Source organism: Idiotropiscis lumnitzeri, chromosome 1, assembly GCF_059441095.1.
Source record: "Idiotropiscis lumnitzeri isolate Australia: NSW breed Sydney's pygmy pipehorse chromosome 1, RoL_Ilum_1.0, whole genome shotgun sequence".
Taxonomy (NCBI): domain Eukaryota; kingdom Metazoa; phylum Chordata; class Actinopteri; order Syngnathiformes; family Syngnathidae; genus Idiotropiscis; species Idiotropiscis lumnitzeri.
Window position 1 is genome coordinate 13,562,697 of NC_142391.1, and position 214,554 is coordinate 13,777,250.

At 41.1% G+C, this 214,554-nt stretch overlaps 16 protein-coding genes across 31 annotated transcripts in view; 10 read left to right on the plus strand and 6 right to left on the minus strand.

Annotated features, from left to right (window-relative positions):
- Window positions 1–15,907, plus strand: part of inf2 (inverted formin 2) — a 19,326-nt gene extending 3,419 nt beyond the window's left edge. The window contains exons 2-23 of one of the 6 annotated variants that reach the window (XM_088318476.1): window positions 3,582–3,992; window positions 5,587–5,702; window positions 5,826–5,985; window positions 6,792–6,825; window positions 6,926–7,067; window positions 7,922–8,054; window positions 8,202–8,831; window positions 9,717–9,862; window positions 9,953–10,014; window positions 10,760–10,862; window positions 10,963–11,048; window positions 11,238–11,338; window positions 11,442–11,512; window positions 11,579–11,686; window positions 11,761–11,831; window positions 11,932–12,052; window positions 12,649–12,813; window positions 12,950–13,052; window positions 13,156–13,308; window positions 13,802–14,608; window positions 14,878–14,931; window positions 15,503–15,907. In XM_088318476.1, coding sequence (XP_088174602.1) covers window positions 3,593–3,992; window positions 5,587–5,702; window positions 5,826–5,985; window positions 6,792–6,825; window positions 6,926–7,067; window positions 7,922–8,054; window positions 8,202–8,831; window positions 9,717–9,862; window positions 9,953–10,014; window positions 10,760–10,862; window positions 10,963–11,048; window positions 11,238–11,338; window positions 11,442–11,512; window positions 11,579–11,686; window positions 11,761–11,831; window positions 11,932–12,052; window positions 12,649–12,813; window positions 12,950–13,052; window positions 13,156–13,308; window positions 13,802–14,608; window positions 14,878–14,930 — 3,765 coding nt within the window. In that variant the 5' untranslated portion in view covers window positions 3,582–3,592 and the 3' untranslated portion in view covers window position 14,931; window positions 15,503–15,907. Of the gene's footprint in view, window positions 1–3,581; window positions 3,993–5,586; window positions 5,703–5,825; window positions 5,986–6,581; window positions 6,708–6,791; window positions 6,826–6,925; window positions 7,068–7,921; window positions 8,055–8,201; window positions 8,832–9,716; window positions 9,863–9,952; window positions 10,015–10,759; window positions 10,863–10,962; window positions 11,049–11,237; window positions 11,339–11,441; window positions 11,513–11,578; window positions 11,687–11,760; window positions 11,832–11,931; window positions 12,053–12,648; window positions 12,814–12,949; window positions 13,053–13,155; window positions 13,309–13,801; window positions 15,226–15,502 lie in introns of those variants that run through there. The other 5 variants (XR_015846831.1, XM_088318486.1, XM_088318495.1 and 2 more) reach the window with 5 other exon arrangements.
- A 109-nt stretch (window positions 15,908–16,016) lies between these two features.
- Window positions 16,017–21,393, plus strand: adss1 (adenylosuccinate synthase 1). Its single transcript, XM_088318511.1, has 13 exons — window positions 16,017–16,285; window positions 17,367–17,469; window positions 17,551–17,613; window positions 17,988–18,038; window positions 18,108–18,174; window positions 18,271–18,378; window positions 18,460–18,541; window positions 18,616–18,742; window positions 18,824–18,978; window positions 20,574–20,698; window positions 20,806–20,903; window positions 20,987–21,136; window positions 21,233–21,393. The coding sequence occupies exons 1-13, from the start codon at window positions 16,097–16,099 to the stop codon at window positions 21,283–21,285; spliced, it is 1,371 nt and encodes a 456-aa protein (XP_088174637.1). The 5' UTR covers window positions 16,017–16,096; the 3' UTR covers window positions 21,286–21,393.
- A 2,037-nt stretch (window positions 21,394–23,430) lies between these two features.
- On the plus strand, window positions 23,431–26,318 carry siva1 (SIVA1, apoptosis-inducing factor). Its single transcript, XM_088304982.1, has 4 exons — window positions 23,431–23,633; window positions 23,938–24,123; window positions 24,828–24,975; window positions 26,117–26,318. Exons 1-4 carry the CDS (start codon window positions 23,513–23,515, stop codon window positions 26,163–26,165), a joined length of 504 nt encoding a protein of 167 aa, XP_088161108.1. The 5' UTR covers window positions 23,431–23,512; the 3' UTR covers window positions 26,166–26,318.
- Window positions 26,319–34,438: 8,120 nt separating this feature from the next.
- Window positions 34,439–42,112, minus strand: zbtb42 (zinc finger and BTB domain containing 42). Of its 2 annotated transcripts, none has more exons than XM_088318530.1 (2): window positions 41,745–42,112; window positions 34,439–40,136 (listed from the first exon to the last, which is right to left on the minus strand). In XM_088318530.1, the coding sequence occupies exon 2, from the start codon at window positions 40,120–40,122 to the stop codon at window positions 38,524–38,526; it is 1,599 nt and encodes a 532-aa protein (XP_088174656.1). In that variant the 5' UTR covers window positions 40,123–40,136; window positions 41,745–42,112; the 3' UTR covers window positions 34,439–38,523. The 2 variants fall into 2 exon arrangements, with proteins under 2 accessions (XP_088174656.1, XP_088174648.1); XM_088318522.1 differs by lacking the exon at window positions 41,745–42,112 and adding an exon at window positions 41,025–41,275.
- Window positions 42,113–51,794: 9,682 nt separating this feature from the next.
- Window positions 51,795–83,630, plus strand: akt1 (AKT serine/threonine kinase 1). 2 transcript variants are annotated; one of them, XM_088318543.1, is made up of 14 exons: window positions 51,795–51,914; window positions 56,939–57,084; window positions 72,010–72,138; window positions 73,597–73,708; window positions 73,966–74,092; window positions 75,394–75,525; window positions 75,656–75,721; window positions 76,863–76,931; window positions 77,046–77,171; window positions 77,897–78,025; window positions 80,980–81,194; window positions 81,860–81,947; window positions 82,059–82,161; window positions 83,049–83,630. In XM_088318543.1, exons 2-14 carry the CDS (start codon window positions 57,039–57,041, stop codon window positions 83,126–83,128), a joined length of 1,422 nt encoding a protein of 473 aa, XP_088174669.1. In that variant the 5' UTR covers window positions 51,795–51,914; window positions 56,939–57,038; the 3' UTR covers window positions 83,129–83,630. The 2 variants fall into 2 exon arrangements, with proteins under 2 accessions (XP_088174669.1, XP_088174661.1); XM_088318535.1 differs by having other exon boundaries at window positions 51,803–52,035.
- Window positions 83,631–88,234: 4,604 nt separating this feature from the next.
- On the plus strand, window positions 88,235–107,350 carry cep170ba (centrosomal protein 170Ba). Of its 5 annotated transcripts, none has more exons than XM_088318558.1 (19): window positions 88,235–88,452; window positions 91,263–91,400; window positions 93,401–93,490; window positions 94,141–94,219; window positions 94,740–94,798; window positions 95,017–95,173; window positions 97,246–97,374; window positions 98,309–98,803; window positions 98,883–99,793; window positions 99,975–100,133; window positions 100,879–101,011; window positions 101,133–102,650; window positions 104,170–104,413; window positions 104,535–104,667; window positions 104,793–104,927; window positions 104,996–105,084; window positions 105,464–105,557; window positions 105,628–105,679; window positions 105,862–107,350. In XM_088318558.1, exons 2-19 carry the CDS (start codon window positions 91,296–91,298, stop codon window positions 106,080–106,082), a joined length of 4,803 nt encoding a protein of 1,600 aa, XP_088174684.1. In that variant the 5' UTR covers window positions 88,235–88,452; window positions 91,263–91,295; the 3' UTR covers window positions 106,083–107,350. The 5 variants fall into 5 exon arrangements, with proteins under 5 accessions (XP_088174684.1, XP_088174701.1, XP_088174694.1 ...); XM_088318575.1 differs by having other exon boundaries at window positions 104,275–104,413; XM_088318568.1 differs by having other exon boundaries at window positions 99,975–100,094.
- Window positions 107,351–107,634: 284 nt separating this feature from the next.
- Window positions 107,635–110,707, plus strand: pld4 (phospholipase D family member 4). The gene is made up of 10 exons (XM_088318630.1): window positions 107,635–107,683; window positions 107,759–107,886; window positions 107,962–108,145; window positions 108,211–108,331; window positions 108,412–108,539; window positions 108,604–108,804; window positions 108,904–109,043; window positions 109,773–109,938; window positions 110,038–110,134; window positions 110,213–110,707. Exons 1-10 carry the CDS (start codon window positions 107,636–107,638, stop codon window positions 110,413–110,415), a joined length of 1,416 nt encoding a protein of 471 aa, XP_088174756.1. The 5' UTR covers window position 107,635; the 3' UTR covers window positions 110,416–110,707.
- A 278-nt stretch (window positions 110,708–110,985) lies between these two features.
- Window positions 110,986–113,329, plus strand: srp14 (signal recognition particle 14). The gene is made up of 4 exons (XM_088318618.1): window positions 110,986–111,148; window positions 111,760–111,832; window positions 112,029–112,267; window positions 112,550–113,329. Exons 1-3 carry the CDS (start codon window positions 111,125–111,127, stop codon window positions 112,232–112,234), a joined length of 303 nt encoding a protein of 100 aa, XP_088174744.1. The 5' UTR covers window positions 110,986–111,124; the 3' UTR covers window positions 112,235–112,267; window positions 112,550–113,329.
- On the minus strand, window positions 112,217–120,236 carry xgb (x globin). Of its 2 annotated transcripts, none has more exons than XM_088318605.1 (5): window positions 119,879–120,236; window positions 116,841–116,948; window positions 115,886–116,006; window positions 114,852–114,932; window positions 112,217–113,511 (listed from the first exon to the last, which is right to left on the minus strand). In XM_088318605.1, exons 1-5 carry the CDS (start codon window positions 120,055–120,057, stop codon window positions 113,395–113,397), a joined length of 606 nt encoding a protein of 201 aa, XP_088174731.1. In that variant the 5' UTR covers window positions 120,058–120,236; the 3' UTR covers window positions 112,217–113,394. The 2 variants fall into 2 exon arrangements, with proteins under 2 accessions (XP_088174731.1, XP_088174721.1); XM_088318595.1 differs by lacking the exon at window positions 112,217–113,511 and adding an exon at window positions 114,143–114,489.
- Window positions 120,237–121,617: 1,381 nt separating this feature from the next.
- LOC148343308 (pleckstrin homology domain-containing family G member 3) lies at window positions 121,618–149,655 on the minus strand. The gene is made up of 19 exons (XM_088318642.1): window positions 149,419–149,655; window positions 144,266–144,333; window positions 132,913–133,433; window positions 130,956–131,056; window positions 130,037–130,106; window positions 129,905–129,951; window positions 129,668–129,818; window positions 129,465–129,596; window positions 129,171–129,353; window positions 128,978–129,070; window positions 128,104–128,190; window positions 127,989–128,019; window positions 127,751–127,852; window positions 127,617–127,649; window positions 126,877–126,887; window positions 126,306–126,638; window positions 125,590–125,688; window positions 123,720–125,052; window positions 121,618–122,848 (listed from the first exon to the last, which is right to left on the minus strand). Exons 2-19 carry the CDS (start codon window positions 144,312–144,314, stop codon window positions 122,214–122,216), a joined length of 4,011 nt encoding a protein of 1,336 aa, XP_088174768.1. The 5' UTR covers window positions 144,315–144,333; window positions 149,419–149,655; the 3' UTR covers window positions 121,618–122,213.
- Window positions 149,656–151,586: 1,931 nt separating this feature from the next.
- spint1a (serine peptidase inhibitor, Kunitz type 1 a) lies at window positions 151,587–160,870 on the minus strand. The gene is made up of 11 exons (XM_088318656.1): window positions 160,698–160,870; window positions 160,159–160,607; window positions 158,463–158,620; window positions 158,241–158,382; window positions 155,393–155,560; window positions 154,245–154,289; window positions 154,017–154,145; window positions 153,883–153,933; window positions 153,627–153,797; window positions 152,510–152,569; window positions 151,587–152,395 (listed from the first exon to the last, which is right to left on the minus strand). The coding sequence occupies exons 2-11, from the start codon at window positions 160,544–160,546 to the stop codon at window positions 152,208–152,210; spliced, it is 1,500 nt and encodes a 499-aa protein (XP_088174782.1). The 5' UTR covers window positions 160,547–160,607; window positions 160,698–160,870; the 3' UTR covers window positions 151,587–152,207.
- Window positions 160,871–164,404: 3,534 nt separating this feature from the next.
- Window positions 164,405–171,778, plus strand: ppp1r14d (protein phosphatase 1 regulatory inhibitor subunit 14D). Of its 2 annotated transcripts, XM_088318741.1 has the most exons (5): window positions 164,405–164,804; window positions 168,136–168,216; window positions 170,599–170,629; window positions 170,956–170,988; window positions 171,352–171,778. In XM_088318741.1, exons 1-5 carry the CDS (start codon window positions 164,625–164,627, stop codon window positions 171,441–171,443), a joined length of 417 nt encoding a protein of 138 aa, XP_088174867.1. In that variant the 5' UTR covers window positions 164,405–164,624; the 3' UTR covers window positions 171,444–171,778. The 2 variants fall into 2 exon arrangements, with proteins under 2 accessions (XP_088174867.1, XP_088174874.1); XM_088318748.1 differs by lacking the exon at window positions 170,599–170,629.
- Window positions 171,779–171,788: 10 nt separating this feature from the next.
- zfyve19 (zinc finger, FYVE domain containing 19) lies at window positions 171,789–176,480 on the minus strand. Of its 3 annotated transcripts, none has more exons than XM_088318718.1 (12): window positions 176,400–176,480; window positions 176,183–176,238; window positions 175,958–176,079; window positions 175,802–175,855; window positions 175,565–175,725; window positions 175,343–175,485; window positions 174,139–174,247; window positions 173,794–174,009; window positions 173,552–173,628; window positions 173,335–173,436; window positions 173,072–173,241; window positions 171,789–172,877 (listed from the first exon to the last, which is right to left on the minus strand). In XM_088318718.1, exons 2-12 carry the CDS (start codon window positions 176,234–176,236, stop codon window positions 172,799–172,801), a joined length of 1,287 nt encoding a protein of 428 aa, XP_088174844.1. In that variant the 5' UTR covers window positions 176,237–176,238; window positions 176,400–176,480; the 3' UTR covers window positions 171,789–172,798. The 3 variants fall into 3 exon arrangements, with proteins under 3 accessions (XP_088174844.1, XP_088174834.1, XP_088174854.1); XM_088318708.1 differs by having other exon boundaries at window positions 176,354–176,458; XM_088318728.1 differs by lacking the exon at window positions 176,400–176,480 and having other exon boundaries at window positions 171,789–172,029; window positions 176,183–176,378.
- bub1bb (BUB1 mitotic checkpoint serine/threonine kinase Bb) lies at window positions 176,379–180,866 on the plus strand. The gene is made up of 9 exons (XM_088318695.1): window positions 176,379–176,534; window positions 177,539–177,693; window positions 177,778–177,837; window positions 177,915–178,059; window positions 178,135–178,331; window positions 178,708–178,868; window positions 178,967–179,166; window positions 179,258–179,358; window positions 179,703–180,866. The coding sequence occupies exons 1-9, from the start codon at window positions 176,418–176,420 to the stop codon at window positions 179,986–179,988; spliced, it is 1,422 nt and encodes a 473-aa protein (XP_088174821.1). The 5' UTR covers window positions 176,379–176,417; the 3' UTR covers window positions 179,989–180,866.
- A 3,178-nt stretch (window positions 180,867–184,044) lies between these two features.
- Window positions 184,045–204,245, plus strand: pak6 (p21 (RAC1) activated kinase 6). The gene is made up of 9 exons (XM_088318669.1): window positions 184,045–184,511; window positions 194,224–194,472; window positions 196,236–196,889; window positions 198,887–199,417; window positions 200,281–200,414; window positions 201,185–201,311; window positions 201,380–201,505; window positions 201,597–201,731; window positions 202,880–204,245. Exons 2-9 carry the CDS (start codon window positions 194,269–194,271, stop codon window positions 203,045–203,047), a joined length of 2,079 nt encoding a protein of 692 aa, XP_088174795.1. The 5' UTR covers window positions 184,045–184,511; window positions 194,224–194,268; the 3' UTR covers window positions 203,048–204,245.
- A 22-nt stretch (window positions 204,246–204,267) lies between these two features.
- On the minus strand, window positions 204,268–206,436 carry ankrd63 (ankyrin repeat domain 63). Its single transcript, XM_088318681.1, has one exon. The coding sequence runs from the start codon at window positions 206,327–206,329 to the stop codon at window positions 204,770–204,772; it is 1,560 nt and encodes a 519-aa protein (XP_088174807.1). The 5' UTR covers window positions 206,330–206,436; the 3' UTR covers window positions 204,268–204,769.
- Window positions 206,437–214,554: the final 8,118 nt, after the last annotated feature.

Below are 214,554 nucleotides of genomic sequence, written 5' to 3' on the forward strand. Positions count from 1 at the left end.
TTGGAATGCTGAGTTCATTTTTACTGAACACACCAAAACCTGATCTTTGATTACCGCCAGGACTCTTCAGTCACAAACCTGTTTAAATCGAAGAACCGGTCTGACAAAATGAAGTCAGACAAAAGTTCTGAAAAGACAATAAATGCCATGATGCAGAAAAAATCAAGAACGGTTGAAAAATAGAGTAATTGGCATCTATCAATCTGGAAAGGCTTTCAAAGCCATTCCTAAAGCTTTTGAGGACTTAAGCAAAATAGAGAGAACATGGCCTTGTGGTGAATCTTCCCATAAGTGACTGGTAGAAATGACTCAGGGAGCACACAGACAACTCATCCAGGAGTTCACACATGAACCCACGACAATGTTTAAAGAACTGCAGGTGTCCTCTTTCTCAGTTCTGGTCAGTGTTCATGACTCAACAATAAGGCAAAAATGATATCAGAGCCGAGTTCCAAGGGGAAAACCACTGCTGACTAAAAAAAACATAAGGGCTCATCTTAATTTTACGAAAAAACAAACATCTGAATGATTCCCGTGACTGAATATTCTATGGATTGATGAGGCAAAAGCTAAAAGGGAAGTCAACCCAAAAATGTTCTTTACTATGATATGTTGTATGCGCCTACACTAGTCTAAACACGGCATTTGGATTAATATTGCGTTTTAAGCAACAAAATGCACCGTTTTTATCCATCTCCATTTTGCCAGTGACTGTCGCCGGATTGACATCATAGTTGCTCAGGTAGTGACCTATCGCAGCTCAGCTTGCGAATGTCACATGACCAAACTCAGAAAACAGTTGGAAAATGATTTAAAAAACTGTATTTTGCTGGTTATTTCCTATTCCACAACATAATTTTAATCAGTATACCGTGTTTGGATTAGTGGGGATGCATAGAACATTGTAAAGAATTTTTTGGGGCCGACTTCCCCTTTAAATCTTTTTGGAAGATGTGTGTGTGTCATTACATGCCAAAGGTAACAATGCATTTTAGGGGAAAAAAATCACCCCAACAGCCAAAACTAATGTTGGTAGTGAAATGATCTGGGGCTGATTTGTTACTTATGGACTTGGACGACTTGCTCGGATTGATGGAACCATCAATTGTGCTCTTGACCAGAAAATCCTGAGGGAGAATGTTGCGTCGTTAGTTTGTGACCTCAAACCAAAGCACACTTAAGCTCTGCAGCAGAAAAAAAGATCCAAATTACAATAGCAAGGGAACTTCTGAATGGCTTAAAAAGGAAAAGGAAAGTTAATGGGAGACCTAGCTGAAGTCTGGACTTGAATTTGAATGAAATACTGTTGCATGACCTTGAAGGGCCATGCTCATAAACCAGCAGAGTTGCTGGATTAAAATAAATCTGCAAGAAAGAGTGGGCCAAAAGATGTGAACGACTCATTGCAAGTTATAGAAAGTCCTTGATTTTGTTGCTGCTGAGGGTGGCCCAACCAGGTATTAGATTTAGTACTTTTTCAAACTAGGGCCCCTTAACTCTTAATTTTCTTTCCCTTAATAAAAAAAAATCCTACTAGAACATCTGATCTTTATTTCGTGTTAATTGTATGCTTTTAAATGGTGGCAGGTGTGTTCTGACTATCATTTAACATGAATTTGGACGTGATTAGTTAATTCTGAATGCAGGCACATTGCTAGGTCTAAGGGGGTGCACACTTTTGCAACATGTTTTCAGTTGGCATGTTTTAACTTTCCCTCTCTAAAAGATCATTTTTTTTAAATTGAGCTCCACATGTATGGCAGAAAAATGTTTTGCAGTTATTTTGGTCTCATTACAAAAACCTGGCAAACAAATACAATATTGTGTCTTTTGTTGTGCAGTCTTGTAGTACTGCAAACCATGTATAAATTAAGTGGTTTGTTAGGCCGTACGTGTCGCAAAGTGGCGGAAAGAAGTCATTCAATGCCGGTTGAAGACAGCAGCATTGAAAAGGTCTTTTGTAAATCACCATTATGTGTGTGCGTCTGCTGGCTGCCACGGTAACACAGCAGGATTGTACAGCCTGAGCTGACCAAATTCCTTTGCCAGGATGTGACAAAAGCCAACAGTCACTTTACCTTGACTCGGTGGAATGAATGGAATTATTCTGCACTGCATCTTATGAAAACAGAAGGCCACATCAATTTGCAAACCCATCTACCGACGTAGAAATTGGGATATGTGAGTGTCAAGCAAGAGGCAATGAAAAGCAAGTACAATGGGCCTTTGCAAAAGCTATCTACCCAAGTAGCCAACTGTGAGTCAGAGCAAGCAAGTCATTGTGTTTGTACAAGCTCATGCTCATCATTACGCTTTGCCAAGTCTGATATTCACAGTAGACAGCCAGCAGAGCATAAAACTTTTTTTTTACTACCAAACCAGCAAATATCGCAACTCCAATTCAGAGGAAGTATTTTTAGCCTTTTTGCATAGTACTTTCCCCTTTTTTGGACTTGGTGTGTATGCTGCTTGTACGGGAATGTTTTTGAAGCTTCCCCAGAGAGTGAGTTTGGTAAAAAGGAGGCCTGTGCTGTTTGTGGTTGTGCCACAAAAAGCAGCATGTGTGCATTCATAATATATGCACGCGCTACTTAGTAGCGCCTTGTTCAATCAGTTGCAATTGCCTTTGTATTGTAAACGGCAACGTTTTCTCCACTGACAGCGTCCAGTAAGACCTAATAGGGAGTTTGGATTTGCTCACAGATATTTCTGCAGGATTGAGTTGGAATCTTTTGCCTAGCTGCTGGAAATGACTGGACTGCTGACATTGTTGTTTACACACCCACGGAGTGCAGCGTTGTCATTTCCTATTCTCTTTTCCTTTGTGAACCAGCCGTCTTTGTCTGCTTACCAATGGTGACATTGTGTGAACAAATTCATTGAATTACAAAAATGCCTTTCTTCCCAAAACTGTTTTTTTAAGGAAGTTACGGTAGTGAGAAGGGTTCGTCAGTTTAATCATGTTTGTGTGCAACATCTTGTATAGTTTTGAATTTATTATTGGATTTGTGCATGTTCCAGGACAGTTTTGGTGACGAGCCACCAAATGGTGATAAATATAAAAAAAGGATCAAAGCAATCCTGGTAGTTCAGTGGAACATCTAGGTGCTCATTTGCAAACTTCAAACCTGAAGCAATATTTTTTATTTTGCTGTTGGTTTTCTTTTATTCTTATAGAAATGGATTAATGCGACACCAAAAAAAAATTTTGATAAGTTTTGGCAAAAAGAAGCAATTACTTCCGGTTCAGGTCACTGGTGACCTTTTTGTGTGTTATAAATCAATGCTACAAGCAATGTAACCACTAATATTGTTAAAAAATAGACGTATCATGTTAAAACATGAAATGTATGACCTTTTGGGATATTGAACTTTTTTTGTTAAATTTGGCAGCAATACACTTTCGTATATTCTTTTTAAGTAATACACTTATCTACAGCTCATTTTTCTTCACCTCATTGAGCATTCTACTCAGTTCAGGCCAGCTGACAATCTCTTGAAACTGAGAAAGACGAAGTGCTCACCAACATGGATTTGAATGAATGATATAATGCCCCCCCCCCCCGCTTTTTTCTTCACAGGTGCATTAAAAATGATGCCGGGGATTTCGGAGGTAAAGAAGAAGTGGGCAGCAGTCCGAGGTCGCCTGGGTTCATCGCAGGACTCAGACACCCAACAGGAAGCCAACTTGGAAAACGCTGATCCGGAGCTCTGTATCAGACTGCTCCAAGTTCCCACTGTGGTTAACTATTCCGGCCTGAAGCGGCGCCTGGACGGAAGCGACCAGACATGGATGGTCCAATTCCTGGAACTGAGCGGGCTGGATCTCCTTTTGGAGGCCCTGGACCGCCTTTCAGGCCGGGGTTGCTCCCGTATCGCTGACGCTCTCCTGCAGCTCACCTGTGTCAACTGCGTCCGTGCTGTCATGAACTCTTCAACTGGGATCCATTTCATCATTGAGAATGAGGGATACATCCGGAAGCTCTCCCAAGGTTCCCACAAACATTCCACTTTTATATTGTGAAACAGCAATATACACATTTCATAATATAATCTATGTACGCATTACATTCACAACTTGGAAACTTCAGGATGCGCCTAAATTGCTCTATTATCTTGACCATTGAATGTAATTTGACCTTCTCTAAGCTTTCAGTGTCCAACTGTTGAACGTTTTAGTACTTTTTTGCTCAAATTCCTGTTCTCTCACTTGGTCACAGGGGTGGGCAAACTTTTTGATTGGCGGCCCACAATGGGTTCTAAAATTTGACACAGGGGCCGGACCAGGAGCAGATGGATGGAGTGTTTTGGTAACCTCACCGCATCTGAGAAAAAGAAAATACATTTAATTTTAAATGAAAGTGAACAAAAGCATTTCAACAAAATGTTTATGTCTTTGAAAAAAACTGTATTTAGAAAATATATTCATTGAATTTTTTTCAAGTTCGGCGGACCGGATTAAAACGTTTAACAGGCCACATGTGGCCCCCGGGCCGTATTTTGCCCACGCCTAAACTAGGAGCTCAACAGCACATTTCACAACAAGTGATCTGTGAATGGACTTGCTTCAATTGAGATTGAACATTCATTTCAACATGTTAATTTTGGCATGACACCGACCAACCACACTACCTCACCCTTGCAAAGCTTCCAGCTAGATGTTCTGAATATGACGTGGCTACTGAGCTTAGTATTTCAGATTGTCATTTGTTCACTTGAAACAGAAACAAACCATGAGGGTCGCATAAAAGTGGACATCTTGGGAAATAAAAATAGATTAAACGCCTGAGAATTTTGCTATTCAGCTTCTCGTTAAATAACGGGAAGTGGTGCAAAAAGTGGCGGCACAGTAGGCGATTGGTGAGCACATCTGCCAGTTCAGAGCTCCCGCCTTCTGGTGTGGAGTATGCATGTTTTCCCCGTGCCTGTGTGGGTTTTTTCCGGGTGCGCCGGTTTCCCCCCATATTCCACAGATATGCACGGTAGGTTGACTGGACACTGTAAATTGTCCCTAGGTATGAGTGTGAGCGTGGATGGTTGTTCGTCTTTGTGTGCCCTGCGATTGGCAGCTAGTCCAGGGTGTACCCCGCCTACTGCCTGAAGACAACTGGGATAGGCTCCAGCACGCCTGCAACCCTTGTGAGGATAAGCGGCTCAAGTAACTGATGGATGGATAGTGCAAACAGTACAAACACACAACATGTGCTTTCAAAAGTTGACACAATGGGTCAAATTAAGTTCCCCAGTGAAGGTTACACTGCATTTTAGTTTCATCCTGAAATTTCACCAAAAAGCAAAACATCCACTAACTTTTTTTGCGTTGTGTAACATTTGTATACAAGTAGGATTTACCTTTTTCTGCAACTTTCCACAAGTAAATTACAAAAGCCTGTTCATAGTTTCCCACTTGTATTGGAATTTTTGGATGACAAACATGTTTATCAGCAGCTAACACATTCTCAAAGAACAAAGTTCACATTGCGCCGACAAGCATGTGAAGCATGTTGAGGTCTTGACACAAAAAGGAAGCACCATAGAGAAAGTAAGAAGTTTTTGCATGTGTCATGCTCTGCTTACTTTCCGCAGCCTTGGACACCTCCAACACCATGGTGAAGAAGCAGGTATTTGAGCTACTTGCAGCCCTCAGCATGTTCTCAACAGATGGTCATCGACTTGCTCTGGATGCTCTGGATCACTACAAGGCAAGAAAAAATATATCCCCCAAAAAATAAAAGAAATACCGCCCCCTTGTGGCGAGTTGCATTTACAAGCATTAACACCACAATGAATAAGTGGACTAATTCCTCTTGTGTTTTGTTCTTCAGGGCGTGAAGACGCGTCACTATCGCTTCAGCGTGATCATGAACGAGCTGCAGGCCACAGACAACGTTCCTTACATGGTCACGCTCCTCAGCGTCATCAACGCCCTCATTTTCGGCTCCGATGACCTGAGGCACAGAGATAAGATGAGAAAGGAGTTTATCGGTAGGTTCAGCCTGCCACTGAACAAATTAATCAATCACACAATGAGTGAGATCACTTTACTGTGAGCTGTCGCAGCATTTACAGCTGTGCTAAAAGTGAAAACAAAGCAGAAACGGGACAATATTGGCGCTCGATTTGAAAATGTGTCTAAGAATAGGTTCAAGGGCCTCATTTCTTCCCACAATATATTAAGCCTACGGCATATAGTTGTAATTTATATTTATATATATATATATATATATATATATATATATATAATATATATATAGATATTTATATATATATATATATATATATATATATATTTATATATATATATATATATATATATATAATATATATATATATATATAATATATATATATATATATAATATATATATAGATATTTATATATATATATATATATAGATATTTATATATAGATATTTATATCTATATATATATATATATATATATATATATATATATATTCAAAATAATACTGACCCAAGTGAATTTGACAAAGTGAAACAATAATCCTGATAGTTTTCAAAGCAGGAGTCCAAGACGACACAGATAAAAAGTAACTGAGGTTATATGAACCCACCTAATTCCATTGTGACCACCCACCTCTGTGGACCAATCAACAATTTGATTGGCCACACCTCTTTTATAATTGTTCACCTGTGACTTGCTGCTATACTCCCTCGACTATCCTATGCCATTGTTTCACTTGTGAAGGTATGCATGATTTAAAAAACAAAAAATGAAAAAAAAAACAAGGTGAATGTTGTGACATTCATGCTGCACTTTGTTGTTCCGCAGGGCTTCAGCTTCTTGATATTCTACCAAAATTAAGGTGAGCATTTATCACCTTTCATTAGTAGCCAACACATTTAACATGACATTTGAATGTAGTGTGCACTAATGACTGATCTGTATTTGTATGTGGCGTGCAGAGAACAAGAGGATGAAGACTTGATGATTCAATGTGAAGCTTTTGAAGAGGCAATGGCGGAAGATGAGGAGGAGCTCTTGCGACTGTATGGTGGGATCGATATGAGTAATCACCTGGAGGTCTTCACAACTCTCTTCAACAAGGTGAGAGTTGTGTGCAATGGGTGTGATCATTTATTAAATAATTCCATCTATTGTGAGTTTAGTTATTTATGTTGATTCTTTGAATTTAAAAAAAATATATTGAGTTCCAGGCAATTGAGAGCATTCTGACAGATCGTTCAAGGCTCGTGCTATATTGTTTTGCGTCTATGTAAGCACAGAAACTACCAAATAAAATATTACTTCTTTCATCACAAAATATATTTTTCTACCATATTTCATTGTTTGGGCAACAAGTAGAAAATGAGTTGGAGCTTGCCCAAAAAAATCATCAAACATCTGAAGTCCTTCCATAAAATACAACCAGTAACATTTTAAAAATTTTAGATGCTATTTGCAATGCTATTTAGCTGTAGTACTTGGGTGTGTGTGGACATTATGTCATTAGTTCTCTCTCCGTCTTTTGTCACACTCTTTGTAGTAGATTTAACGTGACAAACAAATTGATTAAACACAAGCTTCTTATAATGGTTGAATTTCATTTCCAAGTATTTGCCATGCTCGCACGTCCATAGTTTTTGATATATGGCGATCTCATCCACGAGACCGCATGCCGCCATCTATTGGCAATATTTTTTTTTCACAGTTTAATGATCAAACCAGAATTGACCAATTCTTTTGTCCGCTCTTTCCCGTAAGAAAATGTAGTAGATGACAATTCCCATCGCCGGCGCTCCTTATTACGATTCTCATGGGCAACATTTCACATCAACCACGCTCAAAAAGTTTTAATTCGCTGCTGGCCTTCCCGGTTAACATGGATATTTGACATCTATAGCCGTCAATGGAAGTGAACATGAAAAATAAAGTGATTATTCCTTGTTGATGTGTGCTAGGTGAGCAGCTCCCCGGCTTCGCTCCATCTGTTGTCCATCCTGCAGACGCTCCTCCTGCTGGGGCCAAGCCGTTCGGATATCTGGCTGGCTCTGGAGGCCATCGCTAACCGAGCCATACTGCTGGCCCAGGATTGTGAGTCAGCATTATTGTGATGCATTCACGATAATTTCCGGTGGAGCTTAATGTGTCATTAATGGCTGCCTCTTATTAAAATTTAATGGAGTTGGAAAATGGCAACGAGGTCTTTTTTTCCCCCTCTGTCTCTCTGATGGACTCCAGCTCAGATGGGGTCATTTGAGAAGATCATGGAACGTCTGGTGTTCTCCAAGGGCAAGCCCGCTGGGGGTGATCAAGAAGTGGATGGCCAGCCTGTCAGAGTAGACAAGTCTTCACAGACCAGCCAGCAAGACCAAAACCAGCTGGAGAAATGCTCAGCATCGCCTCAGAAGCCACTCTTAGCTTCTCCACCTCCTCCTCCTCCGCCACTTCCTCCAAATATGACAGGGTCCCACGGTTCGCTTCAGTGTCCACCTCCTCCTCCCCCTCCTCCGCTCCCTGGTGGATTTGGTGGGCCACCACCACCGCCTCCTTTACCTGGCGTGATGGTTCCACCACCACCACCACCTCCACTTCCTTGCGGTCCTGGCATGGCTCCCCCACCTCCACCCCCACTACCTTGCGGTCCGGGAATGGCTCCCCCACCACCACCTCCGCCCCCTATGCCAGGTATGAGCAACGGACCACCTCCACCACCTGCCTTACATGGCATGCCACCTCCACCTCCACCTCCGGGCATGATAGTGGCTCAGAGCAGCTACGCTTTGGGGTGTGCCACGCCCACAAAGGTGAGCCGATGTCCCACTCTGAGGATGAAAAAGCTCAACTGGCAGAAACTGAGATCTGTTACTGGTGAGTAATGACAATGGGAGTGGGCTTTCTTTAACGTCTTGTTTAGATTTAAATGGAAAATGCTGATTTACTGCTGTTTTTTTAAAGGTGAAGTCAGCCCCCAAAAAATTACAAGAATATGTTCTATGCAGACCCACTATTCGAATTTTGGCATTCTGATTAATATTGCGTCTACAGAATATGATTTGAGCAGTAAAATCCGACCATTTTTAGCCATCTTCTGTCAACTATAAATGACATGACAGTTGCTTAGAGCTCAGTTAACGACCAATCATGGCTCAGCTTCAGAAAACTTGTGAGCCGTGATTGGTCGTTACCTGAGCCCTAAGCAATGTACTAGCAATTGGTACGCAACTGATATTTTCATCTACTTGATGAAGCTATTCCGGCAAGTTCACTGAGTGCAGCATGTTAGAGTTGGAGCTGTTGTTAGTCTTGTGGTTTATGCCCCCCCAACTGTGCTCATGATGATGTTCACCTTTTTGCCCATCACTTTTGTAATGCTCGGATTAATGCATGTTTGCAAACTGCTCTTTTGCTTCTTCTGGTAATATTTCTGTATTAAAAACACGTCTGGTGTCACTGATTGCGACGAGTAGTTTACTCGCCTAGGACTCTATACAGGCAGTGTTGCTTGTTCTCGCTATGTGACAGATTGGCTGTCTGTCTCTGTCCCTGTGATTGAACGGCAACCAGTACAAATGGTAGTCTTCCTTTCTCACAAAGTCAGCTGTTATCGGAGGCTGACGGACAAACGGTATAGAACATGGTCGCATATCAAACTGCAATGTTTTCCTCTCTGACATCAGGAGTCATTCGGGTTCAAAGTGGGGCAAACGATTTAAAATTGACATGATGTGTTCCTCTCTCCTCTTCCACACACAGATGGTCACTCCATGTGGGCTTCAGTTCAGAAAGAGCCTTCTCCTCACGAGCCGGACTATAGCAGTATCGAGCAGCTGTTCTGTCTCCCGGTGACCGAGCACAAAGACAAGGGGGCAGCTGCTCCTGTCAAGAAGGAGCCTAAAGAGGTGTGCATGGTCAACATTCACATTTGAAGAATTCAAAACAGACGCATGATTTTCAAAGGAGCCAAATGATGAGTATTTATTTTCTTCCAGATTACTTTCATTGAGCCCAAGAAAAACCTGAATGTAAACATATTCCTGAAGCAGTTCAAATGGTGAGACAAACATTGTGTTGATCAGTTTTGTCTGTAAACTGTGTACTCACTGGACACCTCATTAGGTACAGCTAAATATCCAGTATATTGTATACCCAAAAAAATCTGTTTTATAAAGAAATACAACCTTAGAGGCACAAAAATTATTGATAACTGATTATCACACGCAATAATTTAAAATAATTAAATATTTTAATAATGGATTAAGACATTAGAGACCTTGTTTAATTTTAAAAGTGTCGGCCTCTTAACAGGTAATCTCAGATATGTCGTCCATGCAATCAAACTTGTGTTGAATCAAAGTAAACAATTGCAAACATCCGCTGTTATTTTGGAAAACAATATCGATTCTATTTTTTTTAATTTTTTTTTTTACGTAATACAGACCAAACCAATAACTGAATGTTAATTCAGGTTTGCATTTTCTACGGTCAAGTTAGTCTGTTCATGAATACAGCAATGGAAATTTAAACTTTTTTTTTTTTAAATCGTACTCGTTTATTAATCGAATAACCCGCAGATTAATTAATAGTTGCCGCACTTCTGTATTTGCTGTAACTAAGAATGTGCATAGGAGCTACATTGCTTCACACTGGGAGGTAATTTATTTTGCCCCACTTATGTACTTTAAATGCATGCACCGTATGTATGCAGTTTGAGTATTCAGCTCTTGTGATAGAGCTCAGTGGACTGATCTGTGCCTAATGTTGCGGCCATCTTAATTTTGCAAATGTTCCATGTCCAGCTCCAATGAGGACTTTGTGGTGATGATTCAGAAAGGTGACAGAAGCAGGTTTGATGTAGAGGTGCTAAAACAGCTCCTGAAGCTCCTGCCAGAGAAGCACGAGGTTTGTTAATACCTACGCAGTGCTTTAAAGCTGTCATTCAAAGTCCTTCTCACTAGATGAAATGCCATGTCTGAGTCGTGATGTTGCCTTTGTCATCTAGATTGAAAACTTGAAGTCTTTCCAAGGAGAGAAGGAAAAGCTGGCAAATGTCGATCGTTTCTTCACATTGCTCCTCACTGTCCAATGGTAACTTCCTTCCTCAACTGTTAGAACATGTGAGCCGTCTCCTTTGTTACGGAGTAAAATGGGTCAAAGAACTACCCATTAAATTTCGCAATGGCATTGGCTCGATTTTTAATTTGCCTGCATTAAATTGTGACTTTTACATCTAATTTAATGTCGACCATCGCTATCTTAAATGTGCTTCTTTTGCAGTTATCAGCTGAGGATTGAGTGCATGTTATTGTGTGAGGAAACGACATCAGTGTTGGACATGCTCCAACCTAAAGTCAAGCTGCTGGAGGAGGCCTGTCACGGTAAGAAAAAACATTCCACTTGTACTGGTTCATATGGAAAGAGCCTTATTTGCCGTCTTCCACCATCTTACCCTTAAACTAACTTACAAACCTTTGTTCTCAGCTCTCAGGACAAGCGCACTCATTCCTTCCTTCTGCAGGCTCATCCTTGATGTGGGCAATTTTCTCAACTATGTAAGAGCCCCAACTGTTTTATCCCAGTTGATATTTAAGGAATCACTTAAATCACTTTCTTTCTAGGGAAGCCATACAGGAAATGCTGAGGGATTCAAAATCAGCTCTCTTCTCAAGCTTACAGAGACAAAGGCCAACAAGAGCCGCATTACACTGCTTCATCACATTTTAGAGGTAAGACCAACCTTTTGCCTTAAAGCGCAAATGTGTTAACTTGACATCCTTTTTTTTTTTTTTTTTTTTTAAAGGAAGCAGAAGTAAACCACCCAGAGCTGTTGGCATTGCCAGAGGACATTGAAATTTGCCAAAAGGCTGCAGGGTATAGCTTTTCTTCCACATTCTTGCAAAACCTAACACCCCCCCCCCCGCCCCACCTGCGATTCTCAATAATTAATACAAAATTATTCCTCATACCACAGAGTGAATCTGGATTCCGTCCAGTCCGAAGCCAATGACTTACTTAAACGACTGAATGAAGCATCAAAGAAAGTCTCCAAGTCTGTGGAAGAAGTGAAGGAGCAATATGCAAAGGTTCTTGAGGTAAGGTCCTGGTTCACTTTGTATCAGACTTGGAATTACTGTTTAGCAGCATATTAAAGAATTGCAAATATATAGAAGCCAGGAGTGTGTATCCCTCCAATAAGACCGCTCAATATTACCTTGATATATGGGTACAAAAAAAGGAATTTCAATTTTTAAATTGGAACGATTTGGTTAGATTCTGTGGAATTCCGATTCAATCCGATGGTACGGCTCAATTCAGACACATGACAATAAAATAGGTGCAATATGTTGGTGTATTTTAAAGTCTTTTAAGCCAACACTTAATTTCATGGTGATTCCCAGATGTCCTTGTAAATATGTCCACTGGTGCAGCATCGGGAAGCGCCATTGGACAGCATGCGTCATCAGTTCTGAGTGGTAATATTGTGACATTTATATATGTGCGGAGAACTCCAGTACCGACAAGTGATTGGGCTCAAAAGAATGATTTCTATCTTGAATTTAGTGAGCTACTAAGCAGCCCAACAAGGCATTAAATAGAGAAATTGTTCATCTACTGTCTTGATTTTGATGCCCTATTTTGTGAACGCTTGTCTCATTGTTCTCACGAAGGCCTCATTTCTCTGCTGCAGGAAAATCTGGAGGCGTGTCGAGCTTTGAGTGAAAGATTTGGTGACATTGACAAGAAGAGGAGTGAACTAGCTGTCTACTTTTGTGAAGATGCCAATAAGCTGTCGCTTGAAGAGCTTTTCGTAACAATCAAGACTTTCCGGGAACTTTTCATCAAGGCGCTGAAGGTCGAGGATAATACTGGTGTCGTTTATAGTGTGAAAAGAAACGTTTTGATGTGTCGGTGCCTAAGTAGATCTTGGTACTGTGTACAATTTGTACTTGTCAAAGTGACACCTCCATTTTTTTCTTCCACAAATGCAGGACAATAAGACTAGGAAAGAGCAGGCAGCCAAAGCTGAGAAGAGAAAGAAGCAGCTGGCAGAGGAAGAGTCCAAGAGGCAGAAGGGAGAGAATGGAAAAATAAGTGAGTTAGTTAGACTGCACAACACACAAATCCCTGATATGATTTTTTTTTTTTTTTTTTTTTTAAGTATTGACCTGAACTTTTTATGGCTGTCCCTCACTAGTCAAGAAGGGCTTTGTACCGCAGGACGACGGCTGCATAATCGACCACCTGCTTGCAGACATCAGGAAGGGTTTCAGCCTTAGAAAGACCAGGCCAAGGTGCGATTTGGAAAGCCTCCCTCATAGTGAAATGAGTAGGGATACCTGCCCACCTGGTAAGGACAAGAGACTGTGGCCCCCATCCGCAGTTCTAGCTCCGCTCCTGAGTCGCTTAACTGCGTGCCACAGCCTTGTTGCTTTTATGTGCCCTTTTAATGTCCTTCAGCCTGCATTAGCTTTTTTATGTACGCGCTTTGAAAACTTATTGCCGTGCATCCTCACTCATTTTACCTCCGCCAAGTACAAAATTTACTTAAAAAAAATGTAAATTTAAACTTCCAAAGTGACCCAATCTTGCCCAAGTTTAGAAAAGTTTTTTTTTTTTTTTTTTTTAATTACTGTTTGAGTCGCATTGGAATTGTAAGTCCATTCCTAAATAATAGTCCAATCCTGTAAATCAGAAGGCCTAATTCACAGACTACAACAGATGTCTTCTCTTTTTGGTTAACAGTTCAAACTCGGCGGAGGTTCTCACCCATGCAAATTTTATGATGCCTCTTTGTAATTTATCGACGGTTCCTGTAATGCTATTGACATCTCCTCCTTCAGGGTCAAGTGTGAATTCTGCCGGCGAAAAATCCGCAGAAGTGGCTTGCTCCGTTTCCGCTCCCACAACAATTCCAACAGAGGCTCACCAAGCCAGCACCTGCGAGGTGAACGGCTTCATCAGCTCACCAAACGAGACTCCTTCCACGCCTCAGGATGTGGCTCAAGTGGCAACCTCACCCCAACCAACTCCAGGAGAATCAGCCTCAATTGCACCGGCACCCCCGGAAAGGCCGACATCCCTACAGGAGGAGCATACCTCAACTGCGCCAACAGCACCCCAAACTAAATTTCAGGCGGAAGCCCAGCCATGTCTCCTTCCGGATGGAGCCTCTGTAGATTCACCTGAAACCAGCGGAATCAGCCCGTCCACGCTGTCAGACTCCGACGTGGTAGATGCTGTGTTGGATGAAACTTTGAGCCTGGAACCTGAGAAGTTAGAACATAAGGAGCCAGCAGAGAGTGTGAACCTTCAACTCGCAGAAAACACTGCTGCTAGTGAAAGGAATCCAAAAGTAGAAGAGGACAGTCAAACTAGTAATAAGATTTGTTTACAAGAGGCTGAAGGACAAGCATCAGGTCTCGATGTGCGTGCTGTAAAAACATCTGGGCAGGACGTGGTGGTGAGCTGCACGCATGCAGACCCCAAAAGCAACAAGACTAGTAAGGACAGCATCTTGGGGTGCGATGGCCACGGTGGGGTTGAGTCTCAAGATGTGCCCGACGTGTTTGAAGATCTAACTTCCTCGAAAAACCCCGAACCAAAGAAACAGCCAAGCTTCTTTAAACGCAACAAAAAGAAAAATTCAGGTAAACTATCTTACTTAAATAAAAAGTTTTGGAATGCTAGTCTTGTGAACTTTCTTAAAGGAAAATTTGTTTTTGTTTTATTTTTATTGCATTCTGTTTTATATATTTTGTTATATCAGTAGGTCATTGTGAGAATTTTTCCAATATGTGCCTCTTTTAATTAAAGACAACGGATGCAGATTTTGATTTTAAGTCTGTGATGCTTCTGTTTGCCAATGGACAGTTTGTTTGAATGCTCTGTTTTCCGTTCTGACTCTCTAAAACACAAGGTAACAGTGGGAAAGGACACATTAAACCTAAAAAGGGCTGTGTGTTGCAGTGAGGTAGGTCAAACGGTGGGATGGCAAACTTTAAGCAGGAACATCATCCTAATAAACTCACTGTCCAAACTTTGTGGCAAATAACACCATTTGTTGGTCTAACTGGGATCTGGATTTCATTTGTCTGCGTTGTCCAGCTTTTAACACTTCTCTTTCAATGATTCAGTCTTTGATTTAAGTCTGAAAAGTGTTTAACGAAAAACTTGACTTGGAGTTATTTAATGTACTTAAAAAAATGGATAATAAATATGGGCTGTGACTACTCATTCCAGTCTGTCTTGATAGTGCAGTCATGAATGAATGAATGAATTTCTCATGGCAGCCTTCACTTTTGTCTTCCATATTTTCCCGTCCATTCCTTAATTCTGCTCGTTTTTTTTTATCTACTAACAGCAGTTTCATGTGCTTCTTGTAAACTGCTCTTTATGTTATTTATAAGTTTATATGCATTAGTGCTAATGACCAAAATTAGTACATTTCTCTAACAATTTCTCATTAATTAATCACATAGAAGAACTGCTTTTAAATGTAAAAGAATTGTACTTATTCACTCTTTATTTCCCCCCCTTACTAGGTTCCAAAAAAAGATCAAGAGGAAAAAGAAAAAGTTGATGTCGCCGCAGTTGCGAACTGGCCAGACTCCAGTATACTGAATACTTTATTTTTGTGAGATTACAGAAGATTTTCTAGACCAAGAGTTTATGAACCCATCCCAGGCTGGGACTTTGGCAGCCTTTTGGATGTAAACATGTCACTTTAAATTGTATTTGAATGTAAGCTATTCGAAAAGTTGAAAAATGTACTTTATATGTTTTTGTAATGTAATAGTGGATGTGTGTGCGTTAAACATTTTGAGATGGTAATATAAAGAAAAGATGCGAGAAATATTTAAACTTGTTGAATTGTATAAACCACTCTTAACGATACTGTCTTGTAACTTTTAATGCTTAAACTATTTTAATAAAATTAAAGGACAATTGTTTTTTGTTTCTTTTTATTTTATTGCGTGGACCGAAAACGAGTGCGTAAAATCGCTTGAGCTTTGTAGACAACCATTACGCGCGCAAGTGCGTCTGGCTGTGACATCATCAGCCTCACAGATATGGCAATGCCCACTCTTCGAGACAGCTAGTCCTCTTGAGACGGCCAGCCCGAAGCCTCCGCCACCATGTCGCTCAGTTGGTCGGCCAAGGAGCACAAAAACACGAACCAGCCCGCCGCCACTGGACTCAAGCGGCCGCGCAACGACGTGGGGAACAAAGTGACTGTGGTGTTGGGTGCGCAGTGGGGCGACGAAGGCAAAGGGAAAGTGGTCGACTTGCTGGCCACTGAAGCGGACGTTGTCTGCAGATGTCAGGTAATTGGAATCGGAGTGCCGTTGAGCTAGTGTCGAACTGATTCGGGTTTTATCGTAGATAAATCTGCGACATTTACAGGACTTCTATTTAGCCCGGTGGGAAGTTGCTTTTATTATTCCATTTAACAAACCAAACAGATTGGATTCAAATGTTTTTGTGCGTTCCTTGATTTTTATCGTAATAAAAACACTGACAAGTTGGCTTCAGATGATTCGCATGTGAGATACAAGACTTGTCAGAAATGAGAGGTTCATGTTGTACTTTCACCATTGACAGCTAAAGATCTCTCCCCTACACCCACCCGGTGGACTGTAGAGCAGGTCACATTCTCAGAATGGCTTGATATGTGAGAAGGCCAAGTCTGAGTGGGAGGGGAGCAGACAGGGGCCCTATTCCAGCTTCCTAGCCATGGGTGTTAAAATAGGCTCTATGTGAAGTGGAAAAGACCATGGAATGTTTACAGTGGATATAGAGTGATCTGTCTTTAAATACCATTGTTTGTCAGGACAAATTAGGAAAATCAGTCCTTTTCAAGACCAGTTCGTTGGTCATGAGGGAGCTGGTGCCGACCCTAGCTGGGAGGCGAGCTACACGCTGGACTGCTCATCAGACAATCACAGGGCTCATGGAGACAAGCAACCATTCACATATATTCACATTTGAACAATATAAAATTCTGGTAACATAACAGCATGTTTTGGAATGCATAAGGAACCTGAAGGACCCGGAGAACCCATGCAGGCACGGGGAGCCTATGCAAAGTAAGGAAGGCAAGAGCTGAGATTTGAAGCCCTCATTGTGCTGCCCATGGGAAAATATTGTATAATATAATTTAATAAACTGGTTGCATTAGTGTGCACCTGTGCTAGATTGCGACAGGGCATGTCTTGTGCGCAGCCCCCTTTAGGTCACCTCACATCTTTTCATTTGAGAGGAATAAAACGCTTGTTATCAAAAGATCTCCGGTGATGACATTAACATTGATTACATTTCTGCTTTTGATTCTCAGGGGGGTAACAGTGAGGCATGCTGGAGATGACATCAACATTGATTGATTACATTTCTGCTTTTGATTCTCAGGGGGGCAACAATGCAGGACACACGGTGGTAGTGGACGGCAAAGAGTACGACTTCCACCTTCTCCCCAGTGGAATCATCAATACCAAAAGCATCTCACTCATTGGTTAAAACAACAACAACCAAATTGATTCAAATGTTAGCACAAATGTAGCACATCTTTGATATCTTCTCTCTGATTTTGTAGGTAATGGCGTGGTCATACACTTGCCTGGCCTGTTTGAGGAGGGGGACAAAAATGAGAAGAAAGGTATAATTGACCTAATCCACAATTATGCCTTTACAAAGATAATAAAATGAAATGTTATTACAGAGGTATAAATTCAGCTGTTAATTTGTGTGGTCTGCAGTGGCGCATAAGTGCATCATTTTTTTTTCATATTCTGCCCCTCTTGTGAAGTGAAAGAAGGTCGCAAATTAAAGGCACACTAATTCATATACGAATACCGCCCACAGGGTCAATAAAATTGGGCATTATCTTTGGAACGGCAGAATGTTGAATGTGGTTCTGGTGTTAGTCTGCTGAGAATACAGGTGTACGTTATAAGTACTCTGTGAATAACTTTATTATAAAAAATTAGAATAAATACATTTTTATTCTAATTAATACTGCTCTCTCATCAGGGTTGAAAGGCTGGGAGAAGAGACTAATCGTCTCAGACAGGGCTCACCTCGGTGCGTATGGAGTTGCATTTTCTTTTGATTTTTTGAAGAACTTTTTGTGAACTTGTCTTCCCTCCTCAGTGTTTGATTTCCATCAGGTTGTCGACGGATTACAAGAAACGGAAAGGCAGGCGCAAGAGGGAAAGAAGTAAGCTTCAATACGTTATACATGCCCTGACGTAACACAACAATTCGTACTCTGAATTAGTAGATATGTATTTCAATGATCTATTTTCCATATTAGTATTGGAACAACCAAGAAGGGAATCGGACCTGCATATTCCAGCAAAGCGTCTCGTACAGGTCTTCGTGTATGTGACCTTCTGGGTGACTTTAAGGACTTCTCTAGCAAGTACGGCAATAACGTCAACCTCATTGTGGTCCAATCACATCCTCCTTTGTGTCAATTATGGCTTGTATGAATCCCCTTCAGATTCAAGAACCTTGTCCACCAGTATCAATCCATGTATCCAACCTTGACAGTCGACGTTGAGGACCAACTGAAAAAGCTTCGGGTAGAGACGCGGACAACAATCAGTGGATTGGGGGGGGTTGCTTCCAACGTGAAAGTTGTGTTTTTGCACTGCAGGAGTATGGTGAACGATTGAGGCCCATGGTCAGAGATGGAGTCTATTACATGTACGAAGCCCTTCATGGATCCACAAAGAAAATTCTGGTTGAAGGGGCCAATGCTGCCCTCCTTGATATTGACTTTGGTAGGATTTTTTTAAAAATGTATTGATATGGAAATAATTTGAATTAATTGCTTTTATTCTGATGATACATGCTCTGCGTAGGTACATATCCCTTTGTGACATCATCAAACTGCACTGTGGGCGGAGCTTGCACCGGCCTTGGCATTCCCCCGCTGAATATCGGTGATGTGTTTGGTGTAGCAAAGGCCTACACCACTCGTGTGGGAATTGGAGCTTTCCCCACTGAGCAACTCAATGTAAGATGTTACGTTTGACCCAAATTTCGAGCATTTTCTATCCCCAGTGATCAAAATGAAGAAAGACATGACTCTTGGAGTTTGTGAACGATAATCCAGTGCTTTGGGTGTGTTGGAAGTGATTTTGCTCAACGACCTGCTTGGAAAACAATCAGCGTCAGCACATTATAAATAAATATAGTTCAATATTTATTTTTTAATGGCAGTTTGATAAACAATGTGAACCTCACACTTTTTCTGGCTGCAAATTGAGGGGCAACTGGTTATGTTGATTGTTGGTATAGCATGTCACATAAGTTAGTCACCACTGTAAAAATAAGTTCACAACCAAACTGTAGTTACCAGACAAGCTACTTTTATTTACTTATCACATTATTCATCTTTTGACAGGGGTCCCAAAGTCACTATTCACAAATTTTCTCATTCATTTGGACAGATGTGAAGCCCTCAGCATTTGACAGCCTTGGCTTTGCAGTTTTTCTAACCATCTCATTCCCTTACTTGTGGCTCACCAATTGATTGACACTGGAGCAGTGTTGCGAAATTGCCACTCAGCAGGAATTTTTTTCCTACCCGCCGTCCCTTGCAAAGATTTATGACCATCGCTCTGCTCCAATGCGTAGTACAATTTACGCTATCGATGGCGAGTTTCCCCGAAACAAGATCTGCTCTTAACGAACCACGTAGCCAAACTCGCCAAACTCTCAGAGCAGGCGTTAGGACAAATCCAGGGGATGCACCGAAATAGAGCAGCAACAAAAGCTCAGTTCAGAGGATGCTTGAGAGTGATCGAGCTTAACCCGTACCAAATTCTGGTTGTTCAAAAGCCTCAAGCAGTAGATTATGATGCTCAACGGCATGAAGTCGGTACGAATAAAGTTTTATGACTCTCTGAAGCGTCTGCTTCCGCTACTTGGTTTATAAAGAACAGATCCTGTTTTGAGAAACTTGTCTTGTATAGCAGAGATTGCCTCACACGTTGGAGCAGTGTGATAACCATAAACCTTCTCAAACTGCCACCGAACTGCAGTCGAGGCACCCAAACACGTCTCGGGTCGGTTGAAATGTTCCAAATTGTTCCGTGTGGACCTCGCCTCTCAATTGTAACATTCTCACTTTAAGCATGATTTTGAATCTGATCGTGACCTTGGACGCAGGCAGCTGGCCCAGAGAGCATGTGAGGCGTTAACTGACTGACTGACTGACACTTCACTCTCATGCAGGTCACAGGCAGAGATAAATTTAGGGCCAGAGGTCACATTCAGAATACATTTAGTGTGACCGGTAGACTCGTATTACTACTTACTGAGGGACGCAATTTTTAAACTTCACAGTATTTCCAATATGATGTTTCTTTGTAGGCTACTCTCTTGTCTCACGCACCAGCCACATTAGCATAATATGATCCACAAGATCTGAATTCTATCTACATTTACGAAGGTAGTTATGCTCGGCTGTTGAGAGGTATTGATTTAACAAAATGCAGGGGCGGAGCCAGAAAATTTATATTGTCAATTTCGCACATGAATAGAGGCGTACATGTTTTTTTAAATACAGTTTTGAATCATGTTTGTTTGTTATTTGTTTATTTGTAGGCAGTCGGAGAATTGCTGCAGACAAGGGGTCACGAGGTAGGTGTGACCACAGGGAGGAAGCGTCGTTGCGGTTGGTTGGATCTTGTCATCGTCAGATACGCGCACATGATCAATGGCTTTACTGCGTGAGTGTTTAAAACAGTGTGGAATGAGCTTGTCGTTTTCATACTTTTTATTCGGCATAGTCATAATGATACAGATTTTACAATATTTTCTCGCACCCTTCCTGCAGCATCGCTTTGACAAAACTTGACATTCTGGATGTGTTGGAGGAAATTAAAGTAGGAATCGCCTACAAACTCAATGGGAAGAGAATTCCACATTTTCCGGGTAATCTTTGGAGATGAGGTGTTGAGAAGGCACGCGACATTTATGTTAGCACTTTATTCATTCTGTGTTTATTTGACTTTTAGCAAACATGGATGTTTTGCATAAAGTGGAGGTTGAGTATGAGACTTTCCCTGGGTGGAAGACAGACACATCTGCAGCCCGTAAATGGGCTGACCTCCCAGTGAAAGCACAAAACTACATCCGCTTCATTGAGAACCACATTGGAGTGTCCAGTAGGTTTTAACTTCAAATTTGCATTTTATTGATTGATTGATTGATGACAATGAGTTTACATGTGACTCTCTCTGTCTCACTCACTCTCTCTACAGTCAAGTGGGTCGGTGTTGGAAAGTCCAGGGAGTGCATGATCCAGATGTTTTAGAGGGGAAAGCCCTGCTCATCATTCACAGTTGCACAAATCATTTGGCATTTTTATCTCTAAAAGTGATGTCTTCGTCACCAATTATTAATAAATAATGCATAAATGTAAGCTTGTTTTCCTCTTTATTTGCATTTCTTTTGAGGTCGGAAGTAACGAGACAGCTATTCCACGCGTAAATCAACAAAATTGGCCACACTGTTGATATTCTGTTATTTAATTTTACGGTATAGTCCAATTTGGTGTTAAAACCTGGGAAGTAAATAAGTACAAATAATTGTAATGAATGCAGACACTTCATTACAGTACTTAAATTGGTTTTTCAGATGTTTGGACTTAATTCTTTGACAATTTTTTACTTTTACTCATTTCAAAGCAGATGTGTTTTCTACTTGTCAAAATAGATTTATTTATTTCAACCTAGCTAGACTCTGACAAAAGGAATAATGAAAGTATCATGTAATAAAAGTTAACCAATAAAAACCTGACAGTACTTTTGAATCATCGTTCAATAGAATTATTTAAAAAAAAAAAAAGAGAGAATAAAAGAGGCCTGGACAGAAATTATAGTACACCTAGAAAAGAATGAAAATAATTTGACCATAGTCACATGTTCAACCGAAGTGTGTCCTCAAATTAACATCATAGGTTTCTTCAAACTTGCAATCTTTCATTTGTTCTATTGAAAGGGCGGCAATTGCTCACTGTGCTGTTTGGTGTGTACCACACTAAACATGGATCTGAAGAAGTGAATGTGAGAGTTATCTCAGGGGCTTAGAAAGTGTATCCGAGAAGGGGACTGTTATGTTTGCAAGGTTCTTCTTCCCTCTCTCATTCATGTTTGCAATTTGTACACTATGTTCAAGTGAGAGTCCTTGACTTTCCTGTCGTAGCCTCTCCCTCGTTCTTCTTGTTCTCTAACAACATGTGTTTGTACAATTGTGGCTGCCTTGTTAAGGAAGGACATTAGCGTTTTGACATAGCTCGTATGATCAACAACCACTGGATCTTGCCGCATTTGCTTCCATATCCCATCCACGGGAAGCACTGGGACATGACCAAACATGAGATGACTGTATCCCGCAGTCTCGTGCTCTGTTGGCTTATGTGCAAATGTCAACATTTATATTTGCTGAGGCCACTTGTATTTTCTCTTTTGAGAGGAAGAGACCATGACATTTTCTAAGTGTTCTTTGTTCCCCATGAATTTACATGAATTCCGTTATGAGCTCACTGTCAGTCAAAGTTTGATCAGAATGAATATGATCACGAAGCCCAAACACAAAAGTTGTGATACCAAAGCTTAACAGCTTGTTTTTTCAATACTACTGGATATTTTTGTAAATTGATGTTTGATTTTAATGCTTCTCATTTTAGGTTGGCTTTTACATCTGCCGAAGGGGCTGCTAATTAATACATTGTATGATGTTGATTAATGTGCGTCGTCACCTCTTAAATATATATATATTTTTTTTTTCATGATCTGATTTGTGCAGGGAAAAGCGTGGGCAAGCTTGGTAAAATATTCTGTCAGAACAGCATCTACTGTTTGCTGTTGATTGTTTTCTACACTCCAGAAGTCCAGACACACTAACTGCATGAGGAGAGATGTTCTAATGCTTTCAAGAGGAGCTTGATCGAGCTAAAGTGTCTGGCTTTTTGGCCAAAATCAACCTTTGACAGAACTTGACATATTCTTTCACACGTGACTCCCATCTTTGGCCAAAAGAAACACTGTCTTTCTCAGAGCAAATTCCTTTTCCTGTCCTTGGTGTCCAGCAATATCATGGATGCCATCCCAGTGTGCATCTAATGTCAATTCAACATCGATATGACTTCAAATTAATTTCATTAGCATATTGATATTGAATCGACATCAGATGCCTACTGGGATGCCACTAGGGGTGTCCCGATCACACTTTCCACGCTTTAATAGCTTCACTATTTAGCCTCTCTACGCCTCTGGTGCTTTTCTTTTAAATTTACAATAGTATATAGATTTCTTGGTGTGAAATCGTAAATTCCAACACTTACACAGACTCTGAATGCAGCACAGTCGATCACATTTACAATCACGTGACAATGAAAAGTTCTCTGGTTGGCTTTTAAATTCCCATGTGACGATAAATCTTGCGTCCAATTGGCTGTTTTCCTCTTTCCGCACATTTTCCCGCAAAACTTACTGGGACATTATTACCGCGGCCGCGGTTGTTTTGGACTTGCTGCTAATATGCCGAAGCGAACCTACCCTTTTACGGAAACCTTCTCGTCCCAGTACAAAATACACGTCAGGCAGCACGAGTTGAGAAATTCCAGCGTGTTGGGGACTAAATACAGGAAAGAAATATACGGTAAGTGCGTTTTGGGTGGCGTTCTTCGACATTAGCTAAAGTTAGCCTTATTGTTGTGCTACATTGCTAATTTAAATCTTGGTCAGTTTAATGACATACAGCTGGGAGAGTCGCATTTGCTCATAGGAGCATAACTGGGGGTCGTGTCATGTACGGCGTGATAGTATCCTTTCGCTTAAATAAAAAAGGCAATGTGGTTGTAGTTGTGAAGTCAGTCCACCCTTGCAGTAAGAAAACTAGCTTAGGCAATCATTTACGTCACCTAGCGGTGTTTTCGACTCATATCCCGTCGGTCTTTTCACAGAAAAGACCAAAAACTTACTTTTCAATGGTGCCAAGGCTGTGTTGGACAAAGTATGGTCCGGCGAAGAGAAGACCAGCGACCCTCATCCATCTGGACAAGAGACTACTGAAAGCAACCAGACTCTCTTAAGAGGACAGACTTTGATAGGAACAGACGGAAGACTAACTAAAACTACCAGAAGTCAAGGTGAGGCATTAGCTAGTTTTTGCCACATTGACGTGAGGTGGGCTACATGGCTGGTGAACCACTGACATTGGTATCAGTCAAACAGTGGTGCATTTGCCATTAAATGAGCAACCTAACATTTAAAATTGTAAAATAGATTTATTTTTTTATTTATTTTTGTTTTTTTATTGAATCCATCCATCCATTATCTGAGCCGCCTGCTGATTACGTCACCCCTGTTATATCTTTCTCATGTATTTTTTTGACTCCATGTTTGTCAACCCTGTTTGTTGTGTTTGTATGTTCTGTGTTACTAAATAATGGTAATTTAAAAAAAATAAATAAATAAAAAAGTAAATTTGCTGCTACTTGTGCGAGGATCATCCTTGGGTGTCCTGCATGCCTATCAAAGACTTCACGTCAATGTTCGGTTACTTTGGGAATCGGACTGGTTAAGGGTCAGAGGGAAAACATGGAAATGTTTTAAGAAATAACTGGTAGTACAGTGATGAAAATGAGTGTGAAATGTGAATGCTTGTTTTCTCTACTCCATGTATTCCATGTGTTTGACTGGCAACTAATCCAGGGTGTACCCCACCTCTCATTCAGTCATCTAGCACTCATCCATGACCCTAATAAGTACATATGAAGTAAATAATTGTTTAGTATTGCATGGTAGTTTATAGTAAGTTAACACAAAAAAATTCAATTTTTTTGGTTTCCAGGGCCACCTCCAACAGGCTGCTGCGTTTGTCGGAAGACCACATCATGCCGGGCATTTTGTTCGCAGTGCGAGCGATTTCCCTGCTCCTCCTGCAGCCGGCAGTGTTCAAACTGCTCAAGCCTCTGCTGTTCCGTCTGCACCGTCATTGAGTGGGTCTTGTTTTGTTTTTTCTTACATTATCAGTGAGACTATTGACCAAATAGCCCTTTAGGTAAAACCCCTTTAGAGATTATAAAGTGTGGCGTCAGCATAGTCATTGGTCGACCTTAAGCACAGGCTGAAGTTGTGGCCATATGTGCCAAAATGCCCCTTTTGGAATCAAAACTGAACTAACTAAAATGTACTTATTTATTTTTTTTAAACAATTCAAGAATTCCAGAATACCAAGTAGTATTCTAAATACACAAATGATAAAGAATTGTGATTATATTTTGTCAATTCCAACTTCTTGGCAACTTTTATCCTCACGAGGGTCGCGGGTGTGCTGGAGCCTATTCCACCTCTTTTCGGGCAATAGCTAATTAAAAAAAAACACACTCAAAACGAAAAAAATCGAGTAATAAATGTAGCAACTTTTGTGGCATTTTTGTAGACTGCAAATCGGTGTTCATGTGTGTGTGTGTGTGCGTGCGAAACCTCCGATCAGTTTAACCATGGGCACCTCTCCTTCATAAAGTGAGTGGCCTTGAAAGTCCTGATGTATTTTCACCTGTGACGGAAATGTGAAATACTCAACTCCAATTGCCTAACACGCATTTTTTAAATGCACAAGACCACTCATTATTTGCTGGCCTCTTGTTCTTAAAGGTCTTTTTCTTTTTTTTTTTTTTTTTAATTTATAAACATTTCCTCATCTTTGGTGGCTTTTCTGTGCAACTGAAGATGCCGGCCCACACTTGGATCAGTGCTCCCTGTTTATACTCAGTTATTCTTAAACCAGCTGGAAGGTTTTGGTTTCAAAATGAAATCTCCAAGTGATTCACATCAAGGGTAGGGTTTGCTCCATGCTTTGTGCTTTTTAAGTTTTACCATTAACATGAGTCATTTAACATTTTGCATAGCTGAGGGCCAGATGTATAGCTATTCAATGTTGTCTGTACAGCAAATGCATACTCCTTTTATTTATAATCCTGTAATGTGAGTTTAAGTAAGTTTTAGATTGCTGTTCCGTTCAATATAGGATGATGGCCTCTTAAATACAATGTGCGTTTTATTTCATGCACTGATTGAAAGTAGTGATACCTGCGTGTGTGTAGCTAGTAATTTTCTTTTTTTTTTTCTCCTTCACAGTTACAGCGGCCGTTATGATGAAGTACTCTGCTGCAGTTGTTCCACATAATTGAAGTCCAACACATGTTTATACTTGAATACCTAGTATCCTCATTTTAAAAAAAAAAATACTCAGATTGCATTTTTTTAACCATAATTCTTTTTTTGATGATCTAATTGTATGTATAGATATAATAAAATAAACTTGAACATTTTTATACCAGTTTGACCGTTCAGTTGTTTTTTTTTGGTGATTTTAAAATAGTCAGGTACTGTTGGGAAAATATTTGTTCCCGTGTTGAATGTGTTATTCGTGTTTGCTCACGAACAAAGAAAATCACTTTCCAGGATGTATATCAAACCTGAATCAGGTGACAATATAAGAATTCTAAAATGTTCTTTTTGAGTGAAGCAAGATCTGTCTTTTACAGATTGACTAATACCTATATGGCACACAGCTGTGCACAAATGCAATACTCATCTTATGTTAAATGTGTAAATTAGGAGTCCATGTCTTGCCTTTCAGTCTCTATAAGACTACAGTGTTGTCAAAATAAAACACAGACAATAATAGACCTGTCCAAGATCAGAATGAGTCACAAAAGAATCAGCAATTGCTTAAAGACTCTTGGCGTCATTATGGGAAATTGGAAGATCCACAAAATTGCCCTCGCTCTTTATGGATCTCCATTCATGTTGTTGCTTGGTGGAGTGGTGAATGGTAGGAACGTGTTTAAGAAGGACCTTCGTCACCAAGAAAAGCGATGGTAACCGCACTACAATGCATCAGTAATGGACTGAAATCTTAAAATGCTCTTGTGGTCACATGACGGGCCCACCTTAAATTTGCCAGTGAACATCTAAACAACTCGAGGCTTGGCAAGGAAGTGCTCTGGTCAGATGAAACCAAAGTCGAGCTCATGGGCATCCGTAAATGGATTGTGTGTGTGTGTGTATGTATATATATATATATATGTATATATATATATATATATATATATATATATATTTTTTTTTTTTTTTCATATATATAAATATTTTAAAAAAAAATTTTTTTGGGGGGGGTGACCCAAAAACAACACCATCCCCACAGTCAAGCCTCCAGACCTCAACCCAATAGAGAAACTATAGAGGCATCTCTCAAAACTTTGTTTCCCAGTGTCAGCGATGAGAGGGCCTAGTTTCTGCCGAGGAGTGGGCCAAAATCATTGAGGAGCTTTTTGCAAACCTAGTGACCATCTACAAGAAATGTCTCGGTACACTGAAAAGGAGAACTTTTTGCCATTTCAGCTGGGGAAGGAATAGTTATGTCAATTGGCCAGCAGGTGGCTGCACAGTACAAGAACTCAATAGGAGGACCCGTTCTTGCCTTTTTAAAAATGAAAGTTGTCTCTTTTGGTGACGATGGAATTCCAATCTACTCAGCCTACACTGACCTTCACTTGTGCGTGCTATCAAATGTTTTTAATAAAACAAGCCGAGCCAGAGGTTAGACTAAACTGCGCTTGTGCACTGACTCGCGTATTATCCCTGCTGGACATGACCTTGTGGTGCACTCATCGCTTTTTCTTTGACTCTGGCCCCTCACTGAAGATGGCTGCTCTCAGGGTCACACGTTGTACACTGAGTAATTGTTCTTAGTCGCAGGAGTCCTCGGCGCTGCTTTATAGGAACCGGTCACATGACCCGGTGTAATGGATATTAGCTCGGATGAGTGCACTTCCTGGAGCTTATTGCAAATGTGCGGATGGTGTGTTGAGTCACATCCTTGCTCAGTTTTTCTGTTGTAGCCTTTTTGGGAGCTCTGTGGTTGGTCGTCTGAGCGGATAGACCATTGCTGGCAAAGCAAGGCGACAAAGTGTCTGTACAATTTTTGATAAGATTTGGAGGAAATCAGAAATGCATTAGTTCCTCTGATTATCTAAAACCACGAATCCCTGTGTCTGATGAGAAAGAAGTGATGACATGAGTTACTGTAAAGTGTGTGTTTTTTTTCCTCAGAAAAAAAAATCCAAGGCTACAGACTAGGCATGTTTTTGTTAGGCTATTCAAAACGTGTCATTCATGACAAGAATATGCCTTTACTACTCTGTTGTTGTGTCGCTCTAACCACCTTTATGATTCAGTTCAAATTTAAGATTTAGCTCTTTAAGATTATAAAATGTGTTCACACGAGAGAAGAAATCACCATACAATTAAAACTTGGGTCACTGATCTGGTTGCTCAGTATAATATGGCACAATTCCAGTTCCTGCTATCTTTTGGTCTATACTTTTAGTCATACTAAGGAGGGAAAATAAAATGTGGTGACCATACAATAATTTTTGAACTACACATACTACTCTGTCCTGGCTGCGGAGTATCCGCAAAAGGGGAAAAAAGTCAACATGATAAAAGAAGAATGTACTTCAGATTCAGATTTCTTTATGAGCAGACTCTTCCCAGGGACAAGCTTTATGTTGTCTCTGCAGGTTCGACAACTTTATCGAAGTACATGGCTTATACTTACTAACAGCTTGTTGTAATTCTAGGTTACACTTAACAACGTTAAACTCTACTGAATGAAGTTGACTCATCCTCAGTAATCCTTTATGATAAGCGTGGCTACGTCACCTTTCTAGGGTGAGTACCTTTGTATTATTATTGTTTTAATTGATGTTTTCTTCTTTTTACACTTGTATGACAATACTTGAGAATGTTCCGTTTCTTCAGCCTAGGACTGCCCGTTTTATCGATTTAATCCATGAATTGTTGCAAGGGGGTTGGGGGGGGGGGGTCGTCTAGTCATTGTTGTAGAGCGGAGCTAGTTTCCTTAAGAGGCACTATTTCATGAGTCATTTGAAACTGGTTCAGGTTTCCAATATCAGACAATGAGCAACAAACAACCTGCTGCAAAGTTAGTTTTAAAGCCTGTTGAAACCAAAGCGAGTAGAATAGCAATGTGATTTTGATATAAGAATGTCCAAAAGTTCCCCAGACTTACAGCAACATGAAATAAAATTCCCACGGGTGAATAATGTAGGCTGGAAATACCTCTCTATCCTTAAGTGCCCCATTAGAAAGAGGTTTCAGTGTAGGGCTGACATTTTAACATGTAAGAGGTAATGCCCTAAAGCCTCATGTTGTAGACCTTGCCAAAAAATGTTCCTTAAAGCAAGGCAACTTACCTCAAGTGCTACAAAGTGCATGCAGGATTTTATTTGCATTCTCTGGAACAAAGGTTCATTTTGTTGTGTTCAGTGACAGCATTTTGTGACATGATAATCCCAAAGGGAATAGTTTTTTTTTCCATTTGTTGATGTTAAATTGTTGAACATATGAAATGTATTAACAGTTATCCAAAATTTGAATATTATCACTGTAATTTGCCTTTTCTTCCTCTTGAGGGGGGGAAAATCGCTTAAAATAGGAAATCACGTTTTTTGTTTTTTTTTATGGGGGGGGGTCTGTTATTTTACTTTAAGGCCCTATCACGCACCCCAACTTGAGATATTACCTGTGTAGTTAAGATTTTATGCTAGCAATAATCAGAAAGAGTATGTCCTTCCTGGTTACGTTATGGACGTCTGCGACCTTTCACTATTGGATGCCGACCGCTCCGCTTCCTGTTAACGCCATTGCGATGCGATGAGTTGACAAGACAATGCAGCTGTCACGTTATCAATGTGGAAATATCCCATTTTGTGTGTGGCTAGTTGTCTGCGAAAAAGAAGAAAGGGGAGGGGCGGGGGCCCCCAAGCCACCCGGCCGGACCGACTGCAGGCAGCCAGCGGGAGCACGTGGCTTTGTCTTTCAGCTATTCTTTTTGGGGAGGACCAGCTGTGGTCTGAGGCCAGCGTCAAGTCCGATGATGCTTCTGCTATAAATATGAGTCAATGAGCATGTGTAAGTGACAGCTGTACAGTGGTCCAAGGGCACGCTGTCTTGGCGCTGCCGGGGCCTTCCGCTCCTAAAAAGGAGAGGTAAGAGCATGATCATGCACTTAAAGTGCTTTTCCAGATGGATAACACATTGTGTGTCTGATAGTAGCAATAGTATTGGAACATTGAGGCCAATTGCTTTATTTTTTTCTGTCAGCTAGAAACATCAAAAGACGAATATGAGGCACAAGAGCAACAATTCCTCTTTTGTTACACATCTTAGAATAGTACGAATACAACTTTGAAATATCTTTGCAAATTATTCGCTTGCAACAACTGCATCAAGCTTACATCACCAAACTTCCATTCTTTGTTTGTGATGATTTTCCAGCACCGCAGCGTCTTTCAGTTATTTATTTATTAGAGGGATTTTACCGGTAAAACACACGCTCTAGAGAGTTGATTTCTGCAGCATGATTTGGCCGATCTAAAACCTTCCACTTCTTACTCTTAATTGCCTTGTTTAATGTTTAGGGTCCTTATCTTGCTGCACAATGAAGGACCTCCCATTTTTGTGTGATTGCAACCTTCTTTAAATTGGCAGGCAAAATGTTTCACTAGATGTCTGAGTTTGTTTTTGTCACTGCAGCCATGTGTTACGTCGATGAAGATTCAACATCCCGTCACTGAAAAAAATTATGCATTACCTCCAAGTTTGTTTTCCTTGCCCTAACTATTTGCCATTTAGTTAGCTTAGTGATAAAAATTCACTTTAAAGTAATTGTGCATCAATTGCTGAGAGACAAGCATTGACATGCTTCAAAAACGTAATCGTCAACGCTAAGAGACGTGCCTTCACATTGTTACACTGCTTCAAAAAGATTTTGTCCATGTTAGAATATACGATTATGCATCAAAATGTGTGAATGCAGAAAGACATCGATTCCCCAAAAATGCATTGTGCATCAAAAATAATCCATGCCGAGAAACAAAAATTCAGATTGATGCTAATGCGTAGCATAAAGCTTTTTCTTCTTACTGTGTGCATGCTGAGAGTCAAGTAGTTATAAAACCCAAGATTCCTAAGCAAAATATGCTAAATGTTTCACAGATGTGTCATCACCATTTCTCAAGAATTACTTACTTTTTATTCGGGACGAGTAAACGTGAATTATTTTCTTTAATTTCATATCCACCAAATATTTTTTATCATGTCGAGATCATGAACAAATAGTTATCTCTTTACTATCGACAGCCAATTGGGCACATATTTGCATTGTGCAGTATCTGGGATTGCTAGAATATGCTATCTTGTGTAAAACTGAGTTATGTTCCTCCATTCATACAGAATACAGTATTTCAGGTCGGTAACGGCATCTCTCATTATTCATGCGTCAAGCACTTTTAGTTACCATTTCCCCGGGCCAATGTGACTTGAATTCTCTGAAAGTCAAAAATCTCTAATTTAAAAAAAAAAAAAAAAAGAGAGGGAGGGAGAGGTGCATGATGCATGTGTGTTAACGTGAAGTGGATGGGGACGACTGTGTATGCGTGTGTGTGTGTGTGCTTGTTAGGGTTTCACTGTGTGAGCGTGTGTGTGATACGCACACACACGCTCACAAATGTGTACGTGTTTGTGTGCCCTTTTCAAGTGTGACCACCTGTCTTTTGTTCCCAAATAAATAAATAAAAACAGACCACACCAGCTGTCCCTGGCAGCCCGTCCCCTTGGAGGTCAAGGGCTCCCACCGCTGGCCTTGTTGAGACAGTGGACACTTTCCTCTCAACTTCTCCCAAGTACCTCTACATACACACACAAATAAACACGCACACACACACACAGCCAAATGAGCCAGGCTTTGGTCAGGAATGTTTTATTACACCGTGGCGTTAGACTGCACATATCCCCGCTCGTCACCCTGCAGCTAAGCTCTATCACATGGCCTTCTGCTTTCCATGTGAAGTGTTTTGCGCCAGAAGAAATGCGCACACACCACCCCGCCACTCTAAGCTCCGGATCCCGTTAGGCAGATGCGAACTACCGCGGCTGCTGGCTGCTCTTATTTGTGCAGGTTCCGAGCGGCCGCGGCATTGCATCAGGCTCTTATTTACTGGCTGGCTGTTTATGAATGATCTTGGGAGCACATTGTTTTGTTGATGCTCGAGCTGGCTGGCTAGCGCCGCTGTGTCGTCTGTTTGTGCACAGAGTACGTGCTGGGGAGCGGGGCCAGACAATAGCATGGCTGAGCGACTACCCACGCACACAATAGAGTGGAGGGATGAGGCCGAGGGTCTGGGGCCGCGGTTTTGGGGGCTGTGGAGGTGGGGGCGGGGGCTGTTGGATGCTGCCCTCTTGTCTATATGCGGTTCCCAGAATGGGCACACTGGGACTGGAAGGGGGCAGGGTGGTGGGAATCAGAGGCCATCCCCGCTGGGATTGCTCAGCAGAGCAGCTGGATTTCTTTCATGGCGCATGAGAGAAATGATTGAAAAAGTCCTCTGAATTGGTAAGAGTTGATTCCCAAACACACAAGTGTCGGCGCAGTTTAATCAATCATTGGATGTGCTCTGTGTGGAAGTGGTGACAGTGGGAGCTCGTCTTCATCAGTCTTGTCCTTGAGCTTAGTTTATGGTTATAGACTGGCAGTCAGACATATTCTGTTGTCTTTATATGCACTGGAGAGCAAGTGCAGAACTCACACACACACTTTGTGTTGCTGCTGATGTGTCTCACATAAGGGCTCCTTTTTTTTCCTTGTTTTTTTTTCCACCGATGCCAGTAGTAATGTGATACAGCAATAGTTTATAGTTTGGCGAAAGACTAAAATAAAATTTACTCTACATCACAATATGAATGTAACTGTTGGTCAACAGATTCCCAAGATTTTAAGCTATCCAATTCATATTTTTTCAGCAGCAAAAAAAGTGTGGGGAGTTTTCATACATAGCTGACATCACAAGAAGGAGATAGATAAAGTTCACATATTAAAAGGGTCCAAATTGTCTTACTACTTCCATATTAGACAGCTATTTGACACGTGTATTGATACTGTTAGGAAAACGATATGCAGTATTGCAACATTATGCATAAGCACTCCATTCCACTGGGTGAAGTAGTGGTTGTGGTGCATTTTATTTTCTAACACTGTCTTTTGAATGCTGAGAAGCAGATTTGTGAAGCACTTTTATTTATACTGCAAAATAAAATTGTATGTGTACTTGTCATGGGCTGCTATCCGAATCTGATTGTATGATAACCCCAAACAAGAATTGCTGTACCACTGCATCGCATTTACTGCTTTAAATTTTATTAGTTTCAAATATTTGGTAAAAAAAAAAACGACTTGACATTGAACACCATTTTATTTTGAAACAAAATATGCAATATTTGGTGCATTAATAAATGTGTACCATGTTAAGTTAAAATAAAATTAAAATATAACCAGGCCTCCACCCTCCGTGTGCAAAACCTACAGCGCAACTACCAAAATACTTGAACTCTTTCTGTAAAAATCACCATCAACATGTATAAACCTAACAAAAAAATATCTATTTTTTGCTGTTAAAAAATGACTTCAAAATTAAATGTCGTAACAGGGTATATAAATCTATTTTGTGATTATCATGGAATTATTCTTATTAAATTGGTTTAAACAGCTATTTGCTGTTGTGGGAGAAATGCACACTGGAGTAGATGCTCCAGTGCTACTAATGGCCTTCTAAAGAAGAAAAATAAGGGAAATTTACTCCAAATCTCTGTAAAGTTAACGTTGCTGCAAAACAAATGTAGTTTGCAAATGTAGTACTGGATTAAAAGTGTAAACACATTACATGACCTAACCGATTTGATGTAAAAACACATATCAGCACACTTGCCACGACTATTAAATAATTCTAAAATATCAAGTTCTGTTATTTCTGTTGATGCATACATTCCCGCTGTCGGAGCAATCAGCGTGAGCGTGCCTAGTTTACTCTACCCACTTGGCGCACACACACGCTCCAGGATCCCTTCCTTCGAGGAAACATTATTGCAGGGGACATCCTGACTGCAAGCAGCCAATCATATTGCAGCAGGCATGTCCTGCTTTGAACTTAATTGGGATTCATAATAACACTTTGCTTCCACACTAGCGGAGGCCTGCACTGAAAAATTCAGTTATTACTGGTGCGGGACAGTTTTAGAAGTTTTTAGAAATTGTGAGTTGTTTAAAAAAATGTGGTACAGTGTCAGGCACGGCTCCAGGAATGTTTCTCTCCTGGGGTATAAGTGTCGCTTGAATGGTTAATAGGGGGGCTGAGAAAATCTCAAATATATTTTAGATTATCAAATAAAACGCTGGATTTGCTTATACAAATTTCTGACAGAGGTATCGCACCCCTTGTGTAATCTGGCCAGTTAATATATATAAGACATGCACCACTGACACTTCCAAGGCCCGAAATTGAAATGCAATGATGTTGAAAGTGACACTCACCAGCGCTCATGTAGTTCATTTATTACTACATTATGCGTTGACTCGTATTGCTTCTTTTGAAGCGTTTTACACCAGACAAAAAAAGTGCAAAAACACTGACAGGGAAATCAATAAAATTCACACAGACAAAGTTGTTCCATTTAATTCTATGCATAGTCTTATAAAGACCTAAATCCAGATTGTCACATTTCCACAGCACACACACGCACACACCTCCACAAACACAAACAAAAGGCGCAAACAAGTAAAATGCACAGTAAATTGCCTCAGAATCTAATCAAAGATTGTCCTCTAATCTCTACACCACTAAAACTGAAGCAGTTACTATAAAATATATCATTCTTATTTAGAAAAAAAAATTATATTAAATTCTAATGGCACTTCTACAGTTTCAATTAAAAAGGTGTGTTGGTTCCACATTTAGCTGATGTAACCAAATTAAAATTCAGAGGTTGCAAGAGAAACAAATGCAATAATAAATATTTCTTGCGATCTTAAACAATTTCACAGTTGGAACCCGCAACAGAGGACAACAATCCAGTGTTAAGTAATGGTCATTTTCCGACTTCTAAATCATACATGAGTTAGGCAAACATTGCCTTTTGTTTCCATGAATAGACAACAAAGAGAATCTCTGCAGTTCACATTCATCAGTGACATGACCCAAGGAACTACTGAAACCCAAAACACACACACACACACACACACACACACCCCCACACAAATGCTTGTCCTCAGTTTAACACCTCCAAAAATTTATTCACACAATGAAATGACATCCCCGGAACCTCACACAAAGCAGCAAAAAGTAAATGAATTTTACACAATGTGTCATGAAAGAAAGTAAATAGTTGTTTTGTTTCTATGGGCTGCTGTTGTGTGAACACGAGCGAGTGCACTAAGTACAAAGACAGGCTCCTCCAGATGCAACACCTATTTGTGTGTCAACAAGGCACGCTCGGTGAACATCCTGGGGCTTTAAATAACCGCTACAAAACAAATGCGCTGTTTTAGTCATTTCTGCCTTTGTACACATGTACATTCAAGAAACATCTGACCAAGCTTGCAGCGTTTTCTTGCCTGTATACATTATTAACACGACACTGGAAGCATGTACGGTGGAACCTTAAGTTACGAATGTGCCATTTTACAAACAATTTTTCATTGCCTCTATTTACGTACTATTATCGGTATATGAACGATATTGGCAAGCGAATAGATAATCTATGTTGTGCTTTTTATCGCATTGTGTAACCATCATCGACTATGTGCGTAACGCATTACTGCAAACAGAAAATGTGTTTTATCCTGCCGCGATGTTATGGAGGAAATGGGCATTTTTTTCCCCGTCGTGTAACCTTGCTCTGTGCACCTCGCAAAGCAAGGTAGGCAGTGGCACTGTTACTGTCTTTGTTGTTGTTTTGCTCTTGACAGAGAAATCACTCACTGGTGATTGCACGAGTGAGGCAATCAAAAATTTGTGTTAAAAATGTTTTTTGTGTTCTATTTCTAAGAGCGTCTTGCCACTTATTTCTAAATATCAGAAAATTTATTTTTAACCACGCTCAGTTTTGGGGCTGGAACGGATTAATCACAGTTCTATTCATTTCAAAAGGAAACATTACTTCAATTTATGAATTTTTGAGTTCAAACTGAACCCAGAACCAATTAAGTTCATAGCTTGAGGCTCCACTGTGCATGGAATAGGAGTGCTCACTAAACTGGTTAAACAGACGGCGTTTAAGGTGGGTTGTTATCAATGATGCTTGAGCAAAATTCTGCTGCCAAACTATTACAATGAGCAAAAAATCTCAAGTGAAAGCCTGAAAGAAGGTGATTAGACAGGATTTATGTTCACTTTCAGGTTCAATACATAACATTAAATGATACTCAACTGGTGGGTCAGGCCCCAAAATTGGGTTGTGAACAGCAAGTATAAAAGTACATTTAAATATTTAATGTACGTCCAATGCCAAACTAGATATTTTAACAAACAGCGAAATAAGTGAAATATTAATTTTCATTCATTTTACTTATTTAATGTTAGAAAATGTGACAAATGTGGGTCTAAATTTGTGAACGATTGCCAAGCTGTGTTGGGGACACGGGATGCAATGATAACTCAGGTAATCTCTTTATAGGTGTGCAATCAAATCGCAACGGTCTCTCCTCTCAGTAGAACAATGAAGCATTTATCTAACTGCATGCTGCGTGGAGGGAGGGTTGGGGTGGGGTAGGGGGGGGGTTAGGACTTTGATGCCTCCAAACAATACACCTGTTTACAGTCTCCTCAGTTTCCCTTCGCCTAAATACATTTCTCACATTCCAGTGCTTCTCTATTCAATACACCAAAGCGCCAAGAGAAACGTGCACTTGCTGCCCCCCCCCCCCCAACTCCACCCCACAGCTCAGAGGGAGAGACACAATGATCCCTTGAGAACTACCTGGGTCTTGTGTGTTGAAGTGGGGGTGGAGACAATGCTAGTATTGTCCCATTTCTATCGGTAGCCAATGTCGACTCACTATGGCTGTGCTTCTAGAAAAACTACAGTATTTCCCGTGGCAGAACAGCGGAGCTGAATGAAAATCCCGATTCTGATTTGCAGTCAGCTTAACTCTCGAGCCCCCCGCCCCTCCCTGGGAAGACACGACAGCCTTAATAAGACACCTGACTCCCTCCACCCCGTGGGTGTTATAAAAACACACATAAATAGAATATACATTTACATTAAATATACAAATTGTGATAGCAGCCTAGGAAATAGTGTTGAGACTATTGTATGTGCATGCTAAAAACAAGTGCTTCTCTATGTTCCGTGTGACTGATATTTCTCTATTAAAGCACAATTACAGTAACTTGATTTGCACAAAGAGAAAAAAAAAAAGATAACCCCAATACCAGTTAATAGTACCAACTTTCGAGCTAATCGAAATACATCTACAATAAACCCTGAACCAAACTAATAAATAAATTCAGATCAAGTCTTCTCAGGACAGATTAGACAAAAAAAACCAAAAAACTACTTAGCAACGAGTGGAACTCCTTCCTGCTCACAAACCTTATTTTGAAATTGCTAAAGGCATCAACATCAGTAGTAACGCATAACAGTAAGAAACTATGGTGAGCATGAGAATGTTAATTTAAAAAAGAAAGTCAGTAGCTTCAGCAGATCGGCTGTGATTATCCACCTGTTTTGTTCCATCTCCGAACAGTGACCAAGTGCTGGTTTGTTTCGACTGCTGCCATACCAGGAAATCTAACACTCGTCTGCTGTTTGTCTTCTTCTACAATCAATAACTTCAGAAGAGCTTCATTTACATAGCTGGGCCGCGCACTTATAAGGGCACTCGTGGATCAATTAGCATTCCAGCGCTGCCTATTACCTTTGTTATCCTCTGGTATGTGTGAGAGGATTTGACCAAAGGCGTGGTGATAAATGACTCTTCGAGAAGTACACTGAAGTGAAGTGTAAAGAGGCACAAGTGTTATAGGCATGAACTCTAGCTTTGTGTCCCTCCATTGAATATACATTTTTAAGTAGCAATTAGACCATTTCTTCAATTAGTTCACATTCATGATGAAAACAAAAAAGGACAGGTGATTCTAAGGCAAAATACAATAATGTACATAATGGTTTTGTCTCCTTTAAAATTGACCTTTAAACAAAAACTTTCATGAAAAAAAATATTCCAGTAGTCTAACTTCATTAGTTTTGCTGCCTCGAAATATTTAACTTGTTACAAATACCCAAATAAATAATAATATTAAAGTAGGAAAACGGACGGTTCTGATCTCCCATGTGCACAAATAAAGTCGATTGTATAAACAAATGTTAGCAGCCTGCATTCTGCCCCTCGGATGCCTTTCAGCTCCTCAAATACAGTCAACAACACGCAAAGACAAACAAGACACAAGTGCATCATCTACTTTGTTCAACTTCCACACTGATGCCTGTCACCAGTCTGGGACAGTGTTTCTTCAAGTTGCTACATCAAGAGAAATGCCACGTGGGGTAGAATCCAAACTGCCAGTGTGTGAATACTAATGTGCGTAAAGACACAGGGGTCGTGTTGGCACAGGTAGAGCGCTTTATCCGATGGCGAGCGTTTTAACAAGGCCACAGTGAAACTTCCTGATGTGGCGATACAGGTCCCCGGATTGGGTGAAGCGGCGCTCGCACCATTTGCACGCATGCGGCTTCTCCCGCGTGTGGACCACAGCGTGCCGACTCAAGTTGTGGGAGTACTGGAAGCTCTTGCCGCACTGGCCGCAGGTGTACGGCTTCTCGCCGGAGTGTGTGCGCTCGTGCCGCTTGAGGGTGTACATGCAGGAGAAGGTCTTATTGCACTGCATGCAGGTGGGCACCGAACCGTCGGGGGACAACTTGGAGCGAGCGCCGTCCTTCTCGCGGAAGTGCGAGCTGAGGTGCAGCTGCAGGACGTGCGGGCTGGGGAAGATTTTGCTGCAGAGGGGGCACACGCACGCCTGTTGCCCCGCGGGCAAGAGCACCCCGCTGGAGGTGGAGATGTCCGAAGAAGCCAGGTCATCCTCCTCCTCCTCCTCGCTGTCCCCCAGCAGGCGAGCCCTTCTCCTCTCCGCCGCCGCCGCCTCCCTGCCGGGGGCGCGCTCCCTCCCCCCGCAGGCCTCCCCCTCCTCGTCCATCAGGTCTTCCTCCTGGGAGAGGAGGGCGGCGGTGGAGCCGTTGTTGCCTGGGAAGAGGGCAGCGAACCCTGTCACCACTGAGCTCCTGGCGCTATTCCCAAAGCGCTGGCTCTCAGGGCTCATGGGCTCACTGTCCTCCTGCTCTGACAGCAAGTCGTGTTCATCTTTAACAAGTGGCTCAGTGCCCTGCTGCTGGCTGTCGAGGGCCAGCTGTCCCGAGATGTAGGAGGCCTGTAAGGGATCTCTGCTAGACAGAGGCTTGAAAGACAAATCCAGAGCGCAGTCCATGTCATCCGAAGCCCGGGACCTCTGGGACAGTGAGACGGTGGAACTACTGACATCAGCTTTTGTTTTTCCAGCTGTTTGGACGCAAGGCTCGGCCTCCGCTGACACATAATTGACACCGACAAGGTCCGGGGACCTGCCGGAGTGACCGTTTGCCTTCTGTCTGTTCCGCGCAGACCTTTCACAGTCGCTGACAGCGAGCCCCGCTTCGCTGTTGTCCGTGTCAAACTGTTCCGTCGGGGAGGGGGCCCCCGGGAGCCCCCGGGACTGTCGCCTTCCGAGCTGCTTGTCACCACGCAGCTCACTGTCCGAGGAATTGTCCCGCTCCAGACAGCTCGGTCCGAAAGCCTCACCCATCTTCTCGTCAAGCGAGGAGAGCTCCTTATCTTTCAGCTTGCCTTTACACACTTTGACAATGTCGTACATGTGGAGGTAGCTGGCTGCGGCCAGCACGTCCTCCACTGGCAGAGTGCTGAATTCCAGCTTGCCCTCATACATAAATTCAAGCAGCAGACTGAAGGCCGGCGCTGTCACAATGTCACTGTTGAGATGCACAACGTCCCTTTTGTCTAGCTGGTCCCTGTAGAAGAGATGGAAGTACATGCTGCAAGAAGCCAGCACAGCTCTGTGCGCTTTGAAGCGAGCCTCCCCGACCAGAACGGTGCAGTCACACAGGAAACCTTGGTGACGCTGCTGACTCAAACACTGCAGCAACTGGCGGCTATGGTCTGGGAACTCCATTCTTCCCTCATAACCTGATGGAAAACAGGAAAAACAGGATGGTGGGTAAACAAATTGGGGCGGCTGAGAAGACTGAGCCAAGCCGCAGTATGCTATTGGATAGCAAAAAATTGAAGTGACTTAAATGTGGCAGCACACACACTTCTGCTTGTGTTAGTAGACACAGGTGGGGCATGATGTAGGTGTCCCCTGTGTCAATTTTGAACGAAATTAAGCTACGTTTTCATAAGACTGAGGATGAAAACAGCCTTGAGATTTAGCCAGAATAATGACAAATTGTGCTCACGTTTGTTGCAGTTCTCACGAGACTAAAGTCATAACACAAGTGTCTATTCTCTATTTACTACCAAGACTTACAATAAAAAAAAAAGTTAAACGTGAAATTATTTATGTTCCCAATAATTTTGTGAAATTTTACGTTACTATTAAGACAACTTGTTGTTAAATGGTCCTGAATCAGTGTACATATGAGTTTTAAACTCAATGCCCCTGAAAGAACAGTTAGTTTATAGTGAATATTGGAATTGTCAAAATCATGAAAAAGTAAAAGCATCTCATGCCTCACTTTAAACCACCGCCAATGCTGATAAGAACAATTGTGGAAATGTGAAGCTGGAAAAAAAAATTAAAAGAAGGGGCTACTTAGAAAGTTTAGGAATGAATTCCCACTTTAGTTTTACGCAAATATCCAGTTGCAGTTAAAGTATTACGTTTTTTAAAAAGTCAAAACATAACTAAAAAAAAAGATAGTTGTACTACACCCAAATCTACTGCACAATCTCCCTAAATTCAATTACCATTTCGTCTGGATACATTGCAATTCGAAATACAACTCATGGTCCTGAATCTTACACCTTTGAAACCTTTCCCCACAGTTATAAACTTCATTAAGGTGGGCTCACCCATTCCCCGAAAGGATCCAATGAGTTCCAGTTTCAATTCCCCTCCTTGAGTTTCCAGAAAGATTTCAAAAAAACGCACACAAACGCAGTCGTGTTTACAGAACAAGCAAGCGCGACTGGAAATAAGAGCAGTTGTCCACCGGGCAAGCAGTGTAAAAAGGAGGAGGAAAAAAAGGAGTGAGTAAACTGCTGCTCTGTTTGCTAATTGCACTGCAAGCTGTGGAGTCAGCTGCTCTGACATCACCGCAATGGAAACGCTACCTCCAGCTGTGCTCCCCTTTTGCCATATGTTACCTCAGTGCTGTCCAAAAAGCGCATTACTTGTACCGTTTTTATAACGAAAAAAAAACAAGATAGCCGCTGCTCACTTTTAATCAATGGTTACCCGCCCGGGAGGGAAAAAAGGTGAACTACTACGTAAGGATGATAATACAACTACGTATTATTTCTCTTTAGCACCCAAAGTTTCCGTTAGTTTTATTAATTGTTTATTAAAAGTTGGACGCGACCGATGTGCACTTGAACGCAACACAGATAGTTTCAAAGGAAAAAGTGCAAGTGCGGCAGCACAGTATAGCTTTAAAAAGTGCGAGAGGGGGACTTAAAAAAAAAAAACACTCTTAAAAAATCAACCGAGTCAAGCAACGACTGGACTCTTTAACTTTCGCTTCCTTGCTTTGTAAAACGCAAAAAAAAACAAAAAAAAAACGGCTTACTTACATTTATTTCCGCCTTCTCCGTGGTGCGTTTATGTTCCTTTTCCCCACTTAAACACCTCGACGTCCTGTAATCATGATGTGTCGCCAGATGTTGGAGACCCCCTAGTCGGTTCTTCGAGCTTTCAGTCCAGTGCCCGGCGAGGCAGGCTGCGCTCGCTCGTCTCGCTGGGCTGCTGGCTTGCTGTGGCTGGCTGCTGTTAGAGTGTCCACGAGCAGGTTGATCGTGTGGCCACCAAGTCTCGCGACAGCGCCCGGCCCACCACCAGAAACTTGTGTACTACTGCGAGAACTCGCACAGCGGCAGCAAGTAGCAAAGGACTCCCGCCGGCAGCGATTTAGCGACTTCCATTGCTCCTGGAAACACCTGTCAGCTCTGTGTGCAGCCTCCCGCCAAAGCCGGAAGTCCAGGGACGGTGATCAAAAGCGGCACAGACAAGGAAGTAGTTCTCAAACTTTTTACACCAAGTGTCACCACAAGAAATACTTGGCTCTCACAGGCGTGCCACCAAAATAAAGATAAATAAATAAATGCCGCATAGTTGTGTTAGTCACAAGCGAGACGATTGTGTATTTTTCCTTAAATTAATGATTTGATAAACATTGCACTCAAAAGTTCGATCTAACTTGTGCCCAAATACATTTTGGGAAACCGACAGTCCCTAAAAGATTAAATACAATGTATTGAAATTGAATTAAATACAAATTAACTCTATTTAACAAATGCTGTTTTAAGATTAAAAAAAAAAAGTTTAATCCGCTGTAACATTGGCTATGTTCACACTGCAGGTCAATTCCAATGTTTTTTGGCCCATATGCAACATGTATTAGATTTTTATTTTAACATGCATGAGAACAGTAGAATTCTTTGTTTTCCCCCTCAAATCCGATCATGGCTATTTTTGTGCATGTGGACAGAATTCAGAAATATATAGTCTGCAGTCTGGACTCTCAGGTCACATGCATCTTAACTGTACCTCATCAAAAGGCAAAAATTCATCATTATTGTTGAAAGAGAAATGGCGTGAAAAGCAATGGCAGACGAAGGAGCAGAAAACCCTTCAATAGCTCAAAGAACACTGAGGAGCTAAAAGAAGACGCTTTATAATTGATAATTAAATGGAAGTAATGGTGAGTTAAAGCACAGAAAACTTGGAATTGCCACAAAAAAGAAGACCCGCATTTGGGGCCATATTTACTCCCATTAGCAATGTGCCACACAACACTGTGTTTTGTGTGTATGCTTGTTACTCGTTTTTTTTTTTTTGTATATGCACATCAACTCATTGGCGCATTCCATTAAGTTAAAAAAAAGGCATTGTATGTGATATGTGAATGTATCCGATTTGCACAGTTTAAAATTTTAATTTAGCAATTCATTTGCGCATCGCTAGAGCAGGGCCAGTGGACCACACTTTGAGAATCATTGTTATAGTACTTCGTACTTAGAGGGGGGAGACGGCCAGCTATCACCTTTAGTCATTTGAGCGTGGCAATGCAATTGAAATAACAGACTAAATCGTTTGAATGATGAATTCATTGAGTTGAAAAGATGTTGTCACAGGGAGACACAAATGCGGCCGTAAAATAATATCTGGAACGCCTTCAAAATCTACCAGTACGGTAGACTAGTTTAGTTTTACAGTAGTTTTATACCAGGTGTTCTTATTTTAATCCATGGAAACTGGAGAAGGCTTCCGATACCAGTCACCGATATTTATGGTGCCCTCTAGTGGATGGCTGACTGACAAACTGTTTGTGTTTGTAAATGTTATCTTTGTCCATCCTCTCATATGCCTCTTAAGATGGAATTCAAATTTTCTTTCTAAGGTTTAGATTCATGCTTAGAATGCATAATAAGTGTGTTGCTCCCAAAATCTATTTATTTATTTACTAAATACATTTCTGGATGGCTGACAGTGTTTGTTTTTTTTTTAGTTTTTTTTTTTTTTTTTTAATAGCTTCCTTTTCCATCACCTATACATCTACATTAACAATGGCCCAGGGCTACTATGTGATTGTGTCGGCCCCTCTGAGGTCACAGATGTTGGCCCGACCGTGCCAGTACAAATTTCATTGATAAATATGATGAAATCAACACATTCTTGCTTTATTAATGTTTCATATTCAATATTTGGAATTTTTTTCCACTTTAATTGATCAATCATGAATGACCTTTTTGCCATGATGGGATTTTTTTTCTGTCCTAATCCTAATCCTTCCATGGTTTTAACAAGATAAAATAACCAGAAAAATTCCAAATATTAAATATCCATCCATCCATTATCCAAGCCGGTTGGATTCAGTTAAATTTTATATTGCCAAGAAAATCTTAACATACAAAAAAAGTAACTACACAGAAAGAATGTTTCTGTGAATATATATGAAAATGAATATATATATATATATATATATATTCATTTTCAGTAAAACATTCCCTGCTTCTTTGTTGAGTTTTCTGCAAATCTTAAATTTCCATTAAAATGTTAAATTAACCAACCCTCTGCTATAAAGATTTGCTTGTGGTTTTGAGATCATCGGTGGATGAAAGACAAACTTTATGGTCACAAAGAATTCTTTGCTTGAAAAGAATGATAAATCATGCATTGTAATTTGGACTGTCAGTGCTTTTGGGAACTTTAAAGGGCCGTTCTCTCTAATCCTGCTTCCAGTTGAGGAATTCCCTGGCACCAAACCACCCACTGGCTTTGTTTTTCCTGGCTGTGATAGCCCAAACAGTCTTAAGACACAAGTGATGATTTATGTGGAGGGAGAAAAGTCTCAAATCTGCTTAACCTCTTGAGTAATTAAAATATTTTCCAGAGTCTGTCGGGTGATGGTAAAAGCAAAAGATGGCAGCACAAGGGGAGAAACAGTTGAGGTTGCAGCTGCTCATCTTGTGCACCCCCCTCCTTCTTCTTTTCCTCCTCGTGCCCCTCTCTGAGTTCTCCCAACTGCCTCTGTCACCTTTGCCCTGTGTTCCAGCTGCCGTGTGTTTTGAAAAGACCATTTGCAGCTCCTCCTAGTGTTCCGACACAGGGGGGAATGAGCAATATGACGGGACGCGACAGCCACTGGTCGTAAGGGGCCACCGGCTAGAATCTAGCCGCTGGATTCTTGCCAACTTACATTATTCCATTTTTAGTCTGACTGCGACTGGTCACAAAGGATAGCTCCACTTGTGTCATCTTGAGGAGTAGCAAAACATCTCTGAGGCGTGCATTAGATAAATGATGTATGAAAAAAAAATTCAATGTACACCATCAATGCAGAAACAGCAATGCAGATAAGAATAGGAGCAGTCGCCGTGTGTTTTCATGGCCCTGGCAAACTTGGGCGCACAGTAAAGGAGGGGTGTGTGTTCACAGGGGCAAGACAAAGCAGTGGTTGTGCCCTGGGATCTGTGGCCTCAGCACGGCGAAAGGTTCTCACACACAGTGAAAGATAGGGAAGGATGGAAAGAGAATGAGAGTGGGGGAGTAAGCAGAGAGAGAAAACACTTCCTGGAGGTTCATTCTTCCTCTCTGCAACCATCAATGGCATTCTCCCCCTGACCCACTCCTCTCGCAGACAAACAAAAGACCCCGCATTCCACGGTGCCTGACCGGCCAAGCAACCAGCAGCTATCCAGCCACCGTGGAAGCACATCACTGACCTCACCAGTTCACATTCTCCTCATATAAGGACGGCCTTGAGCTGCACTGTAGGGTTGAGGGGGCTTGTAATGCATCCTAATTTAAAATCCCCTGAGAGAATTTGGTTTGAATTTAAGTATATGTACTGTTCAAGCAATTACAAACGGACTGTAAGGTTGAAAAAGAAATCAGTCAATCCCGACAACACAACATGGGGATGCAAATAGAATACTTGATGTCATTAGTTAGTTGGCAACAACAGAGTAACACTGACTGAAAAATATACACGTCATTATCTACATCCTTCCAATCTACTGAGCTCCAATACGAGAGCCTTTACATACTTTGTAGACTGAGAAGTACAATATTGTTACGTTTTACTGAGTGCTGTAAATATTTCTCCTCCTGTCTCATGCAGATAAAAAAAAAATGAACCACAATGCTTCAGTGCAGCTCATCGCCACTGCAAGCCTAAATTGAGCATTAATGTTGAAATCTCAGAAGGCAAAAATTTGGGCGGCTGGGGCGGGGGTGCCGAAGCCTATCCCAGCTGACTTCGGCAAAAGGTGAACAACACACACACACACACACACATATAATGGGCGTTGCAAATTCAAAAATGCATCACAATTTGCTTTCTTGGATCGAGATGGTGTGACGTCACCGGAACCGGCATCTCTATGACAGTTACATAATCAAACCACGTGGAAATGGCAGTTAACTCGTCTTAAAAGAGAACGTATGTAGAGTGTTTCTTTGATCTTTTGATTGTTTCACAGCACCTTGCCAAGTGATTTGACAAAGTAATCACAAATGGGCGTGTTGATCCCGGGCCCTTTCTTTTTTTCAGTTGTTAGTTTAAATGCCAACAGCGCAACGGTTTGCCAAGCTGCGCAAGACATTTCAAAGGTTGGTTGACGATCGTTTAGAAAAAAATAAACAAAACACATACATTTCAGGCAGGCGGCCGTTGCCATAAGTATTTTATCTGTAGATTAGACAGCTGTCGTCAGGCATTCGGCGGGGTACACCCTGAACTAGTTGCCAGACATCCCCGGGGCACATAGACGAACAACCACTCACACCTAGAGATAATTAAGAGAGTTCAGTTAACCTACCATGCATGTTTTTGGAATGTGGGAGGAAACCGTAGTACCTGGGGAAAACATATGCAGGGCACGGGGAGAACATGCAAACTCCACACAGGAAGGCGATAGCCCAGATTCGAACCCTGGTATCTCTGTCTTGTTTAGATTCCTGTTGCGTGTGCGATGCTTAAGTATATAAACTGTCTTGTTTTAATTATTTTTACTCACTTGGTGACCCTAATAAGCTATCGCTGAAAAGGGCTTCCATAACGTAAAAAAACAACAACAACAACAAAAAAAAAGGCCACTGCCAAGGAGTACGTCAGCGCCGCCCACTTCCTCATCCGACAGCAAGATATCCTGCGATGTAAAGTGTTACGTTCCATTTATTGCAACGATACAAAAGAATCAGAGTGTTCTGGTAGATACTTACTGATCCCATCAACTACACAGAGCAAGTCTGTAAACGCAGATACTGTCACTCACTTTGAACCTACAGGAGTAGAAGACCAAGGCCTGACCGACATCGCATGAGCAGAAATAGGCAAGGAGGAGGAGGTGGATGGGGAGGAGGCAAAGTAGACTGCTGAATAGAAACAGCAAACGATACAGGATAGACACAGTTTTCCTTGCTTGTATGACAAGAGCAGCTTGGCGTGGGGAACAGTCTGAGCGACAAAGCAGGGTAATGACAACAGACGAGGCTGAGGGCAGAGGCCCTTGTGTATACACCAGCAGCTGGCTCGACCATCCTATTCCAATGATGCTGTTTACCAAATACGGTGTAGCGAGGAACCCCTAAAGGTCAAACAGGGATGTTGCATCATGTTGGCAATAACAAACAAGAAATGAGCTGTTCCAGGTTCACCTAACTTAAACAATATAACATATGACCAACCTGAGAAACTGAGAACTATTTTATGGGCACTGATTAATGCCACGGGCCGCCAGTTAAATACACACATGGGAATTCCATTTAAATAAATTTGATTTAAATGACTTTAATTGTTGTTATTGATACTTGACAATACTCATTTACGTGAAAACAGATCATGTTGATGATTTCAACAATGATTTAACAAAGTAAGAACTATGTGAAGCACTTTGGGATTTATATCCATAGACAGCACATATGCACTCGGACGCACAAACTGGCGCATCTTGATCTTTGTGCGGATGCAAGTCTCATTTCGTGTGTTTGGGAATTTGGCAGAACACACTTTGAAATTCTGGCCGTCCTGAAACGGACTTGAAATTTTTCCAAATTGGGGCACACACACACCTACATGTTTCTATGCATTGTTAGGACATGATTATGTATTACCGCTTACACACAAACACACACACAAAGATGCACACACGCACACACACTCTGAAACTCTGGTTTAATTTGAACCTAGTTAACCCCCTTCAGATTAAAGTCATCAAAGGCCAGAGTGTTTGATATCCCTCAATGATTATCCGTATTGATTATGCTTTGGTGAGGGCTGCGTTAAGATTTGTTTTTCTCCCTGCTCTGCGCCAGCTGCCAATCATAATTGTTAAACGAGTTCCATATTTACGATAACAAATCATTTTGTCTATGGTCGACACACAGTTCGGGTGAACCACGTGCTGGCTGCAAACATCAACATGTCAACTGGACCTGAATGTCAAGCATCAGTGTGACCACTACTCACTCAAGCATGCAGCTACCAAACGGTCAACACCTGGCTTACTACTGCTTCATTGCAATCATTTTTATTTGGCAGAACACTGGAATGAAATTCTCAGCTTCTCAAACAACCATTGATGTAACTTCCAAATCCTGAGTTTCTCACTGAACACACTTTGAGGTACCTTGAGTTGTCAAACGACATGCTGGCTTTTTGCTTCATGTCATGCATTAAGCATCTCTTTTGAAGTGTCACAAAAAAGCCAAAGAAAAAGAGGTTTTGTGGTTTTGGAGATGCATTTTTTTAGTGTGGCACAAACATACAAACAATCAGACTTCACTAAAGGGCATCACCCTCTTCGGCTCACTTGTGATGTCTGTAAAAGATCATCATGATCAATTAATATGTGGTGTTGGGTGTGTTACGAGTGATTTTTCCTCCCTGAAAAACAGTTGAGGCTGACAATCATAATCGTTAAACCTGTTAAATATCTGTGATATCACAAATCCTTTTTTGTGAGGGCAAGACAGAGTGCAGCCAAGCCACCAGCTCACTGACTGAGAGGTGAAAAGTAAGGATCGGTAATTAAAAAGTCACTTGAAGTTTTTTCCGCTTCGTCCTCCGACTGCTACTAGTAGAGCTACTACTATTACTGCTGTTTCTTCTTTGCATTTAATGGCAGTCTGAAGACCCTGAGGCAATATTATGCTGCCTCTCGTAGGTCAACCTTGGTAGTATGACACACATCTGCTTTGGGGGCGGAGACTCGTAATAGTCTTGAGTCAACTACATATATATATATTTTTTTTGCCATTGTCATTTATGGGGTTGTTGACATTTATAATATAATATAAAAATATAATTGAAGAAATTAACAATAGGCATGTGAGTACCTCGCTAATTAAGGGTATTCAAATTCAGAGGTTCCGGTGTACTGTTTTGTACAACAGTTGGTCAAAATCTAAAATGACAACCAAGGAAGGAAACGTTGTTCACACATTAATTTTGCAGTGTTTCTAAACAAATCTCACTAATCGCTTTTAGGGGTTAACACCATCTGAGTCATCATCGGGCTTTATACAAGTGAGAGAGTATCTGTTGCTACCTTGAACCAACTGCACTGGCCTGCCTGTACCTGTCCCACTTCAACTTTTGTATTCTCTGGCAAGCTTGTCTGTGTTTGGCTTTTAAAAGAAAATACACCAGAGTGTGCGTTATAATGTGTAGCAAGTTATAAAAAATAAAACATAACTTTTACTTGGATACAATTTGTAAAGTGTACAAAAAATGGGGTGATGAGGGGAAAGAGATGGCCTAGTTGTCGACTAAATATGCAGTTGAGTCAAGTTTAGTGGGACACATCGCTGCCAGCACGAGAGAGGTTGGTTATATTTGATTCCGAACCTCACTTCATGGCTCGTGGCTTTGTTAGGAATTGCCAGCAACCATTTCTACCTCGCAGCAACTCTGAAATAAAAGCATGTTTTTTTCCCCCCTTCTTTTTTGGCAAACACTTACTCCACAGCGGCCAGGAACTAAAACAGTCATAGATCAACAAGTGAACACTGCACCCGGGTCATGACTTTGGGTTTTAATCGTTACATTTTAGACTGGAAATGTTAACGTTAAGGTTAAATAGGCCGTGCAATTGGTGCAGCTAACCCACTGGAAAGTCGGATGATTAAAAATAATACATTATTTTGTCTCCACTTTGTCATGCTTTCCATTATTTTGCAGACAAATAGCAAGGCAAGTATGATTTGCATAGCAATATGTCACACTGTTTTCGGCTGACCTACATGTTGATTAATAAAGATCCAACTGCAACTTTTTGATGGTCTGATAGTCATTTAGATTCATTTCAAATGCTGCGACTCAATGAGTCCAGCTGTCTGGATTATTTTCCTGGATCACAAACTAAACATTTTTGGATTGTCGCATCGAGACGAGAATCACGAGATAAATGAAACACAGACCACACAGCATTACAACTAGTATCAAAATAAAACTATAACCATACGCCAAACCTATCGGATAACTGCTAAAATTATATTGGATTTTTGATCTGATTTAAATTCCGTTAAATAGTTACAAAGTCACGAAACGTGGATTTACTGTTTTCATCAAATCAAATCGTCGGTCTTCCAATGTCGAGTTTCCTTGAATAGGATGCAGTTCTATAGAAAATGGATAAATGGATGGATGTTGTGACGTCACTAGGTCACATTACATTTCTCTTTTTGAATAAATTCAGAGCGAATCCATCCACCCATTTACTGTAAGAATAATTTCCTCATTATGGTTGTGGGTTATTTGGGGCCTATCCCAGCTGACTTTGGGTAAAAGGGGAGGTCCACCCTGGAATGGTCACTAGCCAATTGGAGGGTGCGAAGACAAACAATCATTCACACTCAGATTTACATCATTTAGACAGTTTTGTGTTTTCAATGAACATAACAGCATGTTTTGGGAATGTGGGGGGAATCCAGAGCAACCTACCCAGAGAAAACCCACGCAAGCACAGGGAAAACATCCAAACTCTCCACAAGAGGGCTTGAAGCCAAGATTTGAACCCAGAACCTCAGAATTGTGAGGCAAACCACAATGTTATCATGCTGCCATTCTGAGATAATCTTTACTAAAAATATCTCCACTGTTGCAAAAACATACTAACAAGCAATCTGTTTTAAAAAGCAGTGGTAGGAATTAACAAAGTACAAATACTTTGTTACTGTACTTAAATGTATTTTATTGTGTTATTCGAGTACTGTAGAATATTTGTTTTTCTGATTACTTTTTATGTATTTTCCCCCTCTATTTTTTTAAAAACATACTGCATATCTGTACTTTTTATTAAAATCGACTTTTTTCTTTGTTCTTGCTCGACAGACGAAGACACAGTGTAAGAACATAATTGGAGAGCCATAAATTCAACCATGACTGAGATCTTGATTGATTGTGATCTTGGTGGCTGATAAGGCGAAAAAAAACAGGGACAGCAGCAACATGGTGGAACCTGGACTGCAGCAAATTCGAAAAAAAGCCACATATTCCGAATCCATAGCATTCTTTCGGAGAATTGTTTGAGAATTGTGTGAATAGCCACCAGCCTATGGTGTTCCCAAATGTTATGTACAATCTGAAAAAAATAGCACATATAGTTAAGGGAGATTATTTTGTTGTCATTTTTGCATTTTTTGGTATGATAGTTCATAGCAAAGCTATGCATGTTATTTTTTATTTGTGTTTAACTTTCTTTATCCGTTATCAAATTGATTATTTTATAAAACTAACAGAAAATAATGTTTTTATTGCTATACTGTTTACTTTCGCTTTATTAAAGGAATCAAATCAGGACTTTTCTTTGACCAGTGTTCGGAAGGTATACGACCCACAGCCTTTTTTTTTAAACACAAGTACATGTACTTCTACTCAAGTACAGAGTACAACTTGTTTCACCAACTATGTTAAAAAATGAAAGAAAATAAAAAAGTTTCAAAATAATAAATAAATACAATGTTCCCTAATCCGTTGCGTTGCAGTGAGTAACGTTCATTCTTTGTGCCGAGCCGAAGCTAATTATTGTGTCAACTGCAGTCCCACTCAGAGGACGTCAAAGTTCATCAAGGCCACACGCGCGCACACTAGAAGCCCCTCTAAAAACAGCATTTTTGGCTCCCCCCACCCCGATGGCAATGTGTGATTGTGAATGCGATAGTCGGCTCTAGGACCCGGCAGACCAGACTGCCACAGCGGCATTGCAGACAGCGAGTTTGGGAGGTGTAGTGGAAGAAAGGCAAGAGAAACGGAGTAAATGAGATCACTTTTGTTCAGATTGTTCAAGGACTTATCAACTTAAAATACCACCGAATCAGCTCCCTAGAATGAGACGGACACATTGTTGAATTCCTGTCCAGGTAAATGGCCGCGTTTCTTTCGCATGGTTAACTACAAGAGGTCGACAGCTAGTCAGGGTATGTCCCCATTGTACTTACATGGGATGCGGTTATTCTCACCCTCGCTGCCCTGCTAGGCCCCAAATCCTTTCTGTCGCTTAATGCAAGCCTGAAATGTGCTCCTTTCCCGACTCCCGTTGACTGTAAAAGTTACTTTAAAGTCACGGACACACGCGATTTTCGTAAGCGAACCGGGCCGTCACGATGTACTGTATTTTCCACAAGCAGTGAACGTCTCTTCAGATGTTTGCTTACTGACAATGAGCACTATTTGAGACGCAGCCCTCGGGCCCTCTTATAACTTCAGCCCGTGCTCCTCTTTTATGTGAAAATTCTATTTTTGTAGTGCTTTTCTGGCCCACGAGGGGAAACTAATGAGATCAACAAGAGAGCGGCCCATTCATTGTAATGAACACTGTTTACGCTATCTACTGTACGGGCCACATATATCATTAGCTTTCTTAGCTTGTTGCTGCTCTGCTGCACCACCCACGTTCAACATTGTGCTCTTTTTTTACTTATAAACTTCCAAAACATCGTGCTGGCACTTCAGTTGTTGTTCTCCTAAAACAGGCCCAGGTCTTGTTATTTTCTTCTTATCGTAACTTCTAATCAGCACATAGGAAGTGTTGACACTGTGTAGACTCCCCACGGTGTTTTGAAAATGTTATTGTTGCGTTCTAAGGTTGAAAAGGTGTTGGGATTGGGTACCTTTCAGGGATTAATTCAATTTCTTCTGCTGCTTTTACAACATATCATGTCATGTTTATAGCATACTACTTATTAAGCTACTTTCAAGGTAGTGTATTCATGAATACGTGTACTGCATAAGTGTGTGAATATGTAGTTCAGTTTAAGGGTTACTGGAAAAATATACTTGAGAAATGATTGAATTTGGCCAATGGAAAGTTGTGTTAATCCTTACTCTATTGTTACACGTGGTCATTATGTTTCTACTACTGTCATGACAGCTAACTTTTTGTCCAAATACATACAGTACTGCAGCGGTAATGTATAGCATGTGTTGAAATTAATAGTTTAGAGTTTCAAACACTTGGTTTCCTATTTGCCTTCTCAGAGTACAATGTCCCCAGGCTTGTTATACTCTTTTACGCCTTTATGTCAAAAAAATGTTTTGGCCGGTCAGGAGACTGCATCTGTCCACTGTGTGTGCACATGGGGCCTTGCCATATGACCAGCGAAAGACACAACACGTTGGCGTAATGATGCAGCCGGTGACTGTTTGGCGCTGCCTGTTCTATTTAGAAGATATCAGTCGCCTCCCATCCAATCCAAGTGCTCTGACGCAAATTTGCCATCAGGCGCATGTAGAATCTGTGGAATGCTGTTAGAAATTTTGTCCCTGCGCACAGTCAGACGTATTGTGCTCCATTGCGCCACAGGAGTTAAGACCTTATCACTGAGAAGGATACGCTTCTCACAATGATTGCCCACTGTTGGCGTCACATGAGCGTACCCTTCTTCAGTTTGTGACGGCCCTTTGAGTATGTTGCAGCCTGAGACACTGATAACAGTTATTCAATTGATGTAACGCGCCAGGTCAGGACCAAAGATTCATTATTGAATCTTTAAATAGTTATGTGAAGCTCTTCATGACACTTCAAGGTTTGAGTACATATTAGTTGGATTGGTGTCCTTAGCCAAGTTGAAGCACCGTTCCAATCCACTCCGCATTGGAATTGTTCATATTTACAAACAGTTGTTTTATAGGTTGTAATGAATGATAATTTGAATTTGTCCCAAGGTCAAACCGGAAGAGTTATAATTCCTTTATTACCCATGCAAACATATAAAGTAATAGTTAAAATTAATAGTTAAACTTATCTTAAATTAGCTTCTCATTCCCCGAACCCTTTGCACCTGATAAAACGAACTTTCTTTTTATAGTTAAAAACATAGGTACATATTATATCATTGCACAAAATGAACCCTAGTCAGTTGCATGTATAATATGTATATAAAACGTATAAAGGGTACAATTCATGAATTTAGCTGAAATATAGAAAAACCTAACTCAGTGCACAAATCAATGTAACTCTTGCTGTTGCCTTGCAGATGGGAATGCTCGACACTCATAATGTCAGTTTTACAAAAAAGTCACTCTGTTCCTTTTCTTCGTTTATATTCTTATCACCCTAAAAAAATTGCAGGCAGCGATACGTTGTAACAAACCGTATAAGTATCTCAATGGCTTTGTATGATTTGGTGACACCAAAAGGCTGAAAGTGTTGTTGGAAGGGAGCCTCTTCACATAATGTGTCAACATTCTTCTGTTTTCAGTGTACATTCCGTTCTGTCGAACGATATTGTACTGAGCAGCCAGGACTTTGACATGTGTATGACTTTTGTCACTATGCTACCACCCATCATGACTTCAGGGGCATTCGGCTTTCGAGGTTAAACTTTATTTACGAATAATGTTCATCCTTTGCAAAGTATTTTCAGGGAACTTCAATGAGGAAGTTCGCACTCTCTATTTGACCAACCATTACGGCTGTCACTGTGGGATCCATTTCCCATTACTAAGCGCGCATGATGGATGGTCTCACTTCAAATGTTGTAAATACTTGAGTAAAAGCGTATACGTTTTGTAACTGTAGACCAGCCGCTGACTCTTGCCCGCCCCAAGCAGGGGAAGAAAATAGAGCATAAACAAGGTTATGACCATTGATCTGTGATGAAGGAAGTTGTGTGGTGGGGTTGGCCTGAATTTCTTCCTCCTGTCATAAACACTTGTGACTGTCCTCGCTTGTTCAAGTCACAGTTGCAGTGTGCGTGTTTTTGTGTCTGTGGGATCTTCGCTTCATGACACTGATTTGCATTGAATGAGTTGGCCCCCAGAGCTGGAGCCAGAAAGATGAATGATTAAAAGCCGCAGTGACAGTAAGGCAGGCAGGCGGTGGCGGCGCGGAGGCCTGAGGACCATGTGACCCACTGTCAGGGTACTGGGTTCATTCACTGGCTGCTGGCTGCAGCGCTGGCAGGAGCCCAGCTTTTTCCACACAGGCCGCAGTAGCAACAGGTCGCTCCCATTAAAACAGCAGCACTCTGTTGTGGCTCCAGAGCCGCTCTTGTGCGTGTGTTGCTTTTTCGGCTGCGGCGTACATGTTTCGGGTTCTGCGGCCTATCGGGTACCTGCGTTTACCATACAGACACCCGATTGGCTGCCTAACCCGAGTGACGATGTGACTGAAATATACTGACGATGGGCTGACTGGCCCATGAGACATTACTCTTGTAAGCTTTATAAAATAAATAAATGCATGCCGGGTACGAACGCGCTTAGTGGCCTGAGTCTCTTTCCCGGTTACCCCTGTCTGAGCGTGGCTTAGCAATTGATCAGGTGAGCATTGCCCCCTCAGCCCGGCATATGTGGCGACTTCCCCCTCTTGCCTCGGACTTTTTTGTAAATAAGAAATATATGACAAATACTGTCAATTTAAGGAACAGATCATCTCAAAGGACAGTATTGTTATTGTGAGCAAAGCACGATTGTTACAGAAGCAATAAGAGCATTTTGCAGTTATCCAAATGTAAACAGACAGAATTGTATTTTAATAAAAGGTGTATACTATGTTATTGACAAAAACCTGTGGGAAAACAGCGTACCGTGAACCTTCCTGCAATACAATGAGGCTTACTGGAATACTGTGAGCTTTCCCACGATATTGCAATAATTATCACACCGTGACGTCAATGTTGATCCAAAACAGAAAAACTATGCCCCCAAACTCTTTTTGCTCTTTGATATAAGTCAGGTCAATGATAGTAGAAGATATTTATCACCTCACTCAGTGAGCGTTTATTTGATCCCAGTTCTGTACTGATATGACCTGTCATCTGTCAATAGTCACATCCACTTCCTGTTATTGTGCGTGGCAGTGGTCTGGCTGAGGCCACTCACGCAGAACTCTTTTGATGGATTTACTCTGATGGAGCGGCGGCAGACAAATTGATTTCAGTGGAAGGGCAGAGATCGGCTGGTGCAGTGTGTGGCATTTGTGTGAACAAGTAGTGAAATTGATCCCTTCTTTTTCTCCTCTCCTGCGTTCAAAGCTGTATTTACAAGAGGTAAATGAAGGGAAAGGTCAAGTGGTTTGTCATGATAGCCTCTCAGTTTGGAATATTTACAAGTACTGGATATGGGAAAGTGCTGCAATTATTGCTTCATTACAACGTGATATATTGAAAACTATGGTATGTCTTTAGAAATGCTATTGAATATCATTTGGTCGTGCACGTGTAGCCAAATGTCATGGTTTGGTGATTGTAGCCTACATTTTTTTGTCTGTAAATTATCAAGTCATTCTTGAGTGTGAGCAGGTCAGACCTTTGCTATTACCTGATTGCTTACGGAAGTTTGCACTGCACTTAGTGGAGTAAGTGCGTCATCTGCCTCAGTTACTTATGTGCACATCAGGCAGGCAGTTTGTCTGGATGAGTTCCAGCAAGATTTCTGTGTGCTTGCGCCACACGTCAGACATGAGTAACAACAACAATACGCAGATATGGCAGGTAAAAGTTGTTTACATTCTTAGACGGTTGTAGGCAACATACCAAGCAACAGCTATTTGTCATTTTCAGTCAACCCAACCCGTTTTAAATAATCACCTCACACAGTCAAATGTTTATGAGGAAAAAAAAAACATCTGTCAAAGAATGCTTGTGATTTTTTTTTTTTTTCCGAATGCACAATCAGGATTACTGCCTGCGTTATTAAACACCAGCTCCTGCGTCCTCATTGCTTCCCCTCTGAGTTGACCTGAAGGTTAATATTCAGACAAGTGGAAAAAATGTTCCGCCTCAATACGGGGCTAATTTTTTACCTTTTTCTAACTAATAGATAACCACGGGCCTCGTGTGCTGGGGTGAGTGAAGAGAACTTGCGAAAACAAAGTGACTCTCCCTGTGGAAATCCTGGATCCTCTACCCTGTCCACCAACATGACCAATGTGGTGATCGTCAAGGAGGGGTGGCTGCATAAAAGAGGTACCTTTGAAATGTAGCTTTGATTTTAGCTTTTAAAGGAATATACAGTTGTATTCATGTATGTACACGTTAAATGTTTATTTTGTAACGTATAGATCGTCTATCACAAATACTTTAAAATTGCATAATGTGTGGCGGATTAATGTCACATTTCTGAACATTTTTAATTGTCAAATGTTGTTCACCTCTCTTTGTAGTGACGCAGGTGTGGTCCTGTTTTGAATATGACTTTGCATATTTCCAGAAATTCGTCTGGTGCTTTTTCTATGCTTTTTTTTGGTTGTCTTCTTTTGGAATCAGTGTTGCAACCACCCCACAACTAAACGGCACAACACACATAAAAATTAGCACTTTGATTCTCTGAACTGAGGTTCGGCGAGATGCACGGTCTCACGTCACACGCCGCACAAATTGTTGTGCTGCTTTGGAGGCATATGTTTCTCTGAAATGCACAACCTTATACTTACGCTGTTGTTATTCGTGTTCTATTTTGAAAAAATATGGAATAACCCGTGATGATAATTTTCAATTGATAGCACTTTTACAGCTGCAATTCGGTTGCATAATATTGCCCAGCCATCATCGCCACAGTCACTAAAGCATGCAAATGTTTGGATATAAAAACAAAGTAGCAGTCATTCTGCACACAACAAACTAAATAGAGGAAGCTGATTCTCAGAAACGACCTTTTTCCGAACAAAGATTTTGAGACAAGACAGTCAAAAACCACCCATTTCTAGTCTCAAAGTGCATTTCTAACCAAACTGGGAGGGAGCACAACATATGCATTGCTTATAAAATGCTATATAAAGCCATAACTGAAAAACATTTTTTTGGTTCTCCTCATTACAACACTGTTCAGAGATCATTTACATGATCTTTGACTTGCATGAAATTTTTCGCAAATGTGAATTTTCACCTTAACTTATGGAACTAATTGTCGAGTACTACGCAGTAGTGTTAAAACAATTTTAAGTAATTGCTTGAAGTAGGGCTGGGCGATATGACCTAAAATCAATATCGCGATAAATTGGGCAATTTTACCTCGATAACGATAAATGCACGATAAATTCCCCCTGAGGACCAAAATCAAAATAAATGCAGAAAATGCATATTAACTGCTTTTTTTTATTGACCAACTGGTACACATTACTTTCAATGAAAAATAGAAGTACAAAAATCATTTGAATAAACATTCAAAATAGCTTGCTTTGCATGACTTGAACAATGTCACAAAGAACAGGAAAAAAAGGGTACCTCTCACAAAATCTTTTCCTGCAAATAGATTGTGCCGAGATGGTGTAATGCCATTTGCAAATGCTTAGATTTGTGTAAAGGTATCTTGTAAACAATATAAATAATGCCATGTGCAAAGGCACTAGTCGCCTGTAAACAAAATGCTAAATAAAATGAAAAAAAAAAAAATCAATGGAATGCCAGTGCCAAACAAACGCGTGTGCTTCATCAGTAAAATGTGCCGTCTCGAGTACTCCGGTGCGCAGTCGCCACTTGTCGTCTATGTACTGCACATTTCAGGCTCAAACAGGGATGCATGTTGCGACTCGACCACAAGTCGGATGTGGATGCAAAATGCTCGACATGTCTCCGCTCCCGTCCCGATGTTGTCCATATCGGGAAGTGCTGTTTGCGGCAAATATTTTCGTACCTCTTGTCGGCTACGTTCCTGAGGCGTTTAAATCCTGTGCGCTCCACTGTAACTTCAGGAGCTCTATCTTTAGCTATGTGCTAGGCTATCCCGTCCACCACTGAGACGTTCTCTCGTATGGTTTCGCCTCCGTTAGTGGGCTGTTGTCACTTGTCCAACCTTGCTTCTCACTTTGAACTTTTAGCACAAGCTCCAAGTCAAAGCATGGTTGTGTTGTGGGTGGTGAAAAAGAAAAGGTTGGACGCGCTGTTTCAGGTGCTTACGACGCAGTTTGTAGTTCGTGTTCTTTTGCTCAAACATCGTCTTTATGGAACCCAAAACATTTCCAAACGACAGATGTCGAATTTCTTTTTGGGACAAGCGCGACAAGACCAATTTCAACTAACGTTACTTCGTCTTTAGCCGTGTCAGCCGCTTCTGAATTTGAATCGCCAGCTACGAACGCGTCTTGTGTTTACATTCTTCTACAGCGCCTGAGTCACGTGACTACATGCGCTGGAGCAGACTTAAAGAGGCATGAACATTGCCGCAGACAGAAAAGACTTTCCTTTTTCATTTTTTTTTTTAGACACCGAATTTACCGACATGGGCAAAATGATGTCGGTCATTCTAATAAATTTCGGTAACGGTAAATTTTCGGTTAATCGCCCAGCCCTAGCTTGAAGCTTGAAATGTAAATAGCCATCCAGTCTCCAGTGGGCTTCATTGCATTGCTCTGACATGGCTGTGTGGTGTGGCGGGTGTTAGTCCCGTTGTTTGGATGAAAAGGCATTCCTCACATGCCTGCTGACTTTGAGTGCTTTATGCGTGCACACTATATCAGCCCTCAAACCACAGCTGTCCCTTAGAGTCACCACCACCAGAGGCTACAGTAAATGTGATAAGCAAACTGTTTGAGACCAGTGATGACTCTTAAGGCCCTGGGCCAAGAAACCAGCCTTTTCCTGGTATGAGGTAAAACCGAGGCGCTGGCTCAGGCGATAAGGTGATGGGAGACGATCACAAGAACATTTTCTGGAACTCCATACCAGAGCTCCTGTCATGTTGAATGCTGGCGAACCAATTTATTGAATGTTACATTTTTAATGCCTTAAAATACATTTTGTTATATAAAAATCAATCCTACTGAAGAATATGCAGAGATTATGATTGACCATCTCCACTAAAATGCATCGATGTGCCCAGAGGTTTCCAAAAGTTTGTTTTTCAAGAATAGAAAACAGTTTTACACTCCGCTGTGAGTCCTTGCAGTCAGTTACATGTCTCCTCGAGCGTGCAGAGCTGTCACACTAACATAAATTGACCATATTCACAAGTAGTGTAATGATTTTTGAATTGCAATATTTCAAATTGGTGTTTATACTCAGCAACACAATAATAGATACATTAAAAATAAAATTTCCTTTCCATAAGATGAGCCTATTTGTATAATTTAGAGCTGCTATTATAATCGACAATTAGTTGGTTATCAAATTAATAGGTCATTTAATTGAACAATCGTTTAGAGACATTGTTTCATTTAATATCGTCCACAGCCTCGGACTTTCAGCCCCGTAATAGTAAATATTGTCAGGTTTCTCTCGTCCGCCATGACGCATACTGATTATTGTTGTGTTTAATCAAAATAAGACATTTGCAAGCACCTACTTATACTTTGGAAGAAAATGAACAACAATTTCTGTCATGTAATTCATGAAAATTGTATTTTAATGTCTGTTGTTCTTTAGTTGAGTTTCTCCCTCTCGCTTGGCAACCTATTATTCACAAGCTATGACAAAATTTGTTTAACTGTATTTGTGCTGGTATGATGTTGCAAAGTCACTTGTATCTTAGCCCTTAATTTGACCTCCGTTCTTGCTTAAACTCAGCAAATAACGGATCCTTTTTGAATGTTTTGAGATGGACCAGCTCAAATGGTCATGATACCCTGGTCCTTCATCAAAATGAACCTATGTTAGTTTTGATTGTTGCTGTAATTTAGAAAGTCATTGGTATCACACTTGCGTCAAACTGTGTTTAGAAAGAGAACAGGAACATTCGTTTAGTGGAAGAGAGCTATTTGATTGTAAAGAATTGCATTTGTCCTTCATTTTATCAGCGCTCCCTCATACTTTGGTATATGTTCCACCCATTCGGAGTCTCAGGAGCACAGATGATATAATACAATAAAAAGCACTGGTAAAAATCTAACTAAAACATCCGTGAACTAGTGACTAATAAGCAAACAGTCATGCTGAGTTGTTGAAAATGTGCTCATACACTCCGGCACGCTCAGGTTCAAGCTGTGACGGCTACTCGTGACATTAAACAAACAACCTTTCAGGAACAGTGAGTTGGCACACTGTCACAGTCGAGCAGCTGTGCCCTATGAAATGTCACCTAGAACCTTTTGCGTTTTGATTGGAGGACATCCGCCTGACTTCTTGACAGCAAGGCTTTTTGTGTCGTGTCACTGTCATGCAGTCTTTGCCCCAGAGTCACCGCGCAGAAGGTGAACCTGTAGGATCCATGTCTTGCTGCCCATCACCTCAGCGTCTCACCTCCCAGGTTGAACGGGGTTGACTGTGGTGGTGCTGTCCAATTGACTCCCAACTCCATCTGGGTGTCGTAGCAGCTTGCTTTTACCGCATTCAAATGTTTGTGAAATGCTCATTGACTTTGATTACAAGTCATAACCCTTCACTCAAATGCATAGTTGAATGATTTTGATCATTTTTTTTATTTTATTTTTGTGGAACAACTTCATCAGACCACCTTGGACAAGTTCTCTTATCAACACCAGTGACCGGTGACGTCACAAATGTTCTTCAGATTCATTACAAAATCATGCAGAAAGTCTTGAGTGAGAAGGGGCTGCAAAAGTAGGGCGGACCAACACTTTTATTTCATTCATATTAATTTTCCATGGGTAGGGATGGGTACCAACAACGGTACTTTTTGGGGTATCGACTGATTTGGGTCGGAAATACTGAGCCCCAATTCACGTGACATGTTTCAGTTCCAATGCACATCTTTCCTAGTTGTGTCTGTAGGACAGAAGGACAGGACAATTGGAAATTTCTATCTATATTTGTATCTTCCCGGCCACCTCATCCAGGTCTTCTGGGAGTATCCCGAGGCGTTCCCAGGCCAGAAGAATAAGTCTCTCCAGCCTGTCCTGGGTCATTCCTGGGGCTTGCTCCCGTCGGGACAGGCACGGAACAACTCACCGGGGAGGTGTCCTGGAGGCATCTTGATCAGATGCTCGAGCCACCTCATCTTGCTAGTTTCTAGCTCAAAAAGTAGTTAATCAATACCGCGAGATCCAGATTCTCAGCCATGCTCTATACTTTTTGTTTTAGTCAGGGCATTCTCAATGGGATAGCCTTCATACTTTCTTCGAAATCATTCGGTTGTAAATTGTCTGGACTGTGCAGTTGACTTTTGACATGTGTCTTCTATCTTTGTCTCTTTTGGATAGACAGTTGTGGAATGCCGCTGCTATTAGAGAGAATCATTTCTTTAGTGTATGGATATATGGACATTGCAATGCTTATTTATTTTTTGCTTGCGGGACCCTTTAAATGTGCCTCTGACCTCTAGTGGGCACATGAGTGGAGCAGAGTGTTATTTCCTTTAGCAAGTGTGTTTTTCTAAAGTTCCTGTCAAAGGCAGAGCATCATCCAACATCAAAGAGGCAGATTGTGGGTTCCCTAGTTTCCAGGGAAGTGCTCTGGCCAAGAACTCAGTGAAGCTCAACAGAACAGCGCTTGCCTGTCCTCTCCTTTTCCGTGGCCCTTGTGTGTTTGACTCATTTGCTCCTTGACAAGTATAAAGAGCCGGCCCCCTCGTTAGACTAACGAAGGCCTCAACAACTGTTGGAATTGGGTAGCAGGCTCAGCTGGCGCCAACTCAAGTGGGAGGGGTGGCGCGAGTTGGGAAAGGGGGGAACATAGCGTTAGATATTGTTCGAGAAAGATAGAGAGGGGCAGGCAAAAGAGTGAGACAGAAGTTAAACAGTCACTCTGATGTTCCCAGAACATTGTTCAGTGACCCAATCCGCCTCACAAGAGTGCATGAATGTTGTGTGCGAGATGCTACAGTTTTACCGCTATTGGCTCTAATGTGGACCTCATCAGTTGATTGCCTCCTTTGCCGGTCTTGCTCTTCCATGGAAGACCGTGTTGGTCGGACAATAGATGGCATGAAATAGAGTGGCCCAGGATTTGCGGCTGGGAAGTGGCATGTTTGATACACAAATGAAACTTTATTATATCATTCCAATACCACTTGCAGCTAATGAAGATCTAAAAAGAACTGTTTCTCACAGATAAGAAATATGTATAATGTAAATAATATATAAATAATATATTAATTATATATATATATATATATATATATATATATACATATACATATATAGTAAGTAAAAGCAGCATCTCTGCTCGTCTTTGTTGTTTCTTAGCAGGAGTTTTCGCTCCTGCTATCGCAACAAAAAATATCAAATAATACTAATTTAAAATAGAGAAAATTTACCGGCCGTACAATTGTGAATGGATGTAAAATGTACTCGCAGTGCCTTAAATTTTTGGGGCAAAATTTGACCTATGGGGGGCAGTCTGAATCCCTGCTCTCTCAGCAGCGTCCGGCAACAGAGGGTGTCACACCGGGATGCCAAAACTTTCTGGCCGCCGGCATGGACCCCCTGCTCTCAATAATAGGAAGCAGTCTTCCTGTTAAATGTGGTGGAGAGAAGTACTTTGTAAATGACTGGGCTGCAGCTGTCGGCTGGCTGGTGTGCATCATAGAGGGAAGAGGAGGCTGAGGGAGGTGACAGCTCAACTGCTCACCTCATCTCACGGCAAGCCTACTGTGCTTAAATTACTGTGCAGAGTCCGCCTGCTTGCCTTTGGCACCAAGTTCAACAAAGATTGGTTTCCTTTTTTTAAGTTGCGTTTAATTTGAGCAAAGGGATTTTCTTGCAACTCTTCTCTCAATCGTTAAGTGACTATTGGCGAATTATCTCCAGTTGTAAGTGGAACGTAACGCAAGCACATAGCTTGATGCGTGTGTTGTCCACACAATGAAATGAGCACACATATTGAGCATCATCTGGGTGGTCATTTTCTGACTATAATTTTCACGTGTACGTCATCCGGGTAGGCATCAGGGACTGTACCGATTCCCTCCTCTTCAGGGTTATAATTAAAAATATTGCTCTTTGTCGCCTCAGGTTCAACTTCTAGTAGTTGTTAGTGCAATCACCTACAACGTAGCAAGTTCTCAAGCTGTGCCAGACATTTTTACTTAGTAAATGCTGTGGGGGGCTTGTGGGCGTTAAGAAATGGAAACAAAAACTGTTCAAATAAACCTCTCCATGAAAACGAAGGCCGTATGATGGCCATGCCATATTCACCTGCTACGTCATGCAACAGAGGTTTTGCGCTCTTGAAGTGACGAGAACCAGACCACTGTTAGTGTATTTGAGGCAGCACGGTCCAGTTGTGTTGATATCGGACCGATTAATCATTCTTCCCAGCATTGAGCCAATTGTTAACTGTCAATACTTATTGTCCATCCCTACATTTGAGTTCTCCCTCTTGTATTGTTTTTCAAGTTGGTCATAGTGCCTCTGCCCGGCCCCTCCTGCTGAAATCCTTCAAGTTTGTCCCCACTTCCAGAGCCCCAATACTCTGTTGCTAGGATAACGTCACTGCTGACAACTCAGTATTATGGCGGAAGTGGCTGTGGACCAGAGGGAAAGCTCTGTCTCCAACATCAATCACATCACTGGCACCAGATTTGGAAGTGTGGAGTGAATAACGGTGATTCTCAGCTCTTCGCAGAAAAATAGTTAACGCTATGTGTATCCTCACTTAAGTTGATCCTTTTACTAAAATATACTCATCTAATCGATTCAAGAAGTGCTAAATATACTGAAATTTGCTTTGATTCTCATGTAAACTTAGTCTGTGCTTTTCTCTTTAGTTAGTTAAACCATATCCATAGACTGCTTGTTTACAGAGAGAGGGGGCAACTCTCAACCTTAGCGAGGCAGGGGGAACTACCCACAGTCTCTATGGTAATCAGCAGGTGTCACTCACCACAGAGAAGAAGCGAGGGCTTTCTTATGAGCGTGAGAAAGAGGCGCAGCCTCCCTCGCGCCCCCACCCTGCTTCCTTCCTTTTTTATCCTGTTGGGGTAGCAGCGGCAACCGCAGTGATGGAGAGAAAGATGTGTAAAAGGAGGGGATAGAGAAGGCTCCTTAGAGGCAGGGGTGGCCCTTCCCTGCAACCTGTTGATACGGCTGCCAAAGCCGTGGCATTCAAGTACCACATCCAGCTGCATAGGAGCAGGAAGAACCAACAGAGTGGTTTCACTAAGCCGGATGTGAGAAATCCAAAAGAGAAGGGAGAAGAGTAAAAACCTGTGGCCTGTTATGGATGGAATGTGGGCTTAATAGTGACTTATATGGGCACAGTGAGATAATGGGCGAGTCAAAGGTGTCCTTTCAAGGCGAGAGACCCAACTCACAACTCTGTGCCCTGTGCATTCTAGAGTTGCTGGTTGCGTAGGCTCAATAGTGACCCCTTGCATCAGGAAGCCTTATTCTCCTCTGGAAGCAGGCCGCCTGTGGCTCATTGAGATGCAGGGCACTTGGCGGCAGGCTGCAGCTGCAGCCGACAGGCAGAACACGGCAGAAAAGGGCTGAGGGGATGGCGTGGTGGCTTTGTGGGGGGGTTGCTCGGGGACAACAAAAGGCATCAACCCCCTCCTCCAATGCTATGGAGTTTAAATTCGCTAATCCTCCACCTCCCCCCTCCTCCCATCACCTCATCCGATTCTCACCACTCACACAAACACACACATACTCTGTTCATGTAGTTAGCACTGGCTCCCTTCCTCTCATCCCCAAGCCATGAATGGCCAGGCGCGGACAAAGACCAACAGCAGCCCCCTCAGGAAGTCCGACCGCTGGGTGTGGGCACTGAGAGCCGTATTTTGTCTGACGCTTCCTGGTACCTCTCACTGTTAGTGCGCATTTATGCGTTCGTTGCTTGTATCTCACCACATATGAGAGGATTTTGATCATTTGAGAGTTTCTTCAAATAAGTTGAATCTTTTCATAGGTCATGTGACAGATTTGCAACATAGATTTTAATTGAGTGTCCTGATAACTTTTTCACTTCCGATGCAATGCCAATATGGCTGCCCAGAGTACTGTCGGATACCAATGCGATCTGATACGATACTCAGCGTAAATGATACATGCGTTTAAAATTTTTTCAATAGTCAGCATGAGTCGGTATGAGAAAATATGACCCATTTATTCCAAACATTTGGGTTACATAAATTCAACTTCAAACATAAGAATGTAGTTCACTTGGATAAAATAAAAGCAAAATAAATTAAACTACCTTAAAAAAATAAATCTAATAAAGTCAATAAAAAATAAATTATGCTATTTGACGTGCAAAATAATTCAAGTTTACGTCAGTCATAATCAATTTACAATCAGCAGTTTTTGGAGACCGTTATAATCCGATAAATTTTTTTTTTTGCTCATATCAAACCAATATCAATATGGTATCTGACACCAGTAGTTCTTAATTTAATTGCATGTCTTTTCGGGGGTTATTCAGTAGCTTGATGAGACAGATTTAATTTGAAAATGAATAAAAACATAATTTTCATTGTACAAAGTCTCAAACGGTCTATAAGTTGTTTTTCACAAGATAGTGTGACTGTTTCTATGCAAAACCTAAACGTAGTCAGTAAAATGTGCATGTAAAGGGACTTGTGCATCGCAGTCAGTTAAAATAAATGTAGTTTTCCAAAGTCTACCACGTTAATGGAGGGTAGACAGACGGCTGTCAACTCTTGGGGGGTATATGTCGATGATGGTGAGCATGGGCATAGTGTTCCTTTATAAAACTATTGGCCTCGTATGAGCCTAACAGTTTCGGAATTGTTTTGACAATGTTGCGCAAAAGTGAAAGCTTTCAACCCCCCATGAGTTGGAAATGACTCCTCAGCATTCCTGTCAAGGTCATGTAGAGACAGACGGACTTCTCTTCAGAAGCTGTTTTTTTGTTTGTTTGTTTTTTCACTTCCCTTCATCCAGTCAGATTTGATAGTCGCTTACTGTCAAGGCCTCTTAATCCAAGATGTCTGTTATTTAAAGTTAGAGCATTTCTATCATGTACTTTTTTTATTTTTTAAGTCTGTCTAGTGTTGTTTCCCTGCATGAACCTTGATGATGTGGGGAATGATGCTTGACAGATGTTCAGCTGTAAATTGTTGTTTTTTTTTTTAATCTCAGTCTGGTCCAGACCACATGTGTGGCTATACCGTATAATATAAACAATTATGACAACTTGCTCTGATGTGCAGCTGTGACCAAACCTGTTCTTTTCCCATCTACCTTGGCATGAGCAGGTTTGGGGTATGGAGGGTGTGTCAGTGGCAGGTTGTGGCTGCCGTACAGCAGTTGGCAAATAAAGATGAATTCTGTTTGTTTGGCAGTGGTTCTCTCTTCATTATTTTCCACTTTGCCCAGCGTGCATCCCCGACCTCAGCAGCTGCTTGTCATGTAAAGACACTCTATCAGTCCCTGACAGCTCCTCCTATAAACACACACAAGAGTACGTGCAGCTAATACACACTCCGCTTGCAGTTGTACATATGCGGTGAACATATGTAGTGATCTGTCTCACTACTCTGCTCTGTTCTTTGCACACTATGAAGCTTTCTTGTCCCCTCTATTTCAGTCATCGTTCTTCTGGCATCAAATCTGTCTTTTTCTGTCATACAACCAGTTTCATTGAGTAATGCTTTACTGGCAATGCTTGGGCTCCTTTTTTTTCATAGCTTAAATGTGTCACAGCAGTTTCTCACTAAGGCTTGTCACATAGAGGTTATAGTCACTCTGTCTATTGGCCAGTTTCTTATATTGAAGTACACAATGTAAAAAAAAAAAAGTTGGTTTATTGGAAGGCCGTGATGATGAGCTAAAAGCAGAAGGCTCTCATGTTGTTATGGGATCCATTGTCTATTGTCAGCAGTCCGTACTTTCGTCTGCACTCGAGAGTGGATGCATTTTTTTTTGTACTTTACCAAGCGTTGACATGTAGCTCTACCTTTTGACACCATGATTAATCCTGTTAAATGGTGAACGTGGACAACTGTGTGCTTTGACAAGGGCCCACAATGTCGAAATTGCACCCCTGCAAATAAGTACTGTCCTGTGTGTTAGTCAACAATTAAAAAGCTTCACCATCAGTTTCACATTTTGTCATACCATGGCACAAGAGACACACTGTTAGTGGAAAGTAGAGTACGAGTGGAAGGGGAAGTAGTGCAAATCGGAAGCTCTCAAGGGTCATCTTTGTTGTTTAGGCAGACTGTTTGCGGGTGAAGCATTGGGGGTGGAGTTGGGGGCTGTTTGCGCAGCAGAATTGTAGAGACACAAACTCAGACAACCAGATGAGACGACTTCCACTCTTGTCATGTGATCACCTTTGTGGTCGCTGAGGAAGCGGCGCTGTACATAAAATCATGATTGATTGTTTAATATAAAATGGTCCATTGTCCAATTCCTGTGTTTGAATAAAGGAATGGGAATTAAAACATGTTTTTAATTCAATTTATCGAATAATTGACTGATTACTCGATTATTAAAATAATTGTTAGTTGCATCCCTAATATAAGTCGATATCAAATCGAATTGCAACCTGAAGAACCAAAATCCAGTTGAATCGAATTCATAAGTTAATAGATGAAATCTTCCCAGCAAACTACATCAGCCCATATAATTGTCAAAGTTGTTTTCACGATGTGCAATTTTAAATTGAGTATTAATACTGTCTCAAAAACAGACTCATTTGGGTCCTTTGATTGGCTGCAAAATAAGAGGAAGTGATCCTCATTCGGCGAATCAGTGTGCAAAGGCTGCAAGGGAAGAGGAATTGATAAGTTTTCATTCTGCAAATCAGCGAGCAGGATGCGTCACGCGACTCTTCCAAGGGAACAGACTTTAGTTTCAAATTTGGAGGAGTCTCACATCTCAATGAGTAATTTGATAGCAACACCTAAGTCCCTAACCTGGAACTGATTTGAGGTTTGGCAAAGCTGACATCAGTCAAAAAAACATTGTAGGGTGCTGAAAAACACTTGCCATGAAGAGGACTTTGCCGACACTATTTATTGTCAGTAAAGATTCTATCCCACTGAGCGGCGAAGGCTTGCAAAGACAATCACCAGACATTCGCCAGCAGCATACACATTGTGTATGATTATTTTTTGTTTAGTTTTACAGTAAACTCCAACTCAGGTGTCATTAAACTGCTTAAAGCAGTGGTCCTAACCACTGGGCGGTCGTCAAAATAATCTTTGGAAAATTGTATGCTTCTACTCCCTAAATTGACATGTAACATAGTTGAGCATTGAGGCGAACGTCACCTGAATTGCATGTAGACGCTTGCACCCGCAGACTTTCGACCACTTGTGCAACATTCCTTCAGTTCCATGTACTGTGTGGCCTCTCCATAGTGACCAGACAAATTGTCCGTATTGCCATTTATATCACAGTTACATAATTGAGGCGCAAGTAGTCTTAATTTCTAAGAATGTTGAGTGCCAATGTGACTGAGGGCAGCTCGGCTAACAGATAAGCTCCTTGAGTAGCTGTCTCATGCATACATTTCTTGTGCTCTGTCCTCCAGATTAATTTTGCCATCTGTGACATGTATCTGTGTTTTTTCCCTGTCAATGTGAACAGTACAATTCCTGAAAAAAATGCCAAGTCTGTCACAGGCCTTGTGGATAGAAAACAAAGACGTATCTGATACCACTGCAGTCTGCACACTCGGCTCACACTCACCGGACATAATCGTCATCAAAAGTCGACAGCACAAACTCCTTGATATTGCCACAAATGTGTCACGACTGAGACATACTCAAGTAATAATTCAGATTTTTATTTTTATTAGCTGCCATGATACATTTGTCATGATGGCATCACAGTATGACATGTCAGCATTGTGCACATACTGTCGTCAGTGTGGCCTGGCATGATTTGTAACTTGGGGATATAGGTCAGACAAAAACTGACCACTGAGTGAGAGGCCAGCTGGAGCCCAAATGATGGGACCTTACCAAAGAAATGTGTGTGCTGGACAGCTGATACTTTTGTCACTGTATTTATTCTTACCCATTTTAGATATCAGCTATTTTTCTGTCTGCCCCCCTGTGAAGTCAATCAATTAAGCCTTACCTGTGAATACACGCTCAATCAATCCTTATGTTAAAAAAAAAATGCCAAAAAATGTAACTCAAATTTGACAGATGACACAGCGGATCGGATCTAAATGGGATACGTTTTGTGAGACATTGCAAACTCTGCAGAAAGCTAGATGAAAATTTATGTTTTGTGTGTTGATGAGAAATATGAGACATCTGCTGCACATTGAAGACAAAAGTATATTGAACTTTGGGGCAGATGTTTTGTCTTCAGGCCAACACCTCAATAAGTCTTGACAGCCCATTTAGAGAGTGCTTCACTCTTATCCGGTCAACTCTGCCAGAATGTCCGTACTTTACTTAAGTGTCCTTTTCCTTTCATTCCCTTGCGTCTGTCTCATCCCGGAAATCTATTTGGACTTTATCCCATTTGGGTTTCTTGCTCTTGTCATTCTGTGGTCCAAATAAATGGGATGCAGGAAGAGGACAAAGTTCATTATTTTACAATGTCAAAAGTGCAAATTTGAAAAAGTTTAGTCAGTCTGTGGTAATTGTTTTTTTTCGCCCCCTTTTTAATTATTTTGAAGGATGAATACAAAATGGAGAGATACCACTGGTGACTGTGTGATACAGATCCCTTATCAGTTTTGTATCCCTGAGAGGGCAACTGAAGCTTATATTGATAAATGCCCTGTGTGTGTGTCTCCCTGTCTCATTCGCTCTCTTTGTCTCTCTCACAGACAAACGCACACCACCTCTGTGTTCGAGGAAATGGGGCAATTAAAGACAGCTTGCCACGACTCTGCATGGGGCTAATATGTGTCTCCATAATTAAAAATGAATTACTCTTTTCCTTTATAAATATTCAAGTCCCCGTTGCACCACGTGCCGCTGCCTTGCTTTGATACGTATGCTAGTTTACCCCCATCTGCACAACATCTGGTGCAGCATTTCCTGAAGCATCACCAGAATAAATTGAGTTTTGCTGGAGATGGACACGCATGACTTGAAGTTACGGATGTTGTCTTCAACTCGAACCGTTTTTTTTTTGGCAAATGTATTGATATTGCTGCTGTTTACAAATTCACTGAAACGGTGGACTAAGTCAGACAAAGGAGCTACTATAGTCACACGCGCCCACCGTTTTCCACTTTTCCACTGCCTGGTACCTACTCGCCATGACACGACTCTACTCACTATTGATCCTTTTCGCTTTTAGAAGTCTAAAAGTGATATAATTGAACATGAAAATCATCGAATAATTGACACCCCCAAAAGTCCTCAACTCAATTCATCGCATTTTGTTGGCATTAATATACTTCCCTACATTTATCCAAACGAAGCTCCTTAATTCACATCAACATAGTTCCTCGACACCAAGATGGTTCCAAAGTCATACTTGCGTCATAATTACGTTGGCCCAAGAATAAAAACATAGAATACTGTAGATGTAAACAAAAAGATGCATTGGGGAATGCCAAAATGCGATTATGCAAGGGGAACAGTACAAACATGAGTGAAGCTCCTAGGTTAGGGCAAAATCTGTAAATATATATCATTGTCTAATTGGGGGTTCAACATGGGGGGGGGCTGTGGCTTATAGTTTGTGCCTTTCAGTCTTTCAGTCAAGCTTTATGAACTGCCCCTCCTCCCCACACTCAACAATACGATTTGACCGTATTGCGTAATGCTGGCCAAGTAGTTTTACACATTTCTGCTACATGTCTACATCTGTGAAGGAGACAGACGGACAGAGGAACGGGTCCTGACTTGTACTAAAAACCATTTGTCCTGCAGCTGACCTACAGTAAAAGAAAGGTGGTGACAAGATGGTCATTCTGAACACTAGAACAGCATAGCAATGACCACATTGGAGGAAAGGGTTGCTCCAAGGAGAATTCAAACAAAAAAGAGAGAGGACAATGACTGACTTAGAATGACTACAAAAGAATTTGCACATTCAGAAACAATATACTGTATGTTGTTTTGTGCTTAATTATTTAGTCTGTGATTTTGATGCACATTTTCTCTCATATCAGGAGAGTACATCAAGACCTGGAGGCCAAGGTATTTTCTTCTGAAGAGCGATGGTACTTTCATTGGCTACAAAGAGCGACCACAAGATGTCGACCAGTTGGAAACTCCCTTAAATAACTTCTCCGTTGCACGTGAGTATTTGCTTACAAAGAAACCACTGCATCCCCACCCCCCGTTCCTGGCAGTTTGTTTTTTCTCCATACTTGCGCTGTTGTAACAGTTAGCGTATGTTCACAATTTTTTCAATCCATTGCTGCAGATGTAAACATGTGTTATTGGCCCCTGGCATGAATACTTTTCCTCTATGCATCTTCTCCGTACTGTGCACGAATGCCCAGGAAAATCCATCTTCAAAAAGTTGCTGCGTTCAATTCAGTCTTCCAATGACTGAACTCGGCAATTAGACAGCCTACTGTTAGTTGAAATGTTTCCTCTCAGTCGCTTTTGAGTTATTGCGACTATTAGCCGCCTCACTTCTATAAATCTGCTCTGAGGCGTTGTCGCCATCAGCGGCCGCTTTGGTTTTCTGAGACCACGGCGCAGAGGACACGTGGCGCATCGCTGCCGACGAGGGCGCGGCAGCTGGATTGTGTTCCAACCCTCATAGAGCCATGTTGGGTCTCAGTGGTGGTCCACTCTGCTGTCCTCCATCCATCACACTGAGGGCATTTTGTGTCACATTCCAACACATATGTTGACAGTTTTCATTTGGCAGCAGATGTTAACGCAAAAGAGGATCAGAAGGAAATCTCTGCTGCCTGAATGCACTTACTTATTACTATATTATTGAAACTTTTACAAATTGAAAAATGATGACAGTATTTTTCTGAATATCAGATACACTTTTTTTCTCATACTTTGGCTGGTGCTGCATCTTTTATACAGGTGCACCTTGTATAAATTAAACTTAGAGCTTGGACTGGCACCCAAAATCCCTGTCCGCTAATTGTGTTGACTTATTTGTGTATTTGAATGCATTGATTAAAGTAAAAAAAAAAAAAATTAACATTAGAATCACACACAACATATACAGTTTGTGAACATTTTACACAAATGTCACATACTTGTTGGTCACTTCATTCATCGCACAAGCTGTCAGCAAATCTCCGAGACGTCGTCTTATCTGGTGAACATATAAATAATGAAACGTTTTTTTTCTTTGGACTTTTGTGGTGTAACCATAGACCCGCAACTTTTTTAACTGATGTAATTCCTGCACAACAAATTCCCAGCTGCTCAGTATTATACGTTTTAAGTAACAATAAGTCAGCAATATTTATGAAAAAAGTATCTGCTTTCGAAACTACAACAAATCAAAGGAATTGTGTTCAACCTTCGCTGTATCGCCTTTGCATTTATTTTGGCAACATTCGACGCTGGAATGTTATTGATTCATTGCTTAAAGTTGAGTAGCCTACTAGTGATTTCCTCTACCTGAATTCTGTTACTTTCCAAATTAAAGAGTGTGTTTTCTGGTGGCGATAAAGATAAATGGCTACAACTGTGGGTCTTTCGCTTCCCCTCTGCTCCCCAACACTGGCCCTTCTCTTCGTCTCCCCTTTCCAACTACCGCCTCATTTCATGGCCAGAATGCCAGCTGATGAAGACAGAACGACCTAAGCCCAATACATTTATCATCCGATGCCTGCAGTGGACCACTGTCATCGAGCGCACCTTCCACGTTGAGACCCCTGAGGAGAGGCAAGTGAGAAGCATGCCATTTTCGACTTACACAGAAGCAAAAGACAAAATTGTCCCTATTGATTTAAAACATGATTTTTTTTTTTTTTTGCATGGAAGCATTGAAATATGTGTATTAAATGATAGTTATGCGCCCATACAAGGTCTACTTGGCGGAAGTTGCACATGAAATTGTACTCCTGTTGATCAAATGTCAATTTTGTGATTGGTCTGCTGGTTTGGTAAATAGGTTGATATATTCTTTCTGTTGTCTTTAGGGAAGAATGGACAAAAGCCATCCAAGCAGTGGCACAAGGGCTGCAGAAGCAAGAAGAGGAGATGATGGACTCCTCTCCAGACCCAATGGATATGGAGGTCTACCTGACCAAACCCAGACAAAAAGTGGTACGTCTGGTGTGCACGCTGCCATTTTATGTTGACGCATGCAAGTGTCCAACAACCTCAGGTGCGCAATCTTAAGTGCGGATGGTCGACCATCCAAATGGGCAAAAGAGTAGATGCAAATAGATTTATTTATCAAACCTAAGATGGGTTGCAATCTATAGTTTTTTATGCGTCTATAAATACCCCGCCTGAAAAGCAGACAAGAGGAATGAATGGATGTTTTCTGCTCGTGGAAACATTTTAGGAATATCTGGAATCAAAATGTATCGCAACGTAGTCTATTCAGCAACATAATTACTGTTGACGTGTACATTTATGACAAAACGTCTCGCTACATTTCCTTACATCTGCGTCGTTTTATTGCACCAGTGCTGTCTTCTCCCAGGCCAAATTTACAGGATAGCCGTTTTAAGCGCGCATGTCGTGTTGGCCAGGTGTATCCAATTCCCACACATTGCAGACTAGTTAAATCATAGAAGACACCGATTTGATGGTGTTGCGCTAGCGTCCGTACAAATTATGGGAGTGATAAAAGTTTTTCTGTAACGCTGTATGTATGTTTTCCTCTTCCACAAAACATTTGATTCCATAACTTCCAACTTCATTTTGTGCTTTTAGTGCAGTCCCAAATTTTCTATGGTAGAAACTATCAGGGCTACTACAGAACACAGAAAAAAATATTAATGGACACTTTTCCAACTGTTGCCAACTGTGCATGCTTTTAGTAAGTGAACACGCAATTAATTTTAAAAGATTGCAATCTTAGCAAGTCGCATGCAACATGCCCAACAGCAGCATGTACAGTCTGATCGACTAAATGTGTAATTTAGCGCCTGCTGTTTAGGATCTTGGCAAGTCAGGCCTTATGTGCATGCCCTTATTCTTACGCCATTGATCTTCTCCTTTTTTGCACTTTGCTCTCCACTGAGCTTCATCTAACCTTCCTTCAGCACTTGTCAGCTTCTTTGACTCTCCCAACATCAGCCCTGGGTGGCTTAGCACCAGATAGCGTGTCCACCACCAGGCTTCCCAGCCCCCCAAGTGTGCCATGACATAAAGGTCCAGGGCCACCGGATTGGATGTCCCTCACGCAACCATTTCTAACATTCTCTTCAGCACAAGGGTCAAAGGTTAACTGAGACACAACCACATATAGGCTGAACCATTAGAGTGGGAATTGCATGGTGGCTGAAATAGTGCCTTGAATGCCACTTTGTTGCGAGTGGGATTGTGTGTCCTGCCGAGTTTGAGTATGAGTTTGTTTGTAATTAGATGCCACTCTCTGTCCTCTGGCTCGCCAGACTATGCACGACTTTGAATACCTCAAACTCCTGGGAAAAGGCACCTTTGGCAAAGTTATCCTAGTAAAGGAGAAGGCCACGGGACGCTACTATGCCATGAAGATCCTGAAAAAGGAGGTGATCGTAGCAAAGGTGAGTGGTTGCCAGTGAGATAGCAAAGCAGAGAAAACACTGTGGTGGGGAGGACACTGGAGCAATGACTTGATACCGAACCTTTGTGGGAGTTAGTTGCACAAATGCGCTTTGTGGATTCTTTTTCCAGGATGAAGTGGCGCACACACTCACAGAAAATAGAGTCCTCCAGAATTCAAAGCACCCCTTCTTGACAGTAAGGAACTCCTTTATATCCTCCTTTAACTAAAGTTATGTTACTTTATTAAGACCCTTGGTGATTATTTAGTTTAACAGCATTCATTTAGTAAAATGCGGATTGCTTTGAAGTGCTACTCGCCTACAAAGCCACACGCTGGGCGAGGCCTTTTGATTATCATTTAACTCGTTTCTGTAAGCCTGAGGCAGGGTGTGATAAAAGGATCCAACAAAAATGAGGGATGACAAGTTTTAATCAAATATATTACAAGTATAGAAATGTGAGCACATTGCTTTAAGTGTAAGAGTTACGCTGAAATATTGTTGGACGGTTCTCAGAAAACGTGGTCGGCCTCGGGCTGCGAATGGCGACCTTTAAAATCAATCATCAGATTTGCCTGTTTCCAATATTTCATAAATAATGCAGGGATTCAAATAGACAACCGTACTGTCATTTATGCTGTTGTCTGTGTGTGAATGTATTTTGAGTTGTGGAAAATAGCCATTGTGACTATGGACTTCCTGTTTGTGACCTGCCGACACTTCCATGTAAACAAGAGCACTTTGTACCCTTAAACTGTGTCAGTTTCAAAAACAGTTGTTACTAATAAGAGAATAAGAATAGAATGTAAATACAACACAATACTGATTAATCGAGTGCCACGCTACATTTTAAGTCAACGATTTACAATTGTTCCTAACTTTATGCTTTGGAGAGTAGAAACTTAAGTTTAATGGTTTCACTTTAAAATACAGTGTTAACATTAAATAATAAGTCTTTTGTTCATTCTGCAACAGCAGTGTACAAATCCAGCGAGGCGGACAGTTTAATTGGCAACAATAAAATTAATGAAAAAAATCAAATAAACATAATTACTTTAAAAATAATTTGGTACTTGAGTGCTCATTGTTTGGTGTCCATGTAACGACAGAGTAGACTACGACATTCAACAATATGCTGCAAACAAAGGGCTGAGTGAACTGTCTTAATTTATTCATAGCACACTGCAGAGAGGTTTCATCTAAAGCGTACATCATTTTGATTTTTTTCACAAGTTTGGTTTTGGGAAATTCCTGGACCATATTTTCTGAGAGCCGCACTCTTACGTTTAACACCCAGCTGTTTGACTTATGACTTGTTACTTGTTATCCTTCTACAGGGACTGAAATACTCTTTCCAAACACACGACCGCCTTTGCTTTGTTATGGAATATGCTAACGGCGGTGAGGTAAACTATTTTATTTTGCTTTCGTCATTGATAAGGATATATTGGTCGGTCAGTTGTTGTTATTTTCCCCTGGAATAACAGAATCCTCCTTCAATCTCTTTCATTTCCCCGCAGCTTTTCTTCCACCTTTCAAGGGATCGGGTATTCTCAGAGGAGCGTGCTCGGTTCTATGGTGCAGAGATTGTGTCTGCGCTCGACTACCTGCATGCCGAAAGAAACGTGGTCTACCGAGATCTAAAGGTAGATGTCGATACTTGTCCTCTCCCATCCTTGCTTCTCAACTTTTTTTTTTGGTGATATTTATAAGGAACTGATCATATATTGAAATTGGAGAGGGTTTTTTTCTTTTTTTTTTTTATAGCTCTGAACATTTCGCAGCAAGCATCTGTAGCTATACCACATCCAGCTGATAGACCAGCCCGGTCAGCATAGCACTCTCACCCCCAATTCCCTGACTGTTTCCCTTGGGTTTATGAGGCGGTATCTCAGTCTGTTAAGCTGCTATTGAAAATGCCAATGTAGCAGGATTGGAAGATGTGCTGACTCGCCCAGCATGGCTGGACACGTGTGAGCTACAGCGGCCTGACTTAAATGAAGAGAAAGAGAAAGTGCCAGCACGTGGAGATACTGAAAGGCCATGTTATGTTACTTCACAAACTGAAGAATGTTCATTAGTTTACCACACATTGCTATGCATCAAGAATGCAGTTGATATAAAGCTGGATGCAAAACCAGAAGGTTCAAAATGTTTGCGGTCGCCAAAGTGTGTATTCAAATTTGTGTGAAATGTTCTGTGGTTGTAAATCCTCAACTTCCTTCACAAAAGCAAAGGAGAAGATAATTTGACAGGGTTTATTTGAACACACTATTAGATACAGTATCAACATAGAGAGAAAAACTCTTGTATGCACCAAACACATTCAATTTGAGAAGCATATGACTATTTTTTGTCGTATTCCCTGCAGTTGGAAAATCTGATGCTGGATAAAGATGGACACATCAAGATTACAGATTTTGGCCTCTGTAAGGAGGGGATCAAAGATGGTGCCACCATGAAGACTTTCTGTGGAACACCAGAGTACCTTGCACCTGAGGTAACCTAATTATGTTTCCCTTTTGGAACGATACCTTTTTGTTCAGTCAAATACTATGTATCACTCGCTCCTATGGTCACAGTATTCAAAAGACATTTACCACCATGCTTATGCTCGTGAGGCTCTGTGTTCGATTAGGTTGAGTTCTGAGTGCAAAACAATCAGCGTCTGGGTATTATGCACTGTTGTGTATAGTTTTGAAGAGGCCAAAGCTTTGTTTTGAGCTAAGTTGGAAGTGAGCGCGTGCCACCCTGTCACATGCAACCTGAGTAGATCCTAAACAAATTTGTAGCGTGTCGCTGGACATCAGTTGTTAAGAAGCATGTGGAAGAAAAGGCAGCTGTTCTGAAATGCCTTTCTAATCTCCAGCTGAAGTCTGTCCTTTAATGAGATCTGCGTGCGCGCAGGGCAGAGCAGCTTGATCTCATATTTGCTGTATGGGGAGGGGTGTGGCTACTCCCTATTGCGTGCAGGTATGACACAGTGAGGCCTCTGTAACTTGATAGTGCATTGTGAGTGCGGCTGGCGTTTACGTGAGAGGAAGAACACACTGGTGGTGTAAAAGTGGGAGAAGCATGTGCATGTTGACGCAGTTGGCTTATCGTTTTTTTAACCCCCATTTGGAATTTTCTTGCTGGAGTGGGTGGGGGCTATGGAGGAGGGTGACATTGGCCGGCAGCCCCTCAGGAAACGTGAGATTCTGCCCCTGTAATAAGACCGCAATGGCTACAGCTGTTGTGCGGCATCAGGGGAGCCGTACTCTGACCTGGGAGGGACCAGCGTCCGTGTGCTCACTTCTTGTTGCCATATTGGAGCATATGCATTCCCATTTATGTCAGTCAGGACTAACCAACTTTAACCATATTCACCAGACGATCGTTCTAAAAATCTTGAGCCAATCTAGAATGTTAATAATTACTCTCTTTACATAAACTTGGGACAGTCATTAAAAATAATAATAAATAAATCCTACATTCACCTGTTCCTGCCGAGCTCTCTCCACTGAGATGCCCAGTCTATGACAGCTCCAGCCGAGAGCAGGGAGACATCAGGGGCTGTTTCCATGGCAACGGGGTCGCTGCCGAGCGTCTCTATGGAGTGCAGCCCAGGCAGTGTTACAGGTTGTTCTGCAGTAAACAATGACCTTGTTGTGTGAGCTGCACAGGAATGCTGAAACGTCTGGGAATATTCCATTCAGATCTGGTGGGGGGCAGGGGCCTGCTGACCTGAAAGAACTTGAGGGACAAATTCAATTGGTCACTTTTATTAAAACTATTTATAGTGAGAAAGCCATAGTGCGTCTACCTTCAACTAATTTTTATTTAGTTTTTTTTAAGCCATACTAAAAGCACAATCTGTCAAAATCAATCTGCCTAACTCATTTCAAGACTCAAATACAGTAAATGCTAATACAGCAGGTGGTTCCACGGCCCTTAACCGAAAAGGCAGTTTGAGACAAGATCAAAAGACCAATGAAAATCCCAAAAAGCATGTCATCAACAATAGTGTCGATTGAATTGTACTTTTTTTTTTTTTTAAACAAAAAAGTTGCTTTCTGCTTCTTCCTTGACAATTGTGCCTTGTTTATTTGTGTTTTACTAAAAAATAGTTTTTTGAATCAGTACTACGCAGTATATGTGACGCCTCAAAAAGTTTTAATTGCGATAAGAACACCAGGGGATCATATTTTTCCTGATGCAGCAATTCTTACTCGGGTCCCCCACCTCTGGTAAATAATGTAGTATTTGTGTGGAAATGGTGTTCATATTAAGAAATGTTTTTGTTTTCTTGTATTTTCGCTCTTCTCTTCCCTTCTTTTCCACTCCTCATTGGTGGTGTTAATATGAGTCAGGGGCCCAAGCAGGCAGTCCTGGTTACGTATATGAGGGATGAGCTTGGCTCCTGCGCTCCTGGCAGCTTCACAGCTGTGGCACTCTTCTACATATATGGGGCAGCTGCGGGCCCAGCTGTCGCACGGTATGAATCACACGACAGCAAAGCTGGAAATAGAGACGGCCTAGTAATCCAAGCCCCGCTCGGGCTTCACGTTACTCTCCCCTGCTCACCCGGTCGTCCTCCGCTGTGCTCGCAGACACATGTGTGCGCGCACGCGGCAGTCTTGTTCCTTTTAGGGACACATGCGATCATCTGTTTTCCAGAACACTCCTGGCCTGCGCTGTTGTGTCCATATCTAATTCTATTAAGCCACCCACATCCTTTAACTGAAGTTTCTATTCTTGGGTGTGAATTACCCACCATCGTGCTCCTTGAGCTTTAAGAGGACAGGCTGTTCTCTTTGTCTTTATTTCACCTTCAACATCCGCCTGGGGAGGTAGAATCCAGTACAAGTCCCCAGGGGCTTTGGAACAACTGTGCTCAGCAGCACATTATTCATGCAACAGGTTGCACTCTTCAGTGAGCACACCGCCAGTAGAGTCCGTCTCATTAATTGTTTCCTATGAGACAAAATAGTTTCCTTTTTACACTAGTGATATTCACATTTGGCTTGTGTACAGTGGCCCGACCTGTGTTTGTTGACTAATATTTGTTTATTTTAGCGGCGCGCGCACCTCGGCAGCTTGTTGATGTGTATGTGCGGAAGGGCCCGAGGGTGATTAAATATGCAGAGCTCCAGGGGAAACACTATCCTCCCTCCTAATATGAGATGTGAGTCAGGGTTGGTCCCGGCCTGCCTCCAAACCGCGGGTCAGTGGGGAGAGCAGGTGATTTGGGTAGCACATTAAGGAGGATTTTTGCACTCATCAGCCATCATTTGGTGCATCAGTAAAACACAAATATTTAGTTTACCTTATTTGGTGACTTGGCGAGGGTGAAAATGTCACGGCAATACTTCACAGTATGACAAATAAACATGTACTATGGTTAAGTTAGCAAATCTCTTATATCCACCATTTTTCATTTGGTTATGCACAACTTTACTGTCAATCTGCAAGGTACTTGAGGACAACGACTACGGCCGTGCTGTCGACTGGTGGGGTCTTGGCGTGGTGATGTACGAGATGATGTGTGGCAGGCTGCCTTTCTACAACCAGGACCACGAGAAGCTTTTTGAGCTCATCCTCATGGAAGACATCCGCTTTCCACGGACACTCGGTCCAGAGGCGCGCTCGCTGCTCTCTGGACTCCTCAAGAAGGACCCCATGCAGAGGTGAGGCATCTCCACAGCCTGGGAAACGGCAATGAATCAACATATGTTTATGGATTACACTACCAGATATGACAAATCATTTGTGTCAGTCAAAATGTGCCAAAGTCTATCACCACCCTACAGAGTTTTTCAGATCTACAGTACAGATGCTTGATGAAAAAAAAAAATCAAAGTTGTACAGTTGTTCTACTCCTGTACTTAAGTACATCTAAATTAATGCAGACAATCTCACTTGTTAATATTGTGGTAGTGGTTCACAGTTGTACAGTACCTCATGCGGAGCTGGACACACTGCTGTGCATCCTTTGGGTGATTGAGAACGTTCACTTCAATGGCACAGTAGACTCTAAGAGTGGATTGAAGATATGTGTGTGACTCTTGTTAATGAATGATATTTGCTCGCAGAATCGTCCTCAATCGTGTTTCTTCTATATGTAAGATGAGAGATGGTTAAGTGCCTTTTAACATGAATATGAATTTGAGTCGCTAATTCTGAACACATTCCCTGTTAAAAGGGTATGCAACTTGTGCATATAATTTATTTTAAATTTGAGTTGTACTGGTAATTCACCTTAATTTTTGCAAAAGTTTTGAAATGATTCATAATGGTCTCTCTTTTTGTATTTTTTATTATCTACTGTGTACTTATGATTCGATGCATTCAGGCTGGGTGGTGGTCCTGATGATGCCAAGGAAATCATGCAGCACAAGTTCTTTGCCGGGATTGAATGGCAAGACGTTTACGAGAAAAAAGTATGTTTCACAAATACGCAGATAAAAGCTGTGCTCTAATCAGAACAACTTTTACCCAAAGTTAGTGTCCTTATTGACATGCTTCTACTCGTGACCGTTTGCCTGAAACAGTTGGTCCCGCCGTTCAAGCCCCAAGTTACCTCAGAGACGGACACGCGATATTTTGATGAGGAGTTCACTGCACAAACCATCACGATTACGCCACCTGGACAAGGTAATGCCTAATAATTAAATATTATTCTTACACTTGCTAGTTGTAATCCATCATTTTGTTCAACACACACTCTTCTCTGTGATTTGTATTTATTTTTTCATTTTTTTTAATGCAGTTTCACATTGTTCCAGGATTGAGGCATGACTTAATTCATCCCTTCCCCACTAAATCTCTCATTAATAAAGAAACTATTGTGGCTGTGCAAGGCCTCTCCCTTGAGACCACTCTGCCCTCTCCTGGAGAGCATGCAGAGTTTCCTTATTTTTTTATTGCTGAATTTGTCATCGGGCCAAAGCAATAGAAGTATTACTTTGATTACCTTATGGCATTTGGAGCCAAGGAACTATGTCAAAGTGCTTAATTTTCACAGAAATAATTATTTGCCCGCCAATTGTTGCATCTACTATTTGTATGGGGGGTGTCACTATTCGTGGCAGGGCTTGGTCAGGCTTGGGCTTTCTAATTTAATAATAGATCATTTGTGTTTGCTTTACATGAAATCATCAGAGAAGATTTGCTCTTGACAGAAAATAACAACTAATAACTCTGTTAAAGTTTGACGTACAACAGCTTACGGAAGCCAAAGTAGCCAAAGGTTCAATCATGGTGTATCAGTGCACCTTTTAAATTCTTGCTGTTGTGTTTAGAATGGTGGGAACCTTGTTTTGTAACAGTTCAATCCACCCAAAAATGAAAATGTTAAAAATAATTGGTAAAAAAAAAGTCAACCTCTACTTAGGGGAAATCCACTTTTTGGAGGTGTTTGGAAAGTATCACCCTTCGAACAGTGAGGGAACGCTGTATTTTGTTCCATTCATGGTTTGGTTCGATTGAATTGTTTGTCCCCTCGCATTTATGATAAGTGTCTGTTTTTCGTGCACCCCCAGACGAGAGCATGGAGTCTTTCGACAGTGAGCGGAGACCCCACTTCCCCCAGTTCTCCTACTCTGCGAGTGGGGTGGCCTGACCGACACTTGCACATTCCTCAATCATCCCCCTCAATCCCTTCCCTTTAAGCCGACCGCATCCTCCAAAAAGACTGGGCCCCGTCACCTTACCGTGTTATCTCCCAAGTTGTGTTCTCAAGGAAGGAGCAAGTTCAAGACAACACAAACACCGCTGTCTTCTTTTTTTTATTTTTATTTTATTTTATTTTTTTTTATGGAGAGTTAACACTAGTCTTCATTTCCTGGCTGTTTAGCGAGCAGGCATCCACACACCAGCACCTGTGTTGCAAAAATCGGGCCACTGCCTCACTGCCTTACGTTTCAAGAAGGGCTGTTATATTTTCAAATCAGATTAAACCGAAATCAACCATTTCAAGTAGCGATTACAAATAGTTCTGTTCGTAATCTGGTGTGTGTGTTGCTTACTTCCTCTGCAAATCAAAACCAAACCTTCAACGTTTTTGGGGAGCTTCAAAAATGAATGTAACATTTGAAATAAAGCTGATATTTCTTGCATGCGTCCCTTGTTGTAAACGCCCTCATTGAGTCTGATAAATAGTTAAGTTCTGATGATATGCAAAGAATGGCAAGGTTTGGAGTACTGTTAACTCATTCACTGCCAGCCTTTTTCAAAAGTGCCAGCCATTTTATAGAATTTTGCCAAATTCTTTTTTTTAAGACCTACAAAATGTGTTCTGTTTAGAAATAATACTCTCCTCCACCAGGGAGGATTCTGAAAGTTTTACAAAATTCAGAAAAACAGATCAAATTATCTTTTGATGAAACAAAATATGAATCAGAACGGTGACATTTGTAATATTATTATTTGATTATTGTGACACTTCCAACTTCTAAACAGTGGTTTTATTAGATAAACCAGCTGCAGCTGTATTTAGGAATTGCGTTTGACTGCAACATAATTCGGCTATATAGAAGTGCCGTGAGTATTGCCAACTCACCAGACTGCAGTCTATCAGAGGATGGGATCTTCCAGATCTCAGTTGTTCTTTCTCACATGTATGACAAACACACCACAATACATAGTTTGCGGAATCCATTCATATACATTATCTGATCAAGTGTAAAAATGCTTCAACTTGTGTGAATGAGTACCGCCATTATGTTTTGTGACCTTGTATGCAGTCATAAACCGGGTTGTTCTCAAATCCAAAATGGTACATCGCTACCACCTGTTTGCAAGTGTGTCTCATTACAACTCTTCCCAATGATCAAACACACCTCCACCCCCCCTGAAGTTTGGAATCTAAAAGACGTGAAAACCCATTTTGGCACTGAGTGAGTTAAGGTCCACCTCTTAGTCCAAAGTGTTTGCACACAGATTTGATTCCTGTTGGAATAAAATGAATTTGCCTCGTTCGCATTGCCCTCCCTTCTCAAAATCTCAATGCTGTGCAGTGAACACCTCCAGGTTTCTCTATGATCCAGATCAGTCGGGCCCTCGCTGACCCCTCAGAACCTCTTCCCTCCTGTAGAGTTTTTCTCCTAGTAGAGTATTGGGTGTTTCCCACCCAGTACTTCCTCTGCAGCCTCAGTGAGGTCACAAACACGATACATTTCTGTAGTAACAAAAACTGGGCTTCAGGGGAAGAACAAACCAAGACTAACCTTTCATTTGCGTCTTATGGGAATTGGTGTCCAGTCCCCTACTACTTATTTATGAGACCAGCATTTAACTATCAAGTTTTAATGTGCCAATGAATTGCACCTTGCTGCCCCACAATGATTGTATCTGGATTTTGTATTAGTGGTTGGAAAAGACTAAATTAGCTTGTTATATAATAGTCAAATGTTGTGGAAGAATTCAAACGTGGCTGAAGCTAAACAGCGATCTATGAGATCCAACACATGTATTTAAAGTATGATTTAAGGTTTTCATTGTGGTTATAATGACAGATAATCATTTTTCAAAAGTGCATTATGCCTTATTGAATGTAACGGTTTATGTTTTCACTTAAAAAAAAAAAAAACTTTTTTGTTATATATGATTGTTGCTTATTCCTATGCACACACCCCTCTTGCTGTCACCTTCTGAAAAATAGGGAAATTCGTTTTTATATGTTTTTGTTTTTATTGCAACTTTTTGTACCTGCCCTACCATATCCACAAGACCGAGGACACCAGCTTTAGTAAACAAATAATATAAACTTTGTACACTGTTTTTAAATTGTTTCTTTCAAACTGATGGAATAAAAGGTCTTAACAATCAAATGTGTGGCCTTTTTTTTCTACTTATGATGAGCTGAAACACATTTTTTAACAGTTCTCATCGTGAAAAAAATAGCTTAATAGTGTAAAAGACAAAAAAAAAAAGATTCATCTTAAATTGAATGTGCTTTTCAAATTGTAGTATAGAATAGTGTAGGGGAAAAAATGAAAACGTAAAACCAAGTTAACTGCACATTGGAAAATACCTTAGAGGTGACCAAATTCCCACCTCATTTCAACTTTTCAAATTTTGAAAATTGTCAAAATATTTCAAACTGCGTAACAGGTTTTTTTTTTTTAACAGTAAACAGTAATGCGGTTTACTTTTTGAATTGAACTATGGAAATGAATGAATTTTGCTCAAATATATTTTATTGAGACATATGTATACTGTGTAGGAGTAACTAATGATGTGAGTGCTGATGGCCTAAAACACCTCTTGCAGCAATAACCAACAAGATTTGAATCTTTGCAAGTAAAAATCACTCCATTTCCGCAAGTTCTTTGATGTACTGTAGAGCTCGCTGAGCTGGGCCTTCAGACAAACATGGCTGACTTAGTGAGACAAATGTGCTCACAATGGTTCTGGCTATGTCTGGGCCATGTTCTCCATCCCTACAGGCCACACTCAGGTCCTTGTCTGGCGCTCTGCATCTGCTCAGACACAGGGAACCAAGCTTTCCCTCAGTGCCTCGGCCAGATGGTACGGTCTCTGGAGCAGATGTTGACAGCCAGACCTCGCGGTCTGTCTTTGGCAAGAAAGGATGCACGGCGCCAACATGACAAGTTTGGCCCGGTGTGGCCTACCTCACTTGAACAACCAGGCCTCACCTGCCTCCAGCTGCATGGCCCAAAACACACCTGGCTGCACTTTCAAGACTGCATGATATTAATGTTGTGACATGTGAAGAATCACACACTTCTTCAAGTATTACAAATTACTAGTTTGCACTAAGTGCAAAATATGTATCATAAGTACTTTAATGAAGACATATTCTCATCATTGTCATTAAGTGAAGAAAATATGGCACAACAGTGACATTAACAAGAACTGGACCTCTGACCAAAATTGATAAAATGGTGAGCAGAAAACTAGTCAACGAGGCTGTAATGAATCTGACAGTGGGAGCTCTAGACATTTCTGCCGTGTACTGGCTGTTTAGTTCATATCAAGTCTGGATAACGGGGTAGGATGGCAAGAAAGAAGTGGGAGGTTCCAAATTGATTGAAAATATGAACACATACTACGGCAGTGGTATATTCACTTGGAAAAAAAATATCTTTGTTTTCTTCTGAGCAATTTATTTTTGGGATTTGTTCTTTTTAATACATTTTGCCTGCATTTTTCTGAGTATTCTTTTTGTGTTTTGTGATTTTTTTTTTATTCTGTTTTTCAGAATTTTTCACTCAGATTTTGTAATATGGTCAATCATTTCAAAATTGTATTTTCTGAAGAACTGAAAAAAATAATCCTAAAACCTGAAAAAACAAAACAAAACTGAAAAGAACAGTACTACAATACATACAAACTGAAAAACAGACCAATAAACAAAAGCACGAAAATAAAAATGGAAAAAAATATTTTTTTTTTCTCAAGTGAATGCAATGCCCTTTTCGTACACAACAAAACTATAAAAATAAAAATTGAAAGAAAGCAGAGGTCATATGTACAGTAGATTATCCTCGATGTCTTAGTGTAGCACAGTTAAGGTGATGGGCCCCAAGTAGCAGTCAGTGTTGGCACAAAACCTTTGGGTTTCTGCTAGAAAGAAGAAAAAAGTCTAAAAAGGCTTCTACAGCTTAATTAATTGTTCTTGTTCTTACGGGTATGCAGATTTTTTTTGTGCCCAGCATGTACCCTGGCCCTAATTAGGTATATATAGAAGTTCGACAGAAAATGGATGGATGGATCTTCTAAACCCTTCCCACATGAAAGCAAGAGGTTTCCGAAAGGGATCTCATTTTCCCAAGTTGTCTTACATGAATGTTGACACACGAATCAGAAGCAAATAATGAACTGGTTTGACATATGAACCCACTTTTTTTCTTCAGCAACAAAATGTACAACGTAAATTAAATTAGTTGTTAAAATATAATTTTTATAAGGTAACTGAAGAGATCTTTATGACTGTGTTGATCAAGTTTTTTCCGTTGATTGTTGATATTTCTTTGATATGAGTTATTTTATTAATTATATATTCATTTATTTATACATGTTATATTCTTTGGCTTTCGATTCAGCATGAGACTATGCATTTCTTTTGTGTTTTATTGTTTTTACTGATTTTATTTCATTTATTGTTTTAACTGTCCTTGTTTTTATGTCTGATTTTTAAAATCCTTTATAAGTAAAGTTGAGTTTAGTTGAGTTGGTATCACTGCTTTATTGATTTAATTTCTGCAAACATGTGCAGAAAAAGTGTCCTGATGATCAGTTTCATATACTGATATATTGCATTTTGCATTTTTAAATCTGAACAGCATAAAATTTAAACTGAGCCTCGGGCGTCATCTAGTGGTCATTCTGTCAATGTTACTTCTCAGACCGTCCGTTTGATTGAAAGACTGACAGCAATGATATCTAAATAGTTATTGAACTTCACGACTTAACATAATTTGTTTTTTAAATTACATATTGAGGATATTATAAGTGGTTCATATAATGGATGGAATGGTATGTTTACGTTTTGGGTTTTTTGTTTGTAGCTTTCTCGTCTCTTGTTTACGCTATGAAAAAATATCAACGTATATAACATCAAAAGTCAAATTCAAATTGTTAAAAAAAAGAATAATAATAATGAAATGAGCTGTCGTTTTTTGCTCCCCCGAAAGCGTTTTTAATCAAATTGAGAATTTTGCACCCGAGTGAGACCTCATTCATTGCAGCTATGTTTGACAGTACTTGTCAAGTGACGTCATGATGTCGGGAGGCGGAGTGCCGTCGGAGAGTTTCGCCTGGTTGTCATTTCCCTGAGGGGAAAAAAGGAGGGTGTGGGCGAAATTTACCTGGTCATCGTCACCTGGAGTCGTCCGTTTACATGTTGGTGGTCGACTTTCGCTTTTACGAAGACGCGCAACGCTGGCTTCGCTCCGCAGTAAGACGGAGAAGGCTTTACAGGTACGTTTGTGCTCGGGGAATGCCGTGGGTAAAAGGCTGGTTTCGGTCGAGAAACCAAAACAAGTCCACCAAGCCCGACTTCACATTAACATTGAGTTTAACGTCTGGACAAGCGTTCCAACAGCGAGGTAACAGGAAGCAACAGCCCGGGAGCATGTGAAAGGTCTTTTTTAGCCAAAGTTCAACCAATGCCCTACATTATTGCGACAAGGTTTAAGTATACCGAAACAGACTCTGTAGGATTAAGTTGAATAATACTTAATTTCCTGATCTACGCTTGTGGCGTATATCATGCACACCTGTTAAACCATTGCTCTATTCTTTCACAGTACTGTGCAAACTAAACTAAAATATGTTAAGTAGTGAATGGGATTAAGTCGCAACTGCCAGACTGGAATGGTTTGGATAAACAGGTCCGACCTAACCGAGATGAGCAAATGTTTCCCAACCTTTAATGAACCGAGTCACATATTTTACATTTGAGAAAACCTCAAGACACACAACCTCACTTAAATGTCACAAAAAGTGGACAAATAGGTTAATTCTGTACCTGCCGCCATCTAGTGGAAGAGTGTTTAATTGTTCTGCTTGTCACTATCTGTGGCTGACATAGATCAACAAAAACACTCGTATTTGCAATAAATACAGTGGCTTGGGAAAGCCCCCTTTGAACATTTTGACCTTTTGCCTCATTTCAGGCTACAAGCATTAAGATTAATAAAAATCAACACCAAGTGGGACACAATAATGTTCGGAATGAAATTGATACTCTGTTTTAAATTATTATTATTTTTTTAGAAATAAAAAGTCAAATGTGGGGCATGCAAAATTATTCCCCCCTCCTGAGTTAATACTTTGGCAAAGCAGGTTTTGCTGAGATTACAGTTGCAAGTCATTATGGGGTATGTCTCTATCAGTCTTGCACACCTAAAGACAATGTTTCCTTGGAAAACAGTTACATCTCATTAACGTTAGATGGAGAGTGTTTGTGAACAGTGGTTTTCAGATCTTTCCACAAATTTTCAATAGGATTCAAGTCTGGACTTTGACTTGACCATTCTGACACCTGGTTTAGTTTGGAACTCCTTCCATTGTAGATGTTGCTTTATGTTTATCATTGTCTTCTTGGAAGGTAAACCTGTCCCATTCTTTGCCCCAAAATGTTTTCATCCAAAATTGCCCCGTATTTGGCCCCATACATCTTCTCATCAACTCTAACTTTCATGTCCCTGCTGAAGAAAAGCAGCGACAGACCATCCTGCTGGCACCACCATGTTTGACAGTGGGGATGGTGTTCAGGGTGATCTGCAGTGTTACTTTTACATTATGTTTTGTATGTGGCAGAAAAAAAGTTAGATTTTGGTCTCATCTGATGAGAGAATCTTCTTCCACATATTTCATAAAGGTCTGATTTGTGCGACTACTAGTTTTCCCCCACCTCAGCAGCAGTTCATCCAGGGTAATCATGGGCCTCTTGGCAACATCTCAGACTAGTGCTCTCCTTATTTGAGCTGAAAGTTTAGAGGGACGGCAGGTCTTGGTAGATTTGTAGTGATCTGATACTTATTTCCATTTCAATATGATTGCTTGAACAGTTCTCCGTGAGATGTATGAAGCTTGTAAAATCTTTTTTATAACCTGATTGTGCTTTAAAGTTCTCCACAACAGTGTCTCAAACCTGACAGGTTCGTTCCTTGGTCTTTTTTAATAGACCTCTGCAATTATTACACAGCAGGTGCATTTGTACTGAGATTGATTACACAAAGGTGGACTTTATCATCAGTAATTTCGGTAAACATTGGTTCATTCAGAAATCCTCAGGGAACTGCTGGATTTTTTTTGTCACAATGACAGTAATGGTGCCGAATACTATTGCATACTTTTCATTTTTTATTTGTAAATGACATTTAAAATATTTTATGTATGCGTTCCACTTGACTATTGTGTCCCTCTTTGTGATGGTTCTTCACAAAAACATCCAATTTAATGTAATTAATTTTACTAAAACACTTTAACCTGGTTTTAAAAGCAATGATACTCGGGGATGGCTTCATTTCTGTTGGCAACTTCTTCCATTGGAGTGTAGCGTAACTGCTAAATGTCGCTTCACCATGTTTGTTTTCAAAGACAGTGACTCCAAGTGTTAACTAACAGCCACCCTTTTCTTTACTGCCAAAAATAATGACCTCAGTTTTGTTTTGATTTATCTGAACAAAATTTGGATTTATACAGTTGTTAATGTACTTAAAGTGATTTTTGGAACAGTTCAGGGAAAATGGATCAGTTACCGCAATACACCTGATGTTTCACGGAATACTCGTTGGAATCACTGATCTCAACACGCTTTTCCATAAATGTCACAAAAGTATATATTCAAATAAAGATATGCTTGTCTCGATTAACTTAGTGTGCAATCTTGGTGTTTTAGTGGAACACAAAGCTATTATTTTGTTGAATAAATGGCAACCTGTCCATCATATTTCTTTAACTTCTGTTCAAAATAACTCATATAAATTGTACAACAGTGGAAATTAAATAATAGAATGGCACAATTATTCGTCTTCCCAAACAGAACATTAGGGATGGGCAACTTAAATGTTGGAGGTGGCCACAATTGTACTGAGGGGGCTACAAAGGACACTTAATGAGCACGTCCAAAAATACTATTCTAGATAGGGACAAAATATGTGCTCTTAATACATTTCATTTTTCATAATGCATTTCTCAATGAATGCATAAAAGAATCAGGTCTTGCATTTAATGTAACTTGTCAGTTGATCTGTCTTTCTTGGGGTCCATTTATGCTCCAGGATGCCAAGAAGATCCTGACTCGCGGCACCAGGATGAGCGTGACGTCATGGTTTCTGGTCAGCAGCTCAGGCACGCGCCACCGGTTGCCACGGGAGCTGATCTTTGTTGGTCGGGACGACTGCGAGCTAATGCTGCAGGTGTGTGACTTATGTGTGTTTTCAGAGTGAGGGCTCTCCTAGGTGATGGCGTTGCATAGAAGACCGAGGGTAACACAGCAAACAAAAGCTTGGTGTTACATGAACCATGACCGCCTCACTCTAGAATCTCTTCAGAGATGATTAGAACGACCCTTTCTGTGTGACGGGGCAGCCGGTTGCATTAATGTCTCAAATTCACCAGACACAGGCTCCCGTCATTCAGTGCGATTATGACGAGGCAAAACTCGCAGTTGCTGACTGTGTTATGCTCTGAAATGTTCGGCCAAGCTCAAAGAGTCCAGGGGGGAAAAAAATCCCTTTCTTAAAAGTGGTGCAGTTGTTTATTTGATTTAATTTCTAAGTGTTACATTACTCAGCCCAAAACCCACCAAACTATTTAATAGTTGAATTCTTCAAATACTTTCCCTTCCGTAGCTCTTCATATTCTGTGGCACTGCGAATGAAACTCAGCATGATACTTGGCATGAAAACTGTATCAAATAACACTGTGCCTTCCAACTGCATGTTTGGAATTACCGAGACAACTGTCATCTGGTAAGTATCCAAGTCTTGGAGTCGGACTGACAATTAGAGCACATCTCCCCCTTTGTCTTTGGTCTTGAGTTCAATGGCCTACTTGCTGTTTCCTAGTGCTGCAGTTGAGACATTCTCTCTGCTTAAGCAAAGTGATTTGTCCTCAAACAGTCAGAGGCCTTAGAGTGAGGAATGTGTCAGTGCTGCTGCACAGTTAACCTAATCAAGTTGGTAAACTGTTTCATTAAGCCCACTGCCTCAGGCAAGCAAGCCATTCACCATAAAGTTGAAAGCGCAGATAGGACAACACAGACAATGCATATCAGACCAGCTTTTTCTATCCAGATAAAAGGCGAATTGAAGGGAGAAAATTATTTTGCCTGGCCGTGATTTTTGTCATACAAATACCCTGAGTGGTTATTGAGCGGATAAATGAAAGTACATCAGTCCCGATCTCCCGCTGGGTTTGCATATACAGTAACGGATGAACGCATATTACGACAGAAGCACATTTATTCAGGTTATAGATCTGGAAAGTAGCGAAAGGCTTGAAGAACAAATGACAAACATTAACAGTTTACACAATCTCAAAATGAAATACTGCAGTGCGTTTTGTTTCGCCTGTTTCTGGTGGAACTCCTTTTCCGATTGACTGAGAAATTTCAGTTGAAGTTAAATTAAAAATGAAAGTTTGATTAAAAAAGTAAATTAATTTAAATTAAGATAATATGGGCCAAAATCCTATATATATTGTTTGTCAACTGACCAAAAAATGGAAAATAGGTAAGTAGCTGTACTGCTAAATTGTTATGCATGTTGTCTCTGGTCAAAAGATAAATATGGTGCATCAAAATTACCATAACGTTTCAAGCTTCGTCTCTTGTCCTAAAAGTGGGGTGTCAAATTTTTTTTTTTTTTTTTTTTTTGCAGGCCTCTAAGTTGTTATGACTGACCCCAAATAATTAAACATATCACTGGCCTCGGGCGGAATCGGAATGAGCTTGCCAAAAGTTTGCTCAATCATTAGCATTGCGTCCTCAAAGAGGACAAGCCATTTTCAACACTTTAGATTGGTCAGTGATGTGGACTGACTAATTAGTATATCGATCGGGGAATCGGTTGAGTGATTGATTGCCTTACACACAGGGATTGCCCTAGCCATCTTTGATACTAAACATACAAAATATCTATCTAAAAGTTTTTTTCTCATTTTTTATTTTAATTTTTATTTTCCAAACATTATGTATCGTAATACTAAAACAATACATTTGGCTATTCAATTCCAATCCAATTTAGGGTCTGATAACATAAAAAGCATGTTCTAAGGGGAAACCCACATGCAAACTCCACTCAGAGCTCTATTCCAACATGGACCTTCTGTGTTTAATTCCAACTCGTTTTAACTGTTCACAAAGGGCAATGTTCCACTTGCTCATGACTAAAATTTCTTTCTCTGTCCTTTGCAGTCTCGAAGTGTGGACAAACAGCACGCTGTGATCAACTATGACCCAAACGCAGATGAGCACATGGTGAAGGATCTGGGCAGCTTGAACGGGGTGAGTGAGTCGTGTCTGCCTCTGGCCAGAGCGAGAGAGACAACTCCGGTCTGGTACCATTTCCTCATCACAAAATGACGGCTATGGTTAGGACAACAACTGTAATCAAGTGCCTTTCCTTTCTAAATGTTGTCCCTGTCTCCTCTGTGTAGCCTCTCGGCTGCCTCATTACCCACAATGAACTCAGAGTTGAGTGGTCAGAGATGTTGCTCATTGTTCTCCAAAAGAGTGTCTTTGGGCCGTGACAAATTAATCGGAGCATAGCTGTGTGAGGACCTGTAACCGTAATTCAAAATGACTTCGACAATTATCCTCACAGGACAGACTAAAACTGCTTTTTCATTCTCCCTCCTGATTACTGTCGTCATATAAAATGTCATCAATGATTAGTTTTTGTGGAAGATAACATGATTACAGTTCCAGTACAATTACACTTGACTTGCACGTGGTTTAACTTTTGTGTTTGGCCCTGTCCTGCATAAGGACATAATCTCATCAGAGTTTCAGTGTACCACTGGATTAGCTGTCAATGGGAAACAAGCCAATTGCAAAGCGCCTTATGGCAGTTGGACCCATGTATCAGTGAGATAGAAGTGCAATCATATATGCTTTGATCAAATACCTTTGATGTCCGTGGCTTTTTCTTCCAGACATTCGTGAATGACCTCAGAATTCCGGACCAAACGTACATCACCCTCAAGCTTTCAGATGTCATTCGCTTTGGTTATGATATCCTTTATGAAAATGTCTTTAATCTTAATGATGTACGTCACCAGTTTGATTTCGATTAAATGTCCTGGCCTAAGCCTACTGCCTAGACTGGAATGAAGCACCAATAGGCTACCGCTCGCGTCACCAATATTCTACCTTTTCCCGTTGTTGGCCACTGGCTACATAGGCATGTTAAATCCTTTGTGGTTTTCCAGTCAGGCGTTTCAGATTATTGTCAAATGTGGACTGAAAATCTCTTGCACCCTTTGACCCCTCCCTCACAGCTGAAAGCTGTGGGAGGTGGAATTTAGTTTAGATAACGTGGCGGAAAGCTCTTGGAGCACCGTGACATTTAGGAATGTTTGCCACCACAACTGAATACACGGCATGTGACATGTGGCGTTGCACCCTCTTTTCAAATATGTCTTTATTTTTTGTCACCATGCATTGCACACCAGTGAAAAAGACCAAATGCCATTTTAATTTATAAACAAATGTTTGAACTGCTGTATGCTGTTCTACTTTAACTGGTGCCCACATGCTCATGTATATATCCTGGAGAAGAGTCAACACAAGGTGCCAGAGGAGGCTCTTAAGGTGAGTAGGTTTTCAGACAAGCCCTGGCAGAATGTTTTCCATTGTTATTTTGTTAGTGAAACATCAACGCAACCGTGGATTTGCTTAGAATATGAACAACTCCAAGCAGATCGTCGTCTTCATGATTATGTGGGAGGGACTTGCATCTTTGAGCAGGATGTTTGTGTACGAGTTGTATCTTGTGCCTCACATCATGTTTGCCGTCTCACACTGTGCAGCATGAGAAGTACACCAGCCAGTTGCAGCTCGGTCTCAAAGCCCTCGAGGCCCGGGTGAAGGACAAGCAGCACGTTCAGAGTCCAGAGAAGAGCAAAGAGGCCGTTTCCAATGTCAAGCTACCTCAGAAGGGCGAACGCAAAGCACTTTCGCTTACAGGTATAAATGAGCCCTTGCATCATCTCTGTCATTACAGGCAGCTGCTTTGGAAACAGCTGTTCGGGTCGCATGAGAGGGACGCGTTTGTTTGGGGGCAAATTATTTAAAAGCATGAGGGCTACTCTTGGTGACTTGCATTGCTGTGTTCTGCACATGTTTTTACATTGCCAGTGATTTCTGTATGAAACTGTTTGTGAAATGTTTACTAGTTTGCTGTCAGCCAAGAAAGGGACTTTAAAAGTGTCTGCACAAGTTGGCTTAACTGTAAGTGAAGTTTCAGGAGGGGTTGAAAAGGTTAAGGATAAATTCTTATCTTAGCCAGCCATGCCTGTCAGCTGACAAGGAAGCCTTTTGGATGCACGCCAATCAAGGTTCTTAAAGCGGTGTTTAGGTCCTGGTGCCTGTTCGTCACATGGGAACGTGTTGCTGATGTGGGATTTAGGTCTCCCTTCGAGTTGTTCTCGGGGCATTTAAGCTTCTGTGAGCTGCACAAATGTCACAATTCCTGTTTTATGACACAGGCAATAGTTCAAGAATTGTCATAATAGGAAGTGTGTCTTGACAAAAGCTCTTCCAGCTGTTCACTTTTTTTCTGCTCGTCAGGCTTGTGCTTAAAATAGGATGTTTATGAACATCCTCAGCTACACAAATCTTGTTCTTGCGTACAACCAACTGCTAAATGACTCAACATCTTCCTGTTTCAGAGAAGTAAAAGCTCTGACACTTACTTGTTTCATATTTTTGTTTAGTTTTGTGAGTTAGTCACTTGAACAAATCTGGCCTGACTCTGCCCCAACTTGAAAGAGAGCTATGAATATCTTTTCTGTGTTCTCTTGTGTGTTTTCCCATCCAGCTGCTCAGGATGTGGAGTTCATCCAGTCCTGCTGCTGTCTGTAGGGCGGGCCGCTGCAACTTTAAAGGGTGTGACTCATTAAAGCAGCAAATAGTTTGCAGCTCTACTTGTCATGAAACTGTGACATACTTTTGAAACTTAAAAGTGGAAAAGACTATAGAAGAGTGTCACCTTATCTGTAATAGATCTAAGTTGTTGAATTGCGACTCAAAAACTTCAGCTGCTTATCCTAAATAGTGTACTTTCAACTTGGGCTGCTTCATTATGAAATAAATATTAATCACAATTATTTTGGTAATAATTGAAATCACAATTATTCAAACTATTTTTTTGGGGGGGTACAAAACAAAAACAAAAAATTCAAAGTGGAAACAATATTCAAACAAATCAAATTTATATCATTTTAAAATAATATAAAAAAGGTGCAAATGTCAAAATTCGAATATGGCTTCCTTGCAAAAAGAAACTTGGAGTTTACTTGTTACACACTTAAGAATTTCCAGGAACTATTGGAACATTTAAATAAACAATTTGAATAAAACGCTCAAATTTTGAACTCGAGCATACACACTGAAGTATTAGACATTTTAAAATAATATGTAATAATCGTAACTGAATTTAGATTAATGGCAGCCACCAATTTGTCAGGAGTGCCAGGGCGTGTAAAAGAAAACGTCCTCGGACCGCCCAGCATCGTGCTGCCTGGTCTGGCAAACTCCCAAACACACTGAAGGAGGCTTGCACTGGCACAAAAACCAAGATGCTATTTCTAAAGCCATTCATGCCCACTGTCCAAATGCTATATGTATATGCTATATGAATATGTACAGTAGTTATGACAAATATTTCTAAATTTGTTTAACCTGGCACAAAGAACAAATTAGTCAATTATGCCCTGAATCCATTTATTAATATAGAAATGACTCTTTTAGATGCAACTATTCCTCATTTTAGCGACACAGTGGTTATTCATTATACTGTATTCTTCCTTGAAGATTAGGATTAACTTCATCCCCTCTTGTATCAGAAGGATTATCTTTATACGGCATGCATGATAGCATTCGTGTCACATGGTTGACCCTTTTTTTTGCTTCACTTCTTCACACATTTGTTGTAACATGATTCCAAAAACATTTAAAGGAATGTATTTTCCAATTTTTCCATTTCGTCTGCTATGCATGAGTTCAACAGCAAAGCTAATACTTTGTTTGTCATTTAGCAACTACAGATGCGCCGATATCCAAGCCAACTCCTCTTTATGGCCAACCATCCTGGTGGGGAGAGGATGAGGATCCAGCCATTAAAATCCACAACCGAAGCGGAAAATCTACTGACCTACAGACTCCAGGTCTGAGAATGTGTTTTACAAGTGTCTTATTGTTTTTTTTTATTTAATTATTTGTCTGATTATACAGAATACCTGTACGTCTGTGAATTAGAACCTAATTAAAATGACATGCTTTTCTGTGGCATCTCTGTCCAATGCCCTTTGTGGGTCACTGTTAGAGTGGATAATAGGCAGCCTAAGGCACATCTCTGGCTACCAGTTGTGAAATGTGAGCAAGCTTTTACCATGGCAAGCCAATGGGCCAGTGCCTGTCTGCATCGTGATGGATTACGACCCTCTAAGCTGCTGGAGGGGGTAGGAAGCTTGATTGTTAGCCTCATGTTGTGCAGCAATAACAGAGATTACATGAGCCATGTTGGGATGCATTAAGTAACTGTGAGATGGAAGTATCAATGGTTTTCTGTTTTAGTGATTATGTATATTGACAACTCGATCATCAAAATCCCGAGCAGTCATGATGTGCCCTTCAATGACCCAAATACATTTGCCCTGCGATTGATTGGCTACCCACGTTAAACCTATTGCCGAGGCTCCAGCTCTCCTAGGACCTTGAACAAGTGTTATGGAAAATGTATTTGATGTATGCACAGTCAGTCTCATTTTAGCATTTAAACCAGTGTCATCATTTCATGAATGACTTTTAACAAGAATTTGGGCATTAGTGAATGTTTTTTGGACCATTCAGAATAGGCTTAATGAGGCCCGAGGTCAGGGATGTTGAGCTAGAGGTCTCTCTCACCACCTCTGTTTTCGTTGCAAATGTGTCTGTTTAATTCAAATATGCCTTTTTGAACTTGTTCCCAAAAGGCTAAATACAAGAGTTGACTATGCTTCTATTGATTGTGTCATTTGTCAGTTCTGAAAGGCTGCAGCATGTTTGGAATATAGTGTGTTGATGTTGAACCATAACTAATGATATTTGTTGTATCACCAGGATCTGGGAAAGATGTTTCCAAATATGAGCTTGGCAGTTCTTTGTCTGACAATCAGGGCAAGTCCATCTTCTCCTACCGCCGGGAGCCCAGCTACTTTGAGATCCCCACAAAAGAATTCCAGCAGCGGCCTTCCAAGAAACCAGAATTGCAAGTTCAGGAGGTTCCAACGAAAGACACTCAAGATCCCAATGACCTTGTCCCGTCCACCCCAACGCCTCCTGTGGTCCAAAGCCATGCCTCCTTCACGATCGAATTTGATGAATGCACCCCAGGCAAAATGAAGATCAAGGACCATGTCACAAAATTTTCATTCCGTCAGCAGCGTAAGCCTCCTCCCGCTGAGGCCGTGACCACACCCACCGAGGTGATGTCAGCTGAAAGTAAAGTTGCTGACTGGCTGGTTCAAAGTACTTCTAACATGATGAGAAGAAGGTCACAGGGTGAAAACATCTTCATTGACAACAGTGATCCGTCACTTCTGAAGACCACCAATGGTGAGTACGCAAGTCTGTACTATCATGAATGCGATTAACAGTCATAGTTGCTGCAAACTTCATGTTGTTTCATCATCAGCAAACCACTCTGAAAATGGCGCTGACATTGGTTCAGGAGATCCCACAATCAATGAGAAGACTTTCCTGCAGTCACAAACTCCAGTTGGCACCCAGATTTCACCTCGGACACAGAGAACCTCCCCTCCTCAGCACTTCACTGACTCAGAGCAGCCCTCCTCCTACTCTCCTCCTGGGTCTCAATTTGGTAGTGGCAAGGCAGATCCTCACCGATCTTTTGTTATAGAATTTTATGATGAACATTCTGATGATAACCCCAGAAGGAAACGTTCCCAGACCACCCCGTCGGAGCCTTCAAACCTCAGGCTCCAACTGGAAAAGGCTCGGAAAATCTCAAATCCAGCTGGTGCGAAGCAAGTCCAGCCTGCAGCCAGTAGCACTCCCCCATCCCAACGGTACACTATTCCTCTCAAAGCGCCTGCTACCACTAGTTCCCAGAGAGCTGGCTCTCTGCGACGGGAGAAGACTGAGGAACGAATAAGCATTTCAACACGGTCATCATCCTCTATTTATGTAAGGCCTTTTAGCAGTGTGGGCCGAAGATCCAAACTGGCAAAGGAATTTACTGCTGAATGGCTCAAACAGACAAAGCAGACATCTTCTTCCAGCGAGGAGAAAAAAACATTTAGTCCACCCTCAAAACCTGAAACCGTCGTACAGCCTGGTAAAACTCTGACCAGCCCTCCTGGAGTTGATCCTTCCCTTCTACCAAAGACGTCCTCTCCTATCCACCAGCCCGTTCCCGTCAGTGTGCCTAAGATGCCTCTTGTGTGCAAGAGTGAAGAGGTCAAGGTGACCCAGGGTGGCTCGAGAAATGTCGAAGACGACACTTTGAGTGATGCAGGAACTTACACCATTGAAGCAGATGCCCCAGATAAAGATCTTGAAGAGGCTCGCAACGAGATTGATAAGGCAAGTTTTCTTGACTTGTATGCACCACTGCTTTGGATTTCCTTTGCCAAGTCAAATGCGTGCGACCACGTTTGCTCTCCAAATTGAACGGTCTGGTGTCTCTCGGGATGAGGTCTCTCCCAGGAAACTGAGCCATTGATATTGGCATCCCTGATTACCCACTTGTAATGCTTTGTTCCAGGTGTTTGGTGTTTTTGAGAATCCTGAGGGAACCAATCACAGTGAAGCAGATACATCAGCAACATTTAGGCCTCTTAAGGTTGAGGGCTGGGAGCAGCATAGGCCGGGTAACAGTAGGGAGGTGAGGCCTGCTCCACAACAAGGAGCAAGTGGGGTGAAGGTAAACCTTCCTGCTCGGATTTGGCGAGGGGGGGGATCAGTAATCTCTCATTATTGTAACACCAATTCTTAAAATTAAGTCTGTGAAATGGGCCTCAATTTTCTGGGGTGAATTTGTGTTTTGATTCCCTACATGTCTGTCTTCTCACACCCTTTGGGATATTCATGGTTTGATTTCATCTAACAAGGTGTTAAAACGAATCATAAACCAATCACGAGACATTGCATAAGGGTCACTTGCACCATCTGATGCCCAGAAGAAGACCCGGATTAAGACCAATTTGATTTCAATGTTATAATTCTCAGTTTGGATTGACTGTTGGAAGGGTATTAATTAAACAATGTCTATTACTATAGTTAAAGTTGCCTCGTGGTGCGGCCCTTCCCATGCCACACATTCTCATTGCTTTTCATGTAAGGTAACCCAAACAGTTAAGTTATGCAGTATGAAATTACACATTACAAACACATTAATAAACACACACAAAAAAGACTGCTCAATCAAAACTGAGCAATGTTGTAAAAAAAATAAAAATAAAATAATAATAACTTTGTACTGAATTGAACTCTTTGTACCGGTCATTGGAGTGTGCAATTGTACCTAATGTGATTGTATACTTTGGGTTGTTCTGATTCCAGTTTGTTCCGCAGCTTAAAGTTTGCTCACTGATGAAGAAAAAAAATCATCTCCTTTATCTGAGTGATTTATCAGACACACACAATAGGTTGTGTTTTGCCTTACACAGATTCCGATAACAGGCGCAGTGATGCAAGGGGCTCCAAAATGGATGTCTTGCTGGGCGAGCTTGGTTGACGTGGAGTCTGGTCCTTTGTCTGGCCACTTCGTTAGGTCGTCCCAGATGGAGCTGTCAGGAGGCGGTAAGCTACCTGATAAAACACAAGTCTATTTGAAATGATAATCAGCCTGCCTGATGAATATGAATTAGATTTTCTGTTGTGTTTAATATGCAAATATCCTTGAATAACTGTTGGACTGTAGGACGGACTACTATCATGGGCAAACTCAGCCAAAATCATGACAGCGTTGACTCTGACGGCCCAAGAGCCAGACGTATCGTGGGGGAGAAGTGCTACGTTCCAGCTCCCAGCATTCATATTCAACATGATCCACATTCAACATTTGATGTGGAGGAAAGTAGCTTGTTGGCCAGCAGCTCTCACGATGGCATTCATAGATTGTCCGTGCAGGATGACCTGGAGCCTGATAGTCTGAGTGATGCCAGCAAGTCTGATGATGGTTCCATCGTAGAGCAACGGACGAGGCAGTTGTCCGAGTCAGGACAGAGAAAAACTAAGGATGAGGTTCAACAGTCTGACAAATCCAAAACGTTCTACAATGAGTCAGATGACGACACTCCGGATACAGAATATGGAGCCTCAAACCACAACAACACTACTGAAAAGACTGGGAAAAAACGTTCTGCCAAAACCTTCTCCACAGCTACTTTGACCAAGCGCAGGGGGAGCCAGGAGTCAGGCAAAGTCAGACCCAGCATGTCGGCTCCTATTCTGGGTCAGGAAACACAAAGCTCTGAGTCCAAGGACAGCTCCATGTCCTCTTTGGTCAGACAAGAGAGCTTCACTAAGGAGCAGCCGAGCAGTGCCAGACTGCCAAACATCTCTTCTCACATAGACACTGATCCTGACTTATTCCAGCGGACCTGCAGTCAAGACACTCATTCTTACCTCAAAGAGACTGAAGATGTCCTGGCTGTTCTGGAGGCCAAGATCCAAGCAGGCCAATCAGAAACTACCCCATCTCCCGTCCCAGACTCGCTCTCCGGGGAGTCTGATGTGGATTCCTCCAGTACACTCAGTCAGCAGAGCAATAAGACCAGGTCCAACCCACTCCCTAAAAAACCTCAGCTGATTGGCCTCCAAAGGGAGACATCGTCGGCAAGTATATCTAATCCCTACTCAAACCATCAGTCTTCTGTTTTGAACCATCAACGACAAGAAAAGAGCGAGCCCGTCAGGAGACCAGTTGGACTAAGACGTAGTATTGGCAAATGTGGTTCTGCCGATTTGAGTGACGACCCTCAAAGCTCTAACGTTAGAAGTACAAGGGTGACCCAAACTTTGAGCCGTGTCAATAGCTTTTCTGCACCGAGACCCACCCGGGCGTCCATGCTCCGGCGAGCCCGTCTCGGTGAGGCCTCCGACAACGAGACCACAGAAACTGACCGCCTCTCCCAGGAGGCGGCTAATGTCCCTGCTAAGGAAACCAAAAAACTCTCCAGGTGGGATATGCTGGCCATGCCTCGCCGGCGGACAAGCTCCTTCCACACACCCAGTGACTCGGAGAACTCCTCTGCCCCTCAGTGGGCAGGAAAGAGCACAGCATTCAACCGGAATACAGAGTCTGCAAGCAGCTTCGGTTACAAGACATCCGCTCTCGGGTCAAAACCCGGCGAAAGGCCACAGAAACCGTCCCTCACAAAAACACCCATCACTCGTGGACGGTCCAGCAGTGCCAAATATGCCAGCAGCACAGCAAGTGAGTATAACAAACTTTAAATGATTATTGGACCTCAGATGAGAATGTGGTTATTGGCAGGCAATATCAATATAGTTCATAAAAACTGCTGAAGCATTTCTGTACACATAACACACTGTTGACACCAGCAGCATTGAATTACGGAATGTATTAATTATATTTCTAAATGAACACCGAAGCAAAGTGTGACTCCTGAACTGGATATGCCACTATCCGTGTGTTTAATTGTTTAATATTTCTAGCCCTAAAATACAGAAGTTCCTTTCATTCCAAATATGTTGCTATTGTTTGAGAGACCAGAACTTGATGGGCACGGGACTTCAACGTCTGACCCAGTGATGAATTGGTTTGGTTCTTTAAAGGTTTTTCATTTATGTCTCATTAATGATGTCTCTACTCGGGCAGCATTTTTTTTCAACTGTAGCTTTACTTTTACTAACAATAATAACACCTACGTTCATTTGCACAATGTACACCAGTCAAACGTCTCATTTACATACTGCTGGGATATTGTGAACCCAAATGTGCATTCAAGCTCAATATACAGTATTGTTCTTGTCTGCATTGAGCTGCTGTGCTGTGGAAGTTGAACATTTGCTCATTTCTTTTATTTATGACTGTCATGAGCACTCCCACACCATGTGTTTCCTCATTTGTGAACAAGGGCGGAGCCAAACGTTTTTCAGTGGGGTGCCCAGGATGACGCAACAACTCACTAAAGGTGTGGCCATCCAATGTCGCGCACCTGGAACGTCATAACTACAAGTCATTGTTTATCATACCATCCACCGTCAGGGACCCATGAGATAAAACTCACACATACACAGGAGCAACGTGAAGAGTGGCCGCCAATTTAGTGGAGTTTGGAAAAAGCACTTCAAATGTCTCTTAATTCCTTCATAGCAAAAACATTCCCTAAAAGGTATTTTTTTCCAACACTAAAAAAAAACCTAAATTTATGCTGAGGTCCATCGTCTAATTTTCAAAATTCTTTGTGCGTTGCAATCAGGTTGAAGTTGCCATTCCAACCAGAAAGCATTTTGACTGACTTTTTGGGGGGAAATCTTATGTTGCTACATACAGAACCTTGCCCACCACACTCATAATACAAGCAAGAACAAATGTAAATAAAAAGCTGAGTCAGAATTTGCGAGATGCCTTTTTCTTTGGAGTTTCCTTGTTTTTGTGTTGGGCAAGATTGATGTGTGTGTTATTTTCTATCATGAAACCCTGACGGCAGATAGCATGATAAACAATTACATCTCAGCCATGATGGTTAGTTGCTAAGGTGTCAGGGAATAATCTTGATTAATGATCACTATAAGTATCAAAATATTTTATTGCGATGTAAGATGGCCACAGCCACCATTGGTCACCACTTAGCGCCGCCCCTGTTCATAAATACCATGTGTCAAAATTTTCTTCCCGGTGTACTATGATGGCATCTATTTTTCTACTCCTTTTCCTCCCTTGATCCCTACTAATGCTCTGTAACACAAACCAATTCATGCTGCCAAAGGCTCCCGGAGACGACAGAAAGGTTGTGGCTATACCTCCACGTCAGATGAGGAGTACGACTCCAATCAAATGACTCCTAAACACAAACGCTCCCAACCTTCCTCAGCCTCCCACAGTCCGCACCGTCTGTCTCGGGCCCATTCGGTGGTCCCACTGCGGCCCAAACCTCAGAGCAAGGATTCTGAGGAGAACCAGGATGGGGAGGGCTTGAACGACTGGTCCACCCACGGTGCTGAGATTGCGCGGTATGAATATTATTGCTAATGGTGTCTTTTTCCCTTTTTTTTTTTTTCCGTGGAGAATTCTGCAGCGCTTACATTATCAAAGGCAGTACACGTTGACAAATGTATGCTTTCTCTTTGGAAGCTTGAGTCAAGACCTGGCCAAAGATCTTGCCATCTTGGCCCGGGAGATTCATGACGTCACAGGAGAAGGTAACCAGCAGAATTTGACGGCGGGTAGTAGCGTACCCGTTTCTGCAGTGACAGCTCATGAAAAGGTAATTAAACGTTCTCGGGCTTGTCCCTGCTCTTACACGCACAATCAGTCTTTTTAATCGGATGTTGTTATACTGTTGTTGTTGTTTCTGCTGCTGTTAAACAACCCCACTCACTCATTTTTCAGCTTGTTCAGCGTATACCAGAGATGGGATTAAACTATCAGAGAGTCCCGCCAAGTTCTTCTTCAGCAGCAGAACCTTATCTTCACTCAAGTGGCCAGGATCTGAACTCCACACTGCAACCTCACATCAGAGAGGAGGTCTGAGACAACGCCTGGCCTCAGTGAGCCAGCTGCAATCATCACAGAGTATATTTCTGTTTGCGCAGGTCACTTTGGAGGACCCCATGTTGAACCCGGTGTTGCAGGTCATCATGGCCATCAGAGAGAACACGGAGCAGCTTTCTGAGAAGATCAAGTAAAATCCCATACGACCACATACCACGCATGCAATTTATAAACATTGCGTTTTCAATTATCTGAATTGTGTCTGACAGAATATGAGATTAGTAAATTAGCACACAAACTCAAATGATGAATCTAGAATCATGCTGGTGCTATATTGCATTTAATTAAAAAAAAAAAAAAACGATGTGCATGACTCAAGTTATGCATAGGTGCTTTGTAGTTGTCTTCCAACTAGTCCAGGTTGTAGACAAACTCTCACCCAAAGTGTCCTTTATTTCTATTTTACTATCTGTATTGAGGGTTCATTTTTTTTCCCCAATAAAGATGTCAGTTTTCGATGCAGACAGAGTACGGATTGTCTAATAATTGTTTTGCTTTGCTGTGTCCAGGTTGCTGTTTCATGACAGGATGGATATTTGGGACCAAATAGACGCTGAAGTCAATTCGGATAGTGATGGACCTGCTGTCAAAACATCCAACAAGGCATGAGTTAACTTTTCCTTTTTTGGATAGTTTAAAAACTAAGGCTGAACTGTGCGTGTGTGTGTTTCAGGATATTACTTCTATTTTGAAAGAACTAAGGAGAGTTCAAAGACAAGTTGAGGGTAAGTCAGTCAGAGCATCCATGCATCAATCCGTTATCTGATACGCTTCTCTTTCTTAAAGCTCCGGCTGTTCTGAAAAATAGTATCGTATAACCTACCAATCAATGCATATCTTTGGAACGGTACAAATCTGAATACTTGTCATGGCATTTCACCAAATGTATTTGTATTTTTCTGTCCAGTCATAAATACAGTCATGGAGCCCAGTTGGCAGCTGGACGCTCGGTCCTCTCAGCCTGACGTCACCTCCTCACTAGGGGGTCACTCTTCCCGACCCGCAGCCTCACAGGACTGGAGAACGGTCCACTCCGTCTCCAAGCGTGGAGGCGGTCGAAGGCCCGGCGAGAGCGTGCGCAGGGCCGCCGTGACGCCAGAAGATCTCAGAGAGGGACGCTTGGTTTGACATCAGTATCCACTCGGCCTGAAATGCAGGTGTCACACTCTGAAGGCAAGAAGTGAGATTGAGCAGGGTGGAAAGTGGAAGTGATACGCAGACTACTGAACTTTGCGCACTACAGATAGAAACACCGCAGATATATTGAACACAGTCTGAGAAGAGGACTTCCTGCAATGGTTTCATCATCAAATACCCTCACTACTACTTGATTGTGTGTGTTACTTACCAGTAATTTGACTATTTCAAGTGACAGGGTTTTTTTTAAGATGAATCTAAAGGAATTGTTGGCATTAAGACAAACAATGCAAAAAACACCCTGGGAAGAATCAACTCAGGGAACCCGATGAAAATTTGTTTTTGTGTTCATTGTTAAAAATAAGATTAATTTTAAGCATGTGCAGCTAGCTCTTGCTGGTATTTTTCCTTAACAGATGTTCATTCACGTCAATGTATTTTGACCAGATTTATGCAAGAATGTCCATTATTTATATTTTGTAAGACACTCGTGTCGTCTCGCAGATGTCATGATGTCGGGGAGTACGATCAGGTCAGTTATTCCTTCCAATTGAATGGAAGGAAGGCAACTAATTAACACAAGTGGCTGTCCAAACCTCAGATGCAATACGTTAAATGTGCTGTTTTTTCTTAGCAGCAGGGAGCGGTCAGCCAAGATATCATTCAGCTTTCTTCTACGAAATCAACCTCCACTACGTATCCCAAGATCTGTCCTAACTAATCTCTGCGTGTATTATTGTCATAAAGTACAAATTGTAAGTCCTTGATCTTAATTTGTGTTCTGATCACTACCAATTACCTCTGACTGTAATGGAGCTTTTGCACTACAGGAGCACAACTTGATCCCATTGTCGCTACTTTTCACCTGTGGGACAGCAGGATGAAAGTAGCATGATGCACCAGCAGGTTGATGTTCTTCCTCATCTTGGTTTATGTTGGGCGCGATTGTAGAGTTCTTGCAAGTGCCACTAAGCTGCGTTAGGATGCTTCTCGCAGCCGTGTGCAAGCTGTTTACAAGTGAATGTGTGACGCGTTGCTGCTAATCTGCTTTGATGGGATCGTTGTCTTTAATCCCAGCAAAAGCCTTATAAATTTACAAAGATGAAATGTAAACGGTGTGTCAATCTGTTCCATTACTGTTTCTTTGATCACGAATCACATTGGCATTATGTTGTCTTAACAATGTTGTTTGGTCATTGTGTCAAGCAATTATGAGGGTCTCTTTTTTTCTAATAAATTGAATTTGAGGATTTGGATAACTTGTCATGATTGTTTTTGTTCCAAGTGCAGTCTGAATGGTAAAATGCAAATGAGTGAAACGAGGAACTGAGCTGTATACAGTACAGCTGAAGAGGAAGAAGTGCATTTGATGTGAATTCTTTTAAATGGGACACTTCATGCGTTAGCTTCTTACGAGCTGTCCCTCTCAAGCAAAATATTTTCCATTTTATTATTTTGTTTTATTTATTTTTTTTACAAAATAACGCCACAGCCAACATTCTGCTTTATTTCTGGACTGTATTTGGTCAACTGTGGATTGAAGGATGATAATCTCCATGTACCGGAAACTTCAAGACAAAGTAATCAAAAAGGTATGCCGTCTTCACTTCTTCAACTATACGCCATAGACAGTTTTACACTATTGAACTTGTTTTGTGTCAAATCAGGAGACAATCCGTTGCATGACTTCATGTTTGGTTTTGGCCGTTATGACCATGGGGGTTCTGCTTGGTATTGCTGTGCTGGAAAGACCCCGGGCCTCCCAAAATCAGAATGTCTCCGTGGACCAGTGCAGGTAACAAACTTGGAAAATGATTTCAACGAGCAAACCTGTAACTCTAGGGAATTATCTGAATGTCAACCCTTTCAGGATGGTTCTTGTGGAGAGTATTCCTCAACATGTGCAATACAAAGCCAATGTTACATTTGGGATCCCTTTGGAGAAAGCGTGGAAGAAGCTTCTCTCCATAGCGACGGAAAACCTGGAAGTAGTCTCTTTTTACTGGACATTAACTGGGGAGGACATCAACATCAACTCTTCCTCTGACAAACCTGTAAGTACAATTTCTCATGGGGAAGGATCTCTGTAAAAGTCATACTGACGCTGTGGCAACAACAGGGACGGGAAATCCTCGAGCAACTTCAATCGCTTCCCTCCAGGAACGTCTCTGTCCGGGTGGTGACCAGCCTTCCTTCCTTCAACTTAAACTCCACTGACTTAAAGATCCTAGCTGAGAACGGTGTCCATTTGGAGCACAATGCGGTTTGAGCACAAGCTGCACCAGTTTCTCACCCACGTCCCTCAATGCATCCTTTTCAGGAGTTCACGTACGCAAGGTGAATTTTGGACGCCTGACCAACGGTGTGCTGCACAGCAAGTTTTGGATAGTGGACAGACGGCATGTGTTTATTGGTAGTGCCAACATGGACTGGAGAGCTCTGACACAGGTAATCCTGCTTCATGAAACACAGCAGAAGTGAAAGATGGTTAACCAAACATGTGGCTGCGTAGGTAAAAGAACTGGGCATGGTGATATACAACTGCTCCAGTTTGGCAAGAGACCTCGAAAAGATCTTCCTGTCTTACTGGGTGATGGGAGAATCCAACAGCTCCATGCCAGTGTCTTGGCCTCCCAGCTTTGACACTGACATCAATAAAGCGCACCCCCTCCTGGTGAAAGAGGAGAACATCACCAGCAGACTCTACATTTCAGTCAGTTTGTGTCTCAGTTCCCCTTTTTTCAGGATATAGAACTAAATGCAGCTTCATGTAAAAAATTATTGGTGGCTTTTTTTTTTTATTTGCATCAAGAGTTCTCCACCATCATTCTGCCCCGAATCACGGACTAAGGACCTGGAGGCCATTGTTTCCATCATCTCGGAAGCTCAACACTTCATTGATGTGGCCGTCATGGACTATTCCCCCAGAATACGCTTTCAACACACAAAAAGGTGAACGTCAAATTCAAATAAATATAAAATATACAGGAGCGACTCACTAAATAAGAATATCGTGTTCAATTTACTCCACAGAAATAACAAACGAATTAAAAAAAAAAAATTACGAAGAAGAGTGTTTAAAAAAGATAACTAAATGAAACTAAGATTAAGATTTATTAAAACATACTTATAGCTAAAATGTCTTTTTTTTTGTTATTTTGTTTATTTTTTATATTAGTGTCCGTCCATACAGACAAAGTCGAACAGTCGTTTTAGAATTGTAGTTTTCTTTACACACAATACTTAGTGACCTTTTTTGTTTGTTTGTTTTGTCTTTCAGTCCACAAATATTCCATATGTAAAAATAAATAAATAATCTTAGTGAGGATAAGTAGTTTGAAAAATGGTTGAATGGATGGATACAAATAATACTAATAATAAACTCAACTAAAACATTGTTATCAAACTAAAAACAAAAATCCAAAGCTACTACAACCCTGCGCCACACTGAGTTAAATATTCAGTGATTTTATTTTGTATAATTTTGATTATTTCAGCGATTGAAAACTAGATCTCAAGAAATTGGAACATTAACATCAACCAACTTTTGCTATAGAAAATAGGATTTGCCATTCTGAAACGTGTGTTTTTAAGATTTATAAGACAGGTTATAATTTATTGAGATGCACCTGTGCATCAAGCTATGTTTTGGTTTATTTCCACACTGCATTGTTCTTGTAGGTACTGGTCCGTTATTGACAACGCCATCAGAGCAGCGGCATTTGAGAGGAGGGTTAAAATCCGAATGCTTATCAGCTGCTGGCCCAACTCCTTTTCAGGAATGCTCCCCTTCCTTCAGAGCCTTGCCTCCTTAGACAGCTTCAAGGATCACATCAGCATTCAAGTTGTAAGGAATGAATGCATTACATCCTGCTTTAGACAGGAGTTTTTGTCAACCATGGTTCAAGAGCAACAATTTCACTATTTTATTTTTTTCGCTGTTTAGAAGTTCTACATTCTGCCTGTTGGAAACCAGACTAACATTCCCTTTACTCGAGTCAACCACAACAAATACATGGTGACTGACAAAGTGGCCTATGTCGGTGAGTAAACTGCCCTTTGCCTTTGAGACTTTCTTTGCACAAGTGTGATCAATTATTAACAGGATAAGTGCTACGTAGGCACGTCCAACTGGGACGGGGACTATTTCCTGACCACAGCTGGAGTGGGTCTTGTCATTTCCCAGCATGCTCCTCACTCTACATGGAAGAGGGAGACAGTGCAGGGCCAGCTCCAGGCGGTGTTCGACAGGGACTGGTACTCTGAGTTTGCGGTGAACCTCACAGACCCGGGCCGCCGCACAGACTGTCCACTGTTACCATGAGAAAGGATAAATGCTTTTTACACATATATGTGTTTAACTACATCTTCCCTGCTAATTTATATTACAACATATGGAAAGCGCTTTGTTACAGCTCCAGCTGTTGTGTAATGCGCAATATAAATAAAGTTGCATTGTATTGTATTGTATTATATCTTACTATCAGCAGTCTAAATTAAGTCCTTGAAGATAAATTTGGTGCATTAGTTCTCTCTTTTGTTTTTACGTTTTACGCTAAGCTTTTCTTGTATTTTTATTGAAAGTGTCTGTGCCTGGAATAAATGATTACAGAAAATATGGGTTGAAAATGTTTGTCTTTAATTAGAATTGATTTTAGTCGACTTTACTTATGGAAAAATATATTCAGAGGATCACCCATTTTAGTGCGCATTACTATTTTTGTCCCATTTTTTGTCCTTTTTTGGGTCAGGTTTATAACTGTTATTAATAGTGAAATCACACATGTAACTTATGATTAATTTACCGACGCGAACAAATATAATGTAAAAATTGTATATTAATATTTGATAATTTTATGTCGTTCTATGCTCCGGGTCACGAGATGGCGCTGTGGCAAACGAATATGCCGTTAGCGGAAGTAGAGTCGCCAGCGGAGGAAACGATTCATGGGAGTAGTACTTGTTGTACGTGTGCATCTAGCTGTTAGCTTTCGACCACTGAGCTAACGCTACGTCTCTTTCGAGTCGCAAATATGGTGCTGCTGGAAAACGACTCGGTAAGGAGCAACGATATCATTGTTACATGGATGTGTTCATTTCATCAATCAAACGCGTGAAGCCTACAAAGTCAAAGAATTAACAGTCTCATTTGGCAAGCGTGAGTCAACACTGCAGACTAGCGAGTGCTGACTTAACCAAATGTAACATTATGTGAAACGCAGTTTGAGTTTCATTTTTTAATTTTTTATTTAATAATTTAACGACGTCGTAAAGTCATGGCAATGTTGAAAAACCACCTTCAGAATATGATGAAGATCGCTATGGTCGGAAAATGGGAAATGTTCAAGACTTTTGCTTCAGTCAAACTATACACATTAGTAACAATATAGCAAGCCTAGTTGGCAGAAGTGATTAATATTAAAGTTTTTATCAACAAAAAGTGTGAATTTGAGAAAATGATACTGTTTCGAAATTCCGGCCAATTGCAAATTGCCTACCTTTGCCTAATTAATGGTAAGTCGGACCATGACTGTTGCCTTCTAATTAATTTTATTTACACTTGGAAATGTCTGACATCTTAATTTTCATGTGCGTATTCATGCAGGCCACTATGCAAAATTGTATTGTTTGCTTCATCATTAAAACCTTGATTTCTTGTTTTTTATAGTTCCTCACTGAACTCACACGTTTGTTCCAGAAGTGTAGATCCTCCGGTAGTGTTGTCATCACTTTGAAAAAGTGTAAGTAGAATTGCAGTTGCAGTCCAATGGAACACGTTCATTCTACTTGCATTTTTTTTTTTAACAGTAGGGAAAAATAGTTTCGGAATCTGATCGAGAGGGCTGCTCCTTGCAGCCCTGCCAAACACTTTGTGGCCTTCGGCTCTGAAAAGGCATGTTGGTATTTTCACCTGTAAAGAGATGTATTGTCCTCCAGATGACGGGAGGACCAAGCCAGTGCCCAGAAAAGGCAACTCGGATTCCTTTGAGCCTGCAGACAATAAATGTCTTCTCAGAGCTTCTGATGGCAAGAAGAAAATAAGCACAGTGGTGAGCCTGTTGTTGAATTTGAATACCTACTTGATGCTTTATCTTGCTGCTAATTATGTGATTCTTTTCATCGAATCAACATTTTTCTCATAGGTCAGCACCAAAGAAGTAATCAAGTTTCAGATGGTACGTTTTGTCAATTTGATTTCTTTGAGTTTTTATTAGATGACTGTTCGCCAGCTTTTTAGATGTGTTTCACTTGAGAGCACTTGACATTAATTGCGAGTGGTGATTACCTTTAAACACGAAACATAAAAAAAATCTTTCCATTCTATCACAGTGTTTTAGTATATCTTTTGTTTTCCCATTCTTAAAAACAAAATCATTTTATTTTGCATAATGTAGACGTTAAGAAAGTCTTCAATGTTGAATGATGAGCTGTTTACTGATGAGAGCAACTATTTGCAGGCGTACTCCAACCTCCTGCGGGCGCACATCGACGGCCTGAAAAAGAAAGACAAGAGGAGCAAAAGCAAGAAGACCAAAGCCACCCAGTGAGCGACAGACTCAACGGCTCATGAACTGATCCCGTTCTAATCTGAGAAGCGGGTCTCACCCCTGTCAGTCTCCCCTCACAATGCGTGCTCATCCACCCAGTGACCACTTTGATATTTTGTCCTCGATGACTGTTCCATGCCATCTGGGAGGATTTCTTGTATCGCACAAATCGAACTTTGGAGAAGAGCCTCGGAACGCAGTTGGATGCCGCTTCTTCGGTTAAGTGGCTACGCTCCCTATTTATGTTCAAATTATGACCGTCAAAGCAGTCGCTTTCTATGTTTGACTTTATTTTTTTTTTGAGGGTTTTTAAAATATATGAATTTGTGACAAGATATGCGTTGATATGTTTTACTAAAAATCAGATGGATTTCATGAGTTTCAAGTAGTTTTATTTTTGCAATGTGAAAACTATAATGGTTAGCACCACCTTCATATGAAAACCTGAAACTGCCACTCTGGACCTCTTGTCAATTTTTTTTTCTTTTTCTCGAATGCTTCACTTTCATTGAAAATGCTAATTAGTTTTCAGCCTGGACTTTAATTCCACAGAATCATGTACAAGTTTCAGATGTACTGAAAGGCGCTTTTGACTTCTAGACAGAGAATCCGAGAGTGTCCGCGGCAGTGTGCCGTGTTGGGCCTGCAGCAGAATTTAACTTGACGAATAAAGTGCTATTGAAAAAGGTACTGCAGTGTTTGGGTCCATTCTGCTATCGAAGAGCGAACATGTACACTAAGACTGAGTCAGCCTCTCAGAGTGCTGTGTTCCTCTTGTCTCCTCTTTCCTTCGGCGCGATTGCCACCTGGTTCTGTCGGTCCTCGTCCTCGTAGCCTTTCTTCATCAAGCGGGTCACGTACTGGAACAAAGTCTGGAATCGAGCACACACGGGCAATACTACTTTTAGCCACAAGAGAGCAGCATGTACTCAAGACGTAAAAAAAAGAAAAGGGACGAGTAACGATACGAAAGTCACCTTGTGAACTACTAGTAATTTGAAGGGATTCAAATTTTTCAGTTACTGTCATATTGAATTTCACTTGTTTAATATTCATGTCCCGAAAGTGGCTTCTATTCAAACGCTTACCGTCATCAAGGCTTTTACTTGACTATCCCTGCATTTTTGGCGTTCTCTATCAAAATATTTTTCCCCGTGGAACCTATCTAAGCAGTTCGATTAAAAAAATGTAGGTTTTTTTGCTCTTTCTAAAACACGTAAAAGGCCACAAACTGGTGCTAAAGCCATGCTAAAAAAGAAAGTAGTTACGTTGTTAAAGCTGCACGATATTGGGGGGGAAAAACATGCGCTATGAGTTTTGAATATTGAGAATCAATATTGCCCTACTTAATGTACCTAAAGAAATTGCATTTTTATCTAATGATTTTTTTCACATGGCTCAATTATTTTTTTTAGCTAATTAATTTGAAGAACTTACAATTTTTTATACATAATTGCTCGATGGTGGGCTTTAGACTGACTTCGGGAAAGTGTTTGTTTGTTTCTTATTCACATTGAGGACACACTTTCGGTTGTAACCCAACCGGGTAACAGACTTTAATCTCTGCGTAAACGTGTGCAGTACAACTGTAACTCGGTCTCACACGCGTGACGTCACTCCTGCGACACCTCAGTGGTGTGTCAACAAGTAACCAAACAATTATTATAGTACAACAGAAAGAGGGAGTCACTAACTCCAAAATCCACTAAAACGCTTTGATAGATAGGACAGTTCACACCTAACGATTTGCACAGTCTCTGACTAAACATTGAAAATAAAAAAATAAATTGAAGAGTTTTAACTGGAGTCAGAGCGCTCCTGCCATCTTGATCGTTGAATGTAAGGTGGCCCTTTAACAAAAAAAGAAAAAAGATTTTTTTTGATTCAAGTGTTTAACATATCACAACTTTTCCCGCTTTGCGGTGACGAGGCACAAACAACACCCAATACATGAGCTCTAACAAAACCGGAAACATGACTCTCTACCAAGAACATGATGGGAAAATTTTTCCTTATGGTGGGGAAAAACTGCCTAAAGAATGTTGTAGACTTGTAAAGAAGTGTGTCAAAAGTGAAGCACCACGTTCAATTGAGTCAACAGTTTTCAGCACTGAGCAGAAACTGTGACATGTTGTGACAGAGGCATTTTGCATGTACATTTGAGTCAAAGTGCTGTAAAATGTGGCATTGACTGAGGATGCGCGCTTCTCACCTTCCAAGCCTCTTCCAGCTCAGCGGTCCATCTTTCCTTCAAGATGGGCTGCACGGCACTGATGAATTCGGCTCCGACATACTGCCAAGATGATGTGAAACGAAACCATGGTGAGCGGTCAGGGCCAGCAAGGCCTTAACGCTGAGACACAGTCCAAACATTTGTTTCATGAAATTGTATTATTTTATTCTTTATGGCTTTATGGGTGCTAGATTTTTCAGCCTAATCTTATCTACCCAGCGCCTTCAGAATCAATAGTTGCATTAGATTTTTATGCTGATGAAAAGCTATAACTTGCATGCTGATTCCAAATTGCAGTCATTTTTTTCCCCAGAATATCAACTTTTGTCTCTACATTTTAGCAGATTAGAAAAATTCCACTCGTTAGCTGCAGTAAGACGTGCCATCTTATTACGATTGGACTCGTCTACAGCTATGTGGCAACTTGTTTGTGCAGTGATGATTGAGACAGTGCGGTGAGAGGTGTGTGCAGCTCCCAGTAGATCAGGACTATCAATATTTGCAAATCGAAAGCTGGCATAGTAGGAATTCAAAGTATTAGTCTTGGCTTTTTTTTTTTACCTTTGCAAATTAAATTTAGTTTTTTCTGCATATTTTTTTAAGTTTTGAAAGCTTGCCGTGACTATTCCATCCTATTGCTTCATTTACATCCACATTCATTTCATATTTTTGGAGAATACAAAGATAATCAAAAAGTAGACGTGATAGAGAAAAAAAAAAACGACTTCGGTTTAGGACTCCGCACCCACAATTGACTGAAAAACAACTCTAAGACCCAACTCAACCAAAATTGTATTCTCCAGTGTAATCAGCATCTTTGTTGTTGTATTGAACTGTTGTGTTGATGTTTTTTTTAATAGTACCGATGGTTTGTAATTTTCTATAATTTCAACACAAGAGTGGTGACAAATCAGGATGGTCCCCACTGCACAACCCTCCACTGAGTTGAAACTCAATCATCGGCACTGATTTATGCCTCTCCGAAAAGAAAGAACAGACCACCGAGGTCATACGCTGTAGTATTTCGGAGGGGCGTTGTAGTGGTAATGGCTTTTTCCCAACTCAACGGCCAGGGCCTCCAGTCGCTCCAGTTGGTCCAACCTGGCCACACTTTTCTCAATAAAAGACATGACTCTGAAAAAAGAGGAGAAAAGAGTTGTCTTGATCAACTTGATCTGAGTGCGTGGAAGGCTGCTGACATTTCATGCTTCGGCTGCTCAAACGGCGACGGGACTTTGATTGCGCATCCATTCATTGAGTTCACGCTTGCGCTAGTCAATCCACCGTGTGTGTGTGCGTGTGTGTGTGGGGGTGTGCGGGGGTGTGTGTGCGTGTGTGTGTGTGTGTGCAAGTTTATGCACTTTTAGCTCCACAGGCAATAATTGTCTGCCCCAGACAAACTGGCATGCCACTGGAGTGGAAAGTTATTTGCCAACTTGCACCGCACTGCATGCAGCATGACTTCATGTTTCATTTCATTCAATGAAAAGTGGCGTCCTGAGAATACGACATCAACCGAAAATAAATACGTTGCGACCAATTGAGCAGCGTTTTATGTCTACAGCACAAAAGCGGCAGTCGAAAACTCAAGGAAATTTGGAATGAAGTTGTAATAGTGCTCAGTTTTGGTTGAAACAGTTCTAAATTGAATTTGTGCTTTGGTTTACATTTTCGAGACTCTGCCATTGTGATTTCCACAGAGGTGATGCCTTTTTAGAATCAGACTATGACAACATTTGTTTTTCATCAGAAACATTGTATTGGAAACTTTACAGTAATATTTGCAGAGGTTGTTAACTGTTTTTACCCTGAAAGCTGCATCAGAATGATCAGATTATCAGCAAGGTCTGCAGAAGCTAAACAACGAGCCTGATCAAGGAGATTTGGAAAACAGGCAGGACACCAGCCCGAGAGGAACAGGATTGAAGACTGGCGTTGGGTTCGGAGTCGACTGATCATGTGACTTACCGTAGTCCGTGTGCTCTGAGTTCACGGCTGGTCCTCAACCTCTCCAGGTCCTTGACATCTCGGAACAGGAAGAACACGTCCTTGCATTCCGGGTGGGTCTCGAAGAGCCTGTTACCAAGACGACGGCATGGGTGAAGCTGTGAGGGGAGCAACCTGCCATCGTCACTCCCGCGCCTGCCACTGTTTTGCGTGAACGCTTTTTGTTGCTGATTTGGACCAGGTCATAGGTCATCATGCATCACTTTGATGTCTTTAAATTTGCTGCCATCCAATCAGAAAACCTTCTGCGCTCTTGCTGCGTTGCTTGATATTTGTCATGAACCCATAATTCATCACTGACGTGGTGGCTATGTATGACGCTGACATGTACCGAGTGAGACGGTCGCATCATTAGGAACACCTGCGCACAACTATCCAAGATAATGCAAAATTTGATTGACACTGTCAAAGAGGAAAAAAAATAATAAAAAAATTACTTCCATTCCTATGCAACTTTACTCCAACGTATTTTCTCGTTGCTGAATAAAGTAACAGAAATAATAATTGTGTCCCGAAAAAGGCCGTGAGACCTGTCCAGCTGTGAAAGTACACTTCAACATATAAATGAAAATTCTAAAAGGCAAAAACTGCAACCCCAAAAAAATCAAAGAAATAAGCTTGCAACTTAAATATAATAATACAAAAGTGTGACACTTAATATACATGCTCCTAAAAAAGGATTATAACTGCTTCTAATGACTTTATTTTTTTGCTTTCGCCTGAAAACATTTGGAGTCTACGCGAAAAGATAAAAATGAGACGAGCTCAACAATTCAGCTATTATTTCCAGGATTTGATAAAAAACACTTTTGCACTTTTGTTTGAACCTGCCAGTTTTTCCTCTGAACAAAACTATTGGAACAGGGCGGGGGGGGGTATACAGTCTCCTCTTCAGCAGTTAATTTGCATGCTCTATCGGGTTTAAGACTGGGAAGTGACTTGGCCAGTCTACTTCTCGATTATTTGTTCTTCTGACTGTTTCTCATGCTACGTAATGAATGCTCTCCCAATCAGTTTGGTTGCATCGTGGAAGAAAAATTCAAACAAATATTTTACGGATATCTCCCAAGTTATGGAACGGTTCCTCATTTAAATACTTGGAAATAAAAATAGGAGTGTCTATCTCCTTTGTAGGAGCATCTATCCATACAATTGTGGTTTTTCTCAGCATTCAGCAAGAATGCAATATGTGTTTATTTATCCTGCACACACACACACACACTCTTCAGAGCAGACAGTAACACAAATTGATGACTCTGTTATTTTTATTCAGTCGTCATCTTCCTGGCCCTAACCTTGTCATCACACTGAAACATGCACAGAGCTTATTTATTCTCCTTTGTATGTTTGCCTCCTCTTTTGGAGATGTACTCGTTCTTCTTCACACAATGTGCCTCTGTAAAACGCTCACATGGAATTTTAATTGGTGTTGCATACGTTTAAGCAGAATGTATTTATCATCCGACCTAAAACTGTACACGAAAGCATCTTTGTGGCGGGAGATGAAAGTCTACTTGCAGGAGCCAAACGCAGCTCATCCATTCCCAGGCTAACACGCTAAGGTCACATCGGGGACATGTGGCATTAATTGGGCTCCAAGCCAAGTGACCGACAACCTTTGCGCTCTACATCCCAACAGCTGAGGCCTAAATATCCACCACGTCGTTTCACATGGACAGAACACTCACTGGCCACTACTTTAGGGACACCAGCACCATAAAAAGTCAATTAAAGCGCCAGTGTAACAAAAAAAAAAAGTTGTGGAAATTAATTGTTTCCAGGTAGGCTGTTTTTAAATGGTCTAGTCCCATTAATACCCTTAAAAGTTTCATATATTAATAATTACGATCATCATTTCTAGCTCTCATAAATTCCTCATATTCCTTGTAGGAAAGTTTGTAAAAGCGATACATTGCAAAATTCGTTTTGTGAACCCATACAATATTAGGTCGGGGTCCATTCAAAAAATTATAAACAGCTCAATGTCCACCCACAGTAATAAACACACAATTTATATCTCTATGGCATTATTATCTTAAAAATATTTTTCTCTAGCCTCATTAGCTTGTGCAAGTGGGCCTAATAAAATGGGCCGAGGCTTTACGTCCCAATAAAGGTCCACCCACACACGTGCATGCACACGCTGATCAATACATTACTGTTGCCATTGATGGTAAACAGCCGTGGAGCCGGAGCTGTGCGTTGTTATGTAATGTGACGATCGGATGTGAGATGAAGTGAAAACGGTGGGGGTTGTTTTTGTATTGTATTGTATTGCAGGCTTTTGAGGGATAAGGAGGATGGAGGATGTTGGCTTGGATGCAATATGTCAGCCAGTAGGTCAGCACACAATAAAACTGGTCACAAATAGAAGCCAACATTGTGCAGAGAATTACACAGAAGCTTTATACTCAAAGGTCAAGATTCCGTACTTGGTGTCCAGGTGGTTAGGATGTCTGCGTCACAGTTTTGAGTTTCTGTCTTAAAATCTGGAATCAGTTTGTGTGTTCTCCCCATGATTGTTTTCTTTGAGTATGTATTCCAAAAGCATGCATGGAAGGTTCACCGAAGACTTTAAGATGCAGGTGTCAAAGTCAAGGCCTGAGGGCCAGATTTAGCCCAAAGTGTCAGTTCATGGGGCTCACGAAAGCAAATCAAATGTGGATTTCAATCACACTTGAAAAAAGAAAATCTAAAAAAATTCAGGATAGGTGCAACTGTGATCCTGGCTTTAAAAAGTTAGTGTGAAGGCTGAAATTCAAATTATTTTACAGTTTGCATTCAGATTAATTATTAATGCGTTTTTTAAATGCAGTTAATATAAATGAATTGCGGCAGAGTATCAAAGGATCTACAAAGATTGCATCCATCCCTGACCACCACCTAACTCTGCCCCTGAATGGATGAACGTGTACTAAACGTATATGATCGGAATTCTGTAGATTTGTGCCCATGCAACAATAACTCAACATTTATTTAAAAAAGGTCACCAGGCTTACCTGACAAACACTATGATGCCAACTTTTGCTATGTCGTCCCTGATCACTTTCCACGACTCCTTGATCATGTCAATCTGGTTTTGGCTGGGATGCCGTCCTCCTGCCCCTCCACAAGCATCGTGACTGCTCTTTTCTCCCAAGTCTGGAGTTTCAGCCAAGCCGGAAATTGCACAGCCCATTCTTCATAAAGATTTTTTTATGCTCCAAAAGTATGAACAACAGAAAAAACAAAATTGATGGTCGACAGAGGAGCACCCGCGCTGTTGCTCGTCGTCATTTGGCAGCCAAGTGCGCGTCTGCGGTTTCCTCTCTGCTGGCTGTCGCTCAATTCCAACCAGGCGATATGACACGCGTCAAAATAAAATAAAGAAAACTGGAGGAGAACGGATGTGCTTTTACGGCGATGGTCGCTTCGCGCTAACATCCGGTGTAAGGCGAAGTACTGCTAGCAGAATTAAGGCAAGGTGTTTGAAGTCTAAACTTGGGTTGTCTGGCGCGCAACATGCCGAGGCTCACACGCGCGCACACGTTTCTATATTTTCTGATGTCACCATTAGCGTCTGTGCGTACTTTTTTGATTTCTCGGGCTTACGACGGAGTTGTTAATATCACAGCCGCTTGCAGCGTTGCCCGCATTTACGCGTATGCGCCATAAAACACTTCCACGAATAAAATGTAAAAACCGGCGGCAACTGAGCCTGCAGTTTCCTTTTCTTTTGTGCAAGCTACTTCGTATCTCGAAACGTCGCATCTTGGTACGTCCAGTAGTTTCAAGGCTGACTGATAATTAATACATACAGTACTTAACGTTTGCGTTGAGCAACTACTGTTGAATTACACACAACCGACTTTTCAGGACACCCGACGACGACACTTCAAGGAGGTAGAGAGCCAAAATAGCCAGTTTCTCACTAACAATTTATACATTTTTTTGTTAAGGAAAACGAAATTATTTATCATTTAATCTATTCGTTTTGGAGAAATTAGGAAATAAGTGACGAGTTGAGAAACGCCGACTTTTAATGAGGAATATGGCCACACACCCCTCCGCTCTCGCCATGTTTCACTCGGAGTCATTGAAGGGACGGTTTACAAACTTTCCATTGGAAATCATTGTACTTTCATTGCTAATAACACCCCAAAACGGGGATTAATTGGCACCAAAATTTATGTGGGCATCAATAAAGATCTATGCCTGCCTGCTATCTGCCTCCTGAGAATTGACACAACTTTAGCATAGCTAAATGTCAGAAATATAACCAGTCAGTGTTCATGTGTGTGCATTTGTGCTCGTCCCATTCAGCCTGTATAAGTGTAGAAGTGAACGGCACAATATTTTTGCTTTTGTGGAGGTGATCACAAAGCACATTTGCTGTCAATAAATCCAAACTATTGTGCAGAACACTTTTAGAACTTCACAGGTTGAAGAGGACAAAAGTAGGAATACGCATTTGCATTTTAGAGGCCATCGGTAGCTGTTTTAGAGAGAACTGACAAAGCGAGCAATATTGCATGACTTGCCTCCCTGCTGTGACGTTGCCCGCTGAGATAGGAAAAGATACTCCATTATGAATTATGAATATCCATCCATACTGATCCAAGCATGTAGCAGTCAGTGCATATTAGTTTTATTTATGAAAGCAGTCTTCTTAAATAAGGACGCCCCAAGACATATGTGGACTATATACTTCATGCAAATACTGTATGTGCATCAGTCCATGACATCAGCAACTAGCGGCCATGTGTCATTTGGGGTTTTTATTGCAAATATGGCAAACTTCAAGTAGTCTTTCTGGAATAGAAAGCATTCAAAAGGAGTTTATATACAGTATCTATTTACATGCCTACATTTGCCCCAAAATACAGCTTCATAAATATTACTCAATAAAAATAAACATTTGAGGAAAAATAATAAAGCTCCAGTGATGCATGAAAACGGCTGTAATTAGTCATATGACAGCTGTCACAAGATTTTTACATTGACAGCCAACAAAGGAAACTCTTTGGTGCGTCGTCAGCTTAGTTGAGGTAATCTTCTTCCCACATTCAACTCATAATGCTTTTAATAGTGATGGTATTACATCACCAACAGTGAGTGAGAACGAAACAGAAGCTTATCATCACAATCGTCATGATCCTAATAAGGGGACAATTAACAAGTTTACATCCGATGAGTTAGGAAAAGTCCCAAATGTTCAAATATCACTTTTTTTTTTTTAAAAAAAGAATGTTTTCCCACATTTCACGAACCAATAAGTTCCCTTCACAAATCATCACTGAGTGAGTCCAATACAGACCGCACTGCAAAGACAAGTTGTATTTGTCCCATTAGCAGTTAACATGTTGACGAGCTGGTGCTTAAACTCTGGAACTTCTCCCGCAAACTTTTCACCAGATGACTTTCCGAAGTCTTGGCTGCTGATTTGCCGGGAGATCGGAAGCTGTCCTCGAGTTGCTCGTCTCCTTCTGCGAAGAGACTGCATTGGGCGGCGGTCAGAGACGCTGGACTGCTAGTGCAGCAGGTCCGAACTGGTTCCTGCAGGTTCTGCACTTCATGGAGTGGCAGGGATCCAAGCATGTGCTCCAACGAGCTCCATCTGCACAGCAGCTTGGACCGTGGGCGAGGCAAGTCTTGGTCCGCCCTCTCCTTGCACCAAGTCTCGGGTTTTTCCGCTGTACAATGCGTCAGGTCTTTTTGAGGATCCGTGTGAGAGCAACAATTGCAATTGGCCGAAGAGCAATCCAGTGAGCCGTTTGAAGAGTCGGTGTCAGGTCTGTTGGGGTTGTATTTGGAGCGCAACTCTTGCACATCAGGCCAGTGGAAATTCTCCAACTGAGGGCTTTGGGGGTCGGTCAGCGTGCTGCGGGAGCTGGCTGCAGAACTTGGAGTCTGGATTGGACTTGGTGTATTCACCTCATGGATGACCATCTGTTCACAAGCGGTCAAGGGAAGTCTCAGGTCGGGTTTACCTGCACACATGAGATACAAACATAGTAGAGCACGTGGATGAAGTCTACTGCCAATATTTGTTTTTTTGATAACACTTATCCCATTTCAACTGCCATGAACATTTTTTTTTAACCACACAGTACAGTAAGTGATATGTGCCAGACCCGCTTGCAATAGAAGAGAAGGAGAAACCAAATTTTAAAAAAATGTTTTAATGGCTGCTAACTTACCGTTACCATCTAATACAAAAAAAATAAAAATAGTAGGCCATCAGTCAGGAGACAGACACAAAATAACTCCCAAAGCATTATATAAATATTAATAAGACAGAGAAGACGGTAACCGTTACGTGGAGAAGGTATGGCACAAAAGTGACGGGATGCCCCTTTCAAATTGATGAAGAGAAGTAAAATAGTAAGGGAGGCTTCTTTACTGAAGAAGGTGCAGGAATTTCTGGCAAGTACATGTGACTAAAAGCTCTTATCTTCTTCATGTGTTTGGGAAGCCTTATCTGACAAAGTAAAAACAAATAGAAACACTGGCAGAAAAACTCTCCGTGCTTCATTTTTTTGAGCCACATGTACATACCGTATGAAAGAATAAACAGTTTATTATTACTATTTTTTAAAAACACAGTATACAAACAAGGTCTGGCAGCAGTGGGATGGATCTCGGTTGGTATCCACAAAATATTGTCATGAAAGATCATGTGATTATGATAACCTGCCATTTTGATTGGCCACAAATACTTAAATAAATAAAATCCAAGTTAAATTTCCCAGCTCCCCAAATCAATTCACTTCCAAGATGGCGGCAAAGTATGATTTTGAAATAAAAAGAATAAGGATCCCTCAAAAAGGTCAGTGCTTCACAAAGGCACCTTGCATTTACCTTTTTTCTTGACCTTCTCCTCAAGGACAACAGGCATGTTCTTGGATCCTTGTTGACTGGAGGCTTCCCGGTTCCTCTGCCAGACCATCGGTCGGTTGTTTTTGATGCGCTGGCTGTACTGACGTGCCAGTTGGAACACCTTATTCCTCATTTTGCCCATGTCCTGTAAGATCTGGTCCTCGTCAACACTGGTTCTGAAGCTGATGATCCTGGGGAGCTGGATCAGGCTCTTCCCTTCAGTCACAGAGGTTTGAAGCTGCCGGCAGTCTTGAGGGGAGTCCGTCTCTTCCGCCGGAACATTTGACCCATCAGACGACAGACTTGTTTCACTCTCTTCTAGAATCAGGGACGTTTTCTTTCTGAGTTTACGTTCTGAGGAGCCAAAACACTCAAAGGGGATCTTTTTCTCTTCTCCAGTCTGTTGGACTTCCTCCTCCAACTCCATGTCTTGCCAGACTTTAATAATTTCTGATGAAGGTCGGAAGTCTTCATCTGTGGTCGAAGAATCTGTGACACTTGGAGATCTCGTCTTTGGTTCCTCTGATCTCTGTCGTTCAGTCACGTTTCGACTCTTTTCTAAGCCCGGAAGGTCAAACACAGACCAAGAAGTAGGCCTGTAACGGGAGAGGCCTTTCCTGTGGACTGGGACCGCGCGCTGGTCTGGAATATTGTTCAGCTGTCGGCTCAGGTGCTTGACCAGACCTGCTGGAATGTAGGACAGACTTTCCCTGCGCTTGATGCTGAAGTTGGCATCTTGGTGCTCGGCGTGCTCATAGTAGCTCCTGATCTTGTGGATCAGGAGGAGATCCTGTTTGGAGAGGGTGGACCGACGTTCCCCCTCAGTGACGGCAGGTTCAGTCTCAGGGGTCACCTGTGGCTCAGAAAGCAACAATTGGGACGTTTCTTCAGAGTCCGAGCAGGTGGAGGGGCTTATGAAGACTTCGTTTGGGGTCAAAGGTGAGGAGCAGGTCAGGGAGCACAGATCCTCAGAGACCAGGCTGCTGCGCCTGGGTAGACCAGTAATAAAGCGTTCAGCGATTACACTCGCTTGGTCCAAGACGGAACACGGTAGGATGCTTTCATTCCCGGCCACGACTTCCTCTTCCTCCTCCTCGGAAAGTTCGCCACTCATTGGCGCACTCGTTTCCTCCACTTGAAGTCCTGACGAGTCGCTTCCTCCTTCCTCTTCTTCAGCAGTTTCTCGAGAAGTCTCCATGGACTCCGGAGTGTCGGCCTCTTGTACTGGCGAGGTGCAGACGGGTGACTCCGGCTTTTGATGGAGGTTTTCTGTTTGAGGGCAACGGTCTGAAAGGTGCAGCTCATCCAAATGGACCTGAAATATGACAAATGTGTTTGCAAAAAGGGACGCAATTAGATTTTGGAAGCCGGAGAAAGACTGAAAGTACTTTGAACTCGCCATTATCCCAATGGACCATTTCAAAGTCAACTAAGCAGTCGAATCTAAAGCATCTACAACTTGGATGCTTTTGCTTTTACATTCAGAGGGCCGACTAACTTTGATCTATGATGAATAAGTACATTTGCACCCTGCTCTCCAAACATCCCACTTAAAAAAATATGGTCACGGTGCTGATGAATTTATTTCTCGGTGTTACCTGTTATTTTGTAGAGCATTGCATGCAATTTGGAGATAAGCCCAGGAAAATAAGCCAGAAGTGCACTCTGCTCAGAAGAGTAAGAGCTGCACTTAAGAGCTGCAGTTGGACCCAAAATTTAATCTCAGAGCTGACTGCAGGTACTAATATAGCACCACATGATTTAAATGGGCCTCAGTAAAATGTGGCACTCCTACTAAACTCGATGTACTAGACTGTATGTTGTAGCAGTCAATGAGCGAGCACTTATTCACCGAGCCAGCATCTCTCTGTTCGTCTTCATGGCTGGGAGTTTCTCGAGTCTCCTTTCTCGCCGTGTCGGTCAGCTGAGCGGAATCACTGACTTCATCATCCTGAAAGAGTCCAAATACATTTCATTCAAAAACTTTTAAAAATCTAAGTAAAATAGTAGCCTTTGAAAAATATGAAGCTTGCCAAATGACATATTCAGAATCCATTGTGCTAGAACAACGGAGGTGATAATGAAAACTCGGAAGGGAAAATGTTTCGCAAAGAGCAATCAAAGCTAGCATTTGTTTCATGCGATGGCTGCATTATCCTTTGAAGTCAAGCAGGACACATTCATTCGACGGCCGTAAAGCAAACAAAGACCCAAATTTCATTTAAAACTAATCATAAAACACAGCATGCTGACATTGACACTAGACAGACGAGGAACACACAAGATAAACGCATGCAGAGATAGCCCTGTGCAAACAAAGCACATGACCCGCATGTTGCATCTCTGTGGTTCACAGCTACCAGCACGGGAGCGCTTCAGCCCACAAGAACATGAATACAACCTGACTCATTCATTGTGCATGGCTCACACTCAGCCGTTAGTGGGATGCGTACATACAGACAGAGTGGGACGGGGGCCACCGTGGGTGAAACAAGGGGTCGAGAGGTGCGGTGAGCAAGCGCAACATAGCAGGAAACGGAAAAGCCGTGGGTGGCTGGAAACCCTCACCGTTGTGAAGTGAGAAGAAAGCAAAGCCCGGGCTCTATAGTGCCAGCAGGAGATGGCTGCCAACACCGAGCTGGCAAAGTCGGCTACCTGGTCGTCCCCCATCAGTAAATCCTCCTCTTCCTCCTCATTCTCCTGTTTTTCCTGTTCTGTCATCGGCAGCTCCAGAACGCCCTCACAAGGCGAGGAGCGCACTTTTGCCGGAGTGGAACTCAGCTGCTTCACGGCGGCCTCCACAGTGGGCCTCTCATCCAAGGTTTGGCTTAGACTGGAGGTCTGCATCCTGACACTTAGGGCAGGCTGAGGCGGATGCAGGGCACTTTCACTCTCTGCGTGCTGTGTGTGAGATCACAGACGTGGGTTGCAATGGCAAACATTTGCGATGTTCTTAATGGGATGGAATCATGAAGCTGCCTTGGATTTGGTTGTATGGTGAAAATTTGTTTTGGCAAAGACAAGTTAGAGTTTGATTTCGTCAATTGTCATATGACAGTGTGCAAACCATATCTTACCACAGCACATTCTTCTAGATAGATTGAGAATACATGTACCGGTATACATTTCCAAAACTTACCTTCAAAACATCTGTAAGGAGAGCGGAGAGAAAACAGAGAGAAGCAGTAATTAACAAATGACGACGTCCTGATTGTCTCAAGTTCAATATTTCATGCGCAAATAAGCCGAGTATCACATGCATCTTGTGCAATTATAGTCGGGATGCAAGCAAGGAGTGAGCCGACCAGTGGTTAGTCTGGCCCAGACTCATGGGAGGCCTTGTGATTAGATAAATGTCAATTACAAAACATCCTTCTCTCAATCTCAACATGATGCAATTATCCAGGTTGTGATGACTGAATCCCTCACTGAGCTGGGAAGCTTGACATGAAAATGGCATCTTCATTATATCGCTTTGCAAAATGGATGTAAACTGGGAGCAATAGACTCTAACCCCGGGACAAGAATACAAAGGTGTTCTCTTTCATAATGGACAATTATGTGAGCGGATTCGAGGGCAAAGCTGAATTTGCCTGTTGAAAAGAGCGCGTGAAGGACAGAGCCTTGCACCAATGCCATTTAATTAACTTCATTATGGGTGAGGCCAGTGGAGTGGGAGTGGGAGTGTGTCTTTTGATCTGGTTAGCAGCCATCTTTGAGTGCAAACAAAGCCGAAGTGCAACAGCAATTTGAAAAGCGCTTCTATGATACTAACCATGACCTTGGTTCGATGGCTTTCTGGGCCAGTAGAGAAAATGTGCATCTACATAAAGCTACGTTTAATACATTTACCAAATATGATGTGAAAAATATACTGACCTTTTGTACTTTTTATGATTTGTTTGGCAGGTTCTAACAGAGATGGGGGGGGGGAATTAATGCCATTACCGAACATTTATGACTATTTTTATGAATATATGCAAATGGACAAGATGGGGTCTGCAATCTTTTACCTGATCTCCTCCTCCCACTCCATCCTGCAAGATGGAAGTCGTCCGATTGGTAGGAATCTGCTCTCTTTACCCTCTCTGGACTACAGTGGTACTTCCCAAGACCTAAGTAGGGAGAGGATGCTCGCTACACTCATTGTACTTCACGATTAACATTTACTTACAAGATGAATAAACACACCATGCAACTTATAAAACAAACCCACTTCTTGAATAATCACAATTTTATAATGATACTCACAATTAGAATTGTCCACAATAGCTTCTTTAGCCTAAAATATGAGCAGAATTTTAGTTTGATCACAAAATGGTTGGAAAGAGATGAAGTTATACGGTGAATGGACATTGTTGAGTACCTTTGGCGGAACAATGGCGTTGTGGTTTTCGAGAATGAGCCTCTTGATGTGATGGGCCCAGAGACGCTTCTCTTCTACAGATTTGGCCTACAACAACAACAACAACAAGCCCTTGTCCATGTTATTGAAGATACGGATGACGCAGGCTGGCCCGACAACACAAAACACAATGCAGCCCACTAGCAGCATCCTAAACAGCTGTTTACTACCGTCAACATTCTTAAAAATAAAAAAAAGTCAATAAAGGAAGTGATTTTTGGGACCATTTTTTTCTGAAGTCAAAAATGACAGCGATAAATTGTGTCAAAACATTCATGAAAAAAATACAAGAGAATTAGAAGAAAAAGCATAGAGTATCTACTTGAGAGCGACAGGTTGGAAAGGACAAGGACACAATTAGTTTTTGTTTCTTTTATAAGCATAAAATGTAGTTACGGTTACTCTCGCTTTTTTTTTTTTTTAAATATATCTTATTCATGATAATGTTTTGTGATTTTTTTGGTTATTTTTGCTAGTGTGCATCAACTATAACAATCTTGGAGAGGAGTCACACTTTTATTTGTCACACTTTGCCCACAAAAGTGCTCCAAATCTGTTAAGACTGTGAGCGCATCTTCTGGGCACATCTCCCTTCCTAGGTGATGTCACAGTTTTTTTCCAAATTGGATTTAGGTCTGGACTCTGCCTGGCCATTTTTTTTTGTTGTATGTTTTCAGGCACTGTCCTGGCGCAAATATCTCTTCTGCTCCCAAATGGACTGAAATATCAATTTTAAGACTTGTGTTCACTGTACACCCTAGAAACATTACAAACTCAAATGAGGTTGAACACACACAATTTGTCAAGAGACAATTGAAGGCGTGCAAATGTTTACCTGCACTGTATGTGGCTGCTTGGGGTGCTTGAAGTGGATAACACTGAAAAGCAGCGGATCCTTTGCACTGTCTAGCAGCATCAAGGTGGAACACTAAAAATCACAGTAACAGAAATACTGTGGTGTAATTATGCAACATGAAAGGTCCGGTTGAAAAAAATCTAGTTAATAGTAGTTAAAAAAAAACACATACTGAGATGTGCGTCTTGTACACAAAGTGCTCTCCCCTTCTTTTGGTAATGAGCAGCATCTTTTCAAACAGGAAAAGTGTACGACTGTTCTTTGCCCGTAGGACATGAAAGGTGCCCTCCAGCACGAGCTCGCCATAAGTGGTCAGGTCAGGTCCCTTCCAGTTGATCAAAAGGGACTGGATCTCCTGCACATGCATACGAAAACAACTACCTGTAAAAGCTGTCAAACTTATTTACCACTGCGTCAACATTCTTCTCAAACATTACTGGGTTAGTGTGCTGTAATTGTAGCAAACCTGCACTCTGACAGCGTGTTCGTGTTTCCGCTTCATGTCGTTGATGTACCACGCTACACCTGTCATGGTGTCTATGGCCTCTTGGACCACCTCATACCCCTCCTCGTCGGGGCTGAAGTGTTTTGCGATTTCCTTTCATTGATAATCAAAGATGAAGGATAATGTGGAGAAGGAGGGGAACAACCACTGAAGACAGTCTTTACCTGAAGCAGCAGGTGATATTTTAGGATCCTCTGCACTGGCTTGAGAAGGAAAGAACCCAAAGGAAGCGAACGCTTCAGAGCAGCCTGACGATCCTTGAAGAACTTTGCCAAGGTTTTACTCCTCATGCAGTCAGTTAGTGCTGCGACTGAACTAGAGGATTGTGAAAAGATATTTGTCAGAACGCAAACGGTATCATGTGTCCAGGTTTCCTAAGCCAGTATGTTTCCAGCTCTTACTTTGGGTAGTTGTTGCAATACTGGGTGTAGATTTCAAAATATTCACTCTGGGGAAACAAAGAGCAACACTCCCATGACACATGTATCTGTCTGTTTCCTGAAAAACATTGTGACGGCGATAAGAACACTCACCTTATCTACAAAGCATTGGGCGATGGCCACGGGGTCATTGTCACACATGTCCAATGACTGCAACAACTCACTAAAAAAGATGCAACAGACCATACAATGATGAAGGTTGAAACATAAATCTATTGTTGAAAATGAGGGCCTATTGTCAATAGTAGTAATTTTAGACTCCCAATACAGAAATATCACGTTATGCCCTTTCTTGCCACTAGTGGGCAGTGCACACTGTAAAATACTACAGGAGCATTATTGCAGTGGAGCTGAGCCTCAAGTCAGGTTGAACTTGCTTTGAAACCTCATAAAAGCAGCATCCCAACACCATTCTCTTCAATATACAAAATTGTAGCCTGGGACAAATTTATTAGACCAATCATTATGACGTCAAGAGAGCATCCAGCATCTTAAGTGCTTTATGTAAACTGTCAATTTCAGTTCGATCGACTGGCTGTGATGCAAGTACAATTCCCTTTTGAATAGGAAACACGGTAAGAATATACCAAGCAAAAATCATTCTGCGCCATTTTGAAATCCTCAACTTTGCAGAGGATTCACCAGAGTAGTGCCTCACTATGAAAGGAATGTGAATGTGTGTTTTGGCAAGCAGTCGGGTCAGCAATGGCCACCTGCTGACGTAAATTGTGTTTAGTGTCTTTAGTGACCGCTTGGATTCCCTGGGTGAAATATCACCACCTAATTAAAGCCAAATTGGATATAATCATATTAATCACACGCTTGGTTGTCAAACTAAAAAAAAGTACATACGAGAGTACACGTACTGTAAATAAGAGGAAATAACATTATGTTCGGAATTAATCACTTCAGATCATTTGTTTTATATTCATTGATCCATATCTTGAGTTTTGAGCAAAACCATGCGAAATAGGACGAATGCTAGGAATTACCTACTGAATTCATAAATTACCTGTTGAATTCATAAATGTCCTCAATGTTTCCAAACAGAGCACACACTTGCTCTGGTCGTATGGGAAGGTTGCTCGTGTCGATAATGTGAGCCAAATAGTCCTGGAAAACAGTGGAGGAGAAGATGGGGGCGCAACACAATTAATGTAAATAATGTTGAAATTTGACGAGGGTTGCATAATGCTTACACTTGCACATTTATACCACTGGAGGGAGCAGGGACGGTTTGACCATTTGCAATCTAATCAGTAATTGTTTTTATTACAATTTGTGTAATTACTTAGGTTTAGATCAAATGCAAAATTATAAAGTACTTGTGAGGAATATGACCCAACGAAAGGATTTGCTCCATTTATTTATAGGCTCCCATGATTGACATAAACATCCACGCTGGTATCCCTCACTCACGTGTCATACAAACAAGTCGCAGGTTCTGTGGACAAGAGACAAACATACACATGTGGAGACCAGCTAAAAGAGTACCCCAGCAAATTACTCTGACAACCAGATGGTGTATTACAAAGACAGTCGAAAAAGACAGTCAGTACATCTAGTGCAGTCCCCGTCTCACAACTGAAAGAACTGCGCAACATTATGGATGCAGAATTGCAGATTCCTACTCAATGAGAGCACCACGCACATGTGACCTTTAGCAAAGTGTGGGAGATTGGGAGGCTCGGTCCTTGCAGTTCTACAAGCTGCAACAGAAAATGCTTTTTGTAACAACCTGAGCCGGTGAGCGATCCTCACATTCTTGTTCATATAATGTCGGGCATGATGACTTTTGGGCGTGTAAAGCCAGGTGTTGGGGATGTATGTGGCTGTGTGAGACCATCTGGGTCAAACAGCTGTTCTCTCCACTCCCACTGAATGGACAGTTGAGAATGAGAGGCATGTGAGCGAGTGATAAAACAATATCTAAAAAGACCGGATGGACACAGTTTGAACAGCTGTCGCTGGTTTTTGTGTTACATCAAAAAGGGTGCTTTGATGAAGTCTCGGACTAAGTTTCTCACTCTGTTTGCTTCATTTGAGCTACAGTATGATAATACAATAACTTACGGGATCAATGCGATTAAAGCTGTAACTACAAAAATGATAGCAGTCGCGGATACATCTGCACAAGGATAGGTTCTCCGTAGCCTGTGGAAAACCCCGCTTCTCTTTCGTATCCTGGGACTGGTGTTTGTGTTGGCTGGAAGGGCCTTGTATGACTGACTACAGAGCTGCAGCCAGACCAGGCATGTCAACCGAAATACTAGGAGGTCATGATTTCAAGTGTGTTTGTCAGGAGTTAAGACTCTGACGCCAGTGTGGCGCGAGACAAGGTGAGGAAAGGTGCTTGTTGGTTTACAGCCAGCCCATTTCAGAAATGCCTCACATGTTAAACACATTACCATTAGTAGCAGGAGATTGTCTGACAGCGACAGTAAGCGCTCCTGTTTCTATGCAACATGCATGACTGAGGCCCAAAGAGGTTTCCCTTTCGGCTAGTTGTTTCCACACCACAAAAGGTGGTAAGAGATGAATGAGTTGTTGAGTAGTAAAATCATTTTTCACATCTCTGTGTTGTCGCGGGTCATGAAAGACCAGCATTGTGTCCACATTTAAACAGCAAATATGAGCACACTCACTCCAATATAAATAAACACACTGATATTTGTACAACACCTTGACCAGGCCGTGAAGTGTCTCACAGCCGTGATCAGTTTAGGCTACAAATCATCCAAGCATTAAATACAGTTGACAAATGTCAGACCTACTTTCGAGTTGTTCAAAATTTGTTCCAAACTTTATTCCAGGTACTGACTATGAATACCCACTGTAGTTTTTATTTGCACGGACGGTATTTGCTTTCACTGGCTGTTGACATGAAGTCAGCTTTGCATTCTTCCAGATCAAACATTTTTTTGATGCCGAGGAGGATTGGTTGCACAATAAAAACAACATTGACTCACCTCCACAATGCTCCGCAGATCTTTGACGTACATGCGCTCGGTTTCGATGATCTCCATGACAACTCGGTCCACGTGGGTCAGTTTTGGGTTGGGCGCCATTGTTTCAGTGATAACAGGCGACGCCGGTAAGTGAAGGATCTGTGCACTCTGCCTGTTGGAGGAGGCGTTGTTATTCCACTGGTTGCCGATTAGGTGCGGCTTCCATAGTCTGCTGGACCCTGCGAGACCGGGACTCGGGTCCTTCTGCTCTACAGCGCTTTCGGCCGGGCTCAGCTCCAAGTCGATGTCCTCCTCGCTTGGTATGGGTGGTGTGCAGGAGGAAGGAAGGGTCACAGTGCTCCCAAAAAGGCTGTGACTGTCACGGGAGGATCCAGAAGACAAGGTGGACACTAGACTTACTGGACGTTGGCCTTCTCCGTGCAATGGCTCGGCACATAATTGGTTGTAGCAGTCTCCTTCTGAATCAGTGTTTGTTTGTTCATGTTCTCCAGCAGAAAGGGGCGAGGGTAACCGAGGATATTCTAAACAGATGAGAGGAATACACAAAAAAAAGGCACGTCATAAGTCAACTGGATAATGTAAAAAATAAACCGAAAAAAAAAAACACCCAAAAAAAACACTTTCCTTTAGAAATCTTTTCCTGTTTGCATTTTGTGGACAAAATATTCAAACTACAACTTTTTGCAATGTCTTTAAAGACATTGACGGTACCTTTGTAGTTTGCAGACAAAAAAAATAAATAAATAAATCACACAAAACATCTAATGCCCCCCCGCGCCCCACCCGTCAACCACTGTTTTTATGTGTGAGACTATCTCTTCAAATTTATACAAAGATTTTTTTATTTCGTGCAGTAGCAGGTTCAGTTGTTCTATTAGACCAAAGACTACTGCATTCTAACACAGAGGTCATGATTGACATGGCACACTAGCAAAACTTTGCATTTTTTTCATTCCCCTGACAGTTCAACCCAAACTTGGCCCGACTCTATGAAAACAGAATGAGATAAAAAATGATGGCATGAAAATAGCAGAAAGGGACCGGGAAGTTTGTTTACATACCATTTTAGCCTGCATTTAAATTCTAAAGAAATACTGTACATATTCAATTTCACATCTTCTCTGGCCAGGAGAGGATTTTTCCTCACAAAGTATCCAAAACATATCAAGTGTGGGACAGAGTGGTACTCAGTTGCCACTGTAAAAGGAGAGCTCAATTTGCTGAGGTATTCGTACAGTTCAAAGGGGTCAAACTTATTTTATGCTACAAAAGAGAAAGAGTCTCTGTCAATGCATTTTCGACATTCAGCTCAATAAAGTGAAGTGAGTGAACAAAGGTACAATTGTAAAGTGAAATGGTTCAGGTAAAGTCTATTGCCAAGTGGGGACGGAGATGATAAATTGGTGCTGATGGCTCCAAGATGTAGCTCACTGTGTCGGTTTGAAATCCACTCACCTACATTACCGTTGACAAGTTAGCATTAATGAAAACTTAACCATTAAGCCTAAGAGAAAATGTGGAGGGATTCACGTTTAGCCAGCATATCCACTTGACTCAACTGAAAATACAACCTTGTATTGTTCTTTTCGGATTAAAGCAAGCTTTGACAGCTGAATGATGCCCTTCTAGTTTATTCACATGCGTGAACATCTGGCACCCTCCTACTTTCCATGACTCAGTCCCAGGCTGAAAAGAGGCTTGTGCGCCCTGTTACTCCGTCGACTCGCGCCACTATCCACACTGAGGCATCCAAGGCAATGCAGTGGGAGAAACAGAGGAGCGGGCAAGTGGGAGATGACCGCTGTTTATGCTCCGTGACAAACTACAGGGTTGATGGTGCAAAAAAGGGAGTTCAGCGGTGAGCTATTACATACCGGCTTGAATGAGCCAACTGCGTCCTTTGCCAAGCCATCCTCCCGAGTTGTGCCATGTCTGGCCTAAGCTAGGGCCGATATTAGATTCTGACATTAGGATAACCTTGAGCATTAAATATTGCAGTTTTACGGTATTAAAATTGCAACTCTACAATGTCCTCAACATCTTTTCCATTGAACACAACCTATTTTATTTATAAACAAAATGCAGAATATTTGTTACAAAGAAACACATTCCATGTTAAGTTCAAATAAATAAATGTTAACCTTCTTCTGTTTTGATTCGCAGTAAAGTCAGTGTCCCATCACTGGGGAGCTATTTTTAGTACACATCTGTGGACTCCACATTTCGTCCTTGAGGCTAACTTGTACCCGCTGGCAGCAAGGTGTTTCTTGTTTTTTTGTTTTTTTTTAAATTGCAAGAACAATGCACATAGCAAATAGGCATCCGTAAGTATGCTGGAGTTAGTGCTGTTGCTTCCTCCTCTCCCTCCGACTCCCTGCAAAATGTTCACAGAGAAGGCGGGGAAAAAAAACAAAAAACGACTGGTCTCTCATTAACTTCAAAGAAGCGGCTCGTTGACTCCACTCTGCAAGCAGCCAATCATATTGTGACCTGCTTAGAAATACCCTTACAAAGTTAAAGAAGAGATCATTAGCAGTGACACAGTATTGGCGGTCAAACCGTCAAACTGGTAATCAGCCCATGGCTAGTCTGGTCTACTAAAATCACTTCCTCTTTCCTTCTCGCCTCCCACCCAAATATTCCTGCATAATAACTCTGTTGTGCTGAAGTATACTGCAGCATATGCCAAGTAAGAGGGAAGGGCAAAAATGGCGCAAGAAGCATAAAAGCAAAAAAAAAAAAGAAGAATTAAGAAATTAAAAAAAGGAGCACCGTTCTTACTCAAGACTAGACTGCTGAAAAGCATTTTCAAAGGAGATCTAAGTGGAGGATCAACAATTGACTTATCTTAAGACCTGAGCAGCTCCCACCACAGCTTTGATCAACCACTAGAGATAGGCATGAATAATCCGTGAGTGAAACCACTCACTACGTTTCCCGATCAACAGAGCCTCGGCGGAGCTCTGGGACAGAGCAATGCAAAATGGTTCAATTCTTCTTGTTGTGCAGAAGATTACTTGTTGTCGAGGTCTTAAACCTCTGAATATGTGAGTAAAGATGAGGACGGATGTCGTCATGAGTCTCCAACATCTGCAAACAATTGCTGTTAATCTCAGCGGGATGTGTCGACACATTGACAAGGCCAGACCTATTAGAGTGTCACTCCTGTCATCCTCTATGTCTACAACTGAAGTGTATGGTATTAAATTAAAGTTCAAACTAAGCCGCAATGACAATCATTGGCGTGTGCACTTCCGTTTTTGTGCAAAAATAAGCCTTTTACATATTTTGATTCAACATCGTTTGTGTTTTTTAGGACTTTTATGTTATTAATTTATCATTTAACTGTCACTGCTGTTGTATAACATTTTTTACAGCACTTTGTCTGGAGTGATGCTTGTTTTAAAGTAGTATATTAATTAAGTTGAGGTGAGTTGAGTTTTAAAGTGCTCTGGAACGAGAGACAAAGTGTCTCGTTCGTCTTCTGGTCATTGGACAAACATTCTTTGTCAGAAAGGAATCTAAACACACTGTAAATAAAAAGGTATGCCATCTTCTCTCCTCCATTCACACCTGAAGAATTTGTAATTTTAAGGCCCACATGCCAATAATGTTTTGTCAAGAACGCGCTAACGAAAAAAAAAAAGAAAAAAAAAAAAAACAACAAAAAAAACCGCATATGATGATTACACTGTCTTGTACATTGCTTCACACACCCATCTATTTTCTGGAGAGCTATTATTTGTTAAACACAATGTGCACAAACAGTGTTCCCAACCTGTAATTCACTTTTCAGTCAGTCTCAGAATCTGTTCTTGCAAGTGCAAACTTTTTTGAAATGTTTAAACTGTTAGATCATGACACTATATACTCTATAGTTTTCATTGCGTTGTTTTGCTTATGTGAAGCACATTGAGTTATCAATATCGGCAAATGTATCATGGAAGAATGTGAAAACTGTCATGTAAATATGTGAAAATAATCATGTAAAAACGTGAAAAATACGAAAAAAATATGAAACGCGTCACCCTGAAACAACACAGAGTGAATAATGCAGCTCATTTAAACAACTTGATTAAGTTCTATTTCATGCTTGGGTTGAGACATGGCAAGATTTTACAGTTATTAAGATCAGTGGATCGTGTTGTAATAAGTATACGTACTTACAGATGGAATTTTTCACATTTTAGCTAAATGCACTTTTCACGTTTTTACATGATGGGTTTTACATAATGATCACACGTATACATGAGACTTGGGATATTTTAACATAAGTTTCACGTACATGATAATTACAGTTTTATACAAGTTTCACGGTTTTACAAGATAATTTTAATGTTTTTACATAATTTTTATATGATAACTCGTGTTTTTTTTTTCCTTTAACACAAATCATCTGGGCACTCATTCTCAATTGTAGCTGAACAACAAAATCATTGTTTTGGCTTGTTGTGAATGATGATTAAAAATTAGGCAGTTCCCCACCAGTGAATCCTTCAGTCGGGTCCCAAGCTGAAAGCAGACGGGACATTTACTCATTGCGGAGTTTGGTGACTAATCAGTCTACAGTTCGGAATGTAAAGTCTAGGCTAGTGTCTACTGGCGGACAAGCAATACGGCATATGGTTCACAGGCTCTCATGTCGTAGCGGTGATGCCGGAGATGAACGTGTCAGAGGACCTAACAATTAACTTTTCTAAAAGGTGCAGTCACTGGAATGACAGAAATTATTCACGTCTTTTCAGGCTGTAGGCCCAGAGAACATTCCTTTATATAGAAAATCTGGTTTGTGTTCCAACAATGCTTACCTTACTGTAAAAACATCAAGGCAAGAGTCATGAATGTTCCAACCATAATGTCAGTTGAAAAGATCTGGGATGTATCCGAGCAAATAGTCGCGGATATGGATTACAACACAGCCTTGGGAAATGATAAGGCACAGCATGCAACTTCGATGCTTTGCAGTGGTTGCAAAATCTAGTGAGGATATGACTCATTTTCTGAACAGGTCATGCATGCAAACAAGTGTCAACTTGGACCACAATACACATTCTGATGCAGGCAACATTACCTGCCTCTCATAGCAAAACAGAATTATGAAGACTATCCAGTGTTCTGTTATACAATGGGGAACTACATGAGCCATGATAATGCGAGGCAATAAAAAAGGCAAGCTCCAATAGGCAAATCGGCAGCATCAGCAGTAGACAACGGTCATTTTACCGTATATTCAAATTATCTCCATCTTGTTGCTGCATGACGTCACAGAGAGCAGAACCAAAGCAAAAAAAAAAAAACAGGGGGCAATGTATAATGGCCTTTGATGCTTATTAAATGTCCACCACCATCTTCGTCAGACATTGAATAGTATGACTTATGAGTGAGAATGACGAGCCATTTCCCAAGCATTTCTGACTTTTATTAATCAAAAACTCTGAATTGGTCATTAGGACTTGCCAGTACTCTCCCGCTTGATACAAATTTTGTTTTCTTACAAAATTGGGCTCTTACCCAATACACTGAATGCAAATCCTTCTCCTGAGCGTACAGGAATGCGCAGTCCTGCCAGCGACAAACTGTGGGCGAGTAGAACAACTGCTTCCAAGTTTTTACACAGAATGGCATGTCTGTCATTTGCGTCTGCGTTGAGCATTTTTCCGAACGCCGGAAAAAACAAAAACAGACGCTCACATGCTCTGACAGTAACACGCCACACAACCGCTCCTGCTTGATTAATACTGAGTCATGTTCTAATAGATGAGTGAAAGTGAATCACACCTCGCTGCACCTGGAATTCATCATCACATTTCTACACATTATGTTTAAAGCAAAAATAGTGAGCACTAACTCAGAAATGCTTTTATTTCTGTTTTAATTTTATTTTAGATATTGGGTAAGTTGCATTCTGGCTTCCTTGTACATAGGTACATTCGAGGCATAACAAGTCGAGCCTGTCCCTTTCAGACAGAACTCAAAGGGGGGCATTAGCCGTAATGTGGCAATGAGATTATTAGATGCTTGGCGACATCAGCTTGACAGCACAAATGATTTTAAAAGGGCCTCAGCTCTAATTAGTGGTGGGAATAGGCAAGCAACAAAAACTTTGATATAGTATGTTTTATTCAGATTTTTCACATATTTGTTCTTAAAGGGGAAGTCAACCCCAATATTTTCGTTACAAGAATATGTTCTATGCAGGGCCACTAGTTGAAACATGGCATTCTGATTAATATTGCATTTGCGGAATAAGAGGTGCAAACAATTGACATTGACTGAGTGAAATCTTAGGGAAAAAATACAAGGACAGCAGTGATTGAGAAACCACTAAGCATTAATGAAGACCACAAGATAATCCCCATCCATTGCCATATTTAACAGAACTGTTTGACGGTCAACTATGAAAATGACTCGCTGCGAATACATTGCCTTGTGCTTAAAAACTACAAACATCTGACATTCCGGATAGCCATAAGCATAGCGACAATAGCACACATTTATTAAACAGACAAAGACAAAATGAAAACACACCTGCAACAATGATGTAAAAAATGATAGCAATGTAGTGGCCACGTGGCAAACGGCCAACCAGCGTGCCAACAGATCCTGACGTCACATACATGGCTCGCCACTTTACACTTTAGAGCAGGGGTCACCAACCTATTTGAAACTGAGAGCTACTGGTTAATGTAAAAGTCTGTCAGTTTGATTCATATTTTTAACATAACATAAATTTGCTTAAGTTTTCTTCAATCCTAAATTTTTAGATGGGATGTGCTATTTTAATCCAAGACAACGACCACATTCATGATTTTGTGCAATAATTATCAACAATTACACTTTATCTCTGTAAATCTCTGCAAGTGTTTACATTTATACATGATCACTTCCACACCATTCCAAGTAAATTGCGATGTCCCAGCACTGGTGAAATATTCTTAGAACAGGCCTGCGGCTACTCATGTGATTCTTGGGGGTTACCAGATGCCCGCGGGGCACCATGTTGGTGACCTCTGCTTTAGAAGCACAACACAAAAATGAACTACAGCGGTATTTATTTTAATTAACATATGTAAATAATAATAATAATAATAAACTTGGGGTGTTTTGGGGGGTTGGAATGAAATCACATTTTAACACAGAGGTGAGGGAAATTGTTAAGAAACAACAAGTTGTGCTACTATAGCACTACACGCTAACCACATACGTGTTTAATTGAAGAAATTCCTGCTTTGTAATTTAGTGCCAATTCAGATTTCTTTGCCAGTTGGATCCAAATGAAGTTGGATTGTTTTGTTACCATATCATAGCTGCACGACACCGGGTTGGCTTGTTGACTAGGTTCTCACAGAGTTTTATTACTGCGTTCACACTTGACCAAACAACCTACACCAAGAGGGAAAACAAACTAGAGTTGGATTAAACTGGACCATTGGTCTGGTTAAATGATTGTCTTATCATCTGGTTCCTTGATATATTCTTGGCCCCGTCAAATCTTGTTTTCTGAGACAGGTCTGCCTTAACTCAAATGTTTCTTCAATTAATTCCTAACTGGCGTTTTTTTGTACCCCTTCGCCAAAAAAAATATCAGGTTGAAGAACATTCTTAGTGTGTTTTTCGGCTTGTAAACAATGATTATTATTATTAACAGACTCTCACATATGACATGAAAAAATGCAAAAATGTGAACATTTCAACATCCTTCAAGACTGGCAAGTTTCTGAGTTCATTTCCCACCTTATTTAACGACAAACGCCAATTTGCAATCAAGTCTATGTAATCCACTACACAGCATTTGGCTTGTCATCCTTACTGGATACAAACCTTTATCATTTATCACGGTACAATATAATGAAGCCCTTCCATGACTCAGGGTTTCCTTTTTCAATACCCCCACAAGAGATTCAGTGTTATGGTCCTGATCCCCCTGGGAAAAGCTCTTTCAAACTTGGTAATGTGAATGGCTGCGCCACATAAGGGCAAGGGCTGCAACAAGACCAGAACCTTGAGGTCTTCGCAAACCATTATTAAACAGCATGAGCCAAAATGCCAGGAATTACACAAGGCACAGATTAGTTTACTATACCAGAACGACGGGAGGAATTTAGGTCGCTTGTCGCGGTTTGTGCTGTAAATATACAGCAAAGGTTTGAAGTTTTGTTGGAATTCTAGCAGCATTTGCCCCGCAAGTAGATTTTTAATGTTAATAATTAGCCCGAAGGTGAGTAAATAAATGGCAGTGGACAGCAGAGTACCCACACGAGCATGTGCGCACGCACACACACAAATTAAACTTGCATTCCACACTGACAGTCAAGGTCAAAATGTTGGGCTGGGAACCTTTCGGGGACTTTTGCTGGTTTACAAGTAAAATAATCTGCACTCTATGTAGTCTCACTCACTTTATTCACTGGGTTCAGTCAAATTATATCCAAACATTTTTGTGAACTTTAAGAATGTCTTTTGGTAAAGGTAGATAGATTAGCAAAATGGAAAAATGACATTACACCAGTCAATTTTCCATTGTCCAATTCACTCTACATTCATAGTTGCGATTAAAGGAGTTTTTCCTGAAAAGACAGACTTGTCAGTCTAACAAGCACAAATTGTCAGGGAAAAGCTCACATTTAATCCGGTAAACCTCCCGTGTGCTCTGAAAGGATCCAGCCGTGCCAAGTGACCTCAGTGTATAGGCATGTGATGATCCACTTCGGAAACTCCTTCATCGACATCTCACCCCCCACCAACAAGAATGCGTCAGGCATTTGCACACTCAGCCAGCCCTCAATCTAGTCAACACTCACGTTTCCTTACACATCTGGCCTTGATGGAGGCACGAGTCCACTGTTAACATTATCACCAGTTTGAAGATCTACAACCACACTGCTGTCGTGTTAGCGCCTCTCCAAAGTCCGCATGGGTTGGTAGCAGGACAGCTGTGCTAAGTGTGGAGGAAGAAATTAATTTACTTCACGCTAAGCCGTTAATCACGTGCAAGGTCGTAAAATGGGTGATGCCGTTTATTCAGCGGTTTAGCCAGCTGTAAAACTGATTACACCTCGGCGCCGGCCAATGAGGAATTCGACATCAGTGACCTCTGATAAGGTGTAACAATAATGCCAGGTAATGGTAAGGTTTCCTTCCTTGCTTCTTCAAGTGAGTAGGTAAAAAATGAATAAAAAAAAAAAAAAGGAACCAGAAATCAGTCAAAAATGAGGACCACATTCAAGCTATTCATAAACTTGTTCTAGTGTAAATAAAACTTGGATAATGAATGACAAAACCACAGTAAGTGGCTGATTTAAATGGATCAGATTTTTTTAAAAATGCATTCAATTTTTAATAAAGTGTGGCTTTTGCCTTGCTTATGCTTGGTGAATGTAATCAAGCCATGAAATAAATCACAAGAGGCAAAAACAGTTCCATAAATGCCCCCTGTTAAAAAAACAAAAACACTAGTCTTAGTAGGTTTCAGTAAGTGTTGAACTAATAACCTCATTCAAATATATGCACGCCATCGCTTACAATACCAACCGACCAACAGTGATGCGGAATAAGCTAATAAAGACACTGACTTCATTGCGTTTCTGTGGAGAACAGAGCAAAGAGCCTGTGACTAATGTGGGTAATCCAGTGGAAGACTTCTATAGAGGGAAAGCTATTGTAGGGCTCAGTAAAATGATTTACAAGGAAATAAATACTTTTGAGGAGAGTGTGAGAGCCTGAGACAATACAGTGAGGTTGCAGCAGCAACACCTGTTACGTTGTGCAAGAATTGAGTTGAGTGCCGGTTCAGGTCTGTATAGCTTCAGATTTTATCAAAGGTTATGTGTGGTTTAATGTTAAAAGCAATTAAGCGATTAAAGAGTCCCTATCGTGGAGCTCCATACAAAAAATGTTGCTGCCATCATCTATCTGCGTCCACGTCCCGATACCCACTGGGCTGGAAAAGCTGCAAAGAATGGAGATGATCCGCCCGTCCCCCCAGAAGCCATTTAAAGCTGTACATTCTGCACACACAGCTACATTCCAGCCAGGGGGTAAGTAAATCAGCGGGAGTCCTTATCTTTGAGAGAGTTGCCCGCAGGTTTGCTAATGCTTGTCTGAGCGCCAACCATCAAACTGACAGCTGAGGTGTACATCAACCTTTTAACACTATATGATATGATAGGCAGGATATTCCACCATGGTGTGCAAAGTTGAGCTGAGGTGGAAAGTCTGAGGGCTTTTATGTTCCTGTCATCTAGGTGCTCTGGAAAAATAATCCATTGAGGCAACACATTTTTATATCTAATAGGAGGGAACATCCGCAGCTTGAAGAATAAAAATATGTGCCTTTGGGCTGCTTTTCTGGTGAAAACGCACACAGGACTGGCAATCATGCTGGTATTGGAAGAAAATGGACATCAACACAGCTCACTCAGTTCAGAAACCTTTGACCCGGCAGAGCAACTGCATCTGGATGGCCACACTCCAATGTTTACCTAGACCACACTCCAATTTGAGTTTCACCGTGTGCATTCCTTGCGTCCAATACGCCACATCCAATGAGAAAAGTCACACACATTACTAGAATTACTTGTTTCCTCATTTGTTACGGAACATCCACTCCATCCATCAATAACAAGGAAGTTAGGTCGCCCTAACTGGGTCAAAATAAATGCCGACAAGCTGCGGTGCATGTACAGTACGCTCAGTGCATGGTGTGGACTTTGGAAGTAAAATGAGTACTAATGTGGATGACACACATTTCTTCCAGCCAAATATCTCTTTGGTCCAAAGCTGAACAGAGGAAAAAAGGGAACCATTGACACAGTTGTAGTCTTCAGCCAAAGAGGGAACCCAGCGCCAAACGTAGAGTGGAAGGGAGGCGTAGGGGGTTGAGGGACAGAACAGGCTAACCGATACAAAGAGCCCCTGTGTCAAAGCTGCGGCTCTGCGACTAAAGATAATGGAAGCTAAAATAATATGTAATTTGAGTTCCCCCTCCACCCTTCTTTTATCCCCGTGCATGCAAAGTCATCACCGCTGGGCCAGACAAACTATCTTAGTCTGTGACTGACACATTCTGGTTTGATGTGTGCGAGGTTGCAGCTGTATGGCGGAGGTTGGCAGAGCTCCACAAACACACAAAGACGCTCTGAGCCAAACAGGACTGTAGGAGGACTGCTCAATGCCTAGCCAAGCCATTACTTTTGTCTAATTGTTCCACTTGCAGAATTTCTCCATTTCGATTCACTCTCCTACGCACAGGAGGGGACTGGGCCGGCAAATTAAAGCTTTAAATATACTGTAAGAGTGTATGAACAGATGAAGAGGGCATGGCTCATAAAAAGTAAAGCTGCATTGGCCTTACCTTCCCCCATTGGGCCCTGGTGGAGAACAGAATGGGACCCCTCTGGCATGGCACTCAGGCCTTTGGAGCTGAAAAAGAAAACAGAGTTAAAAAGACCGAATGCACGTCATGTCTAGACTTACAGCATATACTGCAAATCAGAGAAATTGTGATCGTTCTTGGTATTTTCCTACAGTACAATAGATAAGCAAGTCTCGTGTTTTTGTTTCTCTTCATTTCTCGTTAATCAGGCGTCAGCAGCCGAGTGGAGTGAGGCCAAAGGGTTATTGGACCATACTGTAAGTAAAAAAGGAAATTCTTGTCATTCCCCTACACATTGCTCTGGGCTTGCTCATGCCAACCACTTTGTAATGTATAGTGCAGCCCGGGTAGAGGCAGGCAGGGTGGAGACTGTGATATGAGCTCATTACGAGAGTAAGGGCAGTGCAGGGACGCAGTAGAACACACTCTCGACAGCAATGACCAAAGCAGAACTGTTAGGATTGGGACAAAAAAGATCTTCGAAAATGGTCAGCGGATCACACGTACAATACATCATGATAGAGGCAAAACTCGAGCACGGACAATTTTGGAACAGTCCGGTGTGCAAAGAAATAAAAATTGGTTAAATGCAAGAAACTACTGTTCATGTTTATGTGCATAATTTGGTTTTCTTTTTAAAGACTCAACTGAGATCTAAGTTACACTTTGTGGTGTCGTATTTTTCCCAACCCTTCATGCTCGGATTAGGTGTGTCCCCATACGACAAATCCACAGCCAGTTCCTCTCTGGTTTCTTGCAGTAAATTAACATGCATCACCATACATGACAACTTGTTCATCTGTGACTACATGTGAGCCAGCGGCCTTAGAAACATTGCATTCTTAGTCCAGCAAGATCAGAGGAGCAGAAATTTTTTGGGGATTAGGATTGCATTGTTCCATTTGATTTGGCTGGCCACTGTGCCGATCTGACAGCCTAGCCAGCCGAGGCTAAAGTGAGCCCATTGCCAGGAGGAGTGCCAATTAAGATGTGCAGGAATGCAAAGAGAAATGTCATAGGGCTGGACACTTTGTGCTCAAGAATAGTGCTTCTTTGCGAGAAGGATGCCACCTGGAATGCTGTAAAAGACTTTTTAATTTAATTTAATTTTATTATTTTTTTTAGTCACTATGTCTCAACTCAAATGGCAACCATTGCAACAAATGTAATACAAAAGTCCCACCTTTATCATGGATCTAATGAGACTGTAAATGATCCAGCCATGTCGATTTCGATACAGCACTCTGGCTGCCTCAATGGCATTCTTTACAAATGAGGCCTATCTATAAAAGCCTCTGCTCCAACTTGGGCCAATTGAGTATGAAGTAGTGCGTACGTTGTGAGTAATTTGCTCAAGTGGGCTTCGTGTTGTGGGTGTAGGCTTTGAACTCGTCTTCGCCAAGTCATAAAACCCTAAGACTCTCACCCACAATGACCTCTGATCTCACCGCACTTGCCCATGTCCAGAACAACAAAACTACGGTACGCTAATCTTTCTACGGTCAAAGAAAGGCACAAGGGGAGAAAAAGGTTCAGAAAAGTAAAAATAACTGTCTGGGTTTTGAAAAAGGGATAAATGCCTGACTTGGAGGAGAAATCTAGCCGATTAAAAATGTATTTTGGAATAGTTCAAATCCGTGTATCCCACATACTGTATAAAAATAATTAAACAATGCTAACTCATTAGATTACACCTAGGCTTGCTGACATATCACACATCTTTATGCTTGTTTTCCTTGGGAGGGGACATGGCCAAATGTATAATCATAAGAAAAACATGTCAAACAGTCCAATATTCATGCTAAGTTGACCACCTGTGCTTGAACGAGCTGCCATTTTTCCCAAATGAGAGTGTTTGGTTCCCACAGCTGACGGATGCATTACCCGCAGAGCAAGGGAGTCAGCAATTTTCTCCCTAATAGGAGACAGATGCAAGTCAAGCCATTCCGATGGTTATTAAACCAAAGAGCACCATTGGATCACTTCTCCCTTGTTCCTCTAATTGCCAGGCTTCACGCTAATCCATTGCTCAGATGGCTTTCTTGAAACCATAACAAACGTGTTCAAGGGGACAGATGAGAGAAGAAGCACAGGTAAACATGTGCAGTGAATCGTGAATCAAGACCTTAAAAAAAAAAGGCTTGGGCATCGACTAGAGCATTTTTTTACTTTTTGACGGCCATCTGGATGGTGCGTGAGTGAAGTGAAACCAGTTAGCACGTCTACAGAGGAAGTTGGAGCAAAACGATACTTCCGCTCTCTTTTTTCCCAATTTTCTTCAGTACTGGGTTATACAGGGGGTGGGGGGGTACAAGCACAACTGTGAGCCTTTAATCCAAAAGAAGCATGTGATGGAAGATGTGAAGATCTTTTAACATGCTCAAAGTCACAGCTCAAGTTTTATTTTATTGAACAAAATTCAATCAGGGCAGGAAACGGTGGAAATTACCGTACATATCTCGTTTAAAAGAAATATTTTCCCTGTTGCCTGGACTTAGTTTATCCTTTAACATGTCTGTGCCAGACTTTTATTATAGTTACAGAAATGCACAAGTACAAACAGAAGAGCAGTTACACAAGCGATAAACAATTTTTATATTTACTGCTTTACAAGGATTTAGTTCACAGTCCTCAAAGCTTAAGTAAGTCATTATGGACTGCTCCTCTTCTGCCCCTGTGACTGAGCTCACGTGGATGCCAAGACGACTGCCAACACAGAGCAAAATTATGTGCAAGTAGGCACTTAATGATTGTTTGAAGCGACAATAATCCGCCCATATTGACGTTTGGACATGCAGATCAAGCTGATGGGAGAAAAAGCTAAAAATACTTCAGAGAACGCTTGCTCTCTCAGGGATGAACTAACCGTGTCATGTTGCAGTTGCAGTTTGCCCCTAAATGGCCTGGGCATGACATAAGCCCCCTGGGATATCTTCAGTCAGACATGGTGGGGACAGACAAACAGGGGCACCATCAGTCGGGGGAACTTTATGTGGAAAACAAAAATGAATTCAACCTGACACGGCAAGCAGGAGACTATTGGCCAAATTAACTTTTTTTTTTTTTTTTTTTTTAATAATTTCAGCACTGGCGCTATGTTTATCTAGCAAGACCTCCTTCCCCAGCGAAGATTGCCACCCTGACACTGTCTTTCCCGCATTACTCCTGCACTTTATCCCCTTAAACACAGGCCTCAAGAGACTAACCACTTTCTATTCACACGGGTAAACAATACACCCTGACACTCTCGCTTCATCTCAATCAAATCCTCACTTTCTACAAAAGCACCTCCCACACTGACACAACAAATGAGCCACTTATATGAATCCACTGCTTTTTGGAGCATATGTTGTGGTATGTGATTAACACCCTTTGTGAATACTTCTGCCCAAACGGTATATAAAAACCCTCATCAAAAAAGCCCTTAAAAATTGAATGCTGTTCCCCACTGTGATAAAAAAATAAACATTATTTCTATATTCTGGGGCCATTCATACAAACAAAGAGTAAGCAAATATTCAGTAAAAAGAGGAGTTTTGCATGCATTTTTTTAAGTTTTAAATCCATCCCCATTCACACAACCATGCAAAAATGCCTGTAATTTAAAAGCCACTGTAATTTGCATTCCCTAGCTGGACAACGTTTGCACCAGCTGCTTGACTGCCCAGTCTTATCGAAAAACCTATTTCTAAACAAGTTTAAGTCTAATCAATAAATTATTTGTTCAAATATCACATAATGTGAAGGGCATTCAAACTGATTGTGTCAATGGAGGACAAGCAGATTGTGCTCTTGCATGTAGTGTCATCATTGACAACGAGCTTGGCACACATATTACAGCTTGTTAAGTTTTGCAGGTACTATATGAGCAATTGAGAAATATTTAGATAGTGTTTTTGTTTGCATGTGAAACTTCACCTCATAAAAGGTTCCACTTTTACTGACTTAATGTCATGTCAACATACCCCAAGTCCCCACATTGCTTACAGGTAAAAGACAAGGGTACACAGCTACACACTAGCATCTATGGGACTACCAGCTGCCTTACGCCTTCAAAGGAATATGGCAGGAACGTAACAATATAAAAACATAGACTTGACCTCCATATGGCGCCTCGAATGCAAAATCACTTCGAGCACACACTCTCCTATGTTTGCATGTTATCAAAATAAGTCTGGTAATTTCATAACAGTTGCAGCGTTCCAAGATTTTGAAAGAATGAGTGCCAGATTGGAGGTCCAAGACGCTCTTGGTTAGTTTCCTCTCTAGACCACCTGGATGGAGGCTGCTAATTGTATTGGGGGAAACATTTGCTTGAAATTATCTTGAGATATTGTCTGCAAGGTCAAGTGGGGTCAAAGAGGGAGAAGACGGAACGTTTCACTAGTAGCTGATTGATTTTGCTCCTTTATTCTTCTGCAGCTGGTCACTGACCTAGCTCAGCTTGCATTTTAAAAGAAGAAACTCAAGGAATCACACTGGGACACTCATTAGAGGGGAACAATTGGCTTTGGCTGGGCTAAATGTGGGAACCATGGGGGGTCAGCGAGAAAGAGGAAATGGCAAATGATTTTGTGGCATCAAGCACCTCAAAAGAGTTGGCCTTAAACATCAAACAGAAATAAAGCTACACAACATAAAAAGACAAAACAGGGTCAACCAACTGAACAAAGTTCACTTGACTGAAAGTGTCCAGTTCAAACACAAACATGTCTTATCTCACTGAAACTCACGAACACAAACAGGACTGACAAACGTTGGAATTGTGAATTTACGGACACAAAAAAGCAATTCTTGACGCCATGCATGTCAGACTTCCACATTGAGAAATGCGATGCACTGTTTTGCTTCAAAGAGCCAAAGAGGACTCGCGGCTGGAAAACAGTAAAGACATCTCCGTTGAAATTTAGACCAGACTACTGTATATGGTAGCCTTGAGTTGAGGACGTAAGCGTCCGCATAACACCGAACGAGCTAGTTTATGACCACGTTCGAAAACGACATCAACAAAGCAACCATTAAAATCAACGCCAAACTACACCCTCAAATTGTATTTAAAATTTAAGTAATCGTCCAATTGGTAGAATTAAAAAGAGCGTCAAGTTAGCAAAGATTTACAGTAGCTCACGTACCGAATTGGCCACTTTCTTGTCTTCCAACGACCTTTTGCTGAGGAGGAAAAGTTTGACTCGATACTTTCTTGTTAAGAATACCACTGACACGCCGTTAATTCTTTAATTTCCACATGTTAAGGTCCCACGGAGACGTACATCTTCCTTCAGGCATGGGTCTCGCTCGCACAGATTGCAACTGTCTGAACCGTTTCATCCTTTTCAAGAGCAGGAAAGTAAGGCGTTGCGTTCACGTGATGTCGGAAAAACGGAAATCCTCCTGTGAGACAATGTATTGGAAAAAAGTCGGGTTTAGCAACTTCGAATATTTAATTACTATGAAATCGTCTCATTAGGAATATTTAGCCCTATATGAACATTCTTTAGCATTTATGCGTAAAGCTTTGCCAACATGTCCCACTTGCCTGTAGATGTTGAAATATACGAGGAATGTGAATGTGGCAAAGGGACTACGGCTTTTGACGTCGCCGTTATGTTTCCTCAGATTTGGCATGTTGTGCAAAACTACTTACTACGGAAACCAAATATCTCTTCTTTATACTGATAGACAAACCATATACTCAATTTTTCCTACATATTTGTTCCTTTTCATTTTCATATCAAAGTGTTTGCCCACCGAATTTATCTTGTTTGATTTTTGAATGAAAATAAAAAAAATAAATATATACACATTTCCCAACATAAAGAAATGAAATAAAAATAAAGCGCATAAACGTATGCATGGAAGCATGTTATTCAGAAGCTTAAGAATGTATGATATAGTGTATTTTCTTCTCTTTCTCACAGTACTTTTTTAAAGGAGCGTCTTGGGCAGCGTTGTGAATTAACAAAACAAATTGGAACGCTTACAATTTCATTTATGGGGGTCAGGTCATCTGAACGTTTGGCCCACAAAAGAAGGCTTCAGTGAAACAGTTGGGCTGGATGATAATTTATGTGAGGCTGATCAAACGACCTGAGTGTTTTGCTTAGACTTCTCCCGCTCTGCTTTTCTCCTTCCATACAGGATTATACTGAATGCTTCATTGAGAGACCTTTGAGAATAGAAAGTATAACTTTAATTGTTTAGCACAATAACTATTGAGGCTCCGTCATTAAAATATGAGAGAAAGAGAGGCTGTCACACCGTTTCTTATTAACGATAAAACAACTTCAAACCTAACTCAAGTTTATTGCGATCAGTCAAAACACCAATACTGCCACCTGTTGGTCAAAATTGGAAATGTAAAGTGAATGTCCAGGTGAGAATGATCTAACCTGGGGAAAAAAACAATACTGTTCTGCATAAATCATATGACTGGCAGCAAAAGTACGCACAGTATTCTCTTAAGTAGTAGTAAAAATTAGTTTTGCAAATACGACTTCTACGTCATCTTAATCAGACTGGCCGATAATGTGTAACTGAATGATCCATCCATCAAGAGATCCCACTGCCTTTGAACATTTTCTAAAGATGTTAAATCGTCATATTTTTAAAAGAAAAACGATAGTGATAATAGATGTCATAAGCATTATCCTAAACATTTAGTCTCAACCTATTTAGAGCTATCCAAAGAAATTGCTTAATCGACAACTAATCTATTATCAAATTCATTGACAATTAATTTAATAATTGAGCTAGTTTAAACACATTGTTCAGCTCATAATTGTCAAAATCATCTGATTTCATCTTGCATGAGTAATTCTCTGATTTCCAGAGTCCATCATGAAAGCAGGCTATGCAGTCTTTTGTGTTTGATCAAAATAAGACATTTGAAAATACCTGCTTTTACATTGGAAAACAATGTGTGAACTAGTAACGGAATCATTTTCAAAAAGCTTGGTGAATGCTGAACTGTTTAGTTTTCTTTTTTTTTTTAAAAAAAAACCAATACCAAATAAGCAATGAGAATTGTTGAATAAAGAGTAATCTGGGAAAAATGGTTTCATAATATACTTAAATGCTTCATGAAATTGTATCTGACAATTTTGTTAAATCAATGGAATAATCAAGATAATAGATTTAAAAAATATATTCAACAGTAACAGACAGCACAACTACCAACACAAAAAACCTTGGAATATGGAATACTTATTTTTCAAGGCATGGATCAAGTTTTTCATAGTGCTACGCGGACATCAATCCCTTATGACCAACAATGATGAAACAAGATGAAACGCTGCCAAGATTTAGAGGTAATTCTTTTATTTGGCTTAACCATCACGGCACTGCTTACGACAACAACTTGTGCCAAGTGATAAGCAAGGCTGCTTTATTTGCGTGCATTATGCTTAGTTATAAAAACATTTTTAAAAACGAAACATTCCTTCTAAAACTATTATCCAGATTATGGATTATTCCTATATTTTTCAGATTATCCAAGGGAGTAAAAAGCAGAAAGTAAAACTATAAAACAGACGTGAGCTATCAAAGTTAAAGTAGCATTACATGGAACTCAAGTATTGCATTTGAAGAAGTAGACTTTTACTTTGAAGTAACAGACCTTTATGAACCTGGGGTAAATAAAGTATAAAGACGTAATCTAACAAATGAAATTACTCAAATTCCCTGTAAATCTAAATAGGAACTGTTAGTCATCAAGACAGTGTTAAAACAAACTTAATGAAAATCAAATATTTAAACAGACACTGCCTCCTGTACATATTGCTTTTAAAAACTTCACACACACACAAAACAGTTCCACTTGCAGAGTGAAAAGACATTGTTGTCTCTCTCTCATCAATCAGAGTTCATTCGGTAAATGACACAGCTCTGGCGTCTGCTCTCATTTACCGCACAGACAGTGGGGTCAGATGGGCTTGGTGGTACTGTTGTAGACAAGATGCTCCCTGTCTTCTATGGAGGTGAGCGGAGCGTTGTTGACTGGCACATGGTGGTGCTGTGACGACTTCTTCTTCCCCTTCATGAAGCAATACAAAAGGATGCCCAATAGGATGACTATAGCTATGCCCAGGACAGCTGCTATCGCTATAACACCTGTGCAAAAAAAAAAAAAAAAAAAAAGACCACTGGTTCATTTGACGGGGAAGGAAAAAAACAATTTGGGGAATGTTTTTTTTATTTATTTAAATTACAAGGACAGTTACATACCTGTCTGACTTTCAGACACTCTACGCTCAAACTCCTCTTTTCGTGCAAACACATCTTTTTCTGGAGAGAGAGGGGCAGGCGGCATGGAAAAACAGAAGAAAAAACATTTTTGACTCAGAAAATACTGCTGGCATAAAGGATTCTGTACTTCATCATGTTAGCTAGCCTCATTTGATGCAAATATCTCAGCCTTTCAATCGTTACGAATTTGTTAGGTAAAGTGACAAGAATGCCACCTTGCAAAACCACTTCCTTCCATATGAGGCGATGCCGAGTTAGTGAATTGAATCCAACTTGAAACTAATCTCATTCATTCCTTCTCACAAGTGTTGCTGATAGTTAAATCATTACTGACTCGGTAACCCAAAAAATGGATGCCTTTGTTTTTGGAATGTATTATCAGATTACTGTGATTGCATTTTTATGCTTTTGTACTTACATGCCCACCAAGTCCACCGTAAAGCAACAGAACATGAAAGTAATGATACATATTTTCTTTTCTTTGATTTCCCCTGGGCTAATAAATTTTACCAGCATCACCAATGTGAGGAAATAACCTACAGCAAAGGAAAATGTTGGTGAAAGCAAAAACATTCCAAACTCAAGCTGTACTTCAACATTGGGAGCTTAGGTGCCAAAGGAAAATAAACAGCTGATTGACTCATATGAATGCTAGATCGTGTAGGTGCGTTTTTAAATATGCACTTTATGAAAGGCGTGAAGTCAGTGAGAAGCAAGGTTGTAATAGTTTGGGATTTTTCATTAGTTAATTTTTATTTGGTTTTCAAATTCGATTAGTTTTAATGAGTTTTAGAAACTGGTTTGCAAGTATTTATTCGTTTTTTTTAATGCTTGGATTTAGTTTGTAATAAACAAATAGATTTAAAATCGACCCCAAAAGCTTATTTATTTATTAAATTCATTGACAGACAGGCAGATATTTTTTTAAATTACAGTTCGTTGCATTTACTTTTGTAAACAGAAAAAGTTGTTTCGGTTAACTATAATTTTTTTTAACCATAAAAACTCATTTTACGACCAAAAATGTTTTTTAGATTTTAGTGTTCGCAATTTCGTTCATTCTCGTAAACTATAATAAACCTCGAGTACCACCCACCTGTCACACCTTTGCAGACCTTCACACAGGCCTCCTTTGATTCAAATCTGTTTTCATTTCCCTGGCAACCACCGTAGTTGAAGCGACTGCAGTCCTGCTGGAGAGGGTTGTAGTACCACTTAGTGAGAGTGTCCCGGCAGCTGCCTGTCTGTGGGGGCTCAGTGCAGCGCACTGAAAACAACAGGAAATTAAGATTGAATGATCATAAATCATGACATATTCTACGAGGACAATTTGTCTCGGAAATAAAAGTCACCTTTTTGCTCATCCACTGGAATCTTCAGCAAAATCTGAAATGTGTTGTCCACTGACATACAACAAAAAATATTAAGTGAAGTTTTCACTGAAATAAGCTCAATGAGTTAAAAAAAAATTAAAATTGATTCTTACAGTCCTTGCATTTTTGCTCATCTGAGCCGTCGCTACATTGTGCAGTTGAGTCGCACTCCAAGCCAGGTTCCAAACAGCAGCCGTTTGCACAGGTGAACTGCTCGGGGGTGCATGCGACGCCACACTTTTCTGCAGAATACAAAAAGCACCGGCAGCATGAACACACAATACAGTCTACACTACTGCATGCTTAAGACAACTCTGCCATTAGGTACAAATCCGTAATACCTCGTTGATCTGGAACTGGTAAACCTCTACCGCTACCCCTTTTTTCTGAGGGAGGAAAAAAAAAAAACATTAGTATTCACCAGACTGCAACAACAACTGGAGAGGCTCAGCAAGGTATTATGATGGACACACATTTCAGCCAGTAAGATATGATTATTGCAAGCATTATTGGAGAGCCTAAGGTGGACTAAATATGTGATGTGACTCAGATGTAGTATGCTCTTTTTGTCCCCGGGTGTCGTGACTTCATTTTTGGCTCAAGAGATTAGAAAGTCATTATTGAATGTCTCAATCCTCTCCCATCCTGAATTTTAGTCATTCAGAAAGAAACAGCTGCAGGTTAATTTTAGAATGAACATCTTTGGGAAGAATTATTGATTTATATTGTAAAATTATATATTTGTTAGCTAGGGGAAATTGGATTGTTTACTGTAAACATCGATTGGTACACTGTACAATATTTTTGCTCTCCGTTTTTGAATCTGTTGGTATTATTTCAAAGTGTGTTTAGAGACTTTAAAAAAAAAGTGTCAGAAATGCTATAAAGTTCCCGGGGAATATTTAAATGGTTTTGCTATATCAAAATTTCACTTATTGCAAAGGTGGTCTGGGACATAACCTGTGATGGAGCAGATCAGAATCTCTCAACATTCTTTTTTTTTTATTGCCCGTTTCCTCTTTATGTGGGAAATCTGATTTATGGTTTGATTTAGAATAAATTAAAAAGAACATGTGGATAGAGTCAGACTATCTTTAGATATGTGCTGCGCAATTGCTTGGTATGCATTGGAGAGCACCCAAGTGTCATTTTCTGCCATATTGTGTGTACGGCAGGCCTAACAGAAACTAATTACGTGCAACTGCTTGACAGGAAAATATTAGTCAAAGTCAACCTTCCGCTTTTTGCATGAATAACAACCATGAGCAAGATTTAAAGTGGTTGAACCACAAATTGCTGTTACCATGGTTCATATATTTTTAATACATGCAAATATGCAACGCGCAATATTTGCAATTTAAAAGGAAAGCGTACCCAAGCTTGTTATGTAGACTTTATATCCGGAATAAAGAAGTCTCACAAAAATGTCAAATAATCCCCAGGATGTATCCACAAAGTGAATGCATGATTGCAATAGAAGTCAACATACCTGTGCCATAGCATGCATTTGTGCACTCGTCCTTAGAAAGGTAGTTATTGAGGTTTTCCCTGCAGCCACCAAAGACAAACTCCTCACACTTCTGCGAAGCAGCGTTGTAGTGCCACCGAGGGAAGGCACCACGACATGGTCCAATCTTCTTTGGAGCCATGCAGTGATCTGCAGGAAGTAAGGGGAACTTTTAATTGATATTTTTGTTTTGTTTTTATTACAGACACTTGAAAATATTCTGCCAACACAAAATGTTTTTCCTAGTCAAACGTTTCCATTATCAATACCCAAACTAAGCAACATGAAAAGTCATTTCTCGGTTTGACACTGACAAACAGTTCATTTAATGTCACTCATGTCTACCTCGGAATCAATGTACACCACACGTCAACAATAAAAGCTACTATCTCTGAAATCTGATCTTGTGCTTTTTCAATTTTTTTTGTCGCTTTTCTCAACAGTCAACAACTTGTGGTGGAAGAGTAGACAGACTACACAAGATGGCATTGTGGAAAGAGGTATCAAAAAAAGAGGATGCTTGCTTAACAGTGTGGGGCACAAAGATGTAGTTTGTTACGATGTGGCTGGCTGATAAGACATACCGGATAATGCTCATCTTACATGACACTACAAAAACCTGCATTGACGATGCACCATATGTTAACTGAAAACTATAGCTGCCATTTTCTTTTGTTTTAAACAGTTCACACTATTGAGTGCCTACAATATCACATGAAAAGAAATTTTAATTGAACGCTGAAAACTAAAATCTGATGGAACACTTGAGGATAAAACATTGTTCTGTTGTACCTGTACCTACCTCACTGGTAGAAAAATTCTAAATTTGAATTAAAAAAAAACTAAAATAATGTTTAAATATGGACTCAATCATCATCTATACCATAAATACAAATATATTTTTACCGGGATTTATAAAACCAACAACAATTTAAATTTGGGTTTCTACAAATGTTTGACAACGTCTGCGGGTTTATATATACTTTATCCAATCCCGCCGTACACTGAGTAAAATGACAAAGGGCATTCTGATTAAAAGTGAGGTAAAAATGGTCACTCACAATAATTTAGACGGCTACATTTTACTCAGTGAATCTCCAGGTCAATGAAACCTGAATTCCCCCCCCCCCACCTCTGTTGCTACACGTATTCCACATTCCCCCCAAAAAAATTGTATATGGATAATTTTACTGAATTGCTGTAGGCCTTATATTTTTCCACAATGTGTACTTACGGTAAACCTTAGAATAAATATATTAATTAACCACTCATGGATAAAAGCTAAATGCCTTCTAATGACTTTGATAGAGGACGATTAGACCTTTCTCGTTTACGAAACCTAAACTGAAACCAGACCGACAGGTTTTGTTGAGTTGGGGGTGGAGGGAGTGGGAGTATACCACATACAATACGCTCAATTCCGTTTTCCAGTGAGCTCAAAACATAAGCATGAAGGTTCATGTCAGCAGGTCACGGGCAGTATTCTGAAAAAATGACCTGGATTGTGGATCCCAACAAGGAAGAGGAGACTGAAGCGGTCAGATCACATATTCTAGTTCTCTTATCTTTGTACCGTACTATCGTTCAGCCCGTAGGAATTAAGTCAACAAGTTTTGACAGGTTTCATCACATTAAAAGACAAAGGCTCCACAATGGCAGAAAAACAAGGAGGTCATCTCTTCAGAAGTATTTGGCTGGGCTTGTAAACAGGGTAAATGATGAGCAAAACAAACAGAAATGTGACCATAAAGGGAAAACATGTCGGTATGTAAAACACCCCGAGGAAAGTACATGAGCATAAGGGCATTGTCTCAACATGAAACAAACAGGCGACTCTGAAGGGGCTCAAAAGACACGTAAGAAGCAAAAGTGGTTCAAAAGTTGTCCCTCCACTTCCCTACACTCAATTAAATTTGTTTCCTTTTCTGAAAATAGTAATTTTGACAATATAAAATAAACTGCTATTCTATGGTTATCATACAATTTCTCAGAATTTTGCACATTACCCCATTCTATTCTTTACGATAATATATTACATGCTGCACCACTACTCCATACACGGCATTCTGGGTAATGTTATATTCATAAAATATGAATAAAGCAGTAAAATCCACCCGATTTTGTACATCTCTGGTGGTGGCCATTTTGCCACTTGCTGTCAACTGAAAATGACCTCAGTTGCGCAGCTCAGATTACGACCAATCAAGGCTCAGGTTCAGAAAACAGATGAGTCATTGGTCATCACCTGAGTAAATGCGATGCCATTTTCAGTCGCCAAAAGGCTTGAAACAGGCGGATTTTTCTGCTCGACTCATATTCCAAAAATGCAATATTAATCAGAATGCCATGTTTAGATTCGTGAAGGCACATAAAACATTGAAGATTTTTGGGGGGTTGACTTTCCCTTTAAGAAACCCTCTGATGATGTTTTCAATGGCGGTACTAAATGCCATTTGTCTTTCAGAAACAGTGGCTAGTAGCAGAAGATAATAAACATTTCAGAAATTCGAAAACAGCACACAATCACCTTGGAATCGTGCTGCCAATATTAGGTCATACAATATTAGACAAAAATGTTCACCCTGTCATTGCACACCATGTCAGCAAGCTCAAGTATTTTCCTCATTGCATGTATTCCTATATTCTCTGCTTGTAGTTAATTCATTAAAAAGTGTAGGAGCTTGATCAATATGCATTTCTAACAGTATAACATCTACTTAAAACAACTGAGAAATGTTTGATGTCAAATGAAGAAGTCTCAAAGGCTGCTTACGGTGACGACTCGCATGTAATGGCCAGGAAAAGTTGTTAATAAATCTGAGAAACTTACGTTCCGACTGTTCAGGTGTAAGAACCAGAACAGAGACTTTGGTCGAGTCCGACTGACCAATGGTGTCTGTGACGGTCAATTGGAATTTGTACATTCCCGACGTCAGATTGGACACAATAATCTGGTCATCAAAGATGGTTTTCTATATGAAAACAAAGCCTTATTTACCATAAGGATGCATCACGTTCTAAGAACTCAACGAAGCTACTAACAGTGACTCACCTCAATAACAGCATAAGGATATTCAGTGAGCATTTGCCATAAATAGGACACAATCCCTTCGTCATCTTTGCTCTCCAAGCCGTTCAGTGTCACGCTGTCCTGAGGCTGGACCACACGGTCCTGGCCTCCATTGGCAACCGGTGGACGGTCGGTTTCCTCTGGAGAGACACCATGGTCACAGTTTTAATACTCAACCACGGATTGCACATTGATTCTCTTCTAAAGTCATACGGCAACACATTCACAAGTGAAACGAAGCAGTGGTAGCGGAGAAACCAAACAGTACACCGGGGGCTGTACGGGCTTGGCGTGTATCGACATGCTGAAATGGAGGTTTCTAGCCTAGTTATGTGGCCTCACACATCGTGAGTGCAAACAGACTAGTGAACTGGAACCTACTGAAAAAAAAAGCTGCACAATTTAATGTTGAGGAGAGGTATACATTTAATTAGTCAAATGAAAAATAGCACAAACAACTTCCCACCAAGAAGTACATTGGATTCATAATAGTCAGTTTTTGGTTTGCAGTCCCTCAGTTGGATTCAATCATGTTTTTAAAAAAATATTTGAGATCTCTGAGTATTATATATTTTTTGCTGCATCTTTATGGTACACAAACAGAATAATTGTGGCGATGCCCATTGGGACACATTTTGGTCATCTACGCACCCGTAGGCCTTTCTACTTCATGGAACATCATTTAAATAAAAGCATATTTTACAAGGAAGGGGAACATTCACAGAAGATAAATTTGGCATTCAATTTTAAAAAGAAAACACTAAAAAAACAATGTTCTTCAAGCAAAATTGATTCGATCAAACTTTTAATACCAAGTTAGACTATACTAACTATTTTTTACTGGAAGCACAGTGGCCCCTATTGTACAATTTTTGGGGCACACACGCACTGTAAAGCGACTAAAATATTCCTCCGCTACTTTTCATTATATTACTGATAAATGGGCTCAAATTTGGAGCAGAGGTTTGTTAACAACAAAAACAGAGTCATAAAAATAAGCATTAAAAATAGAAAGAAAACAAATCTGGAAAATCACTGCTCACAAATATGTGAGTGGATGAAAACTTAACTTGGATGGTCGCAGATTTTAGATGTCACCATTTAGGGGAAGTCTGGAGCCTGGCAAGTACCTCCATTATGACCAACATTAAGATACAGTAGCGTAGTAGGCCTAAGTCTTTAGAAAAAGACATCTAATTCTTAAGTAGCCAACATATCATACAATGGGCTGAAATAAACGTCTTACCGATTTTATTTAAATTGCATACATATATGTAAAATGGTACCAAAATAAAGGCTGAAAAACAAACAGTTTTCAAAGATCAAATGCACGTGAACAAGGAAAATATAATGGAACTTAAGTGAAATTGTGAACAAAATTTGAGAATCACTACTTCTGCCCGGAGATAGCTGGGATAGGTTCCAGCACGCCTGCGACCCTCATCAGAAGAAGCAGTTCAGACAATGGATGGTTGGCCTAAAGACATCCTGATATGCTGGACAATTCTGTTGGCAACCCACTTCTGGGTCCAGAGACTCCCGAGCCCGAGAATCACTGATTTAGAGTATTCAAGAAAATGACATTAAAATGGTGTTGGAAGTGAATAATCGAGAGGGGAGGTGATTAATAAAAAAAGGATATATTATGACTTGTATGCGTTTGCCTAGATAGTCTTACTTGGTGGGAGATCCACCTCCAGGTAGCTCTCATAGACAGACTCCAAGATGTAGTTGTAGTAGCCTTTCTTCCTGACGAAGCGACAGGCGTACTTTTTCTTGTAGAGGCAGTTAAAGAGGAAGCAAGAGTTGATGGAGTTATCCTCGGCACCTCTCTGCATGAAGGCCACATTGCACTTTTCGTCCTTGCAGCAGGCCGCCACGCAATCTCTGGAACGGTCCAGTTTAGGGGACGAGATGAACATGGCCCCGTCCTTCACGGACTCGTCGACATCGAGTACAAAATCTTCCCGGCCTTTCTTAAATTTGGCCAAACACTCCTCACCTGTCTCCTGACTACAGGCGCACCCCAAAAATACCAATAGCAGCACCAGCGGCCACCGATCCATAGTTATATTAATTATAAAACAAAAGTCCTTCTACAATTCAAAATCGGATTCCTAGCGCCACCTGTAACGAAACCGAGGCCAATAATTAACTACAAATGTCTTCCTGGAAGCTTTAGGCCGCGAAGGGCGAGCACAAATGTGGCCGTGTTACCTTTTCACTAAAAAACTAAAACAGAAGAACATCCACGAAGAGTAAAGTCCTGCCAAGCCCCGCCGTCCGTGACACTTTCGTGACTGAAAGACTCCAAAGTTTGAGCACTACAAAGAACTGTGGCGTGTGACGACACAGTGCAATGACTCAATCTTCACTCACCTGGTCCAGAGACAGGAAGTGAAATTCCACTCCAGAACATACCACGCCCACGCCTCTCTCTCTCTCTCTCTCTCTCTCTCTCTCTCTCTCTCTCTCTCTCTCTCTCTCTCTCTCTCTCTCTCTTAACTTTATTAGTATAAAAAATGTTTGGGGTACTCAAGGGAAAAAAATGCAATTTCGGGGTGCTCAAGAGTAACAGTGAGTGATAACTTTCACAAATAATTGACTGTTCCCAAAACGCTTTAATAACATCAAATATTACTATACCCTTAAAAATACAGTACATTAAAAAGCTTCCAGGTAAGCACGTATGCACAATGAACAGTCATAATTCTTGATGCTGATGATGATGATGATGATGAGGAGGATGATGATGATGATGATGACGATGGAAGATGAACTCTGCTTTGGTTAGTGTAAAACATTCAACATTTGACTGCACAGCAAAACCCACTAATCACAGAGCACGTATCGACAAAAAGGGCGTGAACACTCACATTCACACTTATGGACAACTACCTAACATGCATGTTTTTTAAAATTTGAGAGGGAGTACCTGAAAAAAAAAACATTCAAACATAGGGAGTATGTACAAACTCCACACATCACAGTTGAAAAATTGATGCACTAATCACATTTATATCGGCCGCTTATATTATATCACGTTTAAAATGAATAAATAATTAAATAAATAAATAAATAAATAACAAAGATATTTCAAACATTAAAACAGTCCAGCATGTCCTGCAGCACAACAGGATGAGCAATTTAAAATATTTATAAGTATGGCGGTTCTGCAGTGCAATACAACCACATTGCATCACCCTTGCGTTTCATTATTTTACATGTAGCTGAAAGAGGTAACCAAAAGCATTTCTCAGTATGATACAGCTTGTACACTACTTCACCAGCACCTCAATACGTGTTCCACACACAGTATTGCTTTACAGAAATACTTAAGGATTAGCATGTTTGTAAAGGCAAAACATTTTGAAACTGTTGCACTTTAAAAAAAAAAAAAGAAATATTTTGCAAACCAGGGTGTATATGCACAGTTTATTATATTTAAGTATATTAATTAAGTATTTTATAATGTTTTCAATAAGGGGTACATTTATTTGTTACTTTAGTTTCATTTTCTAGCTGAAAAAAACAAATATCAGTTGTTTGTTTAAACATACTATGTGCACATAACTGTAACGTTATTATGAATGTGTCAATTTGCCCTTTCTAGAGGGCTGTATTTAAAGAAATGTTTTGGAAGGCAGTTATTGACATTTATAAAAGTTCACAAACTATTACAAATAGATACTAAATGTGTTTCGGTAAAATATTTTATTTTATTTTATTAGTACAGTTGCCTACTGTAGTCGTTTGTAACCCCCGTGGGTGCATTTTTCACTTTATTCCAAAAGGTGGCAACACGGCCTCAGAGGCTGCTCTAAATTGCTTCTTTGCTTAAAATGTCCGTTAGTCTCGGTTTTTCGTTAAAATGTCAAACTAAATGTAGCACATTACTTCACACATCACGATTGATTTGGAAGGTTTTTTTTTGACTGATTTGGAGCTGACTCATGCACTGAGTCATTATTTACATCATCACACGAAACTGCTCGGGAGAAACCGGAAGTTGTCGCGCGAACTGTGACGTCACAAGCGATCAATATTCTGCTACAGTTCTTAAAAGATACAACAAAGTGAAAAAAGTTATGCATACTCTTTTGTTAAAAAAATAATAATAATAATAATTTGAGTATCTTGACCACCATATTTTGCGTTGTATGTATTGGCATTATCCAATATTTTAATGTCTGTATGTAATGCATTTGATGTTCATCATATGAGTGTATTATTAATAATTAAAAAAAAGTTCTGAATGGACTACAGCAGGGATGTCCAAGTCCGGTCTTTCAAGAACCCCTATGTAGCCTGTTTTAGATGTCTCCCACCTCCAGCACACTTTGCAGAAGCCTGATAACGATCATGATCATTTGAATCAGGAGTGCTGGAGGTGGGAGACATCTAAAACAGGCTAGATCGACTGCTGGACTTGGGCACCCGTCACAACAGTATTTTTGACAGGAATATTGACTATATAAATGGAGCTTGTTCACTACATCTGCTTTCCTCTCCTGTGTACTGTGTGGCTGAGGTGATCAGGCTGAAAGCACATCTGTGATCCTTAACAGTGCAGAACTAAGTAGCATAATATCAGATGAATGAATTTGTCTTGTAGGAAAGGTGATCTGTGGAAGGACCTCAATAATTCAGCTGTGTGTGTAGCCATGGCTGATTAAAAGCCCCTACTAGTAGAACTTTATTAATCAGATTGTAATGGGATCATTGGAAACTTTTGGGAACTGGTTGGCGACACTATATATTGTTGATTAGTTTCTAATGACATGTGATGTGTCTAATACATTCATTTTGAAACAACAGCAGTGGTATTTTTGTCCATCTTTTTTCACTTTTTTGACATAAAGTAAAATAAATATAATAAAGCAGTAATGGTTGGACGGCCACATTAATGAATGGAACCCATTTCATAATTGAATATCTGATATCAAGAGTTATTGTATCGGTAATGATTACTTTTGCCAGTTTCAAGTGATTTCCGGAACCTTTGTCGGCTCTTTTTTCTTTCTTTAATGAAAGGGGACCACACAATTTAGCCTTTGTATATTTGACAATATGTTGAGTAAAGAAAGAGATTGAAGATTGGAATTTGCCAAAATGCGTTTTGACAAGTCACAAAGCTTCTGAATGCCTTTTGGTCAGATAAAACAAAACTAGAATATTTTTGGCACATAATCTGCCTGTGCATCTGGCACAAGGTGTCTCAAATTTGTGCTAGAGTCATTGAAATCTCACTATCGAGACATTCTGGGACGACATGAGCTACCCGGTGTCAGAAAGCTTAGTCTCAGACAATTTATTGGTCCTTCAACGGGATACAGACCCGAAACACTATTGCAAATTCATGAATGGAAGTTATTTTTTTCCCCATGAATTTTGTGGGGTATTCTTTCCAAAATTGAAGACTACTAACATTTACGTGGGTATATTATACAAGCTCTGTGCTATTTATGTGTGTTATTAATGGCATTGTAAAAACGGAGACCAATTTGACTTGTAAGATTGGAAAATGTTGAGCAAGAGCAAAATCTTTATCTCACTTGAGGAACACAAAGAAAATCACTCACCACAGATTTTGTATACAAACACTGTAATGTAGAACCAAATATCTAGCTTTAAGAGCAAAAAAAGATCGTGACGTCAGTGTTGACACATCATTTTCAGACAGTTTGTTGCCCTTTGGTTTACAGGCATACCCATTGCTGATTAGTCTCTCTACGGCTTTTTTGATGGCTGTGACTGACCTATGCTCTTCCACTACCTGCCACACACAAACACACAAACAGCAAACACACACCCTATCATATAAGAGTCTCACACACACACAAGCACACCCCCCCCCCCCCCCCCCCACACACACACACACACAAAAGCGTATCTCATTACATCGTCCTCATAGTGTAGGCAGTGGGTGTTGCAAGAGGAGGCGAGGAGTGCTTCACAGAGAAAGAGAGCGAGAGGGACAAGCAACGTGAGTCAGAGTCAGTGTTAGAGAAGGCAGAAATTGAATACTCGACCAGGATATACATACACGGCGATAGAGTGGGCCAGAGCTCGCACTTGTGTGTGCGTGTGCGTGACAGAGCACACTTGGTGGGTTTCCACGGGTCTCCTGAGGCCGTGGCAGCCATGGCGTCAGAGGCAAACACCCAGTCCAGAGTGATGTTCCAGTCTACTGGGAAAGTCGATGAGCCAGGGCACCGCAAGCTGGGCAAGCTGACCGTCAAGTACAACCGCAAGGACCTGCAGAGGAGGCTGGACATTGAGGAGTGGATAGACGAACAGCTGCACCTGCTCTTTGACTGTGAGGTAGGCGGTAGACTCATGGACACATGCACACAAGCACAGATAAGAAGGAGAAAAACAAGTGAGATTGTTTCATAGATTCATTGAGCTAACTGCACTCTTAGCTGTGGTCCACGATTGCAGTAAGGAGTACTTCAAAGTGAAGGGATGCAAATTTGAACCGGAAAACTCAGAATCAACTACTGAAATGCATTTAGTGTGTTGTTCATAAACTCAATCCACATCAACTGCACTCCTGTAACAAGGGACACATTCCAATTATGTCACTGGCAGCATATTGATTTGCATTGGATTCTCTCAAGGGGAAACCATGGCAACAGATGTCTCATCTCCCACATGAGGTGGCTTGGGCACAGTGGGAAGAGGGATGTCCGTTGGCTAACATGGGATGACGATGCAGATTACCAAGGCAGAGACGAGCACATGATGTGCTATATGATTGGACCATGTGCATGTTTTTGTCCAATTGACTAGTAATAAGACAATTATATTCCGCAGAGCTAATTCAGGACGAGACAACACACATATTTTTTGGGGCTATGTCAACAAAAAGGATGGACATCACCTCCCTTTATCATTGGTAGGGAAGAATTCATCTTTGTCCCCAAAAGTATAATCAGTGGGTCAGTGTCACCATGAAGAGGCTTTGGAGTCCTTATCAGAATCACTATGTCATCATGAAAATGAAGAAGGATAATGAAACTTTGAGATATTATTATGTAATGGCATGCAAACCAGTACAGTACGTTTCTTAAACTGTGTGTCCTTCTTTTGATCTGATTTTTTTTGTTTTATTATTTTGGCATGTACCACACACCTCTATGCTAACTAAAGTGTTGTTCATTAAACTGTGAAGTGATAGTAAATTCTTATTTTTTTCATGGTTTTGTTGTCAGCAACAAGTTATTTGATAAAACGAGTAATATGCTGTGAATAAATAAATACATTTCAATAGAAAAGCTTAATGTTTTGGGCAAATAGGGAAGGTCTCAAAAGTACTATTACACGATTATTACACTATTATTATTGATGTACCACATTTCATTACTTTTTTTTTCCTTTGAGGTATTTCATTTGTCGGACTCCAAGATATGTGTCTGGACGTTTTCTAGGACGAATAATGTTGCCAAGTCACCTCATAAAAGTCAAATGTCAAAACGTTATTTTTAGTGTTCGGGGCTAATGACATGACACCATACTCCTTAAATTAAATTCATGTACGGGTACTTTTTTCTAACATTGTTTGGGTTCATCTTGATTACTTATCACAGCTTTCTGTGAAATCATCCTCAGCTCGACAATGACCTAAAAACATGCCGTAGCTTTACATTTGCACGCTCATTATCTGGATGTAACAGTTTATTATTGTCTATATCAGCATAAGAACATATGCGATATATTGGAGTAGAAGAAGGAGAGGAGACTGCTCATTTTACCCATTTTTCTAACAGTGGATCATCATTTCGTTGGGATATTCACATCATACAAAATTAGCGACAGCCTGTCTATGTGGACAGGATTATGGCTCGAGTTATCATACATTTTGCATTGCCTCAAGGGAAGGGTTCTCTGTTGGTTGGAGTCTTCCGCTTGGAAGCTTTTACCAACAGTCCTATGCATTGCTGTCTAAATTATTTAACTGCATCTCTAATTTATGCAAGCGCTGCCTTGGCCAGCTTCTTTGCAAACTTCACACCTTTAGAGAAATAGTAAACCTCATAGAAGGTGTGATCAGTAGAAATGGAAATGCCCGGCAGCATTTATGCCTGTTTATGTAGGTTGTCATTGCTGCTTCCCCGTACATTCATAAAGTGAGTAAATCAAAAATAATACATGTTCGTTCATTGTCATGAATACTGGGGGGATACAAACAGATAAGTCTCTATTATGTGTCAACATCAGCTTTTTATTTCGTTGTGTTAGTTTATTTCTCCCTTTCAAGTGAATTCCAGTAAAATTATGTCACCCACGAGGTAAACAATTGTACAACATAAAACATTCACGTTGGTTGTGTTTGCATTAATTATGGTGTAGGGCCTTTATTCAGAAAGAGTCTTGCTCTCTAACAGGAAAGCAAAAAAAAGAAGTTAAGTTGAAACCTGGCATTTTCAATGACATTTCTTTTTCCGAGGCATGGATCCCTCTTTATCAAGGCAGTAAAAACATTGCGTGACTTGGTGGCATTTTGTTTTGTGTTCCTTTAGACAGGGTCCCTTCAGGATTATCCACTCTGGACCCTGATTATCAGTGCACAGTTGTAAGGCATAAGAGTTTGAAGTGTGCAATCTGTGTGAGGTGAAATGATTCCTTGGGGCCAGGTAAAAAAAAAAACAAGCAAACAAAAAAAAAAACATCAATAGAATGACAGTTTGCGGAATGATCTTTATTCACAAGATGCTCAACCAATATTAACTCGGTGCTATATATTGCTTATTGTGACTAAAGAATACCAAGAAAATAAAAGAAGAAAACAGCACGTCCACTGCCTGTTTTAAATTATCTACAGTAGCTTTTTAGAATTTCATGAAAGATTTTCTTGCAATGAAAGCTAAATTGCATGCAGAGCTGCAACAAAAGATAACTGCAGGCCAAAACTAAATTGTCAAGCATATAAATGCAAAAGAAATAATTAGAGTTAGCCAATTAAAACACAAACTCAACCCTATAAATAAATCCTAAATAAGCATCATTAACCAAAGTAATTACAAAAAAAGTCCTGCAGAGCTAAGCAGAATAACACGGGGTCCATCCTGGCAACATGTATCAATTAGAGGGGGCGCCGGGGACCTGATGAGAGGGTCCATCCGCTTCACCACTCAGCACTTCACATTGATTAGCTCTCTCATCATCCAGAGAATCGTCCAAGCCCAATCTTCCCCGGCAATGAAACTTTCCCAACCGGAAAATATTCCCCTGGAAAAGCAAACTACCCTGTCAAATATGAGTGTATACCTGCTGAGTCTGGATATCATGGTGGTCAGGTTTCCTCCCAGGACACTCTGCACTGCTACAAAGTCATACATTTCTGAAGATGACACTTTTATGATATATCTCTAACAGCTTCAATTGGCAGTTGTTTTAAAGAAGTAATACTCTACTCACTACATTCGTGTCTTGGGATAACAAGCACAGTGGAAACACTGATGCTCTATTTTACAATATTTTCCAACCCACTGACTGCTCAGTGATGTGGAGACGAGTCATTTCACAGGGATTTAGGATGAGATGTACCCTGTGATCTTTTGTGTCATTCACATGTCGGTAATAGACGGATAGGGAACGGGGACGCAGAAACAACTTTTATTTATTTCATATTTTATTTTGACTCTTGCAGGAAGAAGACATCCCAGAGTTGGAAATTGACATAGATGAGCTCCTGGAGCTGTCAGATGAGGGGCAAAGAATGCGAGTACAGGTACATCATTTTATATTGACTGTTTTGGAATAGGATTTCCTACAACATGGGTTGAATACATGCATAAGTGTCAAATAATTAGGCACACTTCACCTCAACTTTATTATCGTGAACAAAAACAAATAAAAAAAACGAAAATAAAAAACTGAAAAACATGTTTTCATTAATTAAATAAGAAAAGGCTGGTTTTCAGAAAGTCCGCGAGTGTGACTTGAGAGCCCAAAAAGGAACTTGCTGAAAACCATGTAAAGTGATAAATGCTTTAAATCAAACCTTCCTGTACTGTGCTATCAATAAAGCTCTTTGTTCTGTAGTATGTTAGCAATGTTGCAAGCAGTAAAATCTGATGATTGATTGAGAAGAGAAAAAAAATATTGACTCTCAATATGGGTCAGTATTTGAGCAGGTGGCTGGACCATACTCCATGAGAACCACCCACAAATGAAAATGAACTGCAACTTCATTTTGTTAATAAAACTAACTAAAAATCATTATAATTATAGTGGAAATGTCTTTTGTTTTCATCCACACAGAATCCCTTTTAGTCAGGGGTTGCTCCATTAAAATAATTGCATGATATGTTTGGAACAGTTTTTCCGCCGGGATACCCTTCCTTACGCAACCAACCCACAGCAGTGATGTAAAGGGTCTTGCCAAGGGACACGACTTTATGCTACTGTTCACCCAGACTGGGACTCAATTCCCAGTCAGCGGTGCTGTGTGTGAAAATTGTACACATTTTTTTATTACACAATTCGTGTCTACTTTAAGAACACTCCATATTTAAATAATTAAATAAAACTAATAATAAAACAAATAAAAATTATGCAAACTAAAATGAAGCAAAAAAAAAAAAACTTGAATGAAAAAAATCTAAACTATTGTAAACCTGTTTCACCTAAATAAAGGCAACCTTTGTGGGATATGAGCTGAACTAACACTTAACATGCGGGAGGAATTCAATGTTACAATGCTTGCAAGAATTATTGACACAAGTGTTGCGAACTGCGAGAGGCCTTTAATGGGGTTGAGGTGAAACTCCTCAAATTTTTCCACACCCAAATCTATCTGGCCCACTAATGATTGGTTGATGAAACAAAAAGTTTCCCAGCACTTTTAACGGCAAAGTATATAAATATTAGGGGTGTATCTGTATTGAATCGTTCGATACAGTGGTCCCGGTTCGGTATGCACTTGATCGAACAATACGCAAAATGTTATGACGATGAGGAGCAACGCTGCCTACTCCGCCTTTTATATGATGAATTGGCGAGCGCAGACCTATTCACTGTACGTTACTGCCCCTCCCACATTCATTTTGGCTCAAACTCCTCGAGAAGCTCGCTAGCGGTTACAACGTGGCTATAAAGCATACCGGAAGCGGAAGAAGCTCCACCAAACTTCACGTCTAGCGTTTGGAAGTAATTTAATTTTCAAGTATGCACCAGACGGGATGCGTGTCGTGGACTACAACTTCAACATTAAGTCGCAAGTGTCACTCAATGCTAACTACGTCGGTGGAAGTACAACAAACATGGTCACATTTACGCCGAAATCACTTTGATGTGAAAATGAGTGGAACGTTCTAAGATTCCTGCGCGGACCTATTTCACCAATACTGCAATACCAATACTGCAATTCCTGATTTGTACAACAAGACGAGAGTCAAAATAGCTGCGGCTTTGTCAGCAGCCCCCGCTGCGCCAGCTGACCGTTACGGCACTTAACGTCACTGCGGAGTGGGACATCAAATGCAACGTTATTCAGACACGGTGGCTCGAAAGTCACACGACTGATGATTTAACCAGAAAAGTCTGAAAGAAGTTGCGCAGGATGGAATTTAGTGCGCTCAAACGCAACTACACCTGTTTTATTTTATTTACTTAATTTAAAATATTTTGTAGTTGTACAATGCACTACAATACATCTTTATTTGTATACAAAGTACAGTGGTTTAAAAAAATAATTTAAGGGAAAAAGTGTTTATTTACTGCCTATTCTGAAAATACAGTCAAGTATCCGCGATGATACACTACTGCATTTGGATGAGTTTGTGTTACAAGGATTCAAATTTGAAAAACAATGATGTTTCAAATTATATGATATTAAGGAAGATAATTGTTGTTTATGTATACTCGACTGATAAATATGAATTGCAGAAAAATATTTTTGATTTAATATATAAAATAAAGAAATGTTCTAATAAATATTTTAGTATTTTTTTACATACCATATATGTATAGCCTATATCTTTAACCCAAGAGTTTAAGTTCAAGGTCCTGTTTTTGTTTAATAAGTTAATGGTGCTGAATATATACTTCACAAGATAAGTATAGTCTAAATTGTATTTGTTAAGGAGCTGTTTATTTGCCTTTTGCTTAGAATGCACCACAGAAGATGGGTCATTTCTCAGGTAATTTATTTTGTATTCGTACAATATTCTTATTTTTTTTCATGGTGCTGTTTTTTTTTAATATGTTGCTAAGTACGTGCAGCAGAAAACGAGTCAGGTGTTGCTAAAATAGATTTAATTAAATGAAAACATGTGTGCTTTTGAGTTTAAACTAATGTAAGTAGCTTCAATAAACTATAAATTTTAAAAAATTCTATCGAAAAAATATCGAACCGTGACACTAATGTATCGAACCGAACCAAACCGTGAATTTTGTGTATTGTTACACCCCTAATAAATATCTAAATGTCTTTGTGTTCTCTGTGCTTTTCTTCTGCTGCTTTCAGGAGTTGTTGCAGGAATGCAGAAAACCAGTAGAGGTGAGAAGTTAACATTTTTTCACCATTTGCTTGACATTGCATGCAGGCAATCAAATCCGGGCAACGGTGCTTGTTGTGCGGAGTTGACACGTTCTCACCACGCTTGCATGGGGACACACTGGTTTCCTCCTAAATTCCAAAAGCATGCATGTTGGGGTCACCGGGTACTCTATATTGTCCATAGGCTTGAATGTGAGTGTCAATGTTCACTTCTCGCCTGAAATAATCTTGGATACGCTTGACCTCATCCACACGTTACCTTAAGCAGGACAAGGTGAAGAAAATGGATGATATAGTATGTTTGCATGTTAATTATTGCGGAACAATAAGTCAATGTTAGTTATGTTTATGCATTTTCCTTAGGATTTTGTCAACGCGCTGCTCTACAGGATAAAGGGACTACGCAAAATGTCGGGCCCCTTGAAGAAATAGTACCAGGTCAAGTAAAGAATTGAAACAAAGGATTCTCAATGGCTCCAGCCCCTCTCCCCCCATGTGTTTTCCGTTTGGATGCCTGTATGTGCGGTTCACATCCTCAACGGGGTCCTCCCGCCTCCTTTGCAGGTCAGCATCAGTTGGACACCAAAGCAGTCATTCGAATTCAATGATTTCCTTTGAATTTGTGGACTGTAACACCTGTCTAACACAAACCTAACAATGCCCATGTGGTAATAGCTGTAATATTACTCAAGACATGTTTATCATGTATAAGACTGTAAATTTCTGTTTGCTTGTTAATGTATATATATTTTCATTCATATGAGTGCTGTATGACAATAAAATTGAAACATTTTCAATACTAAGTGTCAGGTCAATTTATTTCACATGTACGTTACCCCCTCATAAAATGACTTGACTTTTCCAAGACAATTACAAGTCAAAACTTCATTTCCAGAAAGCATTTTCTGACATTTACTTTTTCAGCACGGCACAGGAAGCCAAAGGGGATGTTGACATGTCAAGTTTAGGAGTAAACACAGCAAAAATCATCAGCAGGAAGGTCCATTAAGTATGCATCCATTATCTGCTCTCATTTCCTGTCTGTGTACGACATAACCAGAAAAGGCAAACACATTAACGACTTCCATACAATGCTTAATGGACCCCCCCAGAGGAGCGTGATGATGGTTGCTCCTCAGTCGGCTAGACAGTGATGTCTTGATGAGACTACACTCTGCTGGTCTCTCTGTCACACATGAGGGTCTTTTGGCTCCATCAGGGTCCATTACAGTAATTTGCTTGGATCGCCCCCATTTCCACTTTGGAGACTATCAGACTTACACATTTCTGCGAAGTGCTGATACTGACTGCAAAACTACAACAAAAATAGATCTCGCCATCTCTAGAAGACAGCCTGCAGCAGCCACGGTAATGAAATTATGTGCAAGGAGAAGCGAGGCGATGCTGTGATGTTTGACAACAACCAAACATAATTACAAGTGCGGCTGAGGTGCTTGCCAATGGAAAACAAAACCCTCACTAATCCTTTTATACAGACTCTGTGGATCTTTGTCACTCCAGTGCTGACTGTCTGAGGTTGTAAATCAGTCCAAAAGAGCTCATGATTTGCTTTTTGTATGCGTTGTCATCGTTTAAAAAATTCTCAAATTGCAAAGTATAGCTGCTTTTAGGAAGTAGAACGTTTTTTTTATTCTGAGGCAGTGTAGCTTTGCTAAAATCACCCATCATTCAAGACTTATTTATATTTTGACACATTAACAAGAACATTGCATTAATTGTTCATATAATAAATATTGTTCAGCATGTATTAGTCTTGCATTCCGGTTTGGCATCATCGACAGTGTTGTCATCAAGACTTCCTTTTCTTTTTAGGTGCAGTATAATTGGTGGTACGATGCTCCTTCCTGTCGTATTTGTTGTGTCCTTCCCTGCGGATGTAAGAGTGTGGATTGATAATTCATAACCCTAAATACTTAATATGCATGCTGCTCGGCAATATGGCAACAGCTTGCCTCTAATTTATCTGGGTCATGGTCTGCATTCGCAGTCAACACATCTATTTGGTGGCAAAGAGAGCCACCCTGAAAGTGTTCTCGATCACAGCCAATTCACGTTAGGCTACCTGAAGCAGCGATTGCAGTACAGGTCTCCATCACAGGTGTGGCACCGTAAAGTGGCGTCATGGTTACAGATGCAACACCATGGAAGCTCATCGTCGTCACTGTCTGATGGTGGATCCACAGATCTAATATATGCCGGTGGAGTCCGGCTCTTAGTTGCTGGAGCTTGAGTCTGTCAAACAGATAAAAAACAGATCTGTTTTTAAGTGATTATCACTAACAGCTAGGAAATACTCAAAGCGATATGTTGCTTATAGCTTAATACAGGCTTCTTGGGGGACTTTTCCTTCTCTGTGTTTTTTGGTCCACCATGTTCTAGAGGTATGTTGTAGCCACTGGCCTCATCTAGTGCAGCTTCTTCTGAGAGCTGCAACAACAGACACACGTATGTAAGCATGTTAGCCGCTGTTAAGTGGTTTCAAAATCAATGTTCGTGTATTATTTGAGAACGGCAGTGTCATCCACATGCACACATACCATACCTGCTTCAAAACCCTTTTTATGGCTTCATCTTCTGTCTCCTCATCACTGTCGGGACGTTTGTAATCATCCGTATTCACTAAAAGTGAAAAAAAATCAAAAGTGTGCGAGTCTTTTTCGCTGACATTTAGACAAACAGTTCATCTTTAGTCAAGGTTCATGCATAGGAGAGCTATCTCAAATTCACAATAAGAAAGTTTATGTGTACTGATTAAGACGGCTGATTTACTGATATGTGTCAAACCTTTGTCTGGGTCCTGTCCTTTTAGCTGGGCGAGCCTCTTGGCCATGTTGATGATTTGTTCTGTAGAATGATGATCCTTTCTCAGCTCCCGATGGGCCTCTTCAAGCAACCGTGCTGCATCAGTCTCTAGCTGCCTCCAGTCTTGGTTCTCGTTCATATTGTCCTGTAGCGTCCTGTCCTCTTCTTTGTTCAGATCGTTCATGCGGCCACCGTCACCTGATAAGACAATTTTTGAATAAAGCGTAGTTCAACAATTAGTGGAAGGGCCACCTCAACTTGAGTCTCAAAAAGCCCTAATATCGGACTTTATATTATAAATATGTTCCATAAAGGGCATTTTCTTACTGTATCCAGGATTTGCAAGCTGATGGTCAATGCCAACCTCCTCTGTCATCTGCGTAAGAAGATTATTGGCTTGCTCGGTCTGAGTCCTGTTATCTGGAGGCTGGAGGACCTATAAAGAGGAACACAATGAGACACATACAGCACATGTATGAGACTATAACAAGACTAGTTTTGCCGGTGTTACCTACTGATTAATTTGATTCTACAAGTAAAGATAGATTACTAGTTGCTTTATTACTTTCAGCAAACACCAACAATGCCACTTAACATAAAAATTACTTTATTGGAAGTGCATTTTTAACAGTAATGTTTAACGATGAAGCTTAATTTTTTTTTTAAAAAAGGACTGCCTTTTTTTTTACTCTTACAGTAGGTAATTGTTTTTATCTGTAAATAAAAAAAGTCTTTCTGGATTTTAGTGAACATTTCTTAAAGTCTACATTTCACTTTACATACAGTAATATTTTTTAAAATAAATTTTAAAAAGTAGGCTTTTTTTTAACCTGACAACTAGTCACACTCTTTAATGAGGGCCTAAACTCCTGTTTTGACGAAAAAAAAATATTGTTAACATCTCCTCAGGATGCTGCCAAACTTAATATTTTCATCTTGCTGTCCCAAACTCAATATAGGGACTGTATTTCCATCTTGAAAACGCAAAGATCTCCACTTCCTTCATTGGTATATGAGATGTCTAGAGCTGAAAACATGATTTGGCGCATACGAGGGATCGCTCTCCCTAGACGTTGGGGCGTGGATGTAATAATGCACAATGCTTCTCGGTTGAATGTTAATCTTGTCCCTTTATACTTTTTATGCTCCGTAATACACAGTTGTTTGTTGTGTAACAGTTGGTTAGTAAAAGGGTGTGCTTTACCTCCTTTATTGTATTACTTAGCTATTAGTTTTGTTGCATATGCAAACTATGCATGTACCAGACAGTGGCTGAATTTGGCGTAATCCTTTGCAACTTGTGTCTTATGATGCTCACTTCTTGAAACCTAAAGGAAAGTGTCTATTGTCTTTCTTGGCGATGACAACTGGACATTTTGACAACTTTGTTTTGTTACAAAGTAATTCAGTGTTTGAATTGTAACTCAACATGTTAGATTAGTTGTTACTTGAAATGGCAGCCATTACTGAATCCTAAGTAACACATTACTAGCATCACTGAACACAACATGCACGCTAGAGTTGTGCTCACAGGTGGAGGGGCTTGAGAAGGAGGAGGTTGTCCCTTTAAAGCTGCTAACCGGTCTTCCATCTCCTGGGAAGAAGGCACTGGCTTGCTGGGAACTTTAAGGGCGGCTAGCCGCGTTTCAAGCTCTTTTTCAGAAGGCACGGACTCTGCAGGAGATAAAAGCACCATCAGTATGTGATATAACTGTCACGTGAATTGTTTTTGTTTGCAAATAAATTTTAATACTTGGTGCAGTGTCTTCTTTCAGCTTTTGAAGCCTTTCAGCAATTGTCTGGTCTTCCTTACTTAGGCCTTTAGGAGGGGGAAGACCTGCTAGAGAAGGTATACTGCCTCCATGTGGTTGTACCTTCTGCCCTTCTTGTTTGGCTTCAAACGCAGCAACTCGTCTGTGGAGCAATTTTCTATTGTTTTATGAATGCACGAATCGTAGAAACGTTGAATTTACCAACGTGATCAACCCACTTTTTGTAGTTCTCAGGGGGAGACCATCTTCCTGCATCGTTTGAAGTAACCCCGCTAGAAATATATCATAGTGGTGCAAAATCAGAATAAGTTACTCACTGATTTGTTCACAAACACTAATCAAATGCATCTGATGTTAATTTCTACGAGGTCTACCTTGTAAGATTTCCATGGCATTGCTTGCAAACCTTCTGCTGGGTGTTGCCATAACGTGGCACCACAGCATTACAAGTCAAGCAGTTGGCGCAGAAGGATCGGCCACAGCTTTTACAACCCAGCTAGTTGCAAAAGAAATAAAAGCACATACGTATTTTACACATTCGACAGAAATGTGATACAGTATTTAGTCAAAACGACTCGCGCCAGACTGAAGCACTTTACCTCCTTTTTAAAGACACCGAACTTGGAGGTGCAACAATAACACCGGTTGTCCATTCCTATGGGCGTACAAGCATAAGTTAGAAGTTGACTAAGCTTTATTAACCGCTATGTAAATATGTAAGGTGGAAAAACTTCAAAGTCAATAAAATTAGACGTCAAGCTAGCCTTTACAACCAAAACAGGAAAAGATCCGGAAGCTGTAATATTACGTCATAACCTGTTTGGGATTCCTCCAATGAACGTTCGACCAGCCAAACCGGCGCTCCTCGTTCAAAACAGTAACGATACTTCCTTTGCTGTTGCTGGAATCAATAACGGAGAAGCTTCATATTTGACGCACACACGGCAGTTTGTGAGTGGTATCCAAACGATTATTTCACAGAACACGTTTACTGCGGTAGTTGGTGAATTAAATTTTGAAATTGTTGAACATGAACTGTGATATGTATCGAGTTAAAAATAATTTGACCGAGCTAACGCGTTCGCGTCCACGTTCGAATGCAAATGCGACTCTTGCGCTTCAGTTTTAAATGGATTTCCCTGCGAGGTATCGTGTTTTGGAGCATAACGCTCAATCACAATTTGTTGTCGTTCATTAATGTAGCATAGCAGGTTTTATTGTATTTCATTACATGTTACGTAACGTCATGTTACGCATTTTATTCTGGAATACGGCCCAATGTAGCGTTAACGTGCTTCAAACAACAGAATTTGTATTTCTTAACAGATAATGAAAAAAACAAAACAAGTGCTTCTTGGAAAATTGTGCCATAAGTCGTGGCGTGTTTGTAAACACAATTATGAATTATCATTTTAAATGTTCAACAAATTAACATTATTAAATTGTGAAATGTCATTTCTCAGTTGGTGCATGTCTGTGGAAAAAAAGGCGACCTTGGCAAAATATTGCATGCCCATATCTCAGGTTGTAAATGTCCAACAACTTGATGCATGGGCACCTTGTCTTTGGCAATGTTCAGTGCAATTGTCTCCATGATCGCCTTCCGCTAGCCTCCTTTCTGATTCTGGTCATATTGTGTGTTTTCTAACGGGTATTAAATTATCTGGTCGCTTTTGTAAAAAATATTTTAAGAGGTCGAACTCAATGGCATAATATAACCACCAAATAGCTAAGTTACTAACACTGCTCCTCTCACTTTATTGCCATGCCAATAATCGAAGCAGTGCATTTTGCGGAGATGAGCTTTGAAGCATGGACTATGCGGGGAAAAAAATAAATAAATAAATCCCGACAAATAAAATTGATTTAATTGATGGCTCATTTAATTTGCGCAACCCTACTTTATAACAAACAGAACCCATAATCATCAAACATGTTCATCTTTATGTGCCCAGCTGCTTTCCATTATGGCAGAAGGTGGGGATGTGGAATGGGAGCTCTGCAAAGAGAACATTCAGCCTCTGAGACGTGGGAGAAACATGTCAGCCTTGCTCCAGGCACTCAGTCACAGCAAAGATGGCCTCAGCCCTGCCATCCTCCAACAGCGACAGTATGAATGATTTGAATAAAACATGACCGTGTGTATTCTAATAATGTGATAATGTTTGTGATTATATGGCTGTTTTTGTCGTAGAGCGTTTGAGACAGAATTGCGACTTTACAATGGAGATGACCCACTTGATGTTTGGGATCGGTAAGTGTAAATAAATTGAGTACAGTATAGATGTGAGCTCTCTTCTAATCCTGCTCGTGTGGTTCTGTCTTGAACAGGTACATCAAATGGTCAGAGCAAATGTTTCCTCAGGGCGGAAAAGAAAGCAACCTGAGCACCTTGTTAGAGCAAGCCGTGACACGATACGCAGACGAAAAGAAATATCACGACGATCCTCGCTATGTTGACCTCTGGATCAAATATGTGCGTATTCTGATATTTAACACCAAGCTGTTACTTTGACGTGTTGAAATCTAATATTGTGTTGGTGTTTGTTAGGCAGGGAACTGCTTGGAGCGCTTGGACATTTACAGGTATATGAAAGCCCAAGGAATAGGGACCACTCGTGCGTCCTTCTACATCGCCTGGGCTGAGGAGCTTGAGGACCGTGGCGAGTTCCTCAAAGCCGACTTGATCTTCCAAGAAGGACTTCATATGTTTGCCCAGCCTCTTGACAGGCTACAACAGTTTCACAAGTAGGTATCCACCCTTTTTTGATCACATATATTTGTTAATACTGTGCCTAGGCTACTGTTCATTGACATGTCTCAACTCCTCTCAGCTAATCAGTACGGCACTAATATTAGTCACTCTTCACAGTATTAAAGAACATAAGTCTTAGAATATATTGTCTTTCTATATATGTTGCCTTATCATGTGTGTTTAGTTTGTTGCTTAAAGGGATATAGAACTGTAACGTAAGTCTCATTAGCGTTAGCGTTAAGATGTCTTACCGAAAGGCTAAGCCATGTGGTTGTTTTAAATTCACATGATGTACCTTTCTTTGTTTTATATGTAGTGACACAGTAAATTTGGACTGTCAGCAGTCATAAACAGCTTTTTTGTTATTAGGTTGCTGCAAGCTCGCGTGTCCCGGCAAGTGATGAATAAGGTCGATGATAGTGACAGTGACGACGAGACCAAAGAACCTGAGAGAGTTTCTCTTGCCGAGCTGAAAACGCGAGGGAAGAAGGCCGCCGTGCCTATCGTCAGAACTGGAGCCGCCATTAAAAGTAAGCACAAAAATGAAGACCTCACTCAAATGCAGTGTCTAGACTCCTTGGCAAAAAAGTGTTTGGTGTGAAGAGTTTAAAAGTTGATGTTTATGCAGGCGTCGCAAGGGGCTTGAGTTTACGTGCCACTCCAATTGAAGAAAGCAGCACTCAGAGCAGGAACAGTAAAGTGGTGATCTTTGATGAGAGCCAGGAAAGCGCCGGTCCTTCAGAACCAACATTCGAGCCTTGGTTGGCTCCTCCAACTGCAAGGGCAAAGGAAAATGAGAAAGGGGTGCAAAAATGGTGTGATGTGAAGGTAAGAGCAAATGTTAATTCATTTTGGCATGTTTTGTTTACAACTGTCATGATTTTTTGCTTACATTTGCCTCCATTTTTATACATCCAAGTTGCGCCAGAAGTCCAAATTTGCAAACACACTGATGGCTGCACCTCCTGCAAAACCCACTTTCCAACCATTTGTTGACGAGACAGAGGAGACTCCAAAAATGTGAGTGATCAATCGTGAATAAATATTATATATATAGTTTTATTGTACATAAACAATAGATTGGTTAATTGATTTTGTCCCGAAGAGATCAGCACAATTTTGACCTTGACTGTGCATTTAAAACCAAAGTACCAGTATCTGTCTTGATGCCCTGATATACAATTATAAAGTAAAATATATATTCCTGCAAATGCTTTTTAAGATTTTAATATTGTTTTAAAGCAAATAGAAAACGTCCAATATAATACCAACGGTTTTGTTGTGTATGTGATTCAAGTTTTTCTTCTTGACCGTTGTGAGTAAGCTCTCCCCATTTCCTCTGTGGTGTGCGACCTTTCGCTCAGGACGGCATGCAAGATCATCCCGACAGTGAACAACATTTTGTCAGCACGCAAGCCCTGCAGAGACGACACTCCTCTGAAAAGGCTGCTGGAGCACCAACTTCAACAAAAAGAACACGAATCGAGCAAAAAGCTGGAAAAGAGCATGTACTGTAAAGAGCTGCTCTTCAGCGGCACAACCGAATTCAGCTTGGAGGAACTGCGTGCCGAGCTGTACTTCAAGGAGAAGAATTCGCAGGTGGTCATCTGCCCTGACAAGCCAGCAGGGACTGGCCCTGAGATGTTATGAAAATGGTCATTGTATACTCTCCCAACTGTACACATTCAAAATCTAAATTGTTCCGATACATCAAATTGCACCAATCCAGTGAAAATAGCATAATAGTAAAAAAAAAAACAGTACAACAAATGTAGAACAATATAATATAACACAGGAATTGCTAAAAAAAAAAAAGACCCATCAGGAAGAATGAATAGACAAAAATTCACCCATCAGTACTCATCCGTTCATCCAGCTCTGTCTATGTATAAATATATACAGTATAAATACATGCCAATTGGATTTCCGCCATATGACGTCCCTTCCCATGCAAAATAGCAGTGGTTCACTACATACAAATATATATAATGATATTTGTTTAGATTTTGTCGTCATCAGCATTTTTGGAATTGGAGTAATCCAAAAGTAATTCATATGAATCAAGTAACATTGAATATGATGGTACTTGGATCATCTCAAATGCACTAAAACCGGTAGCACTCTCATGGTGTTGATCAAATTTGGTCCTTGTTGCCTTTGGATAGGCAAAATTGATAGAGCTCCGGTATTGGATCCCAATGTAAAAGTGTACACGATGTTGTGTCCCATAGGTCCTGAATTTTCACTTTGATTTTTTTTCACTTGAGTTTGTTATCCTGATTTAGGTTTCGATAAATGTGGATTTTATGTCTCATAGAAATTAACAAACAACAACAAAAACAAGATTATTTTACTGTTACAGCGTGATGTAAACTATTCTATATACAGCATCTGCTTCTATAATTATTTCTCTTTGTCCAATAGTAATTTTCCCGACAAACATTCTGTTTTTGTTTTATTTCACAACAGTTCCAATTTATAAAAAGTTGGGTGCTGAAACACCCTCAATAAAACTCTTCAATGGCAAATATTTTGTGTGTCATTAATGCATGATTAGGGTTTACCCAAATAATGATGTTTAATTTAGTTGTGTATTGGTGTTGACTATTCATTAATGAACAAAGAATGGACTCTTCTTGGTTGCAATCAGCAAAGGTGCTGTTGATTCCGTAGTTTGGGTTCGAAAGCAGCAAATAGATGATATTAGCTGTCGGAAGTTGAGCTACAGGGGGTGTGTTTTTAATTATGAGCATTTTGACAATTTTAAATGAAAAAACTTGACCTAACAATTTATCTATTATCAAACAATTGAGGATTAATCTGATCGATTAGTTGTCAATCTTTGCACCTCTACAATGCTCTAGGTCTGTTGTTTATCCTTCAACTGTGGTTTATCCTGCTGACTAAAGTAGCGCTAATCTCCAGTGATGATGGGATCTCTTTTACACACACACACGCATCCCCACGTACGCGCACACACACGTCAATGAATGGCTCTAGAATAGGTGGTCAGCTCATGAGCAAGTCAAATTCTCCCATTATAATGATAGACCTTGGTCCTAACCCACGATACCCAAGCGCCGTTGTGGAAGGCAGGCTGCTCCCATGTGCAGAAAAGTGACTTGAATCACATCGTGGAAAAATGACTGCCAGCCAAGATCCTCTCAACTGGTGACTGGCCAAACTGTCTACTTTAAATTTTTGGCTTTGAGAGCTGTGAGCAGCTGAATTTCACTGATAAATGATGAGAAACATGATGCACTGCCACGGTACTAACGCAGCATAACCACATTATAATCTACGGCTTGCTTTTTGACAGGACTTATTAAAAGCTCATCCCAGGAAAGAAAGCAAGCAGGCGGGCAGCGACTCCGATAACAGAAAATCCATAGCGATTGCTTTTACTGCAGCGTGGCAAAATGGTGTAAGCAGGCCACATTTGTGCAGACAGGCCCTCAGAGCATGCAGCTTTTTTGTCCCGAGTTCTTACTTTGAAAGGCAAGCGTAATCATGTTCTGGAGGCCATGTGCTTTTAACCCAGTTTTTTTCCCCTCACTGTTTCACTTTTGGACATCACACGTACATATTTCATAAAAGCGCAGAAGGAAACTACACTTGGTTGGTTTGCCTTGGAGAAACTGCAGCATATTATTAGTGTCATTGCTACAGAGTTGGGTTCTGCTAGGAAAAATAAATGAATATGGGGAAAACAAGTCAAAATTGTTTTTTTTTTTCTGAAGCAGTACCAATGTTGTACCTCACAATTTAAAATCCATATGTTTATTCTTATCTTTTATGAATTTTAATGTTTTACCTTTCTGCCTTATCGGATTAATCTCTACATTCTAACGCATATTTTTGATTTAATATTTCATACATTGTACAATGTTTAGCCTGAGTTTTGGCTCAGCATTCACATTTATATTTTTATGAAAATTTAGTCTGTCAATTTGTCATAATATATTCTGTACTATTAGTTATCTATGTTTTTAAGCAGAGTACATTAACTTCATCTGTATATGTTGACCCTTCTGACCCATTGCGTAATCCTTACATCTTCAGCAAGAGTGAATTGAAATGTAAAATATTAACGCAGTGCTCCATATGCAACAGCCAGGCTTTCATATTAATGAGTTGTTTTAAACCCACCATTACCATTCACTCGAGGCTTTAGTAAGATTTTCACCTCTGACACTGAAGCTCACGAATCAATTTCTATAAAGCCAGTGGTGATGTGAAACTGTTATTTAACGTATTACTACCGGCTTTGACCATTGTGTGGGGGGGGGGGAGCATAAATAATGTCACTTGTTGTAATCGATGTGTTTAATTAGCACTGGAACAACTAGAGCTGGTCATCCATAAACATCTAGGCCTGGCTGCCGGCATAGATTCTGACGAACAGAACTTTAGCATAGCTAAGTGGCGGAAATATAACCAGTTGAGTTTCATACGTGCATTCTTGCGCTTGTCCTCTTCAGTCTGTGTAAATGCAGAAGCGAGCGGCACAGGAGTTTTGATTTTGCGGAGGTGATCACATGAGCTCACGTTTCATGGCAATAAATCCAAACTATTGTGCAGAATGCTTTTACACTTTCACAGGTTGAAGTGGACAAGCGTAGTAATGTTCAGCCGGATCAAGTGTCCCTTTAAGTGACTCAAACATAAGTCGACAAATAGCATTAGCATAAACATGAGGATTTTTTGAATGATGATTTTCAAAACTCCTAAAGAACCACGGTACCCCTGTGAGTGTGAATGTCCAACATTAGAGGATGCTCATCCCAAAACCCATTTCCAAAAACTGACATGTTAGTTAAATAGCGCACTGCCCTTAAAGCATTTCTGACATTGATGCTGACAAGTGAAACAGAGGGTGAGGGTCATAGCCCAAATTCCCAAGAGGCAAATTTATCATTGTTATGCAGATTGCTCCACTCGAGTCTCTTTCGTTTGGGTTTATTTGATGTGTAAGGAGGAACATCGTAATTCCAGCACGTTCAGGGGCTTCCGCAAGCGTTCCTCCTATCCACATGCCATGATTTTATGTACGCCCCAAATCCTACTCGCACTGGCCACAATTCTTGCATGACATGACCCTAATACAGAGTCCTGCTTTGTGCCACATCTTAGCGGCTGTATAAATTATTCAGAAAATAATTGCGGTGGGAAGAGAAGTAATGAGGATGGGATCACATCCTATGCTTTTCACCCTGGAAGACTTTTCTTTTGCGTCACATAAAGAACGTTGCAAGGATGAGCTCTGTACCTTCTACAGAAATAGCTCAGTACCCCCTAGCCCAACCCCTCCCCATTTTTTTATACCTCTCCTGCCATCTGCCATCCCTGACCCTGTCATTCCATAGATAATGCATTTGACTGAACAGCAGCACAGTAGGTGAAGGCAGCACCCTCATGTTCTCATGTCACCCAGGTTACGTGTAAAGCAGACAGCATGGTGGGGGCGTGGGGCAGATGGATGAAAGGTATCCCAGGTGTACTTGAGCTCTCCTCTCCTTACAGTCACTGGATACCAGACGTAACACAAAAACACTCATGCGTTCCATGCGCGTAGACACACGCACGCCCTGCCATCAATTCTTTTACAAAGACAGCCCAACGAGGGAGTGGGAGGAGGCAGAGAAGGAGGGAAGTGATAAAAAGGGAGAGAGAGCGAGGGAGGGTGTGTGTGTGTGTGTGTGTGTGTGTGTGCGTTAGAGAGAGAGTTGGAGAAAGCGAGGTAGAGGGGGTGGGGATGGAAGGACCTGGATGGGGCCGAGGTATTCTCTCCCCGTGGATGCTGCCTGTCCTCTTCATGGCTTTTGTCGTCCATTCTCCAGCCTCCCCTCGTCCCCGGGAGCCGGCTTCGGCGCACGGACCTGCAGCAACAATCAGCAGCCACGCAGCCGGGGATGAATCAGCCCCGACAAAGAGCCTTTGAGATGGCAGTGTGCGCTTGTGCCTGGAGGGAGGATCGCATCAGGCTTTCCCGGGCAAGCGGCAGCCTGCAGTGCTCGCTGGCTTGAGAGCCAGTCCTCTCATGTCCTCGTGTGTGTGCATGTGTGTGTGTGCATGAGTGGTGTCACAAGCAGTGTGTGCTCGTGTGTATGTGCTCACTCTTGCTTTCAACCCTTCCTGGAGGAGAGTGGCTCCCCTCGTCACTGGACAGCAAGGTAAGAGGGTTTTTTTTTCTCCCGACAATGATTTATTCCTCCAGCTGCGTCCCCCTTGTTGATAGTGGGAGAAATGAATGGAAAGGAAAATATGCTTAATGGCATTAATGAATGCTTGTGTACGACATTGGTAGAGGGAGAAGGCTGTGAGAATGCAGAGTAGCCAGGACATGTTGGGGGGGGGGCGAGATGGTTCTCGTCTATGATGGGCTGCATCTTCTTCACTGTTTCCTCCTGGAAGATATCATGTCGATCCCCCGCTTACTGCCGTCTCTATTGTCAACTTGAGAAAATGGTTTCACATTCTTCAGATTCTTTAAGGTTATGCTTTCTAATATGCGTTGGTCTTGACAAATATTGTACGCATGGTGTAGTAATCGTGAGCGAATGATCAACCCATGGGTATTCTAAAGAGGCAGCACAACAATATTTGGCCAAAGGTATTCATACAGCTTCTACACTACAGGAACCAAGAATGTAAGCAAAATTGGATTTAATCCTCCCACTCTGTTCGGAGCACTTGTCTGGAGGTGGATTTTTCTTTCAGATGAAATTGCATACTGAATGAGAGGTCTTTACTCAAAATAGCTGTTATAGTTCATCTCAGAACATTTTGATGGAGTTTGGGTCAAGCCTTTCACCGTGCTACACAAAACACATCTCATTGCAATTGACTTTCGATTGGAAAATCTGTCCCTAAACTGTCCCGATGGTAAAATGACAGGTCATAGTCAAACAGACGTTCTCTTCCGAGTCTAACTTGATGAGACTTTTATCTATATCCGGGGTGTCAAACTAATTTTTGCCATGAGCAACATTGGAGTTACTATTCAAACTGTACAAAGATGTTTTGTAATAAGAAAATGCTTGCAATAGCTCACCTCTATTTATTACATATTCACAATTTAAAAATTTGGTGCATAGTATATCAAGAATCATGGAAGTTTACACACTTGATTCGCTTTCGAGGATCACCTAAAGTGATGTGGTGGTCTGGATCCCGCCCCCGGGCCCAGTGTTTGAGACCTATCTATATATTGGTGACTATAATGATTACAAAACCTGCTGTGCCAGATCTTAGCAAAACACGGGCAGTGGTGTTTGAACTTTCATTTTGCATGTGGATTTGACATGAAAACAAGAAAAATCTGTCTGTCTATCTATCCATTTTTTTTAAAGCCCTTGAAAGGGGCAAAGGCTGAGCTGGAGCCAATCCCAGGCTGACTTTGAGCCAGTGGTGGAGTGCAAATCGGGCACATGCAGACAAACCATTCACACTGACACCTATGACCATTTTAGGGACTTCAGTGAATCTAACATACATTTTTTTTGGAATGCGAGAGGCGTAACAAAAATCTACACATGCATAGAGAGAGCATCCAAATTCCACACCGGGACACCGGAGAAAAGATTTCAACGCAGAGCCTCAAAACACAAAAATCTGTAGGACAATAAATACTTGAACAAAATGCCAGCCAAGAGTGTGTCAATATTAGCTTCAACAAAATTGCTCATCGCCATTGCCCCCATTGTAAATGCCAGTCTTGCAACTTCCTCGCACCTTGAAAAACATGCCTGTTATATGCCAATTAATGCGTACTCATTGATTTGGAGTGCACACACTGACAGGTGTGTTTCGGTTTCGCTGGAGGTGATGCGCCGGTTGCATCATCGTTTTGCTAATAACACACAATGGAAACACAAAACGGATGCAACACATGCACCCAGAGGGCACAGAGAGGAAGTATTAAAGGCCTCACACATGCCGGATGACAGAACATACGCGCAGGTGTCATGGTTGTGTGGCCCCGTGATTGTGCTCTCGTGAACTCTGGCGTTATTGTAATATCATTCGTCAGCCCTCGGAGGGAAACGTGTGCATTAGCAGCTTAACGTAACCGCCAGCCGTGAGACATCAAGCGCTCAAGGATTAAAAGAGGCAGTCCAAATTAGGACAGCGTGCCATGAGTCCTGACTGGGTTGAAAAGGCGCCCGTGCTGGGTTACTGTTGGGTTGGTGCACACTGATACTGTAAAAGAGCTTGAACTTGTGTTGTGTCTCAAGGGCCCAGGCTGAGAATTATAAATCAAAGCTTTCATAAGCGCATGCAGACTGCTGCATCAATAAATTAGACTCAAGAGAGCAGATCGGTACGGTACCATTTGGTACATTGGGTTGCATCAAACGGCTCAATATGCATCTCAGAGCAAAATGGATCTTTCATTAAATGTAATCTGGATTTTCATACACTGTGCAAACTAGATAAACATTAAATAAGTGGTAATTATTTGCACCCCTTAAAACTTGGACTTTTGCCCTATCTGGGTCCACCCGCCCAGTGTTAGCCATTTTGGACCCATCGAGGTCACCATACGACTTGCTTGTGTTGAGTAGAGATTGATCCATATGATTTTTTTTTTCCAGGGCCGATACCGATATTTGGAGACGGTATATTTATATATACGGTTTATTGAACAATTTTTCAGATTGGTTTATTTTTAAAATTATTATTATTATTATTGTTATTATTATAAATCATCTTATTATTATTATTATTATTATTATTACAAATTTTTAAAATAACATTTTTGTTGTAAAAAGTAAAATGAAAACTTTATAACTGCTTGTAATTTTCCACAGTAAATAAATTTCTCCCAAAAGACAGACATGTTAAAATTTCATTTAAAGTATCTTTGTTTTAATTTCAAACAAAAAAAGGAGCAAAGGAGCAATGTTTTTTTATCTCATATACGGAAGTTAACTGAAATTTTAAATAAATAGCTCCTTAAAAGTTAAATAACACATGTTTAAATAGATTTATTATTGGTCATCGTCATTTAAAAAAGGCCAATACCGATATTCATCAAAATGCCTGTGCCCATAATCGACTCTCGCTATCGTTGAGTCTGTGCAGCAGGGTACGTCACGGTTATCATTGTACATCACTCAAAGGATATTCTTCCATTCGTCTGTATTGCATCCTTTAACCCCCTCACTCAACAATGCTGCGTTTACATCATCACTCTTTATCCAAATGGGTAGACCAGATTAAGTGCACATTAATGTCCATGCTTCTCGCTCCAGGGCAGACAAAACTTGTCAGTTTGGTCTATTTTGGCATCAAGCATAATTGGGGCGATATGTCCAGTGACAGAATGATGTATGAAGCCACTTGATGCAATTGTCCTCAAATTCCCTTCTCAGTAAAGCTTGTTTACTGACAGATACCAAGTGCTCGAGATGAGGGGAAAAAAGAGGTTACATCGTGCGCACATTGAGGGCTTTATCGCGTAATTTAATGAGACAGAACAGCATGACATGTGGGTGATTTGTAAAGACACAGACTGCTCCTTTCTTTCAACATGTTGAATTCTTCTCCTTTTTGTCAGCTCCGTCCATCCCTCCTCTGTGCTTGCTCATCCTTCTCCTCCTTCAGCTGTCACTACATCTGACTGTCCCGATTCTTCTTCTTTTCTCCCGTTTTTAATCTTGCTACTCTTGTTCTTTTTACCTCCTGTCAATATCGACACAACACGGAGGTGCACTTCAAAGACAGGACTCGGCTCTCTACTTATGGCTTTCTATTGGATTTAAATAAAATCCAAATTGTTCATCTCAACTGTTCCAAGCATCACTGCATCGCAAAGCAAGGTCCATGAAGTCGTGGTTTGACCAAATTGTTGGGAATTGGAAGACATTATTGTCCTCTCCTGTCTTACGTGCCTTATGTTTTGATTTTTAAACTATTTGTCCAATGCACCATGAGTTCTGAGTCATGGCTCTGCCGTGACTAATGTGACATTTAAAAAAAAAAAAAACACTCAAATATATGTCAGCATGAATGAGCTCAGAGAGAATGTGGGTCATTCCATCTTGAGACTGCAATGTAAATAGTGAAGATTAGATTGCTATAACTGATTTCATTTAATATTATTAATCTTGACAATTTATTCCAGACATTTGCATGTTTTCGGAAGTCTTGCAACGCTTTTGGAGCACTTCAGTTTCTATAAACTATATACTTGAACGTAGTCCATAAATGTCACATGCCCTTGGGTGTGCACAATATTGTGTCCTTGTCTTAGAGTGGAGTTTAATCACGGGTACAGATTAATCATGGGATGGACACGGAGTGAAATGCATACGGACTCTGCTTGAATCTTCACATGAACCACATTTTATCTCCCAAATTTCATGCGTGTCCAAAGTTTTGAGTGATGTGTTTTAGTCAAATACTGCAGGGCCTTCACTGCACTTGCACAATGTGGTGACTTCTCAGAGGCAGCAGCTGCGTGCCAGTCCCGAAGATTCCTCATATTTTAAGCACTTTGTTGTGCATGACCTATCAGCGCCACTTGTATGAAATATGCGTGTGTTTATTCCGTGTCATTGAATGCAGCGTATAACATCACTGGCCGTATTCTATTGACAATCCGTCCATGTCTACAGAGGTGAATTCAAAGATAAAACAGCGGTCGTCAACGTCAATAACAAACGGCTCCATTGTGCTGTCCGGTCACGTCCAGTGTTTGCGTTGCTCGCAGATTCTATCAGCGTGAATTGGTTTGTGTGTGATGACCAACCAATGGTGATCGGACGACACAGGCATATATTGCGAAAGCTCGTGTGAAATAAACAGGTTCGTCTCAAACGTTCCACCTCTGTCGTATTCATCTACTTATCAGACGAACACAGCTAATCGTATTGATTAATATTGTCTTTGTCTATTAAGAGTTAAGCAGCAAAATCCACCAGTTTCAGCCAGCTGAGGCGGCGGCCATTTTGACATTTTCTGACCAGTGAAAATGACATTACAGAGGCTCGGGGATCAGCTAACGACCAATCATGGCTCACCTGTTCTCTAAATCTGAGCTATGATTGCTCGTTACCTGAGCCCTGAGCAGCTGTGATGTCATTTCCAATCGACAGAAGTGACAAAATGGCCGACCCCTAAATTGGCTAAAACTGGTGGATTTTGCTTCTTAATTTATGTTGCACGAACGCATTATTAATCAGAATGCCATGTTTGGACTAATGGGCCTGCATAGAACATATTCTTGAAAAGAAAATTTAGGGGTTGACTTCCCCTTTGAGCTTCACCACTGCACTGCACAGCAACAAACAAACAAAAAAAACAAAACAGATAAGACCGTGATACTATCCATCCCACGACGACATTTTGTAATTCATTATAGCGGGATTATCTTTCGACTGTACGTGCATTGATAAGCACGAAAAAGAGGATTACCTCATCTCCACCAGTTCCCACCCTCACCTCACTAGTTGACACGAATCAAGCACAAAATAAACACTGCTGCTGCAGAGGGTCCTAAATTAGATCAGTGAAGGACTGCACATGCACCATACTAATCCTGCTGCACCGTCACCTGCATGCACACTCACCACATTTATGCATGCACTTCAACAAAAAAAAAAAAAAATGAGAGAGACAGAAATTAGGGCAAATAGTATTGAGGGGGAAAAAAATCGTTCACCGCAGCTCGGAGCGCTAACGGCCGGCAAATCCAATAGCTCTCTTATCTCCCCATCCCCTCCCATTCATCCAACTACTGCTTGGGGTGATTCGAACATGACGGGACAGAAAACAGGCCTCCTGTTGTAGTGTTATGGGGGAAACATATGGATTGCTCGCCTGCGTTTTTCTGTTTCAATGCCTGATGTGGGGACCATCCGGCTGAGGGGTAAACTGATGACTGGATCTTCATTTCCGCTTCATTGCTTATTTGTGCAGTTATGTGGTTGAACATTTCACAATTTGCATGCTTCATTTTCAATTTCTTCTCTTCCAGTCAGGCCACGCACCCCCCCCCCCCCCTTTAACCACGCATGTTATTCTTCTGCGGCTGCACAAATGGAAATACCCAATGAAGCACAATTCCAGCATGACCTCATCCACCCAGGCAGTAGCTGTCTGAGTTTTGCCTCAGCACTTTGATAGATTCAAGATAAGCCAGTGAGGCATGAGGTCAGGTCCCAACAGTTTAGTGTGGCTACGTGGCTGGGAACCACAATTTAGAATCAAAATAAATAGTGCGTTGTTATCGAGACGCGATCCGCTCGGTGCAGTCAATCAGGTCAATGTTAGGCTGGTTATATGTGATTGAAGCTTGTAAATCCATAATGGCCAATAACTTTTGAAATCATTTTCCCACCATGTGCATGAATCAACAAAGTATGTTTGCATGTGTGTGTTTCTACTTGCCCGGAATTTCATAGCGGTTCCTTTCGATTCCCTATACGAGAGGACTGTGGTCCACAATGAATTACGAATACAAGGATGTGCTCCATACTTTTAAGTGAAGTGGCAAAGTACTCAACAATGCACTTGTCCTATTTGTGCTGCTATCATCCGGCTATTGCTGACATTGTGGGATTGTAACAGTTTGCATTTCACCCATGAGTAAATATTGATCGATCTGCTTGTAAAAGGATACATGGGCATTATCTGTAAATATTGGCTCAGGCAGTGTCAACATCTGCATGTCCAAGCAGATAGAGACTATGCATTCATGCACAACTGTAGAGGAGATCACAATCTTGTGTTTCGTCACCTCGTTTCTCAGGTGGTGGTTAAAAGATTTTCTGAAAACAGTGCTCAAGGCTTGAGCAAAAAAATCTGAAAAATAAAACTTGGAATTGCAGCCAAGCATGAGCTGACGCAAGATTTCATCTTAATCATGCGACTAACTCTATGCACTTTTTTTTTTTGGGTGCATTCTTGTGACAGCAAGAAAAATCTACTCCATAAAATATCAGCCTTTTAAAACACGTGACTTATTTGGCAGTCAGTCATCATCTGATACAGTCAGGAACCTCATGATACAATACAACCAAAAAAATGACAATCAGCTCCACCAAACGTTTTTCAACGTTTTTCTTGTTTTTTATGTGTTATAATTTGAGTATTGATATTGTCATACAGAAATTGTATGACAGAAAAGAATGTTACCCGATTACTAAAAAAATGCGTATAAACTAACGCATTTTATGATTGTGACAGTTTGACTCCGGAATGCATAATTTATACTTTCATGATTTCCTATGGGAAAATTGTTTAAAAATCTGAGCAAATCTCAGATGAAGCATTTTCCCGAAAGCGGTTTTGTTTGACCTCTGACGTTTCACTTACCAGTAGAGGGCCATTTATTTAGCGCCTGGCTCTTAATCACCTCTGAATACCACCATTGTCACATCACAATAAGAAAAACCATCAATGCTATGCAAAATTCCCCACATAACAGCACGTAACAAAGCCATGGACATCATCTGCAGCTGGTGAGAATATTTATCTAATAATCTGATGAAAAAAACCCCCAAAACAACAAAAAAGAAAGAGACACTGATTATTTAATGTATAATTTAATGCAGATCGCTACAGAAATTTCTTGATAGTTGACATTGGCTATGACAAATTTTGTTCTTCTGACCAACCAATCAAAAAGTTCCATTACAGATTGGTTACATTGCACTATGGATTTAACGTTATTGTAAATATCGTGGTATCTCCTTTTCAGACTTTCAGGTTGTCATTCACCTGACTTCTTTCGCCTTCTGCGGAGTGACACTCAACTCAACGCATAGTATCGTCGGTTGAAAATGTAGGTCAGCACTTCTGATCGTGTTTAAGTGATTCAGAGAAGCCCTTGCTGGCTCATCTGCTCACCCCTGCCATTTATCATCAAGGTCTAACTTAGCTACAGTCTCTAAACCCGAACCCCTTGACAATCTCCGCACCATAATGTCCCTCTCAGGCAGATTTGAAGCCCTTCGCAGCAGCACATTGTGTATATAGGGAGAGCAAACAACCATACAGTATGCATCACTTAGCATATTAGCCTCGTGACTGAATCATCCTTGGAGGTTGACACTTCCCTTGGTGCTGAGCGTCCCAACCCCCAACCACCCTCCTCATCCTGCTATAATCCGCCCTTTCTTCCACAAGCAGGACCAAGCCGATATGACCAGTGCGACATACTTAACCAAAGCGAGCGCCGAGCGGCGCCATAACGGGCACCGTTGTGGCCGATTAAAAGCATGCTGGTCCGAGGGCGGAGGTGGAGAGAGGCGAGGCGGCCAACGTGATTGCCCGCTGAGCACTGAGCTGTGGATGACAGCAAAACTCATTTCCTCAACTCCCATTTCTCTTCCAGGACACGATGGGAGATTATCTTGAGCCTTGTTGGCCTTTGACAGGGCGCTCTCCATTCATGCGGGATGAAATAGTTAATCATGATACTTTAGCGAAATAATAATTATATGAAATAAAAGGGTGTGGACGCAGTAAGCCCAAGGTTACGTGTTCACCAAACACATGGTTGTGTATTGAATGATTAAATGCAACCCTCAATGCAATCATGGACACATGCGCCATTAATCAGGGTAGAATATTAAAGGGTTATAATGGGTTTATGAAGGATATCCTGCCATAGAATGTTTGTATGTGTGTGAGCGTGTGTCTTGTGTGTTTGCTTTCAGTGCTAATGCACTGAAAGCCTGTGGGCGCATGCCAGCCCAGCGACACGCTCATCAGCAAAAGGGCACAGAGAATGAAGACGCCTTAATTGACCACACATCCTTCATTACACATCTGCTTACAAATGCATCCATTCTCCTTGGAGCCCCTCTTAGAACGAAACAGCTTCGACATTGTTGCAGAGTTGCAGAATTCATTATGCTTGAGAACAATTGTGCTTACACTTATAAAACATTTACCGTATGTATATTTATTTCCATGTCAGTATCCTCTGCGGAGTTTCTATACATTTTCAAGTTTTCAAGTGCCGTGACCAATTTTTTGTTTTTTTGGGTGGTGTTTTTCGGGTGACTGGAACGGATTAATTGATTTACATTCATTCCAGTGAGGACACATGATTTGAAATACTAGTGTTAGATATGGGCAGGGGCACGAAAAAATTCGAATTTACAAGTCAAGCCACTGCCGTAATATTACAGTAGTTTTAAAAAAATACACACACTTGTCATTTTTAGTCAGGGGACCAAGCCCATTCAATTAGCTCTTTCTATATGTCTTATAACTTGAAAGTCAACGTCAAAGGATAGATCAGAAAAGGCCCAATTGAAATTGAATTTCTTGCCTCCAGTAGTCAAATCAACTACCGTAAGAAAAAAAAATAAAGAAAAAAATAAAAGAAATTCAAACAAAATGGCTGCAATGCATCATCACTATATGAGCAAAATTTTGCAGCAATATCCATCCATCCATTAACTAAGCCGCTTTTCCTCACAAGGGTAGCGGACATCCTGGAGCTTGTTTTCGGGCAGTAGGCGAGGTACTGGACTGAGTGCCAGCCAATCGCAGGGACATAAGCGAACAACCATCACATCTAGGGACAATTTGGAGTATTCAGTTAACCTACTATGCATGTTTTTGGATTGTGGGAGGAAAACCGAGTACCCCGAGACAACTCACGCAGGAAAGCAGGAATCAAATCTTGCAACTCTGCGTTGAGAGGCCATTGTGCTAACCACTCGTCCACCGTGCCGCCCTCACAGCAATTTCGGGAAAAATCCAATATAACATGTTCAAACATTTCCATTGTTGTCACATTTGATCAAATGAACTTAGGATTTATTTTGTTGTGCATCTAGCTTGACCTCTAAAATCCTCCCAAATATGGTCGTGAGTCACCCGCGGATTTCACAAGTAACACATGCAAATGCGTCCCAACAGGGATTTCTTTGACACCAGCAAGCTGACTCCCTCGAGGACGTGAGGATGTTTCGCAAAAAGAAAAAGAAGAGGCCCGAGATATCAACGCCCAAGAACTTTGAGCACCGTGTCCACACCTCATTCGATGCCAAGCGAGGCTGCTTTGTTGGCCTGCCCACCCAATGGCAAAGCCTGATCGAGAACCTGCGCAGGCCCAGGCCCATGGTGGACCCTTCCAGGATTACAGAAGTGGAGCTGAGGCCGAAAAAGGTACACACCCACGTCCATCCTTGTCTTGAATTTGTGATTCATCCAACCGCCGGCTTTGTTTCACAATCACAGCACATGCAAACGTTTAGTGCTTTCACTGCACGCCGCCGCTGCTGCTTTCCGTGTCGATATTGCGCAAGTGTCGCTCAGTGCTACTGAGAGTTACGGCTGTCTCGGAAAATGATGATAAAATGAAAGTCCTGCGCTCCTAACGATGTTTTTACTCCCTTGTCTGTTGGGCTAATGACCCTGCTGTGTACGGTGACTGTAAAATGTTGAACCCTGAAAGGGGCAACACAATTCATTGCTCCATGTGGGCAATTAATAACAGCCGATGTGTCACCTAACAAGTGTAAAGCACCAGTCATTAAAAAAGGAAAGCCAAGGAAAGGCCAACGTCGAAACGACTTCTTTCCTTCCCACAGCATTTAGCGGGTGACAAACAAAGCCCTTTTTTTTTTAATTGGCACTTTACATAATGAGAGCTATCATGTTAAATTAAGGCTCATTAATGGCTAGTAAACCTCGTAATGCGAAAAAAGGGAAAATGCAGTGGCACGCCTTGGGTGGTAGAGCTTTTTGACGGCATTCTGGGACCTTTGATTTGTCCGGAATTTTATTGAAAAAATCTGCATAGGCAATGAATTAAATGATAGTCTTGCATTCTGGATCGTTATTAAAGTGTAAAAAGAAGAACATGAAAAACACCTCAAGTCAACTTTGCTTACAAGTTTGTCCGCTGACTTCACTCAACTTCCAGAGTAACTTTTCTTCTTCTTGTGCCACGTTCTTCATTCTCTTCACTCTTTGTATCGGTGGCTTCATCTTTTGGAACAAATTTCAGAAAAACAACAAAAATGCAAAACATGCATGCTGATATATTTGCAGGGATGACTTATTTAGTTGTATGAATAACAACAGGTGGTTTGTAACTTTTGTCATCCAATGAGCATTTTTTTTTTGTTATGCTTGACTGGCATAGATAGAATAAACCAAATTAATTCTGGGACTTGCAGTCCATATTTGGTCCAGATGATCCAATACTTTATTCCTACTACTTGGTCATGCCGTTCCGTGTATTCCTTTCCTGCCGGCATCTTACAGCCTGCTGTGATAAGCCGGAATCTCCTGGGAGCTTCTGAAATGGTCGACCCCAGCCACTGGTCTCCCGTTTTGGGCCTGATCTTGTGCTGCCATGCTGTCTTTCTTTCTTGTGATCTATTGTCTTGTATTCCATTCCACCTCTCTTCTAAAATGTTATTCCTGACAAGGCGATAATCTCACCTTTCTTGGAGGTGCTCATTAAGTTGTCATGTATCTGGCTACCACGTGACGTGCACACAGTCCGATATACAAAAGAGGCTTTTGCCTGGCATGAAGTGAGCATGACTCTACCCTCAAAGTGACTAATAAGACGCCACACTCTTCTTGTTAGTGTTGCAGTGGCAAAACATTTGACGCTTGTCTCATTTCTTGTCATGGCAGGCTCGGGTCCTTTGCCTCAACATGCCTTCTGTTCAACGAATACCATCAAAGTCCTCTTAGTGTGTACTCGTATTTTATTGTGCATCACTTGCTCATCCGCTATCTTTTTAAGGGCATTGTCAGAAGCCACCAGGGGATTTAGTTTGAGTCTTGACAATGATGTCCTTTACTGATTCTGGAGTCTAAATTTAACCTGGCTTTGAACAGTGATTATGTAACCCGCCATTATTCTTTTCGGTATCAAACCATACTCTACTCTAATGTCTCTCCTCTTTCAGACAATTGTGCGCGGGAGCATGATCGGTCACGGAGACTACATCACAGCCATGATCAACGATATGAGCCGTCTGTCTGTGACCAGCTCCAATTCTTTGCGGAAAAGCAGTCCTTCGGCCAGGAAGAGGGCGCAGTCTTTGGGAAGGCTGGGGGAGGTGAACGAGGGCGACGCCTACCAATACGAAGGCCTGATTCAAGACGATGAAGATGAAGAGGACGCAGCTCAGGATCAATGGAGGGACAGAGCGAGAAACATCCACAGTGAGTCCAACACTCCCTACTTGGGCATGAAGAAGAGCATCACGTTGCAGCCCAATGGGATTTTACCAAAAGCCACATCTACCTACGAGGTTGGCCCACTGGAGGGAGCGTCTCAAGCGGGCCACAACCAGAACATTCCGATGCCGAGTCATGGGTCTTACATGGGGGGTGATGTCGGCAGCCCTCAGGAAAGAGTCATATGGAAGAGAGACTTTCAGCTGCCCAGAGGAATGCCACCAAATCAAATCCCAGTTGCATGTTTTTATAGCCCGGCGATGAGTCTGCAGCAGCACCAAGATCAGGCTGTCGTCCCCGCTGAGCTCCGGCCCAGTGTACCGATGTACATGCACCCCCAGAACAGCCCGGGGAGGCCTTTCTCCTCCTATGACCTCAAAGTAAGCCTGACATTGCACTCCTTTATTTACACCATATTCAAAATGATTCACAACCCTCTCAACATAGTACGGGGGGAACTCACGATGCCCAACATCTGCCTCACAGTCAAGAGACCGTCTTTACATTTTTGCCCCCCAAAATATTGGAAAAATCTCATAAGACATAGGTAGATTGATTCAATTGATCCGTTCATTGAAGACTCTAAATTAGGGGTGGCTAAAAACGCAGAACCTCTGCAGAAATCTAATCCTGATTCGAATCAGGTGTGTTGGAAGAGGGCAAACATCTAAAGCGTGCAGGATAGTGGCCCTCGAGGACCGCATTTGGACATCCCTGCTCAAAATTGTCCATAGGTGTTAATGTGTGCTTTTTTTCTCAGATGGTCATCTGTGACCCCAAAGAGGACAAGCACCAAAGAAAATTAATGGATGAAGAAAATCAATCTGTTCCACCGTCAAACTGCCACCATGTTAACTTGAATCACAGTTCGAGCAACACTCTAGGTGGCATTTTTCTAAAATTCTAAATGGATATATAGTACAAGTGTGACACAAAGCTAATGGCTACAATGACGCATCAGATGAAGATTGTGTCCAGTCTCCTTTTTCACATTCTTAACTGAGATTTGAAAAAGTTTTGCATTGTCCATCCGGCCATCCATTTTCTCAAGAGTGTCGCAAGTGAGCAGCTGGAGTCAATCCGAAATAACTTCAGGCGAGAAGCGGGGTAGACCCAGAACTGGTTGCCAGTTGGCTGGGCACTAATAGACAAACACCAAATTTACACTCACTTTCATTCAGTAGTTAACAATTTAAAGTCTTCAATTAACCTAAGAAGCGTGTATTGGGAATGCGATAGGAAGGCGAAGTACCAGGAATAGTCACGCAAGCAGTATGACATAATTTTCCTTTAAATTTTCATGTCAGTTTAAGAATTGAATGATCGGTTTTACTGTGGATGTAGCTGATTTTACTTGATTTTATTTCTGACAATATATGTTTTGGGCCATTTTTTTTTCAGAAGTTGATGATATATTAGTATTTCTTGGCATTTTACTTGTGGCCACATTGTGGTGGGATAGCTGTCAGGACGAATATACAACTTTCATATGTTGCATTTTGGCTTCAAAATTTCTGTGCCAAAATCACGTTAAGAGCCAAAGAAAAAAAGCCAATGAAAAAGCAAAAAAAAAAAAAAAAAAAGATGCTTACTGAGCTGAAATTTTACAAGATATGAAGTCCGAGAGATTTTCTTTTACCTGAGGCATAGCATGGGAATGTACAGTAAAATGGCAGGTCTTATACATATTATGTGAGTTTTTGTGAGGCAAGTTTTTCCCTATGTAGCAGGTGTGGGCAAACTGCGGCCCGGGGGTCACATGTGGCCCGTTAAATGTTTTAATCCGGCCCGCTGAACTTGAAAAAAATTTAATGAATGTTTTATTTTCTAAATACTGTGGTATGTCAAATACAGATATTTTGTTGTAATGCTTTTGTTCATTTTCATTTAAAATTATTTGTATTTTTTTCTCCGATGAGGTGAGGTTATCAAAACACTCCATCCATCTGCTCCTGGTTCGGCCCCTCTGTCAAATTTTAGAACCCGTTGTGGCCCACCAATCAAAAAGTGTGCCCAATCCTGCATGTAGTATCCCCTCAAGAACATTCAGCTTTAGAGGTTCCACTGTATGTGCATAATTTAAAGTTCATCAGGGATCATGTCATGCTTACTGTCGGTTGTGGAGCTTCCGCATAAACAGTGCTCAATGTTGATTTGCTTTAAGTGTGTTTATAGTTCAATTAAAATAGAGTTCGGGATGAAAGGTAAGTCGATAGTGAAAGATTATACGCTTGGCAAGATCTCTGGAGGGGCATTTGGTTTTATTAAAAATATCCCAGCATGGTTCACATGAGGTAAAGTCAATGCAGAGTGATACAGAGGGACCCGATTCCCATTCAAACCCTGAACATCACTCACTTTGTCTTCTCCGATGCAGACAGATTCAGCAGTGAGGTACCACTCTGGCTTTCTCCCCACCGGCACCAGCAGTCCTCTAGTGAGCGGCATCAGACCTCAGCGGACGGTGCGATCCTCAGCGAGCTACACTTTAGGACTGTCCCCCAATATGGGACTAAGGCCCAATGGACCAGACCCTTTTCTTAGGCACTCCGGATGCCCCAATCCTCCTTACCCCCGACAAGACAGCCCGTCGCAACCTCGACCCTCCCCTACAGGCTCTCTTGCCACCAGCCCCGCCGGTACATGCTCACCCGCTTTCAGACCCCCTCACCCTTCGCCCCGACCGCCGCCAGACCCACCGAAGGTGACCCATGAACAGTTTAAGGCCGCCCTGCAGATGGTGGTCGATAAAGGTGATCCGAGGTCTTACCTGGAGAACTTTGTGAAGATCGGGGAGGGTTCAACTGGAGTGGTTTGCATTGCCACAGAGAAGCACAGTGGTCGGCAGGTGGCGGTGAAGATGATGGACCTGCGAAGGCAACAGAGGAGGGAGCTGCTCTTTAACGAGGTACCATATAAACACTTGCTAACACATTGATTGGAGTATCTTAAAATATTTTAGAATCAATCAAAAACAACCTTTAGAATTTGAACTACTCCAGCAGTAAGTGCAGCCGTAGCATGGTATTTTGCACCTCATTAAGAACATGACATTGAGCCCCATCGGCCATTTAATGTTCTAATATATTTTAAGGCGCCTTTTCTTATGAGCCATGTCACAGTACAAAGTTTCCACCCTCTACAGTGCCCTTGACCAAAAGCTTTACGGGAATGTGAAACTATGCAAAAAAGAGAGAAAAAAATTAAAAATTAATTACCTTTTGGGTAGGTAAATTAAATACCGCTATGGATGCTTTCTTACAGCGAAGTGTTGAAAAGAAATGCGGATAACAAAACAAATGACTATGTAACTTGAATTTTAATGATGCTAATGGTATGTGTCCTGATGCCCTATATTATTGTAATAATCACAGAAACATTCTTAATGAACACCAGTCATTTTCTAGTTCCAAAAGTCATTTACCCCCTCTCTAAATATATTCCACATTGACTGCTATGGAGGAATATTTTTAAATTCATTATTGAATATCACCCTTGTTTAAATCTATTGAGTTAGACATACACTGCAAATGTTTTTTTTTCTAACATTGTTGAAAATGATAGTACTGTGGCAGTTGAAATGAGCACACACGACTGACTGTGAACACGTGTTTATTCCAAGACTGCCAACAACAGAATATAATGCACAATCACAAATTCGCGCCAACAAACATTCACATGAATACGCCCCCAAACGGGATGCCTGCTGGGTGAGAGGCATGGTCCTAATGTCCGCCACAGTACTCCATTATTATCCACCATGTTCCATAGGTGGTGATCATGAGGGACTATCAACACAGAAATGTTGTGGAGATGTATAAATCTGCACTTGTGGAGGAAGAACTGTGGGTGATCATGGAGTATCTGCAAGGTGGAGCACTAACTAACATTGTGTCCGAAACCAGGTAGGATTTCATTCTCCATCCATTCTTCTCCTCACAAGGGTCGCGGGGGGTGGGTGCTGGAGCCTATCCCAGCTATCTTCGGGCAGTTGGCGAGGAACACCCTGTACTGGTTGCCAGCCAATCGTTGGGCATGATTTTATTCTCTTCTCAGCAAAACGCTCTTTTACAGCCTTACAGTATGTCAATACACGGTTTGACCACAAGGAGGCAGTGTACTATCAACTAGCTGTTGTGCATTGCTTTTGGCTTCCGCAAAGACAAAGGTTGTCATTCAAGTCTCCTTTGCTCAGTCCAAATCTGCATGGAAACAAACAATAAACCGGATGGGGATAGATCGCAAGTGACACATTAGATGGATTACATGTGCCTAAAATAAGATGATTTTTTTTGTCTTAATTGATCTGTATTTCGCGCAGTGTTTGTTTTAGGTCGTTATTGAGTAACATTTTACAGTTTGTTTAACAGATGATCCATTATTTGGCAAAATTCACGTATGCAGGAGTAATACAGCAATTTGTCTCCCGTAATACTTTTTGTCAATTCATGATCAAAGTCACAATCTATGGTAGATGTTTGAATGAACATGTGCTGTCATTTTTTTGTGTGGAACCCTTTGCTCTCATTCATTTTCTTTAATGCATGGTGATTCATCATTTTCTGTTCATTTGGTGCTACTCATAACTGTTATGTGACTGCCAAATGATAAAATGTTAATGCCTCTCTCTCTCTCTCTCTCTCTCTCTGTGTACACTTTTGTCTGTACATTGCAGGCTGGGTGAGGAGCAGATTGCCACAGTGTGTGAAGCCGTTCTGCAAGCCCTTGCCTACCTCCACTCGCAGGGAGTCATTCACAGAGACATCAAGAGTGACTCAATACTACTCACATTGGACGGCAGAGTATGTCATCTTATTGCTCACTCATATGCCATTTTTGTTTTGTAAATGTTCCCATTGTCCCCCTTTAGGTCAAACTATCCGACTTTGGCTTCTGTGCTCAGATCAGTAAGGACATCCCCAAGAGGAAGTCTCTGGTGGGGACTCCTTATTGGATGGCTCCAGAAGTCATTTCCAAATCGCCATATGGCACTGAGGTGAGGAGGCACGCAACTCATGCCAAAAGACATGTCTGTTGCATAGCCACCGTTTACAATCCGTGCTGCGTCTGTGTGTGTGTTGCACCAGGTGGATGTCTGGTCCATGGGTGTCATGGTGGTGGAGATGGTGGATGGAGAGCCACCATATTTCAGTGAAACCCCAGTGGCAGCTATGAAGAGACTGAGAGATGAGCCTGCTCCGACTGTGAGAAATGTCTGCCAGGTATGCAAGTTTACATCCCTATGAACTATGAATAATTAATAACACTGTCATTACATCAGAAATAGTAAGCATTTCTTTATAAGTTAAAACTGTTCCAATTTTAAGAACATGTCTGTGACAAGAGTCACTGATTGTGTAGTGGTACATCCGCCTGACTTGGGTGGGTTCGGTTCCCACTCTGAGACAACGTCCTGTGACTGGCTCGCGACCAGTTTAGGGTGTGGTGTGCCTTTCGCCTGTAGTCAGTAGCTGGGATAGGCTCCAGCACCCTCCCGTGACCCTGTTCAGGTTAAGCGGTGTGGATAACGACATAACATGTGTGTGACATTCTTCCATGAATTGGTTCATGAATTTTAGCACACTTTATACACCCTTCTTTTTGTTTTGCTCAAATGAGCCCTTGTCTCATGCAAGTGAATGACTTGACGTCACTGCCCAGACGGTATACGGCAGGTTCAGATTTCATGACTGTGATGACTGGGGGTCGAAGCAGGTTTTTTTTTTTTTTTTTTTGAGAAGAAAGAACAATACAAATATGTCCCCTTTTGGACTGCACCTCTTCACCAAGCCACTGAATTCCACTTCACAATCAATATTTATCAAATGACATGACAAAAAAAAGTTTAAAAAAGAAAATCATACTCACCAAAGATGCTGATTGATTGTACGTGCAGCTCTGGAAGAGACAAATAAATACTTTTTTGGGTTCAAACAAGCCCAGCTGGCCTATCCTAAGTCTCTTCCACACTTTGTGGTGTTGCTTCTCAGCCCCGGTAGCGAACGCATCCAGCCAAATGTCATTGAGCTCTTAAGTAAGCTTAACTGGAGTGTCCCAGCAGAGGACGGTCTGAATATCAAACGACACAGGCTAAGCATGTTTAAAATGGATTAATGGTAAATAAAAAAAAAAATAAAAAATTCTGGTGGGTGAGATGGTCCAAATCACAGCTTTCTTTGTTACTTTCCACTATTTTTGAATACTGTTTGTAGCCCAAAAATGTATCCGTGATCTACAAGTCGCCTATTGTGCACATCGCAAGATTTTTTAGCCCGGATCAAACAATCAGAGGACAATAAAAGGCTGAGTGGTGAACCTAAAATGTGCACCGAAACAACTTTTATGTTCCCTCCTTCACCCTCTGATCTAGGTGTCCCCAGTTCTCAAGGACTTTCTAGACCGTATGCTGACTCGGGACCCCCTGGAGCGGGCCAGCGCCACTGACCTGCTGGAGCACCCCTTTCTGCTGCAGAGCGGCTCACCTCAGTGCCTGGTCCCCCTAGTGGAGCAGTACCGCAAGCGCATGTCCCGCTGCTGATGACCCCGTGGTGGTCTCGGGTTCCCAACCCCCACTTAAAGTCCAACCGTGTCTCCTGTGAGGACCGAGCGCAGTGCTCCAATTCCTCACGCACCCAAACCGACGGGCTGCATCGACGCAGACCGAGACAGCACGTTGCCACGTGAGCAACAATGGCGAGGAAGGCCAGTTGGGTTGCAAGACATCGCATGGTCTTTTGGGCATGTGAGAAGCACTTTAGGAGTGAGTTCAAAGGCAGCATGCAATCACTCATCTCTTTCCTCAGTCGCAACACTGATTAGTTTTCCTGTGACATTCTGTGGGCTTCAACGCACGCAAGAAGGTGCATATCAAATCAATATTTCACGTAACTGTATGTCATATGCTACTGCGAAAGATAAACTCTTTATATTTTTATAGCGGGCATCATTTGTGGTGGAGTAAAGCTGTAAGAGCTGTTTTTTTTTTCCAACCGGTCGGATGTTACCTCTGCACAGTCACACGATTGAGGTTCGTGGCAGCAAACAATGACAGGAGACTCTTTGCATGGCACACCTGGCCTGAAGTGAATGCTTGAATATGTACCAAACGAGGACATTATTAGCATAAGAAGTGGTTAGATGAAAGCCATGCTGCTATTGTGGATAATCTCCTCTTTGACACGTGTATTCTTTATTTCCAACAGGTGTTTTGTGGGTTGTTTGTATGATATGAAGTTACAAATAGGTTTCCATTGCTTTCTATGGACCTCAATATAAGCAGATAAATTCATAATGTACATAAAATACGAATAGGTCCTTATGACTGTTTATCTACCACAGCAAAATATATTCAAGTAATTCTACTTTCTTTACAGAAATGTGAGTGTATAGCTATGCGTGTATATCGGTGTGTGCATGTGTGTTGGCGAGCACATGGATGTACGGGTGAGGGCATCTCAGTGAACAAACAAGCCCATTTGTATTGTTATACACTTTTTAAGGGGGAACAAAAAAAATGAAACGCGACTTGTGTGTTGTTCCTCGAGATGTTTGATTTTTCTAGTAGAAGCACACACACGCTTGGCATGTGATGCTGCGAAATGTCCACCTGCTGAGAAACACTTTGCACATACACTAGTCTTTGACTCATGTATTTCTATGTGTGTGGATCATTGATGAAAAAGAGAATTACACTAGATTTTCATTTTGTACAAACCAAATAAATGACGCATCAGGAATATGGTGAGAGTGATTCATCGCGCACTCACACACACAGTATGACGAGGCGGTTGAAAGGGCTGGTGTTTATTCAGCGTGAATCATACAGCACACTGTCACTGAATACAATCAGGCAAAAATCCAGAGAGTTCTTAAAAATGCAGAAGCAATATCAAATACTTTTATTTTTACAATATAAATAATCATCTTATTCTAGTTCTCATCCAAACATGAAAATTCATAAACTACTTTAAATGCACAACCACCGGGCCAGAACATTATGTATACTTGCAAATTTGAATTGCGGTAATAATAAAAGATTAAATAAAATCTAGTTGCAGTGGTGTGCCGCTTTTTATGTACCTAAAAGGGCGTTTCTGATAACTTCTCCTGTAACCGAATAAGGTAAGCATGAAAACAAAGGCAAAAAAATGAATTTCCTTGTCACAGACAGACTTTATCAGCAAGCGGCCACGCTTCATTGCAAGTCCTGGAGAAGTATGACCACTCGTCATTTCCATGGTTTGAACTCCTTTCTGAGGTCCTAATCGAGGGCTGCCTGAGAGGAGGAGCATTCAAACTCACATTTGACTCCACTGATGCTGTCCACGCTGGGCTGACTGTTGACCTGCTGGTGCGTGTGGGACAGAGGGAAGGTTTCCGAACGGGACATTCGTCCTCTTCCGTTTGAGGAGCCCGACGAACAGTCTATGACCATCCTCATGAACTCAGGTGCGGTGAATCTGCGCAGCAGTCTGGTTCCAAGGCCCATGAACCCCGGGCCACGGCCGGGCATCTTGCCCGCCTCCGTCTCCCCTCGGCTGAACATAATTTTGTTGTGTCTGCCACCGTGGGCAAAACTTCCCTTCTTCTGCAGCTCGTCTGTCTTTGACTTCTCCTCAAGGGCTTTCACCATCGGATTCTTGATGCCTGAAGGAGCTTTTGGAACTGCGACTGTTTTTTCTGGATCATGTGTCAGGACCCGGGAGTTCCCCTGAGATTCCATCTTGTCCAGGAGACATCGGTCATCCTGAAGCGAGGCTCTCTTGAATTTGCTGGCTGACAGGCTCATGTCGTGCACGTCTCCCTGGTAAGACTGCTTTCTGATGCTCAAAAGCTCCAAGTTGAATGACTTTGCTTTGCCACAGGGAGGGAACCTTTGTGGTGCTTTATCTTGGGCTCCAGTTTCTTCTTTGGCTTCTTTTGGGTTGAGCTCCGGTGGCGAGTTGAGCGTTCTCGTCGCTCTCGGATCGCCAAGCTGACAGTTTTGGAGTTGTTTGGCCGTGAAGAAAATGCTCTGATCTCCATCAGTTTGGCTTTTCTGAGTGGGCAGGGAACACTTGTGTCGATGGTTCTGTTCATGGTTATGGTTCCTGGGACATGTGAAGCGGTTCCACAGTCCGTTGTTGTCCCCGAGCTTCATCTGCTTCTGAAATAGCCCTGGTAGTTGGTCTTCCTTGCTGCTGACCTGTTTGGAGAACTTTTCCAAGACATGCCTGGGTAGTCTGTTGGGCAACTCTCCACTGCCAACATTTCTTGGATCAAGCGAATCATCAGCGGCCACACTACGTCTGTACTGAAAGTTTAGAATCTGCACACAGTGGCTGTGTCCAAAGAAGTCAGCCACCTCGATGGCTGTATGTCCAGCATTATTCATTCTGTTCAGTCTCAGTCCAAGTCTTTTGAATCCCCGGACCAGAAACTCAAGCACCTGGCTGTGCCCAGAAAAGGCAGCATACATTAGAGGACTGTTACCCCACACATCAGAGATATCTGGATCGGCATTGAACTGAACAAGAATCTTGACCACATCTAGGTGACCCAACTCACACGCATGACTCAGAGCTGTGCGACCCTCCTCATCCTGACAGTTGACATCGGCACCTTTCTCCAGTAGGAGCCGGGTAAACTTGGCTCGTGTCCCGGCTTCTTGTAGACATACAGCATAGATTAGTGGGGTGCGGCTGTTTTCGGTCTTTGAGTTGATGATCCGTCCGTCCAGGGCGTCCAGAATGAAGCGTGCGAGGTGAACTTTGCCACCGTGCATGGCATCGAGGAAGGTCTTGGTGCCGGAGCCCTGGCGTAAATCTTTGGGTCGCATCATTCTCTAACACCTGCTTACGAAGCTAAGTCTTTACGACTGAGCTGGAAAAGGAATATCACCAACTGGGAAAGCGTACAAGTTGTCCAAATCTCCCTTTAGACAGTCAGAGTGCTCATTCAAGAATAAGACCCAGAGAAGGGCTGTGTGTGTTTTTATACCTCCCTCTCCACACATGCCCTCCCCACGTTGCCAAGGAAACAAACATCTGAGGACCATTATGCGGTGGCAGCATCCATTCAGCCCTCTGCCTGGAGAGAAATATGTGCTGTTTGAAAAGAATAATTATTCAAGGAGAGCAAAAGTGATTGTGTTTTTGTGTGTGGTTAAAAAAAAAAAATCGACTTTTCTGTAATTCAAATGAAGTTAATTACTCATCCACAGAATCTCAATTTTTCACGACCTCTATGACAAGTTAGAGGGAAATTGAAAATCACTGTTTAAAGAAGTCTTCCAGGTCACATTTGTTCTGGTATTTTCTTTTCTAAGCGTAGATGTTCCTCTCAGTTCATAATCGACAAGGTTGATTATCCTGATTGTCGTCTTCTGTAAAATAAGAGCCACGTTTGTGACTGGTTTGTTGGGGTGACCCCAGATCGCCAAATAATAATTCAAATGTGAGTCCAGAAAACAACATCATAAAAATACAAATGGAAGGAATTATGGTGAAAGATTCCTTATGTGATATCCCTATGACTTTAGATAATTTTGTTTTAACATGGTTTAAATGTGGCTTCCAACATAGTTTATGAACAGAATCACACCCCAAGAAATATTTTCATAGGCTCCTTCTAACATGATATTATTCATCAGCATTAGTGTTTTTATTGTGCTTTAGGTATCCAAATTTTAAATATAAATACATTCAGGATTACTTATTGATGTCAAAACATTGTTTCAAAGTGTTTAATTCTACTTGAACTCATTTAAGAATCATCTTAAATTGTTCCCAGAGCAAAGCAGAATTGTATTGTCAGCAAAATGTACACATTTGAGGAATTCCGTTACCATACAGATATCATTTACATACAAAATAAATAACAATGGGCTGAGAATTGATCCCTGGGGAACCCCTCATATTACTTTAATTATGATTCCGATTTAACTTAATTTAAATTGACTTCTTAATTTCTGTTTGGCAGATCGTCAATTAGTGATGATTGCACTTTTCCTCTGATTGCATAGTTTCTTATCAGGATAGTATAATCAAACGTACCAATGGCATTTTAATGCCAATGAGGACACCACCTAATGTTTATTTTCGATTTTCTTTCCTTTTCGATCTGTCAAATCAATCAGCGTGATGGCAGACGACCTGTTAAATCTAAATCCATATTGATATTTACTAAATAGGTAATTGCTCTCAAGGAAATTATTTATTATTGTTGCAAAAGGTTTTTAGTTATTTTTTTTAACTGAGGCAGAAGTGAAATTGGTCTATAATTACAAAAAAATATGCTTACGTATTTTTATATTTGTGTGCTGGAATTAATCTTCAAAATAGGGCTACAAGATGGAACCAGAGGGCTGATCGTTTCCAAAGATTATTCGCCTTCACGACTGTTAGGTTATATTAACAGTTTTATTTATTTATTTATTTTAATTGTATATTCCCCTTTTAATATTATATACTGAACTGAATTGGACTGGTTAGCACGATGGCCTCACAGTGAGAGACAGCATCGGGCGTGGGTTCGATCCCGGCTCCGGCCATCCTGTGTGGAGTTTGCATGTTCTCCCCGTGCTTGTGTGGGTTTCCTCCGGGTACTCCGGTTTCCTCCCACATTCCAAAAACATGCATTGTAGGCCGATTGAACACTCTAAATTGCCTCTAGGTATGAGTGTGAGCGCGGATGGTTGTTCGTCTCTGTGTGCCCTGCGATTGGCTGGCAACCAGTTCAGGGTGTCCCCCGCCTACTGCCCGAAGATAGCTGGGATAGGCTCCAGCACCCCCCGCGACCCTAGTGAGGAGAAGCGGTACAGATGATGGATGGATGGATGGATGGACGAATTGGACTGCACGGTGCTTTGAATGGTTTTAGGTATGAACGAAATGTGTCAGTTAATGTGTGACCTTTGTCTTGGAAAGACGCCATTTAGCATAACAGTACTACTTTTATTTATTTGTTTATTTTTATTGAAGTAAAGAAGTCACTAACAGTTTTAGTTACTGAATCGTCAATTGTGCCACCAATAAAAAGTATTTACCAAACTTGATTTTGCCGGAGCATTTAATTGTTCTGCTTGTTACTATGCGGGTATGTCACTTTCATAAATTGATGAAGAAAGATATTTTATAACTGATAATGAAAGAATAATTTTCGGAAATACAAAATGAAATTGGGTAATTTCCCGCGGCACCTCAGAGGATCACTACCCCGCACACTACAGAGTAGAGCGCCATGGCACCCTGGTTGGGAATCACTGTCGTAGAAATAAATTCATTCACAAACTTGAAATGGGACAGCGCAAATGAGTGAAATGTGGTTGTTTTGACGCCGTGAGATTTACTAATTGAACAGACGTGTGCATTAAATGAGAGACGCCATGGTCAATACCTGATCTCTCATTCATTGCTCATCTGAAACAGGCAGGAGGCACTCTGAATGCTTGATTTGAAATTAAAGCCTCTGTCAAGTTTAGGTGCTATCTGCCTCCTGTAATGGCTTAATAAGTCACAAGGGACACCGCACACTCAGGGCTACAAAATCAACATGTCTGAATGTTCTTCAAGGAAAGAAAAGTTGATAATGGAAAAAAACAAAACAGTCGCCAAGTCTCTCGGATACTGTCACTTGGGACTAAATTCAAATAGAAACAAGACATTAGTGATGCAGCATATAAGGGACCGGGTTCATCGGAAATAAAAATGTCCTACCAATGACTCAACATGCCCTTGTCCTCCATAGACCGGTTCGTCTTTTCCCTAAATCAGAAAATACAAGCGTAACGTAGTCAGGACTATAACATTTACTGCTTGGTGAAAAATACAATCAGCCGAATCCAATTTGCAGCAAGTTGCACTTTCTATTCCTCGAACTAAATAGCAAGATGAAGTACAATAAAGGTGATTCATTTCTAATTTCAAAGCTGAATACTGCCTCCTTCCTAGAATTCATCACTCTCGAAATGTGGCATCGTGGTTTCATCACAATTGCGTAAGGTCACCAATTGTTGCTGTGTCATATGAACAGCCGCGGATCGTAAAAAAACAAAAAACAAAATTGGATGAGTTTCTGTGAAAACTATTGAAGTGATGTCATTGGAAGTGTTAGCGGTAGAGACAAACAAACAGTTACTTATCTACAGAAAATCAAAAGCTCACTCCTATTGATTCTGGGAAAGTAAGCAACTGTTTCCCTCTCCCCAGTCACTTCTTCTAACTCTTCAGGTGGGAATCCCAAAGTGTTCCCAGGGCAATCCGGAGACATGGGCTCTCCTGCGAGTCCTCTTCCTGCAGATGCAACATCACCTCCTAACCAAAGGCTAAAGCCGCCTCTTCCAGTCCCCTCAACATGACTCCGACGTGGATGCCCAAACTGCTCATCCTCACCTGCCGTATGAAATCAATTTATACCGCTTGTACTTGCAATCTTGTTCTTTTGGTCATGACCAACAGCTTTTGACCATATGTGATGGCAGGAATGTAGCTTGACCGGTAAATCCAGAGCTTCGAGTTTCATCTCAGTTCCTTTATCGCAATGACAGACTGGGAGCAGACCCTGCACCGATCTGCCTGTCGGTCTCCCGCGACATTCTTCCTTCACTCATGATCGGAACCCCAAGATACTAGAACTTGTCCAATTGGGGCAGGATCTCATCCCCAACCTGCAGAGGACACTCCACCCTTTTCTGACTGAGGACTAATGTCTCAGATTTGGAGGTACTGATTGTCATCCTAATCGCTTCACACTTGGTTGCGAATCACTCCAGTGGAAAATCGGAGCAGCACCAAATCCTCTGCAGCGTGATTATGAACTCCTAGGAGCCCTCTACCGGGCCCAAACCCACCAACGAGTTGTGTGTAGCGGCCACCGTGGCGATGTGGACTGATGAGTTGCCCAGCTGACTCTTTTCAGTCGAATGATTTGTCATCTGTTGACTAACAGTATGGCTACTCCCCAAAATGAAACATGACAATGTGATGATTTGAAAAGCCAAGTGTCCCCCCTGCCATCTGGAAGACAAGGCTTCATTAACTCATTATTCGAGTATTGAGCAGCACAAACCTCTCCGTTTTTTTTTCATTCGGCCATGTAAGACTACAGGAAATGGATCTATTTTGCTGCATCTTTCAAAACAACCTGAAAATATTAGAGCTTAAATGGCCACTCAAACCTTGCTTGAGGAGTCATTGTTCAGATGAAAATACAGTGATCGCGGTTAATGGGGACCGAGACCACCCGCGAAAACTGAAAATCCGCGAAGTAGCGGCGAACCTTCAAAAATGCTTAAAAAAAATGTGCGAAGTAGCGGCGCACCTTCAAAAATGCTTAAAAAAAAAAAGTATATATATATATATATATATATTTATATATATATATATATACGGGTAGAGAGAGAGAGAGTGAAATTCATGTTATAACAAAAAAAACAAAACAAATTATTATTAAAACTTATTATTTTTTTATTCCCCAGCCATTATTTTTGTATTTATTCAATTACTTCTTTTTGTATTTATTTAATTACTTCGACTTTTACCTGCATGTACGCCGTCCGGTGTGCCCTGTGAAATGAAAGGTGGCATTCTTCATTTATTTATTTATTCATTCATAACTGACAGCCTCGTGCTCCGCTCATGCCCGGGCGGAAGGTGTTCCTCTTCGGCTTAACTGCCACGCACGCCGGCCGGAGCTCTGGTACGGTCCGAACAGCGCGAAACGTCGCCCCAAATCGTGCCCGGGGGAACGTGCTCTTCTTCGTCCACTCTCCTCTTCGCCCACGCTCTTCTTCGGCGCACGCCGGCCGTCTAACCGCTCCAGCGCCCCGTCGTGCCGCTCGGCGAAACTACAATGCCCCCGAATATTTTTTAGACCCGCGAAGCACTGAACCCGCGAAAGGTGAACCGCGAAGTAGCGAGGGTTCACTGTATACAACAAAACAAGTCTTAGATGTCATTAACTTGTTCCTGGTTTACTGTTTAAGAAGAGGACATCAATCTGATATCTTTGTTTTTGCCGCACAATGTTGTTCCCCATGTACCACCTGTGTACTCCCGCTGCAATCTGTCTGCTCTGATGGAAATTCCCTTCCTGCAATGATGTGGAGGAAATGGAAGGGCCACAGAGCTTCCTGTCCATCTCCCAGCTGCCGCGGCCTATTTGTGGCCTCGCAGGGACGCTCACCTCTGACAGCTCATTAAATTGTACAAATGGATAAGGAATGTATTTTGTTTACAGCCACACTGAACACAGTGTCTGATGCTCAGTTGCACCTGGTGTAAAGGTCTGTTGCACCGTCACATTCACGACAGAAGCAAACTCGAGTGGAACGTTGAGCTCGGTCACACAAAACACAAAAAAACTCAAACATTTATTGACTGTAATTAAAAGGGGTGGACTGAAAGTATTTGTACTTGCACTTGTACTCAAGTATCGCTTTCAGGTACTTTTTACAAAATTGGGATGCACGTGATTGTTTGGCGATGTGTCCGCATACTGCATGCAGGTCATTACAGTAATTGACAATGGTTCTTGATTCTTGCTGTGTTTTGAGAGGGGGAAAAAAAGCATGTCACAGACGTGATGTGAAAAAGCGTGATTTGCTTCATTTAAATAAATTCACAAAAATATTTAAAAAAAAAGACTCCACTATGTTGTTGTTTTTTTTTTTACATAATCGTTATCCTTCAAGAGGACATTCAAACTCACACTACTGTATAATTTTGTGTTGCACACCACAGAAAATCTCAGAACGTGGTATGTCTCGAGCTGAGGGATTTAGGGTGATGCCTTGCTCAAGGACACATCTGTGGTGGCCAGGACACAGACTAGGATCACTGCAACTAATTGCAATTTTCATCTCTGTCCGCTGTGGCACTTGAACCGTCACCCTTTGGCTCCAATGCCAAAGTTCTTAAAGTTGAGCTAATAATAATAATAATAATAATTTTGCTACATTTCTAATGTGATGAATTCCTGGCTAACCGTAACTCAAATCGCAGGATCAAAAATATCACACCAGTCTAACCGCACCTGAGGACAAAACCTCCACTACTCTTCCAGGCTTCCATGAGGAAGTTCACATCTTTTTAAATAAACAAGCAGCCCTAAGGCCCACGCTTATCTATTCTCTCCCACACGCGCTGACATTCACTGCTTCCAACCTCCAAATGCACACACGCAGAAATTTGAGAGCTTCACTCAGAGCAAAGCAAATGAAGATTTGTAAAAGCATTATGTTGAAATACAAGACTTTACTCAGGAAAGTGACTCATTTGCTTTAAGTGCATAACATAAATGCACGGTGTCGTCGTGGGCGCCGTCGCCTGATGAGCCATCTCACACCCACTTGTCATCTGCTGTGTCACAGAGAAAATGCAAAACAAAATGTGCAGGTGGGGAAATGAATGATCTGTTTCAAGTTGAAACTCTGTGGCTAACTATAGTAATGCCAGAAAAAAAATGGTCTTTATCAGCTGGAATATTCTCCACTTGACCCACTTTACAAACCTAATGAGAATCAGATAAGAAAATTGATGAAAGGAAGTAATGAAAAAGAAAAAAATTTTGATCTCAAGTCAAACTATCGCCTTCATAAACTCTTTATTAACCCTCCAGGCAATCTTCAGTGGTTAGCCGTCAGGGTCAGCAAGGTCTCCTCGACGCTCGGGAGCGCTAACCTTTATTTACAACCGACATTATTTTAGAATTATTCCATGAAATGGGATTAATTAATACCCAGCAGTCTATTCTGAATTGAGTGAAATGAAACTGAGTGAGTGTGGCGTGCCCCAAGAGTCAATTTTAGGTCCCAAACTTTTTAATCTGTGGACTCAAAGTATTTCTATTTTGGCACGTCCAGTTCCTGCGACAAAATTGCTTTCAGTGACTTTCTCTTTTCATGCTTTTCTCATCATCATTGCCTGCAGACAGCGAGCCACCGAACCCCTTGTCCCGCCTTGTTCCACATGCCCCCCCCCCATTTCCAAAACTACACGAATTGAAACCCTCACAATATGAAATATATGTTGGCTCTGAGCTTCATTTTAGGATTTTTACCATTTTATCTCTCAGGCTAACACAAAGGTGCTAATGCATGTTTTTATCCCCTGTTGTTTAGATTAGTGCATTGCCCTTGTCGTCTTCCAAAAACAGAGCATCTCCAACCTACAATTACTTCACAACTCAGCTTGTGTGCTGAGGTGGGAGCGCGTTGCACTGGTGTTACGATCACTACACTGCCACCTTGCATGTTTAAGTATCGATTTTAAGAATCTTTTCATTGAAAAAAAAACCAATTTTGTTACTTTGCTCCTTTTTAATGTCTTGACAGACTTTGGCCATCATATTTATCTGATATGCTTTCATCCTATCAACCCTCACTGGTCTCCTTTTAATTGTTCCCAAAGCTCGATCAAAACCTTACAGTGAGGTTGCAAACTGAACGAGTGTTAACAGCTTCACCTCGGCCAAGGTCTGAATTCTTTTGATTGCCTCTCCTCTTTCTATTTGTATGCATGTCAACAACACATTCATCATGTTTTCTTCAAATCACTTTATATTTCTTGATTCACACCAATCCTTGTGTTTTGAGTGATTTTGTTGGATGTAAATTTGAAATTTGAAAAGTGGCTTTTAGTCTGAATTGCCTTCTATGCAAATTTTACGGACACATCATCTTTGTTCTTTGCTGTGAGCTTGCCATTATTTCCGGAACAAGAGAGGCAATAGAATTGCACTTACTTATGTAAAAATCAAGTGCCGTTATGCATTTATAACACCAAAATTAGTTGCAAGTTTTAAGTTAGTCGTCACCAAATACAAATACAGTTTACTAAAGGCACAATGAGTCACTCTATTTCCTGATACACTATAAATCAGAGGTATTCAATTAAAAGTCACAGAGGTCCACGACGAAGATTTCTTCCAATTAAAAGGTCAGAACCAAAGTCCAACTTCCGTTAATGACTAGCCTATGTTCACATTTTTATATAGTTTCAATATTCAGTCATTTTCAACAGGGCGCACTTATATACTAAACATTTAGCAATGTTTCCATTAAACACG

Excerpts from the sequence above, each read along its gene's own strand:
- srp14 (XM_088318618.1), top strand. The coding sequence starts at position 111,125 with ATGGTGCTGCTGGAAAACGACTCG. Across the intron at positions 111,149-111,759 it reads TGCTGCTGGAAAACGACTCG|TTCCTCACTGAACTCACACG; the intron begins GTAAGGAGCAAC and ends TGTTTTTTATAG. Across the intron at positions 111,833-112,028 it reads TGTCATCACTTTGAAAAAGT|ATGACGGGAGGACCAAGCCA; the intron begins GTAAGTAGAATT and ends ATTGTCCTCCAG.
- ankrd63 (XM_088318681.1), bottom strand. The coding sequence starts at position 206,329 with ATGATGCGACCCAAAGATTTACGCCAGGGCTCCGGCACCAAGACCTTC.
- akt1 (XM_088318543.1), top strand. The coding sequence starts at position 57,039 with ATGACCAATGTGGTGATCGTCAAGGAGGGGTGGCTGCATAAAAGAG. Across the intron at positions 73,709-73,965 it reads GTTGAGACCCCTGAGGAGAG|GGAAGAATGGACAAAAGCCA; the intron begins GCAAGTGAGAAG and ends TGTTGTCTTTAG. Across the intron at positions 76,932-77,045 it reads AATATGCTAACGGCGGTGAG|CTTTTCTTCCACCTTTCAAG; the intron begins GTAAACTATTTT and ends ATTTCCCCGCAG.
- pld4 (XM_088318630.1), top strand. The coding sequence starts at position 107,636 with ATGATAATCTCCATGTACCGGAAACTTCAAGACAAAGTAATCAAAAAG. Across the intron at positions 107,887-107,961 it reads GTCTCCGTGGACCAGTGCAG|GATGGTTCTTGTGGAGAGTA; the intron begins GTAACAAACTTG and ends CAACCCTTTCAG. Across the intron at positions 109,939-110,037 it reads ATCACATCAGCATTCAAGTT|AAGTTCTACATTCTGCCTGT; the intron begins GTAAGGAATGAA and ends TTCGCTGTTTAG.
- cep170ba (XM_088318558.1), top strand. The coding sequence starts at position 91,296 with ATGAGCGTGACGTCATGGTTTCTGGTCAGCAGCTCAGGCACGCGCCAC. Across the intron at positions 94,799-95,016 it reads TGCCAGAGGAGGCTCTTAAG|CATGAGAAGTACACCAGCCA; the intron begins GTGAGTAGGTTT and ends CACACTGTGCAG. Across the intron at positions 104,414-104,534 it reads CACGGTGCTGAGATTGCGCG|CTTGAGTCAAGACCTGGCCA; the intron begins GTATGAATATTA and ends TCTCTTTGGAAG.
- adss1 (XM_088318511.1), top strand. The coding sequence starts at position 16,097 with ATGTCGCTCAGTTGGTCGGCCAAGGAGCACAAAAACACGAACCAGCCC. Across the intron at positions 18,743-18,823 it reads CCTCCTTGATATTGACTTTG|GTACATATCCCTTTGTGACA; the intron begins GTAGGATTTTTT and ends TGCTCTGCGTAG. Across the intron at positions 21,137-21,232 it reads GAACCACATTGGAGTGTCCA|TCAAGTGGGTCGGTGTTGGA; the intron begins GTAGGTTTTAAC and ends CTCTCTCTACAG.
- LOC148343308 (XM_088318642.1), bottom strand. The coding sequence starts at position 144,314 with ATGCCAGAGGGGTCCCATTCTGTTCTCCACCAGGGCCCAATGGGGGAA. Across the intron at positions 133,434-144,265 it reads CCAGGGCCCAATGGGGGAAG|AATATCCTCGGTTACCCTCG; the intron begins GTAAGGCCAATG and ends TCATCTGTTTAG. Across the intron at positions 127,853-127,988 it reads TATTGTGGACAATTCTAATT|GTCTTGGGAAGTACCACTGT; the intron begins GTGAGTATCATT and ends CTCCCTACTTAG.
- zfyve19 (XM_088318718.1), bottom strand. The coding sequence starts at position 176,236 with ATGGACAACCGGTGTTATTGTTGCACCTCCAAGTTCGGTGTCTTTAAA. Across the intron at positions 175,726-175,801 it reads CCCCCTGAGAACTACAAAAA|ACGAGTTGCTGCGTTTGAAG; the intron begins GTGGGTTGATCA and ends ATTGCTCCACAG. Across the intron at positions 173,242-173,334 it reads AAAAGTCCCCCAAGAAGCCT|ACTCAAGCTCCAGCAACTAA; the intron begins GTATTAAGCTAT and ends TCTGTTTGACAG.
- spint1a (XM_088318656.1), bottom strand. The coding sequence starts at position 160,546 with ATGGATCGGTGGCCGCTGGTGCTGCTATTGGTATTTTTGGGGTGCGCC. Across the intron at positions 154,290-155,392 it reads AAATGCATGCTATGGCACAG|AAAAAAGGGGTAGCGGTAGA; the intron begins GTATGTTGACTT and ends TTCCTCCCTCAG. Across the intron at positions 154,146-154,244 it reads ACCAGTTCCAGATCAACGAG|AAAAGTGTGGCGTCGCATGC; the intron begins GTATTACGGATT and ends TGTATTCTGCAG.
- pak6 (XM_088318669.1), top strand. The coding sequence starts at position 194,269 with ATGTTTCGCAAAAAGAAAAAGAAGAGGCCCGAGATATCAACGCCCAAG. Across the intron at positions 196,890-198,886 it reads TCTCCTCCTATGACCTCAAA|ACAGATTCAGCAGTGAGGTA; the intron begins GTAAGCCTGACA and ends TCTCCGATGCAG. Across the intron at positions 201,312-201,379 it reads TACTCACATTGGACGGCAGA|GTCAAACTATCCGACTTTGG; the intron begins GTATGTCATCTT and ends GTCCCCCTTTAG.
- xgb (XM_088318595.1), bottom strand. The coding sequence starts at position 120,057 with ATGGGCTGTGCAATTTCCGGCTTGGCTGAAACTCCAGACTTGGGAGAA. Across the intron at positions 116,949-119,878 it reads GGCATCATAGTGTTTGTCAG|GCTCTTCGAGACCCACCCGG; the intron begins GTAAGCCTGGTG and ends TCTTGGTAACAG. Across the intron at positions 114,490-114,851 it reads AGCTGGAAGAGGCTTGGAAG|GGCCACCTTACATTCAACGA; the intron begins GTGAGAAGCGCG and ends TTTTTGTTAAAG.
- ppp1r14d (XM_088318741.1), top strand. The coding sequence starts at position 164,625 with ATGGCGTCAGAGGCAAACACCCAGTCCAGAGTGATGTTCCAGTCTACT. Across the intron at positions 170,630-170,955 it reads GAAGATGGGTCATTTCTCAG|GAGTTGTTGCAGGAATGCAG; the intron begins GTAATTTATTTT and ends TGCTGCTTTCAG. Across the intron at positions 170,989-171,351 it reads AATGCAGAAAACCAGTAGAG|GATTTTGTCAACGCGCTGCT; the intron begins GTGAGAAGTTAA and ends CATTTTCCTTAG.
- zbtb42 (XM_088318522.1), bottom strand. The coding sequence starts at position 41,265 with ATGTCAGAGCAGCTGACTCCACAGCTTGCAGTGCAATTAGCAAACAGA. Across the intron at positions 40,137-41,024 it reads TGGATCCTTTCGGGGAATGG|GTTATGAGGGAAGAATGGAG; the intron begins GTGAGCCCACCT and ends GTTTTCCATCAG.
- bub1bb (XM_088318695.1), top strand. The coding sequence starts at position 176,418 with ATGAACGTTCGACCAGCCAAACCGGCGCTCCTCGTTCAAAACAGTAAC. Across the intron at positions 177,694-177,777 it reads GCCATCCTCCAACAGCGACA|AGCGTTTGAGACAGAATTGC; the intron begins GTATGAATGATT and ends TTTTTGTCGTAG. Across the intron at positions 177,838-177,914 it reads CCACTTGATGTTTGGGATCG|GTACATCAAATGGTCAGAGC; the intron begins GTAAGTGTAAAT and ends TGTCTTGAACAG.
- siva1 (XM_088304982.1), top strand. The coding sequence starts at position 23,513 with ATGCCGAAGCGAACCTACCCTTTTACGGAAACCTTCTCGTCCCAGTAC. Across the intron at positions 24,124-24,827 it reads TAAAACTACCAGAAGTCAAG|GGCCACCTCCAACAGGCTGC; the intron begins GTGAGGCATTAG and ends TTTGGTTTCCAG. Across the intron at positions 24,976-26,116 it reads TCCGTCTGCACCGTCATTGA|TTACAGCGGCCGTTATGATG; the intron begins GTGGGTCTTGTT and ends TCTCCTTCACAG.